Here is a 288,358-nt window from a genome sequence, read left to right on the forward strand (position 1 = left end):
ACATCTGTTGCTCTGCCCTTGTCCACCAAACCTGTGGCAGTATTATAAAAGGCCACCAAATTTGTCAGGCACGATTTGCCCTTGGTGAAGCCATGTTGGCTGTCTCCAATCACCTCTTTATTTTCCATGTGCCTTAGCAGAGATTCCAGGGGGATCTGCTCCATGATCTTGCCAGGCACAGAGGTGAGGCTGACTGGCCTATAGTTCCCTGGGTCTTCCTTTTTTCCTTTTTTTGAATATTGGGGTTATGTTCCCCTTTTTCCAGTCAGCAACCCAGATACCCTGCAAGAACAGTGTGGTCACTCCAAATTAATGCCATTAAAACTCTTCTTCAGCTAATTGATCCCCAATACAGACATACACCAACACCCCCACTTTATCTCTTTTTTTTTTCCTCCCTTTTTCCCCATATAATCTCAGAGGCAGACAAGCTCAGAACTGAACCCATACACCAATCCCCCCCCAACCCAGCCACTAGCACCGAAAGGCAACTTAACATTAGGCTGCTTATCCAAATACAAAACAAGGCAAAAAAAAGGGGTACAGTCTACAGAGGGGCAGGTGGTTTTCCCTAGGGCCATTTAAAAAGCAGCAAAGCTTCTGGCCTCTCTCAGGACTGGAAAACTCAGATTTCTTTAGTGAAGCATGAGGGAACAGAGAGCAGCCAGAGGCAGCAGCAGACCTGTAGCTGCATTTTGGCTGAAGTAAGCAGGAGGATTTAAATGGATGCTTTGTATAAGCTATGCCTAAAAATGCAAACATGTCTTAAATGGTTTTCCCCTCTTCTTCCTCCTGGCTCCCTCTAGTGCTTTTAAGCATATACTGCCTTTCCCTTCCTGCTTTATTTAATACAAACAGTTGCTAAGAATTTTTTTTTATTTTTTTTTTTAAAGAGCTGCATCAACTCTTATAAACTGCTCGGCAGTTTCTTCTGAACATATTATTCACATGTACATCACTCCAGCAATCACACACTGACACTGGCCTTTCTACCAGAAACCTTTATGCATTAAACACTTCACATACGGGCCAGCATATTTAAAATTTTCCTTATTTTTAAGGCATACATCAGCCTAGAGAAATTCAGCTAAATGAATCCCTTGCCCTGCATGTTCCCACCCCAAACAGGAATTATATCTACACAGGAGGTTACTAAAACCCAACAGCTGAAAAACAAAACAGATTAAAATTTTATGCATGTTTTAAAGGGTCACTTATAAAATGTTAATCGCATCCCTTGTCTACTGTGTCCCAAAATAAAACACAATTAAGAACCATACCTGCACTCCCACTTTTATAAGTGGAGGAACAGTGAACTCATGACACCATCCTGCTTTTTACCTGCAGACGTATGCAAACAGAAAGTAGTCCTCCAATATCAGTAGCTCCCTGAAGAGCTGAGCAGGTATTTTTAATATAATTAAAGTCTTCACCTCTCCAAACTCTACAGTTTGTACAGACTGTACAGCTCTGTACAGTCAACGACTTCAGTTGCTGTTTGTTTACGGTCTATTCACAGAATTAAAAATGGGAAAAGGAAAGTTCATTTCAGAAGGAACAAGAAAAAGAGTTTTGCTGAAGATCTAAAATTTAACCTCTCATCACGTGTACCATGACAGGTCCAATTTTACAATTTGTATCGCAGCACACTGGAAAAAATAAGTTATTTACAGTAGCAACAACCAAAAGTTATACACAGCCAAATAAGCCCTCACTGTCTAGTACACTGGAAGATAGTCCTTGCATCACTGCTAGCATTTTTCTTCATTAGATTGCAAAATACTTTTGTGTATAAGAGCATTTATCTGCCATCTCCCATTTCCAAAACGTTCAAACAATATTAATACTGTTTAGTGTTCTTGCAAATACTGAAATTTAGTTGCTGGCTTCCACATTACTTCAGCAAGCAATTTTCTTAACTCTAGGCACAAGTCAGTAAGACAGTATGGGGTACTTACATGTTAAGACATCCCCTTCCAACACACTCACGTATGCAAAAAAAGCTATGTTCCTTACAACTTCCCTGGTGGTGAAAGACAATGGAGCATCTCTAACCATCTCTAACCACTAATAAGGCTTGAAGCTCAAAACTGTATTACTGCGTATTCATCTCACTAATGGTGATGTGCAATGAAAATACTAGGCAGATCAACTGGCTTTTGCTGACAGTAATTTACATAACGTGTGGCTCTGTTTCTGACAAGGTGGAAGGTAGTACGGGATTAAGACTTTTCCTCTATTGACCACTCCTATAGAAGTCTAAGGCATTTTTCATCAGATGGCCTCAAGACGACTTGCAAACAAAAAAAAATTAAGCTTAATTTGAAACACAAGTTAAACACTCCTGTGAGGCACTCAACACCTAGCACGAGGAAACAGAGGTGGCACCAAGAAAATACTCAAAGATGTGCACTCTAAAATGCATTGTCAGTGGATAGGAACCATCATTCCGGATCAGACAAAGCTCCATCAAATCCCATATCCAAGACCAGCTGACACCAAGTGCAAAGTAGAAAAAGAAATATATACCAGAATAATGATGACTTTACTCTTCTACTGCTTCTGGCAATTAGCACCTTAGAAGTTTGCTGAAGTGTCACCTAAAATCACCATGCTAAATCGCTACAACTGGCTCCACACCCATTTGCTTTAAAGATCCTAAAAGAGCAACTATTCCTCTTCCAGGTGGATTTTGAAATCATATCTGCAATACTTCGACACAACAGATTGCTCCTAACTCTCAAGACTGAGCAGCCAAGAGAGCTCAGAGACTGCTATTTTCTCTAGATGAGGAACTGAACAAGAAATCAGCACTATCAACGATTCCAGTTAGTTACATTTTCAGGGCAGTAAAGGCCAGGAGTTACCCATAGAACTACTGTATTTTTCAAGTGATTGCCCCAGACAAGAGAACAACTACTACCAGAAAGTCCCACACAGAGGCAGGGCGTTGTACCAATGACAAGATGAGTTCAGACTGAAAAAGAAAGGGTCAGTTCCTATTTGTGTCACACAGTTCTGTGTAACCTTGGAAAAGCCACTTAGTCTCCCCATGGGAAAACGAATGCATTCAAGAACATAAGGTGCTTTGACATTATAGCGGTGGAACCCAAATAAACATGCTAGGCAGTTCCCAGCTTGCTGTGTCCTTTTCTTGCAGACTGGGATAACAAACTTGTAGTTTGTGTGATGTACGTCTCCAGAAACCATACCCACAGACAGAACAAACTTCTGAGTCTCTTCTCATGGAAGTCAAGAATCCTACTAAAGCAGAATGGTTGAACCAAACCCAGAATATTATTAGGCTAGAAGAGTCTCAACCAATACTTTCAGATGAAGAATTACATTTTTTTTCCAGCATGAAATAACGAAACCTAAGCATTATTATAATTAATGAAAAACGACTTATTTTTAAGCAAGTGTTGCTCTAAACTTACTTCCCTGTAGTCACACAAGAAAATCTCCAGCAGTCAACACTGTTGCACTGGAGGAAGAGAACCCAGGTCTTCTCCTGTTTTATTCTTTACCAGTTTTTGTCCTGCAACAATGTTAGTTTAAAATACTGCATCAGGATAGGGAACCTTGAGAATTCACCAAGCTCAAGTTGCACATGGAGACATAGGCTTCACAAGTACCCCAAAGTCATTCCTCCCAACAAACAATTAAGAATATTCATCACTTGTCAGATTGCCTTCAAATATATTTGCCTTCGTGTGACAGATAGACAGTCATTCATGCAACACTGGATGCTTGCACTTTCTGTCCCACAATAAGGATTGTAACATGACTATAATGGGGACCACTCGTCACCTAACAGGTAGGATGATCCATTTTCACAAATCCCCTGACACAGATTTTAGTCACATATTCTTTTGGACCCAGGATGGAGCCTCCAGCGCCTCCCCAAAGAGCTATGTAGTCCATCCTCACCAAAAGTTGACTCTATTGAGCCAATTAACCTATGCAGTATTCTATGAGGTTCAATACCCCCCACTGGGGGAAAACTAACCATGCGCATTCCCACCCTACTAAATAGCCATCCAGTGTTCTCCCCGTCTGTGTGCTCCAGCAACCGACATTACAAATTAATTATTATGTCAGACACACACAACCACAAAGTGTCCAACTAAGGGCTGAGTTCCTTTAGTTTTAATTAATAAACCAGGGTCAGTCCTTGAATTCCTTAAACAGCAGCAGGCACGCTGCAGGCTGGCGGTTTTTAGCGTGGGAAGCCTGTCCTGAACAAGGATCAACATGCAGCAGTGTGCTTGTCTTCAGGACCATCTCTGTTTTGGAGGAAGCACAGCCGAGGCACCTGGATGTGCTTTGATTCAACTCTCTTCCTGGAGATCCTCCTCCCCGAGGATCCCTGACAGGCTCTGGATACCTGGAAGAAAGTAACTTGCCACGTGACATAAATGGCAAGCTCTAGATACAAAGGTTGTATCTGGTCAAATATACTGATGGAAATGTTCTTGGCAAACATCACTCCTCTCCACATATCTCCATAAAATCTGACAGCTCCTTTATTACACAGCATACAGATCTATACTTACAAACATTGTCACGTCCTCTGGAAATAGTTCAAGAAATGACAGTTTTCTCATGCTAATGGTAGTTTACATATCTGCTCTCTTCCTACAGAAGCAACCAGTAATTTTTCTCCTCTCTGTGTGTTTTTGCAGTGTGCATTCACAAAACAACTTTATCTGCCATCAAAATTTACATTTCTGAAGGGTAAAAGACCGCTACTGTCCAATACACACAAAAAGAAAGAAAAAGGTCATGATTAGCACTGAAAGTAAGGTGTATCCACTCACAAATGAAAAAGGAGTCTCAAGCTGTATCAGCCCAAACATGAGAAGTTATCCAGTATCTTTGCAAAAAAATAATGCTTGTATCATAGTCAGAAGCAATCTGAGTCTGAAGACTGGCAGAACACATTTTCTAATATCAAATATGCATTCAAGACCTGAGTTCTCTCTCTCATGTGACATTCCTCAATGTCATGTTGCAGCCTAACATCACAAGGAGACAAAATTTCATATCTACTAAACTGAGCAGAAATTCCCAAACCCAAGGAGTCAGAGCTGGAGGCCTGATAGCGGAATTGAGAAGAAAAAAAAAAGTCCTGAAAACATTTCTTTCAAAACAGCAGTGCTCGTAAGGACACAAAATTATGTCTGGCATTATTGATGATTTTGGAGTTTCCTCCCAAGTACCAGGGAAAAGAAATGGCTTGTTTTCTGAGAGCAGACAGAACCCTGTGAGAAGGTCACCTGGTGAGAATCATACCAGTTTAACTTTCCATGACCACAGCAAGACAGTCTCTACTAGCTGTCATCATGGGATGAAATTACTTTCACAACTGTAAGAACTTCCATTGAAAGATTTCAGCAGACAAAGACCTGTATCCAAACAGTTGTGTATTAGCCAAGTAACTATAGACATAAATCTAAGCTATGACACCTTGTCATTTAACCAAACAATCACACTACCTTTTTTTACATTTTTCTATTTAAAAAGAATATAGATGACATGATTAGGAAGTTTAAAAGTAATACATAATGAGGACCTGTGACAATGTACACAGAACTGAAATTGCAGAGAGGTCCACTGCTTGCTATAGACTTACAAAATAAGAGCTTTTTTGAAAAAAGTTTGAAACAGATTTTTTCCTCTTCTCAAAACAAAAAACGAATGCTGCTACTACCAAAGGAATTTAAAAATTGCAAGGATCTACTGTGGTTCTCACAAAGCATGAATTATTTTCTGACGTAGCTCAACAGCTTCTTGAACAAGAGCAGTTTTTTAAAAGATTTTGGATCTTGACATTAATTTCAAGTGTTGGAGAATCTATGAAGTCCATCAATAAGCTAGTGCAATAGTTAACTAGTTATCACTTTAAATATTTTTTTTGTTTTATGCAACTTCATATTCTTTTTTACTTACTGCTTCTTGCTGCTGTGACTCCTGTATTTGCAAACGTATGCTCTTTGAAGGCTCTATGTTTTGCTCATGGATAGGTCCATGATCAAATCACTTCAACAAACTCAGAATTTACTTCTTCATCGCTATCTACATTAAGTGTATAGATACGTTTTTCCAACACCTACAACCAGTACTGGCTTCAATTTAAAAACATGTCTTGAAGAGAATCCATCAAACCTGATTATATTCCACAAGTGAAGTCAGAAAGGAAATCTCCCATTTTGTGTTCAGTGTATTCAACTACTATCAGCTCTTGGATGCCGCCTATCTACAGGGAGTGTCTTGTCCACTGACTGTTGCCCATGAACCTCGATATCTTGCAGTGCTGTTTTTTAAGAAAGTGTTCCTCATTCTTAAAGTGCATCCAGCCTGCTTTCATGGCAATTAATTTCCCAAAGGTTTGAGTCCATCTTTCAAAAGTCAGCTAATGTGCTCTTTAACTGAAATACATGAGGCCATGCCATCATTTGTCATTTTTCTACTCTACATGGTCTACATAAAACTGTCAGGAATGACTTTGCATTTTCTTCCAACTGCGTGTTCATTTAGGGTTGGTTTATTTTGCAAACAAACATCCAATGACTGAAGATCAGAAAACTTAATTTAATGATTCTTCATTGACTGTAACATTGCAGGAGTCAGTTTCTTTCACAGACGAGCTCAAACCCTTAATCTAACTGATATACTAGACATTTTATAATACCTGTTTTCTATTAATCATATTGAATAGCACTTGCTACCTGTCAATCCTTAAGATTTTGGACAGTTTTACATCAGCCATTTTAAAAAAAAGTATCCTCGGTTTCCATAAATTTGTAACACAAATTTTCAAAAGCGTTCTTTCAATCTTTATTTATTGATCTAATATGATGGATTTGTTCACCATTATATGATTATTTGTAATAGTCAGCTTCGTTCTCACTACAGATGTACATAACAGTTCTGTCTTTTCAGCATCTTTTCAGCACTGTTGTTGACAACTTTAGAGCAGCCAACAGACCTATGTCACTGTTCTTTTTGTTCCTGGTATTTTTAGAACTTCTCATTACCCACTAGATCCTAAAGAAAATCTGAAGGGTTTTATTTAATCATCTTTATAAAAAATTACTTATTCTTATTCCTATACATTGGCCCTTGAACCACTTCTAAATCAAGATGGGACTCTTCCTTTGCTTAAACTATCTCTTAGTATTTGGCTCTGCAGATTCTAGATAGCCAGATGTTCTCACACTTTCCCTCCCCCAACTTTGAGAGACTCATGTAAACGATGTTAGAAATATAACAGCAGGTCACATCACGCAGCACTGAAGACTTGCTTAGTTCCCCATGTTTTCCGTCCTCAAAGACAGGAACATCACATACTTTTGCAGCCATCTTCTCCCATGACCTTATGAACTGCGATGAGATGATACTCAGATTACAGGGTAGAGAGAGTTCAGTGTGAGAGAGGAAAAACAATGGGCAACACCTCTCTGCATGCTTTCTAAGCATTTAACTGCTACCCGAGAAACTAGAATAGCATGAGGATATCTTGGGAAATCCTCTGGCAAAATCCTCATTTCCCTGACAAAAGAGGGTGGAACATAGATAAATTGTAGGGGCATGTATCTCTTTTCATTAATGTTGGTTTTTTTGAAGGGAAAAACCTTTTCCAAACAGCACATATCCTAAAGACTACCAAACCCATCTGACCTCAGAGTTCATTCAAACCTCCCTTCACTCAAACTGCCTCTGATCAAAAGCACTTTTACTTTTGGATTTTGCCCAAGGCTGTGTGCAATGCTTGCGATAGAGGAGTATAGATGTCACAAGGCAGTTACAAACCTAAACACGCGTTGTAATGTAAAAGACAAGACCTATTAACGGCCTGCAGATGAGAAGGAGCAGGACCAAAGGTGAACACAATTTCTGTGTAATAAGCTTGCGTTTAGAAGGTTCAGCCTTACTTATCTCATCTGCTTAAACCAATTTTTCAAAACAAAAACCAAACAAAAATGATCAAAAAAAAGAAAGAAAACCCACAGACTTTTCCCAGGGATTATGTTATATACACAGTATTTGCCTTAACAGAGGACTACAACCACCCTGCAATCCTGCCCTCACCTCTGAAGTTCCATCTGGTGCCTTATTTCTAACAACAAATAAATTGTTTATTGCAGACAGCTTCTCCTGTATCCAAAAGCAACAGGTAGTCAATAACCACCATGAATTGATAGTCTTTTGCTTATTTGCAGAAGTGAAAGGCTGCCTGCCTGCCAATGAGCTACCGAGAGTACAAAATTAAAAGGTACACTTGAGGAAGGAAAGTTGATACAGCCATGTCTCCCTGTTGACATATGAAAAAAGGCATAACAAAATCCTAAATGTTACCTGCTGCTTGGAACACTAGAGCTGCTGGAAATGAACTCTCTTTCCACATAATTTTAATCTCTCCCTATTCAGTAGCCTCCAGCACCCACCTTTAAAAAGCCCCACACAACTTCCTTCCCACACTTAATGAGCAAGTGAACTGTTTTCTTTGCTGCAATAAATTTGTATGTATACATTTGTACAAGTGCCTTTGTGCTACATTGACATGGGGTCTTTAACAAAGATCACCCAATCCAATAGCTGTCACTCAACTGTCCTCACATTTCAAAGTCCAGTTACACAGCAGTACTTTCTTCCATCCTAATTATCATCTCTTGCAACAGGAAATAAAAGGCACAAACATGACTGAGATATCAGAAGTTTTTTTAAACCCACACTGTAAAATAATTTAAAGATGTTGTTTCACAATTGACTAAATTGCTCTAAGATTACAATCCTGCCAAAAAGGGAAGCCATGCCCTGCCTGCCATCACCTCCCTTGCCCTAGGAATGGCATGACTGCAAAGGGAGACAGATCAGCCTCCTGGGCACCCTGAAAATTTAACAGCTAGAAAGAACCCAACCCCTTTTATTTCCCCTAAAAATGCAGCTTTTGGAGAAGTGAGAGGAACTGGAGGGGGCGGGGGGGATGGGGACACAGAAACTAAATGTAACTTTGATCACAGAATCACAGAATGATATGGGGTTGGAAGGGACCTCTGGAGATCATCTCGTCCAACCCCCCTGCCAAAACAGGTCCACCTAGAGCAGGTTGCACAGGAACGCATCCAGGTGGGTTTGAATGTCTCCAGAGACAGAGACTCCACCACCTCTCTGAGCAGCCTGTTCCAGTGCTCTGCCACCCTCAGAGTAAAGAAGTTCCTCCTCATGTTTGGATGGAACTTCTTATGTTCAAGTTTGTGCCCATTACCTCTTGTCCTGTCACTGGCCCCATCCTCTTGACACCCACCCTTTAAGTATTTATAGGTGTTGATCAGATCCCCCCTCAGCCTTCTCTTCTCCAGACTAAAAAGACCCAAGTCCCTCAGCCTTTCCTCATAAGAGAGATGCTCCAGGCCCCTAATCATCTTTGTAGCCCTACAAAATGTGGAAAAGAATATGGTTTAAAAGTTATGCAAGCGCTTTGTATAAAATCGTAAGAGAACTTTGATTGAGCTTTAGCTGAACTCCTGGAACTAAAACTTAATTTGGCCTTTTGCACCTGCACTAAATGTAGAAATAGTTAACCAAATCTTAGATCAAAGAAATCGAATTGTTGAAGGCTTACTACATTGAGAGCTTACTGAAGGTGAACAAGGCCCATGGAGGGAGTATGCTCCTGGTCTCTGATCTAAGTGTAGGATGACAAGACGTACAGTCTTTGGAATAGAGTCAAGGTAAGAGTGTGTTCCACCTAAACACAAGGAGTAACTTCTTTACTTTGAGGGTGGCAGAGCACTGGAACAGGCTGCCCAGAGAGGTGGTGGAGTCTCCTTCCCTGGAGACATTCAAAACCTGCCTGGACAAGTTCCTGTGCAATCTGCTCTAGGTGGACCTGTTTTGGCAGGGGGGTTGGACTAGATGATCTCCAGAGGTCCCTTCCAACCCCATATCATTCTGTGATTCTGTGTCCAAGAGGAGCCTTAGGAGATTATAATACTAAAACATATACCCTCTTGTAAATAATTAGCATGCTAATTAAGGAGATCTCCCAAAATCTTTCAAACATTAACTTGATGAGGGATGGTAAAGGAACTGTACTGACTCATCAGTCAGCTGTATCTTATCACTATAAATACTGGACTGTCAGATATGTGTGGTGATGTTAAATGCCCAGCACCCGATTCTGCAAAACTGAAATAAAAACAAATATCTTGACTCAGTGTGTTGACTGGCTCTCACACACCAGGTGAAGAATCCTCATTTAGGGACAGCAACCTGTGTGAAATTTTTGGAACTACCTTTATCAGTCATTTCTAAAATGGATAATGCTGGCTACAATACTAAAAGAACAAAACAAAAGAAAAAAATCCATCTACCCATGAACACTTTTTTGGAGGACCGGGCATACAATTTTAAAATATTTCTACAATGTGTGGTGGCAAAAACAGGTTTCTAAAAAAAAAAAAAAAATATAATCAAAAAAACAACAACAAACCCCCAAACATCCTGTCCCTTCTTCCTCATTCCTATACCTAGGCTGCAACCACACATCTTGATCTGTTGATGCAAGGGCTGTAGCACCTTGCTATGAATTCATTAACAAAATCAATTAATCTTATACATAATCCTTCATTTAAAACTTATGCTACTAAATCACAACTCACTTAACTGGTTCATCACAAACTTGACCAAGATCATATCTGCACACTAAACTACGCTAACCAGCAGTATTTGGTGGACTTTTTTTTTTTCATTTGGCAGATAGATACACATGAAACCTATTTGTCTAGCAGCAGTCAATCTTACTAAAGCTTTTTTTTTTTTTTTTTTTTTTTTTTTTTTTTTTTTTTTTAATAGCAGTCTCCATGCAATCTAAATTGGTTTTGGTATTACTTTGTAACAAATAGCATATGCATCCACTTCTGGAAAGCTGCCTGGAAGAAAGAGACCTGGGGGTTCTAATTGACAAGCGGCTGAATATGAGCCGGCAGTGTGCCCAGGTGGCCAAGAAAGCCAAGGGCATCCTGGCTTGTATTAGAAATAGCGTGACCAGCAGAAGTAGGGAGGTGATTGTGCCCCTGTACTCAGCACTGGTGAGGCCACACCTCGAGTATTGTGTCCAGTTTTGGGCACCTCAATACAAGAGATATCGAGGTGCTGGAGCGAGTGCAGAGGAGGGCAACGAAGCTGGTGAAGGGCCTGGAAAACAAATCATATGAAGAGCGGTTGAAGGAGCTGGAACTGTTTAGTATGAGCAAGAGGAGGCTGAGGGGAGACCTCATTACCCTCTACAACTACTTGAAAGGACACTGTAGAGAGGTTGGTGCTGGTCTCTTCTCACAGGTAATTAGTGACAGAACGAGAGGGAATGGCTTCAAGCTCCAACAGGGTAGGTTTAGACTGAACATTAGGAAAGAATTTTTCACAGAAAGAGTGGTCGGGCATTGGAATAGGCTGCCCAGGGAGGTGGTTGAGTCACCATCCCTGGATGTGTTTAAGAGATGTTTAGATGTGGTGTTGGGGGATATGGTATAGGGGAGAACTTTGTAGTGTAGGGTAGATGGTTGGACTCGATGATCCCAAGGGTCTCTTCCAACCTAGATGATTCTATGAAAGGAGTGCCAAACTGGTACATTAGAGTCACTTAAGTAATACTTCTTAAGAAAAGGATTGCAAAGGTTTGGGCCCACAGTTCACTTCACTTCGTCAGTGCTGCTGAAAGGACGTCTCACACATTTTCAACATACCTTTTTTGGTTCCAGTCGTTCAAGAATTTTACAGAAAAATAATAATAACAAAGTTAAATTCAGTCTCTCCCAAAAGAAGCCCATTCACCTCCACTGTCTTTTTCAGAGGGTTTTTTGTTCTAGCACAACTGAGAATGCAGAGAAGTCCAGGCTTAGGACAGCTCTGCTCCACGATGAAGACCACTCACAATAACCCGGATACAGTAAGTATTCTACCCATACCAGCTCTTTGCTCATACCAAAGCAGTAGTTGCACAAACACTTTAAACTGGGATAAATGACACTGACAATAAAATTAGAAAGCAATCCATCTATCTCCAGGTGCTCATTTTGCCCCTAGGCCACCCCCAATTCCCTGAGAGAAGCAGAAACACCAAATGGCAGCACAGCAAATTAGATGAGGATAGTTATTCAGATAAAATTAGCTGAGCCAAATAAGTAACTTTTTTTTTTTTAAACCCCAACCAGTTCCCTAAGCAATGGCAAATAAGCAGGGGCAGGCTGAGAAGCACAGGGAGAACAGAACTGTTTCTCTCTTTGCCAGTGCAAAGAAAATGTTCATAGGACTGTGGCTTCCCTGCCCCTTCATAATGCTCATTAACAAAACCAAACACAATAAATATTAAGAGGACAATACTGCTTCCCATCTTTGCTCCTCCTATTCTCCACACCTGACTGCTAGTTTCCACACCTCTACAAAGTTAGGCCAAACCAGCTGCTGATGCAGCACAGTCACTGGGTCAAGAAAAATGATCAACTCAAAAAAGAGGGTTTTCTTCAGCTAAATTAGTTTTCCCCACAGGAGGCTGTGACTAAGGACTATTTAGTCCAGAATGTTCTTTTTAAAAGCCCCATTGTTGAGCCTCTACACCGCAACATATATTTACCGTTTTCTGTGGTTTCAGTCAAATTCCTTTTAGTATACTTGAAACCTTATATGTTTCAATTTTATTTGAAAGCAGTTATTCCATCTACACACAATAATGACTTCAAGTTTTTGCCACATGCCTCCTTTTGATGGCTCTTATTAGGTTAGGTCCAGTTCTATGCCAGTCACTCACTTCCTTGCCTTTGTGTCTCAACCTTACATCAGGCGGCATCACAAGGACAGCTTCCTCTACATTTCCATTTAAAAAATAGAAGACAAATCAAAAAGAAGTTGTGAAATGCTCCACAGAATATCTCTTCAGGGTGGGAACACTGCAAATTCACTAAATCTTGAAAATTGTTTAGAAATTTTTGTCTGACGCATCTTTGTTTAATGAAAATACTTGGTGCACATGCTTTAATCTGCATGCAAACCCACAAACAGAGCCCATCCAAAGGGTCAGAATACTGACCACTAGCTTTACTTCAGAAATTAACAGTGAAAATTTGTTTCAGATAAATATATAGTTATGTTCACATGGAGAAATGAAGATAAGAAGGATTTTAGGCATCCATTTATTTTGGGTTCCTTTCATCATATACATCTATTGCCTGCTTGCCAGAGATCACAGGCCCTTTCAAGTGCAACTATAATCACAGGCTTTCAGATTGTGTTAATTCATCCGAGTCACCCAAAATTAGAGGACACGGTTTGAGGTCTTGATCAGTGCATTGTGTGGGGGGGTTGTGGCACAGCAGAGACAACACAATGCTGCTCGACCTAGTCCAGCGTTATCTAACATTTACACCAGTCCTTTCTTTCTGTGTTCATGCAACTGTCTGGAATCTCTGCTGGCAACGAACACTGAGACTGTAAAACAGAAATATAGCTACACATGAAAACGTTTCTACTAGATAAACAGTCTATAAAGATGAAATTCATTACATTACCAGTCTCCAAATGCAGACCTTGAAGGATATGCCAGCTAGCGGATGGTTAAGAGTTTCAGCATATTGGGCCGGACTCCAAAACCCTCAAGCCAGTTGGTAATTAACAGACATCTAGGTCCTCCACATGAAAGAAGTCTATTGTTTGAACAGTGACACAAATTTTTCCTTTCCTTTTCATAGCCAGTCTCTGACTGTGTTTTAAGATTCCCTTAGGACCACAACAGTGTATGATTTTAGAAGCTCCACTTCTCAAACAGACAATTTGTTTGACTTTTAGTTGCCAGGAATGCAAACATGCTTACATCATAGGTAGAACAAAATCATTTTACAAGCTGAGCAGCTTCTCAGAGATCCCAAATCTCCCCTTTCTTTGATTTAATAGCTGGAAAAATCAGTATCCAAATAACCTAGTAACCTAACCCTAATGTATCTACAATAGCAACAGAATTACAACACACAACACTGAGGGCCTGTAAATAGTCTGTGACACATCCAATTAGTAAGCAAGGTACCTAAAGCGAATAAATATTAGTATGTATCTTCACAAACAGTGATCAGTTACAGAAAAACTTCTATGATAAGCCAAAGGATGCCCCACTGAACAAGTTCTGTAAAGAAGCAATGATCTATTTAAAATTATGTGTTCTCTGATCTGACTGTTAGCTTAGTTAAGATAGATGAGATGGGTGAAAAACAAAAGACTACTTATAAACTATACTTAAATGTAATAAAACATTATGTTAAACTTGCATTTTGAAATAATGAGGTGTGGACAATTATCTATAAGGGATCAAGTTAAATCACGAAGAAGGGTAATAGGGAGGATGTGGCAGAGAAGGAGCAGGTAAAAGTACTCATACTTTAAGAAGATAAAGATACTTTAAGAAGAGTCAATAAAACAAAGAACCAATCCAGGCAGAAAAGGACAAAAAGGTAAATGAGAATTATAAAACATTTTCCAAATGCCCACAGCTTTCTGAGGTCCATGGCTTTGACTGCTTTGCTATTTTCTGGAGTCTGACCTATGTCTCTGTATCTCACCCAAGCCTATCTAGCCATATAAGGATACACCCAAATCCCCACCGCATTCAAGATGACAAAAGCTCCCCGGAGAAGAGAACCGGATGAGATAGTTCCTTTTGGAACAGCTTCACCTCTTCCCACTTGAAGGAGCCATTTGCGTTTTCTCTGTCTATGCAATCGTTCATCTGAAGTCTCTAAATACAACCAGAACTATGTAACACAAAAGCGTAATTCAGCAACTCAATCAACAGCACCATTCACCAGGACAGTCAGCCCTTTCATTGTCACCCGGACAAAGGTGACAGCAAACATGTAAGCTCATGGAACAGGCTGTCCTCACCTCTGGATGCAGTTACTCAGTCCAGGTCCAAACAGCAGAGCCCCACGAAGCTGACACCGCTGCTAGAGGAGGGCTGCAGGCAGGTTACTGGGATGTCAGATCAGCGTCGCTTATGAGCTTCTGCCACCTAACAAGTTTGGGAAGAACTGAACTCACTGGCAGAATCTGCTGCGATGCTGCAGAAAGCCTGTCTTGCAGTTCTAGAAAAAAACAAAACCAAGGAAACTCAGGTATGTTTCAAAACTGACTCAAGAGTCATTAATCTTTAAGAAAAACATTATTTCCCATCCCTTTTGCTTCAAATAACAAGCAAATTGTATTAGTAAACTCTGTTTTGTCTGAGGCGTGCATTCACGTGCTTCCAGCTTCTTCCATCACTCCCAGTTGCTAATAAAAGCTTTTTAGTGCTACTGATGCTTTATAGGTTTATACCTATACCTATACCTAAACGCAGATTACACCAGCGTTACCTCTTCACTACACATCCTCTGCGTTTGCTTCCTAAGATACGGAAAACTGCCTTTCCAATCACACTGACATAAAACACATTTATATATGCGTGAATAATGCAAAACTCTGATTTCAACCGGTCTTAAATCCCATTTTAGTAGATTCCTTGCATTAGCCTCCAGGGTCAGCCTCAGCACTTCCCTGCTCTCTTTTCGGGAGCCAGGCCTCACCCTGAGTGACGAGCACGGTCGGTGTTGGCTGCCCAAGCACCAATGACCCCACTACGGCAGAGGGAATCAGCTCCAGCAGCTTGCTCAGAGCAAAGTGGCTGCTTTCCTCAGGGCTGCAGGATAACACCACCGACTGCTTCCAAGTAAAACCCTCGTCGTGGTCAGATTCCTAATACTTACATTTCAGTGGGCTTACTTGCTGCTTGTGACCATGAAGCATATGGCAACATTATCATCTCAAAACTCCAATAATTTCTAACTGTATCAATCAAGCAGAAAAATTCAATCCTGTTACCCAACCGTAAATATGATTATTTAACAACCCATCGTTTATGAGATTGCTATGCCATCTCCATATTGCTGATTAATGCTTACCGCATAGTTTCAAAGCGTGCCAGCAAACACATGAGGCTATTTAGGAGGCATTTAAGGAAGGAAAACTTTATGAGGAAATCACCTTTTAAAATAACAATCGTTATGGTGCTTGGCTTCATGTTCTCTGTATTTGGTACGTTTCTCATATAGAATTCACAGTGCCACAAGTGTTTCATAACATTCAGTATTCGCTTGCACATATATTAATAATTCAGTAAAATGGAATTACTTAATCTGCAATCACCATGTCATAATGCAGTATATTCCAAGAGCATGAAAAGCTTGTACTTTAATTTTAAAATAAACAATTACAGGAGAGAAATCTCTCTTTTTAAAATATAAAGTACTGTTCTTGTTGGGACATTTGTCAGCACATCAGTAATGCTGAGCCACCCTGTTCCCAACAATGTTATTGTTAGTTGTCTCATTTCTCTTTGTAGAGTTCGGCAGTACTCACGGGCTAATCAGTGAACTTCAAACACAGGCACAGATGTAGGCATGCCTATGTAAACATTTAAAAGGTTTTATAAAAAGTACAAAGCAGATGCTGGACATCAAAATCTTCTGCAGGATCCTGGGTCTGACCAGAGCTCCAAGGCACGTAAACATAGCATTCCCACAGACAAATTGAATTTCAACCTCTCCTCCTCTCAAACTGAAGAAATACTTCTAATAGTATCCCCAAGATTGGAAATGCTTTGACAATTATTTGAGCATATTGTTTATCTCCCCAGGTAAAAATTGAAGTGACAAAAAAGTGATGACCAAGCACTCTCCCCACATTTTAAGAGTAGGTTAATGTTTGCCTCTCTAAAAAAATCCCTTTGTGAGGGATTTACACAAACACTTGTAACACTGCTGAAAATTATAAGGGCAATGTAAACTGCTTTATTTTCACACTTAACCTAAAAAGTGGTAATTTAACACTTCACAGGGTACAGCTGCAACCAGCAAAGGCATACGGCAGGGGCCAGCAGCGGAGTTCAGCAACTCATTCACTGACCAAACATTTTAATTGGTGGACTGGAATCAAAGGCCCTAACACCCCTCAGTAACTGGCTTTTATTGTCCCACCTATCCGCCTGCAGCCCCACTGAACTCAGCCAGCTGCCAGGACCCCTCTGGCCAAGACAACTTCCCACAGGGACCTAGCAACTGCTGGGATCCATGCCAACTACAGGAGGGCCCACAAGCGTGGGTGGGCACAGCAGGCCACCTCACCTCACACCACATGCTGAGAGAGGCACCATATCCCCCACCACCTCAAGCCAGGCAGGCCCCACCATACCCAAAACAACTGCTGGGGACATCCCCGCAGCCCAATCCCACCCTCCCCAGCCGCCCGCTCCTCTGCCAAGATGGCGGCGCCACCACAGAGCCCGCCCCGCCCACGCTCTGGGAAGGTTCCGCCCCTCAACGCTCGCCCCGCCCCCAAGATGGCGGACGCACCTCCTGTCTCTCGGCTCTCCCCCCGCCTCTCTGCGACCACATGGCCCCTGCCCTTTCTCCCTCCAGCACCGCCCTATTGGCCCGCGCCGTGCCCAATGGCAACGAAGAAAGGCCCACCTCCTGCGCGCTGCCATTCGCTGGTGCCGCCCGCCCCGCCTCGCGCATGCGTACTAGGTGGAGACGCCGGCTCGGAGGTATAAACCCGGAAGGTCCGGCGTCCAATCATCAGAGGACTTGTGCCGCAGGGGTGGGGCTCTCGCGCTCTCTCCCCCCCTCCCCAGCCCGGCGGCGGAAGGCGCGGTGTGGGCCTTAGTGCGCAGGCGCACTGCGGCGGGAATGGCCTCCCTGACGGGGCGGCGCCCCCTGGCGGGCGGCGTCGCAGTGTGCCCGGGCGCCTGCAGGGGAGCGTGGCGCGGCCCGGCCCGCAGGTACCGTTAAGCCGGGAGGCGGGCTCGGGGGCGGTGGCGAGTGAGGAGGGAGACGACTGGCCGAAGCTCGGTCCTCAGTAAAGCCCCCCCGGGAGGGGAGGCTGCACTTGCGAGCGCCGCGGCGGCGGTGAGTAACGCCGGGTGCGGCAGGCGGGGCTGTGTGGGGGCTGTTAACCGGCGCGGGGGGGTCGGCCCGGCCTCCTCCGGGGTCCCCACACCCCTGAAGGAATGGAGGAGGAGGGACACACTGACTGACCCCCGCGGCTCAGCGCGGCGGTTTGTCCTTGGGTCGGCGCCGCGCGTCTTTAATCCTTATCTCCTTCATCCCCAGATGAGCTGAGAGACTTTGGGCCAGAGGAAGGCTGAAGGTGCTGGGGCCAGGCCACGAGTGGCCCAGGACGGCCCCCAGGAGAGGTTCCCCTGCCACAGGTTGTCCCCCTGCCACATGTCAGCCGTGGGCTCCCAGCCTGACAGGCAGCCCAGCTCCTGTCCCCAAGCCCCTCGCCCCGTCCAGGGACAGCAAGATCAACCTACCTGAGCTGGGCTTGATGCTGGTGGTACCACAACGAGTGTAACAGCCCTCCATGCAGCTACCCCAGAAGATGGAAGAAAAGAAAAGTAAGCCTTAAATGAAAGAAAATAAAAAAACACTTGTTTTGAGCCGTCATTAGGCAGATCTTGTGAGAAGCTTTTCTAGGAATCAACAGTCTTCACTGTAACCTGTTTTACCAGTCAACCAAATGAAATTTCTGTGCCAGAATGAATGGAAATGTTTTTTCTTTTATAGAAAAGACTAACTACCTAACTTGTAAGTAAGGTATCTTTTATGTTTTCTGTGTCACTAGTGGTGGTAGAAATTCAGTATCTTCAATACGGTCAAAGAATGCTGCCTTACTTCTTAGTGTTGTCACAGTGGAGATACCTTGCTTTTTCTTGCATCTGTTGAGCAACAGACTCAGTAATTTTTTTACCTAAAAAAGCCTTCATTTTCTCCTAAATAAATTAGTTTAGTTGCAGTACTGCTGTACTGACAGCATTCATTAAAGAAAAAAAAAAAGAGAGAAATGGGAGCTAATAGGAAGTGGGATTATGTAGGCTCAGCTAAATATGCTGGAATGTATGGGTCATCTCATGACAGCTTCGTTCTTGAGAGATAATAAGAAATGGCTTATGTAAAAAAAAAAAAAAATTCTTCACACAGCTTGTTTCATTTGTGTGTTTTTCAGCTAGGTCTTGACAAGACGTGGGATAACTTTTTGAAAGTGGGATGACTATTTCACTACAACGCTTTCTCACACAGTGCTCCTACTGATACCTGCTGTAGTATTTACTTGTTTAAATTTTGAAAAAACTAAGTAGCTACAACCATTTTAATTTCTCATCTGATCTCTTACTTGTCCATTCTGCACGTCTTGCGGTGCTGTGCGACTGCTTTGAAGTGGAGAACCTTACCAGTTCCAGGGAGGAGAGGACTGAAGGTAGTGTAATGTGGATTTATGGAGGGAAAGGTAGTATGTGTTTGGCACTGCTTCTGTTGTGAAAATGATAACCAGAAGACAATAGTTTTGCCTTTTATGGTGTATGTGTAAGATGTTAGTCAGCAGCTCTGCAGGTCCTTTGTGGGAAACACGCACCCAAGTATTTTTTCTGGTAGCTGGCATAAGTAGCCCTGGCCTTGGCTGCTTGTTTCTTGCTCTACCATTATTCCCCTGCACCATGCTGAAAAGAGAGATATATGGCCACAAGAATCCTATAGAGGGAAAAGAAAATCCCTGCAGAGGTAATGGCCTCAGCCAAGTTTAAAAACTATTGCCATTAAATGCCAGTCCACACCCTGAGTCATCAGCTGGTGAGATCATTTTGAATGCTGCCAAAGTAGATGCGTCCCGTGTCCTGTTCATTCCCTGTCTCCTCCTGGCTGGGGTTGACAGTAGCAGCATTAACAGTGGAGAAGAGATTAGTGATGTGGACATCTGTCTTTTTTGAAATTAAAATTATACTATGAACTTCATACGCAATCTTTTCTTCTCCGTGCGAAACCAAGTTTTTGCTGCTAGAGTTTTGGGGCCCTCCAGCATGAGAGTTAGTGAAGCGTTTCCAAGGTGAGTGAGTGGTTTGAGCACTACACGTAGTAGTATATGGTTTATTTCCTTTTGGCCTACACAAGACTATAACTGATGACCCAGAAATGAAAAACTGTGTTCTGTCACCCATACTCTGAAGTAATCTATCCACCAGTGCTATCCAGACTTAGTAAATGTATTGAAATATCAGAAAATAGATAAGAAATAAGGACAGCAGTTTTAATCTGCAGTGATGAAACCTCTTACTGGAATTTCTGAATGTGTGTTTTGAAACACAGATATTAAATATACTTATTTCTCTTGATATTTTAAATTTGTGATACTGTTATGCACATCAAATGGATGGCACAGGGCAGATGTTGTCTTTTGGAGCAGTAGTGTAGGTTTCCAGAAAGTGTTGTGGGCATTTTTTAATGGGACTTTGACCTTTTCGCATTTTTTTTTATTTCTGTGAATATGAAAAGCTCATGAAATGATGCTGAGAGTTAGTGCCAAATCAGTTGTTTTACAGGATAAATTACTTTCAACATTGCCTGTTGATATCAAATATTATGCCCTTAGCTGCTGGTGACATAAGCAGCTGGGGTTGTCGTGACAAAAGATTGTTACTTCTTCACTGTTGTCATGATGCTTTTGAGAGCAACCATAGACCCTGTATTGCCATAGCATTACTTAGCTTCTGGTGTCTTGGGCAACAGAAGTCATTCTCTGCTAATTCAAAAGTAAAGGAAGTACTTTCTACTAGACTTACAAGAACGTGGCTTTTCATGACTGCTGGGGAGATGTCACCCTATGATATTTGCCAACTGAGATTTGCTGTGTGAAGGTGGAATGTAAGCCTAGTATGGTGACATTGGACTCTGCCTCTAGAAATGGAGTAGGAAACCAGATTTACTTGTCCTTCTGTGCTTAGTCATTGAAGAAGAGAAACGTTGACTGTGAGAGACAGCCTGTTCTCTTTTCTGGCATTGTCTGTTGACACGCTGAATCATACTCCCTTTTCAGAGTCCTTGCCAAAGATGCACTGCTAATGTTTTAACAAGAGCTTTCAGGAATGGGCTTAGTACCTCGAAGATACATAGACTTGGAAGAGAGGAGGTTCTGAACCGCTAGCTTAAAAAACATTTTTTTAAACAAAATGTTCTTTATAGTCTTTTTAGTGGAGGAAGGAGGCATGATATAAGGGGTGTATTAATTACTGCAACTGATATCACTTGGTGAACAAAATTTATCAAACTGAAAATATCTTGAACATTTTTTCCCTAGAAAACAGCAAAAATATTGATGGGACAGGATAGTCAGCTTGCATAACTAAGGGAGGTTACACCTATAAAAAAATTTCCAAATGTACTATGTTCAGTTCATTCAGTTGAAAATGTTCTCCTGTGTCACTTCTAGGAGTTTCAGTTGTGATTAACTTATAGTGGGACTAATTTGCTGGTGTGTGGAGAAAGGCTTCCACAGCACTCTTTGTAGATGTGCTTGAAAAGTTACTTGAAGGAACATCATGGAGCATCAGAAGTCACTCCAGTTTGTCTCTTGACTTCTGTTTCACTTTCATTATTAGGGTTAGGAATAGACTTCTGAAGGTTTAAGCCTACAAAAGAAGACAGCGGTCCTGGCTAGTTTTTCAGAAGTGCCTCTCAATGAAATGAGTGAGAGCCTTTGAAAAGTCCACTAGGAGCTACTTGTGGGTTTAGGTTTTTAGACTTCTCGGGAGCTGTACAGACTTGTGAATGGAAGTTTGCATTTCAGGTGACTTGAAGACCTTTTGGATGCAATTGGGAGGTACAAGAGTGGACGTCATATTTGAGCAGGTGCAAAAAGTGCTGCTGTTGCTGAAGCAAAAGATCAAGAATGGAACTGCCACAAACCAAGGTTTGAAATCCTTGTAACAGTTAAGCTGGACTGCAGGGGAGCTGTGGCCTGCTTTGTGTAGGGCTGTGAGATACATGCCACAATCCAGATATCTCTGAATTTAAATTACTTAGTAGTTGGTGACTTTAAGCACTTTTAAATATATATATAACTTTTTTAAAAAGACTAATCATTGCGGGTGCATTTTGCCATTTTCTTGTTTTGCCTATATACTTTTTCAAACAATGTGTGGCTCTTAAGCACATGGAGATGAAATGTTTATTCTTGAGAAGTAATGAAATAGCTGCAGTGCCTTGTGTTTATTGTCAGAAGTTTTAGCCTCTCAAGCTGATCTCAGTGAACTGAATGGTTTTGGGGTGGGATTATAAGTATTATTTCATGTCAGAGACACTGTTATTCTAATTCGTAGATGTATCTATTAAGGACTGTGGTGCAAAAGGTTTCAATGGTATCAGTCTTGCAATGCTTTAGATAAGCATAGTGAGGAAACAAGTGTCACTGGAGGACTTAGACTTTGTTTTCCCTATTATCGTTACTTAAATTACACTTAGCATCTGTTTTGTTTTGGTTTTTCATAGAATGCTGGCAGGCTTGGACCCTAGTGAATGAAGCTAATTTAGGTGATCTCTTAACCTCAACAAATGGTATGTGCATCTCAATCGTATTTATTTGGTATGTGGATTTATTTTGTCTTGGTTTACTCACCAGGAGTTATTTCCCTTCGTTGAAATCAACAAAATAGATCTGAGAAGCCTGTTAGCATTACAAGGGAAAAACCATAATTATTAGTTTCCTCAGTTACTGGACTGTGGACTCGCACCTGGGCTTGTACTTTTGTGGTTTGTGTGTATGTGGCTTGTACCAAGGGAAGAGAGGTTGAAGTAGTAAGCCCTGATGAACCTGAGCTTGCTGCAAGCAGAGTTGTCGTGTGTATGGCTCCACTACCTGTAATACCCTGGCATCCTTTTACCTCAAATAATGAAGAGAAGTCTGTGTATGCATTTCATATGTGTGTTGCCTCAATGCACTTTGCAAGCTACATGGAAGATTTTAATGCACAAATCACCTGTTGGTCTGTGAAAAAGGGTAAATCATCATGATGCGTTTCTGCCTCAACTTTGTCAATGCACACCTAAGTTTTTCCCTTTTTGGGAAAGCGAAGGAGAAAGAGGGAAGGAAAGGAGGAGCAGGAGAGAAAGTATGAGAGTGTGTGTCGTGTGTCAGCTAGTCGCTCACTTGCATACTTGTATGCAAACACATTACTTTTGTATAAATAATAAAAAGCGGCTTCTTTTTTTTCAGTAGGGCACTTGCTAGCATGCTCTTTGTTAGCTGCAGTTCATAGCAATCCATTGTTTTTAGTGTCTTTTGGCAATTATCTCTTTAGTAGCTAAAGTAAGTTCGATTATAAATCGAAATGTGGATTGCTGAAGTTTTTGTTTGTGTTCACATTTTTTCAGTAAGTGATATGTTTGATGGAGATGGCATACAGGAAACCAAACCCAAATCGCAGCGTTTTCTTACAGATGACAACACTGCAGACTCTATAGAAGGTTCTCACAGGTCAGTGTATTTAATAGTTTATTCCAGTTCCTTATTTGACATATTCTTTAGTGCATTTGAGAGATATATTTTAATATCTCTCTTGTATTTCTAAATTCAACATTTTAAATCCAGTTTTGAATCCTGCCAATTTTCAAAGTGAAAATATTTTTAACTTGACTTACATGGAAAACCTGAGGTTTTGAGTAGACATCTAATTTGCCATCTGAGAACGTTGCAGAATAAAACAGGGCATTACGTTGTGAATAAAGATCCATGAGTAATACTAGGATTTTTGGGGTTAGGATTTAACAATTTTTGTGTTTAGTTCTCAGGCTTTCACAAACTGTGCAGATTGTCAGACACATGAATTAGTCTCTCTGTATTTAGCCTCAGGTACTGGGGGTAATGGTATCATTCCTTTTTTTTTTTGTTTTTCTTTAATGTCCTTTATGTGTTCTGGTATGTAAGTTATTTCTGGGAAGAAGCTGTTGCCTTTGTTTTTTAATGCCTTCTGAAGATGTCTTTGTATGATGTTAGGACAGTGACACAGTATGAGCAGTGATTCAGTGAAACCCTTGGCCTTCTAGCAATGGTCTCTTTCTTTCCTGTGTTAAGAATACGGAACCACTAAATAAATGAGCATTTTACTGGTTGTCTAAGATGCTGCTCTTTTTTCTCTTTTCTTTTTTTTTTTTTTAACCTTTTTTATTCCATATAGCAAAAAGGAGGAGATGGAAAAAACAGGTTCAGGAGGTAAAGAAGCATCTGGTAAACTTGAAGATTTACCCTTAAACCTGCAGTATAAGAACCACAAGTGCTCTAGTGCATGTCTTGCCAACAGAGCAGCGGGCTCCTTCAAGGGTGAAAATCCTCTTAAGATACCAATCCTGTTTCACTTTCAAAGACGCCATGCAAAAGCGGACTGCCTTTCAAAATCGCTGGATGTGAGTTACAAAGCTCCTTGTGGTCGAAGTCTGAGAAGCTTTCAAGATGTGCAAAATTATTTGTTTGAAACAGAGTGCAATTTCTTATTTGTTGATCACTTCTCCTTCAACACATACGTACTGTTGGGCAGGAACACTGTAAATCCCGAACCCCTCGTGTTTGATTTTGATATTAGCAATGGAGCCGAGTCTGTGCCCGTTTCCTTCTGTAATGATCTTGACCGCGCAAGATTACCTTATTTCAAATATCGGAGGGCATCGTGGCCACGTGCATATTATCTCAACAATTTCTCCAGCATGTTCGTTGATTCATGTGACTGCACAGATGGCTGCATTGATAGGTAGGTAGAAAAATCTAATCCCAGACAAGTGATGTGTGATCCCTCAATAGTACGGTGGTGGTGTAAGTGTGAAGGTGCCCAGTAACAAATAACGAAGGACCAACGCTGCTGGAATATCTGTGGTAGTTGTCTTGTGCCATGCTTTGCGTTGACTGGCACTGCTGTGTCTTTATCTTCTCCAGAACTTGTGTTCTCCTGCCCATTCAGCTTCTGTTTTAGGGAAGGAAGCAATCAACAGGTGCATTAGTGTGTTCTTTTCCCTTTGTTCCCAAATTGACAGTGCTTCTCCTCCAGGTGAAGCTGGCAAGCAGATCTCTCAGCCTTGGAAATGGAGTGGGGAAGGGAGTCTTGTGCCAACAGAGGAAGGCTCTTTTTCCTGGCAGGCAGGGAAGGATCCTGCATGGCAGCTTCTGCTGCAGCTCCTCCTGTGGGATGGTGTCCTCAAGAGGGGTCAGCCTGGAGAGATCAGATCATTTGGAACTTAGAAGGTTATTGAGGGCAGAGGAAGAAACATCCCCGTTCACAACCTCTACATCCCATCCTTCCTCTTCTCTCAACAGAAACAATGAAACCCTGTCGTCACAGAACACATTTGTGCTCTGAGCAGTTCAAATGGTGTTGCTCACTACTGTCTTTAGGAAAAGCCCAGTAACTCTGGGCTACGTATTACTCTGTGGGAACCCATCACAGTTAGCGTATGCGAGTTTGGTGGTAATTTTGTCCAGTTTTTTGAAGGGTGTTTGTCTATTTGGTGGTGAATCCATTGTGTGTTATTGATAGCTAGGGCAGTTGCATGTGCTGATGTGCAGTATAATTCCCCATGACCCAACAAAAGTTTGAAATCACAGCCTAGTATAATGAAGCTTCAGTAATTACTTAGTTTCAGCTGAATGGTGCGGAACAGCAAGAACATATCATGCTGCGTCTTTGCACTGAACTTCCTCGACAGTTGAGATGCTTTTGATGTGTGGATTTGGGGTTCAGGATTTCGTCCATTGCTGTTTGCACAAAGGTTGCGGGTCTTTGGAGTTGTCATGACATAAGATGGTAAAGACCAGCATTATTGCTTGAGTTCTCCACTCTGCAGTGTGAAATTCTTTACTTTCTGAGGGCTAGGGTGAGAGGAAGGTAATGAAGTAGTGGCTAACAGACTGGAATGCTATGCCAGAACAGGTGATTTTAATTCATTCATTCAAGTCATTTGGCAGTGTCCTGTTTATAAGAAATTTCTGTTGTACTTGAGCTGTTTGCATGTGCCTTTTACAGAACTTGGTGGAAGAAAAGGGTTGGGGTGGAGAGAACATGATTATTGTAAAGCATGCATACCCAGGCAAGAGACAAAGAGAAGGGTAGGGTGCCTGAAATGGCCTTGTGGAGTAAAAGTGATGGGGGGTGGTGGAAATAGATACATACAAAACCGTGTGTGTGTGTATAGTCAAGCACATTTTAAATTATCTGGACTTACGTTTGGTTTACGCTGCCCCAAATACATTCTGAGATGTTTTACTGTTATCTTCTAGGTCAAAATGTGCATGCCTACAACTAACTGCAAGAGGCTGTAGTAAAGTATCTCCGTCTCCACGTAGTAAAACAAGCCATGGATACAGTTACAAAAGACTGGAGGGACCTGTTCCTAGTGGGTAAGAAAGACAGAACTATTAACTGTTATTTTATTTGTATGCTCTTATTTTACTTCTGTAGTTCTAAGTCCTACAGGACTAAAATAACTGCAGTTTCTGGATTACTGAAACCTTCCATTTTTGTCACCAGATCAGGGTGATAAAAAATAATTAATGTTGAATAATAGGAGGGGAAAAAACACTTTTTTACTGCAGATACTACAATTTTCACAGCTTAATTCAAGGTCCAAGAAGATTGTGAACAGTAACGTAGTATTGGATGGGCTGGGAGCTCAGGCTGGGCCATGTGCTGGTTCATTCAGGCATGAGAAGGGAAAGAAACCTGCCACGAAGGAAGGAGGTCTATCGCAAGACCATCACAGCGCGTATCAGCCAAAGAAGCGGGAGGCTTACATGCTCTGGGCAATCCTGCTTCAGCAGGGGAGTTGGAAGGGACCATAAAGATCATCTAGTCCAACTCTAAAAATTCAGTGAGATTCAGTGAGGCAGTAGCCACCCTTGGTTTTTGCCCTGTATCTTGTCCACCCATTTGACCAGAGTCCTAAGGGAATATCAGCCAGTTGCTGTTGCTAGACTTGGTTACGTGTGACTCGTCCAAGAGTCTCCAAAGCCCTCTCAGTGCTGCAAGTGTTTGTCCTCTCTCATATTTAGCTCCCCTGGATTAGTATGTGGCCTGGGGAAGGTGCCAGTAACCTTAGGTGTTCAGGAGAGGAATTGTGCAGGGTAGCTTTCTGCAGCAGCCAAGGGCTGAACCCCCAGGCTTAAGGAGCCCTCTGTACTGTGTGATGTTAATTTATGGTTGGTGTGCAGAATTGAAGCTGACAGCGAACCCAGAAGCAAATGCAAAAAAAAGCACAACTGTGAATTCTTTTAGAAATATTTTGTTAAATCCTAAAACTCATGACAACTATGCTGAGGTCCGGGCAGATAGGTTGTCTTTGCTGAAATCTGTTCCAGCATAGAATGAAGTGCTTCATGGGGATTTCTGCTTCTGTGTTATTTACTTCAATAAAATAAAAACCTAGCATTTATTTTTCTTGTCTACTTATACCAAAATCTGGCTGACAGACTCTTAAAATTGATGAATCGGCAATCAAGAGAGTCCTTAGCGTTAAGCAGTGCTGCACAAACAGTTTTAGCCAGAGTCTTTATCTTTTCAGTCAGCTGCCTTATTAATGCTCAGGAGGGAAATTAATAATAGCAACTTAGTTTTGGTAATGCATTCTTTTATATTGTGTTTTGTTTTGCTTCCTCTTGACAGAATTTATGAGTGTAGTGTGTTGTGCAGGTGTGACAAGATGATGTGTCAGAACAGAGTTGTACAGCATGGCATTCAAGTCAGGTTGCAAGTGTTCAACACGGAGAAGAAAGGCTGGGGCGTCCGCTGCCTGGATGATATCGACAAGGGGACATTTGTTTGTACTTACTCAGGTAACGGAAGTTGACCTGTGGAAGATGCATAGCATAATTCTCCCTCTCCTGTGGCCGGTGCCCTGGAATTTTTTTTGAGAGCCAAACAGGGAAATAGGAGGTTGGAAGAAAAGTGAGTCAAAATAATCTTAACTTGCAAGATGATTGAACGGACAGAAGAACCATGAAGAACTCTGCAATACAGTGGTGCCAGATAAGCTTTGCTCCAGAATGCTTTGATTGTTTATCTCAGACTGTTTATTTTTCCCTCACAAGCCTGTTCATCCTGTGCCAGGGCTAGTTTTCCTTGAACATACATGCATTCGTATTTTGCTTTCCCAAATAATGTTCTTGTATTATTTTTTTAATGTAAGTTAATAGTGAGTGTGATCCATCTTGGCAAACAAACAATCCAAAAAAAAAAACCAACCAAACAACTTTTCCTTTTTTTCCAGGCAGATTAATGAGCAGAGATGAAGTTCAAGTATTGGGGGATTTTGGTCAGGAGCTGAAAGGGAAGAGTGCTGTGAATGATAGAGGGAGTGGCTTTTTTTCCAAAAAGAGAAAACTTGACACTGATTGTTCAGACTCTGGGGCTGAACTACTGCGGACTGGCAAAAATGACATTCTTGAGAAACCGGAATCTTTGTCTCAGACTGTGGATAATGAAAATAAATCAACCCTGTAAGTTTACCAAAACAAACGTAAGCATAACAAAACTAAAACTCTGCTATTCTTCTAGTGGGACAGAACTTTTCCTCTATAATTTACTTCCTGTGTGTGTCACTTGGCATTTTCTAGAAATCTAGTTTATCTCCTGGATGTACTTGATTTCTTCAGGGCATTCACCATTATGCTAATTTGAAATACCTTTATCTCAAGTATCTTTTATTAATTATTTGATGATGCTGAAGGTTTTGATAACAAATTAGCTACTAACTGTCCTGTCCTTTGCTCTCAATCTCTAAACCTATTGTTCTTTGTAACCTTTCCTGCTAGGAGTCTTAACCTTTCCTGTTAAGAGACTGCCAACACATCACTTTTGCAGTGAATTATGCAAAAATTCTGGCCCTGTTTTCATTTTACAGTCAGGATCTCATAGCCTATCAGGATTCCTAAAATAAAATTACTGCAAAGTAACCATGTGGCTTTATCAACAGCATGCTGCAGTCTTTTCAGAAGGAAGTCAGGAGCTTTTTTTTCCTAAACTTTATTCCTTTCTCTGCCACACTGCTTTGTAAACACTTTCTGCTGCTCATAAATGATTGCCAATTATTGCTCATTGCAGAGTAGAAGATTATTGTGGATCTTTGAGAAGAACCATGAAATTGCAAATGGAAACTCTTTAAAATAATCTGCCAATGTGTTCTCAGTTGCATTTCATTATCTTGGAAACCTAATGAATTATTCATTTTCTAAATTACATAATTACTAGCAATCAACTGGATTTTACTTCTGCTAAGTGCTTTTACTAAAAATTGCAGGGAATCACAGATTGAAAGTTGCATTTACTGTACTTCTGCCTTAAATCTCATGCATTTCCTTTCCTGAGAATAAAAATGTTTCACGTAGGCTGTGTGAAGAAAAAAAAAAAGACAGGCAAAAAGACTTTGTTATTCTGGCTTTTAAGACATGAGAATCCAACTAATCTGAGAGACCATCAGTGTGCTAAGCCTGACATGTCATTCACCCAAACAGATTGCATTTATAAGGACAAACAATGAAATCTGTCATAAATTCTTGTGGCTACTGTACCTTCTGAATTTACAAAGGGGTTTAAATCGTAAGAAAGCCTTAAAGGGTAGTATTTGTTGCCATTATCAGTAACACTATGATGGATTTTGTGGCAAGAAAATACACATAAAGGTTGTAACTTTTCTTGAATAAGAGCTGTTACTTATTGCTAGACATTGCATAGATACTAAGATTAGTTTTGAAACTGGTGTTTTCTACTGCACAGTGAAGTTAATCCAAATGAGTGCAGTTTTTGGTGTTGTATATGCTAGATATTGCTTCCTATCCTTCCTCAATCTTCTGATTTGAAGGACGTGAGGTTCTTTTGTGGGAAAGTATTTTCTGTATCTGCTGTATGTTGACTGTCTCCCCCTCTGTCTCCCTCTCTATCCTTTGACCCTGTAACATCCTTTCCTGTTTGAAAGCTACACCGTCAAAAATTTTGAAAGTGGTAGCAGAAAAAAGGCAACTCTGTAGGTGCTCTATTTTGAGATGATGTAATATAATAATTGTAAAACGAAAAAGAATTTGGCTCCCAGCGGGAGAACTGGGAAAGGATGTGAAAGCAGATGCTGATCTCTCAAAAAATTACGAACAACTGGGTTTTTTTCCAAATGTTATTGAGAATCTAACTTAGGTCCTCAATTCTTAAAAGGCAAAATAGTTACAGAACCTGGAGTGAGGCCAGACTGGAGGCTCTGGTGTAGTATGTTCTTTATGAACTAGAGAGTGTTAGAGAAATGTGTGTTGTGAGAGTTATTTATGGGTCTTTTTGTCTTTTATAATTTCCTTCTGACCTTTTGGTACAGAGTTCATCCAAAGAATTTAAGTATTGCAACCACGAGAAGACCTGGAACTAGAATAGCTGTTTTTCATAATGACCAGCTAAAAACGGTAATAATAGATTTGTTTTTTCACTGTGCTGAATATATATATATATATGTTAATTTTGACCTTTTCATCTTCTACGTAGTACTAATGATCTTTCTTCATGAGATTGCGTCACACTGTGAGCTAAGCTGGTGTGCTGGAAGCTATACCCCATCCCTTCTCCATTATCAGTCCTTCAAGATGTTCCCTGAGACCAGCACGACCTACTGTCACAGCCTTCCCTTCTCCACCCTTCACTTACGCTCCAGCCTTGAGAGTCTTAAGAAATCATTCTCCCCTCTCGCTCCCAGTTGTAACTAACTGCGAGGTTAGGGGATCATTGTGATAATATTTTTGTGATGTGTCCCCAAAGAATGACATAGCAGGGAGAGAAAAGAAGAAAATCTCAGGAGTTGGGTGCAGTTTTCTCATGCAATGGCACAGTTGGGAGAATTTGATCTGATCTGGTTATGAAGTGTTGCCTGCAAATGCATGCAAAGGAGGGAAACTGGGTAAACTTACTCTCTAGGTTTCACTGCACTTAAGAAATGCACATGGGATTTTCATGCCAATGTTTGGCAGTGCTGTCCATTCTGGAGCTCCCATAACTAATTACCTTTTTGTTGTGGGAGAGGAGAAATCTTGCCACTTCTGTTCATTTTATTGAAACAATCTAAAAAGCATGTTTGGGCTTTGGTTCAGCAACAACAACAAACGTGTTTAAATTCTGGTGAAATCGTTTGGACTTAAGCACTTACTTGAAATGTTTGTTGAGTGGGAAGATTCTTCAGGTTATTCTGAAGCATAATTGGAAATTAAGATAAATGTTGCATTGCAGTAAATGTATGAACTTCTGAAACTCAGCCCTAGCTATGCATTACAATAGGTTTGAAACTTCACCCCTTGAGTCCTAAAAGCCACTTGCTGTCCTGTGTTGACTCAGAGTTGCATACAGCAACAATATACCACAGCCTTTTCATTATCTTTTATTCTGTTTAAAGGAAATTGATACACTGGTGCACAGTGCCAGCTCAGATGAAGATAATAGTTCTCAGATTCATCAGTCAAGCAAAACAAAACTAACCAGTGGAACAAAGGAAGGAAAAGAAAGTAGGTTTGCAGAGCTATAAATACCGCACTCTTAGTACACTTCTGCCCCATCAGGTGATAGATTTAAAATGTAGACAGTGATCTTTGCATGTGGGCAGGCCTGTTCCTGGAGTAGGATGGTGTTGCCCGCGTAAAGCTTAGGCTGTCTCTAAGAGAGCTCATCGGTACAGAAATTATTACTGCCTTGCATAATACAGGGCATTAATTGGTACAGGGTAATCTTTTGCCTGCAAAGTTGATCTTGGGACATGTTGAACAGTCCTGTCGGCAGCTTCTCAAATACAGTGCAATTGTGGGAAAGCGAGACTTGCAAATCTTACTGTGTCACACCCAGTACCTGTTCCAGTCAACAAAACTGGAACAGGATATAATGTGGGGGTGGGAGGACCTCAAGCTGGAGAGGCAGAGTGAAACTACTGCTATTTGCCCATGCATCTTGTTTCTGTCTTAATTAAGGTTTGTGATTCTCTTGGGAATTAAGGTGGAGAGTAATGAAAAAATGCTATGTGGAAGAAATCAATTTGGAGTGGGATTTGAGAAGAAGGGAGAGACTGGGTCACTCACAGGAGACTTGAACAAGTGCTTTTGGCACTGCAGCGGCAAACAGTCATTTATGGGAGGGTTGATGAGAGGCATGGAAAAGGACAGTTGTGCTATAGACTTGTAAATAACAAGGAAGCTGTGTACACTTAGGAGAACAAAAGGTGGGTGGGTAAGAGTTCAGGGCCAAACAAGGAAAAAGCTTTGGCCTTAAACTGGTGTTGAAAAATAACTTACGTGTCCATTGACAGAACCCACTCAGCAGCACAAGGAAGAACATCCAGTGGAAATTGGACAGGCTGAGTCTGCTGACATGGACAGTGCAAAATGCAAAAGAAAGAGTCTGTCTCTGCAGGGTGTTGATTGTGGCAAGTCAGGTGTGCTGCGTGACACGTGTGTTGTGAGGCCATCCAAAAACACAGCACTAAAAGCTTACTGCAAAGAGGAGAATCACAGGCAGTCAAAAGAAGACGCGTTTTGTGAGGAGGCTGATGGTGACAGGACAGTTCTGAAGAATGCTAATGAAGAAAGTATTTATGTACTGGATGCCACAAAAGAAGGAAACGTGGGTCGTTTCCTGAACGTAAGTAAAAAGTTGCATGTGTTCTCTTAGTTGTCTTAGCTTAAATAAATAAATGACGTATTTGCATAAACTAGAAAGCTTTTGCACATAAACCATATATGCAGTAGGTGCATGACAGGCTGTGTGGTGTTCCCTGCACGCTGAAGTGACAGAACAGCAAGTTGGGTCACACCAGCTGTTAGTGCCTCCATAAGATGATGCATACTGCATACTAGCTATAGTTTTTGGCACCACTAGGAGTGAAATATTCCCCAGTAATGAGTGATGTCTTTCTCCTGAATTTTTGAACAGCTGTTTTGGGGGTCCAGAGAGCAAATGGTACATTTTGTGGAACCACAAGGCTTCTCCCAGCCTCACTTTTTGTTCCCCAACCACTGTAAATTCTAGCATGTGCTGATTTAGGATAAGTGGTGTGATACTGTAGAAAATTTCTGTAGTGTAATGTATCTGTTAAATAAGTCTCTCAATTTTGACTTGCCAAGAAATAGTGAATTACTAAGTACCTCCAACTAAGGTGAATGTTTCATAAATGTGTCTGCAGGTACTCTGCAAGTAATTTATTTCTCTTCATTGGCATGAATATGTGTCTTACAGCAAAATCCCTGGAGAAGGGAAGGAAGAAACTACCTTTACTAGTGACAGATACCTGGCACAAAATAGGCTCTTCAGCCAATGATGAGGTGTTGCACTGTTTCTAATTCAAATATTTCTGTTTTACAGCACAGCTGCTGCCCAAATCTCTTTGCACAGAGCGTGTTTGTAGAGACTCACAACAGAAGTTTCCCATGGGTGGCGTTCTTCACAAACAGGTGAATTTTTGGAAGTTTAATGCTGTTCATTCAACGTAATAGGAGAAAAAGCAGTGCATAGTTATTAGGAAATAATTATGCTAAGGGAGGTCAGATGCTTAGATCTTGGAACTATAAAACTACCTTCTTACTATGCACTAAATACAGCTGTTGATCGTCACTAATGAGTTTTTCTTCAGTTTTGCACTGAAATGTGAAGTGGGGAAGCTTAATTTTGATGCATCCATTTCAGTGATAATCTTCAGTGTAAAAACAGGTTTAGCTCAGCATGGCCATCTTGAAAGCCAATGTTGTGTCTCAAGAAATGACCAGCAGATCTGAGTCCCATAGGACAGGGTTGGAGCTTACAGGGTCTGAAGGCTGAGACGCTGTGTGGGCCAAACAGGCTGCCTCCTCACAGCTACCAAGAGAAGCAGGACTTTGTGCAGTTCAGCATGTCCTGGCGAGGTGGCACTAGGATACTCAGAGATGAAAGTGATCGTGCCTCTGTACTGGGCACTGGTGAGGCCTCACCTCGAGTACTGTGTTCAGTTCTGGGCCCCTCGCTACAAGAAGGACATTGTAGTGCTGGAGCGTGTCCAGAGGAGAGCTACCAAGCTGGTGAGGGGTCTAGAGAACAAGTCATACGAGGAGAGGCTGAGGGAACTGGGGATGTTTAGTTTGGAGAAGAGGAGGCTGAGGGGGGACCTCATTGCCCTCTACAACTACCTTGAAAGGAGGTTGTAGAGAAGCGGGTGTTGGCCTCTTCTCCCAAGGGAATAATGACAGGACCAGAGGAAATGGTGTAAAGTTGGGGCAGGGGAGGTTTAGATTAGATATTAGGAAGAATTACTTTACTGAGAGAGTGATCAGGCACTGGAACAGCCTGCCCAGGGAGGTGGCGGAGTCACCATCCCTGGAGGTATTTAAGAAGCGTGTAGATGTGGCACTTCAGGGCATGCTCTAGCAGCCAAGATTGTAGGGGTGTTTTGCCTGTGTATGGTTGGACTCTGTGATCTCAGAGGTCCTTTCCAACCATGAAGATTCTGTGATTCTGTGAAAACTTCCTCTGAAAGCAGAAGATGTGGGTCTTCCCTTAGGGAATGACAGAAAAGGAGGTACAGGAAGCTGGTGCCAGTGAGACAGAAGAAGACGGCAACTAAACCCAACAGGGGAAAGATTAATTGTATGAATGAAGCTAAGCTGATGCGTGTGACAGCGGGAGTACTGAATGAGAACTTACAATAGAGGAGAGGATTCATTCCAGACAAATTGACCCCAGGGAACACTGATCCTCTGTGGAGCCTTGCAACTCTGGTCCATACTGACACAGGTGCGGTGGATTGCGCTGTGAGGAGGGCTTCCAGGAGCTGTGAAGATAATGTTTTGAAATATGTTAGAAAAAAATACTTTGTCTTAGCTGGAATCTTTCTTGCTTGGGTACTCAGTAAAGAAGTGTGTAGTGGGGACTGAGGCCAGTGAAGGAGGTATTAGTGGTCCACAGAAGACACTTAGGGAAGAAGATTATTGAAGGAATGTTCCCTTGGCTGGCCCTCTTGCTTTCCAGTAATGACCCTTTAACAACTTTTCTATATGAAGGACAACTTCTATATGAAGAATCTGGATCATGAAGCTTAATTCTGTAGCTCCCATGAACTTGCCCAGTCACCTTTTTATTTGTTTTATATTTTTGGCCTCCAGAACATCCTGAGGTGGCAAGTCCCAGGTTGCAGTTGTGTCCTCATTTAGTTTGTTCTCACCCTGCTGCTGAGTAATTCAGTGGATGTCCCTTATATCATATCCAGTGAGAAATATCAGAGAATTACCCTCTTCTTTGTAATACTCGCATGTTACTGTATTTTCCCTCAGTTGTCTCTCAGCATCTTAGTCTCAGGTATTTAATTTGGCATTCATTTTGGGCAATGAATTTTCTACCTTAGAAATTTCTCTGATGAACTGTCAGAGCAGCTAGTTCATGAGGAGCATGTGTTTAATTCTTTGTGCACATGAATAGTGTAATAGCATTAAAATGTAGCTTGTCAGACCAAAGATGATAGTCTTCACCAATGTATCTAGAGATCTGTTCAAACCTCAATGATGCACTGTACATAGTAAAAATAACAAAACTAACTGTGTTCTCATTTAGATGTAGTCACTTATGTGCTTTTTCCTTTTTTTTTTTTTTTTTTTTTTTGTTTGATTTTTGTTTCTCAGAACTAGCTTCAAAGTTAGAGCAGGTTGTTTGGACTCTGACCCTGTAGCACTGCTTGATAAATTCTTTTCTCCTAGATGTGGGTATTTGCACTCTCCATAGCTCTGGTAGGCAAAGCAGCATGTATGTGCCAGAGACTCCTTATATCTCCTGGTTCTCTCCCAACAAGCTGCCTGTGTGGTGCTCCCTACCCCCTAATATTTTGGGGTTTGCATGCGAGTCGGTGACAAATTTTAAGCACAATACTGTTTCACTTAGTTCAAAACAAATTGACCGAGTGTTTTATTTCTTAGGCATGTGAAAGCTGGAACCGAACTCACGTGGGATTATGGTTATGAAGCTGGAAGCATGCCAGAGACAGAGATTTCCTGTCAGTGTGGAGTTCAGAAGTGCAGAAAAAAAACCTTATAGGCAAAACTTTCCTACTGTCAACACACCATGTATCTGGAGATTTATACACTGGAAGGGACTTCTACACAGTGAACAGTACACTTAAGTCAGTGGTGCTAATTCTATTCAACTAAAACGCCTTTCACCTGATCATTTTTTAAATTTACATTTAAATGTTGCTTTTTTAGTTTACATAATTAGAACTGTTTGCCATAAGAACAGGCATCAAACTTCTCAGATATTTTCTGTGCTCCTAGTCCTCCCCCCTGCCCCCTTTTCATTCGCAAGCAAAGTTCACAGTGCCCTGGAAGAACTCGTGCTTCTGTGCCATCCACAGCAGAGACGTGATTGATGCAGAGCATGTTGATGTTTTCTGTGCCCTTCCACGACACTGAGTCATCAAAACTTGGTTTTCTGAAACTCATTATGAATGCAAGTCTGCCTGTTTGGGAGTTAAAAATTTTTAAAATATACCTAAGCCCGAAGGATCCAGTGGGACAGATAATCTTGGGCAGAGATGAGATTAATCGGAACAGTTTTGCGGAGCTATGCTCGTGCTACAAAGTGGACTGAGCAAGTCCTGCTGCTGCAGGAGAGAAATGACTGATTTTTGTTGGGTTGCATCCCTCTCCATGTTTGTGACATACAGAAAAATCCTTGAGAAATCCAGTGTGCCTCATTTCAGTGTCATATTGTGTAGTGTGGGACAGGTGGGCCACAGAAGTCCTTGCCATGTGGTTTGTTGATAGGGGAGAAACGAGCTACATTAGGTGACACTGAGCACAGACGCAGGAGGCGACTCTGAAATAGAGCAAGGGATGGGTGTGCAGGTGAATGTGTTGGAGCCTTGTGCAAAGAAAGTGGTGTCACGGATGGGTGATTTAGACCACATGGAGAACCACCACCAAAGGTATCAGCAAAAGTGGTTTTATTGAAGTAAGATGTTGTCAGAATGAGACTTAAAGTTCAGTGGCAAGGTTCACTCCATTACTTACTGCAGAGTATATAATAATGATTTAAACTTACCAATACAAAATCTTAGTGCACTATAATACAAGGCTGTGTGCGACATCAGTCACTTACCAAGGATCTGCAGTTGGTAAGGTGCCTCTCAGCCTTGAGGAGTAACTTTGAGAGGTGTCCCGGCTCAAGGGGAGATCACTGCTGTGCAGCCACACTGCCTACCAGGAAGAGCTCAAAGGCAGCTTACTGTCGTAAAGTAAAGCTGTCATATTTATGGAATTAAGTGGTTGGCACATCGCCAAATTACCTGTGCTGGAAAAGGTAAGCATGAGATTCCTTGTACCCTCAACCTCCTTTGTTCCTTGATAAGCGAGTCTTGGAAGAACCGCCTGCTATTCATGTGTTCATCTCATGGTTGGTGTTCCAGTTTGCAAGCCCATATGCATCAGTGCTCACCATGTCAGCCTGTTCCTGTGAGGGTTTTCAGAGACAGGTTGGAACCAGAGACGTTTTTGGCCAGGTTATAGCCCAGGCCTCTGCTTCCTTTGGAGACTGAACCACACTACCACTAGTTTGGTCAAGGAGTCGAGTGCATCCATCACAAGTGGAGTTAAAGCTGGTCCTGCAGCTCACTTTACCTTCGCTTTCTGAATTTGTGGGAGGTCGTGCATGGCAGATCATGCAGAATTGTCTGTTGGTATTTGCTCGGCCATTAGCAGATTTTGTTATTGGATTTCCTGTTTTACAGAGCAGGGGGAAGTACTATTTGCAAGAGTTAGTGGTGATTTAGGCAATTGTATAAGGGAATGAAATACGCCTGTGAGAGGCAGCTGTGGCCATGGAGAGAGATTTCAAGCCTACAGCTGTACTGCAAAGCGAAAGACGAGCAGGAACCAGCTCTCAGCCCTGAGGCCAAGAGGTAATGGATGGCTTATGTCCACGTGGCTTAACATTAGCCCTCTTTTAACTGAGCTGCATCTCTGCTGTGAAGCCATGACAAACACGGTACCTGTGGCTCTAAGCTGGTTTTTGAGTTTGTTTTGGATGCGTCAAGCTTAAAAAAACATGGGGTTGTGCCGCAACAGGCGATGCTGTCACCCCTTCAAAGGGTCAGAGCCACCCACTTTTGTCCTGATCTGCCCCCGTTCACCACTCTGTCACTGAGGAGCTCCAGCATGTTAGCAGCATTCAGCATTCAGCTTGGTTGCTTCTTGCGTCATTGAGGACCTCTCTCTACTCAGAGGGAGTACGCCTTAGGATAACATTGTGCAGTGTGAAAACCTCCAGAGGCATGCCAAATGGTGTGGTAAGCCCACTGGTAACCCAGTGGTGGTGTAAGCCTTTGTCCTGGTTTGAGGTAGAACAGAACCGATTTTCAGTAATTTTACATTTCAGTTAAGCCTCTTCTAACTCTCTGAAATCAACGGTGTGTTTTTCAGACATCTTATCTAGCAGATAAAGTCTGATGTTTCTAGTGAGTACCAGGGAATGGATTCCAGAGAGGCTCCTGCTTATACTTATTGCTTGAACAACCAAGGTCAGCTCACTTTGTTGGGTTCAAAGTTGGAGGATCTTAAGCAGAAGAGTGTAGAGGGGTTGCACCTTCGGGGAGGAGCGGACAGGAGAGGTGACCCAAAACTGGGTATTCCATCCCATCTGCATCATGCTTAGTATAAAAGCTGAGGAATCAAAGGGGTCGGGCTCTTTCTTCAGTGGCTGGCGTCCAAGGAAGACTCTGTCTGCTCATCTGCCTTTGATCCCGATCCATGCATTTGGAATCAGTTCCCATCTCTCACAGGGTCCAGTCTGGGTCTTCCCCAGGGCCTGCTGGTGACGTGATCATCATCCCGGGAGCTCAATACTGGTTTTGTATATCTTTCGTTATTTTATTAATATTATATTTTCTTTTTATTATTAATATTACATTAAAGTAGTTCAGTTTCTTTTCAACCCATGTCTCTCTCTTACTAAAGAGAGCATCTGTCGTTCATTTAGTGGCCAGCCCTGCCTAAACCACAACAGCCTTTCAGACAAGTGAGGATGTGGAAAATATCTGTCCCTAAGCTCGACTTCAATGTGGAAAAGCAGATGGGAATGTCATTAAAGCATCAAGGGGAGGAAGTACCTTTTACTGCTGTTGATTGTATTTCCCAGATCAGTGGTAGGAATTATGGTACTGAGCTGGGGAGGAAAAGCTCTTGTTTCTTGCTGCAGAAAACAGACCTGATGCTTCAAAAGATAAAGCACTTACTTGCTCCGGGTGGTATGCAACTATCTGAGAGCCTGCTGTCAGCATGGATTTTACCGTAGGTATGTGTATGAGACAGGGCTTTTTGGCTAGCTGTGTTGGTCAGGTCTGTCTTCAGGCTGGTACTTCTTCATTCTCCTCCACCAGAGGATACAGTAGATAGAGCGGTTGCAACCCAGCTTCTCATCCCCTTGCAGTCTGATGCTTTCGCTGCCGGTGAATCTGACATACCAGACCAGAGATCATAATGTATCCTCTTGCAAACTTACCTTACAAGGTATATTTTCCACCTGTTTTTATAATTTTATTGGAATGGGTTTTGCTGAAGGTGGGTGGCAAGTATACTCTGCAGATAACGGCTGTGCCAGTTCGATAGACATTGGGAGAGTTTTCATCTGAACTTGCTCTCTGCTCAGCCATCAGTTCCTCCAATACATGTCTCAAAGATGAGCGTATTTCAGAACATAGCCCCTTGTGCCACCTGTGCTTCCAAGGAATGTTGGAAAACATTCCTTGGAATGTTCCAAGTGAAAGACTCGAAAGCGCCTGTGGAGTGACACGTTTGGGACTTGCTGTCAGCCTGTCAGGGGTACCAAAAGAGAAGAAGAATGCCCTGTGGGAATTAGTCACAATGAGATGTGAAGCAGAGCTTTGGAGATGCCCCGAAATTACAGTTTCTGTTGACCTGCAAGGGAGCATAGGTTTTCCAACACCGATAGAGGACCAGCGGATTCAGGGGGAATTCTGAAACCAATTAGGCTTTTTCAGGGTGGTACCTTGTTCCTGTGAAATGGTGTCATCCAGCCACGCAGCCGTTGCTGACTCTCATGGTGAGCAGGACTATCCCAACAGAGGGACAGTAGGGATGTGAGGACATATAAGGGCTCCATGACCTACAGGGAAATAAATATTAGTGCCCTAGGTGAGCATACAAATGCAAAGACAGCTGAAGTTCACCTATAGCATAGGTCTGAAAGAAACTGGACTGGAGCACATTGCAATGTGGGGGGTTTTGGTGGTTGATTTTAGTTTGTTTTTTTTTTATTTTTTTGGCCAAAAAATCACTGAGCAATAATTTCAAGCTCCGCCATTTGAGCAGAACTGTATGGCTCTGTAGAGCAGGGGTTTGGAAGAAGAGATCACAAGGGACTTGCAGTTAGTTTTCCTCCACGGAGAATTATTTTTTAATGTGTTGAAGAACAGATTTGTGTTAGGAAAATTTTCCTAGTTTAAGACTTGCCCACGTGTGTGGGTGCTCGAGTCCAGTTGACTCATTCAAGCACCATCTAGATAACAGACTCAGGAATTGGTGTTGCGTAGCAGCATCTGGCTAATAGATGCAATTTAATTGCAAGCCTGGACGCAGGGGCTGACCGTAGCTCTGAAATGCTGCATCTGGGCAGGCACAAAGGGATTTGGGATTTGGAATAATTCCAGCAGCGCTGTTCCAGCTACAGTGAAGGGAACTAATCTAAATGGTACTCCATGTTGTGTGTTTGCTGTGGCCTCCCGATGGGCCCGAATGTGCTCGTTGTGTCATGGCTGGTGAGCTGTATGGGAGTGGAAGTCTCGGCTTTGTTTAGTTCTCCCACACAACGAAGAGGAACATCATCTAAGCCTTGGTCTCACTGGCATGATTTTGCCCTAAGCTGCTGATGTTCCAAGCGCTTGCAGAAACATTTCCTGCTTCACATAGGTGCAGAGGAAATCTCTGGGTGGCGTGCGCTGTGTTGGACCTGCAGAGCAATGAGCTTCTCCCAGCGTTGCTTATGCTTTGCCCTCAGCCGGTGCGTGCTCATCAGCTGTTTATAGGGACAGCTGGAGGGGATCAGCCTAGGTACCAACCGTCAGCCTAGGTATGAACCACCAGCCATACAAGCAAGGAAGCACCAGCAAAGCCCCACAGAGAGGAGCTGGCACGGTAAGAAGTCTTACATCCCTGGTTGCCCACGGACAAGCCTGTCTTTGATCTCTTGACCAAGGGAAATGCTGACCAGTGGCACTGGGACGATCTGGTCCTTCGTGGTCTGCGTGAGCACCATGATGGCTGGGTACAAAGCCAAGGTAGTGCAGCCCCTGCCTCCTCTGCAGTGGAGAGACCGATCAAAGGGCCTGATGGCTGCGGGAGGCATACCACTTTGTCCCAGCCTTTCCTGCCCATCTCTTGAATCAGCTTCTAGGTCAGGTGTCACCTTGCCAGCCCCACATTGGGTACCTCCCCATCACATCACCTGCCGTCTCCCTGCCCTGATTAAGGGACGTGCAAAAATGAACCGGGGGGCGATGGGACGATGCAGGACGTCCCCTTCCCCGTGAAGAAATCCCTTGGGAGATAGCCGCCCGACGGCGGCTGCCGGGCGCGGGTATCGAACCGGCGGCCCCCTGTCCCGGCACGCCCAAAGGCGCCTCTACCCTCGACGGCCGCAGCGGCAGCCAATCAGCGCCGGGAGGGGGTGCAGCACGCGGAGGCCCGCCTCGGCCGGCGCCCACTGAGCATGCTCGGTGACGCGGCTGGGCACGCCCACTTCCGCGCGCGGGCGAGCTGGGAGGGGGGGCGGGGCGGGGCGGGGGGAAAGGAGGTGGTGACCGATCGCGGAAGTGGCGGCTGGTACGGGCCGGGCTGTGAGGACTGGGGTGGATGGTCCCCGCCGCCCCGCGGTAAGTCTCACTGCCGAAGCGGGGGGGGGGGGGGGCGGAACTGGGGCCACCCGGTGTTCCGCGCACCCTCAGTTGCCTATCTCCCTTCCCCCCCCCTTCAGTCGGAGTCACAATGAACGGGCCCGCCTGGAGCTCGGGGGAGAGCGGGGCGACACCGGGTTTCCCCTCAGCGGCGGTGGCCGTTGTCTTGGACGGTGGCCCCCGTGCCCGGGCCTGCCTCGGCCCGGAGCCTCCCGGGACGACTCCGGGAAGCTCCGGGCCGAGGCAGGCCCGTTCAAGTGGCATCTCGCCCTACTAGGCCTCAAAGATGGACCTGGACAAGGACCAGACGTGGACCTGTTGGAGTAGGTCCAGAGGAGGGCCACGAGGATGATCAGAGGGCTGTGAGGACAGGCTGAGGGAGCAGGGGTTGTTCAGCCTGGAGAAGAGAAGGCTCCAGGGAGACCTTTTAGTGGCCTGTCGGTATGCAGAGGGGGCCTGTGAGAAAGGTGGAGAGAGACTTTTTACCGAGGCCTGCAGTGACAGGAGAAGGGGCAAGGGTTTTAAACTGAAAGAGGGTAGGTTGGACATAAGGAAGACCTTTTTTACATTGAGGGCGGTGAGACCCTGGCATAGGTTGCCTAGAGAAGTTGTGGATGCCCCATCCCTGGGAGTGTGTAAGGCCAGGCTGGATGGGGCTTTGAGCGACCTGCTCTAGTGGGAGGTGTCCCTGCCCATGGCAGGGGGGTTGAAATTCGGTGATCTTTAAGGTCCCTTCCAACTCTAACCATTCTCTTATTTTGCGATCTCGTGAGAGTTTAGATCTAATGAGGCGGTCGCCACCATCGCTTGGATCAGATATGTTAACATATACCTTTCTAAAGAAAATATTTTTTAATTTTGTTTTGTTCTGAAAGCCTTGAAAAAGCTGCATGTTTTTATGCTGTTAATGACTCAGGGGTGAATGGGGAGGGAGCTTGTATAGGTCATGACCAGGAGTGCTTCTTTCCTCACGAAGTGCAAATGGAGAGCGCAGTGAGTGTGGGGTAACTGGTGTATAATTTCCTTCTTTCTCCTTACTTCAACAGATCAAATCCTTCACTATAGTGGGGGGAAGAGGAGAGCAGGGCAGGAGCTAGGGCAGCAGGTTGTGGCAGTGCGCTGGAAGTCAGGGGACTTGGGTTCTTTTCCTCGCTCCCCCGCAGATATGTCGAGTGACGTTCAGTGCCTTAGTTTCCTTCTGTGTAAAATGTGTGTATTTACATGCCAGGATGCTTTCAGAATTGGTTCTGGAAAAGAAATACTTAGGCAAATTGGTAGCATTTCAATAAGGTTTATTTAGAAGTAGCACAGTTCCTGTGTGCTCGCCAACAATATTCTCACCCATCTTACTTTCTGTTTCGTTTCCTGGTTTCGTCCATTTTGTCACTGTTGTAAAAAAAAAAAAAAAACCCAACCATCCAACCCTGCTCGTAGGAAATGGCACAGGTATCAGAGAAGCAGCCAGAGGTGCGTGACTGTTTCTTTCTCTCAGCTACTTCTCCTCTGTCTTCTGTTTTGCAACTTCGTTTGCTCTGTCATTACTGAAAGGCTTTCAGCTCTTATAGATTGTTTCGGTCACTGTAAGTTCCCACTGTATGCTTCTGTGGCAGTGAAAGTGAAAGCTGGCTGTGAAGAGCTGCAGAAGGACTTTGTGACAGCGAGTGATTTGACTATAAAATAGCAGGTGAAAATCCAACATTGATAAGTGGAAAATGATGCATGTGTCAGAGCAACAATCGTAATGCTGATACCCCCATACTATCTGATACCACTTAGGAAAGAGATCTGTGGGACTACAATGCATAATTCTATGAAAGTGTCAGCTCCATGCTTAGAAGCAGTCTAAAATGTGGTTGGAATTATAAGAATCATTAAGAAAAGAAGAGGAAAAAATACAGAATTATGAATTAGTGTTCTAAAGGTGTGCTGGTTTAGCCTGGGATAGAGTAGACTTTCTTACTGGTGGCTGGTATGGTGCTGTGTTTTGGATTTGGGATGGGAATACTTTTGATAGTGCACTGGTGGTTTTGGTTGTTGCTAAGCTCTCAAGGCCTTTTCTGCTCCTCACACCACCTCACGAGTAGGCTGGGGGTGCACAAGAACTTGGGAAGGGACACAGCTGGGACAGCTGACCAGAGGAATATTCCATACCATATGATATCATGCACAGCAATAAAAGCTGGGGGAAGAAGGAAGAGAGGGATGTTCGGTGTTACAGCGTTTGTTTTCCCAAGTAACCATTACGTGTGATGGGGCCCTGCTTTCCTGGAGATGGCTGAACTTCTGCCTGCCGACGGGAAGCAGTGAATGAATTCCTTGATTTGCTTTGCTTACATGCACAGCTGTTGGTTTACTTACTAAACTTTCTTTATCTCAACCCATGAGTTTTCTCACTTTTATTCTTCTGATGCTCTCCCCCATTCCACCAAGAGGGGAGTGAGCGGGCAGCTGTGTAGTCCTGGTTGCCGGTTAGGGTTAAACCATGACAAAGTGGTAGCCCACCCTTTTGAAGGGCATTTGCTCCTCTTGGAATGTGGCAGAAGTAGAGAAGAGATTAAGAAGTGACAGGGACAATCAGAGATGTGGAGCAGCTTCTGTACAAGGAACAACTAAATATTTTCAGATTCTCCAACTTGAAAAACAGACAGTAGGAGGAAGAATAACAGATCTATGCTGTCACGAGTGGAGCGGAGTAAGGAGCAACGATTTCTTGCCTTTTTAGACAGATCTTGGGGTGTCAAATGGAATCCATGAGCAGCAAGCTTAACACCTGCAAAAGCAAGGAGTTGCTTAGGTGAAATGTAATCAAACCGTGGAACTGCAACCATGCCCTTAGACTCTCCCTTTTTGCTTGAGAGCAACGAGCTGCATCCATTGCCCCATTTAGCTCCATGTCTTCTCTGTGGCAGGAGTCTGTAGCAGAAGGCTAGAGGAGAACACAGGACTGAACTCTGCTAAACAGGGCAGTGGGTGCAGGCTGGTGGCTTCTGCAGTGGAGAATGGGCAAGAGCTGTCCTTCCACTACTTCAGGGTTCCTGCAAAGGCACTGGAGCAACCCTAAGGCTGACGTTGACCAAGTGTCCTCTGTCTTCCTGCAGCACCAGGCTTTTTCCTGAGCCTGTGAGAACACCAGGGACTGTAGTCTCCACCTTTAGCCTCTTCCTCACGAAATTGCCAGAGCCCTTGGAGCTGGATCCTCTGACTGGGCCTGAGCAGGGCCTATGTATCTGCATCGATTCCAGGTATTAGCTTGCCTGAGTTTTTTTATTTCCTGAGTTCTAGACCATTCAAACTCTAGCTTCTTCTGCTTTTTAATTTCTTTGTCTTTGTTTTCTATTGTATTTCTAATATTTCTATTTCTATTTGTTTTTATCATATTTATTTAATGCTTAAGTTCTGGAACTGATGTGATGGTCACTGTATAGATGGATGATACTGGAAATCAGTCCCTACCCTACCTTGTTCACAAGAGCTAGGATGGGGGGGAAAACCCCAGATGTGTGTGGAGGTGAAGTGACTTGCTGTGATTAAGTAAATTCTCAGTGGCAGAGCCGGGGCCGGGGGGGGGGACGGGGACATCCCCTTCTACTCTGGTGTTCTTCTCACTTGAGACTACTCCCTCCACTTTATGGAAGGGAGATGGGAACTCATGAAAACAGAGGTTGGGTTTTGAAAGCCACAGAAAGGTGTGCAAGATTTGCTAGACATAGATTTCCTGCCTGTTTTGTATTTGGACGTTACTGCCTCTTTCTCACTAGAATTTCACTTCAAATATTCTTATTTCTTGAAAGTAAAATCAGACTTTTCCTACCTGTATCCTACAGGAGTTTGTGCTGTCAGAGGTGACATCTCCAGCAAAGGGCAGTTTGGAGCATCATACCTAGTAGGAGTGCAAAACTGTTGAAGATTTCTGCAGCGGACTTGCACAAAAAACACGGACAAAGTAAAACTTTTGCTACTGACGTGTGGCGTCATGCTCTGCTTTCCTGTGTTCATCCTGGTTACTGTATGATAGTTGCATCAGTTGCTTTGTGTTTTGTCCCAGTTTTTCTGCTCCAGGTGCTTTCCAGATAATGGCGAAGATGGTGAGAAGAACGTGTGCGTTTTGTCCAGATAGGGAGGCTGGTTCTGTAATGTATATTGCCGAAGAGCAAGATATTGCAGCTCATCAGGATTGTCTGGTGAGTGACTTTTAGTTGGTCGGTATCTAAGAGGAAGGGAGAAAAGGGACTAGAGGGGAAGTTTCCGCTGCTTGTCTGGTTTTGACTCTACAGTAGTATCTGAATTAAAAGGTTGGTTACCCAAACGAGCAAGCTTATATTAGATTGAAAAGCTATGAAGAGCAAGAGGGCTTGGCTAGAATTTTGGAGAGGGGGAAGGCACGGTTGCACAGCTGGACATGATGATTTGTGGTCTTTTCATGCATGTCTGTTCCTGATCAATATTTCTAGACGCACATACAGTCCAGCAGTAGGAATTGGTCTTCTTGAGACACTAAATTGAATGAGGCTTCTCAGACCACAGAAAGTTGTGTACTTAATTAAACATTTGCAGGAAAATATTCACATCACTTGATATATCAAGGTAAAAAATTTCCCAGTCTGTGCCTTACATAAAAAAATGAATAAAAATATCAGACGTTGATTATATAAAAATATCTGTGAAGCTCTAAGCGTGCTGTAATCCTAGAATGTGTTTACTTTTCTTACTGTCGAAATGCTTTCCCTGTATTCTGGGATCTTAGTGGAGCTGGGGTATTGGTGTATGTTGGAATCAATTACAGATGCCATATTCTCCCTTCAGTGACGGTCCCTTAGTGCAGGAGGTGCATCTGCTGCTAGAACAGCTTTCTGGCTTTCACTGTTGCAGCCTTCTTATTCTTACAGGTTTTATGTTTGCATCTTTTGTTTTTCTAGTATGTTGGGTTTTTTTTAGCAGAATGGTTTAGAAACATCTGATGTCTATTTTACAGTGTTACTTGGATGTTTTGTTTGAAACGGGGATTTTGTTAGAGTTATTAGCTGTCACCTCCTGAGCAGACAGACTGTGCCTGCCAGTTGACATAAGGGTAGCTCACTTGTGTTTGGAATTAGCTATATATAATGATTAGAAAGAAGTTGCTGAGAACTTCCCCTTCCTCACTTACTGGCATGGCTCAGCACTCCTGTGGGAATGAAAGTGGCCTGAGTTTGCACCTATACATTTTTTTGTGGGTTTTCACCCAGGCTTTATACAATGTTCCTGTGTTTCCCATGCAGTCAACTGTTGTCAGCATTGGACTGTATGGAAATTTTATGACAGATAAATGTTGCATCCCTCTGTAAGGCTGAGTAATTGGGCAGGTAGCAAGATGTTCAAGGTGTGGAGGTCTGTCAGCCGAAGAGCCTCTCCTCCTTACTCTGGGCAGGCTGGACTGCCAGACTTTCTTCGTTCACACTTCTTACTAAATTCACTTCATCACCTTGTTATCTTTTCTTAGTTGACCTTCAGGTCATATGAAGTCTCCTCTATAGACAGTGGAGTTTCTTCTGACTGGGAAAATGTTTAAACACAGCTCCTTGTTCAATGTAGGTGAAACCTCTTAAAACGCAGATTAAAATCAGCCTTCTTAGGTAGTGCAAGAAGAAAAGATGTACCCTTCCTCTCTTTTCTGCACTGGTGACTAAGTCCCTCTATTAATTCTTAATATTGTCTCTTTGGTCTTCAGTTATTTTCCTCAGGGTTTGTGGAATCTGAAGACTATAACCCAGAAAATCTGGATATAAGGTTTGATGTGGCATCAGTGTTGAAAGAACTCAAGAGAGGAAAGCGACTGGTAAGGAGTTTCTTTCTGAATCTGCACTTAGTCCTATCTCGTACTTAGTCCTTCTCGTGAAGGTTGTCTGGCCTGTTTCATGCTTGAAAAAAAGGCAGAAAAATACTTGGTCCTTCTCTTCTACTAAGATTAGGGAAATTACAGATTTAGAGTTAGAAACATTGATCTGATACTATATTTGGTGAAATTTAATTCATTTTGTAGTAAAATGTGTTGGTTTTTCTGGCCTTTCCCCTTCACTCCCCTAAGAGAAAAGACTAAGTCCTTAGTCTAAGTTTCCTAAGAGACTTTGGTAAATGACTAAGCCGGTACCTGAAACAAAATTATGCAATCTAAGTTTCCTAAGAGACTTTGGTAAACAACTAAGCCAGTACCTGAAACAAAATTATGCAATCCATAAGTGTAAAAGGAAGTACCTTCTAGTTTTAGCAGAAGGAAGATTGCTTATATTTGTCCTCCGCTTTGTCCTCATTCATTACGTTCTGGGTGGAACTCTTTTCATTACAAAGCCTAGAAAACATTAATACAAGCACTAGTACCAATAGGTATCGAAATAACTTTGGCAAGATTTAGAGGAGGGGGGGAAGTTGCCCAGTGCCCTCACATGGCTCTTCACATCACTTTGCAAATTCACTAGTATGAAATAGAGGTAAAATAGCAAAAAGGTAGCTGAAATAATGACCGGGGTAGGAGTTTGCAGGAGTTAACTTTCTCGATGAATCAGAGGCGACTCACAACAAAAGATTTGATTTTCCCACAGAGGATAGTGTTTGCCTTGCGTGGCAGGATTTTCAGTAGCTGTCTGTAATGCTGGCCTGCTAAACCTTGTCCTGTTCTAGGTGTGCAACTTCTGTCGCAAGAAGGGAGCCACTGTGGGATGCGAGGAAAGAGCCTGTCGCAGAAGTTACCACTACTTCTGTGCACTCTGCGACGATGCAGCAATAGAAACGGATGAAGTAAATGGAGTCTACCGGTATTTAACCAAATATTTTCTAAATAATTACTGTCAAGGTTTTGGTCTTAAAATTTAGACTTAAAATTTGTGTAGTCTTAAAAGTTTTCTTTAAACAGGAAATTTGTTCTCCTCTCTTTAAAGTGATGCTTGTTCCTCTGTTCACAAGCAACAGGGGAAATGTTTTATAGGAAAACATCACAGCAGTAGGAAGGAATCCATTCAGTATCTGAGCTGCAACGCACCTGAAAGATCAGGCCAAAACTGAGGAAGTCAGTCCTTACTGGCTATCTAGCTAGTCTTCAAGGACCAAGATTTTTATTAATGCGACTCAAATTTTCAATTTCTGTTGGTTCAGAAGCTTCAGTAAATGTGGTCTGAGCGCTGAACAGGCTATAGCACTTCTGGATCTGTTCACCTTAGGCAAATTCTGGTAATTTTCCCTCCATGTGCAAGCAGAGAACTCTGTGCTCCTACCAAAGACCTTCTTATATTTCAAGTACCTTGCTAGAATTAACACAATTGAACAGACTTAAAGTAAATTTTCTGTCCTGATCATGCTAGTCCTGGTGTCCACTGCCCTTGGGCTGCATTGCTGTTAGATGGAACAAGTTGTTTGGAGGGTGCAGATAAAGGGGTTGAGAAATTGGGACTTGAGGGACCTTTTGGAGTGCTGAAGTTATAGTAAAGTCTGAGGTGCATAAAACCCCCCGATAACCATTTCTCTGTAAAGCCAGAGAGATCGCAGGCCATGTTGGTCTTAGATTAACCTGTTCGACCACCTAATCACTACTTGTTTCAGGAAGAGGTGGAGTACTGCAGTCCTTAGTAGTAGTGGAAGATGGGTCCTTTTGTGTCAAAACACTTTCAACTCCTGGCCGCTTCAGTAGGGCTCTCAGTCCAGAGTAAATACATCTTTCTGCAAGGCTGTAAGCCCAGCAGATGATATGTTTCGTTTATGCTTATGAAGTCTTCAGAATTCTGCAAAGCTCATGAAAGAGCGTAACTGGGAATATGGAAACTTCCCATGATCACAGAATAAATGGCTCTCATCGTGTAGCTTTAAGAAAGGATACCTAGGGCTGAAGACACCGGAATGTCTCAAGATGTCGAAAACCGAACGGGACTGATAACAGTCTAGATACAAACTGATAAAAGAAGTGGTTGAATATATAGTTTGATTTGGTGGCTTTCTGAGCTGGTGACCTTGGAGGTTTGGAAGAGGGACCCTTAAAAATGCCTTGTATGAAGTCACTGTGTGAGACTAGTTGCTTGTCCTGTATAGAAATGTAGAAAACTAGGCTATAGCAACCTTTGTCGAAGAGATGAAAAACGGCTGAACTAGAGAAAGATGGTGAGGCAGGTTGCAGGGGTTTGAACTCAAAAACTTTTGCACAGTATCAGTGGCGTAAATAAAGCACAAAATTTGTAGCTAGCCTGAAATTATTGGAGAAATGGTGAACAACACTTGAAAAACAGTGGACATGGATTGACAGCCCCCTGCACTTTTTCATGGTGAAATATAACCTTCTGAAAAACATGTCAAAAGAGAGAATTCCTTCAAGAGAGGGAGAGCTGGTGTTTTTAAATTCTGAGTTGCCGTCATTGTGATGATGAGCAGCGATTATCAAAATAAATAGAACAAAAAAAAGAGAAGGCCTACAGTGCTATGGAAGTGGCTAGGAAGAGTAGAGGTGGGGAAATAAGTCTTAATTTTTACTGCCATCTTGCAAAAATGATAGTAGGGAAGTGCTCCCACATAAAGTGGACTGAGTAGTAAAAGGTATTATCTGTTCTTCGTAAGATGATCTTGTACTTAAGAAGGTTGTTTTTAAGTGGGAAAGAGTAGAATTAAAGGGAGGAGAGGAAAAAACCAACCTCCAAAGGGTAATATTAGAAATTCAGGCATGTAAATAAGGTGCTTCCAGTAGTTAGCTTTCTGATTGAATTGTTAGGCATGCATAAATCTGTGAGGGTTTGTGCATCAGAATTAACTTAATGCAAAAAAAGCTGGCATGTCAAGGAAACAGACTGCATTTCTAAGGTCAGTGCTTCCATTTTGGTAAACTAACAGAATGACAATAATTAGAAAACATCCTAGTAAATGCAGTTCCCTTTAAAAATTGCTTCCAAACACCTGAGCATCATTAGCTTTGGCAAATAGATTTGTAATGAAAAGATCAGCTAAACCACATTGTTGACAAGACAATTTTGCTTAAAAAGTGATTTGGGATCCTTTGGTAAGAAAGGCATATTATAGAAGCTGGTTCACGTTCTCTGCACATTATTGTATCCAGAAGATAAGGGATATTTCCAGCTGTATTTATTGCCTTTTACCTCTTCCAAAGAATTCATATTGCTTTCGTAGAACTAGAGAAAATATTCCCATCTCACATATTATTCAAGTCTTTAAGGCACTTAATGGATTAAACAGCTATTAGCTACTGGGTCTCAAACGGGGTGCCCTGCTTCCTCGGGATTTGGGGACCACCTCATCACCACTGGGCAGTGGAAAGGGAGGGGCACAGAGATCTCCAAGCAAGTCACTGGTGCTGTGCATGGTGGCACAGTGCCATGTGGCTGTGCCAGCACATCATGCAGGGCTGATAGGTTCAAACTGAGTGGTGAGCAGGTACATCTAAAGAGGTTGGGCCTGGCCTGAGTGGTACAGGGCAAGAGGGCAGAACAGCAGTAGCTACAACCACGCATTATTAGTGCCATGGTGTTTCACGGTGACAGCATGAATCTCGTTGTATTAGGTGTTTCAGTAAGAGTACCCTCTGCCACAGTGTTTGATTGCCACGCTGGATAAAATGCATCTGACTCAGGATTTGAACGGAGGGCAAGTCCAAACAGAGTCGAGTAATGGAAGTGATAATTCAAAGCTTCAGTGTTCAGAATCCGCTGAGGCTCTCTGAAAGTACAAATACAAGCTTGTGCATGCATGTGACTTTACAGCAGGTGCTTTCCTAGGTGGGTAATGTTGAACAAAAATTCTGATAATTTTTTCAAAACGTCTGTCAGTTTATGTTCAATGAAAAGAGGGGAAAATATCTGTTAAAATCAGTCAGCATAACTCTGTTTACGTATTTATTAATACTTTTTCTCTTTTTCTTAAAATTGAACTTAAATTTTAGAGTGTTCTGCCCAAAACATGACCCAGGCAATAGGACCAATCAGTATGGTGAGTTTCTTTAATGGCTTCATTGATTTCATTTCTTTTAAAAGTTTGCATCCTACAGCCAATAGCTCATTTGAACAGAATAAATGTTACTCCACCGTTATAATTGAGTGGTGGATTTCTAGTCTTGCAGGAGTGGTTTGGTTGAGATCCATGCGTATGCACAAAAATCAAGAAGGTTTTCTGAAGTAGGAAATGTTTTTGTGTGAGCTTCCCCAAATCTCCCTCAAAACTTACTTAAAACACTGTGGACCTGATCCTTCATGGAATGATTCTGAGTCAGTGTGGGCAAGTACACCCGAGCAGCTTGTAAAATCCATGTGAGATATGACAGCCACGCTAACGAGTGATGCACAAGCTTGCACTTGGTTAGCAGAGGGAGCTGTTACAGGAGTGGTCACCTTGGGGTTTTTGTCTGTAGTTACGTTAAAACATTAACATTTGCATCTTCTGTTGTCACTGCAGTAGTTTTTTTTAATAGGGCTTTTCATTCTGAAGGATCCCAAAGAGCTTTTTAAGTGTAACAAGAAGGGTTTTACAACCCCTGTTTAAGAATTGCTTCCTCTGCTACAGAAATGCGGCTTAATTTGGCAGTCCTGGTCCTTGCTGATTCAGAGGGAGTCAGGAGTCTCACTGATTTAACCAACCAACCCTGTGACTTTGTTAACCTAATGCATACAATCCTGCTCAAAACAGAGTGGGTCCTGGACTGGCCTTCACTTTGAAGTTAAGCTCAATCAAACTCTGAGCACTAATGCTAAGAGTGGTGTGCTGCCACTGAAGACTAAGGAATTTTGGCTAATTTTCTTGACAAAGTCTGGCTCCACCCTGATGGCACTCAAGCAGCGGGGTAGGTGATTGTCATTTAAATTCTTAGTCATAGGGTCTGGGGCTTCTCAGCCAGACATACAGTCTGTTTAACACCTGATATTGCTGTGGTTCTGACAAAATGCAAAATTCTTCTTTCACTTAGTAGTTTTGCTTTTTTACTTATCCATAGTTTTAAGGCCTGACATTCCTTCCCTTTTTAAAATTAATTTGATTTCTGTGGTCTAATTGGTCTATCCAGTGTCCCAGGTGGCCTCCTGCCCAAGTACTAGACAGTGCCAGGATTGCTTCATTTCCAGTATGAGGTGAGATTAAGGCATTAGCCCCAGTCTTGTAGACCATCCCCTTCATAAGGGTGGCTTAAATCTTATGATATTGAAGGTCTTGGTGTCTTCAAGTGGTGCATGTACAATGTATGGCCTATTTCCTTAGAAGAGACTTTTCTCCTAGAGAAGATCTTCCAGAGGCGCTTAATTTGGAGACCCTCTTTTTATGAGGGGTAAATAGATTCTGCTGGCAGTGTCTGCCCTGTCTCCTGAATGAACTTCTCCCACCTCTGTCTGAGGGAGTAGCTGAACGCCAGGAGGTGGGGAGCAGCTGTGAGAGTTGGGTAAATGACACTTGGTTCCCCAAGCCTAGTGTCTCTTGCCTCTGAGCAGCTCTCAGATGTGTGGGTGGTGTTCTGAATAGCCAGGAGTATCTGCTGGTGAGTTGGCTGAAGTAGTAGGTACTCTGTCTGGCCCGTTCCTGGCCCATCTGGCCAGGCAGGGGACACCTGTGCTGAGTGTGTTTGTGGGTCCACACAGGGTGGGGAGTGAGACAAGCTGGGATGGAAGTGCTGTGGCTCCACAGTAGAGTTTTGACTTTTAGGATCCAACCCAGGTGAAGTAGCTCAGACGTACCTCTGCGCTGGGCTGTGTGGGAGCAGGAGTTAGTACAAAAGGGCTGCCTCTCCAGGCTTGTTTTCCCTGGTAGCTTGGAGAAAATGGGGTCAAGGAACATCTCCTTGTTCTTGGTCCAGACAACATTCCTGTGCTGAAATGTCAGGGCCCTGCTCTATGATTGGAAGGGGACAGAATGCCTTAGGAGCCAAGAGGTCTCCTTGCAGCTCTGTACAGCAGGGATGGGAGGGCACTTTGGACTTGGAAACAGGCTCCAACTTCAGCTTAACTGGAAATGTTGGATGTACCCAGAATAAAGGCTGACAAATGTAAAAGAGTGGAGAACACTGTGGGGAGAAGGAAGAGTTGGACTGCGGTGTTCTTGTTTTGTAAGGCATCAAGTTTTATAAGTTTCTATCAAGAAGAGCTGAGAAAATGCTACCACAGATTAAAGATGTCCCACTAGACAGCAAGCAACACTTTGTGCCTATACCAACATCTCCTAGACTGCTCCAAATTAGACCACCCAAAATAAAGTGAGAGGCTATGACTTCCTTTCAGGCCATGAAAAATGCAAATGTACAGCACCATAGTCAAAGACGAGTACCCAAAACCCAAACTTGTTTCAACAGCCTTCCTGTACCAACAGTATCTCCTCGTTCCTCTTAACAGCATGATTTCTAATAGGAAAAAACTTACTAAGTGCTGCCCAAAGGATATAGAGTTAAATGGGAAGGGGGCATATAACCCCACTGTGTTGAAGACCCTCAGGTTTTGGTGGACAGCTGAACTCTTCTCTAGCTTTCTCTGCTTCTGCCATGTCTTCTTTGGCGGAGTTACCTTTCTCTCCTTGTGATGCTGTAGCTGTTTTCACCAGCTGCCAGTTAGGATGATGGAGAGGATGATGGGTGGTGGTGCATGTTGATAGAAAGGCCAGAATGAAAGCAGGTGATTTTGCGGAGATCTCATACCACATCACTAAAAACACTTTGTAGCGTAAATAATATTAAACTTACAAGTCACATTGCTTCTGGAGGCTTTCTAGGAGGTCATTATGTTGATGAAAAACCTAATGCCATTTGTATGTCTTTGGGACGCCTAAATTCTTTATGTAGTCTTAGTTTTGAGGGTGTATTAACATAAACAAGAATTGACTGAAAAAAACCCATTCATCTTTCATAAATTTGCCCAAAGTTTTTACCACTTAAAGGTAGTGCTGCTGCTGGGAAGAATAAGTTAACTCACCCTCAATCAAAAATCTTATGTTAAAAACTGGGATTTGCTTTATACTGAGTTTAAAAGGCAAAGTGATATCTTAATGCTACAGTGATTTGCACTTCTTCCTAAGGGTTCAGGCTTAGTAATTTTTCTTACTTGGAAATAACGTGAATTCCACTGAAATGTCAGGCATTTGGGGAAGCTGAAACATACTCTTGCCTTGCCACCCAAGTGCCTCACTTTTGTAGCTTTTGGGGAAAAGGGAGAATTTGCTGTGAAATCGTCAGCCTGAGGATGACACCATTGTTACTTTGTTGTTTCTTGATTCCTAGATTCAACTAATAAGAGGAGAAGACAAGCACTGAAACCTTCCACCATCACGGAACAAATGGTAATTCTGACTCTAAGTAGTTCTAAAACAGGAGCCCACATCTGCTACAGCAAAGGACTTCTTTAGTGGAGTATTTTGACAGTGTATTCAGAAAGAGAATTCCTCACAGAAGCAATAACTTTTCCTCTATGGCTGCCTTGTTTTGATCTTGTCGTTCTGTCAAAACAAAGCTGTTTGCATTTGGAGCTGCTTCAGGCAGAGCCAATATTGCCCTCAGGTAACGTGGTACAAATATGATTAGGAACCTCTGAATGAGGCTGACTCGGTGGCTGTGATCTTGACATGACCAGAAGGAGCTTCCCGTTGGGGGCTCCTTGTCTTTCAAAGTACTACAGCCCTCAAATTTGCTTAGGGCTTGACACAGTTTCCATGAAAAACTGCTTTTGATGAGTCACTTGGCCTTTTAACCTAGCATTTACTGGTTTGTGAGCCTGTGCTTGTGGTAAATGTGGCAGATTTTCACTGCAGATCAGGCAACCCAAGGGCTCGGGAGCTATCAAGCAGAGCATCCCTCTGGCTGCTCCCTCTGGGAGTTGTTTCAAAGGCTGTTGTTAGAAAACCTGTAAATACAGCTTGTTCCACAGTGGTTCTCTCAGCTCCATGGAAGGATGCATGGGAGCTCCCATTGACTGTTGGGGGGTCAAGATTTCTCCTTTCTAGAGGAATTAGCATCCAGCTTTCCTTGGGAAAAACTTCTGCCTTTCCCAGGTCTTGAGATTAAAGGGAGGTCATGTGAGGGGACATGGAAAATCTTTGCAGCTTTTAGGTAGCGCTCTCATAAGGGTAGATTATTTGTCTCCAAGAATTTCTCAGCTGCGAATGCACTTACGTTCCTGGTGTTGTAACTGAGATTCATTTGACCTGTTACGCACAGTAATGGGCTGTTTCTGCTGCTCCCCAGTGCCAGCGATATCAGAAATCAATACAAACACTGCAAGTAAGAAGCTGAGGATTTACCACTGTGGGATAAATTATTCACCAGTGGAGTTTTGTGGCAGAGCTTAAGAATTATTTGTAGTACTGTGGTATGATGTGGAACAGCAGAGAATGACTGCGTCCTGTCCAAAGGAAAAGAAAAATATTCCCCCCTCTCCTCTCAAATCCTTTCTAGTATTACACCGGGTCTAGGGAAATGAACGTCATTTGCACTGGGAGTTAGCAGTAGGCGCTTGTTAAAATCTGTGCTATTTGCAAATGCAGTAATTAAGGACGCCTATAAATAGTTAAAGGGAGGGTGTCAAGGGGATGGGGCCAGACTTTTTTCAGTGGTGCCCAGTGACAGGACAAGAGGAAACAGGCACAAACTTGAACGTAGGAAGTTCCATCTAAACCTGAGGAGGAACTTCTTCTCTTTGAGGGTGGCAGAGCACTGGAACAGGCTGCCCAGAGAGGTGGTTGGAGGCTCTATCTCTGGAGACATTCAAAACCCACGTGGACACATTACTGTGCAACCTGCTCTAGGTGGACCTGCTCTGGTTGAGGGGGTTGGACTAGATGATCTCCAGAGGTCCCTCCCAACTCCATATCATTCTGTGATTCTATGAGGGTGGTGTCCCAGGTGTTGGGCTTTTCTTAAAGAGCTTTTGCTTTGAAGCACTTTTTGCTTCCGTTTTTAAAAACGGAATGTCTGGAGAGGAATGTCATTAGCTGTGCAGGGAGGCCAACTGTATTCACAGAAATATGGGCTGCTTTTTATCTTTCTGCTAATATAGAGGAAATTCTGATATAGAGGAAATTCTGCTAATATAATTCTCTTAAGAATGAAAACAAAGCAGTTAGCGTCAGTATGAAGTAAAAATATGTTGTTTTGATTTCTTACAGAGCACAGAAGAGTCAGCAGAAGAAAACAGTTTGCGAATACTGAAAAGGAAAAACAACAGGCATAAAGGTGCGACTCAGTTTATAGAACAACTAGGAGATAACTGTGGTCTGTTACGTTGAAGTTCCGAGCTTGGAGATGGTTGATAGCAGCGGTGCTGCAAATGTATCCTTATTATTCTCCTGAGATGCGCGACTCCATGCTCTGGCAAGGGAGCGGAAGCCTGATTTGCAGAATGACTGGGCAGGTTTTAATAACTGTGCAGCAAATAAATCTCTGTGCTTGCCCCCCCCCGTCAATACAGTTAAATTTAGAAGGGAATCAGCCCTCCTTCCCTCCTTCACCTCAGTCTCCCTGCGCTGAGCCCCTCTGGGAGGAGAGGGGTGCAGTTCTGGCAGGCGAGGCTCTGGAATGGGTTAGCAGAGGAGATGCTGTGAGGAGGGGACGTTGAGCAGTGACCCAGTGGTGGGAGAGGAGTTCAGCTCACTGTGGACAGGAGCTGTAGCTCACTGGGTAGGAATGGGGCTTGCTAAACGCTGCTACAGTTAATGCTGCCACCGCGGGCTTATCTTGCCTTCGGAACCCTAGGTGTACATAAGGTGCTTAACACAATATAGTATCTTACTGCATAAATACGGTATGACAACAGGGAAATCAACCACTGGGCCCATCCTTCAGTTCTGCGGTTTTCGGGTTATCCCAGAAGTCCTGCTGCAATCGCTTGCCAGGATTATGTTGTCACTTGGAAGTTTGGAAGGTGTTAGTGGGGATTACACACCTTCCTGTGGCGATGCTTGGTACACAGGCACGGTGTTGTGACAGTAGGTGGCTGCCTAATGTGTTTTCTGAATTTTTACTACCACTATAAAGGACAGGGAAACTATAAAGAATCCTAGAATACTTGTAGGACATCTAGTGTAAGTGAAACAACTTTATCACAAATGTCTCCAGTAAAAAAAACATTTATTTTAATGGAGACTGGCAGACTTGTGCCAGCTGCCTGATAGCTCTTTCCTTTTGAACAGCCCATTGAATTGATCTCACTGAAACCTGTCACTGGCCTGCTGCTCTGAGATGAAGAAAAAATGGGTAGTTATTTCCCTAGCAATCCAAATCTGACAGAATAGGCATATGAAGTAGGCTGTAATAAACAACTTTAATGCCTGGATCACTCGGAGTAAAAGTAGGCTTAAATCTTTCACCAAATCCAGTAGTGATTCACTTCTTGCACTATTTTCTGTCCTTTAAGCCTGTTCAATCCATGGTGTGGTCCTGAGGAGTGAAAGAATAAAACAGCAAGAGAAATCGCTTGCTTTCCTATACTAAGGGGTATCAGGAGAATTTAGGAATGGTGCATTTGGGGTTGTGGAGATATTTGCTTGCGATTAAAGAAGACAAATCATAGAGTCATCTGGGCCGGAAGGGACCTTCAAAGGTCATCTAGTCCGACCCCCCCTGCAGATCTAGAGCTTAGGTAATTTTATACTCGGCGCAGTGCTTACGTTATCCTGACCATGGGCTGAGAGGGTAGCTGGAGGAGCCAGAGATTTGCCTTAGTATTTGTTACTCGAAAGGAGACTTAAACCAAAGTTTTAGTTTGTGAAATGAGCTGTGGTGAGCATCACTTCTGTGTAAGAGCGTGTGGTTTTGTGTTTTACCAGTCCGAATAGATTTTCTTAGAAAATGCAAGCAAGCTGGGCTTCTGGATGACATATTTGAAGAAATGCTGGACACGCTCCACCTGGCGCAGGAGAAACTGATGGATGACAACACTTCAGAAACGGGTATGGAGCCCCACGGGGGACTCCGCTTTTAGCAGAAATGCTGATTTGAATGCCTGGCACTCGGCCCTGAGTCACCTTCCTGAAGATACTTCTGCAGTGCTAAATAACTGGGTCCTGCCTTATGTCTGGACCTGCACAGCAGGTGGAGAGTGAGGTTTTTTTGGTATCCCTGTGTCGGCAGAGGGGAAGAGCTGCCAACTCAGCAGGCTCTAGTAAAGCCTCCTAACTTTGAATTTTTGAAGCCAGCTTTTACTTGTTGGCATAAGCATAAGTAGGTTCAGCCTGAGCTCTTCTCCCAGGCACTGGAGAGTGGTCCTGAAGAGAACCAGGTGGTTTTATTTGGATCATAAGTCTGTGTTGTTCTTACTGCTTCACAGAGCAACCAGCTCTGTTAATACCAGCACTCTCTTTTGAGGGGAAAAATCCCTGAGTATGTACATTTTAAGTCTTTGGATGATCAGTTAGAACTTTATTGACAACTGTTAGTGTGTGTTTGGGGGTTTCACCGGTTTAAGTATCAGTTTGTATGAAGCATTTTGTTCTTGGAGGATTCCACTTAGTGTTGCTTTGCCCACAACACAGTGAAAAAAAGAAAATATCAAACCTTCCTCTCCTGTTGTCCTCCTCGCTTTACAAAGTTGTGAGTAATACCTTTGGATAAAATAATTACTGTTTTGTGCCACTTCTGATGTAGGGCTCTGCATTAGTGTAAGGGTTCTGTAAACCTTTACGCAGTAATACTAAATCAAATTATCTCCTTCCCCAGAGTATGAAGAGACAGTGATTTCACTCTTTGACTGTGGACTGTTTGAAAATATACTGACAAATATTCATTCAGGTATGTAAAAAAAAGCCTGTCAGAGCAGTAGCAGTTGGTGTGGTTTTTTGGCATTGAGGTTGTTCTTCTGAGCGTTTTGATAAAACGACCATTTAAAATGAAAATTCCAAGGAACTTTTCTCTCAACATTATATGAATAATTGAATAAAAGCCATTGCTACCTGAATCTTTAGAAATACAGTATTGGCTGTACGACCTGATGGGGGAGGCAAATGACAGTCCCACAGCTTTAAAAGACCAAAGGTCTCCCAGGGTGCACTCGCGTCCTGTTGCTGCAGGTTATTTCCCTTCCTTCTCCACAGCCTCCCTTCAGCAGCTTTCCTGGGTTACAGATCTGCTCCTTTCTAGTGAATGCTCATCAGACCGGCTGTTGTGTGTCAGTTAAGAGCATTAAAGGCTGCGACCAGAACTTACCTGCACCCGAGGGCAATTGTAATGTGCTTTGAAAAACAAGCTGAGAATGCTCAGAGTGAAATGAAAACAGGGGCAGGAGCGGTGTTTGTGACCACCGATGGTGGAAGGAAAATCTGGGGCTTGGACTCCAGTCTCAGCTATTGCACGCATCAAGGTTAAAACTGGTTTTCAGGTAGGCAAGTCCCTTGCTCCCATTTCCCTCTCTAACAGCAGCTTTGTTCTAACTTCTGCTTTAATTTATCCCTGTGAAAAGGGAAAGTTTTAATTAGCTAACTCTGAGGTTCAGTGTGTGAAGGTGATTTCCAGCCATCAAGGTTGGAGTACTGTGTCCATTTCTGGGCTCCCCAGTTCAAGAAGGACAGGGAACCGCTGGAGAGAGGGTACAGCAAAGGGCTACAAAGATGATTAGGCGACTGGAACATCTCTCTTATGAGGAGAGGCTGAGGGACTTGGGTCTTTTTAGTCTGGAGAAGAGAAGACTGAGGGGGGATCTGATCAACACCTATAAATACTTTAAAGGGTGGGTGTCAAGAGGATGGGACCAGTCTTTTTTCTGTGGTGCCCAGTGACAGGACAAGAGGTAATGGGCACAAACTTGAACATAAGAAGTTCCATCTAAACATGAGGAGGAACTTCTCTACTTTGAGGGTGGCAGAGCACTGGAACAGGCTGCTCAGAGAGGTGGTGGAGTCTCTGTCTCTGGAGACATTCAAAACCCACCTGGACACATTCCTGTGCAACCTGCTCTAGGTGGACCTGCTCTGGTTGAGGGGGTTGGACTAGATGATCTCCAGAGGTCCCTCCCAGCCCCATATCATTCTGTGATTCTGCGAATGCAGTTGTCCAAACCATCTGTTCTTAGGTTTAATTCTTCTGTTGTTGTTGCTGGCTAAAATCCATTAGGCTTGTAAATTTGCTGTAAGTGTGTAATTCAGAGATGTTATGTTTAAAGATTTAAAATGCATCATTATTGGAGGAGTCCCCTTACAAATGGATTCTGAAAAGGAAACTGTTAAAGCTCATGTGCCAAATAACATTGGGTTAGTAATGAAACTAATAATTTTTACGTTTGCTGTGACAGTTTAAATTAAATCTGTAACGTAGCTAGTTTTGAGATTATAGTATAGAGATGAAAAAGGACGTAACTCTACTGCTTTGTGTTTTCTTGACACTCTTGATACTTCAGCTCGTCTCTCCCCTACAAGATTCACTCCATCTCTTTATGAAGAGACCACGCGCACAGGGTGTCAGGCGAACGACTTTGCTTCAGAAAGGCAGAGGTTTTGTTGTAGGTTAAACTAAGCGTTGGTGCATATATAACATTATGTTTTTAAATTAATACTAGTTGCATGTGAATAAGAGCTTTTATCCCTTTCTTTCTCTTAATAGGAACAGAGGAGAAAATCCAGGAACTTCTGGAAAGCAGAAAAAGACTGGATAGCAAGATTGAGCTGCTGCAGGACTTAAAAGAAGTGGTCCTTCCTACCCCAGAGAACGCCGCTAGTACATCTAGTACAGTGTCTGACTAACCCCTGAGTCTGTCTGTGATGGTGTCAATATTTAGGATTTTCTAATGATAGAAACCATAGAGCACGTCTGGGTCAGTGTCTGAGTAATTCCCTCCCTTCCCCGCAAGATAGGGACACAAGCAGGAACTGTGTGTTTTACTCGTTTTTATACCTCACTGTTGCAATAATTTTAAGTTGTCCCTCTCTTTAAATTTTACCGTGGATCTATGAGGGTTATACACCAAATTTAGCCTTTTTTAAAGCTCAACAAAACCCTCCGATGAAGACTACTTTTTTTTTTTTTTTTTTTTCCTCAAAACCAAGGGAGCGTGAACTGCCACAGAACACTCGTTAAAGTCACTTTAACTGTGGGAGCCCTCTCCTGTGTGCGGTAGCTGCTTCGCGGTCTGCATCTGGACAGTGATGTTGTAAGGATCACGTTGCTGCTTTGGCTTTCCAAAGAAGATAAATTAGCAGAACTTGCACTCAAACAAACCTTCTGAATTATAAACAGGAGTTTGGGGGTGATTTTTTTTTTTTCTTTTTTTTTTTAACTCAATGATTCTTGGTTAACCGCTTAATGTGTAACTAACTCCTTCTGCTGTAAGGGCAGTGGAGAAACAGTGTTTGCGGGCAGACCGGAAATGGTTGGGCGCCATACTCTATAGACAATTCCTACAGTGTAAAATGGATCAAACAATGAACTGTATCTTCCTTTCTCCACTGAGAAAGGATACCACTTCCACGTGTTTTGTCTTAAAAAAAAAATAAATTGTTTGAATACAGAAAAGCATTGTTTAGCTACAAAAGGGTAAGTTAAGGAAATAATAAAATGTTTTTCAGAAAGCTGGGTGTTGAGTCGTGCTCGCTAGCCCCACCTTTGCATGGGATGTGACTGAGGAGGGGGGATGCTGTCACACCGTTGTTTAACTGTCCTGCTTTGGCAGGGGAGTTGGGCTAGATCTTTTTGGTCCCTTCCAACTCTAAAAAGTCAGTGAAATTCAGTGAAACTACACCTTGTTCTCTATGAGGGTGGAGATCAATAAGCACAGAATAACAACTTTCAAAACATAAGCTTTTGTGGTAGAACCATTAGCTGTGCTAATATTTTTACTTACACAGTGTCCCGGTTTGAAGTAAAACCGAACCAATTTTCTGTTCTGTAACTTTACATCCTAGCTAGGCCTCCTCTAACTCTCTCAAATCAACGCCATATTGTGGAGAAAACTGCTCGTTCTCAGAATGCTAAGACCGATGTTTGTGCTCCATGCCAAGGAACGGTATGCAGGGAGGCCCTTGCTTATACTTATTGCTATAACAACCAAGTTCAGCCAATTTCGTTATTTGCCCCCTTAGAGGGTTGGAAAAGGGGAAAAACGTAGAGGGGTCACATCGGTGGGGAGGAGTGGACAGGACAGGTGACCCAAACCTGACCAACTGGGCTATTCCATCCCATCTGCCCCATGCTCAGTATAAAAGCTGAGGGATCAAAGGGTCAGCCCCCTTCCTGCGATGGCCGACGTCCAGAGAGGACTCTGTCTGTTCATCTGCCTTTGATCCTGATCCGTGTGTTCCTGACTCCAGAGCTGGAATCCAGTTCCCATTCGTTGCTGAGTCCAGTCTGGGACTTCCCCAGTGCCTGCCGGTGATGTGACTGTCATACTGGGAGCTTAATACGGTTTTGTATATATTGTATCTATTTCATTATTTTCTTCTTTTTTATTTTAATATTAATTCATCATTAAAGTAGTCTAGTTCATTCTAAACTTCTGAATCTCCTTATCTCTTTCTCCTCCTCTCTCCTCTTTTGGGGTGGGGGGGAGAAAGGGGGGGGAAGGGCCATCTGTCAGTCTGGTTTTGGTAAATTAGGCCGAAACCACGACACACAGTTCGGACCTGGTGGCTGTCCAGGACTAGAAAAACAACCCCGTTCGCTGCCTGAGCCAAGGACTCAAGCGCTGCTCTGCCTAGAAAACGCTCACCTAAAACAACAAGTGTATTAACATGGAGCATGGATTGATCCTTTATTCAGGAACAAAGAAAGATGTAAATCCACCTGCCTGAAAAGACAAACACTCACGTGAGCTCTTTTTTTTCCCTATAGGAACAATCTGAATTACCGACAGCAGCTTAGAGGACAAATCCTGTACTCTTCTAATCCACCCCTCGCCCAGCTCAACCTTTAGCCTGGTGTTTGCAGTCCAAAACATGTTGTTGTTTATTAGAAACATTTATGACACATTTGGAAGCATTTTGTTGGACTGAACTCCCAGCATCATAGAATCATCTGGGCTGGAAGGGACCTTCAAAGGTCATCTAGTCTGACCCCCCCCCGCAGTCAGCAGGGACACCCCCAGCTAGACCAGGTTGCCCAGGGCCTCGTCGAGCCTTACCTTGAATGTCTCCAGGGAAGGGTCCTCAACCACCTCCCTTGGCAACCTATTCCAGTGCTCCACCACCCTCATGGTAAAGAACTTATTCCTAATGTCTAATCTAAATCTGCTTTTTTCCAGTTTAAAGCCATTACCCCTTGTTCTGTCATTGCCGGCCTTTGTAAACAGACTGTCTCCAGCCTTCCTGTAGGCCCCCCTCAGGTACTGGAAGGCCGCTATGAGGTCTCCCCGGAGCCTCCTCTTCTCCAGGCTGAACAACCCCAGCTCCCTCAGCCTGTCCTCGTGCTCATGCTACAGAAGGTCCTTGGCCTCTATCAACAGTACAAAATTCTGTTCTGTAACAGAAGCCCCCAAAAATGAGACCATGTAGTTAATGTAGTTAACCAAAACTGGTGCTTTCAACGACCAAAACTCTGTGGTTCCAGTTTCTCTGCTCTACGCTGTATTTGGTGGGGCTGTAACACCTTAAAAGCACACAATACGAATAGTAGATGTGTATGCCTGTGCATACCTGCTGTGAGGTTACAGTCACATATGGACATATTAATGAAAAAAATAATCAGAGCCATAGAGTGTAATCACCAAGGTCTGTATTAGTGCCTACAAATGAATTTGCTGGTTTCCGAAATCGAGATCACAGGTATTTGTCAAGCAGAGTGAAATCAGTAGGATTCAGTAACACAGTCGGGGGGGGGAGGTGGGTTGGGTTTGGACATTGTGTTTTGGGGTGTAGTTTTTTAGTGTTTTTTTGAAAGCAGCCTGTATGCTGCATGTAACAAAAAGCTTGCAATTTTCTTCAAAGTCCAAAGAAATTTGCTACCGAACAGGTACAAAAAAAAGTAAATTTTATTACACGTCGTTTAAATTTACACAACACTTACATACAAAGCCCCCGCTTCCAGGACAGCGTATCCCTTCCCCTCTGGTGGTGGAGTGTGCAAATACGCTAATGTGACTTTATCTTTTTAAATAGTGCATAGCCCAAGGCCCGTTAAGCTCTCCTGCAGGGCAGGGGACCGGACACCAGGCTCTCCCTGACACCCTGTCTGACCCGGTCCTCTATGCAGTAAATAACCAAGCACACCTCGCCATCCAATCTTGTCCAACCACGGTCGCATTTGCCGTGGAACTTCGTTGACTCCCTGTTTTATATCAATAAAGTATATTGTTGCTTCTCTCTTACCAGTGAACTGCCAAGACTCCATCCAGGACAAGTTGGTGTAGTTGGCGTGATGGCAAGTAGTAGTAGTGATGATTATTTACAGAGGAAAACGGAGTGAAGAGTCCCAACTTCTCAGAAGCATGGGCTCGTGTCACTTGGCGTAGCTGGGAAGCTCCGAGTGAGCTCTACAGCCATCCCAAAAGCCACTTGCATACGAGCCACGCACAAACCGTCCACTACGTTCGATTTCGCGATGTTAAACCCATTGATTACAGGAGCCCCAGCAATTCTTAAAGCACCCCATCCAGTTGCAAAATGGGATGAGGTCAAGACAGACACACAACATGATGAGAGACTAGGTGACAACGCTCAAAACCATAGAATCATGGAATCGTCTAGGTTGGAAGGGACCTTTAAGATCATCTAGTCCGACCATCAACCTAACTCTGACAAAAGCAAAAAAACTATAAACCACGTCACTAAGCACTATGTCAACCCGTCTTCTAAATCCCTCCAGGGATGGTGCCTCAACTACTTCCCTGGGCAGCCCACTCCAATGCTTAATAACCCTTTCACTGTAGAAATTTTTCCTAATATCCAGTCTGAACCTCCCCTGGAGCAACTTGAGGCCATTTCCTTTTGTCCTGTCGCCTGTGACTTGGGAGAAGAGACCAACCCCCACCTCTCTACAGCCTCCTTTCAGGCAGCTGTAGAGAGCGAGAAGGTCTCCCCTCAGCCTCCCCTTTTCTCCAGGCTGAACAACCCCAGCTCCCTCAGCTGCTCCTCATAAGACTTATTTTCCAGACCCCTCACCAGCTCCATTGCCCTTCTAATGCCTGGAAGCAGCTCCCTACATGGACAGAATTCACGCACATCCTTGCTCATGATAGTTCTGAAACGGGCAGGGACCTCCGGAGGGAGGAACTGCACGGCATGAAGCCAAAACCAACCTGAATAATGTCCGGAAGGCAACTGGGCCTGCCTGTCGGGAAAATGGAGGCTTAGCAATGGATAAGCGACGATGGCCCATACGTCTTAACGGGAAGTTTTTACGGGAGCACAAATTTCAATATTAACACAAGAAGATGCCGAGAAGCTGGACGTGTGGTCCGGCTGGCAAAGAGTTAAGATTACCCGGTGTGAATGGAGCAAGTATCGCGGCACCAAACTGCCAGGGTCAGTTTACGGCTCCCTGGCGAGAAGCGCACGTGGACTAATCGCTTAGCAATTAAAGATCATCATGAAAATCTTTTAGGTTTCGATAATTTAAACGGACGAACCCGGCGCCTGCCGAATGGCAGCGTGTGGTCCTTCAGCTCCAACACCGACCCCAGCCCCGGCAGAAATTCCCACCGGGGTTATAAACATTCCCCACGATTGCTCACGCCGCGCCTGCTGAACTTTTACAGTCTCACTCCCCCAAGAGGTGAAACTGTACCAGTGATGTCAAAAAGAACTAAAAATCCACAAAACCGAGCCACCCTGGCAGCCTGCTCTGAAACCACGGCAACGGGAATAGGAAGTGCCCTAAAACAAAAAGCCCATAAACATAAATAATCCAGTTTTGAAGCCAGCCGTTGTTCCAACTGGAACCCCAACAGAACAGAGGGTTAACCAGTAACTCAGCGGTAGCTGACAGGATGAAGGTACGACCTCTAGTCACCTTAGATAATTTTAATCCTAAAAATCACACCTCTAGGAGGAGTTTTCATAAGTAAACGTAAGACCACCTTAGTATCATGAGCCAGACAGAAACTGGGACATGCACAAACGAGTTTTTGTTATACAATTACAAGTGACCAATCAGCTATTTTAATGTGATATTTTCCTTGTTACCTTTTTGTATAAAAGGCCCTCTTTGTTTCCTAAGAGACGTGCTGCCTGCGTTCCATCCCTAACACCCGATTCTGCAGAACTGAAGTAAATCTCTCGACTCCGTGTGTTGATTGGCTCTTGCACACCGGGTGAAAACCCCTTATTTTTAGGGACAACAGCAATAGACACGATATTCCGATTGGAGGAACTTCACCTGAGAAGGTGGGGAGGCGGCAGCAGCAGTATGGCAAGCAATAAATAAAGCAGAAAACGAAATCCCACCCGGAAAACGTCAGGGACCAAGGAAAGAAGTAAAATTTTTTAGGTACTTGGTGGACAGCAGGCAGATGTGGGCCAGTGCCACGCAGTGGCTCTGTCAACAGGAGGCCTTGAATTGGGAAGTAAAACAGATCCCCAGTTTGAAGAAACAAAGACTGGCAATTATTACTAGATATAGCCAGGAAAACACCTTTCAAAATGGGATGGGTAAAAGCTCATGCTAAGGACAACCAACCAGCCACAAAGTAGAACCAAAAGGTAGATGAGCTAACTAAAATTAGGAAAATCACAGAATCTTCATGGTTGGAAAGAACCTCTGAGAGCACAGAGTCCAACCACACACACAAAAAAGACCCCCACAATCTCGGGCACTAGAGCATGCCCTAAGTGCCATGTCTACACGTTTCTTAAATACCTCCAGGGATGGTGACTCCGCCACCTCCCTGGGCAGGCTGTTCCAGTGCCTGACCACCCTCTCAGTAAAGTAATTCTTCCTAATATCTAATCTAAACCTCCCCTGCCCCAACTTTACACCATTTCCTCTGGTCCTGTCATTATTCCCTTGGGAGAAGAGGCCAACACCCACCTCTCTACACCCTCCTTTCAAGGTAGTTGTAGAGGGCAATGAGGTCCCCCCTCAGCTTCCTCTTCTCCAAACTAAACATCCCCAGTTCCCTCAGCCTCTCCTCATATGACTTGTTCTCTAGACCCCTCACCAGCTTGGTGGCTCTCCTCTGGACACGCTCCAGCAGCTCAATGTCCTTCCTGTAGTGAGGGGCCCAAAACTGAACACAGTACTCGAGGTGAGGCCTCACCAGTGCCGAGTACAGAGGCACGATGACTTCCCTGCTCCTGCTGCCCACGCTATTCCTGATACAGGCCAGGATGCCGTTGGCCTTCTTGGCCACCTGGGCACACTGCTGGCTCATGTTAAGCCAGCTGTCCACCAACACCCCCAGGTCCTTTTCTGCTGGGCAACTTTCCAGCCACTCTTCCCCAAGCCTGTAGCGTTGCCTGGAGTTGTTGTGACCGAAATGCAGGACCCAGAACTTGGCCTTATTAAACCTCATACAATTGGCCTTGGCCTATTGATCCAACCTGTCCAGGTCCCTCTGTAGAGCCTTCCTACCCTCAAGCAGATCAACACTCCCACCTAGCTTGGTGTCATCCGCAAAGTTACTGAGGGTGCACTCAATCCCCTCATCCAGATCATCAATAAAGATATTAAACAAGACTGGCCCCAAAACTGAGCCCTGAGGGACACCACTGGTGACCAGTCGCCAACAACATTTCACCCCATTAATCACAACTCTCTGGGCACGGCCATCCAGCCAGTTTTTTACCCAGTGAAGAGTACACTTGTCTATGCCATGATTCGCCAGCTGCTTCTCCAGGAGAACACTGTAGGGGACGGTGTCAAAGGCCTTACCAAAGTCCAGGTAGACAACATCCACAGCCTTCCCCTCATCGAGAAGGCGGGTCACATGGTCACAGAAAGAGATCAAGTTGGTTAAGCAGGACCTCCCTTTCACAAACCCATGCTGGCTGGCCCTGATCCCTTGGCTGCCCTGCACTTGCCGTGAGAGCTCACTCAAGATGGTCCTCTCCATGATCTTTCCTGGTACCAAGGTCAGGCTGACGCACTTGTAGTTCCTTGGATCTTCCTTCCGGTCCTTCTTGTAGATGGGCGTCACATTGGCCACCCTCCAGTCATCTGGTACCTCTCCTGTTGACCAGGATTGTTGATAGATAATAGAGAGAGGCTTGGTGAGCTCTCCCACCAGCTCCCTGAGTACTCTTGGGTGATTCCCATCCAGCCCCATAGACATATGCATGTCCAGGTGCATAAGCAAATCATTAACTACTTCCTCCTGGATTACGAGGCAGTTGTTCTGCTCTCCATCCTTATCTTCCAGCCCAAGAAGCTGAACACCCTGGGGGTAGCTGGTCCAACTATTGAAGACAGAGGCAAAGGCGGCATTAAGTATCTCAGCCTTCTCCTCGTCCTTGGTCACAATGTTTCCCCCCCGCATCCAGTAAGGGATGGACATTCTCCCTGACTCTCTTTTTGTTGATGTATTTATAAAAACTTTTTTTTGTTGTCCCTTGTGTTAATGGCCAAGTTGAGCTCCAGCTGAGACTTTGCCTTCCTAATTTTTTCTCTGTATAACCTAACGAGATCTCTGTACTCCTCCTGAGTTGCCTGTCCCTTCTTCCAAAGGTGGTAAACCCTCCTTTTTTTTTTTTTCCTAAGCCCCATCAAGAGCTCCTCGTTCATCCAGGCCGGCCATTTTCCCCTCCCTTTAATCTTGCGACACATGGGGACAGCCTGCTCCTGAGCCTTTAAGATTTCCTTCTTGAAGAGCGTCCAGCCTTCTTGGACTCCTTTGCCCTTCAGGACTATCTTCCAAGGGACTCTCTCAACCAGTGATCTGAACAGGCTAAAGTCCGCCCTCCGGAAGTCCAAGGTGGAAGTTTTGCTAACCCCCCCTCCATACATCTCTAAGAATTGAAAACTTGACCATTTCATGGTCACTAAGCCCAAGGCGGCCTCCGACCTCCACATCTCCCACTAGTCCCTCTCTGTGAGCAGTAGGTCTAGCGAGGCGCCTCCTCTGGTTGGCTCACCTACCAGTTGTGTCAGGAAGTTATCTTCCATACACTTGAGGAATCTCCTAGCCTGCCTGCTCTCTGCTGTGTTATATTTCCAGCAGATATCTGGAAGGTTGAAGTCCCCAACCAGAACAAGGGCTGGCGACTGTGAGACTTCAGCCAGCTGCTTATAGAATACTTCATCAACCTGCTCATCCTGGTTGGGTGGTCTATAGCAGACTCCCAGCACAAAATCTCCCTTATTTGCCTTCCCCTTCATCCTTACCCATAAACACTCATCATCACTGGAATCTAGCTCTATACAATCAAAGCACTCCCCCATGTAACAGAGCCAAACCCCCGCCTCTCCTTCCTTGCCTATCCCTTCTGAAGAGCTTATAGCCATTCATCGCAGCATTCCAGTCATGACCGTCATCCCACCATGTTTCTGTGATGGCGACTATGTCATAGCTGTCCTGCTGCACAATGGCTTCCAGCTCATCCTGTTTGTTGCCCATGCTATGTGCATTAGCGTAGATGCACTTGAGCTGGGCTATCGATTTCACCCCCATCCTTGGCCCTTTACCCCCAGGCTCATTATCAGTGGGCCTGGTTTTATCCTCTTCCCCCTTTGATTCTAGTTTAAAGCCCTGTCCATGAGCCTTGCTAACTCTTGGCCTAGAACCCTTTTCCCCTTTCGGGATAGGGTTTTCCCATCCTTTCCGAGCAGGCCCGGAGCCCCGTAAATCAAACTCTTATCAGAGAACCCAAATCCCTGCTGGTAGCACCAGTTTTGGAGCCAGACATTGATCTGTCTGGCCTTCTTATTCATCCATTCATCAGTCCCCAAAACTGGAGGGACAGAGGAGAACACGATTTGTGCTCCCGAGCCCCTGACAAGTCATCCCAAGGCCCTGAAATCTTTCTTCATTGCCCTCAGACTTCTTCTCTCTAACTCATCACTGTCTGCCAGTAAATTCAAAGAGGGTAATAACCTGAGGGCTGTATCAGGCCAGGGAGCTTCCTGGTTATATCCCTAACACAGGCCCCAGGGAGGCAGCAGACCTCTCTGTGGGAAGGGTCCAGCTGGCATATGGGACCCTTGGTTCCCCTCAGAACGGAACCACCTATAACTATCGCCCTCCTCTTGCTCTTCACAGAAGCAGTCTTAATGCGTGGAGCTGGCTACTTCGGCAACTCCCTGGATGGGGCTTTTACCATCCTCAATTCCCCTCATTGTCTATCTCCAGAGGCCCATATCTGTTCTGTACAGGCACCTGGGAAGGCGGGGGAGGTCTGGAGGGGACTCTCCTGCTGCCCTGAGCAGGTACCTGCTTCCATTCCCCCCCATCCTCTGGTGACATGAGGGCAGGGGATCCCCTACCTCTCGTGGAGCCTCCACCTGCTGCTTTTTCCCTAAGGATGGCAGGGTGTGGCTCCACCAATCATTTCCCTTTCACATTCCCAAACGGTCCTCAACCTTTCTACTTCCTCCTCAAGCCCAGCCACCAGGCTGAGCAGATCATTTATTTGGTCACAGTGCGCACAGGCGCTGTCTTTGCTATCCTCCCGCAAGAGTGACAGGCTGCATGTTTCATGTTTTACCTTAAATCCTGAGTGGTATCAACTGGGAGAATGGTTACATCAAAATTTAGGCCACGCAGGTAAAGAAGCACTTTGCTGCGCAGAGTAAAGGCTGGCCTATAAACAGAAAAACTCGTGAAACTATTCTTACAGAATGTCCCCAGTGTAGACTGAAATGACAAGCAGATCATCCGGCTAAAGCACCGCCTCTACATATCAATGAAGGGAAAACTTCATGGTCTACATGGCAAACCGATTATATTGAAACATTCAAAACCCCGGTTGGGGTATCGATACATCCTCACAGGAGTGGAAGTAGTCTCTGGTTTGCTTATGGCTACTAAGTCTCAGAAAGCCGATGGGTGAAATACAGCGTGAGGGCTACTACTCTATTGTTTTGGTTCTCAAATCTACCTACTCCTGATGTTACCCAAAGTGATAATAGCTCATGCTTTTCACATAAAGAAGTGCAAGAGGGATTTAAATGGGTACTCCACAACCCATACTACCCTCAATCAAATGGGATGGCAGAAAGAGCTAATGGCTTATTGAAAAGGAATCTCAAACCACACGAGGTTCAATGGGATACGAGACTTCCCAAAGTACTCCATTAATTAAGTAATCGATCCCACCTAATGGAAGCTGTGTAAACTGAGCATCCTTTGTAAAAAGTGAGCTTAGCGTTCCATCTACTAGGAAAAAAAATATCCAACAACATTCAGTTCCATGTATGACCATGGCTGTAAATACACTTAGAAAATTAATGGAGTTGGGATAAAGATGAAGCTGACAAAAAAGCTCCCTGACTTCAGAGAACCAGCAGCAAAAGAAATTAAAATAGGATGCCAAATGATCAAGGGGTCTACCCATGAGAAGGCATCTCAGATTTCAGTGTACAACATTACAGCAAAACCAATAGCCAAAGATACAAAACTTTGTGCCTCTGAGAAGTTGGACTGTTAGTAACAATTTTATCGTAGTACAACCTGTTTTTGTGATCTGCCTCTGGGCTCACCATAACATGGGACTATCATTTAAATTTAAAACAGACATCGGTGAGCCCAGTACAACAACATCCACCCTGATTGTAAAGGATAAGAAAACTAGCCCCACAAATTTCTGAAGTTGGACTGTATGTGATCAAAAATACATGCCAACAACATGTCTTAATTAATCCATCATGGTCTCTTCTACTCATAAACAAGTAGAACTATTGATGCAAATTAATAATCTCTACAATCAAATTGAGCTGCTCACCATTCCTAAGGATGTCCTATGCAGGATGGTTAGCATGGTTACAAGGGCCAACCCCCACCTCTCCAAGACAAACAAGGAGAGATGTGACTGGTATTATAGGGTCAGGACTGGGAGCCTTAAATAGCATAGGTGCCGAAGTACTCATAAATAAACTGAGCACAAGAAGTGACTTAAATTAGAACACCCATTGTGGCCTTCTCTGTTAGCATTGGGAACTAAACAATGGTATATCTGACATAATGCTTCAACAGGAAAGAATTAATGAAAGGAACCACTAATTGATTGTGGATGCACTTGGTGCAGCCTAAAATAATGTTTCTCTAGCTCTTAGTTGTATCCAAGGTCAGCTGTGTATGCAATCTATGGTAGCAGCAATTACAAGAGAAATTGAAGAGGGCACCTTACCTACTGAAATCCAAAAGGCAGTTTGGGATAATGCAAATAAAAACCACATGCAATGCTTCAGTATATACCATATGCCAAATCATTGGGATTAAATCACAATGGAACTATACTCTATCCATTAGAACATACAGCGTGGGCCCAACAAAACAAATGGCAAATTGTTGATGTTGCCGCACGTGTTGCACAGGAACAACAAGGATTTATTTGTGAGAGTAACACCATCAAAGCCCAAGACATTTCTCTTGAAACTGAACAAAATGTTTGTCATTTTGAAATGCATCCCAATGAAATCCCTGAAACTGTACTCGTATGTATTGGAAAAGGACATATTTGAATGAGAACTCTTTGTGATTTTATATTTGTAGATAACTTTGCTGTAGATACAAGCAATCACTCAAATATCTGTGTTTGTAACTTTACTGAAATTATGGGATGCAAGTTTAATTATTCAGCTCCTGTTAAGTCTTATCAATTGTTACAATCAAATTATACATTGAGTCAAGATTTATTGCCTACGCCCTTCAGAATCAATCTTACATTGGTGAAGAAAATACTACAACATGATGATCTGTGTCAACTGCTAGAACGTGTCCAAAACAAGGGACACAAAACTCTAATCACTGTTCATCATGATACAGAAGAGATATACCATGTTTTGGAAAGAGTGAAGAAAGGTGGAGAACACCATTGGTGCGAAACTCATCTTGGATGGTCACCAACAGCAACGGGAATGTTTAATCTTATGCTTCACCCAGTTGTGATTTTACTAACTCTAACTTTAATATGTTTATTGCTTACAATTATATGGTATATAAAGGTTTGGTACATGATAAAACAAATAACCCAACTTGAACCACCCAAAACATACAAATTAATACAGAGAAAATAGCAATACTTCACTATCTACTTGCCGTTGATCTGTAAGCGCATAAATTATCAATACACTATTTATGGCACAGAGGCAAGAGGCGACCGCACCACCATTCTGTGAGAATAAGATGAATTGACTATAGTCATGGGGTGGAGTGTGATCCTGTGCTCCCCTCCATCCCCAGCCTGACCTCTTCCTGTAACCCTGCTCTAGCGACAAGCACCAGTGGCAGTCATGAGGGCTGCGTCTGGTTGTGATGGATGCATCCGTCTCAAAGTGGATTTGGGGGAGACAGGTGACAACACAATAGCCAAGGGCTAATTTACGGCAATGCGCTGACCTAAGCACAGTGCTGGTCAATGTCTGACTCAAGCCAAATTTGGAAGAAACTAACATCTACAGTCAGTATGCAAATATGACCATGAGTCAATCATCTCAGCCCATAAATAGTGAGTAGCCCACGAGCCTTTTGAGCTCTCCTGCACAACAGCAGGCTGCACGCCAGGTTCTCCCCTTGAGTAGGGACACCTCTCCAGGTTACTCCTTGAGGTTGAAAGAATCCCTATTGCATCAGATATTCGGTAAGCGATTAACAGCATGCTAAAATTTGAAATCTTAGCTAAGTGATATAAAAGACTGATTGCACATATATAATCCTTTAGACATAAACTGTTGACCAAGTCTGGGACTAGGAGTGTATCCAGATGCACCTTGACTCTTCTCTGAGAAGGAGTTTAGAAACCAAGGGGGTCCTTTCTGAACGTCATGACTCAATGGGAGGATCTCCTTGACAGACTGTCTGACCCAGTCCTCTATGCTGTAAATAACCAAGTGTGCCTTGCCATTGAATCTTGTTCAACCACTGTCACATTTGCCTTGGAACTTTGTTAATTCACTGTTTTATATCAATGAAGTATATTGTTGCTTCTCTCTTATGAGTGAAGCGCATGACTCCATCCACAACATTACAACTTATATTAAGGTATACCCAAATACAAAGATTTACTTCCAATTAGATTTGCTAATTACCCCTTTCTTCAAAGTCACTTGCGTAGGCTTTGAGGATATGTTATTTTTGCACACTTTTCTAAGCACCGGATACACTTGGTTAATTACACACAGCAAAAGGCAAATTTATTCACAATCATGCAAATGCAGTAAAAGATACCCATGCCATTTGCTTCCCTATAATCCCAGGGAGTTAATGATTTAAGTGACATCATAGTCATCATAGGCTCAAGTCAGACTATTCTCCAACCGCAGGTAGTAAATTGAAAATACTAATAGGTGGTGCTAGAACTGAGATTTTCTAGGCTAAAAACGTAAGTCCTTAACACCAGCTGGTGTCCTTTGTACATTACAGTGTTTCCTCTCTCCGTCTGAAATCTTCAGCTGGTTCCACCATCCAGAGTTGCTAAATGCAAGTGAATATTTTGCTTGACAGTTTTACAACAGTTCGCTCTTGAGCACAGAAATTATTTGCTTTTACTGTGGCCTTTCACATCTTCTGATACAAGAGATCAGGTAACACTAGCTTTTACCCGTACAGTTATGACATCCTGTTATAACTGTAAAAAAACCTACGAACATCCATAACTTACAGCCTCATTTCAGTTCTTAAAGGCTCCACATTTACTGGCTTTAGCAATGAATTCCTTCAGCAGGGGACCATCCATTTGCCAAAATGCTGTAGTTTGTGTCACTTCCGTCAAATGATTGACACAAAACTTAAAGCAGAATTCCTCTAAGTCCTAAACAGAAAAAAAAAAACAAAACAACATTATTTTTGCATCCATCACAGAAAATTACGTTCAGGCACAAATGCCTGTATACGCTTTATTTTTGCAGAGAATCAGACGAACACATTAGCCCAGTGGCTGTAAATAGTTCCCCCCACAGTCACTATTTAAATGCAACAGAAAATAGTAATTCTACCCATGTAACATGGTTACAAAAGGAAAAGTAATTATAATTGGGTTCTTACTACATAGCTGCAGTCACAAAAATCAGCTGTTCTGAGCAATATATGTTTTGGGAGTTTTCCCACTTGAAAAGTTTCATCTGCATTCACTGACAATTAACAAAACCCAATACAAACAGGAGGTCTTGGGGTAATGATATATAATCAAGACTGTGAATTAAGAAAATGTAGGTCTTCCCATAATATAAACTCAAATCTATATGTAAAGTTGCTTGACTTCCTGTTTAGTTAAGGGCTTCATTAAAGCCTTGAAATTGCATGTCACCACGCTCAAAGCAAGTATATACTAACTGGATAGTTCTAGAGCACAGTTTAGGTAGAAGACCTTTCTGTGCATTAGAAAGAGACTCGTGTTACAAAGTATTTCACAAATGTCCCAAAACTGATTCAAAATGAAGGACAGTGGCACAATTCGGCATAACAATTCTTGCAGAAAGTGGGCTCTGGATATTTGAGTCTACTTGGAAGTGCCTTCCATTTAAGGATTAGAAAAGCCTTACAGACAACCATCATTGCACCCACATGATGTCAGAGAGAAAGGATGTCTAAAAAAAACAAGAGACAGTCATTGTCAATATAAGGTTGACCACAGAACGCTTCCCACTCAGATTTTTTCCAACTCCTCTTTCGAGGAGGAAATCAACTCTTTATGGTGCAAATCTAAGATGCTACAAGGAAGATGCTGTAGCCCTTACAAACTAGCAACTCCCCACCCTGTTCTAATTTCTTCATTATGTTATAGATGTGTAGAACTAGTACTTTATACGTGAGAACACACCCTTCCTTAGCTGCTCAGCAGACCGGGCACTGCAGTAAGGCATAACAAATTTGCAGAGCTCTTTAAGCCATGTGAGGTATGAAAAACTGATTAATATTCATGTTTTCATTTAAGGTCAATACTGAAAGCTATAGCAACTGCATGCCAGTGACAGTTCTTGACACAACAATAATACAAAAATATATCCTGGCCTAAAACCAGGCATTCTGAAGCTGCAGATCTTGACTTGTGTGGCATCTGTGCAACAAAAAAAGACAAGCTTATTAGAACTGAACACTGAGGGTTTTCTTGTTTTTTAAATAACAGAATGAACTAGCATTTTAAACAAAATTACATCATACACATTACAATATTTTGCACTGCTTTATTAAAAAATTCATATTCCAAGTCAATGCAACAGAAGCATACAATAAATAGAAATATTGTAGTATTAATAAGTAACTTTGGAAAATTTAAAGTTTGTATAAAAAAAGGCTGAATTTCATTTGCAGGTAGATGCACTCCCAGCAAACTGTACTTAATATAGACTTAAGTGAATAAAGGCACTAGGTACATCCAATTATTATTTTAAAAGCTACAATAAGAAGCCAGACCTGACCTAATTCTAGCCACTTCAATTCTGTCAGTCACCAAAAGAAAGGAAGTATAGGAGAATTTCATATCATGGCGGTATTTTAAATTATTGACGCAGCTTCTTTTAACCGTTGTCTTCCAGACACAGTCCCTTGAAAAGACTACATCACCCAAGCATTTCAAGCCCCCATCTTAGGATTATTGCATAAAAAAGTCACTTTCTACCAAAACCCAACTCCTCAGTGTCACCCATTCTTCCCTTGATGTAGCACTTAAGCCTATCGTTCGAACTTTACTTCTAACTTCATTCAGTTAGTGAGGTACAGCCAAGGCACAGCAACTGGACTTCTAACCTTACAAGAGGAATCAACCACACACAAAGACCCACTCTGCAAACAATCTTTCAAGGCTAAAAATACGGAAATCTTCCTATCTTCCATGAACTCCCACCAAAGGAATCGTTATTCACAGTAGAGCTGAAGCCAAAATTCAGACACTAACACAGCCCTTTGGGTATGATATATCAAACAAGCAACACACTACAAGGCTCTGAAATAAGTCAGGGCATCTGCATGCCAATTGCTGGATATTAAGTACAAGAAAAAGCAATGAGTTGATTTAATGAGTACCAAAACTGCTTTATAAGCATAAGCAGCAAGTCAAAAACTAACCAGTCGCAAAGTTGCAAGCACAATGCACAGATACTATACTGAACACAAATAGCCAAAGCAAGCCCAGGAATACTTCCTCATTAGTTCATGAAGCAGCATGTTAGTGATCTAGTAGTGAAATCAGACATTATGCAGTAGGGAAGTTTCACTAGCGTTCCCCCCTTTCACACAGTGTTTCTCTGTCTTCAAATTTTATTAGGCCCATAAAGCAGAGTTCTTATCCTGCCATTTCATTAGCATACTATGGAGACTGGAAGACTGACTAGCTAAAAGAAAAATAAACAAAAAATCCAACAAAAAAACCCACGCTGTCAACCAAAGAAACCCAAATGCACTCAGTCCCCAAACCTACCACCGCACGACATCACACACACATCACACAACCTTATAACTAACTAACTTAAAGCTTACATGAGTGATTTTCATAATGTTATGTCCTTTGCTTTGTATTTAAACCTTTCGCTTGTTTCAGAGTTAGTGTTTTTATCCTCAGAAATTTTTTGTTACAGTTTCCTTCTCCCCCCCTCTCCCAAAGTAGTAATTCATGAAGCTTGGCACAGTGTCATAACCTTTTACCATGGAATTAAGCAATGTAAGCATTTACAGATACCGAGCCTCAGCCTGGGACTTAAGTCATCTTTTGATATCTGTGTACTAGTTCACCTTCCCAGTTCTGGTTTATGAAAAGAAAAAAGAAAAATAATAAAAAGATACATCTCTCATCACAAATACAGTTTTTTATAAGTCCAGTGTTCTCTAATTCTGAAAATGTCAAATAGTATTATCTGACAGTAAGTGAGAGAGAGTTTTATATGAAAGTATAACTGGCTGCTTTTCTTCATCGTTTAAGCCACCTATTTAAGAGATTGGAGTTTAGAAGTTTACCTCTGCATCATATCTGACAGCAGCAGAGAGCAATGAAAACGCATTTTCCACGGTAATTCCTCTCTTGATAATGTGTTGACACAGTTTTTTCAGTCTATTTTCACAGTATGAAGTAGCCAAATCCAAAAGCCCTGCAATTAAAACATCATCGTGTTAGTCCATTGTAACGATCTCTGCTCTTTCAACAACAGTTTATGCTCCTGGGGTACAGCTGCACGTGTATTCTGTATGCAATATTCTATATGTCTATAACATGCTATTTGCAAGTAGGTCACTATTCAGAAAAATTTATTTTACCATTACACAGGAAGAAAGGCCTTTTACTACCTCAGGCCGCAATCCTGTTAATCTGTAAATACGCAAGCTGTTCCACTGATTTGCATACCTAACTGCTTGCGAGAGTGGAACTGTCACAAAACAGGCACCACAACAGGAGCAAAAAGCTACTGTTATAAAAATCTGTACTTGAATTAAAACTTGCTCTTTGCTCTGCTGTCCAAGTTTCCCCTGTTAGATGTACTGAGATTCTTTCATATTATCCTAAACAATAATTGACTCAATTTAGTAAAATATGCAAGTATTTTAACCCAGAGAAATAGCTTCTCTCCAAACCTTGAAAAAATTGCTCATAATTTGTTTCTAAATATGTAACACTTCTGCTGTAGTAAGTTGACTACAACAGTATTTTAAAGACAGCTTAATTAATCATCAGGAAAATGCACTGTAGGCTAGGCTAGCCTACAATAGGCTGGTTAATACATTTATTCTACATCCCCTGTCTCAAGTTTTCTGGATGCTGCTTTCTAGCATAAATTGGACCATAAGCAATACCTATTGCATCTTCAGGCGGAAGGTCAACACTGTCTGTATACAAGTACTCAAGAAAGGCACGATACACAGGATAAGAGAACTGGTCTATTTCTATCACTTCCTTCATATCCTCATTCCAGTATGACTGGAACATGGTTCTGAAGTGTTCACACCTAAGAGACAAAGACATTATCTGGAACACTGATATGTACACATGAACATTACATTACAGTCCCCCTGAAATATGTATTTGGTACACTCTGCAGTGTTCACAAATATTTTACCATACTCCATCACAGCCAGCGGTCCACATTTTTGTTCCTAAAAGTGTGGGTATGGTTATACTTGTGCATCAAGATAAAACTCTTATTTGATCTATGCTACAGAAACGTCTGTGTATACATTGCAATCAGACCAACTTAAGAGAATTTAATATCCTGGAAACAATAAATAGGCTTAGTGAAAACTGATTATGGACCATTTTAAGACAGAGCCTTGATTCAACTCTTTTTACAATCACTTCATTTAAAGCGGTTGTGGATACATCGATGCTATATATTACAGGTTTAGGGGTCCTTCTCTACCCCCTACTTTCCCTCCCTCCCTTAGATACGACATTAAGAGGTTATTCTGTATAAACAGCAGCTGTGAAATGTGACTACTACCTGATTTTCAGAACAGCTTTGTGGACATGGATGTATTTTCCATCCACACGGAACTTTAGGTCAGAGGTTTCTACACTGTCAAACTCTTTCTTCAGAGATTCTGCTACTGTTAAAAAGTCTTCATGCTCTGCAGAAACAATTTTAAAAACAAACAAAACACGTTAAGCATCTTAAACAGAACACACACATCACTAACTAAAGCTAGCAGCTCAACTAAAAGCATGCCAAGTAAAATAGGTCAGCATCAGGGCTCCATTGGCTTAAGCAGTGAAATGGGAAGAATTAATTAATCCAATACCATTTCCTGTCAGCAAGGACTGTGCCACAACAGCTATCGGCAGCAGTGATCAGTAGTTCCCATTCCAGCTCATTACACGGAGGTAGCACTGCAGCAAGAGTACCCGGAGAACTTCCTCTCTCATTCATGGCTAACTGGGGAGGTCCCAATGGACTGGAGGGTGGCAAATGTAACACCCATCTACAAGAAAGGCAAAAAGGAGGATCCAGGAAACTATAGACCTGTCAGTCTAAACTCAATACCAGGGAAGGTCATGGAGCAGGTCATCTTGAGTGCCATCAAAACCCACATAATGGGCAACCAGGGGATCAGGCCTAGTCAGCATGGGTTTATAGAAGGCAGGTCCTGCCAGACAAACCTGATCTCCTTCTATGACAAGATAACCAGATTATTGGACGAGGGAAAGGCTGTTGATATTGTATACCTGGACTTTCGAAAAGCATTCGATACTGTCCCCCATACAATTCTTGTGGAAAAACTGGCTTCACACGGCCTGGATGAGCATATGATCCGCTGGGTCAAGCAATGGCTGACTGGAAGGTCCCAAAGAGTGGTGCTCAATGGATTTAAATCCAGCTGGCGGCCAGTCACAAGTGGTGTGCCTCAGGGCTCAGTGTTAGGACCATTTCTGTTTAATGTCTTTATTGATGATCTCGACAAGGACATAGGGTGTATCATCAGCAAGTTCGCAGATGACACCAAGCTAAGCAGGAGTGTTGATTCCCAGGAGGATAGGGAAGCTCTACAGAGAGACCTAGATAGATTGGAGCATTGGGCCAAAATCAATGGCATGAGTTTCAACATGGGCAAGTGCCAGGTTCTGCACTTGGGCCACAATAACCCCAAGCAGCGCTACAGGCTTGGGGAAGTGTGGCTGGAAAGCTGCCTGGAAGAAAGAGACCTGGGGGTTCTAATTGACAAGTGGCTGAATATGAGCCAGCAGTGTGCCCAGGTGGCCAAGAAAGCCAACGGCATCCTGGCTTGTATTAGAAATAGCGTGACCAGCAGAAGTAGGGAGGTGATTGTGCCCCTGTACTCAGCACTGGTGAGGCCACACCTCGAGTATTGTGTCCAGTTTTGGGCACCTCAATACAAGGGAGATATCGAGGTGCTGGAGCGAGTGCAGAGGAGGGCAACAAAGCTGGTGAAGGGCCTGGAAAACAAATCATATGAAGAGCGGTTGAAGGAGCTGGAACTGTTTAGTATGAGCAAGAGGAGGCTGAGGGGAGACCTCATCACTCTCTACAACTACTTGAAAGGACACTGTAGAGAGGTTGGTGCTGGTCTCTTCTCACAGGTAATTAATGACAGAACAAGAGGGAATGGCTTCAAGCTCCAGCAGGGTAGGTTTAGACTGAACATTAGGAAAGAATTTTTCACAGAAAGAGTGGTCGGGCATTGGAATAGGCTGCCCAGGGAGGTGGTTGAGTCACCATCCCTGGATGTGTTTAAGAGACGTTTAGATGTGGTGTTGGGGGATATGATATTCATAGATTCATAGATTGGTCCAGGCCGGAAGGGACCTCCAAAGGTCATCTAGTCCGACCTCCCCGCAGTCAGCAGGGACACCCCCAACTAGACCAGGTTGCCCAGGGCCTCGTCAAGCTTCACCTTGAATATCTCAAGGGAAGGGGCCTCAACCACCTCCCTGGGCAACCTGTTCCAGTGTTCCACCACCCTCATGGTAAAGAATTTTTTCCTAATATCCAATTTAAATCTCCCCTTCTCCAGCTTAAAACCATTGCCCCTCGTCCTGTCACTGCAGGCCTTTGTAAACAGACCTTCCCCAGCCTTCCTGTAGGCCCCCCTCAGGTACTGGAAGGCCGCTAGGAGGTCTCCCCGGAGCCTAGGGGAGAACTTTGTAGTGTAGGGTAGATGGTTGGACTCGATGATCCCAAGGGTCTCTTCCAACCTGGACGATTCTGTGATTCTCCACCTAGACACCACCCATGAAATCACCAGCCTCCAGGCAGCTCAGTGCTAGTGCTGGGCAACCTCAGCTCTGCAGCTTGCAAACTGCTGGTAATGAGAGTCTACAGCATCACCTGCAACTCAATTGAGACACGGTGTACAGTACTTCAGCTGCACTGACGCGGTGTGATCCGAGCCTAAGTAATAAGAAAACATGTCACCATTTGGCCACTTTTCTTCTGCTGGAAGATTGGATATTGCCTGCAGGTTGTCCGTTAAGGTCTTTGCCAGGGGTCACTAACATGAACTATCACTGACACCATTATACTCAGTTTATTCGTCAGTTATGACAACCAAAAATGCAAAAGCAGTGCTGTTGAAGAGAGACAGTAGATACTGTGTTCTCAAGTACAACCAACGACACAGGACTTCAGAAATTTGGAAGTGGATTAAAGCTCTTTGACAGCTCTTCATATTAAGGCCTATGGAACTAGTCCCACAGAGGTCCCATTCTGTGTCTCCAGAAATCATAAAAGAGTTGCAGCACAAGCTGGCTAAGGTTTGTGGTAAAGCAAGAACTCTGAAGTTTTAGAAAACCTAATTTAAGCCACTATTTGAAGCTTCTGTTGATGCATCTTAAAAGCGTGTTTCAAAACATATGGCTTATAAGAAGTATGGAAAAGAAAAAACTAAGTGGATTTCCACTGTAACGGGATATGATCTGTCTCCTGTGTCCCACAGGACTGCCTATTGTTTATCCATATCTGTGGGAAAATAATGGAAGATTGGCAAGCAGGACTGTAAACACACTCATGTGACTTGCAGCTGGGGTGTCAAAAAACACATATACCATACTAATTGTTGTTTAGCCTTGAGTGTTGGACAAGTAGAACACCTGTGTTTAGATAACACAGGCCTGTGATAGACTTAGAGGCAGCCTACTAAACATGCTTGAGATTCCTGCCCTGCTGTAGAAAAGACCAAAGCAGAGTGCTAAACTACGTCTGCATGAATCCTTAATCCACAGCTGAAAACAGCAGGTTCAGTGACCCTGTAGCCCAGATTGAGCTCCGTGGTGCCTGCATCCCTGCTTGTGTGCCTCTGCCTGGGTGCTGCTTCAGGGATCCCCCGGTTGGCGAGGTAATGAAAATAAATTTACTCTTTGCATTTCTTCCATGGTTTTGTCGCTGTTCCTGTGTCCTGCCTGTCCCAGATCACGCAATATACAATCCACAAATTACCCTTTGCCATTAGGGACAGCTAAATTGGTTGGTATTTAAAAAGAAATACTGCTATAACAAACTGCTGTAAGTCATGTTTGTGCCACAAAAGACCATACACTCCTCAAATTTACAAAGATCATCCACAGAACCTGCATCTCCTCAGGGTTAGCTAAACCATGCTTCAATCCCCCTCCCTTTGCTCATGTGATTTTTCTCTAGGTCATCAGCTTAGCTTAAGCTATGCAGTAGATCAACTTTCACTCCAAATACCTTAAATTCATTCCTCAAAAAAGGCTGAAGATTTGTGCTTCACCACAGCCAATCATGACTGACTGATTCACTTTTTGGCAAAGCCATTGTAACTGCAAGGAGAACAATAACCTTTATGCAGAGTTAGCTCTCACTAAGGAAAAAGAAACCCACAGCACCATAAAAAGAAACAAGTTGGGTTTTTTTAAAATGCCTATGAATAAAAAAATGTGGCGAAAGAAAAAATGCATATGGAAAATGGAGATTAAAAATGCCCTCAAAATTAATGCTTTAGATTTAACTATTTCAGTAAGTAGGATTATCCAAGTAAGAGGGGAGAACCCCCAAAGTCTAAGAAGAATTCAAATACAGGGCCAAAACTCAAATACCTTGTCATACTCAGTCTGGGAATACTTGATAAAAATCAGGAACTTGAAAGGTACTGGAACCGGGGAGATGTCATTTAAACAGCCTTCACCATTAGCAAAAGGCAACAGACCTGGACAACCATCTATAGAAGGCAAGACTAACACATATTGCAGAGGATTAGAGAATGGAGAAAGTGAGAAGTAGGATAAAACAAGACTTGGATTTACCCAGAAGCAGATAACTCCAAGCTAATCTTCTCTCTCTTTAGTAAAACTATTCTGTTTTCCTCTATAGATGAGACACTGGATCTTTATAAATGTCACAATATGCTAAATGAGAAGTTAAGATAGAAAAGCTGGGTTAGGACAAGCCACATGCAAAGATAAAGTCTGAATCTGAAGAAAGGTTACTTAGGATGTGATCCCTCCACAAAACATATTTTGTACAGGGACTAACAAAATTAGGATCTAATGTGTTTTCATATTGACAACAGATCTCCTAAATGATCTTGAGAACTTAAGTGGCCGATCCAAGATGAAAACACCTTCATTTCCAAGGAAGTGCAAGCTAATTCCAAGCTAAGTACTTTATAGCATATTTGGGGTCAAATAAGAATTAGCAGCATGTGAATCAAAGATAATCAAGAAGAAAGGCTTGGGCTTACAGAGACTGCATCCCAAAGTCTAATCCAAGGCAGTATAAGAGTTCCAACAGAGAAAACAATTATATTACAGTCTTGTTATACTGGGACTATTATTTACAAGTCTGCCTGTCTTTGGGGAGAAGTCAAACTAAATCGATTTAGACCACATATAAGGAAGAAATTTTTACAGTGAAACACTGGCACAGGTTGCCCAGAGAGGTGGTAAATGCCCCATCCCTGGAAACATTCAAGGTCAAGTTGGATTGTGCTCTGAGCAACCTGATCTAATTGAAGATGTCCCTGCTCACTGCAGAGGAGGTTGGACTAGATGACCTTTAAAGGTCCCTTCCAACCCAAACCATCCTAAGATCCTATGAAATCATCTCACAAAATTAAAACTTGGAATTCTGTTACTTTACTTTCCTAACATGAAACATGGGAGAGAGATTTGCTTCTTCATACTCATATTGGAAGGGTAAATACTAAGGAGGGAAAGATAGAGAGAACACTTATAATTCAAAGTTGTTAGATACCCGAGTAACAAGCAACACGAGCTGTCTTCCAAGTAGGAATAGTTTCAAGAGAAAAAAAGTTATGTTTAATGATCCAGGAGTCCTTCCCAGTCCTAAGCTGGAGCTGTTTGAACACCGCAAATATAGGAAATACACAATATTCACAGTACAATGGTAAAACAGGGTTCTCTCCAGATGCATACTAGCAAACAACCTTGTTAACCCTATTCTGGATCCTTAACTGCTGAAGTAGACTGCTTTCTTGAAAAGAAAAAAAATCTAGCTAAAAGAGCTAGTTTTAATTGCTGTTTCTCCTTAAAGCAGGAACTATCCTGCTACGGAATTGGTATCCTGTACTAATCACCACAAAACTACACCGAGATTATAGCACTGGCTGCCATATTGGAGCTTGTTCTCACCTACTGATAGAAGACGCCACATAACAGCGGGGGTAGCAAAGCAAGCAAACACATCGTCAGTGCAGGCAAAGTGTGTGAGGTGGGGAAAGATCACTGACTGCCCACGGCACTGGCCCCACATGTAGACCTGGCCGCTCTGGGTCTTGGCAGCCGACGTGTGAGCAGAGTGGCAGGCTGCAATCTCCACAACCCTGTAAACAGAAGAAACCTTGTAAGATAGTTACAGCTACAAAATCTTCCTAAAGTACAGGACTTTCCAAATGCCTCACCAAAACAACAGCCAACCAAAATATACGTCTATACTCCTGTACTTCTTTCTTTGTCTTACATGAATGTAATACTGTTCAAATGGATCAATATTTTAAAACTGCAGTAATGTTTTCAGACTGCTTGTAGATTTTGTTGTAATCAGATATTGCTTCAATTATGTCATTCTCATCAGTTGACATTCCTGCTGTTCTTCCACTACCATGGGAAAGGGATGAAGCAAAACAAAGTTTTGTTTTTCCCCTTTAAAACCAATGCACACCGGACAATTATTCTCCAGAAGAAATGCTTATGGTGCTTATGAAACTTCCAGTTAGGGAACAGGCAGGAAATTTATACTACTAAGATTTTTGCAGAGCATTTTTCAGAATTTCTTTCAAACAGATGTTCTAAAAATTCTTTTATTTTGAGATTAAGATCCTATGCATTTTTCAATAAATCCTTTATTAAGAAACCCTTCTACCCCGCATTTAGTCTGTTTTTTGTATATAGACAGAGATCTGACCTACTGCCTGTACTTCTGACTTCTAATTTAGCTGGTCGTTTCCCTTCCTCAACACAGATTCAGCATGGAACATGGACAGTGCTTCATTTGAGGAAAGGTGAATACACACACTTGAAGTCCTAGTGTTAGTTCAAAAGAAAAGCTACGCTTTCCTGGTTTTTTTCCATGCTAAAAACGCATCACAGTATTTCATGCTTTTATGCCAGAAACAGATCAATGGGGACAAATAAATGTCTTTCCAAGCAGTCTAAGAATACACATATCAAAATGTTTATTTCTTTACAGAACAATATCCACGAAGAACTGCCTTTTTAGTCAAAAAAGTTTTTTAGCACAAAGCCCACCTTTTAAGTGCAGAAGTTATTTTAAGATAAAACACAGAAAGAATCTACAATCACTTTCAGTATTTCTATCAATAATTTCTGGCAGATAAAAGACTGATAGGTCCTTCTACACCATTATCAACTTATGAACCTCTGTGCAATACCGAGATCTTTCAGTACCTCTGCATGAGGTATCATAAAGTAATTATTTTAGGGACAACTTATTGTCCATCATAGCTATCCACCTAAACAGCTTCCTTCCCCAAACTTTCTTTCCTTAGCAGAACAAATTTAGAGTAACTATATACCAGCATTACATATAAATGACAAAAGAGTTATATAAATGAAAGGATCAGGAGAAGCAGCAGTAATACACTTCCTGAGAATTGACAGCTCACCCCCTTACAGCACTGTTTCCAAGGGAGCCTAGTCAAGCAAGATGAGTTAGTTCAAGTGACTTATCTCTCCCTCAGATTCCAAGCAGAAGTTCTATGATATTTTCTCCTTTAGTCATTTAACAAATGACAGTTTTATTATAATCCCACGCTCCAGTTCACATACAGTTCTAAATGCAACAGTTCCCCTTAGTTCACTCAAGAAATAAACTGCTAAGAAAACAAAGTTGATCTATTTGCAAACACACACATTTCTCTTCCAGTGCTTTTTTAAAGAATATTTTATTTTGCTTTGCTAGTGTCAGCTCCTTCACAGACACAGCAGCCTCACCTCAGTGTTTTCTGTTGTGATGGCTCCTTTCTTCTTTTCCTTCACCCATTTTTTAAGCTCTCATATAATCTCGGTACTGTGCAGTTTTTAATTTAATGTTAAGTGTGAGAAACAGGAAAAAAAATAGGAATCACTTCCCATAAAGACAGTTCAGACACGGAGGAAAAAAACCCACAAGTGTTTCCTAGTTAAGAGGAGATTACAAATTAAGAGATTTACAGGTTAAGGGATTTATAGACTAAGAGCTTTTCAAACTGAGGTATATTAATCTATAGGTAGACACATGGGCCCAGAGAATGGGACTGACGTCCAAGTTTGTAGATGAACAGTAGAAGAGCCATCCCAAATATGAGGATGACAAGGGTGCTGAAAGAGGGTGGACAAGCGCTAGGATTATTCTTTTGTGAATCTAGGAAGCTAAGAAACTACAAACTACTAACTGGTACCACTAATAAAAGTGGCATTGTCTGCCCTTAGCTCTAGCAAGCTTGCAAACAGAGTTCTGTTTTCATGGTTGGCCACTGTCAGCCTTTCAGAAAACTTTTTTTTCCCTCACAGGTCACTTCTTACAAAGGTGGTGCTTCCTTCCCTTCCCCACCCCCTTTTTTTTTTTTTATGTAGGCCTCAATACAGCTTAAAAGATTGGCTTATCGCTTTCATAGCTCCAAATTTTTAATCAAAGGAACCATATTTAGAATAGCCTAACACTTAGTCATTCATTATCTTTCAGTTTCGGGTAAATACATAATATGTTTACTTTCAATAATCATTACAGATAGCAAAAAGCACTCAGTAAAGAGTAAGTTCCCATCTTTTCCTATGCTTTTAACATAAGCAATAGCAAAACAATCCACTGAGCCCTACACACACATGCTTCCAGTGCTAGAGACTGCATAACACATGCTCAGACTTAACAATCCAAAAACAGCTTCAGCAAGATTACCTTTCTTTTTCCATCATGATCTGCACCGGGCTTAGCTGGTTACTTTTATTGCCAGTTCCCAGCTGCCCGTATGTGTTAGCTCCCCAGGCATAGAGCAAACCCTCATCGGTTAGTGCTAATGTGTGCGCATAGCCACAGGCAATCTGTAAGTAAATGTATAAGCATTACTACTAAACAAAACAGAGATGAGAAAAAAATTATCATACACATTACCTTAGTCTAACTGATGTTAAATATCTCAGGCATTCTTCATTTAGCACTACAATGTGTTATTTCTCAATACTTAAAGCTAACACAAAATACATTCACCGCAAGTACTGGAAAAGTCCAAACTTCATTAATTTAGTGTTCACTGGTTACTCCTAAATAATTTACTGCACTCTTGCAAGGTCTCCCTAGCCTTCATTTGTTTTCAGTTGCAGAGTCTTCACACAAAGAACAGTGAACTTCATCATCACATCTTGCAACTCTGAAATACTTTCAGAATTTGCTACTTTGAATACTATACAAACTATAAGAGCTGCACTTCAATGGCCAACAACTGTTCAACCCAAGTTATCACATGAAACTCCACAGAACTATACTGAAAACCCAGGAAAACCCAATTTTTAGTTTTATTCTTTAGCTGGAACCTCCCCCCCCCAAACCATAAACTAAACAAAACTCAACCTCTAAACAACCAAACCCACACCCATGAATCTTATTTTCCTTCACTTCTGAAGGGCTAATTAGAATATTAATGTAGAATATAATTTAAACATCTTGTAACCCTTCATTTCTTGTCTTTGCCTAGTGCATTTAATTCATTCAGCTTTGTAACAAAAATGTAATTTGTATCCATAATTTACTTATAGTTATACTAGCTAACTTTAAATCATTCAGAACATTTACAAAAGCAAGTATTTTACAGCTCATTTGCACTTTTTAGAAGCCTAATATATTTCACAGGAGCTAAAAGAAATTCAGTATTTGAACTGTGAAATCTAGAAGAAGCTGTAAGATTCCAAAGATACAGTTTTAGCAGATGCTAGAAACACGAATGCATTTTCATTTCCACGTTAGACATACCTGGAGTATACACACACCATGTAACGCTGCCACTCTGCATGGTGTTAGTTGATTACCGTTGTTTCCAAGACCTAGCTGACCGTTACCATTGTAACCCCAGCCATAAACCTGATTGCAAAAGGAAAACAAAATTAAGCCACTCCCCTGTAGAAATACAGAATATTTAAGACTCAGTATCAAGCACAAATCAAAAAACTACATCTTATAAAACTGTACGCTCTTTCGAGAGCAATATAGAGAAGGCTGAAACATATTAAATATACTGTTTAATACAGCTATTCCAATTTTTGCCGTTGCAAGCTCAATAAGAATTATGTTCTGATACAGTCTTTGCAATAAGATGGATTGTTTAGTGTAAAGATCTCCACTTATTTGCAGTTTTCCTTAAATTGGTCTCACAGAAGTTACCAATATAATTCTATCAATACAACTCCGTAATTTGAGCACTCCATGTCAGCATTTCTCCATGTTCAGACATTAACCTCATAGGTTTGGGTAACAGAGAGAGAATGTGAGAATGGAGCAATACTTGCCTCACCATTGTTTACTACAGCCATGGAGGAGGTCTGACCACAAGCAATACCAACTACCATTTTACACTGTAAACAGTTCGAAACTCTACGAGGAGTTGGCTGGTTTGCTGTAGATCCCGATCCAACTTGACCGCAGTTATTATAGCCCCAAGCGTACAGCTGTCCACAAAAACAAACAAAAAATGCAGTTTAAGCCTTAATAATAGTAATGATAGTAATAAATTATAATCTTACTCTAGTCAGCATAAGATTGGGTAAACTATCTTATTTAATGAGTTAAAATGCTTAAGATTAATTTTCAATAGATGAAAATTATAAACAGCAATAGAACTGATCTGGCAAATACAAACATAGCACTTTTTTCAGCTTCTTGCCACAGAATCGGAGCATCTGACTACAAGAGGAAACATAATATTAAATATAAGTCAGACTAAGATAAAGAGCATAGCGAGCGGACTGTCTTTATACTTCCATGATGTTGGAAAAAGGAACGCAAGCCAGAATGTCATTTATTTCCCAGACAAGCTGAACTCCCCAATTTACAGCTATTTAGTTTTCTTCACAGAACTCTAAAACAAGTTATTGCTGGACACCCATCACACCTCTTCTATCTCTTTCAAGAGCTGTGAAAGGAGATGGTTTTGTTCGCCAATGTTTCACAGTAGCAAAACTCTCTTACACACTATTATCAAAAAAGCACCATCTCTGACAGTTCAAAGTTTGCCAGTGGAAAACTAATAATAATAAAAACAAAAGGGCTACAAAGATGATTGAGGACCTAGAACATTTCTCTTATGAGGAAAGGCTGAGGGACTTGGGTCCTTTTAGTCTAAAGAGAAGACTGAGGGGGGATCTGACCAACACCTATAAATACTTAAAGGGTGGGTGTCAAGAGGATGGGGCCAGTCTTTTTTCAGTGGTGCCCAGGGACAGGACAAGAGGAAATGGGCACAAACTTGAACATAAGAAGTTCCATCTAAACATGAGGAGGAATTTCTTTACTTTGAGGGTGGCAGAGCACTGGAACAGGCTGCCCAGAGAGGTGGTGGACTCTCCGTCTCTGGAGACATTCAAAACCCGCCTGGACACGTTCCTGTGCAACCTGCTCTAGGTGGACCTGCTCTGGTTGAGGGGGATGGACGAGATGATCTCCAGAGGTCCCTTCCAACCCAATGCAATTCTGTGATTCTGTGAAAAATACTGGTTCCTTTCATTTAAAAGTCCAGCAGACAGGGAAGTAGTTTGCTATATAAAAAAAAATATTTATAGCTTTGTATTTTTGGTTCCTTCAATTTTTATTATGTGTATACACACACATAGCTTGGAATAAAACTGTTTCTGACAGTTCATTCTCTGGTGCTTCACCCAGTTAAAAAGTTTGTCCGCTTAGAAATACCCAGCCACAGACATGCTAGCCAGTAAAAGCACGCAGACAGATACCCTAATATGAAGTCTGCACATCCTTTGATGCCAGAAGACACCTCTTTACTGTGACACCAAACCAAAAGTCAGTCATTAGAAACAAACACCTCCCCTGCTACCAAAAAATACAAATTAATTATGCCAAGTACTTCCACAAATACTTCCAACTTCAACACCTCTCTGAAACTCCAGATATATCAAGTTACGAGGTTTTTTGCAGCCAAATCTTTCAGTAAATAAAACTCCACTTAACACATTTCACTGCTTTCGGTATAACCAATTCTGGTGCAGATAAAACCTCAGAGTACAAACAGACTAAGCTACTGCAAGTTACGCTAGGAATGGATTTATAGTACATTAACTAGCCACAACGGCAATCAAGCCACAAATACCAACTGCTTGGTAAATACAAAGAAACTTCCCCACTTCCACTGAGATTTCAAGCATGTTACATTTATTACAAGAGACAGCATGGCCATCACAGCACTTCAACACAGCAGCTGGCACCACTAGTTTAACTAATACATGAACACCCTTGGCTTCCCACGCACAAACCAAATTTTATAATTTAACCAAGCCAAATGCGAGAACATGAAGATCTTTCCTAAGCTTAGTGTCTCCTTTCAGGTATAACACAGACCACTTAAATGAACCCAATGTCTCTTTCCTACCCTCAAAATACTAATTTACTACTTTGTATTACTGTTGCACTACGATGCCATAATAAACCCTAGCACAGACACACCAGATTACCAGGATGGTAAGAACTGTAGTTTCCATTTTCATTGTTAGGAAGGTTTTAAAACCAGAACTCTTCTTTTGTTAAAGCAGAGCTGAAACCAGGCTTTCCTCCATGCAGTCACATGCAACTCAAATCAGATCCACACACACTAGTGAAATCTGACTAACTGGAAACTAATTGTACATGTTTCCCATGACACACAGCCTTAAGCCATGTAAACAAATAGCATAAAGCAGACTTGGATATTACCAAGTTCTCTTTCATTAGCTACACAGAAAGGTATTCAGAGGTGTGTACAGCAAAGTCCTTTCACAGTACCAGTGTGGAAATCACAAAGACTACAAGAAACAGACTAAACGCTAACCAGTGGATACAAACAACTCAATATACCCCTTCAATAGCAGAATTGCAAGCAAATAATGTTACATTTTGCACCTTACAAACCACTCTTTTGCCTGTAAGTAGCACAGCTTTCTGGTCTCACCCCTGTGAGATATACGACAAATGAAAGACACAAAAGTTTACTAAGCTTTTATTCCCTTGTTTTTGTGGTTGGGTTGGTTGTTTTTTTTTTGTTGGGGTTTGTGGGTGGGTTGTTGGGTTGGGCTTTATGAGTTGTTTTCAAGTCTGCTCTGAAGAAAAAGACACAGTAGTTTCAGGCAGGAGAAAAGGTTATGTTGTAACTACACTGCAGAGAAAGAGAGAGCTTCAGCCTGCAAGGTCACCTGCACTATTCACTTCAAGAAGGAGATTAAGAGATTTGAACAGGTTTCAACTTACATCCCCATCAAACGACAGCGCCATGGAATGATGAGAGCCACAAGCTACTTCCACCACTTTCTTTACTAACAGATTTGTGCAAACTTGAAGAGGAGTAATGCCCTGATTGGTTGTGCCATTCCCAAGTTGGCTGTAACCATTATGTCCCCAAGCATACACTTCACCATCTGCAAAAACACTTAAGTTTGTGATAAAAACCACCAAAAATTCCAAGGAAGTGAAGACAGACAGAATTCTAAGATATTAGAAATTTCCAACATGAAAGAGAGTGGACATTAACAAATAGTGAAACCATTACAAGAATAATCTGTACACTAAAAATGTATATAGTTTGTATATAACTATTTTATATAGACGTATCACAGTATAACCTTTAGGTTTATTGTAGAAATACAGGAAAATGCACAGCTAAGACTGAGTATGTAATAAATGATAGAGTAAAACTCTACAGTTGCAACATAATGGAAACGTAACAGAAACATACTTTACCTATTACAGAATACGCTTAGTTCCACTTAACACCACTGAGAACCCCTTAAGTGTACATTACCCAATTAACAAGTTAATACAATTACACCTTAATCCATTCTTGTTACATGCAAGTGTAACTTAAAATATGTAACTTATGTTTCTATAATAAATGTTAATTTTCTACCTTCAGTGCAAAGTACAACATGGGGTCCACTTCCATAACTGAGACTGGAAATCTTCTTTCCACATAAGGCTTCCAATTTTTTTGGTACTATTGTGCTCTGATTATCTCCAGTTCCCAAACAATTACTGCAATTCAGTCCAAAAACAAATACCTGAAAAACAGAGGAATACTCATTTCAAGTGATTTATACTCAGGTATGCACAGATGTGGTAATATCTGGGTCTTCATAAAGCCAGGAATTTTGCCACGGACTCCTGAGGGCCTGAGATTTCCCTCATGGAAGTTAATAAGCTTGAGTCAGCATGGGGACACTTTGGAAGTTAACTGATGAGTCTGAATTCGTGCATGCCTGGAAGCTACGCTTCTCATTTGCAGGAACTATACTATAAAAAGTATTAAACTGTGAAAGCGGAAGACACCACCACCTTTTAAAAGCAGTTTATAAAGAGCAAGCCATAGCCTCATCTTCATACCTGGAGTGCTTGCACTTAATTTCAAGCTACCACAACTTCTTTTGAATTCTGACTGTCTTCAAAAGTGCATGTAATCCATCCTGGCTTTTGTCATTTGTAAGTTTTCTAAATACTCCATCTATATTGTCCCCATACAAGACTAAAAAAAAAATTACAAGTTACATCCAACATGTTTTGAAATACACAAATTTCACACAATGCTTTTAAGAAGCTATTCATTTACAAGTATTCAGTGGACTCTGAAAACAACTAATTGTAGAGTACATGTTCCACTTTATTACAGCCTTACCTCATCATTGTGTGTTATGTATATAGCTTCATTGGCTGATGTACCAAATACACATGCTTTCCGAATAGATGCTATCTCTTGAGGTGACAGTAAAGTAAATATTGGCCACTTTCCTACATCCACCATGATGCTGCTGTGTGTCATGACGTTTCTACAAGTAAGATGATATTTCTGTAATAAAAACAAAAGCTTATTAAAAGGTGTATTTTGCACCAGTAACAGGCAATAAAATAATCTTCAAATGAAAGACATGGTGTGTCTCTGAAAGTGTAACATTCTATTCTATACGAAATACATGGAAATATAGTTACATATTAAGATGAACAAATAGCAAGTCACTGTTAGGACATTGGAAGGAAAGATCTTAACAGGATATTTAAGTAAACTGTATGCAGTACAACTGAACATAGATTCATAGATTGGTCCAGGCTGGAAGGAACCTCCAAAGGTCATCTAGTCCGACCTCCCCGCAGTCAGCAGGGACACCCCCAACTAGACCAGGTTGCCCAGGGCCTTGTTGAGCTTCACCTTGAATATCTCAAGGGAAGAGGCCTCAACCACCTCCCTGGGCAACCTGTTCCAATGTTCCACCACCCTCATAGTAAAGAACTTTTTCCTAATATCCAATCTAAATCTTCCCTTCTCCAACTTAAAACCATTGCCCCTCGTCCTGTCACTGCAGGCCTTTGTAAACAGACCCTCCCCAGCCTTCCTGTAGGCCCCCCTCAGGTACTGGAAGGTCGCTATTAGGTGTCCCCGGAGCCTCCTCTTCTCCAGGCTGAACAACCCCAGCTCCGACAACATCTGCTGTTCTACAAGCAAATTTATTAAAAGCTTGTGATCTAGTAAATATCCACTGGTGGCAGAGTGGATTTCTGAGAGCATTTTCAGAGGGAATTTCAGTTTAAATTCTCACTTAGAAAATTTTCACTTGTGAAATTTTTTTGTAGTCTTACAACTTGTATATGCCACATAAGCAAGCTGTTGATGCATATATGAATCCTGCAAATAAAAATAAAGCTGGGGCTGTTGAGCTTATGACCCAAATCTGCCATGCCTTGCCTAATCAAAAGCTGTTATTAAGGTCAAAAGCTATTTGTGAGACCACAAAAACACGAGATGAATTCATGATTTTGTACAATTAAGCAGAGAAACAAGTGAAATGCATCAGAGAAAAGTGATTAGGTAAAATTGTCATAATCTGTTACTTAGAAACAGATTATGGACAGCTGGACCACATTAAAAACTGGAAACATGGCTGGGCATAGACATTATCTGTCAATGAACACAGATGTATAACAATCCATCCTTCCACAATGCCCTATCTTCCCAGTTTCCTCAGGGCAATTGCACCAGCTCAAGAACAAAAGCTGACAGTAAACACAGAGCTTATTTAGGTCTTCAGTCCTTCAGCACATAAAAACTGTAACATCACTCACACCCTGAAGGGTTTCTGCCACCGACAATCTAGGAACCATGCTCAGGGGTATCAGCAAGTTTGTGAAATCTGAAAAGCACTAGGTGGAGAATTCCACAGAATGTCAGTGACATGATACAAATCACAATAAACCATTAAAAAAAAAAAAGGCAGCTAAGGGGTAAGAAATGCAGTCTCTATCCAGATGTCATCCTCTCATTAACATTTAGTTCTTTCCTTTTCATTTGTTTGCTCCAGTTCTATCCCATCCCCCTACTCTTTGCTTTGCTGCTTTCAAGTCAGGCTTCTCGATGATGCCTGGGTATCAGATATGGACAACACTTGAACACAACAGAGCCTCTTTCCTTTGCGTCTGATGTTTGTCAGCACGCTTTTAAGAACCAAGCAAGACACAGCTTTAGAAAGCTATTCCATACTAGTAGTCAATCCTAAAATACAGGTTGTTCAGTGCAAATGTTTTTTTTGAAGGAAGGGGTTTATTATTATTATTTTTTAAAAAGTTTGAGAAACACTGATGCCACAGTGGATGTGTACAAAATGTATGTGGATGTGTACACAGTGTATGTGTACAAAAAAAAAACCAACACAAGCAAAGCCCAGACTTTTCTCCTTATCAAATTTTGTAACCTTGCTCCAACAAACCCAGCTCTGCTCTATAGGCACCTCTCTAACTAAGAGCCTGACTTCACTCTGCATTTCACATTTGAAGCAGGTCTTTAAATCACCTCAAGTCTCCAGATGGCACATTCACAATAGATGTATTTGTAGAATGGCTTTTGAAAGTCTACCTGATGCCAAGAACACAGCAAATTCTACACAGCTAAACAGATTTGAATGCATTTAAGCCTTCTTAATTTCTAGTCCAGTTACAAACTCAGGCTAGGTAGCTGCTAAGGTTTGTTACCTCACTTTGGCAAATCTTTTAATGTATGACACTATTAATCAATTAAAGGGAGACAGCAATGACTTGTTCTTTTGAGCAGACCGAGTAATTGTCCCTTCTGATTTTACCTACTTAATTTGCCCCATATAATACACAATTGACAAGGCATAAACATGTCATAAACTGGATATTAAGAAAAGGATTTTCTTCACTGAAGTTCTTTTCAACACATCCTGTCAGTTTAAGACACGAAGACAAAATGTTATTTTAATAGAGAATGTCCTAGCAGATTAACATTAAGAAGTTTTACAGCACCCTGAGAACCAATTCTACTCTAAAGGTAACCAGTTCAAAGTGTGCTACTTTATCTCTCCCTTTCTGATCTTTGTGCTAGGTCTTTAATCCTCTTGGCTTATTTTCCACTTCTGTAAGACTCAGTTAACCACTCCTCTTTGACAAAACCTATGGGACTTACTCCGCATTTCCCACACCTCAAAGCTCAACTGGATATTTTGTCAGACAAACTAATACCAGTAGATAAAAGAAAAGCTTTCAAGCACACAAGACTTTGCAGATTGAAGACATGAGCAATGAACTCCATCCACAGATGAAGAATCTTACCATTTTTGCCAGTAACACTGCTTTATCTAAAACAATGCTGTGTATTTCCGATTTCAACTGCTGCTACAATCCCACAAACTTATTTCAAGAGTTTTCCCTAAAAGGTTTTTAACAACAACTCATCTGCCATTGGTAGGATTGTTTCTTTAATAAATCCTGAAGTGTCTCCAGGTTTAGCAACCAATAAAGGTCAACAAAAATCCTTAAAACCAAAGCTAAACAGAAAGCACCTCTCGCCTTTTATATAACATGTACTGTTTCTCATCAAACCCACAACCTTTTCCCCTCCTCTACAAATACTAACTATTGTCCTTAGATGCTGCCATTTGCTGGAGTACCTATCATCATTCAGCTCCAACATTTTTACCATAGCAACAGCAGCTATTTTTGTTTATGCTTATATTTAAATGAGTGAAATAACATACAAACCTGAAAATGCTGGAATTTATACATGGACTACTGTTTCTTAGATTTAACTGTGCATGGAAAGCTTTTTTAACTACTTATTCTCCATTTTCCATGTAAAATAAATGCCCAACCTAGGCATAAGCACCACCTTTTTCCTCTCTAAAGATGGATTCCTTAACAACCCTAGCCAAGTTTTCTAATAAAAGTTCTAGTTGCCACAGGAAGGGGGAAAAAAAAAAGGGGTCTATACAGTACTGTAAATGGAGATGTCAGTAAAGTAGCTCAGTGTTATCAAAACAGAAACCAAATTAATTTTAGCATCTGCTAAGATACACTGCACACTTTCCAAAAGAGTAGACTCACTGCAGTATTATGACTGACCTCTCACACCAATCACACTCAAACTTCATCCTTGCACAACATTTATCCGAACATGGGGAGGGGAAGTGTGCACAGAGTTTCTTCCAGGCAAATCCTTGCTACAAAAGGCTGACCTAGGAAACTTTGGTCTGTCATTGCAAGCAGTGGCACCAAGAAACACTGTGTCCTTCACTCACCCTTCCTGTACTGCATCAATAAAAAAGAGATAAGATTATTGTTTACTTCTCCTGATAATCACGTAGAGGCCTGAACCCTGCTGCATTATATACTGTGCAAGGGCTACACCCTAACTTGAAAATTTCTAACTACAATGTTGTAGCAAATGTACCAGGTGGAGTCCAAAGTAATGAAGTTATTATTCTGTATGCAAATAGCTGTCTCAATACATTAGCTCTCAAAATATTGTTTAGATTCCGTATGCAACATGGCAGCAGCAGTTCTAAGGAGTATCTGTTATATATCAACACCTAGATTTTAAGTTCCTTGCAGTTAAAAGGCTTAGGAGTATAAAAGTCATAAGCTTAAACTTGGTGTTCTTGTAGATAGTTGCTCTTAGAAACACTGTATGTCACCGCTTTTAACTGTCTTTTCATGCCTGCTGCATTAATCAGCGGTAACTATACACCATATAGCTTTATTTCTACTGCACAACTAATCAGCAGAGGGAGCTTATATCAACAATACCTCTTTTAACTGCTTTGACGTCTTTGAAATTATCCAACAATATCAGTATACAAACAGGAACAGAAACAAAGATGACTGAATTTCAGTGAGGCTAAAAATAAGCAAGAAAGGATAACTTCTAGAGAAGGAAACTGAACTGGCCACATATTGTGATAAAAAGAAATTGAACTCAGAGCATTCAACAACATTAGGGAAAAAAAATATCTAGATCTGCTCACAATTTTAAAAGCCACATGCTTTCAGAGACAGAAGCCCTTCACAAATTCTGTGCTAAAGCGCTGCCTATGCATTCAACTTCTCACTAGTTTGCTTTGTAAAGAAACAGTGCGCAGGCTGATTCTCAGTGATATGTGTAGGCAAACATAAATCTCTGCCTTAAAAAAAAATAAGAAAAAAGACTACAAAATGTTTTGTTAAATTATTTTAGATAAAGTTTTACAGAGTTTATAGTTCAGCTAAACAAATCCATGCTGGAGAGAACAATAGACTAACACAACATCCTACAGGGAAAACAGTACCAATTGTCATCACAACAAAAAACTATAGTTAACTTCTCAAAGATTATCCCCTTATTTGTAAAGACTATTTGAACACAATTGCATGTTTGTTTGTTTCACTCTTTCCTGGGGCTCCAATGTTGCAGTTTATTGTAGCTGGGCAGACTTAGTCCGGCACTGAAAGAAACTGCAGGCTCAGGCCGTTAGTTCTCCTAATTGTCTATGGGAATTATAAACAGCAGTGAGAACACAAAAGCTGGGATATCTGGTTTTAGAACAGCAAGAAACGACTGGCACACTTGATCTCTTTTTAATTTTAAGCACACCTTGACCAAGAAAGACTCAAATCCCAGACATAACACTAATATTTCCCATGTTTTCTCCAGTTTAAGTTTGTTTTTTTCATCTCATATTTCAGTATTGAGAAAGAACAGGGAAACAATACATACTACTGACATTAATCAGGTGCATGAGCCAAGTGACATTATTGTGGCTTTCTCCCTGCCAACAAAAAGATATTGCACTCCCTGAAATCACATGCTTTAACTTAGTTTCCTTAGACCTTACATAAGGCAAGACTTATATGACAAAATCCGTGTGTTCAAACCTCTGCATGATTTATTACTGGATGCCTTTTATGAGCAATACATGGAAAGAAAAACCTGCTGATCTAAGAACTGACAACCAGACCTCCTAGTGGCTTTGAGTAACCAGCTGAAAGAGATACAAGCAGGAAAAGAAACCCACCACACACATAAATACTATTGAACATAAGACTGTTTTAGCCACAGGAAAAAAACCCTTAGTAGGATGACGGTCGTCCACCCACCATAACAAAACTGCAATTGCAATCACAGTATGCCGCCTTTTTTTTTTTTTTTTTTAAGCTGAGCCATTACTGCAACTTATTGAAGCCGTTCACTCAGGACGTGATATTCTAAAGCAATACCTGTGTTTCAATCTGATGCATGTAGAGATAAGCATTCGAAGGAAAACATTCATATTAAGGCTTTAAGGAATTATTTCATCTTCCAAACAACTTTCTGAAAAACACTGTGCTCCAAACACATTTCCATTTACGATGTTGAGCATCTTTTTCTCATCCCCTCACCTCTAATTTAAACGATTAAAGTCCATTTTATTTTTCGTCAGCTTTCTGATAACATGCTTTCTGATAGAGGTCACTTAAGCCGTCTAAATTAGAACTCGGAAAGTTCCTTTAAAAAAGTAAACATTCCTTTAATGTTTAATTTAGAAGAACCGTATTAAAAACTGAAGAAACACTAATTATTTATATAAAGCCCAGTGTGGAAAAAAAAAAAAAAAAGCATTGTTGAAGAGTCCCCGCTTTTTTATTAAGTTAGATCCGAGCCTTCAGGAAGCCGACAACAAAGGGAAGGATGAACTGAAACACCACGAATCAGAAAAAAAAAAAAAACAACAAAAACTGTAGGAACATACTGTGAGCTACGCCAAGCAGGAAGAGAGACTTCCAGACAGCTGTGTGGGAGAAATTCACAGGCGCACCAAGGGAAAGCTTCGCCAAGTCACTCGGATGAGGACCCCCAACCGAGAGACGGACCCTCTCCTCCCCTGGGCGGCCACCCACCAGACTGACAGACCCTCGCCGGGGTCCCCGCGGCGGCCTCCGTCCAGCAGCCCCCCACCGCCGACAGCTCCCGCCCGCGCCCAGCGCCCCTCACCCGGCCCCTGCCGCATCCTCCGGCAGGTTCCCCGCGGCCCCTCCGCCCGGCGGGCTGGGCGTTCCCGCTGCCTCCGAGGTACCCTGGCCGCGGCCGCAGCCGCTGCCGTTGGGGCCGTTGGGACCGTTACGGCCGCTCGGCGCCCGCCCCGCGCCGCACTCCAAGGGGCCGGCACTGCGGGGGCCGGCACTGCGCGCGCCGGCACTGCCCACGTGACAGCGGCGGGTCGCGAAGGGGGCGGGGCGAGCATAGAAAGTGCGTCACGTGACGCCAAGCCTCGGGAGGGGGCGGGGGGAGGGAGGTCTTGCCCGCTTGACCGTTCGCGGGCGCTATCACGTGGCCGCCAGTAGGTGGCTCTCCCCACCCCCACCCCTAATTTCCTCAGCGCCTATTGGACGCTGCAAGCGTGGCCACGTGACACGCACGCGCGAGGCGGGTCTCCTCAGCCGTGGAGCCGCCGTGAGGGGAGAGCGGGCGGCGGGTGGTGCCCGGGCCTGCGTCTACGCTCACAGATGCCCCCTGAGCCCTCCCCGCAGGCATCGCCATAAGGGTTCTCGGGTCTTGCGGATTCGTGTGAGGTCTCGGCGCTGGGCTGCGTAGCTGACCGGGCCCAGCAGCCCCGTCGGCTGCTGTCTCTTGGTGGAGGCGGCAGGGCAGGCCGGCGGGCATGGCTGGCCCTCCCCGCGGGGGCAAGTGCCAGAGGGTACCTTTCTGCTCCCTACATTGTCACTGCCGCGAAGCCGAGGGGAAGACGAGGTGGGAGTGCAACCAGCCCAGGCTTCCTGCCTTGGCCGCAGCCAAGCAGAATCTTGCAGGGCTGTGGTGGGGTCTGTGCTGGTTATACCTCAGGCCAGCGCCTGTGATGTCTGAAACCCCTAGAGGTAGCATTAGCAGTGTTCTGACACAGTCACATTAAAACTTCTTTCCATTCATAGAATGGTTTAGGTTGGAAGCAACCTTAAAGATCATTGAGTTCCAACCCCCCCTGCCATGGGCATGGACACCTCCCACTAGAGCAGGTTGCTCAAAGCCCCATCCAGCCTGGTCTTGAACACCTCCAGGGATGGGGCATCCACAACTTCTCTGAGCAAGCTGTTCCAGTGCCTCACCACCCTCACAGTAAAGAATTTCTCCCTGAGACCTAGTCTAAATCTTCCCTTTTACAGTTTGAAGCCATTACCCTTCGTCCTATAGCTACATGGCCTTGTAAAAAGTCCTTCTCCAGCTTTTTCGTAGACCCCTTTTAGATCCTGGAAGGCCGTTATAAGTTCTCCCCGGAGCCTTCTCTTCTCCAGACTGAACAACCCCAACTCTCTCAGCCTATCTTCATAGGTTGTTAGCTAGTACGTAAGTACCTGTTAGAACTTAGCATTGACATAATATTGTCTCTCTACAGTTCTATCTGTGTGTATACCTGCAGCTCGAGCAGGAAGCAGAGTGGTCGGGGAGGATCCAGGAAAAGGAAGGTTGGAGACCAGCTCTGCCAAGAGAGCTATTTTGTTACACAGAGTTGTTACCAGGAAATGGCTTCCGCCTTTCTTAAAATTCACTTATTTTCCTGACTGTGTAAAGAGTCAGAAGGCAGCTGGGGTTTGCAGTGAGTTGGGGAGCTGATCGATATGAAACAGAGAGAAGTAGTGTAGAACCCACTGGAAGTATCAATCTGTCTTTGGAGGTGGTCAATTTAGAAGAAAGCCGCTTAAAGAAGAAATTAAAATTTAAAAAAAAAGGGGGGGGGGGGGGGGGGAAGAAAAGAAAAACCAATTTCAGTACCCGGGAATCAAGTGTGGATGGGTTGCTCTGAGAGAGAATCAGTGATGCTGAAGAAATTGTGCCCTGGAATATGAGGCAAGGAAAGCACAGCAGTAGGTCCAGGGTAAAAAGAGATTTTCCCTGCCAAGTTCCTGCATACTGCGCTGCTGAGTGACTTTAGCTGGCATCAGGAAAGCCCTGCTGAATAGATTGTGCAAATTCTGGAGAAAGAAAAAGAGAAGGCATAAATAAGAAGATACATGGAAAAATGTCATCAGAGCCTCCATAGGAAGCCCAAAAAGAGCCGGAAAGGGAACATACACAACACTTATTTTCAGCTCACGTTTGCGGCTCCACAGAGGAATCATCTGTCAAGAACAACTGCTTTTCCTGACATTGCTAGGAAATGGTGCGAAGGTGGAGCTGTGTAAACAGAGCTTTGATCTTATTTAGTACTGTAGATCAGGCCTGCTTAGTTAAAAAATACAGAAACCCAGTTGTTTTAACAAGTACTGAAACAAAAGCCCCCCAGTCAGGTTTTTTATTCACATGGGTTTAAGTTTCTTGTGATTAGTCATCACTAATTAGTTTTTACTGTGTGCAGTAAGTCCTTAAACAGTAGTTGCAGGCAGTTTATACTGTGTCTGAGCTTTACAATCAGCTGAAACAGCTAAAAAAGTGTTCTGTATGGAGCAGAAGTAATTTTATAATCTTGATAATATCTATTTTCAGTTCCTTTTCTTTCAGTTTGGCTTTTTGTAAAAGCCAGCAATAACAAAAAGCAACCTTCCCCGTCATTTTTTTTCTAGAAGGAAAAGGGATATGAGACCTTATATCCGTCTTGGAAAAGTTATGACAGACTGGAAAGCATTATGAAAGCATTAAATAGGCCAACCAGGCAAAGCAATGATATTCAGAGACGACTTTTGTAGAATAAAAGGAATAATTGCTTAAGACAGTCTACAGATATCGTGTATAACTCATTGCTGACTTTGGTGGGTTAGCTCAGATGCTGATCCCTCTCTCTCCGACACTGGTAGTCTCAGCTTACATCTCTTTTGATAACAGCAGCAGGTGACTATGAGGTGCTTTTCTCAAGTGACCAAACTGAGAACATTTGAGATTCGAAATGGACAATAGCATGGCATGGAATTACACCCCAAACCCTAATGCAATCTGAATCAGCAGTTTAATTTCTAAGTATACATTGTCAAAACTGGAGATCTCAAAGGTGTGCATAGTCACAGATAAATCCAAGTTTAGGAGAATTTATAATCATGTCAGTTGTAGATTAAAAAAATTTATTCTATATCTGCAGCTTTATAAGTGACCACAAACAGTGAGGATTTGTGACGGCGACTGTCAGCGACCTGTTAAAGGATACCGAAAGAAGAAGAGTCTTCAAAGCGTTTCTCTCCTCCTCATTCAGAATTTCTTTTTCCCGTCAGTCAGTTGGCTGTTTTCATTCAAACTGCAGAGTCCTGGGATACAATGCCAGCTAAATCTGATAGGAAAACAATCTGGAGCTAAATGTCACCTGCACGGAGCTGGCATCTTGTTCCAGCTCTGTTCCACAGTCCTCACTGTCAGCTTTCTGTGGATGTGAGAGAACAGGTACACAAAATATAGGTACATCTGTCGTTCAGCAAAACCTGTTTCAAAGTGATCCTGCCAGAAAAGGGTGCCAAAGGCTGGAAGTCCTCCCCTAATCAAAGCAGGAGCTCTGACACCTTCGGTCTGGCAGGAGCTGATGCTGCGGGAATAGGCTCTCCATTGAGAAACGTGTGGGGTAACAGTGACACTCTGTGGCCAGCCAGACAAAATGCAATTTCTGAATTTTTCCACAGTTTTTCTCTGCTTTCATCAGTTTTACCAGACAGTGAGGTAGTAAAGATCAGTTTGTAGCTTTCATTCTTGTTGATAATTTCCAGTATCTTTTCAATGCATTTACTTCATTGTTAGAAAACGTCCTGAACATGTAAGCTAAGATGATTACTAAAAAAAAAAAAAGATCAAACAAAACCTTGTATCCAAAACCCCTGAATCTGAGGAGCGCTGAGAGTGAGACTCCACTGTTGCTCTTGAACTTGGCAAGTTGTACAGAGCTCATTTTCAGGTCCATGCTTACAGTGTCATTTTAATCACATTTCTTCCTGTTGAACTGGAAGGAGGGAAGGCCCCTTAAGGGAAACTGGATTTGTATATTGCAAAGCAGAATTTCCTCCAAACTAACCTGGAAAGCTGTGCTTCGTCAGCATACCACCAAGCTGTAATTTTAGCTTGCCATAGGAGCAACAGTTATTACCTATATTATATACAGTGCGGGTAGGCAGTATGGTTAGGTATCATTAGCCTTTATAGGGCTTCCTCTTGAAAGCAACTGAAGGAATAGTCAAAAAAACAGTCCTTGCTTCATAGCTTTTATATTCAACAGATGGAGGAGGAAATTTTCACTAGTTTCTAAGGTGAAAAGAGGATGTAGGCAGTATGTAGCATAGATTAGCGTAGATGAATGTACGACCTAAACTGGGATAGAGACCAACTGTAAGAGGAAGAGTTAATGAATAGTCTCAGAAAAGGGAGTGATGGTGTTAGGATAGGTAAGGTAAGCCAAAGAAGCTCAGTTTTTAATTGCCCTGAGGATACAAAGCTGAGATGTTAGGAGTCAAGGAGGAAGAGATCTGTGAATTTAAGATAGAAGAAGAAGGACTTGGAATGAGAGTTCCAGGGTGTAGACAGGAGAGTACAGAGCATTGCCAATTTATGTGGGAAAACCTAAAACTATTTGGGTAGCACTTGAATAAATGAGTCTACAGAGAGAACCTGAATCCTGGTAAAAATTCTAAACAGCCTTGGAAATTATAAACTCAGAGATTGGAGTAACAATATTTATGAAAAATATTCTACAGTCATACAGAAAAGGTGTAGTAGTTCAAACAGAAATCAAAGCAAGGCAAGTAGTTTTCCTTCCCTCTTCAGCTGTTGCAACACCTGCCAGCTAAGGGATGAGAACATGAGGAAAAAGTCTTTGCTCCATGCCATATTTCTCCACATCTATCTCATTGTCAGGGTGCAATGAGGGCTCCCAAGGGGGCATCAGGGCAGGACCTGGCATCCAGGACCCGTCCCACTGTCCCCAGCCAGGAAGCAGGGAGGCTGGGGGTCATGTAGGGACAGCCCCAGGCCTGGGCATCAGGCACCTCCCTGAAAAAGGGGATGGGCTGAGGCCCTCAGGGCCCTAACATCTTCTCGACAGCTTTCTGTTCCAGCACACAGGAACACAGAAGACACACAGAAATTGAACAACAGGGAAATGTTCACTAAACAACATCAAAAAAAGCATGAAACCTTTCCCAGATACACTGGAGCATATACCATGTCTTTTCAGGAGGGTTGAGGACAAACAAATCAATGCCATGTCGTGGTTGACACTGTTTCAGGCGGTGCTGGTCAGTCACAATGAGGAGAACATCACTCATGGCAGTTCAAATGGGGACTCTATTTGGACCTGTCCCGGACACTCTTGATATTCCCAGGTATGAGGGCCAGCTCCTTGTGTCCATTCAACCTGCTGTGAACAGTGAGCCCAACCACAGAAGGAGCTGAGCTTCTGTTGTGCCACTGAACTCATCACAAGCAGGAGGCCATAGCCACATGTAGGGAAGGTCTTGGACTGACATTTCCCATCCTGTAGTTTTCAAATCCAAACCTGTGACATGGGGGGAAACTTGTGTGGTTGCTCTGCAAGGCAGAGCTCAGCAGTAAGCTCCTCTTCTCAGAGCTTAGCTGTGGCCATTTCAACGCTCCTGGCCAAACTGTTAGGCACCACAAGCTAGGTGGTTTTTTTGTTTTTTTTGGTTTTTTTTCAGTTTGTCAATCTCACTGACAGCTAGTCAACCCTTCCAACCCAAACTATTCTACACCCTCACTGATGCCATGTCACAGTTTTCAAAGGAGAAAGCTTGGTCCTTTTCTCTTTTTAGTCCCTACCTGTCCAGCCTGCCATGACCCCCATGTTGAAGGGTGGCAGCCCCTAGGACACAAACATACCCACAGGTGTGATGTCGTGCAGGTATAGAGAGCTGGTCATCTAGTCCAACCCCCCTGCAATGAGCAGGGACATCCTCAACTAGATCAGGTTGCTCAGAGCTGATTCCAACCTGACATGGAATGTTTCCAGAGATGGGGCATTTACCACCTCTCTGGGCAACCTGTGCTAGTGTCCAAAGAGGTGGTAGATGCCCCGTCCCTGGAAACATTCCATGTCAGGTTGGAATCAGCTCTGAGCAACCTGATGGGCACCCACAACTTCTCCAGGCAACCTGTGCCAGTGTCTGACCTCCCTTACTGAAAACGATTTCCTCTATGTCCAATCTAAATGAACCCTCTTTCAGTTTAAAGTCTCTTCCTTCCTTCTGTCTGCGCCCCATGGAGTGAGGGCAAAGTACTTTGACAGCAAATATAGTGATTGGGACAAAATTCCAGTTCTAGAATATTTAGGGCATGGGAAGGAGGGGGGATTCTCTCCTATCGAACTAGTCCTGATTGTTGCTGTTTGTTATGCATATCTAGGAAACAGGGAAATGCATGCCTAACAATCAGCAAAGAAATTGAGTGAAATTCTACGAAATTATTAATGGAATTAGTGACCACTGGCTTTGCTCTTGTGAATTGGGAGACTTGAAACATGAGGCAAGAGCATTTGTTCTGCCCACAGAAGACATAGCAGGGGTAGGGGCTGTCCTCGTCTCTGAACACAATTTCTGAATTATTTAGTATATGGCCTTTCTTCTCCAGCAATAGACTCACTCAGAGCTCATCTCGTCTGCTTTTACTTTCTTTTCTTTCATTCTTTCTTAAACAGACTTGCAATTGCTCCTATGTATTATTTATTGGAAATACTATGCTTTTATAACATAGCTGTGGGAGGAACAGAATCTGTAGGCACAATTTTGAACCCCATATTTGGAATAATTGGCAGGAAGAAAAAAAATAGGCTGCAGTTCAATACATAGGGTATACGAATGTAAAAAAAAAAAAAAGAAAGAATATAGAGTTGCCTCTATTTCCCAATGAATTACTCTGTTTTGTACCATAGAAAACCTGAAAGCAATCTTCAATAAAACTGTACCCTAGTTGCATTCTTTATTCTGACTTTATTTCTTTTTTTTTTTTTTTTTCAGAAGCATCCTATTTCTGTAGCATGTTAGAGAGTGATGCAATGAAGACTCCATCCCATCTTATTTCAAATACCCCATTATTCATCGGATGGTAGAATTTCCACCCTTGCTTCCTGGATCTCTATTTTAGTTTGCTTGAGAGAAATTTCAGTGCTATGAATGCCTGGTCAGACGGAACGGCTGTGTACCACAGCCTCCTACCAAGCCTCCGAGAAGAAGAGCAGTAACAGAGGCAGGAGAAACACGAAAAGACCAAGAGACCATTCACTCGACCCACTGGTACATCAAAAAATACCAACTACGTTGATCTTACAGTACAATGCAATATGGGGAAGAAGGTTTTTCTCAAAATGAAGAACAAGCAGATTAAGGAGCCGGAGAACAATTATAACTTATTTTTTAAAAATGAAGAACTCGGACAAATGGGTAACCCTCGGGCAGCAGCATGTGCTGCAGAGTGTGCAAACAGTTCCTGAAGGATCAGGATCTGCTGCACACCATAGTTCTCTTTTTTTTTTTATTCCCATCTAGAGAGTTTCCTGCCCTTTTTCCATTTATAGACTGGTTTCAGAAAAGATCATGCATGAACATACACTGCATGATTTTTCACATGGGTGGTGGTGCATTTCTACTGTTAGATTGACTCTGCAACAACTGCTCTAAATAAGCAGTAGCTTTTGGCTTAACCTGAAGCCTGACCGTAGCAACACATCTGACATATCCACAAGCTGCACGAAGCTCCTGGAGGCTGTTGGTGCCAACCATCTGTGGGGGTTAACTGTGGGAGAGACGTGTATCACAGAAGTACCTTGCAAAGCATAGTCTGTAGGACCCCCTGCAACACCCTGCAGCCTATCTGGGCTGGAGTCCTTGTTTTCATAGAATCATAGATTATCTAGGTTGGAAAGGACCTTTAAGACCATCTAGTCCAACCATCAACTTAACTCTGATAAAAGAAACATTACTAAACTGTCACTAGGCACTATGTCAATCTGTCCTTTAAATACCTCCAGGGATGGTGCCTCAACCACTTTCCTGGGCAGCCCATTCCAATGTTTAATAACTTTCACTGTAGAAATTTTTCCTAATATCCAATCTGAACCTCCCCTGGTGCAACTTGAGGCCATTTCCTCTTGTCCTGTCGCCTGTGACTTGGGAGAAGAGACTGACCCCTGCCGATAAGGTCTCCCCTCAGCCTCCTTTTCTCCAGGCTGAACAACCCCAGCTCCCTCAGCCGCTCCTCATAAGACTTATTCTCCAAATTCTTTTGTTTTGTTTCTCATTCATCTTCCCTTCCTTAAAAGAAGGAAAACTGAAATATGCCCCTGTTTGGCCACCGGTGACCTGTCACTGACCAGAGAGTCCCTTTGTGACGTGCTGAACTTCATCCCCGGTAATGATGGCTTGCGACACAGAGGCATCATGTGGAGATCATTGCTGGGTAAGCTGCATCTCCCACACACATATGGAAGTTCCCCACGGTCCTAGGGAAGCACAGATGAATCACATTTCCTTCTTCATCCTCAGACAAAGGCGGCTGGAGAGCAGCTCTGCCTTAACGCCGCGATGCGAGATTTACAGCAGCTTTCAGTTCTGCAGCCTTTTAGGAGCAAAATCCAACCAATAAAGAAGGTAAACACTGCTTTTGCTGGGCGTCTGCCTGGCTGCCATCAGCCGCTCTTACACAAGCGACTCTGGGAGCTGTTTCAGCAGCACATTTTTGCCTCTGGCATTTAAAGTTCAAGTGGTGCTGTCTTGTTAAACATTTTTCCCTTCTTTTAAGGGATTTTTTTATGCCCCTCAGCCACAGAGGACTGACTTTGCTTTACTTACAAATGTTAAAATGTAGTAAATACCTTGACGTAAAGAATTTTATAGATTTTCACCCCAAGAAAGGCGTTTTGACTGGTCATATTTCAGCGAGACATTAAAAAAACATGCCTGTGTGCATTTTTTTTTAAATTGCTGTCGTTACTGTCTGCGCAACAACGTAGCGAAAGCTGATGCTACAGAGATTGGTTTTGTACTTTCTGGCGTAAGACTGGCAGAAAAATTGTCAGTTGTCTTGTTGCTCATGTTTAAACCCACACCCTTGAGCTGTGATTCAGCAAATTCCCGGAGTAACTCTGGTCTGAAACCCGGGTTCCTCCTTGTCCTGTCCTGCCGGGGGTGGATTTCCCCTAGAGAAGCCAATGAACAAAAGCTTGTTTATTTCTGTATGCGAGGAGGAGGAGGAAACTTGCTCCACCGTCTCCCCACCTCTTCCTGCAAAATGTTGGCTCTTTTGCACCGATCACTTCAGGTTGCGAATGAAAATGGAAGTTAGCGGCAGCGGAGCTGGGATATAGGAATTGTTGTTTCCAGTGGCGCTCCCTGGCTCTGCTCCACACCTCATAAATAATGGCTCTTACCTCATTTTAGCTACAAAGAGAAGCAAAAGCAAGCTGCCTGTGCCTGCCTTCAGCAAACCTAAGGTGCCCTCTTGGAGAGGCAGAGCTGAGCACTCTGTTATTAACTGGCATTATCGAGGAAATACACTTACTTTCTTTTTTTTTGGCTGCAGTTTTTTTTTGCCACGGTTGCGACAGCATCTTGATGGGGAAGCTGTTCTCCAAAGGCCAGCGCAAAAGAGATGCTCGAGTTGTCATGCTGGGGCTCGACTTCGCTGGCAAGTCCACCCTTCTCTACAAACTGAAGAGCGGCCGGGCTGTGGAGACCTGCCCAACGGTGGGCTTCAACGTGGAGTCTCTGCAAACTCCCTGTCGCTTATCCTTCAACCTCTGGGACGTCGGCGGACAAGGCAGCCTGCGGACAAGCTGGGCCAGCTACCTGGAGGACACCAGCACCCTCATCTTTGTGCTTGACAGCACAGATACGGCCCGGCTGCCTGAAGCAGCAGCAGCGCTGGAGGAAGTGCTGAGCCACCCCAGCATGGCTGGTGTCCCCGTCCTCCTCCTGGCCAACAAGCAGGAGGTACCGGGTGCACTGGCTCCCACCGAGCTGGGGGAAAGGCTGCAGGGTGGGCGGCTGGTGGAGCGACGCTGGGTGCTCCAGGGGTGCAGTGCTCACACCGGACAGGGCCTGCAGGAAGCCCTGGCCATCCTGGGAGAGCTGCTGCGGGGTCTGGAGCAGAACTCCCTGTCCCAAGAGCAGCCCCTTGCAGGGCCAGAGGGGAGGAGGCAAGCCTCGGAGCAAACCTGAACCACGAGCAGACCCTTCCCACTCGTTGCTGCCCACAGGTTTGCTGCAGAGGATCCCAGTATCCAGGTGCCCCCTAAAATCAGCAGTTGGCGCTAGCCATGCCGAAAAACAGCCAGCCACCTGCCACTGAAACCCAGCAGGAAGACTTCTGAGCAAAACTCCCACCGTGGAGCATTTTTGGCTCCATCTCTTGGACTCTCATCACCAGCCCCAGCTTGTCCCGCAGCCACTAGGCTCTGCTCACCCATTGTGTGTGTGTCCAGTGCTTCAGCAGGGATGCTTTTTGCCAGAGCGATATAAATTATACCAGAGATGCACACACAGGACAGAGGGGATTATTTTCTTTCCGTGGCTCCCAGCCCCGATGCAGTTATCCTGATGGGGTGATCCCCACAGCAGGGGGTGTTTGAAAGTGCCCCACTCCGCTTCTCGCTCAGCTCAGATCACATGTTCATCAGCTGGAAAAGCAGCAGCTGCTAAAAGGGAATGGCTGAACTGGAGCAGCGTAAGCGCAGGACTTCAAACAGCCGACAACTGATTGGTTTTAATGTGGCATCTACGGGTATAATCTTCAAGCCATGGATTTGAATCAGGATTGGATGGTGTAAAGCCATTCAAGGATGTGTGTATATTTATTTCTGAATTTCTTGTTTGGGGTCTTTCTTTTCTGTTTGTTATTTTCATAAAATATTGATTTCATGAAAATGGTACCTCATTTTCCATGGATTATATATGAAGAAACCAAATCTGATGTCTAGATGCTTGGAAACATGTCTGCATGGCCAGTCAACCTCTAAATATCCTCATGGTGGCCTGATCAGCCAAGACGAAGCCCCGTCTCTCCGACTTTTTGAAACTGGATGAGACTACTCTACGGGCAATGACTGGTAACCATGGGCACCTGTGGGCACTGGCAGGTTGGTAACCAAAGGGGTCTCCACACCCAGCTGGGTCCGGGGCAGTCAAAATGCCCCTAGTAGTTCACAACAGGGCTGGGTCTCTTGTTGCAGTGATGGTCTTTGTCTGATCCTGCTGAACCCACTGTTGGAAAGACCTGTAAAATGTGTGCCCGAGGGCTCCCTGTACTCAAAATTCTGTTATTGAGGATTAAAATTAAGAAATTTCATAGCAGTTCCTACTTTATTATGAAATGAATGAAAGTGTTGGAGGAAGGGGAGAGAAAGGACACAAAATTTTCAGGCAGCAGAAGTCAGCTGCTTTCAAGGAAGAACTTATTCACACTAGAAACACCAAGGAGAAATATATGATGAAATCCTCTTCTGTTCATACCAGAGAATTTTACAGTTGTTAAAGAATTAATCATCCAGCTGTTAGTGGTACTGTTATTAGCCTCATTTCATAGAAGGCAGCAGCTGGAAAACAAGGCTTACACAGTCATGAAGAAACAGAATCTGACATTTATAGGAAGGTCTCAATAAAAGAAATCCTTCCCAGTGGAAAAAGTCACATTTTTAAGCTGTGTTAATATGTAAGAACTATTATACGCTATAAAATAGTACTCCAGTGTTGATCTGGCCTAAGCGATCATGGTTATCAGTATCCTTATATAGCACTGAATTGTATAATGAGTTATATGACAAAGCTGTGCATGTGGGAAGGAGGGCAAAATTATATCTCTATATCTTTGCAGTTAATATAGGCAGGTTGGTCTGCCTTTGGCTTGTTGTAAGCAGTCATCATTTTCTTCTAAAACACAAGTCTCCAATGCACACGTTGGGTATTTGACTGTCAGAGGTGGACCAAGCAGTTCTTGAGACACAGCACATGTGCTGGTGTGTAGACAGAGACGAACAAACTCGGGTCACCTATGCACCCTGGTCACCAGTACCCGAAAAAGCCACAATGCAAAAGGCTCTGTGTCGTGTAACCATCCCAAAAAAATTCTCTTTATTGAGTTTGCTGGTGTTTCGGTCTTGCATTTCGTGTGATACAAAGCCAAGTATTGTCCATTAGGGTAGGGGCTCAGCAATAGTTTAAACTCAACATAGACTGAAGAGTTGTCCTGATGATATTTCAATCTTACTTGGCTCTTGATTGTGTGCTTTTTACTCTACAGGATTGTCTGCTGGTTGTTAAAAAGAGCACTGAAACCTTCCCATTTCCCCATGAGTGTTTTTCAAGCCCTTTAAAGAGAAAAAATAGGCTCCTCTGGCAGCAGATAGAGGTAACCACCAGCCTTTTGTAGATATTGCCAATTAAGAATTAAAATACTGAGGTAGGAGGTGGAGAAGAAGGGGTTTTTCTTGGCAGTGGGAACCCTGAATGCCTGAAACTGATGAAGCAACATCCCAGTTACTGAAAGTGTCCTCATTTCCCTTGAAGCAGTAATTTGGCAAAATACCCCAGCTCGTGGGGCATCGTGTGATTTAGCATCCTTGTTTTCTGGAATAAGGCTTTTCTAGATGCTCAGTCACATTACTCAGCTCATTTATGCCATTGTTAGAGACTGTCAAAACGATGCTGGGTGAAATTGTTGGAAACGGCAGCATGCAGTTTACTTCTAATTATTTTCTCTTTTCTCCTGTGTTGGAAAACACGTTAAAACAAGTCAATCTAATGAGCCCTGCGCTGCTCTAATCAGATACTTGCAGGATACTCATCCAACAGCACTTAAATGCTTCAGTGTCAAAACTCCTGCCCTGTCCAAAGGGAGCAGCGCGGAGGTTTGCAGGAAGAAGCCAGCTCTAGGGAGGGAAGTTTGTTGCCTCTTTTTTCTTGGTGATTCTACAGGAGAGGCACTGCCACATAGAGCAGTGTTAATCATCTAAACACCTGCGCTTACGCACTCCAGCCGGGAGGGAACCCTCGAACTTAGAGTTTCCATCTTCCTGGGTGTGTGATAGGTGTCACAGCCTCTGTGCTGATTTCTAAAATAATACAGCTTCTCTCTTAGTAGTAGGCAAAAGGAAAATCCTTGGGACACTTTCTTGTTTCAGCTTCCTCACAAATATGAATTACCTTTTGGGTTATTGGTCCCAGAGCCCACCCTGGTTGCTCAAGATTTATTTTTATTAGCAGCTTTTCTGAATGTTAAGTCCATCCACTTACTATCCCTGATGTTGGCTGTCTCAAAGCCAAAAGGAGATGTTTGGAACAGGAGGCTGTTTGCTTTTTATTTCCTTTTAGTTTTTTTTTTCAGCAACAAGTATTTATTTGGCTCTCTTTATAAAGACTTGGTCAGTATTTAGTTGCTAATGTGGTCTGCTTTTCCGTGATCTTGAATCTGGTGGTTGTTAGCTAAATGTATTGGCAAAAGTGGCCAACTCATAGGATAGCAAGGTTTGGAAGGGATATCTGGTGCGATACCCTGCTTGAATCAGGTTACCCGAGGCCTGGTACAGCACTTTTGAATGTCTCCAAGGATGGTGCTTGAACAACCCAACACCTTTAGAGGCACTCTGGTATGTATTAACCTTTACAGTAAAGTAACTGAAATCCATAACTGTCCATCAATCTTCCCAGTCATCACTCCACTGAGAAGATCTGTACTGGTAAGTATCTGCCCTTGCTTGGAGCTGTGAGAGCAGCCTCCTTGTCCAGGGCCATCAGCTCCTCCAGCCCTGGGACCTCCCATCCCTTCTGTGTTTTGTGGGGATCACTGCAGCAAGAGCCTCTGGGTCCTGCTGCCTCTATTGCAGACACTGAGACACTTCAGTCATCTATCACACTATTTATGAAAGGACACAGATAATTACTCACTGATTTACTAACCTTTATGTAGGACTGGTTTTTAAAGCGGCTTCCACAAACCCTTTTCATGACTATCAACCCAGCGCAGATTTATTTTTTAATTTCTGACAAGGAGTTTTCCATCCGCCCCCAGGGAAAAGGAAAGCAACAAGCTGGAAAAAAACCAGCCAAAGTTAAAAACCAGTACAGGAAGAACGAGTCACCTTTTCCCCTTCTCTTCACCAACACAGGAAGGACGAGTCACTTTTTCCCCTGTCTCTTCACAACTTCCATATTTCAGCGGATCATAGAACCATAGAATGGTTTGGGTTGGAAGGGACCTTAAAGATCATCGAGTTTCAACCCCCCTGCCATGGGCAGGGACACCTCCCACTAGAGCGGGTTGCTCAAAGCCCCATCCAGCCTGGTCTTGAATGCCTGCAGGGATGGGGCATCCACAACTTCTCTGGGCAACCCGTTCCAGTGCTTCACCACCCTCACAGTAAAGAATTTCTTCCTGATATCTAATCTAAATCTCCCCTCTTCCGGTTTAAAACCGTTACCCCTCATCCTGTCATCTACGGCACAAAACGGTTTCTACTTGTGCATTAGCTGATTTCTGCTCCTGGCACTGATTCTTTGTTTTCTGGTGGACCTACAGGGCATTTGCCCCATAGTTACTGATGGGGCTTCTCTGATGGGTTTCACCACGGTCTTGCTGAGGGGCCTGAGATCAGACGGGAACCAGAAGATCCCAGGGTTGCAGGGTGAGGGCATGAATGGTTGCCAATGAACTATTTAAAGAGGGAACAGGCAGCCACGGGGCACGTGAGAGGGAGCTGTGACCGGCTGTAACACCGGGAGAGGAGTGTCGGGGCAGCAGCCAGAGACCTGGGAAAGGCCTGGGAGTAAAAAAAGGTCAATAAGAATTTTTTTAAAAAGCTAAGAAGAGCTACAACATAAAAAAGGACTGCAAAAAAACCCTTTTGTTAGGAGACAGGCTGTATAATGCCCTGGAATGTCTTAATTATCGCTTTAATACACCTAACGGCTGTAAATTAATTTCTTCCTCTTAAAGAAACCCTGAAATGCCAACTATAAAGATTCACCACATGTAACTCACCAAGAAAAAACAAGGAGTAAAACCATGTGTGACGCCACCTCTTAAAAAAAATTAACACCCTTGCCAAATGGTATTAAAAAACAGCCAGCAGGCAATTATGACTAAGACAAATGACAAACTACAGTGACATTACAGCCTTCAAAGGGTTAATTAACTTGCCTTCCTCTAAACTTTCCGATACTTGATTATTTTTTTTCTCGTGGTGCGGTTGCTTGCGTCGGGCCCTGAGCTTGCTGTCCGGACATGACACTTTTTTGATGTAAAAAAGCCAGGTGAAGGCTGGTATTTGGGTTAGGACCTCAGCGATGCATCCATGGCTGGGAGAACATCATCCCCCCCACCTCGTACTTCACACAATATGTGATTTGTATAAAATTCCTGAAAAAAAAAAGGAAGGGGAAACAAAAAAAAAAAAGAAAAAAAAAGAAAAATTCTGCAACTGCTGTGAAAGGTGATGCGTGAAGGTCCCAGAGCTGGCAAGCGCGTCCCCCTCTGTCCATGTTCCTGCCTGACTCGTCGTGGTCAGACCAGAAGAGCGAACCTCTGCTCCGATCTAATCCGACACCGGTCACCTCCAAAGCCCCAATGCCTTAAATCAGTCCAGCACCATCAACATCTTGTCTGTTAATTGCTGTAAGAAACAATCTCCCTGGAGCTCCCCTGGCTGATGAACTGTTCTTAAATTCTCCTTTAAGCCTCAGATTTTTATTAATTTTTTTTTTTTTTTTTTGGCCTGTGCTGGCTAACCACGTTTGGATGTGGCAACGAGGGTTTTTCCAACAGGCCACAACCGCTCACACACACAAAACCCACTTGGAGGTTGGTGGCTCTTGGTGGTAACGCGCCGGCTTGGTCCTGGATGTAGGAGAAATATTTGCGTTTTAACTAAACCGTGGCGAGGTTATGAAGCCACCGGTTTTTGCAGTGAGAGGACAAACTCACATGGGCCCACCTGAGGTTTGATAATGGAGGGAAAGAACTTTGGAAAGATCAAATTGGAGGTTTCCTTGGGAAGAAAAGTACCAGCTGAGAGCGGAGCTGGAGCCCTCGTTTCCTGGGGGCGTGCGATCAGGCGAGGGTCTGTTCTGCTCATAAAGAAAAGCACTTTACAGCTCATTATTTTCTGGCTTTTGGCAGCGCTTTAACAGTAGTCCTTTTCTTTGATAATAGCGTAAATGAAGACCGATGCTAGAAGTCCATCCCCCAAGACAGGCGGTATTTCCAGAGACAGGAGGTTTGGGTCAGCACGGGGCCGGGGCGGGAGTCCAGCACCGCACACAGTGGTAAGGTGTCTGCACAACATGCCTGAGGGTTGAGCTTTCGCGAGGATGGAGAAGTAGCTTTCATAGATTCATAGATTCATAGATTGGTCCAGGCCGGAAGGGACCTCCAAAGGTCATCTAGTCCGACCTCCCCGCAGTCAGCAGGGACACCCCCAACAAGACCAGGTTGCCCAGGGCCTCGTCGAGCTTCACCTTGAATATCTCAAGGGAAGGGGCCTCAACCACCTCCCTGGGCAACCTGTTCCAGTGTTCCACCACCCTCATAGTAAAGAACTTTTTCCTAATATCCAATCTAAATCTCCCCTTCTCCAGCTTAAAACCATTGCCCCTCGTCTTGTCACTGCAGGCCTTTGTAAACAGACCCTCCCCTGTTCCTGGGAGAAGGTCAATGCAGAGGCAAAATATGACAGACCATTCCCAAGGATGCCCCGTTTCTGCCAGGCGGGATGGGCCCGTCACCAGCAAAGGAAAGGAGGCTCGGCAAGGAAGAGCAGATTTTGGGCTGCAATCATGAGGAAGTGGTCCTGAGCCTCCAGAGCTGCCCCAGGACGGATGGGGACAACGTCCTCTGTGCCCCCGAGAAAAAGCAGCTCTTCAAAGACAGTGCACGGGAACGACTGGGAGGGCCGGGGACGTGTCCTGGTGGAGGTGGCTGCAGGCAACTTGAGCATCTTGAGGCCATTTCCTCTCATCCTGTCGCTTGCTACTGCTTATATACACAACTGCTTACGTCAGTAAAACTCCTGGAGCATTTCAAGAGCTCAGATGTTGATGAAAATACGCAATACAGGGAAAACCGTGACCACTGAAGCAGTGATTTCTTCTCTTTCCATCAGTTTTTAATATTTCAAGCACAGACCTCTGGTTGAGCTCCCCTAAAATCACCTCCCTGGGTATCAGTAGCTGCGCAAAGCTCAGTGCAGACACACCGTGCTGGTGACATTGAGGCCGGGTTTGTTGTCAGTTGAGCAGTGTGCCCAGGTGGCCAAGAAGGCCAACAGCATCCTGGCCTGTATCAGGGACAGTGTGGCGAGTAGGACTCGGGAGGTGATCGTCCCCCTGTACTCGGCACTGGTGAGGCCCCACCTCGAGTACTGTGTCCAGTTTTGGGCCCCCTACCACAAAAAAGACATCGAGGTGCTGGAGCGGGTCCAGAGAAGAGCAACAAGGCTGGTGAGGGGTCTGGAGCACAAGTCTTATGAGGAGAGGCTGAGGGGGCTGGGGTTGTTCAGCCTGGAGAAAAGGAGGCTGAGGGGAGACCTTATTGCTCTCTACAACTGCCTGAAAGGAGGGTGTAGAGAGGCGGGGGTCGGTCTCTTCTCCCAAGTCACAGGCGACAGGACAAGAGGAAATGGCCTCAAGTTGCACCAGGGGAGGTTCAGGCTGGATATTAGGAAAAATTTTTTCACTGAAAGGGTTATCAGACATTGGAATGGGCTGCCCAGGGAGGTGGTTGAGGCACCATCCCTGGAAGTGTTCAAAAGACAGGTTGACGTGGTGCTGGGGGACATGGTTTAGTGATGGTGTTGTATTTTGTTGTTTTGTGGGCGTTTATTGTTGTCAGTTAGGTTGATGGTTGGACAAGATGATCTTGAAGGTCCCTTCCAACCTAGAAGATTCTGTGATTCTGTGAAAACCCCAGCAGTTTGAGAGCAGGGAGAGAGGGAACACGCTCCCGCCGCGGAAGCAAGGTGCCCCCTCGCTGAATACTCCCCTTGGGCCGCGCAATTTTCTCCGCAAAGGGTTAAACGTTTCAGCACAGGACCCTGAAAGGCGGAGATTACAGACCGAGCTGGAAGTGAGCATTATCGCCAAGTGTCCCACATGGTGCCTGCACACCCAGCTTCTTGTAGGTGCTCACAAACGAGCCCTTTGGACAGGAATTTTTCCGTGTGAGACACAAGCGTCAGCGTGTGTTTCAGTGGCAGTTGAACCGTTTTTGTTGGCTTCCAAACATGCAGAAAAAAGGTGGGTTTTTTAACTCTCTCTCAGCTGGCTTCACGAGGCAGGGTTAAAAAAAAAAAAAAAATAGGATGTAGACACGAGCTCCCTTATGCTTCATTTCAGCACATCAGAAAGATCAAACCACCACTGTCTTCTGCAGGACCCCATTTATTAAGGAGGGTGGTGGTTAATCCATCTTCATGCATCCCTGTGCCCTATTTAATGTACGTTGAGCAAAAATGGAAACTAACCTCCTCCTGCAGTTCCCTCGCTGTGTCGAGGGAAGAGCCCTCCTGCGGGGCATCTAAATCCTTCACAAAATTTTTCCTCCCAGGTTGCATGGTGACATTCACCTGATTTTACTGCTGATGGATGAAGGCAGAGAGCAGTAAAGGCTTTGGCCTTCATTTTAAACACACGAGAATCATGGTCTTAATACTTAGGTGTGATACAGAATCCCAGAATGATAGGGGGCTGGAAGGGACCTCTGGAGATCCTCTAGTACAACTCCCCTGCCAAAGCAGGTCCACCTAGAGCAGGTTGCACAGGAACGTGACCAGGCAGGCTTTGAATGTCTCCAGAGAAGGAGACTCCACTACCTCTCTGGGCAGCCTGTTCCAGTGCTCTGCCACCCTCAGAGTAAACAAGTTCCTCCTCATGTTCAGATGGAACTTCTTATGTTCAAGTTTGTGCCCGTTACCTCTTGTCCTGTCACTGGGCACCACTGAAAAAAGACTGGCCCCATCCTCTTAACATCTACCCCTTAAGTATTTATAAGCATTAATCAGATCCTCCCTCAGTCTTCTTTTCTCCAGACTACAAAGACCCAAGTCCCTCAGCCTTTCCTTATAAGATATACAGGGCTGTAATGTCCCCAACACACTTTTTTAAAAGTAAGGTTGGAAAAAAACAGATCCTATGTTCCTTTGTGTTCCTTTATGCTCCTCAAGAAAGCTCTATCATGAATGCATTTTGAAAAGGAAGCTGCTCAAGCTGCCGCAGTGGCAGCTGGAGATCCCTGGGTCTAAGCCACCAGCACCGATCAGACCTGCTCGTTACCGCTCCTCCTGCAGGGTAACGAACACACAAACCGGAACCAGGGAAGTGTGAAGCTGCTCTAGTCCGTAACTCCGCATCTTCACACGAGGCAATTTTCCCAAGGGCTCTGAAGAAACGTACCACCCACCCCGAAGCAGAGCTGAGCAGCTCAGGGGGTTCCAGCTCTCCATGCCCGCGCGGCCGTGGAGCTGATGGTGGCCATCGTGACAAATCCCCGCGGCAAAACCTTCCACGGCTTTGCCTCCCAGAGCTCACAGTTTTCTACTGCTTTTTTTTTCCCCTTTTCTTCTTGAAAAGTGCTTTCTAATGGCTTGGCGTAATTTGTTGTCCTACATATGTTTGAATAGAGGCGCAATTACGCCACAAAAAGGAGCATTTTTAATACAACAAAATAGAAGGAACACAACACAACTAGGCTGCTTTGGTAGAAAAGACCATTTTGAAACACACTCAGAGTCCAGAGGACGTTATAGATCAGATTAGAATAACAAAATGGGCTTGAACTATGATTCAGTCTACCGAGATTTAAAAAAACTAAAATTAAAAAATATGCCTGTTAGCGGATCTTCTTACTCATTTCTCTATTTAGCAGATCAGGCAAACAAAATGAAAGTGTTTATATTTTTGTATGTGTGGGGAACATCGAGATAGTCTCTGGGTTTTATTCATTCTAAATAAGATGTCTCCTAAAATAATGCACTCTTAATTCTGATGTAGTGTTCTTCAAGTCATGTAGGTAGGACCTGCTGGATGAGTAACCTGGATGATTAACGGGTTGCAAAAATCCCAGGATCCAAGAGTTTGTCCACTGAAAGCTGAAGGAACGAAAGAGATTAAATCTCCGGAAATGGTGGTTGGCTTATTTGGAGATCTTTATCCTTTATATCCCTATGGAAGAGCATTTGCAAAGATGAAAATAAGGCACTGGAAGCACATCTCCATCATCATCCTACCCATGGAGAGAGAGGGGACACACACCTGACACGCAGGAAGGATGGCAAAGCCATAGCTCAAGCAGTTCAAGAGGTTTTTCTCCGCTAGCGCTGTCACATAATTAAAGCAGGGCTGCACTAATTAGGAGGCTGCAGGATAACGCACATCTGTGACTTGGCTCCATTCTATCCCCGAGTGGCACCCCGATGGGGCCACTCGTGCCTGAGGTGAGGGACACCGGCCATCCCTCCCAGCTTCATAGAGCCACGGAAGCCCAGTCTCCTGCCTAAAGCTGGTCTGGGTGTGCACCCTTCCCAAAGCACCGCTGGCAGGAGCATCCCCAGCTCAGAATCACTGCTGAATCAGGGCCTGGCACTGGGAGCCTGGAAAGGACATTTCTGGAGGGCAGAGAAAGACTGTGGAAGTTTCCTGAGGCTACGGCGCACCTTCAAACCTTTACACTGGAGTCACGCAGTTCTCAGCTGCAGCCCACTTACCACGTTTGGGAAACGCCTCCTTAAAAGACATAAAACTCCGTACTGGAACAGTAGCCAAAGTTTCAGAGGTGACTGCAGTAGCTCACTTTATTCGTCCTTGTGACATAGTTCAAACTTCGATGCGGAGTTCAGCTAATTAACAGCTAGTCAAAGACCAAACCCCCTAAGTCAACCTGCGAAGACTAAGCGGTTTCATCATCCTCAAAATAAGTTCTTGAATTATTTTTTTATAGTATTTGATAGCAGCTTTTTATTGGTTACAAAACCTAAGCCCATATACAAAATTAGGAACACATTTAGATGCCTCTTTGAAAGAACGTTTTAGTCTATTTTAACTGATAGTTTAAAAAAATAATAAAAACAATGCAATTTTAAACACTGTTCTGAAAACGTAAAAGTGCAGCAATATACTTTGTTTCCTTTATTAACTATGAAATGGTGCAATCCCAATCGAAAGCTGATAAGGTCACAACAGAAAGAACTGAGCAAGCGCTTTGTCCTGCCTTACCCAGTTCTCCGATGTTCACTTTTTATGTAATGCATTGAGTGCAAGAAAAGGATCAAATCTTCACAGTAGTGGAAAACTGTTCGTTTCAAATACCAATTTGTATGTAATCTCTAAGGATAACAGTGAGTGCAGGCTGAACAGGGTATCCGTCAGTCTCTATGGCATATAGGGAGACTAAATTGAATTAGAAGGCGGGGGGGAAATATTTGTTCACAATAACATCTGCTGGAAACTCTAATTTCACAAAAACTTTGTGACCTTACCTAACTTTGACTTTTTATTGTTTAGTTTTTTTTTTTTTAGCGAACACCACACAGTTTCAAGATTTTAGACTATAGTGTGTGAATAGGATGCAGTTACCATATGAAGCTTCAACTCAACTTCTGGGAAAAGAAAAAAGGCACAATGAACTTCAACTCAATTTTATGTGCACAAGAGTTGAAAAATCTGAGCCACCTTAAAGAGAAATTGATTCTAAAATTTATAAAACCTATAAATAATCAGAGGCCAAACCACTATATTAAAACAGATTATCTAGCAAGTAAAAATCTTGCAGTTTAAACATACACTTGTATCCAGGTGAGATACAAGACAACTCACTCTTTAAAGTGGCTCCACCTTGGCAGATATATATTTAATGAATGCACACCTGCTATGCGTTGTTCATCAGTGGAAAAACAGCTGATCCACAAAGCTCTGATGGCATCTGTCCTTATCTTCATCACAGTAAATACAACCCACATCCAATAACTAAATTAGTTTAGATTTTTCTATCCCTTCACATCAATGCATTGGGAAATTACACCCAGTAAACAACAGCAACAAAACCAGTTTGTGTGATAGCTTACAGAATTTCAAAATTAGCCATCTTCACCCCAGCGATACCAAAATCCCTTTGAAAACGACTGGGTCAGACGATTTTCCAAAAGCAATGACCTCACATACCTTATGTAAAGTTATTTAATGTGCGCTGCACATCAGGTTTATGCTGAGTAACGGCAGCTTCCATACAGCCTCACACATCAACCAGTTTGTATCTTCTTTTTAATCATGTGAATAAGACTTGAGACTAATTTCTGAATCACTCTTCCAATACTCCAAGAATGAAGCTTTTATGACGCTTCTAAGTAGTTGCTGGTTTGTTGCCAACCACATCATCATAAGCACTGGTTACTAAGTAAAAAATAGTTTAAGACTAAATTACAGTAAACATGAAAGCTCCACAGTTTAAACCCAATATAAATCAACCATATCCAATTATCAATTTAAAACAAAATATATTGACTACTGAAAGTTGAAAGCAAGATTCTTTTTAACTAATACATTTTTTGGACAGAATTTTTTTGTTTTTCTACAGTCTGGGACTCTTGCTTTCAGCTTAAACAGAAGTTCAAGTCCATAACAGGTTGTAGCTCAGGTAAAATACCATGCACAGCATTTGATTACTTCAAAACAGCAGGAACACACAGGCTGAAGTGAGTGGTCAAATAGGGCTCGCTGTTCTCAAAAATTAGGTATAATGGCAAAAGCTTTACCAGTCCAAATCTACAGTTCATTCTCCAACCCTGGTTTCTGAGGCAGTTAATGAACACACATCAATTACTGACAGCTGAAGTAGGTTTTTTTTTTGTTTGTTTGTTTTAAACTTAAGTGTTTAATCAATTGCCAAGTGTTTTGTGGTTTGTTTGTTTGGTTTTTTTTAAGTTACTTTTACTTCAGTTTCACCAATGAAATTCATTTGGTTTGCATTTTTGAATCTATTCTTCCACATAAAGTATATGAAAATATGTTTGTGGAGGACGATGATGGAGGCTCAGAGCAAACCGGGCCCCTGTAAAGTCTTCCAAAATGTACGCATCATACCAAAGTGTCTTGATCCACAGCGCACCATTTTCCAAAGAAGCTACTTTTCCGTGGAAAGCCAATGTGCCACCACTATGGAATATTCTTAACAAAACTGCAGATTGCGGTTGTCAGCATGTGGCACCAGGAAAAAGGCAAAAAAAGGTAGTCGGGACTGTTAAAAAGAATTCTGAAACAGTTTAAGAGATCATGCATATGCATTTACAGTCCATGTGATAGTGACGTTTGGCAACTGCAAAGTGACCGATACATGGCTTGCTTTAGAAGCATCAAAACGAAGAGGCATGTGTGTCTTGGAGCCTTTTGTTTCTTCACTTGGTAGCCATCTGGTGGTGCTTCACACTGGTGTGGGACAGAGAAGCTGCACTTTTTTGAACTTAAAAATTAAATTCTTTCGTTTGAAGGTTGGCCGTTGGGTCAAAGTTGTAAGTACCTCCTTGAGTGGCTTCAGGAATGAGACTGGGATCTTCATCGATCTATAAAATACAACAACAAAAACACATGAGAAGCCAATTCCCTGGACAATTCAGTACATGAGGGAGAGATTTACAAATGTTCATCTCTTCCTCTTTTTTTTTAAATATTATTGCAATAAAATTAGATCAGTTTTTCCAATTCAATTCCTCAAATATGTTTAAAAAGAACAACACATTAACTCTGCTCTAATACCATTAGGGAAACAGAAAATTGAAATGGTTAGAGACTGAGCTGCTTGGTCAAAGCAGTTGCTATTTTAGCTGTGAGATTTAATTTTCAATGCCAATTTTTAGTACTTCTGGGTTCAGCTAATCACTAGTTGTGAATTCCAAACTTCCATTTTGTACTTTTTCCCATTTTCTTTCAACTAGAAAATAATTTTTAGTGGCAGCTGATAGAAATACTTGTAATACGGCTTAAAAGAGTACTCAGTATCTCCTATCCCAATCTGAAGGCTTTAGAGTTACTTATTTCAGAGAAGTTTTATATAGCGCTCATAAGCGCAATCTGAAATTTTTTTTAAACCAAAAGTACTTCATTATTCTATGGATGTAGAACGAAAGGCATCAGTATCCAACTTCACTCAGCTTCCTCAGAGCTATTAGAATTTAGGTATTTACTGCCTCTAGGAATAGCAAATAACACGATGAGTGGCATCGAGACGCACAATTTCAAACCCTACCCATCCTCCTCCAAATCACCAGCTGCATCTGTTCTCCGAACACACCACACCTCTACATATATACATACGGTTCTGCGGGAACCATATGCCTCGTTCCAAACCGTGTGCTGTTCTGAAGCAGGTAAGAGCCCTTGTTGGGGGGGGGGGGTCTCAATAGCTTTCTGAGATCTGGCCTTGGATTCGTGCAGACACCGGAACTGACTCACCTAAAATCTTTACTTTGGGTGACAATACCTAAATTGGAGGGAGAGATTAAGGCTTTGGTGACAGCAACAATCCTCAGGAGGAAGAGTGGGGCACATCCTGCCCAAATGAAGATCGAATCTGGTTTCAGAATGCTTTGCAAAATGTTTGTGAGTTGATAAATTAGCACTTCTGCCTTCTGCAGGGGTACTACAAGGTAACATTACCCAGCTTCACATGCCTTTAACACAATAAACTGAAGTGAGGAAGCCACAAGTGCTGGTCCTAAAGTACATGCCTGTGCACTTTATAGCAAAAGAGCAGATGGGATTAAACAGTTAAGGGCATATCTAGTAGCCAGCACATCTCATGAGAATACACACGATCCTGAAGTGACAGAAGGCAGGAATACTCCTGGGCAGTCCATCTTAACACTGCCAGGCTGGCTAACATAACCAGTCTCCTGTCTCGCTAGGGCAATTTTTTTTTTTTTTTTCTGGGTTATTCTTGCATCGGTCCTCAAACGACAAAGGTTATTTTCCTACATATAGTCACTGCCTGAAAATTCGTCTGGTTTTATATTTTAACTCCTATCTCCCAACGATGGAATTTCTACAATTTTGAGTTTCAGAAGCCCCAGGAAACATGGTAGCAGTATAAACAATAATCTGAAGCAAAGTCTTGCTCCCGATTAAAGGAGGTAAATTCAGCAAACCAGGCATAAGTTAAACTGCATTAGTTTATGTAAAAAGTAAATGCACTGAAGGGAGTACTAACCTCAAAATGGGTATTCTTCAACACACACCAACTAGACTGTGCTTTTCAGTTTGCTACAGAAGTCTCAGAGTCATTATGGAAACTATTAGCCGCTGCTCACAGAACCGTTATGAGCGTAGGGAACTTTTCACAGATCTTAACTTCTGGCAACTAACTTCGCAATCACATGATGGACCCATGAATTGAAAATTAAAGAGTCTTAAAGTTTGAGCTGGTATCTGGAAAGCTCAATTTAAGAGAAGAACTGAAGACACAGTTCTGACAGGCTGCAGAACTACAGACACCCTGGATAGCCTAGAAAGGATAACTAGTATTTGTCTTCAAATTGCTTGTTACAGTGCTGCTGAGGCGGTCACAAGCCACAGTAGCAGAAAGAGCTAGAACCCAAAGGGTCAAAATACCTAATAAGAGTGCAATGAAATATCAGATGTTCTAGATCAATCAGCTGCAGAAAGTGTTACAGTTTTGATGACTCTTCTCAATGTAGAATCCAGACTGAGCAACTACAGAGCTGCAATATGGTAATCTATCTGAAAATAAGGATCCACTCCCCACTCCAAAGACTGATGCATGAGAAAGTAAAAAGGAGAGCCAGAGAACTGTTTAGACACTAATCATAAGTAATTACAAGTCAATTTACATGTCAGTGTGACAAAATTAGGTCAGCGTCAATCAACTCATTTGGCAAAACCAGGGTAGTCATCTTGATGTTGCTAAAGAAAATTCTTGGCATTGAGAAACTCTTCAAAGACTTTTAATTAAGGGAAGCTCTACTGAAAAAGGACCAGAATAACTGACTTCCCAGTTAGCTGATGTTCATGACAACTGGAACTGAGGAACAATGACAATGTACTTGCTAAGCCAACAGCACAGCACATACGCTCTTCAATCTTTAGCATACTTACATCATCACCAGAGAAATACTGATCTATGATTTCAAATGCTAGTTTATAAATGTCTTCATTCTCATGCTGTTGCAAGGCTTCAATTTTCTCTAACCCTGGATAGAAGAAAACGGAGAAGAGTTTTATAAGTTTAAACCGAAGTGAATTACTGGCTATTTTGAAAACAAATAAACTAAGAAAAATAATGAAACGTTACTACTAAAACATACTAGAAAAGATGTAGCTCAGTCCGCAAATATTGTCTAACACAACAGCTATCTTTGTCTCCAAGACGGAAAAAAAGTAGTTTGTGAATGTTTGCATGCCATGGAATATCACATTTTATGAAGAATGAATAATAAAACCTTCTCTCTTTTTAGATAAAACTACATACATAGTATAGTATGTACTACATGCATAAGCTACTCAATATTTTTTGTTCCAGTCATTGTGCTTTCTGAATATCACCAAAAGGAAGTGGTTTCATGTGTGTGTTGCGTATGAATTTAAAAAAACAAGGCAGCAAAGTCTTACACCAAGAGCAGCTTAAAACCCTAGTTCCATTTTCATACTGGACATGGTATAATATAAGGCAAAAACTTCCAGTATTGTAAGTTCTTAAACATCCCTTTACTGCTATCTTGCTATAATACGTTCATTAACGTGTTAAAACTTGGATTGCAATATCCAAAAAGCCTGACTCCTCATCCTGCTTTGGTCTGCAATGAAATTATGATCCTAGCAACTGCTGCCAAGGCAATAAACTAAAGCAAGAATTGTGTGTTTTACCACAGAATGAAGTGTATGCAACAATCGAATGAAAAGTAGTACAATTCTCATTTAAACTTAAAAAATACTTAGTCTACAGAAGGCTCCTTTAATGACTGCCTCCAACATGACAATCCCTAAACTGAGCTAAACAAACAAAAAAAGTCATTTCTCTCATTGCCAAAGTCTCACTTGCTTATTCAAACAGCCCATGGTAAAAAAAAAAAAAAAGCTGTAGTAAATATCCACAGCAACAAGCAGAAGACAGAATAAAGCTAGCAAATTAAATTTTTAAAAAGCCTAATAAGCACTTACCCCCACACTCTTCTATAATTTCAGCTATTGTGCTAGCCTCATCACCAGCCATTATCAGGATGTTTTTCAGACCATCCAGCACCACCTGTACCACTTGAGAATCCTTTACTGAGAGTAGATTGCAGAACGGTGGGATTACATTTTGCTGTACAAGGTATTCAACCTACGTAATGAAAAAAAAAAAAAAAAGCGCTTTCAACATTGTGCTTCTTGCAAATGGCTGCATGTGCAACGTTTCAGTGACAATTTGAAATCCCACTACACATACCTGATCTTTTCTCCCACTTATTGTCAAATTGCTAATTGCCCAAGCAGCTTCCTTTTGTGTTCCGAAGTCCCCCTGAAAAATAAAATTAATAGCTCATTAAAATCAGCATGGAAACATCTGTCAAGCTTATTATTAAAAACCACAGACTCCTCGTGTCAGATTTATAAAAAGAGGATGACAAGTTGCATAGCTGATAGTTTGACTGACCTTAGCCAGCTGGTGTATGATCATAGGGATTAGCCCAGCATCTATTACAGCCTGAACTTGTTGCTGGTTTCCTGCTGTGATATTGGAAAGGAACCAAACTGCTTCCTACAATTGGACAAAACAAAAAAGGAAAACGCTTTTAAAAAATAGTCGACAGATAAAAAAAACAAAACAAAACAAAACAAAAAACAACAACCAAACGGAACAAAACAACCTTAAAACCTAAAATCGTACTATGACCAATCACTAAACGGAACCTCCGGGTTTGCTCCCCCATAGCACTTCTAGCACACAAACTTTCCTTGCACTGCGAAAGCCAAACATGCAGGGATCAATGCAAAATTGATATGATTAATTCATGGGGGCAGATTATTACTTACATAAGGAGTGTCTCCATACATTGGGAGCAATACTGACTTAAACCTTGTATGTACTTCTCACTGCTGGAGTCACAGCCATGTTTTAAGCTTTCAATCAGTTTTGCAAAGAAAATTGGAAAACTGGTAAAACCTCATATAAAAAAAGGACTTATTCTGTAATCCTACTACTGACAGCTCAGTAGCGATACAAGGAAGACCAACTCCAGCTCCCATTTTCTTCCTGAAACATGAAGTGGAGCTCACAAAACTCATCCAAGTATCAGACAGGACTCTCAGTCACAGAATCACCTAGGTTGGAAGGGACCCTTTAAGATCATCTAGTCCAACCAATGAAAAAAAAACCAAAAACACCACACACACACAACACACCACACACAACCTACACACACACCACCACACCACCCAACACTAATCCATATCCCTGAGCACCATGTCAACTCCTCTCTTGTATACCTCCAGGGATGGTGCCTCAACCATCTCCCTGAGCAGCCCATTCCAATGCCTGATAACCCTTTCAGTAAAAAAATATTTCCTAATATCTAACCTGAACTTCCCCTGGCGTAACTTGAGGCCATTACCCCTTGTCCTATCATCTGTAACTTGGGAGAAGAGACCGACCCCCGCCTCTCTACACTCTCCTTTCAGGTAGTTGTAGAGAGTGATAAGGTCTCCCCTCAGTCTCCTCTTCTCCAGACTGAACAACCCCAACTCCCTCAGCCTCTCCTCATAAGACTTGTGCTCCAGACCCCTCACCAGCTTCGTTGCCCTTCTCTGGACCTGCTCCAGCACCTCGATGTCTTTTTTGTGGTAGGGGGCCCAAAACTGGACACAGTACTCGAGGGGGGGTCTCACCAGTGCCGAGTACAGGGGGATGATCACCTCTCGGTCCTATTCACCACACTGTTCTTGATACAGGCCAGGATGCTGTTGGCCTTTTTGGCCACCTGGGCACACTGCTGGCTCATGTTCAGCCGACAGTCAACCAACACCCCCAGGTCCTTTTCTGCCAGGCAGCTCTCCAGCCACTCTGCCCCAAGCCTGTAGCGCTGCCTGGGGTTGTTGTGACCCAAGTGCAGGACCCGGCACTTGGCCTTATTGAACCTCATCCCGTTGGTCTCAGCCCATCCAGCCAGCCTGTCCAGATCCCTCTGCAGTTCTGAGACTTTACTCAGCAGTTATCTCCTTCAGGAGACAACATCAGCAGAGCTAACATCTATAACAGCAGTTACAAATTCCTGATTACAAAGGGAGATGCTTTAAGAACACCTTAAAAAGGCTCCAATCTTAAGTAAAAGACAAACAGTGTGGCAAGCAGCAAATAATGAAGTACTGCAGGAAAAAAAAAAAAAAAGGATTCAATTTTTTAGGGATGTGCATCTTGCTTTTATTTGTACTTGCCCCTCACAACATACACTTAAAGCAAAACTCAAATAATTTCTAGACTCCTTTTATACAAAAATAATTCCTTTGTTGGCAGTCAGAAAGAGCTCTTCATCGTTCTTTCGTGAGAATTAGAAGGGCAGGCAGAAACAAATCACAGCAGTTTGAACTGTCAAAGATAACTTCCTCAGAGCTCTTGACAGTTGACAGGGCCTTGAAGAAAAAGAGATTCCTCGCAAATAGATTCCCCCTCAATGGTACACTAAGTGGAGGAATCACATAAGCTAAATAAAAAAGCCTCCTCCTCAGCCAGCCCCATCTTTGCAGAGGAAGATGGCACAGTGATTAAAAAAAAAAAAGTACAAATAACATGAAATACAGCTCTGGAAAAGAGGGCACTGATCACTTTCTATCATCCAACTCCCCCTATTCCACCCAGTCCTTGCAGCAGCAACGTTCCCTCTGCCAAAAGGCAGAAGAGGAAATGCAGGGATAGTTTTCAGAAAAGGACAGTGGCACTCCCTATGTCCTTGAAGGTGAAGATGGACAAGAGAACAAACGCCACTACAAAAAGGTGGAGTGGAAAAATGGAATCAATCTTACTCAAGTCACCGTTCTCAACTAAAATTAACACTCTTTAGTTATGAAAAACTAATGCTAGTTACTCACTTTGCAAATGTAAAGAAGTATCAGACTCCAAAGCAAAAACCATCAGTCCTCCCAAAAAGCACTAGGCATCAACGCCAATGCATGGATCCTCATTATGCCTGTTTGGCTTTAGCCCTAATTAAGCACCATCCTCAAAGGCCGCATCTTTATATAAAATGGCTTACATGCTGGGAATAACAGCTGGGAATAACAGCTGGAAGAAATCCTCCTGTAATATACTACAGACTACGGCTTTATTTCTTACACAAAAACATTAAGTTAGGAAGACAAAAATCATACCTTATTTATCTTCTCTTTTGGATGCGTCAGGAGATTTGGGAAATAAGACAAAACATCACAATTGAGAACAACTTGTGTCTGTTCATCGGTACCAGTTACTATGTTGCCTACTGCTCTCAGTGCTGCTGTCTGAATATCAAAAGTGGGAAGGAAAAAAAAATTGCATGTTAAAGACATTGCTGTTACTTACGCTAAAATAAAGATCATTTTAAGATATCTTTTTATAAAAACACTTTGCAAAATACAACTTAGCACTTCATCCTCTGAGCTACATCCTAAAAATGGGTACTGTTTCATCAAAACAGAAACACGCAGTACAGCGTTTTACTGAATAGATCCACTGCAGCTCAACTCAAAAAGTGGAAAGATTAGAAATTAAAAGAATATTAAAACAATAGAAGAGTTAATTCACCATGTATCTGATCTGAGTAACAATTATATTAACTGTTTCTAGGTCTGCCAAGGTTGCTTCCTTCTCCGTTCAGTTCTCCACTACAGAATTAAAAAATCCACCACTACTTTTCTTCTAGTTGACTGTCACTTGACTTTCAGAAATGGACTTTATATCTTTATGTATTGGTTAGTAAATGCTTTGCAAGTGACAGAATACTGGAGAGACTCCTTTTCATCAAGTGAACTGCTCTGACAAATTTCAAGGCAACCACATCTCATCCAAAGTGCAAACTAAACAAACATGACAAATGAGCAGATACATAAAAAAGCTCACAATTACAACAGTTGGTTTATAAAAATCAAGCACACATTAACTAACTTTTGGGTTCCCTTTGTCTTTGAAATTAAACAGACAAGCTCAGTTAACCTACCTCTTCTAGCTAATTAGAAATTTGCTTTACTAAAAGGACTCGGCAACTGCAAATATTTGAACATTCAAAAGGTCCCAAAATTTAATTGATTTCCATGAGCTATTCAGACAGAATATGCACAATCATGTATGCAGCAACAGAAAAGTGTGCATAGGACTTGAATTCTGGAAAACAAAATCTGTTGTCATTAAGTATTTTAGGACTACAAAAGGAAGGCACCCCTGGTAATCACCCAATGGAAGTTAATGTTTAACCTGTCATTTTACTTAAAATTCTATTAGAACTGTTTTGTTTGAGTTTTCTTTCATTTTATGATCTTTTTTTCCCCAGGGTAGGTAACATTTTTTGTTCAGTTTTACCTGTAACAAGTGTAGCTATAAATGCTCAGTACTCCACTGATAAATACTTTAAGGCACATTTTTTAGAAAATAGCTTACAAAGGACTATTCAATAGCAACTGAACCAGACTTACTTGAACTTTAACCTCCTGATGACTCAGAAGGGGAACTAGAAAAGGTACAACTCCTGAATCAATCACCATTTGTATCTGTTCATTCCCACCGTCTGTTAAGTAGGACAAAGCCCAAACAGTGTCCACAAGAATCTACAAATTGGAAAGAACATGGTTTACACATTGAACAGCACAATCCATATAATGGTGTCTTAATTTAGTGAACAACATTTCAGGGGGAAATGAGGGGGAAAAAGAGCATGCGATTTAGTTACAGGAAAAACTCAAACCTTATGACGAGACCTAATTAGTAAAATGTTAGATTATTATGTACAACTATGAAAACTGGGGCCATTTGTTCGATAATAATAATTTCTGTATGTCCTCTCTCAAAGATTTTTTTTTTAATCAAATACCACATTTTGGTGCATAGAGTGACAGCATACAGGTAAACTGTTGGGCTTGATTTGCATTTCAAAGATAGACAACCAGCTCAGATAAGTGGTTGTGCCAGTAACTCTGTGAAGAACACACTGACCCAGGCTCCTGCACTGCTGTCATTTGTGAGCTGAGCTATCTTTTGATTACAGAACACCTAAATCCCCTTAGTCCCTAATCCATCTATCTACATTCAGTATTTCTGATCCATAGTGCGGTTCTGAAGTGAAACTATTCTAGATGTATGCCTTTTTTTTTGGCCTTCATATTAAGATTAAAATCCACAGCAAAGGAAAAGAGTTCTCATACCAACTAAAGGACTAGCAACTATTGTAAGGTGGCAACTGTTCAAGCAAAGCGAAAACCCACAGAGAAATGACTATCATGCAGTGCAATCTTAGCATCTTAAAGAATATAAAGACTAAGCCACTGATGACTTGGTAAGGATGATTTGAGAGCCCTCCAAAAAAGAAAGGTATGAAAGTTAACAGTCATTGAAAGGTGGTATCTGAAGCAGAAACAAAGCCAGCAGAAAGAAGGATATCCCATCTCTCAGAGACAACGTTAGGAACTACAGGAATGAAAATCTGGACCCCGCTGAGGACATAATCTGTTGAGGTACCTAGATCTACTCCACTTTTAAAACAGATACCCATTTGAAATTTCCAGCTAATAAGATAGCTAAATACTACAGTACTGAAACATGGGAAGGACTTTAAAGTCCTGATCCACAGGCTGCTTCCACCCAGCTCCAGCGACCAGACAGCACAGACCTAATGCTTTCTTGACACAGCCTGCTGCTGCGCTTACTTGCTAATGCCACAGGGACAGCAGAAAGTGCTGCAGTGGAGCCGGTATCGCAGCAGAAGCAGTGAGAGATGGTGCCTCACCAGTTTGCTGCCCCACAGCCCTGTTGGTGACGAGAGCAGCAGCCGCCAGAAGCGCTCACGGGACTGTCGGCTGACCTACCTGCATCACTGACTCATCTCCAAAGATAGGTTTGCTGCTCCAGTACAGGGAGGCTGGGACCAGACTGGTACCTCCAAACTAGCACCTGACTCTCAGGATCAAAAAGACGGGCACCCTAATTGAGATCAGTCAAAACCTGGCATCACATAGTCTCATAGCTACTTCAAGAAGCTTTCACACAATCATTCCTTGCAAAAGCTTTCAAATTTGGCAGGGAAAAAAAGCGCCTATAAGTTAGACGTAAGTTTGGTTTTGCTATGAATTTCCATTCAGGTTTGTCCAAATTACAAATTGGAAAGTCACCATGTGCTGTCTCCCACTCACATTACACTGGGAAAACCCTGGCAAAATCCCAAATTAAAGTGTTTGTAAATATTTTGCGGAGCCAAGCCCACTTCACCATTAAAAGAGCAGCAGAAACACCACTACCACAGCATGGAAGTAACGAAAGACAGTTCCACCAATCTTATGCACTATCCCCAGACCCACCACAAGGGTTCAATTCCTGCTTCCCTAAATTGAAGGCTCACTATCGGGAGCAAGAGTCAAAGACATTACAAAGTCCTGACAAGAGGAGGAGGAGGAGAGCAGCCCAGTATCCCTTAGTGAAACAGATCTTTGTTCCTGAAGTCCCAATATAAGACTTCAGAGGTGAAATCCACCCCTCTAGGACTTTACTCAGAAAATATATGTAAACCCATGGATCACAAATGTGGGAAATACTGTAAGTTTAGTATTGAAAAGTTGTCAAAGGTACCACAAAACAATAGGTTTTTGCTTTTTATTGAAGTATATTTTCATATGTGATTTCTTTAGTTAAACAGGTTGCAAAGTCAGGCACCCAACAGGTTAAAAAAGCCAGATTTACCCATACGGTCACCATATTTGATTGGACTGATATGTAGAATTAAATACACTTTTTCTACACGTGCATTATACAGCATCTATGCAAAATTATAAATTGGGGCAGAATTGAAGTGAAGCTGATGGTAAAACTGGCACTTAAATTTCTAGTGCTCAATTCTGCAAGGTAGGATTTTTTTTTAATGTACTTTCTAATGTAACGGATAAAAAAACTTTTAGAAAAGATATTTCAGAAATGGTGTTTGCACTTTTTTTTTTGTGCTCTGGATGATTACAATTATATGAGTCTTCATATTTAATTGTGCATTTACTACTTAATTATACATAAATTAATACACATAACCAAGTTTGCTACTTAAACACAATGTCGCAGCATTTTCTCTCCAGAGAAAACAAAGACTCTAAATATCTAAAAGTTTAGAAATTACTTACGTTTATATCTGTATGGTAAATGAGAACACACAATGCTGGCAAAATCTGAAAAGAAGTTCATCAGTCATTACAGCAGAATAAAATTGGCTGTACAATCACGAATCCAAGTACTGCAGTCACAAAGCCTAGTTTGAGACTGCATGAGCATATTGCATTCACACATTTCCCAGCAGCTGGTCATTCCCTCAAAGCATATATTAAAAAATATATGTTATATTTAATAGTTTGTAAAAATACAAGACAGTACTATATTTCAAAGACACAGAGAGAGCAGACTATATTTTGAGGGAAAACAAGCAAACAACACTGATAGGGACATCTCCCTGCCATTTTGAAAGCTTTGTTACCACACATTATAATAAAAATAATTAACCTAATATCAATACATTAAACCCTCTTGGATTAAAGTAAAATTTTATTTTGGTATATTCAAATGGTATATTAAAATAAAATATAAAAATATAAAAAAATATAAAAAAATATAAAAAAACCCTGAGCCACAGTAAGACTGCTTAGAACAGGCGTTTTTATTTGGTAAAAGTATTACTTGTAGAAGTTTCCCCATTCTCTGCTTCATTTTTAAAATTTAATTAAAGTTTAGTTGCTAACAATATGATACTTCACATGGCTTCGAAAAAACTGTATCTACCCTTTGGAATCTATCTTAAAATGAAGAACTTTACATCCATTACAACTATAGTTCTAGTTAAATAGCACCACTTTACTAGGCTGTACCTTCTCTATAAACACCATGTTTGCTCTATTCACCAGTCTGAAAGGATTTTCAGATGCTTCTCTTCTCAAGTGGGGACTTGACATTGACTGCATGTTCACAGTTAGTTGAAACACAAAGTACACTAGGTTCACTAGTTTACTTACATTTCCTCTTACTGAAAATAATTACATTTGAATACTTCTATATACGGAATCACGTTCATAGCCTTTTTTGACAAAAACATGAAATGCTGAGTACGTTAACACTTTATAGTGTGTTAATTTTTTGTTGTACTCATTTTAATATATGGCTCATCAGTCTCTAGTCTTACTCAGTTTCAGATGTTACAAATATCTGTATTACAACCTCAGTAAAAAGCATCTAATTGGTCAAATTACTTCATTTACCAACTGGTAAGTGGCACAAGACTGTGGCAAAAAACATGCATAAATCCATAGTATGACAATGTAAAACATTTGGCCTCTAGCCCAGAGTATAAAAAATTATCTGTCTCGTAATTCTTTATTTACCTCCTGAACTGTCTCCATAGGCGGTGGGGGGTCCTTATTCCTGCAGAGATTTACAATGACCCATGTGACGTTCCGAAGGAAGGTGATGGGAATGGAGGGATTGATGAAGGACAGAAGAGGTTTGACAACTCCCAGTGATATGACATAATCTCTACACTGAGGACCATCACCTACAGAAATGAAAATTGTTGTAAAAGAAATTACATTAAAAATGGAAAATCCTGAAATGTATGCAATGACATGTTGGGATACTGAAATTCTATGTTTCCTCACCAATAGTCTACTACTAACAGTTCGTGTTCAATTAAATATACATACGTATAGATATGTATGTATATTTTACAAGACGCAAAATTTATCCACTTAATATATTGTGCAGCAAGTGATACTATTCTTTAGAAAAAAATAGGATGCACGTATGTAATTCTGGCCACATGAGAAATTACATTAAGCCACGGAACTTAGAGGAAACATAGTCTCATATGATAATGCCAATGTTCAAAAAGTCAAATCCTAAAGTGAAACACTCCCTGAATTCAAATTATCATAACAACAAGAGTTACCTATAATATTTCCGAGAGCCCAGACAGCTTGCTCACAAACATTCTGGTGTGGTGAATGAAGTAGTCTCAAGAAGAGGGGTACTGCATCTACAGAATGCAAAGATCAGATTTCTTTTTACTGGAACATGGTATATGCACAATACTTTCATTGATTAATACAAAACACTGTTGCTACCGTGCCTTATACTAAGAGATGTGTTTTTATTATGAAGAGCATACAAAACCTCAGTTAATCATTTCTCTACATAGCTACAAAGGGGAAAAAATAGACTTGAGAACAAGCAACAATGCTCCTCGCATTTAAACATTCCCCCATATTTCTCAAAGTGATACGCGAGAGCCTCAAGTACGTAGGTGCCAGGTTTAATGTCCTGGTAATTCAGATTTTCCAGTTATCCAAGATCACACCACATACCTAGGAGAATGACATGCCTACTCGTGCAAACGTGCTTCAAATCTTGATTTTAAGAAAATAGCTTCCTCCCAAGAGGTGGCTATAGTTAGTTTCCATATGCAGTGAAGATTTACATCCATCTGCCAGTCCTAAGACACGTTTTAATTTGCTCTTATATAATGCAGGCAACATACCAGCTTAAGGAAGTGATATTGATTTTAGATATCAGTCTCTGGTGAATTAAATAAGTTTAATAGAGCTAAGAAACCATCCCACTGCTATTCCCATGCACTACTTCCCTTCAGACAGCCCATACTGTTTGAAAGACATTAATTCTTGGAGCAATTTTTTAAATCTATGTATGATCATACTTGTCCTATACTCTTTCTGAGCAAAGTAAAATAGACCAATTTATATATCGTTGAAGGAAAGAATATTTTTTCTTGCAGAAATAGTTTCAGAAACAGCTTCAGAAATTTAAAAAAATTGCAACACAATTTGTAAGCGACTGTGAATCAATATTCTGTTGATAATTTAACACATGATAATAAGTCAAAAACCCCTGATGTTTTTTCCTGAAAAATACAGACTGTTGAAGAATAAAGACTACCTAAAATTCCTTCCCTGCCCTAGATGAGCAATTCAGCAATTGCCTACAACTGACAAGTCAGGAGGGACAGCAACACACTGTTGCTTCAGAACACTCTTGCTGTTCTTCTAACAATCACCCCATTTCCATTAGCTCAAGCGGAATATTCTAGCTTCCTTCTCATTACTGGGATTACATTTCAGCCATACGTGTATTCAGCATATTTCAGAGAGGAGGGTCAAGTATGTAGTTTGTATTAGATTGCAATCCTGGTCTACTCTCAAACACACGAATGAAATTATTTCATAGCAGCACACAGGCAGGGGGACAGCCTAAGAAAGCGTGAGTTGCAGGTTATCTGATCTACTGCTCTCAAAAAATTAATTACTTCTGCTCCAAGCTGGCTCCTGCCAATGCTTATTCTGTGTGTATAGTACTTGTCCTCTTTTGCTGGGCCTTCCAACTGACCCCTCTTGATGGCAGGAGGCCACCTTCTTTTGTAGTTAGGCTGCACCAGCCTCTTCTACAGCTGCAAGAGCCTATGGCTTTGTTTCCTCAAACCATCCTTCACCTGAAGGGAGGAGAGCTGGGAGGCTGTTTTCCCTTCGTCATCCCCCGGCCAAAGCAGCAAGACTTTTTGACTAAACTTCTTCCATTTTCTCTTTAGGAGTAAAGCTTGCAAAAACACTTTTTGCTTCTTTAAATTCATTTTATCACATTTTCTTCTTTTCAAGCTATTATTAGCTAAACAGATTTTGGGAGAGACATATCCCAGCCTGAACTTCTATAGTAATCGTTCAAGTAACAGCAATGCTTTTGGCTGTGCTATTATTTCATATTTTCATTCTAATTTTAATTTTTACTTTAGGATTTTTTTCCAGATATTTTTCTGCAAAGCTAATACTATAAACAGCCTTTTCATTAGATTCATTCATTCAAATATGATAACATTGTGGGACTTGAAAAAGGAAGAAAACAATGACTAACCAAAGAACAAGTTGGGAAGGATGAAAAATCTTGGGAATAGATTTTCAAAGATATTTAGACACCAGAAAAGCAATCTAAAAACAGAGGTGTCCAAATCACATCAGGACTTTTTGAAACAAATTCAAGACGTTGATGTTTTTTTTAAAAGGCTTTGGATTTTTATCCAGAGCTCATTTTGATAAGCCCTCTTATTCTATTGCTCCAATATCTTAACTATACAGAATCTAACAATTAGTGAGATATTTTATTAGCTATTTAAATGTACAAACCAGCATTTTGATTTGAAAGGCAGGTTCTTACACTTAGAAAAAAGAAATCAAATATCTAAGTCACCATTTTCCCATATAAAAACACTGAATATGAATCAGCCAAGACAATTTATTATATATTTGCTTACCTATAGTCTCCTGTTTAACAACAAAATGTTGTATTTAGCATGAAGGTGATTGTTTTAAGATAAGCGTGCTGATACATAAAAGCTAAATATATAATCCTGGAAAATTAATTTGAATAATTTATCTTCAATTAACTACAGAATTTATTTCCTATCTCTTTTCGTAATGGAAGTCTCACTGGCTGGGTAAGCAAAGAATGAAGGCAGCACAACAAACTTGGTGTGTACAGGAGGCACTAATCACACAGGCAAGGAAAGGATGGTAATTTTTTTCATTCTGTATTTAAATGGGCAACCTTACATAACTATATGTATTTAACAACTTTAATAAGATTTATGAACATACCTTTGAGGTAGAGAGAGTTAATTGCTAACATAAGTTTTAGCCATAGGGGAATTAACGGTACATGATTTCAGAAATCAACCGAAGAATTAGAAAGAACTAATGTTTTTTTGTCATACTTATATCATCTGCCATTCTCTATCTTCTTTAGGAGAAAATCGGGTCTGGTTTCCTTAATATTAATCGTTAGTGACAGACAGACTGATGTTCAAGAAAAAAATGTAGATTATTTTTTTTTTTTGAGAAAGAGGACGGACACGCATTTATTACTTTAATGATTTTGATAACAAATGCTATTTATTATCCACATACCCCCTTTTCACTTTTACCCACAATATCCATCACCCCCCAAAAACCAAACTGTAATACTTACTAGACTGTACAACAGCTTGAGTCTGTGCAGAAGTGCCTGATGCTATGTTAGTCAATGCCCATGCAGCTTCAAATTGTAATGAAGGACTGTAATGAAATAATTTTATAGTAATAAGTTGAAACATGATTTGCAGATTATTTTATGGTTCATTTCAGTATTACTAGTTGCGCCCACTCTGAGACATTCTACATTTAAGTAGTGCCACTGAGCCAAAAGTTTTAAAGAAAACCTCTAAGCCAGGAATTTCAGAGGAAAAGCTGTAAGGAAAAGAAGATTTTTACATTCTATGACCTTTTGTAAACCACCCAGTATTCTGTCTTCATATTAGCAATAAAAAAAAATAAAAGCAGTAATACTTGTTGAAACACATACCAACCGGTGAAGCTGACTGCTACTCTAGTCAACTAATTATCTCCTGTATGAAAGGTTTCTACCACCCTTTCACATAAAATTTAATTATGCCTCTCTAATGGATAACAGAGACCCCTTCACATCCAGCTGATCCAAACACCATTCATATTTAGAGAAGAAAGTGCAACCGTCTTGCTACCATTAGTCGTTCTCAATAATCATGTCTGATCATAACTAATAAAAACTTCGCCCTTCTAGCATTACATCCCAGATCAAGTGCAAGCTGGTATACTGCAATGAAGACAATTTATCTGCTCCATCACATACAGGGGAAAGATCTAGCATCAATATCAAAAGACAGCATCATACCTGCATTGAAACTGACTTATTAAATGCAGACAAAATTAGTTACAGATATTATGAAAGCTGGGGGAACATCTCTTCCAAGACGCCTGTCAACTGTTGTCTATGCCAACAGCAGTTTAGTAAAACAGTTTGTATGAAGACTGCTGTTCAAGCAAATGCTAACGGTCAAGAGTTCTAGAAGCTATAAAAGAGTTCACAGCTTATGGTGGAAGTTAGCCAACAGTATGGTGTCTGGCTTTGGGAGGAGCAGCAAAAATTTACTGTTAGGTGACTATTTTTCATTTCCATGCTTTTTTGGTTATCAGTTATGTTTTATATATAGCCACATAAGGGAAGCGGGTGCTGTGGCTAAGGTTTTTGGGTTTTTTGTTGTTGTTGGTTTTTTTTGTTTGGTTGGTTTTTGGTTTTTTTTGGGGGTGGTGGTGGTGGGGGTTTTTTTTTGTTGTTGTTGTTTTTTTTTATTAGTTTTCAAAGCATTTTAAGGTTTTATTGGAGATGCAATTGGAAAAGAATTAGATAGGAGAACCTAAGATGTGTAAATAAGAATTTGTAAAAACAAATAGTACCTGTCAGCAGCTACCTATAACCCTTCACGTTCTAGGATCAAACACATTAAACTTCTAGTTCTGGGCTGGTCCTTCTTTTCTTCCTCTTCTGATAAGCTTTCAGTTATAACATGAACAACAGCTTTAACAATCTGTTATACAAAGTCTTTGAAGAGTTTAGCTCTATACTAAATATTGTATAGCAATCACAATTAAACGGACTGCTTAAGATAACGTTGAGTTCAATTTCAAAAGGCTTATTAAACATTTACGAAGTTAAATCATACAAAAACTAGACAGAAAATTCAAATTAAAAGAATTCTCACAGCACTGAACCATTTACTTCTAGAGCAGACAGGAATTCATGACCCATTTTAAAATGCTATTCCAATTTGAACATTATTGCCAGCTGCCTTCTAAGCAACTGTTTTGCTAAACAGCTAGAAACAAAGCTACTCACACTTCATGTTTTAGCAGCCACCAAATTATACCCAAAATGCCAATTTGCATTTCTGAAGTTTCTAGCCCTCATGGCTGCAGAAATAACCTTGAAAATGGAAATACTGTAAATACATTTATGGCTGCCTGAGACCAAAGATAGACTAAAACATTTACCTCAAATGTGTTAATCCCCACCTATCTGAATAAGGGGCACAGATTGTATAATATGGCATTTTTCTTACATGTCATCGAATTCTTACAACTACATTCTCAGTGTTCTCTGCCTCCTTTACTGAAGCTCTTGTTTCCCAACAGAGAATCACAACAGACCGCATGCTCACTGTGTGGTACCATCACATGGGGGAGCAGCACAGAGCCAGAAGGAAACCCACCTTGCAGTGAGAATGAAAGAAGCAAGAAACTTAAGCCAATAACTAACAAAAAAGATGATGAGTATTCTAGCAAAGAGAAGAGCCCTGTTCACAACCAGGCATGTTCTGTGCCTTCACACAAATACACACAGTAAGTCTGAGACAGGTTTCTTAAAAAAAAGCCTGGAATATTCAAACCCAATGAGGAATTTAGTACGGTTTTCTCCATTAGCTGATATGCTTGTGCAAGCTGGAAAAAATAAAAGGACATTTCAGTGGCAGAATAAGTACTCCTGGAGAATGTATGGTTTACCATCATGGAAAATGATCCATTGTGTAAGATTATATGGTGTTATGAATCCTCAGCTTCATTTGAAATAATGAAATGATTTTTTGGATGCAGATTTTCAGTAAAGGTGAACATTTGTAAAAGTATACTTACTTATCATCCCTTTCTAGGCATTTTACCAGAATTGGTAAAATTCCTGATTTTATTAAGTCATCAATAGGTGGATTTCTGTCACTGGATAGGAGTTTTCTGTGAAATTAAATGTAAAAATAAAATAAGTAACTTTCATCATAGAAGGTGTGTAGGAAATACATTTCTGTGCCTTTATTTATTTTTACCTTGCAGCTTGGACAGCACTCAGTTGGATCACTGGGTTGTCACTTGTGGCGTTCTGAAAAAAACAGGTAACAGAAAAAAATTAAAATTCACAGAACACTTAACAACAACAACAACAACAATTTAAATGTAACATACCTGCAGTATAGCTTCTAGTGTTACGTTTTGCTTGAAAAGAAAAAAAAAAAGCTTTAATAATTTTGTTGCTAAATTATATTATTTGTAAACATTTAATACAAACTAATTTTAACAGCGTATCAGTTCAAAATTTTGCTTTCAAATACCTGCAAGACTTCCACTGTGAAAGTGAAAACAGAATACATTGTTTTGAGACACCACCAAAGTTTTAATAAGAATTCCAGAACCAAGGAACTTACTGCTTTGAAGTCAGCATCAACATCAGAATCTTCTAAACTTTCTTCTTGGGGAACGTTTCTTTTTTTCAAAAGATGTTCATCTCTTTTGTTCTGTAAAGGAATGATGAAAAATAAAGACACTTAATGCTTATTAGTACAGGGTGATGATATAATGGCCCCTGTCAAAATAAAAGTTTAGGTAAGATTGCTTTCTTTTAAAAGGCATCTGTAACTGTAACTGCAAACAGAATTTGCAGTATTTCAGCTGTAAGAATCTAGCAGCTTGCTAATCACAGACAGAACTATGACTGTCCATAACATTTGCATGTATCAAAACTTACAGTTTGGGTATCAATTTTCTAAAAAACATTTACAATATACAGATCTGCATGACATTAACATTTAGCCACACCTAACAGAAATTATTTTCCAGTGTAAGATTAGTTTTCATCTAAATCTACTTCAAAGTTCCCTGGTTACATGTATTTTCACCTTGTGTGCAAAGTAGCATTCTCCATGTACACTGACACTTGTAGCATTTCCCACTCCTGCTCTTAGTCTGATTTCTGACTTAAAATAAAGCACCCTACCCAGCCTTAGCTCCTTCAAGGAATTACTGAAGAAAAAAATTACCTTTTCAGTGGTTGAGTACCCATTTAATATTTCTACCTTGCTTAATTAGAATATTTGAACTTAAAGCCCTAATTTAAAAGGAAAGCCATCAAATAATCAATTGTAACTGTATCCAAATGCACTTTTTTACAAACTTAAAATGTCTTAAAAATATTATTGCAAAAGCATGAACTGGTCTTTTCTAAATTTTAGACTTTATCTATTGCTTGGTAGGTCTAGAGGTACAATCAAAGGCAGAAAAGGCAAGGAAGATAATGATGCAGCATGTATATCGGAACACCTTTTTGTGGCTTTGTGTTTGTTTTTTTTTTTAATAAGTACATTAAGATTTCAATCTCTAATAAAGCAAAACATCAAAAAGGTGTAACAAACAGCTATAACACCTAAAACAAATCCATTATACTAGCAAGGAAAGGCAGGCTTTTCAGTCACCAAACAATTATCTGATAGCCAGACAGTACTGATTATACAGATTGTATTATATCATATCTTGCTTATAATATAAACAAAAACCTCTAAACAGAATCACATTTTGAAGGAGTCCCCAGTATTTTATTTTTTCTTAAAAAAACCAGCAACCTCAGGTCCAAAATTTCTGGGACTTGCTTACTTTTTAGACATTTTAAAAAGAATTAAAAAAAACCCCAACTTTTCCAGCCTCACTTTGAAAGGCTAGCAAACAATGTATTAAGTTTTTTTTTTCAGATTAGAGAACGTTAAAGCAATAAACAAGCACCATAATTAAGTACCCCTTTAATGCAGAAGACAACATTCCACAAACTTAACACAGTTTAGTTTTTGTCAAGCTGAAGTACAGAAACTAAATACCAAAAGCCTGCAGGCGATCACCCAGATTAGCTACGGCAGCCTCTCCAGAGCTGTGCCGTAATGGCAACGTACGCTGGGCACATCCATACAGACAAGCACTAAAGGCATTTTGTTGTCAGGTGTTTTTAGAGAGAAGGAAGATGGAAACGAGCAGGCAGTTAAATGCTGAGAAAATAGTGTTTTGCAGACAAACTGCATCAGGCAGGTAAACACTGATGGATGGATTCACCATAAAGATCTATAATGTGTTTTTCTACACCAAGTACTTGGCCCTGCCATTTTAAGCAAAGAGCAAACAACATTCAACCCCACTCAATCTGGCTTTGCTGAAGTACACTTCCTTTTCCTATTGCTGGTCTAAACCATAGCCTATACTTTGGCAACTGCAGGGGCCGGACCCCATTTCTAGAAGGCTTCACCATGACCATATCAGCTTTTCTCCCCAGTGCACGTCTACTACACACATCCACCCGTGGAGGGAGCAGCTCCTTCCTGCCTCGGATGAACGTTTCCCACAGGATCAGCTGTGCTGTTGTGGCAAAATAAATCAATACTAGGAAAAGGGATTGAAGCTGGAGAAGGTCCTGATGTCTTCAGTCAACTGTCCTCTTCCTACCCAGAGGTATCATCACAAATCACGGTGGTGAGTGAGTCCACTCGTGTGTGAATGTACAGGGAGACGTATGTAGTTATGAGGGTGGCAGACACTGGTCCAGCAGACACTCCCTGTCTTCAGAAAAGGTGGAGTCTGAAGGAACCGGGGTCTTACTGCAGAACCGCCGCCACTGTCTGCTGGAGCAAGTTAAATGTTTTGTATTAAATCATTTACTGGGAAGGACTGAGTTTCTTTGTCATTAGCAGCAAACTACTGTGGTACAAGGCAAGGTTTTCCAATTCTGTTCCTTCTAAAATGTTTGGCTGGATTTTCTAGATCTCATGCTCAGAATATCCAGGGAAAGAGCTTTGCAGGGTTTTTCTAAAATACGTTTGATGTAAGAACTGTTATCTACACTGATTCACCTCATGATATCTACTTATTTCTCAACCAAATAATTTGGTCTCAGCCGTGCTCAACTGCGTGTTCCGCAACACCTTACAATACAGAGAGGTGATCCTTTATTTTAAATTTCTGTAAAAAAAGCCTTTTAGATGCCTCTTGAAGATCCTTTGATTCAAAACATGATGAAATACCTAGAATAGTCGCGAATTTCGCAAATGAACTATTTTTATTGAACTTACTGAAAAGAAAATTCTAGTTAGGAAATGTCACATTATCTCATTTGTTATTTTCAGGTTTCTTCCGTCAGTAAAAAAAATGTAAAGCTTTTTAAGAGCTCAAACAGTAGATTCTCCCATTTTGGTGTTTCACACCACCATGTTAGTAGATTCCTGAATCTTCTGAGCTTAAGGAACTGCCTCCACATTTGGGGATAGGAACTGGTATACTGCCATTCCACGTTGCTCCTCACAAAAGCATCTGCACTGGCACGGGATGGATGCACCTCAGAGAGCTTCAACTAAAATCCCTCAAAATGCAAAGGGTATGCAAGAGCCATTTAAAGTCATATCACTTCACTGCTATTTTAAGTGGAAACTTAAATAAGGCCAAAGCCCTCTCAATTATGTTGACATTAAATAGATGGCATCCATTCAGAACAAAGATCATATTATTAAAATGGATAAGAATATTCAATATTCACATACATGGGGGCTCATGCGTGTTACTTCCACCCTCAATACTTTTCCTCCCAAAAAGATATTAACCACAAACAGTTCAAACCACATCATGCATTTTCTAGCTTGAAAGATCTAGAAGTTTTTAGATGCAAAAAACAAAGTCACACTTCAACAACTGTGGTACTGAATATGAATGCATATCCCTCTATAGAGACGTGTGTCTTTTCAACATATATAATTACATCATTTTGAGTGATCAGTGTTTGTCAGAGTTGTGCTTCTGTTGGAGGGCTATGGTGCCCAGTTACTCCAGAAAGCAAGAATGAAGATTATCTTGAGATCTTCTCTCAAACATCCCGAAATACCAGGATGGCAGCGGCTGGAATACAGAGAATACAGCTGGAACAAAGCAAGAGTCCCACTGTGGGTGACTGAACAGCATCCTCACAGAATGGCAGGAAAGACCTGAATGGCCTTCAGCAACCAAACAGCTGAAAAATCACCTTCCACAAACACCAGGCAGTAAGTCTAGAGCACGCCAGTGGACAAAGCACTTGATTATTCCATTCCACTTTACCTGAAGAACTTCAGAAAGACTACCTGCCAGTAACCATTATTTGATACACTCATCATGTTTATTCACAGCATGCGCACTTCTATACAAGTATCGTTCGCTGAAATAATTTGGTTGAATAGTATTTAGAGGGGCAAGCGCAAATTCCCTCTGCTTGTGGCCATAAAATGGGTGGTGAACATGTTTCTTTTTTAAGTTCTTCCAACTCCCTAGAAAACTTTCAGGGACTTGGCAAAGAGGAAAGAAGGGCAGGGTGTAAATGAACGCTCAGATACAGAAGAACAGTAACAGGTAACTTGTGTCTCTCCTTCAAGCAATTGTCCACGCATATGTATGTTGATGCAGTGTGTATCTCCAAACAGTACATAGTGCTACTCACAAAAAACTCCATTTACCTGGAGAAGAGTCCAATGAATCCCTAGATGAACACACACTGAAGGACTGTTCTCCTAACTGCAACAGTAGGCTGAGAGGTGAAATAAAATGGAGCTCCAACTAACTGTTCTGCGGCTATCAGGAATAAAGACATCCCACTGGGAAGCCACTGATGGTGAAGATGGTAACAAAGGAATGACATTTCAAACTCTGGCCCATCAAACATACATAATCTAGGCTTAAATTCCACTATGGTACCTCGACAAGAGGAAAACAGCATCAGGCTAATTAGAAATCTTAGCATGGTAAGACTGAGCAACGCTGAAAAGCCTTCTATTCGTAGCTGCATGTTAAAGATGGCCATAAGACACACCATAACTGAGCTAACCAAGAGCCCAGTTATCTCCCGTTCCAGCAAGTTAATAGCTCCTTAGAGAGCCTTTTATACCTGCATACACAACTATCCAATTCCTTTGGCAACATGAGTATGCCTAAGAGAATACTTCCTAATGTTAATGTTAGCCAAAATAAGTATGAGTAAGCATGTATATTCTAATGCCAAAATATTCTACCATCCTTAAGAGACAGAACTGAACTTCATAGGACATAACTGACCACAAGTTGATGCTGGAACTTCTGTGAATGCAGGCAACGTCTTCAGGCTGTCAGTCATATGGTGCAACGGGCTCCAGAAAAAATGACCTCAGCCAGGGAAAGTAAGAGTGAGCAAGAATGTTCCTGCAGCTACTCACTGTTTGCAGATGGTTGGACTGAAAAACAACTGTCAAGAACATATATAGAGGAGCTTCCACAGCAGCCTGAAGCAGACAGGCTAGTACTTACTGAGAAGCACTACAAATTTCTTACTAGGGAAAAGCAATTCTTATTACCATTTCTTATAAAGTCAAAGTGTCCATGGAACTTTCTAGTCCTAAAAAGCAGCTCTAAGGCTATTTGAAACAGCTCTGTCCGTTTGCAAAAGCATCCAATTCCTGGACAGCTAAACCACTGTATACAATAATTTGATAGATTCCCCTGCATAAGGTAAAAGAACATGATTTGCAGCTTGCCATGACCTTAAAATGGTTGCATTTTGTCATACTGTAACAAACTCAAAACTTCTTACCTAAATCATAACAGCAGCCTCTTCTGCAGGCTCCTGTGGTGACAATGAAGATAAATGAGCATACCTGGATATAGCTGCCCTGTTCAAAGACTGGCAAGAGAGCATTTTCAAAGGGTGAGGCATCGGACTGTAATCCCTGATAAAGGGTCACCAACAAAACTAAGCAGCTCTCCTTCAAAAGGAAGATTCTCAATCACTGCCTGAACCACAGGTGCTATGCACAATAAGATTTCAAAGTTTATGAACAGCAGCTGACTGCTGGTTACGAGCTTCTCAACATACTGGTAGAAAACACCCTACAACAGGTTTCTGTTCGAACAAAAGGCATGCGGACATACACGCCAGGGCAAAAATGCCAAATGGTTAGAAACAACAGCAATGATGCCATGAGTGCACTTTCTTGCCCAGTGTGATGATCTGGTTAAGAGTTTTTGATGACAAAGACCCATAGTACGCTTCACTGACAGTTGGAAGATCAGGCTGCATGAACAGTAAATATACAAATCCAGGATTCCAAAAAAAAAAAATCCCTATCAACGCAAACATGTTTTGAAGACAACATGATTACCAGAAGAATAATCCTTGTGGGCAAAGAGAATGCCCATTATACTATGTGTTGCATTCCACTTCGTACTATAGGACATGGCCAATAGGATACTCTAATGAAGCTGTGAAAGGTGTTAAATGTAATTTTATACATGCTTTTCAGCATTTGACACATGGCAAAACTCCAGTAAGTGTCTCGGTTTCATTGAAAAGCTTCAAGATCAAAAGGGAAAATAAATAAACAAAAACATCTTTGCCCTCAGGTAACAAACACCATTATAAAACACTTCTTCAGGTCAGGGAAAGGTTTAGGAACTCAGTGGCTAGTAGGAAGAAGCTTTTTTGGCACAAAAGTAACTTTTGTGCCAAGGTGTTTAAGTCCTCTGTGGACAAAGAACAGAACTTCAAGAACACCTCAACATTAGGAACTTGAGTGCCAGCCAGCATTAGCTATACTCGCAGATGACAAGAGTTCTTTCCTCTGCTCTTATATCCTAGAAAGAATAAAGCATCAGGACAGTGATGGAGGCAGATTCAGGTTGTCTTGACATCCCTTTAAAGTTACCACTGTTGTGACAGACCGAGCTGAACTTCTAGGTTTCACTTACATGTGATCTCCAATTTTGGGGTTTTTTTTTGGGGGGGGGCGGTGGGTGAGAGCACCTGCCACCGTCCATCATGAAGAAAAAGAAAATGCCTCCCATGCCAACCTCATTGTGGTAAAGTGATGCTCTGAAAATCTCTACTGAATACCCACTTAATAAAAGTTTTCTTAGGTGGGCTATCTAGCCTGAGTGAATTTCTAGTACCAGCTCTTGGAGATGAACCTAGGGAAAGATTCAATTTCTTTAACGGCTAGAAAAGGAACATTAGTTGGTTCTAGTCACTGTCTTAGAACTCATTAAAACCTACAGACATTTAAAAAAAAAAAAACAAAACTGTAAACCTGTATAAAGGCTGAACAAGTCAATCTGATGATCCTGTAATCAATGGATATCAAAATTATACCCTACATGCTCAGTGAAGTAGGTCCCTTGCATCCAAAGGTGATCAAACAGATTCCAAGATTGTTCTTCAAATAAAGAGCACAGCTACAGATGGGCAGCTAGAAGACAAAGGTGACTTTTCGACATTTGAGTTCTGCTGACTTCCCTTTGTGACAAGGGACAGCAGTCACAATGTTTCTGTTTGGCACATCTTTCTCAGAAGATGAGCAGGTTGATGAAAAATAAGTAGATGCATGTGTGTGCACTAGTGTGTGGCCCAAAATCCCCAAGCATAGACTGCAAAGACTGAGGCTATTAAGTTAGGCAAAAGCATGCTCTTATTAAAATAGACTCAAGCAAGGCTCCAAGGAACCTTTTTCATAGCCCTTTTCAACTTAGTCTCCAGAAGAATACATTGAGAATATAATCTTCCTCTTCCTTCCTAGTGTCTTTTCTTCAAGGAATCAATCAAGGCAAGGTAGATGCAAGATTTCACCCAAGAATTTGTGCTACTAACACTGGATAGAGAAGCCTCCATAGAGGAGCATGCTAACCGTGCTTCAGTCTCCCTGTGATTGCAGATGTTTCTTTGAAGCTGGTAGACTTATGCCTAAAAAAAATTTGTACTTTACAGTGAATGAAAAGCTATGTATTCCCATTGAACCGCAAAAGATGTATAACTAAAGCAAGTTTTACTATCCTGAACATGTGGATTTATTTTTTTTTCCTTTTGCATTCTCAAAGTTCCTGAGAACCAGCAAAAGATTTTTCCCAGCCTAGCTCTCCCAGCAAGATAGAGACAGGCTCCTTTCTTCAAGACTCACTACTTCATAGAATTGTCAGATTGGAAGGGATCTTTAAGACTGAGTCCAACCATTAACCTAACACTGCCAAAACCACCACTAAACTGTGTTGCTCAGCACCACATCCACCTGTCTTTTATATACCTCCAGGGATGATAGCTCCACCACTTCCCTGGGCATCCTGTTCCAATGCTTGATAACCCTTTCTGTGAAGAACTTTGTCCTAATATCCAATCTAAACCTCCCCTGTGCAACATGAGGTCATTTCTTCTTGCCCTATCACTTGTTTATTGGGAGAAGAAACCAATCCCCACCTTGTTAAAGCCTCCTTTCAGGTAGTTGTAGAGAGCAATAAAGTCCCCCCTCAGCCTCCTTTTCTCCAGGCTAAACAACCCCAGTTACCTCAGCTGCTCCTCATAAGACTTGTGCTCTAGACCCCTCATCAGCTTTGGAGCTACTGTAGACATAAATAATCTTACATAAGAAAGATCAGAGCAGGAACAAGTACAGTATGCCCAAGAAATGGGTAAAAACCACATATGCTCATGGCTCCATAATTCACCACTTGTTTGGCAAATAATTGCTTTGTCTTGTGTCAAACTTAATTGGCAATTAGAGCTTTCATGAGCTCATGTCTATGAGCTCTCAGAGGCAGCTGAGTTTCCCAAGAAAGTCAAAAATAAACCGTGTGAGAGATGCTGGAAGTTCTTAGGATTCCAGTTAGCAGGCCTTAAAGGAGGACAGGATCCTCTGTTTCTGCTGAGGTTAGAAGTGTTAAGGCTTCCTTTGTAGGGTGGCATCTAACTCAATGACCATAGCACTGACCCGGCTAAGGACTACCTAAGCACACAAGCACCTAGAACAAAAGGCTCTCTCGCAGCAATGGAGTTACGGGCTTCATTTAGGCACGAACCTTATAAAACTGAATCCTAACCATTACTCACGAACCCAATCCCCTTTAGAGTGAGACTAATCAGCTAGGTTAGCCAATTAATTCTAGGCTCTCTGTTGCTAACAGAACTGCCTTTGGGTTTCTCTGATGCTGAAATTAAGTGATAAACGTTCTAAATCAGACTTCACCGAGACACTACACTGAGAAGTTTAAATTCTAAATCCTGAGACAGTCTCCATCACCAAAACTTGTCATCTTGTCTGTCTGGAAAGAGAGACAGCTATGTTTTAAGCTCTTAGGCCCGCTGCTGAACTAACAACATAGCCAGAGACCGAGACCATCCTTCCAGAAGTATAGCAGGTCCACTCCCAAAATGCGTAAAACACACGTTCAGCAAGGCCAACATGGAATCAGAAAAGGGCACCTGACCATCAGGAGTGTCATCTGACTGGCTCTCTGTGCCAAAAGCCATGCCTGCACCAGGATTCTGCCAGATGACTGCTACCCTTTTATGTCAGAGATAGCTTTTTTAGTTCAATTCCTAATCAAATCTTAGGTGACTGGGAAAAGAAAAACAAAAAACAAAAAAAAGTGGAAAAAAAAACAGGTAAAGTTTGTTTCTGCATAAGAGCTGTGGTGTGAAGATAGTGAATAGAGATAATATCTTCTTGAAACATAGAATGTGTTGCAAATGCACCTTGATATCTGTAATCTCAAAAGAATAAATACCTCACACTAATGCATGCAGAAATTGTTTACTACCGTTCAAAGCTGTGATTTTTTTTTATTTATTTCATCTTACAAAACAGAGATGTAAGCAACTTCATCAGCTCCATTCATTTAATATTTATACAAAAGTTGATCCAAAAGACAAACCCATGACTATGTAGTGCTTTAACTGTACAGATCAAGAATATGCTCAGTTTGTCTGTTTCCTTCAAAAGCCAGGTGCACACTCAGCATGTGGATAGCTGGGATAAAAAGGAAGATACCCCTTTATTTTGAAGGGGCACTGGTGGATTACTAAGGTCGTATCAATACAAACATTTCCTGAATTTGGCACACTCACACCAGTGTTAGCCATAAAGATGAAGACTGAAGCAATGATATTACTGCTTGTCCTTTCCACTGCTGGAGCTTAATAAAATACATCCCTTTACATTTCAGTCCTAATTCTGGACCAGAAGCAATGGCCTCACATCTGCCACAGAGCTCCCACAGCAAACCAGTTCCCACCAGCACCAGCTCAGTTGCTGCAAACCGACAACTCCGACATGTGCTGAATCTCTTATTAAAGTAGATTTCTTCTGGTCTCTCTGCAGGGGAAGATGTTCAGCAAACACTCCAGAAGAACGCCAACTTCCTGCGTTTAAGAGTTCTGCAGCTGCTGTTCACTCTTGATTTACAGCCTGACCTACATCCAGCGCTAAGGCTTCTCTAAGTGTGTAACTGATCTGTGCATGTGCAGTTTTCAGTGAAAAGTCGCTAGCAGCTCATAGGCTTCCTCTTCCTCATTTTAACTCACGTATTACTGGCACATGCAAGATTCCTTCCACACAGACACACCTTTGTCTTAAGCGTATAACTTGCTCCCCACCGTGCTTCTGTAATAAAATGGCCTTGAAATTGTGACCCGTTACAAAAACCAATTACGAGAATTAAATTAAAATTCTCACTTTGCACTGCAAAGGTTTCTCCAAAGACTGCACTGAAACGCTCGCATGCAGTCTCTAACCAGATGCATGAGGACATGCTGCATTAGCTAAGCCATCTTTTCCAGCACCGCTTTGCTAGCAGGCATAGGCTGCCCAAGTGCTACGAATTACTCTTCCCGGAGCAAATTTCACAGTTCATCAGTGAGTTTTACACGGAGTTCTGATCAGAGAGGGCCTCTAACATGTCAGCATAAACTTCAACTGCTGATAATTTAGGTATCAAAACTAATTACCAAAATCTCATTTTAAGCCAAAATTAGCTAATTTCGTTTTTCATTTGATAGCTGCTTTTACATACAATGGCAGGTTTCTCCAAACCTCAGTCATCTGCCAGTACTGATGAGGCCTATAGCCAGCTTAAGCTGGCTACACATCCAGACATTTTCAGCTTGTTTCTTTGATTAGGAAAATATGAAAGCATTAAACAATTTTTAGATGACACATCATGCTCATGTAAGTATTAAGATTATTTTTTTTCTAGTCATCTGGGTCCAATTAGGTGTCTTCAACTAATTCTTAGTCTCGGGATGAATCTTACAAATATTTATTCTTGATATTGTAATGAGATACAAAAGTTTACCTACAAGACCTGGAAAAAAGAAAAGGAAAAGTCTCTTTTTTTAAGAAGAGTAGAAAGATCCCAAGAAATACTAGCACAAGATTTTTGGTAGCTCCTACACAATCAGGTTATAAGTGCGGACAAAATTTCTCAAAAACAAGTCAAGCTAATTTCTATCTACAAACACTTCGACTTGATTTTAGTAAGGCTTTTGTCTTCTCTTGGTTTGCAAATAATGGAAAAAAAAAAAAGAAAATGTAGGTGAAACTGGGTGGGTGTGCACTTCTAAGCAAGCCTCACTCAGGCTGTAAATGATTCAACTGGCAAACTGGAGATGCACATCAAATGGGAGACCCAAATGGGATTGACCTGCATCTAGAATATTGGAAGCACATACTTAATCAAGTCATTAATGAAAATACCAGAAAACATGGGTGATACCAAGGTAGGGAGGCCTTGAAGCATACTGGGGAACAGAATGGTAATTCAAGTTAAGGAAGTCTGGAAAAAGCAGCTGCAATTCAAAAGACAAGAAGCAATCATATTTAAAACTTCTGCATTTATTTAACTATGCAAATAGAGAACGTAAACAAATACCCTTGCCTTGCGGTACTACAGGAAGCGTCCAAAGGGTGTAACAGATAACAAATCAAGTGCAAGTCAACAACATACTCAATATAAAAAGGAATACTGTGTTAAGAATTGTTTTTCCACTGTCCCATTAAAACCTCAGCTGTGGCCTGCATCCTTCCAGACTTCCACACTTCCAGAAAGATACAGGCAATTTGGATCTGATGAGCAGCAACAAGTCAAAATCTAGGAAACAGAATTTTCAAGGAAAGGATGAAGAACTGAATTTGTCTTAACACGATAAAACTACAGGGGGCCAGTATCAGTCTCCAAATATACTGAAGGTATTCAAAGGCAGATAAAAGTTTACCCCTTCTCTTTACATACATAGCCCAAGAGCAGTTTAGCTTGTGAGATGTCCTCCAGCAGCAAAACTTTAAGGTGCTTCAAAAGGTTGTTGGAAGTGTTATGAATGACAAGGGTTTAACAAATCCTGTGTTTAGGCAGAGCGCTGAACTAGGTCTCCCCTCATGGTCGTGATCTTCCCAGCTGTATTGGTATTTACCCAATATAACCAAAATCAGACCCTAAAATTAACTCCCTCTACAGCACAGAAGTAGTAATTTCCAGAAATCTAAATAAAAGAACATACATGCTTTCGAAATGCTAAAACTCTCCCTTTTCCCGTTTGGAGGCTTTAAAACATTCGAACAGCTGACAGCTTCACTGTAATAATATGAGAACTAGTACAGCAACTGAATATGGATTATTTCCAAGCGATACACTGGAGTAAAGCAGTACTGTTCTGCTGTACTGAGCTAAAGGATTTGGAGAGTAAAACTACCATTAGAATCCACAGTCAGTTATCTACAAACTTACAACGCTTTTATATAAGTTTGGGGCCATAAAGCAAAGCTTATGGTAAAATATTTAGCTAAGACACCGGAGCATTATTAGCAAAGTAACACAGTTGATAAACAACAGCAGACTCACCTTCCGCAATTCAATTGTAACTTCATTTCTGTGTCTTCTCATAGTCTGTAAATAAAGAATAAGAAAGATTTGTATGTAAAGAAAGAAGTGTTTTGTTTTGGAATCAGTTGTTTCTAGGTCAAAAGTGTAGCTATTCATCAAAAAGATAAGGAAAACAGTGTGACTTGTGCATCTTGCTAGGAAAGGTTGAGTGGGTTTTTGAGTGGGTTTTTTTGGTTGCTATTTTCTTTTCCAAGATTACACACCTTACAGAAAGCTTTGTCATAAACCACAATAAGTATCCCAAAGGCAGAAAACATTGACTTCTTCATAGAGTTTCATTGTAATGACTCTCCAAGCATTTATATGTGCACACCAAAAGCAGCAGTAAATACAGGTGAGACAGTCTCACATTCACATATGATTACATTCACAAACTAAAGACGTAACCTATGCCAGTTATCTGGCCAAAAACCAACCATGAGCGACAGAAAATGACTGAGCTCAATGCAATCAAGACAGATTCAGCTTGTGGCAAAAGGAAACAAAGAAGTACAGTGGCACTGAGTCTACTTAGGATCTACAGCCTAAACACTGTAAAGGAAAACCAGCCCATAAACATCTCAGCTCCTTTAAGATACTGCGCACTCAAGACGCATTCCCTACAATGCTGCTATGCCTCTTAGCTAAAAGAGATCACAAGATTGAGAAACAACAATTTTAGCCTAGTGAAGACAATCTCCCTAGGTTCATTTTACAATCAGTGGAAAAGGCATGTACCATCAGAATGCAATTCAGAGAAAATCAGGACTATATGACTGCTGGCAGCCTAGAAAGATCACCCACACTAACTAAAATTAGCCTTTTAAAATACTTTCTATGTCCTATCCTTGTTACTGACCTTCACTGCTAATATCACGCTCCTTTTGAGTTAGGACAAATAACTTCTTTAAGCCCAAAAGTAACAGTGAAAACCAGCAGTACGGAGAAAACACCAGTACTCTCCATGATCCATCAGAGGAAATACCAAATGTGCTAAAGCTCAAACACAGGTAAATGAAATGAGCAGACTTCACACCATGAACATATACAGAATGTAGTTACAGTGCTTAGAACATTATCTTAGCTTCACCATTCCCAAACAGTTTGTATAGCAGTGTTCATTTAATTATTTTAGGTTGACCTGAGAGTAAGAAAGGCTTGCCTTTCTGTTCATGGCTTAATTAACCAACTCACTCAAGTAAACACAGACACAATTCTCCTTTTACATCCACAAGCATGAACTATACTACTTTAAACAAAGCAAATCCTCATTACAGAAAGTCAACCGCATCCTGGGCTGCATCAAAAGAAGCATGGCCAGCAGGTCGCAGGAGGTGATTCCACCCCTCTACTCTGCGCTTGTGAGACCCCACCTGGAATATTGTGTCCAGCTTTGGAGTCCTCAACACAGGAAGGACATGGACCTGTTGGAACGGGTCCAGCAGAGGGCCACGAAGATGATCAGAGGGCTAGAGCACCTCCCCTATGAAGACAGGCTGAGAGAGCTGGGGTTGTTCAGCCTGGAGAAGAGAAGGCTCCGGGGAGACCTCATAGCAGCCTTCCAATATCTGAAGGGAGCCTACAGGAGAGCTGGACAGGGACTCTTTATCAGGGAGTGTAGTGATCGCACACGGGGTAACAGTTTTAAATTGAAAGAGAGGAGATTTAGATGAGATATTAGAAAGAAATTCTTTACTGTGAGGGTGGTGAAGCACTGGAACAGGTTGCCCAGAGAAGTTGTGGATGCCCCATCCCTGGGAGTGTTTAAGGCCAGGATGGATGGGGCTTTGAGCAACCTGCTCTAGTGGGAGGTGTCCCTGCCCATGGCAGGGGGGTTGGAACTCAATGATCTTTAAGGTTCTTTCCAACTCAAACCATTATATGATTCTATGATCTACCAGAGGTACATTTGATTTACTCATTACTTTGCTAAGCTGTTTGATTCTTGGGCCCAGCTGAGCCTGCTGCAGCAGCTCAGTATGACAGGACTGGATTGCTGGGGAATGGGAGAACATTGGGTAGGTTGGGAATGGACAAATGAAGAACCTGAAAAGTCATTGCATGTAACTGGCTAGACCAGTCATTCAAGTTTTTCATTATATTAGAATTTTATATTTGAATTATCTTAAAAACTTCATCAAATGTAAGGGCACTAAATAGCCTAAAAATGTTTTTCAGTCCTTCTTCCCCATGAACTCTGCATTTCAACGGAAAAACGTAGTTAGACAAGGCTTTCTGGCTGGATTTCTGCTATAAAACCTCCTTTTCTTGATCATTCCAAATGTGCTAGACACCAAAGTCCTTTACAGATTTTCCCACTAGTAACATTGTCACACTTCCCCTTAAAATCTAATCTTTTATTCCTACTGATCTTAAATTATAAGGGGAACCCCATCACAAGACAAATCAATTACCTTGATTGTCCATTAGCATTTTCTCCCAAAAATCCAGTATTGTATGTGCCAGATTTGAAATTTAATGGATGCAAGGCACAATTTACTTTTAAATTTGCTCCCTAATTACAATTGACTCCTACATTTTTTTCATTTATCCAAGTGATAACATTCTAGAATATTTCCTGTTGAGCAGAAAAGTCAGATCAAATCTGAAGCTCTTTAGGGGACAATGATAACATTTGCCATCCACCATTCTTCTGGAAGCAAGGCAGATTTACGAAAGACTATATGCTGTGTTCAACAGTTCAGCAGCTTAATATTTCTGGTTTAGAAAAAAAACACAAATACAGTGCAGTCCCAGGCAAGGCATTACTATTCATTTCATCCATTTACTCTAAAACCTCCTCTAACAATGCTTTGACTAAAGACAGTTACTCAGAGTCATCCATCCATAAAGACTCTACTGGGAAGACTTTAAGCTGCTTTCTAAAGGCAAATAATTCACTCAGCTTTTCAATTAGGGTTTTATCTTTGCTTCATACTTCCATTATTTGAGCCCCACAGATCCTACCCTATTGCAATTTTGTCTCAATATTTTTTTTACTAGTTTTTCGCTTTTATCAAACTGATCGTTCAAAATATTTGACTACTCCATCATGGTTTTACATTTACTGTGCAAGAATCTCTCATCTTTTCCTCATTGAGAAAGGTACCACTCTTTATAAAGATTCTTTAAAAAAAAAAAAAAGTTATCAACTACGTGGATGTTTTTGCTGACTAGAAGCATACATTTCCTGAGTTTTAATTCACGCATTAAGGCAATCTCCATACTACCTGGGTTTTACCCTTTTAGCTGTTCTTTTGTATTTCCCTTTAAACTTATTATATGTAGTTTCTCTTTCAAAGCAGCTCTGGTACATCATCTTTTTTTTCCTTCCTCCTTTAAAAGGCAGAAGAGGCAGTACTCACCACTAAGTCCAGAGCTGCTTCTCAATTCACAGAGCAAGTAGGTTGATAACTGGAGATTATCACCGAGCCTCAACATCACAGACTGATGAGTTTTATCTGGCCCCCACTGAACTAAGGGGTCCAAATCTCACAAAGTTTCCTGTTGGTACATCTTTAAAAATTCCGCATGTCAGCATCACTAGGATCATCCAAGAATCAATAGTACAGTGTTAGGTCTATAGTCTTCCTACAAATATATGGGAATGAAGTTCCCAAAGAGCCTGTGGTCGATGCTGGCAGTTCATGGTTGGATCATGACCACGATCTGCTGGCATTATTTCTAACTTGATGATACTAGTGTTCCACTTCATGTCCCTGAGATACAAGATAACCACTGCATACTGTGCATGAAAAACACATGTATGCACTTGCAAATGGCCTGATTTCTTAGTTTTATGCCTGCTACTTAATTGGGATTTGTTCCCCATCTTGATTTTCTCCTCTTTACAACAGGAGCTGATGGACTAGTCCACACTAGTGATGGACTGCTCTACAACAGACCTCAGAATGTCTGAAATTTGGCTATCCTTGCATTGAGAGACCATGCTTTTAAGGCCAAAAACATGCTTCAGCCTCATTTGATGACTGGAAATGTAGGTACACATATAGCACCATGTTATATAGTGGACTCTCCTGCTGGACTTTTGAAAGTTTTATTTTAAAACTTGCAGACTAATACATACAATTTCTAATCTTATCTGTTGAGCAGGGCAAGAGGATGGGTTAAAGCCCAAATTTTATTCCCAAAAAAACAGAGTTCAATGATCCAGTTATTTTTTTTGTCCTGATTTGGCATTTCTTAAAAGGTAGGTATTTAATGCTTGTGTTTCAGATGAAACATTTTAGAAATAAAGCAGGTTATCAGCACCTTCCTACAGCCTCACAAGCAGTAAACATACTATAATACAACAGCATATAAAAAAAGCAGTCTTAAGTACCACCGCAAGGCTCCCTTTAAGGAAGCATTACCACTGTAAGCAGAATAACACTCTCTTCTGCTACCTGCAAGCCCCGGCATGGAGGGAAGTGATAGACATTTACAAGAGATTTATACAGCAGTAGAAAGGTCAAACATTTTCCCCAGCTAACACAGGTCAGCTAAAACAGACAGAAGAGACAAAATTATTCTGCAACTTAAGCCCATGGATTCATTACCAGCTTTCAGGCTGGGAAGACAACCATCTGCTAAAGTCCATATATGCAACACAAGCTGAAGCCTAGCGAAATGTTACCAACGGATCTAATGCAGTGTTTGACATCCACAGCATCTGACTGCAGTCACTTCTCAGCTTAATGCACTCAAACAAGTCATTTCATGTCGCACTGAAACAGCACATCTCAAAACTTCCCCTAGGACAAATCTGAACTGTTCCACTGAATAAAAAAACCTCAGACTCCAAATCTCAGAAAGGGAAAACTTCCCATAGGCAAAATCCTACAAATCGCAAAAAAAACCCAAACCAATGACAGTTTATTCCTGCAGAATCTGAACTGTGAGGCTGCTCCAAAACAGACATATTAATGCACCATACTCAACGTGCAGAAAGTAAAAGTTGTAGATAGTAACCATCAGTCTGCATACACTATTAAGAAACTAGAACATAGAACACTTACCAAGTTGTGCTACAATTAAAGCTCAATTGTTAATACCACTCAAGTCAGACTCAAGTTCATAAGGCTTTTGCAACAAGAGATTTCTTCTCCTCAGTTCACCATCTGTGAAGAACAATTACTTACTAGTGCGTTTGACAGGCTGACACAACCACAGTAATGCACCAAGTACCCTTAAGTCTTGTAACAAGCCAAAAGTAGATGTTCAGCAGTATTTCTCATTTCAATTTCCCTAGCATTTTGCTATTTTATAAAATAAACCAGGAAAAGAACCAAAAAAAAAATCTACTAGATGCTGTTAGATAAATCTGTGTTCTGACTTCTACCCTGAATTTCTGAACACCCTTCCAAAGCCAGATACCAAGTGTTATGTGCCAAGAATCTCTCCTTAACACCTTCCACTTGAAAGAAAAATCCCTACTTCCATCACAGTATCAAAACTGAAATTAATTTTATATGCCAATTAAAAAAAAAAAATCACTACACATTAGGGCTGTAAGGGAACCTTGTTTTGGGCCGATACAGAACACAAAAATGCTAAGTTGACAAAAGACAAGAGATTTAAGAGAAACTGGACCTTGAAAATAAAGCAAGCCTCAAGTCAACGCTCAATACAAGGCTTCAAAGAATGCCTCAGTCCCTGCAAAACGGCCTTTGACACACTCAATGCGCAGAAGTGACACAGAATACAGCCCTCCTCATCAAATCAGCGTTTCAGCTCTGGTACCCCTCTTCCAACAAGAGGCCGACAAGAAACTCAAAGCTCAATTTCAGAGCCACCTGTGGAGAAGGGAAATGTCTTCCTCATTTTTCAGCTGATATTTGGTTTATGACAGAAGACAGAACTACACATAAAACTCTTGATATCAATAAGCAATGGCTAAAGATAACCCTGTGCAATTCTGAATTATCAGTGTAACAGTAACCCTTACTGCCAGCACATTCATAGAACTATATTTAAGTGACTAAACATTTGGGACCCCTCTGCCTCAACCACACATACTTCACAAGTATCGTTTGTGAAACCCTGTACAAAGGTGCACAAGATGCTCACTTAAAGAGCAAGTATCATTGCTGTAACACTACCACTTGATGTCTTAAGACAGCCCATCCACACCCTCCTGGTGAACAAACAAAAAAAAGATTACTTTGAATTTTTGAATAGCATTGAGATTGTAAAGCAGAGAATTAAGTCTAGCAAGCTTCTCTGGCTTCTTCAGCCTTTGTTTAACAAAGAAAACATTTAACTGTAAAATACATTAAGCTACCTGGAAAGGCAACTGATATAGTGTCCATAAACAAACAAACAAAAAAAAAAAAAAATCAAAGAAAGAATCCTGAAACCAATCAGCTGTACCTGTCCAACGTTCATCAGAACAAAGTCACACATTTTCCAAGACCCTCTGTAGCAAATACATGATGTAGTGTGCTTTTCCTGGGGGAAAAAAAACCAACCTAACAAATCAAAACAAAACTCTACCAAAGTTATACAAGACGAAAACTCAGGTTAATTCAAAAGGACAAAACCACATTTAAGACACAGCAGTCAGAATAGTCCTTCTATTTAAGAAAGAATGATTTAAAACATTGGTATACTATTTTATGCAAGTTAGATCTCATTCATAATGAGATATTGGGACTAGTCTTAGGTTTTCTGTTAATTCAAAATTTCTACTTCATATCTAAAAAAAATAAAAAATACAAAAATCAATCTTAATCGATTACAAGCACTTTTAAGTCCCTGAAGTATCTCATTTTCAGAGACAAGAAATTCTGGATACCTGATTATACTTCATCCCCAGTTACAGTACAAATCAGAAAATCAAAACTATTTAAATGTATGAATGATACAACTAGTGAGAAGCTCAAGTCATTACATTTCCTTTGTTATGCTGGGATAAATATTCTTAAATGAAATTAAAAATGAAGTTTCATGTACAAGATGTTTAATAACATAGATTCTCTATACAGAAAAAAATAATCAATTGCTGCAACAGTAAGTGGCATGAATTTTAAACATTTTAACCATTTTAAGCTATGCCAATTGTGTTAGAGGGAAGATGAAAGCATAACCATCTAACGACTAAAAATCTACCTACCACTATAACAACGAGACCTGGAGCTCAGTGTTGTGCTCACCCAGACCAGCCACTTCATTAAGTGGGATACCTGAGGAGCATCATCTTTTAATCAACACATTTACACCACTTTCACTGCAACAGGAACAAGTCCAGAAAACATCAGAGATGGAGAGGCAAGAAACAGATGTTTTTATGCCAGCCAGCATATCAATGCTGCCAGCATGGCTGGCCTGCCAGCTGCCCCACAAGCACTTAGCTGGCCACCCCTGCTCTCCCGCTGGCCGACCAGCGTGCATCAGCCTGCAGCTAGCCCGCAGAAGTGGGAAAGCCAAGCTCACCCTGATAAGATGAACGCTACACACTAATGTCAGTTTTGGCTGCTCTCTGGATACAAAACCTAAGTTTCCAGGAACTTTGGTAAAATGTGCATTTAGTTGCTTATGAAAGTTCAGCTATTAAGTGGAAAAGAGAGAACAAATTACAGAATCACGGAATTGTCAGAGTTGGAAGGGACCTCTAGAGATCATCTAGTCCAACTCCCCTGCCAAAGCAGGATTGCCTAGAGCACATTACTCAGGACTGCATCAAGGCGGGTCTTGAAAATCTCCAGAGAAGGGGACTCCACAACCTCCCTGGGCAGCCTGTTCCAGGGCTCTGTCACCCTCACCATAAAGAAGTTTTTGCTCATATTTGAATGGAACTTCCTATGTTCCAGCTTGTGCCCATTGCCCCTCGTCCTGTCACTGGAAACCACTGAAAAGAGTCCAGCTCCATCATCCTTCAACCTACCCTTTAGGTACTTGTAAACATAGATAAGGTCTCCCCTCAGCCTTCTCTTCTCCAGGCTAAAGAGTCCCAGCTCTCAGCCTTTCCCCATAAGGGAGGTGCTCTAATCCCTTAATCATCTTACTTGCCCTACGTTGGACTCTTTCCAGTAGTTCCCTGTCTCTCTTGAATTGGGGAGCCCAGAACTGGACACAGTATTCCAGTTGTGGCCTCACCAGTGCAGAGTAGAGGGGGAGAATGACCTCCCACAACCTACCAGCCACACTCTTCCCTATGCAGCCCAGAATTCCATTGGCCCTCTTGGCAACAAGGGTACATTGCTGGCTCATGGAAAGTTTACTATCCACCAGGACTCCCAGATCCTTCTCCTCAGTAGTGCTTTCCAGAAGATCCACCCCTAACCTATATTGGTGCCTGGGGTTCTTCCTCCCCAGGTGCAGGACCCTACACTTGCCCTTGTTGAACCTCAATAGGTTCTTCTCTGCCCAGCTCTCCAGCCTGTTCAGGTCACGCTGGATGGTGGCACAGCCCTCTGGAGTGTTGGCCAGCCCTCCCAGTTTGGTATCATCAGCAAACTTGCTGAGGATACACTCTGTCCACTCGTCCAGGTTGTTGATGAATATGTTGAACAGGACTGGGCCGAGTATTGACCCCTGAGGGACACCACTGGTTACAGGCCTGACATTCAGTTCACTGACATTCTCATTTTTCTGCACCTATAAACTTCATTAAAAGATAACTGGTCATTTAAATTCTTTATTTCTGGTCTTGCCTCTCAACATTACAGCAACTGGTCTCAGAAAACCAGAAGACACAAGCTTACAGGAAAGAACTACCCTGAATACATAGCTGTGATAGTAAAGTAGCTTGATTAAACATACAGGGTACCCGGAGAGCTTAGCATTTGCAAGTCAATTCCAGGCTACTTCCACCTGCCTAACTGACAGAAAAAAAAAAACCAAACCATTGGCCCAGTTCCAACAGCTGGATTGAATTTAACTAATACCTCCCCCTCTCACACATGAGCACACCCTAGAGTATAGTTTAAATACTTTACAATGTAGGTGCGGGTGCAATACAGGGAAAGGAAAAGGTGTTTGCATTGATGAAGTAAACACTGTTCTTCCCTAGAAATCGCTTTACTAGCCTTTTTTCCTTATTGCTTCTCTGATACCTTTTAACGAGCATGAAATACTGCAATGCACATGAAAACGCAGGGCTGGTTTTGGGCAGGAAAAAAAAAATGAAGTGCCTGTTTGTATACAATACTTGAGATTGTTAAGGTTGTTAACGGCGTATCTTTGCTTAACATTAGAAGTTAAATATTCCATGTTTGCATAGGAATATAATTTGTTTGTATGTGCAAAGTTGAAGCTTAGACTGATGTTATTGTTCTACTTGTTCTTGTACAGCTTCAGTCAAAAACAAAGGGACACTGATAGAAGGTGATTCCACTGTTCTACCTGTTCACGCTTTCAAAGTGCATCTAACTTACTCCATGAGTTGCAAGCAAATCACAATACATGAAGGAAAAATTCTGGGACTACTAAATCAAAGTCTTGGGACAGCATCACAACGGTCTGAATGCAACTACTTAAATCCCAACTGAAAGAACTAAACCCAGTGATGCTGTGCACAATGATCCCCTGTATTTCTTTTGGAAGTGCAAAAAGATTTTACATCGATGCCAAACTTAACCAAATGTTTGGTCGAAATTAACCCTTCCTACTAGGTTACAAGCATCGTGGATTATTACCCAGCCATTCCCCCTCCCCAGTGTATGTTCTAGGTAGACTCGTTCTTCCCCGCACCCAGTTTTGAGATTTACCTAATTACCAAAGCTCCCACAAAGCTCCAAATTGTCCTTCTAAGAAAAACAATAATGTTTTTCAGTCACATAGACTACAAAGTTAGAACAACTTCACCTCTGGCTTTGTTGTCATAGCTCCATATTAAATTATGCTGACCCAGTTAGAAATGCAGGCAGGGGGCATGGATTCCACCGTACAAGCAACACGTCTACCAAAGCAGCCAAATACATTTACGATGCGCCTGTACCCTGACCTGAGACTCCAAGAGAGTTTTATTTAATTTGATTACTGTTTGACCCAAAAGGTATTTGCTCCTCTTTTAGGGAAACAGGCTATTATTTTGCAGAAAGTATTAGAACTTGGTTCAAAATCTCTGTGCACACTGTAGAACCTTAATACTAGGAAGTTTCCTTTTGGCTCGTAACCTTTAACAGAGTACTAGGTACATTAGGAGCTGAGTGGAGTATTTACACTACTGTATTTTATGCCATAATCTGGGATTTATGTTCCTCAAGGTTAATATGGGCCGCTGAAGGAAAACTAGTTCTTTTTACAGTTGGAGCTGCCAAGCCATTTGATTTTTCATCCCCAGTTTGGGGCCCTGAAAATGAATACCAGCTGCTTTTTGTTAGCCAGTCTGTGGCAAGATAATTCAAGTATCTGAACCTGGCTAGTCTCAGCAAACTGGATCCATCAGATATCCACTGTAACTCTTTTACTTAGTGATGCGTAATGAGTCACTGAAGTCACCAATATGGAAAGCCACAAGCCTCCAATTATTGTTGCTCGTGGCGCTGACTCACCTGAAAGCCCTAAGGAAGCAGACAAAGCTGACCATCCACATTGTCCACTCCTACTGCTCCGAAAGGTCTCGGCAGAAAAGCAATTGCGAAGTTTATTTCTTACCAACTCTTTTGTAAGCATGTTCTTCAAGGTCCCAGTATCCTCTCTGCATGTGTTTAACCTGCATACTGAGCTACTACCAGCTAAGAATTGAGATGTGAGAACTCATGTTTTAATTTCCATATACCAATTACCCAGTTTACAAGTACAGACACATCAAACAAACCTCAGGAGAGTGGACCTGAAGCAATTTAGCTGGCTGCGTTCAACACAAATTGCACCAATACTGAAGGACACAAAGCAGCCCAGAATACAATCAACATGCTATCTGCTGTTTTAATATAGAATAAAAGAAGAGCTGGAACTCTCTATTCAACATCAAAATTCAACTGGGGGAAGGAAGACAGAATCTAAAAGATTTCCAGTTACTGCTGTTGTGTGAATCAAGGACATTATACCTACTCAAAAGTCTTACAGTATGTCCATTCAGATATAGATCTTAACATTGTTAATTACACCTTTACTGTCCTCAGACCAAAGACCGCAACAGTCATATGGGCTCCATCTGAAGTCAAACTGAAGTTTGCAGGTAATCCCATAGCACCTCAAGCTAACTCATCACCACGTAACAGTTGGTCTGCGCAGACCAACAGGCAGGCAGCAAGGATCACCAACTAATTCAAAGTATTTATTAATTTTTTTCTGTGGTCCGTACAGGGCAAGGAACCTGTCCATGTAGTTTTCCGAAGAGCAGTGGCAATGCTCTGCTACCTCCACTTTGACAAGGGCCCACCTTGAAGAACTTAACTGTGGAGGTTTGTCATTTATGCTACAGCCCAAAAGAAACTTCCGGCCTGAAGGAAACAAGTCTTTCATTTTTTCCTGTACTTTTTGGAAACAAAAGGGCATAGTGAATTTCACAATGATGCCAGCTCTGCCTTATCTGAATACTGTGATATGCCAAACAGGCAATAATAGCAGATAAACAAGATAACTTAATTATAAGTGATTCCTATTCACACTTTTTTTTTGAAGTTAGAAGATTAAGCCTTCTTGACACACCCTAAATACATAAAAGGATTTGAAATTTGGTACAGTTTTATATTACAGGAATCTGCTTTTGCCGGTACACAAATTTCTATTCAGATGAGTGAACACTGAAAAGATACTTTTCCTGTATTGTACAAACAGTGTAGCAGATGCTTTAGTATATCTTAGGAACAGAAGTTTATCCTGTCCTTGAGGGAGAACAAGTGAAGCACCTACATGACTCCTTAGTCTCTCCCAAGACATGACACCACCTCTGTCCTCTCCTAGAATTTCTAAGCAAGCATCCCTCCCATTCCCTTAACCAGGAGAGAAAGCACACCAACCTGTCTAGTCAAGCAGAACAGCTGACTGCCATTGCAAAAGCGTAGGAGTCCCTCTCCTCTTCTATAATCTAGAAGACCCCAGTTTAGAGGTACAGGTTCAGTTTTTTCTAACAGATGTTACCAGAAACTAAATTCACCGCTTTTCATGACATACTTCACAGCCAAAATACAGTCTCCACTTGTGCACAGGACATGAAAACAGAAAACAGCAGAGCAAAATTAAAATGACAGTTTATGGTAACTAGGTGCAAACATCAGACCAGAATTTTGATCTTCAGATCAGCATAAAGACTTCAATAAACTCTTTTAAATGTAAAATCTTTTCTAAAATTGTAGATAACCCCTTTCAAGAATCTAATTACAAAATGAAGTGTTTGGTCAGAAAGCCCTCAGACTTCTGGGGCAAATGTCACCAAAGACCAGACATTCTTAAGCTTGCCAAATATTTATACTAGTTTCCCCCTAAAAAAAGAAGAAAAGAAAAAAAGAAAAGAAAAAAAGAAAATCTACTGGGCTAAACAATAAGAAAAACTTCTACAGATATGTCAGGGATAAAGGCAAGACTAGGGAAGTTGTGGGCCCTCTCCAGAAGGAAACGGGAGACCTGGTCACCCAGGATATGGATAAGGCTGAGCTACTGAACAACTTCTTTGCCTCAGTCTTCACCAGCAAGGGCTCTAACCACGCTGCCCAAGTCACAGAAGGCAAAAACAAGGGCTCTGCAAATGAAGAACTGCCCACAGTAGAAGATCAGGTTCGAAACCTATTAAGGAACCTGAAGGTGCATAAGTCCATGGGACCTGACGAAATCCACCCCACGGGTCCTGAGGGAGCTGGCAAACGAAGTTGCTAAGCTGCTTTCCATCATATTTGAGAAATCGTGGCAATCTGGCGAAGTTCCCACTGACTGGAAAGAGGGGAACATAATCCCAATATTCAAAAAAAGGAAAAAAGGAAGACCCAGGGAACTATAGGCCAGTCAGCCTCACCTCTGTGCCTGGCAAGATCATGGAGCAGATCCTCCTGGAATCTCTGCTAAGGCACATGGAAAATAAAGAGGTGATTGGAGACAGCCAACATGGCTTCACCAAGGGCAAATCGTACCTGACAAATTTGGTGGCCTTTTACAATACTGCCACAGGTTTGGTGGACAAGGGCAGAGCAACAGACGTCATCTACCTGGACTTATGCGAAGCATTTGACACTGTCCCGCACGACATCCTGGTCTCAAAATTGGAAAGTCATGGGTTTGATAGATGGACCACTCAGTGGATAAGGAACTGGCTGACTGGCCGCACTCAAAGGGTTACAGTCAATGGTTCAATGTCCAGTTGGCGGCCAGTGACAAGTGGAATTCCTCAGGGGTCAGTACTGGGACCAGTGCTGTTCAACATCTTTGTCCGAGACATGGACAGTGGGATGGAGTGCACCCTCAGCAAGTTTGCCAACGACACCAAGCTCGGTGGTGCGGTCGACATGCTGGAGGGAAGGGATGCCATCCAGAAGGACCTGGACAGGCTTGAGAGATGGGCTCGTGCAAACTGCATGAAGTTCAACCAGGCCAGGTGCAGGGTCCTGCACGTGGGACGTGGCAATCCCAGGCACAAATACAGGTTGGGCGGAGAATGGCTGGAGAGCAGCCCTGAGGAGAAGGACTTGGGAGTGTTCGTGGATGCAAAGCTCAACATGAGCCGGCAGTGCGCACTGGCAGCCCAGAAAGCCAACCGGGTCCAGCAGAGGGCCACAAAGATGATCAGAGGGGAGGTGCTCCATCCCTCTGAAGACAGGCTGAGGGAGCTGGGGTTGTTCAGCCTGGAGAAGAGAAGGCTCCGGGGAGACCTCATAGCAGCCTTCCAATATCTGAAGGGAGCCTACAGGAGAGCCGGAGGGGGACTCTTTGTCAGCAGATGTAGTGACAGGACAAGGGGTAATGGTTTTAAATTGGAAGAGGGGAGATTTAGATTAGATATTAGGAGAAAATTCTTTACTGTGAGGGTGGTGAAGCACTGGAACAGGTTGTCCAGGGAAGCTGTGGATGTCCCATCCCTGGGAGTGTTTAAGGCCAGGATGGATAGGGTTTTGAGCAACCTGCTCTAGTGGGAGGTGTCCCTGCCCATGGCAGGGGGGTTGAACTCGATGATCTTTAAGGTCCCTTCCAACTCTAACCACTCTATGATTCTATGAAATAGTAAATAGTAGCCAGCTATCTTCTTGTACAATCTGTTTGAACAAAGACACTCCCTTTCCAGATACTTAAAGTCTTCAACTATAATTAAAGTACCTCAGACAATCATTCTATATTTTTTCATATATATATATTTTTTAACCTCCCTGTGAAGTGAGGAAAAAAAAGGCCTATTATTCCATCTATAAAATGGGAAATAATAATTGCAGTTTGAATACATTCACAGGGTGCCACAAAAAAAACCCAAATCAAGTCCCTAGAGAGCTACTCTATATATTCAACCACAGTAAGCTTTTTTGGTATAATATTGCATAGCTTAAATGAAATCAGATTTTTTTTTCTATTTTTTGAAAGCTATAATCAAAAAGCAAAAAGAGATTAAACATGTGCTAGCTGCCTAATTAAATCTATGAAGAGATCACTCTGCTCAAGATGCAAGAGAAAACAACAAACCCAGCTGATAACCCAGGAAGAAGATGGAGCATTAGGAATTAGAAAATACACTCCAGCAACATCCCACGATCTTTTACGAACCCTGTCAGCAACCCTTCTGATTTAATCATTTCAGTACTGTGAATTCTCGATGCTTTTACCTCAGTTTTTAACATGACATAAATGTTAAAATTTCCCTGCTTCTATGTTTCTGCCATTTGAAAATTTTGGCTATTATAGTTCTCTCCTTGAGGCTACCTTCAGTTTCTAAATATTCCAATTTAGACGTCCTTCCACTAAAAGGCTATCAGCTAACCCTAAGAAGTCGCTTAGATTGCCAGAAATGGTCTGGTTTTGATGGACGAGAACCAACACAGAACTCCTTTGAACCTCACAGCTCTAGGGCCCACCAAAACACAGGTTACACTGTGCACAGAGATACAGCGGACCATACCCCTACAGGCAATGGGCATGGGAAAAGGGTGGTGCTGCCAGATTCTGAACTGCCACTGGCAGCTTGTGATGCTCGAAGGCGCTGTCACATTGATTGCCTGTGTCAGAGCTCCTTAAACGTCTCTTCTTGCCTGGAAGGTTGCTCTTCGCTGCTGATGGTGGTTGTGTGTTATGAACACTATCCATTAGCAGCCCACGTGCTTCCTGCACGCCTGACGAACAGTGGTTAACAGGATCCTGCTGACTCCTCGCAGGGCGCTCTCGTTTCAGGATTCTCTCTTGATGTGGAAAGCCGTCTATATCTGGCTGCAAGTCACATTTCTGGTGCAGAGAAATCACTACCACTGACTTTGCATCTAATGTTTGTGTGCATGAAGAGAAGCAAGGGACCCTGATGCCAAAAAGCTGCATGCAAAGACAGTATCTGCTGGTTAGGGTGACCTTAGCTTTCCTGGGAGAGAGCTACAATGTCTCTCTGCATAATTTCACCAACTCTCTGACTTACACTGTAGTTGATTAAAAAAAGGCAAGGACTAGGACATTCTGAGAACTGCAAACCTGAAATCTCACACTGCACCTGGCCAGGAATCCCTTCCTGCACCTCTGAAAAGCTGGCCACAAGTCACTCTAGCACCCTGTCTGACCACCTTCTCCTCATGCAAACGAGTTTTGGCTATGTTCCACACCCGCAAGTTTGCAATGGGGCTTGGGCACTCATTAAAATACATCTCCATCAGGGCTAACAAGTCCAACTATGAGGAAGCCATTTCTCCAAGTTGATTTTGCAAATCACCCGTCCCATTACTACCTTCCAAATCCACCTGTTACCGAATTTGACAATAACCAAGGTTAAAAACACAGAAGAAAAGATGCTCAGCTGGTCAGACATGACAGAATGCTGGGGAAAACAAGTAATTCAGTAATAGGTGTTTGAACAGGGAAGACATTAATTTTGTGTCATGTTCTGCAGGCATTCGTATGCTGTATATTCCTATTTTGTACTTGCTGCATTTATTAAACACACACACACAATCGAGTTCAAAACTGACTGTAACATTTACTTAACCTGAGAAAGAGACAAGTGTCAGCTGACACAGAAGAAATGATGTGGAGCTTCCCCAGCAGATTTAATGGTGTCAATCTGATTGTGAAAGAACAACAATCCAACAGTTAAATATCACTAGACAAGGTATACCTCCTCCCCTTCACACTGACCTCTTGGAGCCAGCACTGGTCTTCCCCAGACGTGAAGGGCTGGCTCAGGAAGCTAAGGAAGCAGAAAATTAAAGAAAGACGAAGAGCTTTGTAACTAGTTCCCTCCAACGCGCAGCCAGTTCTGACACAGGACTAACTTTCTGGAAAAAAACTAGCTCTTTTCACTACCTATGTCAAATTTTGTGACATGAAATGTAAAGCCCACAGCTTCTGCTATTACAGAAGTAATCAGGAATACCAATTCAGCTTCAGTGTTTCACACTGCTGGGTATTTTGGAAACAACTGATAGACCCTATTCTTGCAAAATATATAGGTTTTACATTTCTTTTTCATTTCAAGTCAGCTCATTTGGCAATTTGTCTTAATGACTTGATGACGTGCCCCATCAGCTTCACCCAGTTCGTTGCCTCTTCTGGCCTAATCTTGTAAATTAAGATGCCTCATTCCACTTCCAGCCCCATAATAAATACAAGTCTGATCAGTCATTTGTAACTGGTACATCTTCCTAATAGCTCTTTTCAGATAAGGCAGTTTTAGAGGACAACACGTCCTGTCTGGATTTGTGCTGCAACTGCACAAATATTATGAAAGTCTCAAAGAACTTGGGTAAAAATATCTAAAAACCTCTTAAAACTAGTATGACTGTTACACTGCTACCAACTTTGACCAGACTTGGACAGTTTACAAGTTAAAAATCAATCCCTTAATAGAAGAAGCTTTAGAGATACCAATGCAACTGCTGTAGTGTTACAAATACACAAGAATGAAGAAAAACAGATTCTGTAATTACAGGAAGATTAGCTAAGGCTTGGTATATCACAACAACAAACATCAATAATTGGGCCTCAATACAGCAAGCACAGATCCCAACCAGCTTATGAAGATTATGCTCATCATGAGATGCCATCTCCAAATTGTTTACTCCACAGGTATTTCCGAAATAAACTATGACTTCCTAAGGTATCTGTGTCTGTATCTTTAAACATTTTAAAATGCAATGCATTCAATTGATTTTGAACCTCACAAGGAAAATACAAGACAGTCTATCTAAGTGGACCTATCAGTTGTCTGTTTTCTGCCAGGAGTCACAAACATTTCACAGCCTTGTACTACTTACTTGCAGACTAACTAAAGTTTTGAGAATTCTGTAGCAATAGCAACCAAGGCAGCTTCCCACATCTACCTTTTACTTCCTACCCAGGTAACTCTTTCCAAGGTACAAACATGTATACCTGTATTCTGCCAAGAGTATTCTGGCCTGAAAGGGCAATAAAGAAGCTGCAGGAGTCAGAAACTCTGCACGAGTACTGGATCTTATATTAAATCCAGTTTGCAACAGCAAGGTACCTGACACCTGTGTTTTCACTTAAACTACTGAGATTCACCGAGCCAGAGAGGCTATTAAAACAGTGGGTCCACCATACCTTAAGCCAACCTAAATCAGCTGCTATAGCCCTACTCCCTCCCAGCCCTTCTTTTGCCAGTATCCATTCCTGTGCCAGCAAAGAGAAAGGCAGAAAGCTGATTATGCTGTAAAAGTGAGCTCCTGAAAGAAACTGGATTGTTGCAAAGGAACTGGGAGTAACAGTCTTCCTGTGATTGCTGCAAGCCTTACCTGTTTCATGCAGTGCTTGAGGGGAGTACAGAGAGACAGCAAAAACACTAGTCAGTGCACAGAACAGCATCAAGAAATGAGCTGGTAGCAACGTGTCTGCTCATTTGTTAACACCACGCAGCTACAGTACCTCCACTGCAATAAGCCTTTAACATCTGACGGGAACATGGCTTTAAGTCAACCTATACCTCTCTCAGATGCCCAGAGACTGCACAGATTTGGCCTCCCCACAATGGTATTTCTCTGCTTGCAAAAAAAAAAAATCATGGCAGCACAGCAGAAAAACGTGAATAAATTTAAGCATCCTCAAGAACTAGATCCACACTGTTAGCAAAGCAGCAACAGTAAATAAACCAAAGCTGCCAGAGCTGATGATGAAGATCTGGGCTAAGCCCATTTTCCTCCTCTGCCTCATGCGTGGTTGGGATGTTGAAGGTACAGAATAAAAGTGGATCCTTCAAAGTCCCTGGGCCCAAAGGCGACACAGACCAAAAGATGATACAATTGCCCCAAAAAACTGTCACTGGGGAAAAGACATCAGTAGCCAGGACCTCTGAAACTTAAAATCAAATGGAGCAGGAGTAACTGAAAGATGACAGAGTGGCTGTGTCTCCTTGTGCTAAACAATCTTCAACAAATTTCAGGAGATTAATCCTATGGCTTAAGCAACAGAAGTTCAAGGACTTGTGTTTGTTTAACTTATGATCAGGGGTATGACAAGCATGGAAAAAGGAAATTTTAATCCCATTCACTAAAGTGTTTTTACAGAAAGTTATTTAGGTTATAACACACTAACTTCTCACTAGTTGTTGGTGTTTGGTTTTTTTTTGTTTGTTTTTGTGTTTTGGTTTTTTTTTTTAATTAATGCACTTGGAACTTTACTTTTGATGCAGCATGCATTTTGTTAATTACATGACCGCATAGTCTCATTGTACCACACACAAAAATAACAGTAAGTCATGCAGACAGCCCTACAATTTATAACATCAAGAATTTTTCCTCAGTTCTAGTCAGGGATGCTGACTAATCCTGACAAAAAGAAATGGGCTGAATTGTTTGATCTGTCACCTTAAACATCAGAACAGTGAGCCAACATATGGGTGCCTGCTATTGTAATAAAGAATAAGTAACACTTCTGGTCCAAGAAGGTGGAGAACTGAAAAAGTCTAAGAAGGATGTTATTAGGCAAAGAATGAAGCTGAAGAACTGCAAACAGAAAAATCAGAAAGTTCAAATTAGGTTTTCTAAAAGCTAGGTTAGCTTAGATGTCAATATAAAGAAACACACACAGCAGTTACAAGGGGTATTACAAATTAAGTGATTGCAACTGTGTAATCTTGTCCTGTAAAGCCTCAATTGTATTGGAATAATCAGAGCCATACATTTAGAAAAAATACAACTGGAACTTAGGACAACATGCCTACAAGCAATATGGGAAAGTTTTCTTTACATTTGAGAGTTTAAAAAGCCCTTTCACATCTCTGGAGAATACAAAAATCAAGAAGGTTGTGAGAAGAAACCGTTCTGGCAGTTGTTTGTCCAAATGAAGCCACTAGTGTCTTGGCTCCTTATTACTCCACTCTGCAGGTTCAGGTTAGCTCTGTCTGCTGCTAATCACATGTCAGTACCTATAAAAATAGAAGAGTCTCACTAATAGAAGCAAGAACACAAACTCATGTTAAGTGAGTAACGCTTCATTTCTGACATTTGATTTTGCTATTATTCCTTTTGAGAGCTAAATACTTTTTGGGAGTAGTAGTAACCTCAAAACTGGAATTTCAGTTCTATATACACAACTCTACTTTCTTAACAGAGGAAGACAACAAAAAGGTAAGAAACTTCTGCCCAAACCTGAAACTAGGAAAAGCAGAGTAAATCTGTGCAGGTCAAGGATTCAGAAGCTTTGACTTCTGCTGAACAGATCCACTTCTTTGCTTTTAGAAAAGGAGCACAGTGAGAAGCTGCATGGAGTACTGAGGTCTGTCTTAAGATAAAAGAAAAGAACTTACTCATCTTTTGTTTCCCTTAAAGTTGTATTAACAAAAAGCAAAGACAATTATATGGCCTAGCAAACCCAGTAATAAAATATGAGTTAACTACAAATTAAAGGAGTAAGTATTTTGGTCTGCCAGAAGAGTCTGTACCCAGAGGGGATCAATAACAACTCATCAGTATTTATTACAAGCCAAAGGAATATTACTAAAGAACGTATTCAAGCCTGATGAGTTCAAAGGCAGTGACTGTCTCCAGACAGAAGGTGACTCAAACGCCACTGTTTTCAAGCCGAGTTTGAGAGCATATGGCTTTGAGTATTTTAGATTTTCTGAAGGATATAATCTAGATATCAGACCAGAATTTATTTCTTCATCATCCTAACCACTTATTTTCTCATTGGTGGAATTTGACAAAATGTGAAGATGCAGGTCAATGCCAATGAGAGCACTGATGCCTCCTGGTTTCCAAACTTACATACCCAGAACTGGACGCCAGATCTCTACATAAAACTCCTTATTGCTGCACAGGGACCAAAACAAGTGTATGTAATAGCTGACAGTTGAATTACTTATAATATTTGAATTAGGAAAAAAAAAAAACCAGCACCATCATTTTGTGGAGAACTGATAACTTTCACTAAATACAGACAAACTGTGCAATCAGCAGGTCAGCCTGTGTAACTGTATCTCAAGAGAAGCACAGTAAGTAATGGCAATTATATCACACTGCTGTGCTCCCTCATTCTCCACCATAAACTTAACTTACATTACTTAAATCTCTAGAAGTAAAGTTAGATAAAGTTTACTGAGAAGGTTACCTCTAACAAGAACTTTAAATAAGCACCATGATCAGAAAAGAGTCAACAAGGAGGCACAGTAGAAAATTTCAATCATTTAATAAAAATTAAGTTGTTTTGAAAGACACTGACACATTTATACCATTTAAGCATATCTCCATGGCTATACAACTTTTACAAAATGTTGTGCTTCATCTGATTGTTGCCCCCAAAAGAAAAATGCTTCTTAGATTTTAACTCTCTTCAAAAGAGTGGACGAAAGCTCTAACCACATTAACATTGTTGGAGCTATCTGCCAAAGAGTCTTAGGCTCAGCCACAAAAGGAAGTCAGTCAGCATACTGGAAGATAACCCTAGAGGATATACTTCTCCATAACAGCAAATACCCTATTCCAAAATAATTACTCCCCTTTGGGAAGAGAGCTAAGCTACCTTAGCTGGTCTGGTATAACTAATTTCAATAAAGCTTAGGCAGTCAATTCCCTTCTTCCCCCCCACAGAGGCAGATATTTAATTCCCCTAGTGTCGGGCATGCTATAATATAAGCAAGTATGGATGACAGATCAGTTCACACTAGGCACGAACATACCTAACCTTTCCCTGTTTAGAGCTCTGATGGATTCAGGCCAGTGACTGAGAAAGCAGCAACAAAGCCAGTAACCAATACGAGGAGATGAGACAAGGACAAAATGAATGAGAAGCAGCAGGAAGAGTCTCACTGGATGATAAGGGGAAAAAGAAACCCACCACGCCTCCTCCTTACCCTGAAAAGCAACTGCTAAACAGAAGGATGGGCAATTTTTAGTTACTTTCTAACATTTACTAATGTTAGCCATAAGTGCTGAAGTTACCATACTCTTTACATACAATATTTTCTGTGAGAAAGATTCACTGTCACTAAGTTCAAGAAAAATTAAAATAAAAATTAGTTTACACTGTGAATGTCATCTTAAAGACACTGCTGCTGCTAAGCCTGACCTGCATAAAATTGTCTCCACCCGAACAATAGCAGCAGAGGTGTGAATTCTGCTAAGATACAAAACAGTGCTTTCAAAGGACTAAAATTCCAGCCCTACTGATTACAGACGAGAATTTAAGTGATAAAATCAACAGAAGCATGGAAGGGACCCTCAGGTGAAGTCAAAGTAATCTGACACATATTTAGGTTTTCACTCTAGCGAATCCTAATCCGATTTCAATCCTAGTCTGATTTCAGAACAACTCCCTCCCCCTTCCTTTCCTATTACAAAACCTTAAACGCAAGATTTGGGATTTCCTCCCTTTTCGATTGCCACTAGAACTGTAGATGTCCCCGGTAACGACACACAGATTCAGCAGACCTTCGGAACACCCTCCAGGGAATAAGCTTCTAATCACCCCAGCGTCTCTCAAATTCGGGGGAGTAAACTACTACCCCATTAGCCTTAGCAAGCACCACACTCCTTCCCCATTTAGATGGAGACGCCCAGCAGACGATTACTTATGTACCTACCAGCATTCAAAAAAAAAAAAAAAAAAAAAAAAGGAGAAAGAAGGTTGATATAAGGCTGTGGAAGGAGCAAAATGGGCCAGCACACTGCACTGTAAAAAGGCAGATCGGAGCGTGGGAGCGGCCCCTGCCTCCAGCACCAGGCCTCCGTGTGCGGCAGCGGCACGGCGGGGCAGGGGGAGGTAGGCAGGGCAGCCCCCGGCCCCGCCGGAAAGGGCTATTACCACCCGGAGGGGCTGGCACAAAAGGCAGCCGGCACCATTGTCCGCCCCATCCCAGCCCCGATCCCGCCGAGCCCAGGGCGGGGGCGGGGAGGCGGCAGGACGGAGAAGGGGGAACGCGGGGCGAGGGGGGGGTGGGGAGGTGGGTGGTGGTCATCCCGCCGCCGTCCGGCCCTGCCCGGGCCCCACCGGGCCCTCCCGCACCCGGGCATGCCGGGGAGGCGGCGAAGGGGGCCGGCACGCCGGGGCCGCGCTGGGCCCGGCCGCCCCAACCCTTCCCCCCGCCGCCGCCGCCTCCTCCGCCCCCCGCCGGCCGCGCCCGCATGACGGAGGAGAAAAAAAAACCCCGCGGGCGTTTTCCCCGCCGCCCGCCCGCCCCGGGCGGCCGCTCCCCGCCTCCTTCCCGCCGCCCGCCGCCGCCAGCACCGCCAGGCCCCGGCCCCTCCTCTCTCGTCCGCCGGAGGGAGGCCGGGCCCGGCCGGGTTCGCTGCCGCCGGCGGCCCCCTTTCACCTACCTCCACGTCGCGGCCCTTGTTCTTGAAGCTCTTGATGCGGTGGTTCTCCAGGCCGGCAGCGGCGGCGGCGGCGTTTTCGGCCATGGCGGCGGGTCGCGGCGGCGGCGGCGAGTCCCAGCTCCTGCGAGGCGGCTCCGGCGGCGGCTCCCGGCGGCTCGCGCGAAGGGGGGGGGGGGAGGAGGGAGGAGAGGGGGGCGGGGGGAGAGCGGGACGCTCCGTGACGAGCGCGAGGGGCCGTTGCTGAGTGACGGGGGGAGAGAGAGCGCGGCCGCCGAGCGCACGTGACGCGGCGCCGGCGGGCTCCGCCAATGGGCGGGCGCGGACCTCTCGCCCTTCCCTCGCCCCGCCTACCTCCTCGCCGCGCTGCACGCTGGGGGTTGCAGTCCCGGTGGGGGCGGGCGGCGGCCTGGGGCACGTGGAGCGGGAGGGAGCGCGCCCTGCCGGGCGGGCGGGGAGGCCGGCGGCCCCACCACTGGGACGGGGGCCGCGCCCGCCCGGTTGAGGGGGTTTCGGCTCAGTGCTGAACGTCGTGGGGCTCCGGGAAGTGCCAAGGGCCGAGCACACGCTTCTCAGTGGCCTCGTGTTCCTGAGGGGGCCCAGGGCCTTACCAGCCCCCTCGGGATCAACCCTCTGAGGGGAGCTGCGGTGGGATCAGGGCCGCCCCAGGCACCGGGAAGCACCCTGGGCCCTCACACCCTTCTTAGCTGTGGGTTTAGCCCTCAAAATGCAGCGTGTGGTGACCTCCCTGGTGCGCTCACCCGCAAAGCCGGCCTTGGTGTGTCGGGGTCTGCCCCCAGGGACTGCAGGAACGTGACCGTGCGTCCCAGGGGAAATGCGACCCAACAAGCACCCAGCAAATCCAGACATTCTGTGAGGTCCCGAGTCTCCGTCAGCTGGCCTGCCATGCAAGCGAGCCCTGCCTGGAAAGCAAATCCCAACACTCGGCCAAGGCGCCCTGCGCACCACGCCTGCACGCAGCGGCTGTGGCCGTCCCCGGGGTGTTTTATCTACCATAATGCAGGGCAACAATGGACCAAACTGTCCTCAAACTGTCAAAATTACTGCAAACAAGTTGTTAGTGCAGCTGGCGTGGTAGTTGTCTACGCTGCAAACAGACCCGGGACCTCCAGATTGACAGTAGCCTGGGCACAGCAGGTTGGGTCAAACACAGCACCTCGAAGTCGCACCTAATACTTCCAGGCTAGAAAAGAGGGTGTGTGGGGGTGATGTAAGGTAACTGTAGACAGTGGCAAGCAGTGATTTAACACCTTCCATAAAGCACAGCATTATTTCCTTGGAAGAAAAGTACCCAAGAAAACCAAACCCCCAAAATACTGAAAACTTGTAACGTTCCTATCTAGCTCATCTTATACCACATCAGGTTCTGCGGCAGACCCTTATAGCTATATATAAGCTTTTCACAGACCTCTTTCAGAGTCTCTCCCTCTAATTGACAGCTCGGCTTTTTAATTGCCTCCCCCCAGCCCCTCTTTATATCATTCAAATGACTGTGACTTGTAACTCACAGTTCTGGCAAACATGAGGCTTGCAGCCTGATGGAGATGAATAAAAATCTGGAAGAATAATGCTCTTCTTCGCTGTCGTTCAGCTGCGTGCCAAATGTTCTTATCTGAGGGATCAATGTAGCATTTCCATCCCTCTCGTATCCAAGTAGTTTCGGCTCCCAATGCATATTCCTCCGTGCCTTTTCCCCAATGACTTTGTCTGGGTGTGCTGCACCGTTACTGCTAGCAGTGGAAGAGAAGAAGGAGCCAAGAGCAGGCAAAGCCCAAATGGCATGACCGATCATGGAATCATAGAATCATAGAATTGTCTAGGTTGGAAGGGACCTTTACAATCATCGAGTCCAACCATCAACCAAACACTGACAAAACCACCAGTAAACCATGTCACTAAGCACTATGTCTACCCATCTTTTAAATACCTCCAGGGATGGTGTCTCAACCATTTCCCTGGACAGCCCATTCCAATGCTTAATAACCCTTTCAGGGAAGAAATTTTTCCTAATATCCAATCTGAACCTCCCCTGGTGCAACCTGAGGCCATTTCCTCTTGTCTTATCGCCTGTGACTTGGGAGAAGAGACCAACCCCTACCTCTCTACAGCCTCCTTTCAGGCAGTTGTAAAGAGCGAGGTGGTCTCCCCTCAGCCTCCTTTTCTCCAGGCTGAACAACCCCAGCCCCCTCAGCCTCTCCTCATAAGACTTATTCTCCAGACCCCTCACCAGCTTTGTTGCCTTTCTCTGGACCCGCTCCAGCACCTCAATGTCTTTTTTGTGGTAAGGGGCCCAAAACTGGACACAGTACTCGAGGTGAAGCCTCACCAGTGCTGAGTACAGGGGGACGATCACCTCCCGAGTCCTACTCGCCACACTGTTCCTGATACAGGCCAGGATGTGACCATTGTGTTGTCAAGAGATGTCAGAGATTGCTTCTAGGCTCTGGCACTTGCTCTTTTGAAGAAGAATTGGATCCAGCTGTCCAGCTGTCTTCAAGAGAGCTGCTAAAGTGGATTCAGCAGCTAAGAACTTTGTTTTACCTGCCAAGGAAGGTGGCCATAGCTGCCAGCTGTGGCTTACTCAGGCGTGCCAGGACATCAGAGCAATGCCGATCCCATCCCTGCCAGGCAGGGATGTTGCAGTTATCCTCTGAAGGAGCTGCCCACCCTTACCAGGAACAAAAGAGCTTTGTTCAGCTCCATCCAGCTGTAATCTGTGAGGTAAAAGGAAAACTTGCAAATAAAAAATGGAGTGTCTCCAGACTGGGACAACTCAATCTACCAATCCATAAATCTATACCCATTCCACTAGATAGGATTTATAGATACAACGGTGGCGATGTCTTTTCTTTCCCATTTTTTCCTATCCATGATAAAAGCCTTTCAGAGTTTCTATATTGCATTTCATTAGTCTTAGGAGACACACAGGAATTGAACGCCTCCTAGACAGAGCTACATGGAAGTTTGATTAGTTTTACTGCCTGAATAAAGCTTCTTGGTGGAGATCTTGACTAGATAATTAAACTTGCATGTACTCAGAGAGAAAACATTTTGATGTAGTTAAGCAAATACTACTTTTCGGCACTGTAATTAACAGGCACTGTTAAAATATAAGGAACGAGTACTTTGCTACTTTGAAAACTGAATGAACCATGCGGTTCAGGGTGGCTATTCTCATCACCATATGAGTTTCAGACCAACGTGTTCTTGTTGCCAAGACCTGCAAGATGTATTTCAGGGCCCTGAGCACACTAATAGGATTTACAGGCCCTGAGCAGCCTCCCCACACTCCGTTTCAGCCTCTTGCACCAGCAACACTGCCAGCGGTGCCGGTCTCCAGCTCCACCACAGCCCTGGCCCCGATGCGCAGGCTGGTGTCCTGGCTGGGCTGAAATGGGGCTCCTGGGTGACGGAAAGGGATGAAAGGGAGGAAAAGAGGCTGGGTAGGGCCAGGAAGGTCTGTGGGTGCCTTCAGTGCCCCAACAACATAAACTTCATAGCTTAAAGAGCTACAAGGAGGAAAGATCTTTCGTAATTCAAAGATGTGGGACAATAACAACTCTTTGGGTGTCCCGTTACTGGACAGAGTTGAGCTGTGCTTGTTTCTGGGATGACCTGTTGGCTTCAGCAAAACAAAATGAAACCAGCAAGTGATATTGCCATATTTTGGGAAGTCCAAGGGGTCAGTTTAGGACCCCACCTACAGCTCCAGAGACAGAGGCCACTTACCCCACAGTAGCTGGTCACTTGCTCTTTTGCAGCCAGTGATTTTGTCTTTATCCTCCAGTCGATACAGCTGCAAGAAAACCAGCATGTAAAAGTAATTTAATGAACCTGAGTCACACTCTTGCTGGCAGCCCCTCCAAGAAGGACTGGGGAAATTTAGGTGCAGTGCTTTAAGACGCTACCTGTTGTCAGTCCCCACCCTGCTAGTGGATGTTAGAAGGCGAGGCAGGAGAGGCAAATAAAATGTGTTGTCAGCTCCTCAGTCTCTCTGTTCACATCCGCGAGCAGCTGAAGCCAAGACCTGTGGTGTGGAGGAGGTGTGGATGCCTCCTGCTGCTCCCAGCAGAAGAGTGGAGCAGCTGACAAGGTGGTATCATCTTAAATCACCGCTGCTGACTTGGCTATAGACCACTGTTAAGAACAGTCTGTAAAATCATGCAACTTGTAATCACAGAAAGGTACAAGGGCAGTTATTTAAGCCTTAAAGTCAATCTAAACCACTCCTGAGTCTCACATCTTGCTTGCCCATCTCAAAACAGGACACCTAAGCATCTCTGACAGCTGTAACCGTCTGGTGCTATTGGCATGGCAGAGTGAAAGGTTTTCCCTACAAAATTTGCCACTATTCATGTGTGCTCTAACTCTCAGCAGACGTTAACTTTCATGCCTTGCTTTCTTGTGTCTGTTAGACAGGCTCAGACACACACACGGCCAGGGTCCCTGCCTGCTTCGTCTGCAGCTGTCCCCGCTGTACGTACAGCCCTCCAGCAACCGGGTGAGCAGCGTCTCATCAGGTGTTGCTCTCTGGCCAAAAGGGGTGAGTAACGCATAAAGAAAACTAAGACAAAGCCCCCTACAAATAATGCCTTCGACATTCATTTTCCTTTTAGATACCTGTATCATTTTGGTGAGACAATTAATGCTCTTTTTCAGCTCTCTCCGACACTGAAGTAAAAATTTCAAGGGAAAAGAGTTTTGTTCTTACCTCATGGTCACTAAGGCTTAGTAAAGAATATGAGGTAAATCCTGGTAAAGACTCCAGCTTTGTGAAAGGCTGCCGTCAAATACCGTGGATGCGAAGAGGTAGCATGCACTCAAGGAGAGATGGGCTAGGTTCACTGAAGAGAAGCCCATGGAAAGTTGCTGTGTACAAAGATCCACACCCAAGTCAGGAAACCCCTAATCAGAAAATGGTTGAAAGCTGGGAAATTGTTGGAGGAAGCATCACATTTTTGGCTGTTCTTATGCTTTTCTTAAGACATCTGTTTACAGGTGACTGTTGGAGATGCAATACCGAAAAAGGTGGCTTTTGGTCTGACCCAGAATAGCCTTTATATTTACACTAGCAAATTAGTGCTCAGTGAGCCATATCACTATGAATTTGGCACCTGAATACTCTCAGCGTACAGCATGGTCCTTCATTTTTGTAGTAGTTAGGTTATGGCTGTCACTGTGCTGTCCAGTTGCTACTTTGCCCCCTTTCACACCAAGGTCCGGGTTCTCCAATCACCCACTCTGGAGGCAGCTTACCTTGTGCCAGACTCCACTCTGGGGTGAAACCCCCATGGGTGGGTTTTTTTGGCAGAAAATTCCATCCACAGGCTGGGATGGTGCAAACAAGGAATCCCTGCCCTGGGTACAATGGCTGTCTGATGTGCTTTCCCAGCCCTTCAACAGTGTCTCAATGGACCTGGCCACACAAAGACCTGGTGAAGGAACTGGTGTGAGGCTGGCTTTGGAAGAACCAGTGAACAGCCAGGGTTGGGAGTTATAAATGCCTCATTATCTGCAGACCGGGAACAGAAGCATTGAGGGAGCAGCTGGCTGGTCTGCTAGCATTTCCAGATTCTGGGGGACAGTGTTAGTGAAGGAGGAACCGTAAAACCTCTGTTTATTCAAAGGCCCTCTGTGTTTAGTCTGAGCCAAGTTGCTGTCTCAGCATCTTTGTCCACACTTTGACTTGGAGGAGAATTAGGGGAAGCTCCTTCTGGGACAGAGCATCACTTTCCTCCTCTGCTATTCTCACAAGAAACCCCACAGTAAGTACACACTGGTTCCTCATCTTCTGCTGTTTCCCACTGTCAGGCAGCTCCATACGAGAAGGTGAGCTGGGGTTGAAGGTGACAACAAGGTGGGCATGCAGTAAGGGCTTCATGAACAAGGGCCTGCTGCCACGGTACCCAAGCAAGAAGACCTTGGGCAGGTGGTGGTAGCTGAGGTCAGTCAAAAGCCCAATCACTAGAAAAGACCATAGTGATGGGGCAGGTCCCAGGTCATGTCAGGGTCCAGACTGGTGAGTTATATGGCCAGGTACAGGCATAGCTTCAGTATAGCTCAGGCAGACACTAAGGGCAAGAGCCCTGCTTAAAAGCAGTTTCCAAGATAAGGGGAGCGAGTTCCCGATGAGGCTCCTCACAGCTTGTTCTCAAACAGCTCTTTGATTCAAGGCCAGCCAGCTGCACTGTCAAAGCTGGCCCCAGGCCCAGGCAGCCCAAGCCCCAGGAGGAGGGGGATGTGCTCAGGGCCCAGGCATCCACCTGGAGCTGAAGACATCCCTTTCTCCTCATGTCTGAGCTCCAGGCTGCTGCAGAACCAGAGGGATCACAGAGACTAACAACGGGGCCTGGACAGCTTTCCCAAATTTAAGGCAGATGGTGATCAGGAGCCAGAATGCCATCCTGCCCAGAGCTTTGATCCAAGCAAAGCTCCTGAGACACTGTTTGCATAGCCATGGGTCCACCAGCCTCCAAGGCTTTGGCCTTAGGATGCAAGTGCTCAGAAGGCTGGGGTGGGCTGTGCCATGAACAGCAAAACCTGATGGGCTCGCTTGTTTTCCTGGTAGGAAGAGCTCCGGGCGGTCTGGTCCATGTCCCAGAGCCTTTGGCACAGGCATCCCAGCAATGCACCAGTTGAAGCCCAACCCCAGAGCCAAAAAGGGCCAGGAAATCCCTGATGCAGACTGTGTTGCGCCTCAAGGAGACAGCAAAGGGATGTAGTTTACAGGAAAGGTCCCTGAGGGTCTGGGAGCGACTGTCCGCAGGACGGCTCTCTTAATTTATATTTCAAAGTGGATAATTTAATTGGCATAATTGGGGGTTTTCTTTCTTCTCTTCATTATGGATGCACAGAATACGGTAGCAGATACAGTGAGAGGGAAGCATGTCTGGAAGGGAGATAACTGCGGAAGTGGTCTGCAATCAGGTGAATAATGTCATCCTATTTGGGAAATAAAGATCTCTCCTTCAAACATGCTAGTCACAGAGTATGGGGTACTACATTCCTCACCTTCTGGAACAGGAGAGGATTACTTCTGTGTCATGGCAAAGGGGAGGGTAGAGTCAGTGCTCCTGGGTGATATCCTTGGTGGTGCAAGTACGCATGTTGTGGGGCGTGGTGCAGGTAGCTCTTTGTCAAATGTATGATCGTGTGTGGCTTCCCAGGTGTCCCTCGTGGCCAGTGAAGCAGGCCCATTAGCCATGGGACTGCCAGCCTGTACCAATGCCAGCGGGGGAACCCTGTCTTTGTGCATCCTCTAGCCAAGAGGAGTCCTTGAAGCCCTCACGTAAGCTGTGGAGACCATGGTGAGGTGGAGAGTGTCAGACAGTGGGCGAGGGACAGCCTGTCTTTGGAGCCCTGGGACTCAAGAGTTAGGCACTGAAACTGTGGTTGGAGTGGCCTTCAACACCTCCAAATCATAATGGAAAGCTATGCTGAAAGCCCATGTACTGCCAAATTACTAAACACCATGGTGCGGTGACACTGCTGTTTTGAACAGGTACTGAGTGATACACATTAACTGACACATGTTAATGTCCATGGATAGGTGGGGAAATGGTGGTTTGATCCACCAAGCCAGATGTATTTAGCTGGCACAGATGTGAATTGCCAGCACGTTACCATCTGTACGGGGTTTGCATGGCAAGGGTTTTGTAGCAGGAGAGCTGGGCTACAGGGGTGGCTTCTGTGAGAAGCTGCTAGAAGCTTCCATTATGTCCAATAGAGCCAATGCCAGGTGGCTCCAAGACAGACCCACCACTGGCCAAGGCTGGGCCTGTCAGCAACAGTGGTGGCGCCTCCAGGATAATATATTTAAGAAGGGGAAAAATCTGCTGGGCAAGAGCAACTGGAAAGAGGAGTGAGAATCTGTGAGAGAAACAACTCTGCAGACACCAAGGTCAGTGAAGAAGGAGGGGGAGGAGGTACTCCAGGCACTGGAGCAGAGATTCCCCCGCAGCCCATGGTGAAGACTGTGGTGAAGCAGGCTGGCCCTCTGCAGCCCATGGAGGTCCATGGTGGAGCAGATGTCCACCTGAAGCAAGCGGAGGACCCAACACCAGAGCAGCTGGATGCCCAAAGGAGGCTGTGATCCTGTGGAAAGCCTGTGCTGGAGCTGGCTTCTGGCAGGACCTGTGGACCTGTAGAGAGAGGAGCACACGCTGGAGCAGGTTTGCTGACAGGACTTAAGACCCTGTGGGAGACTCATGCTGGAGCAGTCTGTTCCTGAATGACTGCACCCCATGGAAAGGACCCACGCTGGAGCAGTTTGTGAAGAACTAGACCCCACGCTGGAGCAGGGGAAGAGTGTGAGGAGTCCTCCCCCTGAGGAGGAGGAAGCAGCAGAGACAAAGTGTGACGAACTGACCACAACCCCAATTCCCCATCCCCTGCAACACTGCAGGGGAAGGAGGTAGAGAAATTGGGAGTGAAGTTGAGCATGGAAAGAATGGGGGGGGGGGGAAGGTGTTTTAGGATTTGGTTTATTTCTCATTATCCTACTCTGATTTTATTTGCAATAAATTAAATTAATTTTCCCAAGCTGAGTCTGTTTTGCCTGTGATGGTAGTTGGTGAGTGACCTTCCTGTCCTTATCTTGACCCATGAGCCTTTTGTCGTATTTTTCTCCCTCTGTCCCCTTGAGAAGCGGGAGTGACAGAGTGGCTTTGGTGGGCACCTGGCATCCAGCCAGGTTCAACCCACCACACCATCACAAAGCACGATGACCCTTTTCAGATCCTGGCCCGTGTTAACAATACAGGGTTTTTTTTTGTATTGCTGTGAGCTGCAGGGTTGCTGTGAGCTTCAGGACTTACGCCTGCACTGCAGAAAATGGGCATTATTTTAGCAAGTATCTTGAAGTGGAATTGCAGTGACACCAAAGCATCTTTAGGCCTATAAATACTTAAAGGGAGGGTGTCAAGAGGATGGGACCAGTCTTTTTTCTGTGGTGCCCAGTGACCGGACAAGAGGTAATGGGCACAAACTTGAACATAAGAAGTTCCATCTAAACATGAGGAGGAACTTCTTTACTTTGAGGGTGGCAGAGCACTGGAACAGGCTGCCCAGGGAGGTGGTGGAGTCTCCTTCTCTGGAGATGTTCAAAACCCTCCTGGACACGTTCCTGTGCAACCTGCTCTAGGTGGACCTATTTTGGCAGGGGGCTTGGTCTAGATGATCTCCAGAGGTCCCTTCCAACCTATCATTCTGTGATTCTGTGATTCTGTGATAGTTAAAGGTTATCAGGAGCCTTCACTTGGATTTGATCTGATTTCACTCACACAGATTAAGAACTTTTTGTATAGTAAAGACAATTGAATGCAAATAATTATGATAGACAACACAAAGATTTACCGAGGTGGATCTGGGAAGTTTCTGGTCCTCACCCACCCTACTTTCGTCCCAGAAAGGCAACACGTGCATGTTGTGCAACCAGCGCCTCCCTGCATCCCCCCAGAGCAGGCTGTCTCCATCCCTGGTTAATGCAGCTCTGATTACCGCATCCTTAGGAAGGCGGATTTTCTTTCGTGTTCTCATATCCAAGTATTAACCTGCCCTGACATCGCTTCATTTGCCGGAGCCGATAGCACAGCCTGAGATCGCTTCCCTGCAGAGATTACGCAGAAGTAGAGGCAGATTCCAATAACTTCTATTCTGTAGAACAAGTTTTAGTTTCTACTCTGGTATAAGTCTATGTGTGTATGTATATATTTATTTTACTTATATCTATCTCTCTCTGTATAATAGCTTGTCTTGCTGCAGAGATAAGAAAGTCACGGAGGCACTGCTATGTGAATATGGAACAAGAGACGCTTCCCTTTTCTGTGCCTTGATGGAAGAAAATCCAAGTGTAGTTATGCTTCTGGTACCAACAGACCCACTACAGCTGGCAACCGCCACCATCTCCTGCTCATTTGAGGAGATCTTCTGCATATTTAAAGCCTGCAATAATTATACATTTGGTACCAGGCTGTTATGAACAATGTATAATATTCTTCTTGTTTCTATAACTTCAATTTGTAAGAAGTCACCAAAGTGGTGAGTCCCCACACTTACACATTGAAGCCGGTTTCACATGATTATTGGCAGAAATGGCAATTTTATTTTAAAACCTCCTGTGATCTGATCTCAGGATCTATTTGGATCTTCAGTCCCCATGGCAATAGCTTCTCAAATCCTGAAAATAACAATGTGCGCAGCTATTTTGACTGAATAAAGCAGACGCCACACATGCGTAAGGCTAAGCATATGGGTGTGTGCTTGCAGGCAGAGGGTTTTGTTTCCGTCATGAAAGTAAATACCTATTTTCTGAGCACACATAGAGATCTGCTCTGCTTGGTCAGATGTGTCAAGTGAGGGAATGCTATTTTTACATTGTCACTTTTTAAAGCAGGCCTGCATTCACCCTTTTGAGTGGCTTTCTAATGATACCTGATGTGGTTCACGTGCACCGGGAACCCATTAGGCATCAGGCTTCCAGCAAAATACCACTGAAATGGTGTCACAGAAGAGGAGAGGCAGGAAAATGGATCCTAACCTCATTTTGCATATTCATACATTCCCTCTTTGGACTGGAGCTGTTAATCAAAATGGGAAGCCTTGCGAGTTGTTTTGGTTAAGAATAGGAATTTGGTTTCATCTCTGATGCTGCCTTAAGCGTTGGAAGATAATGTATGGTGAAGGAAGAACCAATTATACAAGCAGCTTCTTTGCTCACAGCTCTCTGCCTTTCTGATGGACCTTGATTTGGTCCTGCGATTGTGCTCCAGCAGGGCTGGTCCTGGGTGGACCTCTTCCTGCAGGTCATCGGGTATCACATGGACTTTGTCTCCTGGTCACCAGGTTCTGTATCACTCCCGGAGCCTGCCCTCCATGTGATCCCAATGCAGGAGTGCCAGGGGCTGGTGGGCACTGCATCCCACGGGAAAATGGGCACCATTTCCCATTGGTGCTCACCTGCTAGTTGGTGCTTAGCTGCTCACAGCCTACCCCAGGTTCTTGTGTGGAGGATGTTGAGACAGCTGGACCTGCACAAAGATTTATTCATGGGGTCTGTAGCTGGTGGCGTGCGTTGACTCCAGAGGTATAGCTATTCAGATTCTGGGGTCTGAATAGCTGCTTTTTGGGAAAGATAAAAAAATAAAAGAAGAGAAATAGAAGGGAAAAGAAAACACAGCCCCATGGCCAGCTGGAAGAAGAAGGAACAGGAGGTCACCAAAGGAGTGTCCTCTCCTGGGCATCCTCTCTGGTCATGTGGGTGCCCTCCCTGCAGACAAATTTCCTGTGGTAACTATATGTATTTATTTATTTATTTATTTACCTTCTCAAACTCCCTGTTGGTTGTTCCTGCTTACAAAGATGTTAGGGCTGATGAGAGCACATGCTGATGGGGCACACTGGTTGCTTGTGAAGCTTTTTGCGTGCATTTTATCAGGTCCCATAACGTAAGCTGAGAACGACAACCTGAGAATAGGAAGAGAGTGTGGAAAGGAAGGTGATTCTCACACTGGTGGCCATCACTTCTCACGGGAGCCCATCATAACAGGGTTTTCAGGTGCAGGACTGTGAGAATAAGAGAAGAACAACATGGGTTGGAAAGGAAGGACCACCACTCAGGGGCTGGAAAGAACCCAGCAGCATGCGGGAGGGGACGCGGAGTGGTGAGAAGGCTGCAGAGCTGCAGACATGTCGCACAGGTTGAGGCACTTCAGGCTCTGCACGACACAGAGCAAAGCTGGAGCATGGCTGAGAAGCACACGCAGAGCCAGGAGCTGGGAAACGCTCCCAGTTGGAGCTGTACAGCTCTAAATTGTCTCTTTTTATTATCGCAACCAGCAGAGCGGGTGACGACAACCGCTTGCTACAACGGCATCTCACCAGCTGCGAGTGAGCTTGCTTAAATGCAAGTGTCTTCAGCTCTTTGCTTGGATCTCACAGGCCAGCTGGCACAAGGGCACCCTGATGCATCCCTATGGGACTTGGCTGAGGTGATCAAGACCCCACAGCTCACTGGCAAGAATGGAGCAATGCCACATGCCGTGCCAGACTTGCTGGGGCCCTGCGAGAGAAGGAGATCAGGTTCCATCACTTCCAAGCTTGGCATAAGGTGTCCAGCTGCATCCCAGAGGCACCGCTGCAGCCAACTGCCATTCCTGCCATCAACAGATGCTGTCATCCCAGAGCAGGGACATCCGCCCCGCTGGTGAAACTGGACTCACCAACTGGTGGTTTCCAGCAGCAGATGTGGACCTAAGCCACTCCTGACTTGGCTTTGTCTTCAGGGTGAGCCCAGGAGGGATTTCTCAGCTTTTCTTCATCAGTGCAAGGAAAAGAGAAAGGTAAGGGACAAGGCAAGGCAAGAAAGAAGGCAAGGCAAGGCAAAAAAAAGGAGGGCAAGGAACGGAAAAGGCAAGAAAGGAAAGGGCAAGGCGCGGCTGAGGGAGCTGGGGTTGTTTAGTCTGGAGAAAAGCAGGCTGAGGGGAGACCTTATCACTCTTTACAACTACCTGAAAGGAGGTTGCAGCGAGGAGGGGGTCGGTCTGTTCGCCCAAGTAACAAGTGATAGGACAAGAGGAAATGGCCTCAAATTGCACCAGGGGAGGTTTAGATTGGATATTTGGAAAAATTTCTTCACAGAAAAGTTTGTCAAATATTGGAAGAGGCTGCCCAGGGAAGTGGCTCAGTCACCATCCCTGGAGGTATTTAAAAGATGGGTAGACGTGGTGCTTAGTGACATGGTTTAGTGATGGTTTTTATCAGGGTTAGGTTGATGGTTGGACTCGATGATCTTGAAGTTCCCTTCCAACCTAGAAAATTCTATGATTCTGTTCTAAGACTCTGAGAAAAAGTCAAGGCAAGGCAAGCAAAAATAAAAGGAAGGAAGAGGCAAGAAAAGGCAGAAAAAAAATAGGCAAGGCGAGAGGAGAGGAGAGGAGAGGAGAGGAGAGGAGAGGAGAGGAGAGGAGAGGAGAGGAGAGGAGAGGAGAGGAGAGGAGAGGAGAGGAGAGGAGAGGAGAGGAGAGGAGAGGAGAGGAGAGGAGAGGAGAGGAGAGGAGAGGAGAGGAGAGGAGAGGAGAGGAGGGAAGGAAGGAAGGAAGGAAGGAAGGAAGGAAGGAAGGAAGGAAGGAAGGGGAAAAGAAAAGAAAGGAAGGGGAAAAGGGACAAAAGAAAACTAGTAAAGAGTGCTGTAGTTCCTACTTCACTGCTTGTCTCAAGCTGCAGCGGATTTAAAGTGCAACCTCAAACAGCATGAGTGTTGGCAATGCTCTATCTAAGCCGAAGCATGATGATGACAACATAACACGAGTGAAAAATGTGAGTGTGGAGTAATTGAGAGGGGAGGGAGCTTTTTGTAAGCATTTGTTTGCGGATAGTTTTATGATGATTCAACACAGTTGATGTAAAATCTGGCTGAGTTGAACTGGGTGTCAGCCAGCCTGGTGTGGCTACTAAAATTTAGCTGAAATTGGTGTTTTATACCAATTTATTTAGGTGGGGAGAGGGGTGTTGCCTTTTGGAGTGGCATCCCCCCCCCGCCCGCCTTGAAGGCTGGTTCTGCTCCCTCCGGGCGGTTGGCAGGTTGGTGGTGAGCCAGGTCAGAGAACTGATCCGGGGAGAAAAGAGAAAAAGGGAGAGAGGGTGTTTGTTTTTTTCTTTTCCCAGGCTGTTCTTCCTGCTCTTGGCCAACTACTAAGCAAGAGACCACCGGGACCTCCCAGGAGCCCTCCAGCAAACCTGCAGCAACGCGACTTGGTATTTCCCCCTATTGCCAAGGTAAATACAAGCAGGGAGGAAAAACAACAACGGCAAACCCCAAAACCCTGCAAGATTTCTTCATCCACTTTGAAAAACGATAGCGACGTGGGGCCTCCGTTTGGAGGGAACTCCGGGGTGGGTTCCCTTCAGGGAGCCCCTCAGCAGACCCATGCCCTCCCTCGTGCCCCTGGGTGGGAGTGCTGCTGGTTTGATGAAATGCTGGGCTGCGGTCCCCCTCCGCTCTGCACATCTCCACGTCCGTTGTCAGCACTCAGCAAGCCGGTATTCAAACAAGAGGGAGGCCAAGTGGAAGAGAAACCGAAAGCCGCCCTCCTGGCTGCGGGGAATTCCTCCCCTGGCAGAAAATCTGCACCGGCTCTGCCAAAATTCCCGCCAGATTTCTGTCCTTCCAGGGAATAAGTGAGAGTTCAGATAATTATGTTAGCGCCTCAGATTTTAATTTTTTTTTTTTTTTTTCCACAAATGTTGTATAGAGCATACTTGATGAATCCCTGGCATGGCTCCATCAATGTAAAAGGAATAGGGCTTCCTTGTATTTGAAGAGATAACAGTGCTCCAGGCTACAAAAGATAACTGTGCTTTTTAATTTAAGCTTACAGCTGTGACGGCAGTGCAGGGGGTCTCTCTGCTCCAAATATGCTCAGCCTGCATTGACTGATGGCTGCTATATCTGAAACCCCGTAGGTTGCTATGGGGAAAGTGCCAGAATAAACATCTCTGCTTACTACAGAGGCTCAAAAGACCGAGATGCAGTTAGATGCAAATACCTGGTGTGATGGCTCATATGTTTGGGGTTTTGTTCAGACTCTCACTGGGTGCTGGTGGTGGTTTGCTAATTATTACAGTTACGTTTTTGAGTGGTAACAAACCCTGGGAATATACATTGGGGTCTGGAAACTGGAGGGGAAATCCTTGCAGATTATGAGGAGGGAAGAAGGCCACTCACTCTTCACCTTCCCATTACATTTAACTTTTACATTTAACAGTTAAAGCAGAAATTATAAGATTTCTGTGCAGATCATTAGAAACCCATATTGGTAGGGAGAGAGTGAAATACGATTACATTTTTGTAAATCTAGTAGAAATGCAATTCAGGAAGATGAATGCAGCTATTAAAACTTCACATCTTAGATATATTTGACCAATATACACATGTTATTTGGAGCTGTAGTTTTTGGAAGTTTCTTACACTATTAAAAAAGCAATAAATCCCTCATAGCGAGTATTATTTAGCATGTATGTTTCAGTTCATTCCCCAAAAGGATGCCAAGAAGTGAAACAATGAATTAGAGGGCAGATGCCTTTCATCAGCTCTCCTTAGTTGCTGCCCCGGTTGCATTTCTGGCAGATCGGCAGGAGACCTCTGCAAAGGCCAATCATGGTGATGAAAGATGCCATGGTGATGGGCATGTGAACACCAGCAGCAACCTGAATAACTGCAGGTCCAAACCAGTCTCTTACAGCAGTGACTTCCCAGAGTGTCAGCCCTGTCCACAGCTCAAGGAACTGGCTTTTTAACCCACCCTTGAGAAGCCAAAAACCAGGGAAGGGACCCAGAGCAGATGTCTGCCGCAGGGGCCACAAGTTGGATTGATTCAGACCTAGACTGGCTGCCACCTTTCCTTTCCTACGTACCCTTCAAAATAATGGGTAACACCATGTCAGTTCATTTCTGAACGCTGCCCCGTGAGTTTTAACTACAGTTTGGCTCCGAAGGCACAGCATCTGCTCTGCTCCATGATCTGCCCTGCATTTGGTGGCACCAGGGACCTGTCTTTGTCACCTTGGCAGTCCCCATGCCCTCACCATTCTCATCTACAGTATTTTGCTTGCAGCATTCAGCAAATCTTCTGCCCTAGTCCTACAAATCTCTTCTTGAGCAGCAGGGAACCAACATAGGCGAGAGCAAAGAACCCAATTAAGGCCTGAGTAATTGGTTTTCCAAGCATCCATCTTTCATCTTTAGATTTTAGCAATGTCCTGTAAAAAGCACCAGTTTTGCTGCACTTGGGTTTCTTCACAGCAAATTTGGCTGGCGTACTTTTTCTTGGACCACTCTTGTGGGCTCCCGTAGCAGGTTTCCCCAGGAAACACAGGAATGGCTTTGTCACTGCAGGGCTGCTGCTTTCACTTTGCCTTCCCTTCCTTTCTCCAACCTGTCCTTGAAATAAGGGGGTTATATGCAAAAAAACACATGCTGTGGCATAAAAATGGCTGACCTTGACTCAGCTTACCTAGATCAGAAGCAGATTTAAGCCAAATCAGAAGAGCATCCTTTCTGCTTTTGATATTGATTTAAACTGGAAAGAAAGTAGAAAGATTAAAGATTAAATTGTCTCCTCTAGCCACCACACATCAGCCTGTCTGAGCAATGAGCGTGATTGGTACGGGCTGTACCCACCACCTTCAGCCTCTTACCACAGACGCGTATAGTCCGGGGCCAAAGACTTTTAAAATATCCTTGACCCAGCAGAGAAGTACATATAAACAATGAAATTATTGGCCATGAATCACATATTCATTATTTTAAAGAGAAGATACTGTCTTTGGAAATTCCTGAGGGATGCGAGTCACCCTCTCAAAAATCATTTACGGCTCTTGGAGCAGCGCAGGATGAAAAGGTTAAACGAGCAGGAACACTTGTTGAATTATATGCCAAAGCAGTTTCGCAACAGCGTGACTGTTTCAGTGTACTGAGTGTCTCCTGGTGATGGACACGGCAAACTGCTGACGATGTTGGATTTTAGGTGAGCTTACAAGGGAGACACTGAAGCACAAGGGCTGTTTCTGGTGCACAGCAAACATCAGTGTGTCTGGGAAAGCAAGTGGGGAAAAGCTACTGAATTTTTGTGCCTCTTTTGGGTGACAAAAAACCAAAGTTATACAAAAGCCATGCAGTTCGACCATATTTTGAGTTTTATCCCCCTCCTCCCCCCCCCCCCAAAAAAAAACAAAACCAAAATCTAATAACTATATGCTACCTCTTAAGCTGAGAACTTGCAGTTTACCCAAGAGAAAAGGACCTTCTCCAGGTTGCCACGCTGCCGTGGATTAACATCTTTCCTCAGATGCTGCCCTAAAAAGCATCACTTCCTCCTCTGAAGTTTTCTCTCCGTGAGGGATGGGACCTCTGCCCAGGCAGGCAGGACGTGGACCACAAAGCCTCCACCCGAGGTCTCCAGCAAAGTGACCTTGCTGTGAGAAGGGGGGGCCGTAGCCCGGGCTGTATCTCTGCATGCACGTATCTGGCAGCCACCCGGATAAACCTATGAGCTCAGGGTTGTGTAACGTGTTTCCTTGATGGATCATCCTATAAAATCACCAAGGGATCCTGAGGCAACCTGACACCTGTAATCGGCTGGAGGAGCAGATATTGCTCTGGAAAGCAACTTGGCAGGGGAAGGCAGGGTATTTTTCCCCCCACATTTTTTCCTCTCTGCCTGGTCACGGCAGGTTATTTGACAATTGTTTAAACTGGCCAGAGAGCAATTGTTTTGCTTTTGAATAAACCCGAGTTGAAATGAAAGAAAACTGTGAGATCTTAAGGCTGTGGGCTAGAAAGGAGGAGGAGAGGGCAGGGCTGGGTAAAATCACACTCTGTCTGAGAAAGTCACAGGGATTTAACTGCTTACATCCCTGGTTTAGGCTTGTGCTGAAGAAGGCAAGTCTGGTTTAAGCGCGGAGGCGGGTCTCTCCCCCAAAGATGATTAGGGGCCTGGAGCATCTCTCTTATGAGGAAAGGCTGAGGGACTTGGGTCTTTTTAGTCTGGAGAAGAGAAGACTGAGGGAGGATCTGATCAATGCTTATAAATACTTGGGTGTCAAGAGGATGGGGCCGGTCTTTTTTCAGTGGTGCCAAGTGACAGGACAAGAGGTAACGGGCACAAACTTAAACACAGAAAGTTCCATCTAAACATGAGGAGGAACTTCTTCACTTTGAGGGTGGCGGAGCACTGGAACAGGCTGCCCAGAGAGGTAGTGGAGTCTCCTTTTCTAGAGACATTCAAAACCCACCTGGACAAGTTCCTGTGCAACCTGCTCTAGGTGGACCTGCTTTGGCAGGGGGGTTGGACTAGGTGGTCTCCAGAGGTCCCTGCCAACCCCGTATCATTCTGTGATCCTGTGATTCTCTGGAGCCTCTGCCTTCTCAGGGAGCCTGGATTAGCTCCTGCCCAGCTGATGCTTACAGGGGTCACCTGGTGCTTGGTGGGGTGCCAGTTACTGCCCCACGCTGCCCTGCTTGTTCCCATGCCTGGGTGCCCCCATCCCTTCCCATTCAGTTATTTGTATGTAATAGAGCATTGCACCCCAGAACCCAGAGCTGGGCACCTCCACCCCAAGGATTTACAGGGCTGTCTGTCCTCTCCAGTGAGCCAGGGGTGAGGGCTGGCCCTTTGGGGCAGCCAGGTTTGGGCCAACATGGTGGGATGTGTCATGTTGGCTGCAAGGTGCCATGCACCGGTCCCCAAAGGGCGCTGCTGTGACCTGCTGGAAAGGGAGATGGTGACAGGGAGATGACAGGGAGAGCTCTAGTCTTATGGGAAAACTGTTGTGCTGAGTTATGCCAGGTCACAAGACGCTGGGTCAGGTGAGCTCTGACGGGTTTGTGCAGGTACCAGGAGATCGCCGTGGTGTGTGGGGCTGTGGATTTCATGCCAAGAGCCAGCTGGCCCAGAGAGAGACACTGGGATGTGGAGCAGCAGGTTAATCCCTTACAGGAGCTGGGATTCTGCAAGTAATTTGGGAAGCTGAAAGCTGAACTCGGGTGACACCAGTTGTGCCAAAGAAACCAAAGTCAGCCCCTGCTTCGGCAACGCCATACCGCAGTGCTCCTTTCATCCGAGGAAGAAAAAAATCTCCTTAGGCCTGGATAAGCTAACATCAATCAATCAGCACTGGAGTGTTTGATTTAACGCCTATTTGCTATTTCACTTTAAGTATTTTAAAATAACTAGCTAGGAAGTTATTTGTATCTTTTTCACATCACACAATTGCAGGAACACAATACTTTTGTGCTGATGGATTTGTAATTCAGTCTGTTAGTTAATTCTTTCTCAATATTGACATTCCAAGAAACAAAATGAGTATCAAGATGGAAAGCAAAAAAGGCTGAGTGAAGAATATTTACACTATCATTTGCCATATGTTACTCTTTACATAACCATCACCATTCTTTTTATTATGTATATTATAATTAGTCATTAGGTGTACAATGTCCATCTTCAGGAATGCCCTAAGTTTCTTTCTTGGGCTTCTCTTCCACAATTGATACATTCTGGGGAATTAATTGCTATGAAATTCAGTTACAAATGATGCACAGAAATGTCAGAAAATATGAACATGAACTTAAAAATTTGCAAGGGATAAGGATGAGAAAATGGGCAAATTAACATTCAGTAAAGATCAGGCACTTTCGTTAGTATTTTTTTTGTGACTTTCCTCTTCTGGAGGGAGTACAGATTTAAGACGTCCTTGTTAGTATGTGTGCATGCTTCAGAAAACAGAAATTGCAAAATGCTGCTATTTTGGTTCTTATATTTTCCTCTCTCACTCTCTATTTAGGGGTTTCATCTGCCTGTATTAACTCTAGCAGCCTTAGGGCGGGAAAGCTGGGTTAGCACAGCTGGCTGTGCTCTCAAGGCTCAAACTGAAGGTAAAAACCCTTCTTAGATACCCGAGTTTATTTTTGGTTGTCACAACTCAACATTTTTTCTGATTTAACACAGGCGAGCGCATCTGGCCAGCTGCCATGCTGCACACGATCCAAGGTCCCTTCAGGGTCTCATAGCAGCCAGTGGTTGTTTTGCAGTGGAAGGTACCTTTTGGGGTACACCACACCAAGGTCCTGCTCCAGAGGATTTAGTGGCTGTGGTTGGATCAGCCCATAGCTCCCAAGCCTAAATCCAGAGTTGTGAACCTCAAAATCCTGCCTGAGCTGCTGCCAAAGCTTGGAGAGGGTTCAGACTTGGGGACACAGCATTGATGCACCTCAGGCTTAGAAAGCAGAATCAGCAAGAGCCACCAACCTGCAGCCCAGGCAAGCCCACCCTGGAGGGCCTGGAGCACAGAGACCTGCTTTGGATGACAGTTCATCATGCTGAGCGCAGCTCCTTGTCCCACTGGACATGGTCCTCCACCTGTCTTGGTCTGATCTGAGCTACCAAAAGGTTGCCCTGATCTGCAGAGGGACAGCTTCAGCCACCAGCAAGTAGGACAAGCTGAGGAAGCACCTTCTCCCTTCACATAAGGGACGTGATCTAAAGCAAAGCCCTGGGTCTGTGCTTGCTAAAGGTCTCCCCGCTCATCGTGTCAAAGCTCCTCCAGGACCCCCTCTCCATCCCCATCTGTGGTACATGATCCACAGGCATCTGCTTCTGGGCATGGGCTTCTCTTCTTGGACATGTGGGAAAAGGTTAGTGTGAAAAATGTCTTACCTGAGCTAAAAACAGTGACTCGAGTACGTTGCACAGCCCTAATATATCTTTATAAATGTAAATATATGAACATAGTATAGAAGTATAGATTCATGGGTTTTATTATATAGTATCAATATATGTTTCATATATAAATACACGTGTATATAGATTTGTATCATCTATGTAATTTTTTATATAGACACATATATGAAATATGTATTTGTTTATGTTACATTTTGCATTTTATACACCTAGTGTTGCGCTTTTCTTGCATCACGGATGGAGAAGCATCTTTGAAGCACAGCGTGCAGAAAGGCAAAACACAACCCAGCTCCAGTTGCTTTAATCCGCCCCTAGGGATGCTACAATTTACTCCTGAAAACGTCATTTTGAGGTTTCGATAGGAGAGACGCAGAGGTTTCATGGAAGATGACGGGGCCAGCTTTCTGCAGGAGGGATGGGTGGTTTTGCAGTGTGTCGCTGGCAGAAGAAGAGAGGTGGGCGATGGAGAGCCCGTGTGTCCACGCGGTGGGGTGGCCCAGGTGCTGGATGTGCTGGGAGGCACAGACATTTGTGGAAGAGAAGAAAGGGTGAGGGAAGACACCAAGGGAGATTTAAACATGCTGGGGCTTGGGCAGGGATGGGATTCCTGGTGCTGCAAGCCACTGCCACAGGACGCTGCAAGCACGGGGGGCATCACAAAAGGAGCCACAGGGAAGATGGCCACAAAAGGCTTTGGGGCTGCTTGGAGATGACCAGGCTGCTTCCCCTGACATTTGGGAAAGTAGATTCCTCCTCAGTCACGTCAATATTCCCAAAACAACAAAAAGATGTTGGGTTTTTGTTCCAAATCATAACAGAGAGAGAAAAAAAAAATAAAAACTTGAAAATATTTGCGACAAGCCCCATCTTAGAATCATAGAATTGTCTAGGTTGGAAGGGACCTTTACAATCATCAAGTCCAACCATCAACCTAACACTGCCAAAACTACCACTAAACCATGTCCCTAAGCACCACGTCTACCCCTCTTTCAAATACCTCCAGGGATGACAATTCCACCACTTCCCTGGGCAGCCCGTTCCAATGTTTGACAACCCTTTTGGTGAAGAAATTTTTCCAAATATCCAATCTAAACCTCCCCTGGCACAACTTGAGGCCATTTCCTCTTGTCCTATCGCTTCTTAGTTGGGAGAAGAGACCGACCCCCGCCTCTCTACAGCCTCCTTTCAGGTAGTTGTAGAGAGCGATAAGGTCTCCCCTCAGCCTCCTTTTCTCCAGGCTAAACAACCCCAGCTCCCTCAGCCTCTCCTCATAAGACTTGTGCTCTAGACCCCTCAACAGCTCCGTTGCCTTTCTCTGGACTTGCTCCAGCACCTCAATGTCTTTCCTGCAGCGAGGGGCCCAAAACTGGACACAGTATTCGAGGTGGGGCCTCACCAGTGCTGAGTACAGGGGGACAATCACTTCCCGGTGGTCCTGCTGGCCACACTGTTCCTGATACTTGCAAGGGAGAGGGGAAATCACCCCCAAGTGATTCCTTCCTTGTGGGAATCATGCGGTGGAGGGGAAATCACCCCCAAGTGATTCCTTCCTTGCGGGAATCATGCGGTGGTGGTGGTGCCTGTGCAAGGGGCAAGCATCCCTCAACTGCAGACCCCATGTAGGAGCTGCCTGGACAGAGCGTGACCAGGAACAGCCAGGTCTGGCCCCAGAGAGCCCACCTGAGCTGGGCTGCTATCAGCAGAGGGGAATCATCTGGCCGGGACGGAGGAAGAGAGCCCATGGCTGCTGGGCCACGTGCGAGGTTCCCATCTGTCTTGCAGAAACTTGCCTGTGTTTAGGAGGCCTCTGCCACGCTTGTAGGGAAAGAGCCATTATCTCCCCCGTCAGTGAGTTCTCAGATTTATGTATATCCCCGTGCCTTCCCCTAAACAAGCTTTCGATACAGAAATTGCAGAGCTGAAGAGATCCTCTGCAATTAGGGGAGAAGACATCTCTCTTTCAGCTAACAGGAGAAAAAGAGTCGAATGAAACCCGTGCATTGTTAACGCGCTTCGGCTTAGTCACTGGGGAGGGTAATAAACAAGGCAGACTTGGTTGGGATAAAAAAAGCGTCGAGTACGGCGAGATTATGAAACAATAGGTACTGATAGAGAGGCAGCCCGGAGCCAGCCGCAGAGCAGAAGCTTTACTGAATGCCTGGGTTTGAATGAATCCTAATGATAATCACGGGCTACACGGCAATTCGTTTAAATAACGTGCCTCCTGCTTCCTCCCAGCCCGGCAGAATGAGTCCGTACATGTTAATTGCTTCATTTTGCGGAGAAAGCTCCTCTCTCTGTGGCAATATTATATATTTAATTTTTGCTGTTTATTTACTCTGCCCTTCTTCAAGCCTTTTGCTGTCTATAGAGGCATCTGCTGCTGTCGTTTTGCATTTTGAACAAAAGTGTTTGCATCCAAGCTCCGAAGCCGTTATGGGGAATTTCGCAAGGAAAAATGGAAAGGACTGATTGCTGCCCAAGATGAGCCAGATTTCAGGGGAGAAGAGGAGCTGGTGAGCCAATCTACATGTCAGAGGTAAGAACCCTGGCACTGCAACTCCTCTGAACTTCGTGAAGGGTTGGGGCAGGCTGCAGCTCGGCCCTCTCAAGTGTCCCGCTCCTTTCCAAGCAAAAAATGGGTGTGAAGATTTGAGGCACACCCAGAAATGTATCACCTCAGATTAACACCAAGTGTGTTCACTAGGCGTGCAGGCTGGAGAGGTTGGCATGCTTGAAACAGGTTTATTGGAGAGCAGCCACAATAATAATAATAATAATAACTGACTGAGATTTTAGCAAGATTCCCCACTGATGACGTGCCATTTTGTTGCTGAAGCAGAAGCGTGCTGCGCCACGCAGCTGCACTACCATAACATCACTGGGAGCAGAAGCACAGGCAGTAGCACCTTTCTGGGCATCTGTAGCCAGTGCTGCTGCTGCTGCTTCTAGACTTACAATCATAGAATCATAGAATTGTCTAGGTTGGAAGGGACCTTTACGATCATCGAGTCCGACCGTCAACCTAACTCTGATAAAAACCATCACTAAACCATGTCACTAAACACTATGTCAACCCGTCCTTTAAATACCTCCAGGGATGGTGCCTCAACCACCTCCAGGGGCAGCCCATTCCAATGCTTAATAACCCTTTCAGTGTAGAAATTTTTCCTAATATCCAATCTGAACCTCTCCTGGCACAACTTGTGCCATTGTGACATTTCCTCTTGTCCTGTCGCCTGTGACTTGGGAGAAGAGACCAACCCCCACCTCTCTACAGCCTCCTTTCAGGCAGTTGTAGAGAACGAGAAGGTCTCCCTGAGAGACCTTATCCTGGGTCTCCTCTTCTCTCTCTGCCCCCATTCAGTTCCCCCAAAAGCCTTTCTCTAAGGGTGATTAAGCCAATATTGCTCCAATTTTTTTTTTTTTTTTAAGTTGAAAAGGAACGGGGAATTCAATCCCAGCTGCTTTTGCGCACGTTATAGGTTTATAGGTGCGAATTAGCACCTGCTCAGTTGTATTTCCTCACATGTGGCCTTCATTCCCCTCTGACTGCGAGTCTGTCCTCTCCTGCAGACTGTTGCATTAGCTCATTTCATTTGCAGAGGTTTTAAAAAAGGTTTTTATGGGGCTCATCTCAAAAAGTGGTTGTGAAGGTCACCCTGTCCCAAAACAGCATATTCCCCGGAACGCTTGATACTCAGGCTTATCACTTAATTTGGATATTTCACTTTCCACCAAAGCCTGCTGATTAAACTGCCGCTACTACACTCTGGGATACTTACGAAGGGGTTACTGTCGTTAAAAAAATTCATTAGCATATACTGGAAAAAAACAGGAATGCTTCTTGCAAATGCAAATCATGTTGTTAGTAGCTATTTTCCCAGGTCTTACAGCCTATCAGAAAGCAGACAGGATTGCTATTTGCTTCCTGCAATTAAAAAAAAAAAAAAAAGTTTTTCTTCTTCACTAACATCATTAATGGCATTAGAAATCAGATTTCAACAGCTACATATTCAAATGGCACCACGGATCTATAAACACTACTATTTATGACTACTAAATATTATTTAGAATAATGCCTTTACGCGTGTTGCTGTGGCCCCACAAGGAGATGCACACAAGGAGGGTGATGTGTGCAGGAGGAGCTGTGCTCGGGGAAGAGACGGAGCTGGGGCCTTATGAGATTTCAGCACAGGAAGGACATGGACCTGTTGGAACAGGTCCAGCGGAGGGCCACGAAGATGATCAGAGGGCAGGAAGACCTCTCCTATGAGGACAGGCTGAGAGAGTTGGGGTTGTTCAGCCTGGAGAAGAGAAGGCTCCGGGGAGACCTTATAACGGCCTTCCAGTAGCTGAAGGGAGGCTACAGGAGAGATGTGGAGGGACTGTTCATCAGGGAGTGGAGTGATAGGACGAGGGGTAATGGTTTTAAATTGGAAGAGGGTAGATTTAGATTAGATATTAGGAAGAAATTCTTTACTGTGAGGGTGGTGAGGCACTGGAACAGGTTGTCCAGGGAAGCTGTGGATGCCCCATCCCTGGAAGTGTTCAAGGCCGGGCTGGATGGGGCTTTGAGCAACCTGCTCTAGTGGGAGGTGTCCCTGCCCATAGCAGGGGGGTTGGAACTCGATGGTCTTTAAGGTCCCTTCCAACTCAAACTATCCTGCACGGCCCCAGTGTTCAAATTGTACTGAAAAAAATATAACCAGTTTTGGTTCCAAGTTTTACAAGCTTTTGAGCTACAACTAATGAATGTCTTTAAAAGGATGTAATTGCACCCGCATCTATGTCCCTCTTTTTTGTGTGGTTTTTAGTTTCTTTTCACTTATGCGTTGAAAAAAAAAGGTACTTGTCAGTGAAGGAGAGGTGATTCTATGTGGCTCACAAGACAGATAGATGCATTACGTGTCCTACCACAGTCACTCTGCAAATCTGCAAGGTGGGCAGCTTGCCCCGCTCCTTTCTGAGATGAAAGATGTGGCTGCAGAGGAACTGGCTTCTTGGAACTGGAATTAGGAACATTTACCTTCTCAATAGACTGAAAAGCAAAATGCCTTCAATTGTAGGACCTTGCTCCATCAAAATGCATTAGAAAAGGAATTACCAAAAATGACAAAAGCTATCTCTGCCACAGATTGACAGCCTAGAATTAGTCTGAAACATGTGGCTCTGCAAAACAGTTCCCAGATTGTACCGCTGCTCCTGACGGACACTCAGGCCCCATCCAAACACAAAAGTTGTTTCACTTTCATTCTTCTGGTACTGTATAATCCCCGTGCCTCTTTCTCTCCTCGCTGAGCATGGAAGCAGCTATTCCAGCCAAAAAAAGTACTAGCAGTGTAACTAACGTAAACCAAAAAAAGGGGGAAATATGTTATTATGCCAAAGTACCTGTGCATGCCACCCTGAATTATACCTCTGTAAGTATTTTGGAGGAAGATTCCACCCTTCTCCCAAATACTTTTTCTTGAACAACAGAAAAGCGGTGTACAGACTGCACTTTAGGCTTCTGTCAGGGAAAAAAAAAAAAAAAAAAGACTTTTTTTTTCTTTCCTCATTCCCTTCAGAGCAAACATAACTGCTCATCACACTTTTTCCCCAGTGTTTCACATCTGGATCTGTTTCTTGTCTCATGGGACAAGAAGCCTAGTGCCAGCACAAGGAAGAGGATGAGCATGGATGCCCTTCTTGGTGCCAATGTGGACTTTTAAGTCAATTATACGAATATTTCTTGAGTCTTTCCAAAGACCCTGAAATTACTCCACAAGTCTTTCCTGTTTTCCAGGAATGGAGATTGAAACATTTATTCCCTCTGCCACTATCAATTACCTTTTTCCAAAGACTCCCTTGGGAGTGGGCTGCAGACTGAGTGTTGCTTTCTGGAAAGCTGCATGGGTCACAGCTGACTGCTACTGCTTTGGGGTGGAAATGCTGTGGTGATGCCTCTTCTATGTTGCCTCCACTATTTATTTATTTATACTTTGGCTCTGCACTGGCAGTTTTTGGCCAGGACATGGGTAACCAGGTCCGTCCTCAGCTTGCAGCGTTCCAAACCACCTACCTCCAAGGACAATCCTGTAACCACAAGGCTCCTTCTCTAGGCGAGGGGGTCACTACACATCTCAGATCTCATGCTGAGAATTGTTTCATGATTTGCATGACACAAGTGTTGGATAATTACACGGTATTCAGGAAAGCATCATCACACGCCTGTCATCTGCTGTGGCCTTCCCTACAAATCCACTTTTGGCCGCTGTGTTCATGGCTCCCGTTGGACAGTGTGTTGGAGGCGGCATGCTCAGCTTCACCCCATATGGACATTTAATTGTAAAAAAAAGTCTTCTTCATGGCATTTAAAAAAAAAGGGTAGTTAAAAGGAGAGTCGGAGCAATTCAGGATGCCCTGAGCCACCTTCAGGCATCAAGTCCTAAGCGAGAACCACTGATGCTCTGGGCGAGAGGTATAACGAGCGGACAAGTGTGTGCCAAATCCTGCCCTGCTGGCGGCCTGGTAGGAGGGCTTTGCATGATTTACATGCTGCCATCAACGTAAATAAACCAATGAGTGTGTTTTAAATTCTGCAGATAGCTTAACTCTGCAGGCTAAGAGCGACTAATCGCTAGAGCGATTATCGCTAAGAGCGATAAATACATGTTACCCCTAGCTAGGGGAGCACACCCCCCAAAACTCTAGTTGCCTTTCCCAAGTTTTCTGGGAAGTCTTGCTGTGAGTTGTTTGCTGCTGACTCTAGCTGGCATCAACCAACCATTACCTCATGGCACCATCCAGGTTTGTTGTGCAATTAATGCTGGTTTGCAATGTGTTGTAGTTGATTTTCCAGTTAATTTTTAGCACATGGGCGTTGTGCTGTGCAGGGCACTGCTGGCAGGGCTTTGTATATTGCTGCAATATGGGTTGCGGTAACGGATTGGGAGAGAGCACAGACAAAGGTTGCTGATAAAAGACACCTTTTTCAAACTCATAGGGACTGAAAATAAAAAGCCTTGCTAAAGTTCTCCTGGTTAAAACAGCAACAAAAGGCCTTGATGAGACAAACTGCACAGAAACTATCTAGAATTTTTACTGATTACCGATTTATGCACTCTTGTCTAAATGCACTCTTTATGGGATTGGAATACATCACTTGCCTCGTAACGCAGCTGTTGGCATGCCTGGATCTGTGTAACCATGTTTCTAGAGCAAGCTGTCCTCATTTTAACCTGATGTGAGTGGGAACATGTGTACAGCACAGGGAAAGGAAGCCCACACTGGGCGAGAGGCTAACTGGCTGGGAGGCCAGCTGTGCCTGGATCAGGGTTTTGTTTTCAGCCTTCTCACAGGTCAGCTTTGAGTCCTCCTGCTTGTTCTTCTCTAGGTGCCATCCTGCTTGTATCTCTGCTCAGTCATTGTAATAGTAGCATCTTTGCACATGGATTTGCTGAGAAGTCAGGACTTGTGCTTATTCCTCTCCTCAGAGGATAAGGAAACCGGGACCAGGTGAAAGCACTGTGACTAGGGAGGGCATCGAGCTAAGTAGGAGAATGTGTCAGATACATTTTCTGAAGCACATGGACAGAAAGAAGTGGAGCCTGACTGTAGGCCAGCACAGCTCCACACGAAGGTAAGATCATGCAGACTGAGAGAGGAACTGGGCAGCCACTGCTGCAGCGTAACTTACTCTAAGCGCAAAATGACTCCAGGCTCTGGGAGGAGTCCACACCATCGAGCAATTCACCAGTCAGGCTAACACCAGCAGCTGCAGATCCTTCTACGTCAATGCCACAGGGTTTGCGCTGGTATAAATCATGCGCGTCGCTACATTCAGAGTCAGGAAAATAAGGAAGGAAGAGAAACAAAGGGCAGAAACAGAGATGGCCCTAAAAGGGAACTTACTTTCTTGCAGAGCAATCCTGAAAGCAACAATAAGGTACTAAACAATAAAGCACGGCTAAGTAGTTCGTTGCTGCACAAGGTCACAGTCTACCTTCCCCCACAACCGCCCTCAGTGGGAGGCTCATTGTGGAGCGAGGGATGCAGAGCCGAATTGACAGCCAAACCTGGGGGATCCGGCCGTTTCCCCAGGATAGATCTGACATCCCAGGCTCTGAGGATGAAGAGAAAAGGGTGAGGGAAAAGAAATCTTATGATTCCCATTCTACAGAGGAGAACGAATAGCAGCGGCATTAAGGCTATCTGCACAACAGGACGGCTTTATCAGGGCTGGAATAGCAGCGCGCTATCCTGCAAAGCACGTCTAGCGAGGACAGAGCTATTTCAGTAAAACTGGAATTTTTTTTTTAGCAGGGTAACACCCTCCCGAATGCAGTGAGCAGTGATGCAGCTACAAGCAGCGTTTTTTGACAGTTTAACACTCACTAGCCCAGAAGCTGCTTCCCGCTTGCACGGTCGTGTTAGCAGGGGATGTCAGCCCTTCCCTCTCCTCCCCGACAGAGCTGGCTTGGTTCACCCGATTCAGACTTTCTGCATGACCTGGGATGAAACAATTAGGGTAGAGCTCTGCCAGAGCCCTGCTGGAGTGGGAGAAGTGGGCTTTCCCACCAGTTACAGTCACTGACTCTTCCCTTCCCACCCCACCGGTGGGAAGGGAAGCAAACGTGGCACACGCAGAGGATTTCAGGTCTGCCCTCACCGTTTGGTCCATCTCTGGCTCCTCTCCCTGGAGCCCCAACATCTCAGTGCGCCGATGCTGCTGAGAAGCCTCCAGGCAGCTCAGTTTGCTTCCTCATCCCAATCAGGAAGAAAAAGCTTCAGCAATACATGGAGCTATGCTGGAAAAAAAGGCCATCTGTCACTACTGCTCACTCTGTTTGAGGAAATGGTCCAAGCAGCATCAGCAGAGCTCTTTTGCTGCGTGACATGCGTCTCCTGCAGGGGCTGTAGCCGACAGGATTATGTTGACCGTCGCTTTTTAAGTAGGGACAAAGTTTCCCAGAATCTGGGACTTGTCAGCCTGCGACAAGTAAATGGCTGGCGTATCACTTGTTTTAGTACTAGTGGGAAAGTGGGCCCTTGGAGCAGATGAAGAAAAGATGATGAATTAGATGAGGAGCAAGGAAACAGGCTATAAGCAGCCTCATCCTCTCCTAAAGAAATCTCTGGCAAAATACAGATTCTTAAGAAAATTAGACGGCCCTCCCTTTACTGTAACGTCTGAAGGTGTGTTCACACCCCCTACTCGGGGAGCTTAATTTAGGAGTTATAACTACTACATTCAGATTAGTCATGAGTGATTCAGACCACTCAGACTTGATTCCTCAGACAATGGAGCAATGGAGTTGTGACAGGCATTGGGGTACAAGCAGTCTGAACATGGCCCCAGCTGCCTCATACTGCCTAGATGCATTCTCCTGACATCCCCCCACCTCTGCAGCAGGAAGCACTGTTTCCATCCTACATACAGGAAAAGATGACTTTGTCTGGAGCCCGCTACCAGCTTACATGAAACAAGCCACTTCCACCAGCTTATCTTGATTTTGCCAGAGTTTACTTTGGCCAAGAGCTGCCCTTTTTCCACTCAAAATCCTCACCGAACTACCAAAAATCATTGTTCAACGTAACACTTTTTCACTTATTAAAAGGTCATAAGCCATCTTATACTGAGTACAGATATTTTAAGGCCAAAAGGAATTTAGATTTCTCAACAATGGGGATTTTAACGTGTACTGCTTGCCAATATAATGACTGCGTCCAAGAAATATGACTCAAGTCTTCATGTTTCTCGAAGCTGGGAACTGTCTTGTCTGCTAAACGTGCCAGAGTTTTCCATGGATGTGACTTGGCTTATATTTTTGCTCTCCCTGTATTATCTTGAATTAGATTGCAGGCACAATGCAACCTAAATACATATACACAAAGATATCAATTTTTTTCTTGACATGTGGAATTAGAGAAAAGTGACACTAGTTTTATTTAGGCACTTCACACTGAATTTCTGGCATTTTAGCAGATGACTCCCTACGAGAATGTTCTTTCAATCTCATTTAATCCCCAACCCACCTCTCTTGACTGCAGCAAAGGAAATTCCAGTGTCTAAGCAACTATTCCTCTTCCCTGGAAGTGTCAGACGTTCAGACCACGTGGGGAGATAAAGAGCTCTCATGCTGACTCATCTTGGCAGCCAGATCAGGTGGGCTTCCTTAGGTCCAACAGAGGGCTAGAAAAGGGGCTAGGAAGAGCTAAAACCAAAAATGTCTAGATGGGGAAAAAAATTAAAGAAAATAAAAGGCTCTTGAACAAGCCAGGAAGAAATCAGTCCTACCAACTGTTTGTTCTTGCAAATATCCAACCTGCAAATATTCAGCATTCAAGCCACCAGGATTTGACCCAAACAGGGAGCTTACATGAATCACTCAAGAAAAGGTCTGCCACTGTTCATCTGAGAGCTCTCCCTAAGCCCTTGAGCTTTCGTCTAGAAATCTGTATGCAGGATGTCAATAACCTGGAAAGTTCTTTATTGTGGAACTAGGTAAGGGAAGGAACAGTGAAGAGAATCATTTGGCACTTAGGTTTGTTCCAAATCTTCTGTTGCAGGCTTCCCACAGAGACCTTAGCAGCATAGTTTCGGACATATTTATGCAACGAGGTTCCCTCACTACAATGAGAGGTAATAGTTAACCCCATTTCCAAAAGCAACGTTGGCTTTTAACACATAAGGGATGCTGGAGGAGCTGGATCCTTGGGCTTTACAGCCTGCATTCAGAGACACGTAAGAATTTATGTTTTGCTGATTCGCTCGTGGACCTTTGTGAAACCTTATCTCAGCCACGAGCTTGATGGGTTGTCAGTATACAATGCAACATCAACACAAACCGATAACAAAGATGAGTAAGTAAGTACTGCAAAAATAATCTAAGAATTTACTCAGATAAGGTCAAGAAATTCACATGAATTACTGGGACCCTGTTCCTTCTATGTTTTTTTGGACATAGCCGTTTGCACGGCAGTGCTTTTCCCAAGAAAGCCTGCAGAAAGGAAAACCAGCATGGAGACTCATACGAGTCTGTATTCTCATGAACATTTGCACCTGAATAGCGTGTCCTGCCATCTCTGATCGCCCTTTGTAGGCCTGGGAGTAGAACTGCTCTCAATGGGATTTAAGGGACACAATGCACATCACAAAGTTTCTCTTTGCAGAGCATCTGTGTTACCGTATCCTGGCATGACTCTTTTGTGGAAGAGAACGTTTTTAGGCAATTCTTGACAGGTATTTCTAGCTTAAAAGTATCTAATTAAAATTTTAAGCTCCTTGGAATAGTACTACCTGAATTAATTTGTCCCCAAAGCACCATAAACAGTTCCAGTACTATAAAAATAACAACTCGACTGATCTATATGCAACCTGTATTATGTGCCCTGTCAGTTCCATTGATTTGTGGATGCGTAAATAAAGTCTGGTTCAGGCTTGGTATCTTGCTGCCACGGTATAATCTCACAAGGACTCAGAAAACATACAGGATTAGTCAATACCAAGTTTTGCACTCACAGAGATAGGGTGTCCAAATTGTAACAGTCAAAGTTTAAGAAAACATTTGGGTACAAACAATTAGTGGAAATACCTCAACCATTTCACTGGGAAGCATGATTCATTCTTATTAAAACGAATTTGCTACTAGTAAATATATCACTAAATCTTGACTGAAAATTACTTTCTAGCACAGCTTTTAGAAACAGGTATGGCATCTCATTTCTCTGGGCAAAGTTTGGACTGGGAACACATCTGGAAAAACACCTGGGTTTTTTACCAGATGCTGAAATGACATGGAGACACAGGTTAATTCACATGCTATTTCCATGGCCCATCTGTGCAATGGAGTTAACTGTACTTTTGCTTCTCTTACAAACTATTACCACAAAACTTATTTTCACATGAAAACTGTGCTCCCTTTCTATTTTGATAAATGGATGCTAATAATCTTTTATTCACCCCTATGTCAATTTCCTTTTGCCACCAGTTACAGAAGAGGGAAGAATACCCCTCTACTCTGCGCTCATGAGACCCCACCTGGAATACTGTGTCCAGCTTTGGAGTCCTCAACACAGGAAGGACATGGACCTGTTGAAATGGGTCCAGCAGAGGGCCACAAAGATGATCAGAGGGATGGAGCACCTCCCCTGTGAAGACAGGCTGAGGGAGCTGGGGTTGTTCAGCCTGGAGAAGAGAAGACTCCCGGGAGACCTCATAGCAGCCTTCCAATATCTGAAGGGAGCCTACAGGAGAGCCGGAGAGGGACTCTTTGTCAGGAGATGTAGTGACAGGACAAGGGGTAATGGTTTTAAATTGGAAGAGGGGAGATTTAGATTAGATATTAGGAGGAAATTCTTTACTGTGAGGGTGGTGAGGCACTGGAACAGGTTGCCCAAGGAAGTTGTGGATGCCCCATCCCTGGAAGTGTTTAAGGCCAGGCTGGACGGGGCTTTGAGCATCTGCTCTAGTGGAGGTGTCCCTGCCCATGGCAGGGGGGTTGGAACTCGCTGATCTTTAAGGTCCCTTCCAACTCTAACCATTCTATGATTCTATGATTCTAAGTTTTCTGATTTTTATCACAAGAGGTGTAGTTATATTGTGTAGTATTACAAATGCACCATACTCTGTTTAAGATGAGAAATGGGCAACTTTGAGCTATAAAAGCAGGTTCTTCTCATATTTTTTGTGAATTTAGCAGCTATTTTGAATATTTGATATTTACCAAAATGTTTTCTATTTCAAATACCAACTTTGAAGAAGACAGCCTACTCCATATTTTAAAGCAAGTCTACATCAAGCTCAAGGTAGCAGCTTTTACTGTTAAATATTCTTAAACACAGCAGACTTCAAAAAAAAAGTTGTTTGTTGGAGCAGCTAGATGAAGTGAGAAGAATTTCTTTAAATACTTCCTCCTTTCCCCAGGAACACGAGAAATACAATTCCACAAGAAGCACTTTCATCTCAGTAGTCTTGATTACAGAAACACTGCATGTGTCAACCATAGCAACATCACCGCGAGGAAGCATCACAGAATGACTGAGGTTGGAAGGCACCTCCAAAGTTCATCTGGTCCAACCATCCTGCTGAAGCAGGTCCACCTAGAGCCAGTTGCCCAGAACCATGTCCAGATGGCTTTTGAATATCTCCAAGGATGGAGACTCCACAACCAGTCTGGCCAACCTGTGCCAGTGCTCTGTCACCCTCACAGTAAAAAGTGTTTCCTGATGTTCAGAACCTCCTGTGTTTTGGTTTGCGCCTGTTGCCTCTGGTCCTGTCACTGGGCACCACTGAAAAGATCCTGGCTCTGTATTCTTTGCACCCTCCCTTCAGATATCTACATACATTGATCAGATCCCCCTGAGCCTTCCCTTCTCCAGGCTAATCAGTCCCAGCCTTTCCTCATAGGAGAGATGCTCCAGTACCTTAGTCATCTTTGTGGCTCCTCTTTAGACTCTCTCCAGTATCCCCATACCTATCTTGTACCAAGGAGCCCAGAACTGGACACAGCACACATGGAGTAAAAGCAGGGGGTTGCAATCAAGAGGGCTAGATGAGCCTCAGTAGTTCTTCCACAAGATCCCAGATCCTGGTCCCTAGAAGGCAGCAAACCTCTCTAGATGATTATTTGGGTTGACAAATGGGTATCTCTCTCCCCTGCAGCAGGGAGTCACCCATTACAATGACTCACCATTCACCTGGTAAGTCTTGCATGGCTTAGAGTTAAGTGAACCAGGTTCTTTACTTGAAGGCATATCTAGCCTCTCTTCAACTTTGAGGGCAGTGAACCTATTTTGCAGTTTTAAGCCCTTAAGTGGGGCGGGAACCTTCCTCTTGGTGCCAGAAGTCACCAGCTTCCGTCCTTCCCTTTCTCCAAGGTTTTGCTTACCTTGATAGTGTAAGGTAGACAATGCCTGCTTCCTTGTTGCAGATGAGGTCTGAGGGTCTTCAAGCTGTTAAGTCTCAGAAAAGATCCTGTCTATCTCCCTTTCTGTTCTCTGATGTGGTGCAGCCTGCTCACTCCCTCCCGTAACTCCTCCATTTGGCAGCACAGTCCACGCAGGAGCAGTTTGCTGGCAGCACTTGTGACCCAGTGGGGAACCCACGATGGAGCAGTCTGTTCCTGGAGGACTGTACCCTGTGGAAGGGACCCATGCTGGAGCAGTTCATGAAGAACTGCAGCCCATGGGAAGGACCCATGCTGGAGAAGTTCATGGAGAACCGTCTCCCATGAGACGGACTCCAGGCTGGAGCACGGGAAGTGTGAAGAGTCCTCCCCCTGAGGAGGAAGGAGCTGCAGAGATAACATGTGGTGAAATGCCTGCAACCCCCATTCCCTGTCCCCCTGTGCTGCTTGGGGGGAGGAGATAGAGAAATCGGGAGCGATGCTGAGGCTGGGAAGAAGGGAAGGGTGAGGGGAAGGTGTTTTTAAAAGTTAAGTTTTTATTTGCTCATTATCCTATTCTAATTTGATTAGCAATAAATAAAATTAATTTCCTCAAGTTGAGTCTGTTTTGCCCATGATGGTAATTGTTGACTGATCTCTCCCTGTCCTTGTCTCGACCCACGAGCCTTTCATTGTATTTTCTCTCCCCGCCCTGTCCAGCTGAGGAGGGGGAGTGACAGAGTGGCTTTTGGTGGGCACCTGGAGTCCAGCCAAGGTCAACCCACCAGAGAAGCCTCTGCCCTAGCAGGGACAGCTGCTCCCATGCCTACTGGGGAAACTGAAATGAAACATATCAATGTTTTGTGTAACTTAAAAATATGTACCTGATCACAGCAAAGCAGAACAGATTTCAAGAGCAGACGATAAAGCTGCACTCTAATCTCCCAAGCGTTATACCATAAAGCTGACAAGGGCATCGTTCCTCTCAGGTTGAAAAGTTCTACCCAACACTGTCATGTGAGAGCAAGGCTAAAAGGAAGGAAAACACGGGCCACTCAGAATGAAAAGGCAGATGCAGAAAATCATAGGGTGAAAGGCTTTGAGAAAGCTGTTTGTATTTGAAAATTTCAGAATCAGATAATTTGTAAAAATATTTAAATAAAATCATCCATTTATGCAAATGCATTAACCCAGGAAGAGCCAAAACAAAACAAAAAAACCCATCATTATGAAGATTTTCTTTACAATAAAAATTCTTCTAGGAAGTACATTAAATATGACAGGGGGAAAAAATGCATCTCATAATTTATATTCAAGGGCATCACATTTTAGAACAATGTCTTAGCCATCAATCATTTATAAATGATTCACAAAGAAATTAAATACCATCTTCCATAAAAGAATAATCTAATTTACAGTTTAGACGTAAGGCTTCAGCATAACATTTCACACCCTTCACCTGGCAATTTGCATACCCCAGTTGAGTGATCTGTACTTGCTCTCCTACCAGAGTAACAGAGCATGGTGTCCTCGAACACACAGGTAGTGTTCACCTTTACTTTTTAAGGATCAACAAAAAAGTATTACTAGAAAATGTCCTATTATTTGTCACAATAAAAGCAAACGGAAAGCTAGGAGAAATAGGTAAGTTATATTTGCTAAGTCTAAGATTGAGGGAATGGATTAAATTACACCTTGGAACAAAAAATAATTATCTAGCTGCTAGTTATGCCATCGTATTATTAGTCATTGTGCACAACTGGGACACCGCAACTCCAAATCACAGACTAGAAACACAGTGCTTCCTTTACACAAAGTACATAACTTCTGTGTGAAAAAAAGTTGGGAAAACAGCTTGAGAACTATCCGTCTCCATAGCTATCATATGCATAAGATCTATTGGCTTTACAGAGTGCCAGTTTATTCAAAATACTGACTGTAATACTGATGTCAATAATATCCCTTAGTCTCCTTATGCATCAAGTACAAATCAGAGAAAAACCCTGTTCCAAAACACTAATTTTCAACCACCAAACATTGTCAGAAATCTTGTATTTGCAACACAGTTAACTGGTGCTGCACTTAACGTATTAATTCTGCAGACAACAGTCACAAGTACTTACTGAAAATACAGATATGTTTCCTAAAAGTAATGTGAAGCTTTATTTAAGATGACAAAGCTTTTGTAACAGTGCAGGGTGCAAATTTTCAGTATGAAGACATTCAGAAGATTTGCTGCTCAAAAAGGATCTTTTCAAACCCTGGTGGAGGTGTATGATAAAATTCGCTGAACTGACAATCCAGAATGGCACTGTCATCAACTGCAGAAAAGAACCAAAGAGAGAGAATTAGAGAAGGAACACTTACAGTTTGATCCTCGATTATACCATTTTACTAATTATATATTATGCTCAAATCATGAAAAATATTCTCCAATACATCCACTACATATATACAGTTACAAGAAATATGTTCGACAAATTTGCTAAAGCCCTACATACAAGGAGAGCAAATCATCTCTCTTCTGCTGTTAATTTAAGTTAGTAATGGTCCTTGGTGAAGTCAATGTGAACGCTACCTCTGATTTCACCAGGAGCATTAGCAGGGCTTCATGCAATTCCCTCCAAATTTGCTACTCTATTTCTCTGGAAATCTACAGATTAAGGGCACTACCAGGTACACGTTGCAGGGCTGTCACCTCCTCAGCTGCATATTTTTCTGTCCACTTCCTAATTCTGCTGGAGTGTCAGCTGTCTGCAATGGTTTTTCTGGAGGTTTACAAGGTTTCAGATGTCTGCAATGGTTGGTGTCAGACCATCTGTTTTAGCACATGATCCAGAGAGAGCTTCTTGACTGCTTCTTTCAGTTGGAAGTTAATGGTTTTGCACAATACCTCTCCCAGTTTTGGAGCCCCTGCATAATCTGAGACACAAGTGTTACTACCTTGAATGTAGAATATAAAAAAGAAACTGCTGGGGATTTTCAGAGCAAAGCTTTCATGTATTGCATTAGCAAACTGAAATACCCAACCAGTCAGGAAATCAAGATCTCCTTCCCAGACGACTTCTTCCAAGATGAAGCTGGTACACTAGCAACACTAGATCAAAATAGAAAAGCTTCATCTCCATGTTTTGGGTTAGAATTTAGATATCTCAGAGCCAAGGTAGGAATTTTTCCCTTCTAGGCTCAGCTAAAACTCCTATTAATACATTTGTACAGTTCTGTGGTACTTATGTAGTGTTTGCATCTTCTCCAAAAGGGCCTGAGGTACAGCTGCTGTAGGGAACAACCTTTAAGTCCACTTTTCTGTTTTACATTCCCAGACTTGACACCGTGTTTGCCCATCACATTTCTTTTTAAAAAGATATCTATAGTTCTAGCCTGAATTATGGATAGGGTAAATGCTTAAGTGACTCTCTTCTCTATGGTCAAGTCCCTAAATTAAGGACATTTATAGTTCAAGTTTATACCAAATAAGTACCATGCAAAAGCAATTTGCAGACTGCAGTTGTTATAGCTCTATATAGGTGACATGATAATTACGATGAAATTATGCTCACTTGTGGAAGATGATAGTAAGAGCCTGGCAATAAAAGGTCACTGCATTCCCCGGGGACAGAACTTCTTTACCCAGAGAAAAAGATATTTACAGTAGGCTAACATGCCACCCAGTGTCTTCTGGAAACGACCTGCGTTCTCCATGCTATGTAACGCCATTTCCAAAATATAGGGAAGATGCAATAATCAATTATCCCACAGCAACTCTCTTCCCGCGCTCAAGGGTTTTTGCACAAGAAGATCCCGCAGTGCTGCAGGGCAGCTCCCGTCTGCCACAGCATTTTAGCAGCGCCATCGTGTGGCGTAAGGACACATCACAAAATGACCATATAAAACAATTTCCACTCTAGTAGCTTGGAAAGATAGAATTTGTCAGCTACATTTACAGACTTCAAAAGCTCTACAACACATCTAAAGTATTTTCTTCCTGTTCATAAAATTCAATATTACGAATGTATCAAGATATAAGTGGGAACGTGCCAACAGTTCACTAGGAACCAACCAAGAAATGAAAAAATTATCCACAGCATATAAGCTAATGGTATCTCAAGAGCGAAATGATTTTGGAAGAGGCTACTATTTAGACGAAGCTCACACAGGAATAAAAATAAACTTGAGATGGCTGTAGGTGCAATACAGGGAATCTGATGAGCAGTTATCATTTGCTGTAAGGTACAAGCCAACCCAGAGTGTAGTGTCGCTTACGCACTGAGCTAGGGGAAGTGCTGCCACTCAGATGAGATGTTAAACAGAATTCTGACTACTTGGGAAGTACAGAACCGCCGCCAAGTTCTGGAAGAGTAAATTGTTAACACATGTCTTGGCCAAATTCCAGCTTCCATAACTCATAAATCCTTTCTTAAACTGCCTATGCAGGGATTAACTGGATACGGTATAGGTTTCTCGTTCAAAACTGCTGCGTTGTATGGATAGTTGCTTGCACAACAGCTACCACAATTCGCTCACCAATTGATGGATTTCAAAACTGGGCATCAATTTGGTATAACAGCAACGAGCTGTACCACTATACAGCAAGCAGCTGTACTAGTACTACAGCAGAGTTATCACTTCTGTAAGAAAATATAAACAGCAATTCAGCATCTGTTGGTATTTAATACTGAATGCATTCATGAAGTATGTGAAATTAACAGACATAAATACCAAGCTTCAAAGATAAATCATATTAGCCCACAAGTCTACGTTACTTCAAATTTGTTGATTTTCTTTTCATCTGGTTCACAGGGTTTTTACCTGGCAATTTTTAGACCGAGTGCAGTAAGTCCCCAGCTTGCTGGATGCGGACACTGTAAGCAGTCAGTAAGCGGAGCTTTGTTTTCTAGCTATCGAGCAGCATTAAAAATGAGGTGAAAAATACACTTTTGTATTTTCCTAGTTTTGTATTTTCATGCAATTTATTGTAGTTGCCAAAAATAAATGATTGATGTGTGTTCCACCTAAGTGAGAGAAGAATACATGGCTCAGAAGATAGACTTGGTTCAAAAATATTGTCCATACTGTGAAGCAGTTTGAAAATCGCTGACATACCATAGACTACTGGATAGACAGTCCCTCGGATTCCTGAAGCTGGACAATGCATGTTCTTCCCATTTAAATATACATTTAATTCTACATGGTCATATGTAATGCCCTACAAAGTACAGAAAATTAAAAGAAAAAAAGAAAGCATCAACAAGTTTATACACATAGATTGCCACTTAATTTAGCTTTCTCAGCTACTGGCAAATTTTAACACCATTATGCAAACCACAGCATCCTAGAAAACCTCACTTGAAATATTCCTGCAAAGGACTAGAAGTTAATAAATGACCAGTAACATTTGTATTTTCAAATACTCAGGATTCCTTAACGCTCATTTGATTTGCATGCAGCACAGTACCGCACACTGCATCTTACTAAAGACAAGTTTACAAAACAAGTTTCCAGACTATTCTTCACCATGTTAAAGAAACACAAAATTTTCAGTTATTTTAAATATTAAGCAGATTGCAATCCTCTTGTTTATATCTCCTTGTGGAAATAACTTTAATAAATAGTGATGCTATGAATTAAATTTATCTGTCCATACCTCCATACTGAAACCTCCCTCAGCTCATTTTCTCTGCCAGCATCAACAGACCATGGTTTCATACACAATGCTATAAATACGCTGACTACAGAGCAGAAAGCAAACACTAACAAGGTAATAAATTACTTATTTGGTAGCTAAATGGTTTTTCTGATGGTTTTGGTACAGCTGAGTGTGACAATTTGTGTTGTCATACACTACTTCCGAAATTTATTTTTGTGACAGGACAAAATAAGTTGAAATTTATGAAAACTGGGGAATAACGCATCAGCTACTTTCTTGCTATTAGCTGAAGCTGTTCAGACAACATTTTTGTGTCTGCAACCCTCCACAAAAAGTTTCAGAAGGGGATTAAAAGAATAATAGAGTATCTGAGGGTAGAGGGTAAAGGGTATAGGAGTCAACCTTAGCTATTTAGGGCTTCTAAAGATGAAATTTCCAACCATTGCTATATAGAGGTAAAATTACCGAGCAAGAAAAAGTAGTGGTGATAAATGGCGTAAATTTCATTGCATTGCTCCCATGTATTTTTGAAAATAAATCTCTAACAGAACATTGAGAAAATGACAGCAATAACACAAAACCCTTTAAACAAAGTCATTTAAGGATATTTTGAGAAACCTGTAAAAGTAAGGAACAAAAAAATCTGAAGGTTCTCCATTTGCTCTCATTCTTCATCATTTTCTCAGTGAGCATTACACCCTCCCCACTTAATACCTCTCCTTCCCTACAAAAGTTTAGCTAAAAATACAATTCATCCATCACCCAGGACCTATCTCTGCTCAGCTCCATCCTTCCAATAATTAACCAGTTCACTACTGGATCTGGAGTTCAGCTGGGCATGGTGTCTAGCTATGTAATGCATTCCAGCACATTATTTGTTCAGGAAGATCCCACCTCAAACAACATAGGATCCTTGACATGGGAGTTACCCATAAGGTAGATACTGCAACCAGACTGCAGCAGAGCATTAGAGGCTACTTTTCAAACACTGGTAAAGTCTGTCCTTCATTCAGAAACGCATTGAGAATGAAGTTCACAGGCATCCAGGCTGCTGATCCATTCAAATGTAATGGGAATTTTTATCAGCTCGTTCCAAACGGGGAGATGCAAGCCAAACAATTTGACTGAAACTGTCAGTCTGACCACCCAGCTGTAAATAAGAGGAATCTGGGAACAGCTGAGGACGAGAAAGAAGCCTTAAGAAACTCACCACCACATCGCCCTCCTGAGGAAGGCTGTTTGCTGGTAGTCTATTTTTCTCCTCATTGTTATAGTAGAGAGCTCCATCATTCCTCATCACCAGGCTATGGACATCTCGACCAAGTGGAATTTGATTCAAGTTTGCTTTCTGGGTTGCAACTCCAATACCCCAAATCCCTAAAACGTGACATTAACATGGTAAGAAAAAATGTCATTATTTTGAAGACTATCTGACTGAAGCAGGACAGCATAAATAATGTGTTTCTAACTGGTGCCATGGCAGTACTACCAGTAAATATCTCTTGGAAATACCAGGACTATTGTGGGTTAGCCCTGGTAGGCAGCTACATACCACCCAGCCACTCACTCACTTCCCCCCACAGTCCCCAGTGGGACGGAGGAAGAGGAAAGGAAGGAAAAAACTTGCACATAAAGATAAAAATTGTTTAATAAGCAAAGGAGAAGTAGAAGGAAAAAAAAAGAAAACAAGCCAAAAAAAAAAAGAAAACAAGCAAAAAAAAAAATGATGCGAAGGCAATGACTCACTACCTCCCACAGGCAGACTGATGGCCAGCCAATTCCCAAGCAAGAGATTGCTAACCTCCCTAAATCCCCTCCTCTCCTTTTTGTTGATGAGCATGACATTATGTGGCACGGAACATCTCTTTGGTTAGTTTAGGTTATCCACCTGGTGTGTCCCCTCCTAACCTCGTGTGCACCCCCAGTCTTCTTCACTGAGGGCACTGAGTAGAGAAACAAAGAAGGCCTTGATGCTGTGCAAACGCTGCTCAGAAATAGCTAAAACATTAGTGTGATATCATTATTGTTTTGGTCACAAATCTAAAACACAGCACCACAGGAGCTGAAGGAAATTAACTCCATCCTGGCCAGACCAAGTACAAGTAGTCAAAAGAGACTGAAGATAAACAGCATCTATCCTGAAAAAGAAGGGTCCAGAGAATTGTAACCACTTAGCTTAAATTTATTCCCAGAAAAATACTGAAAACAAACTCTTGAGACTGTAGGAGGATGCAAAAAATCAAAAAAGATGACTCAAGTGGGGTTTGAGGTTTTGTATCGAATGCCCAAGGTCAGGCACTGTTACAGATTCACATCAATGACTTGGGTACCGTGATGATGTGCTTATTAAATGTGCTGCGAATACCAACCTGACAGGACTGCAAGCTCTTCAGAGGCCCCTCAAGTTTTAAACAATCCTGACAAACTGGTTAAGAGGTCTGAATTAAGGAGAATGCATCTGCTTTTTCTGAATTATGAAGAACAGCAGGTAAGTAGGAACAGTAAGTGGCACAAATACAATACTGGCTTGGCAGCCAGTTCATAGAATATAATTTTGGGGTTATCACAGACCACGTGCTGAGCATGGTCTGTGTCCTACTGTTGTTTAAAGCTTCTGGATGTATGGCATGTATAAAGCAGACGAAGGATGCCTACTGCAGCTGGAACAGAGCATCCATCTTAAGCATCATACCTCCAGACAAATTAGGTCAATTAGGGATATTCTAGAAGAAACAACAAAACCAAACAGAAGTGTAAAAACATCACCTATAAGGAGACAATGAAAAAAACCTGGGACTGTTTAATCTACACAAGACTAACATGAAGCAAAAATGTAAGAAAATTAGTTTCAAAAGACAAAATTGCAGAACAATTCATTCTAATACTTATATGCCCAGAATGAAAAGGACAAGAGTGTGAACAAGATTCAGAATTGACCTCAGAAAACTTTCCAATAGTTAGGGTGACCCCCACAGATGACCCCTAATAGAGTGTGCAGGAATACTTCTGGGAATTAAAAGTTTTAAGCTAAGTGATCTACAATTTTCCTGCCTTGGAGCACAGGAATACACAAGACACAGCTCACAGGGACCAGAATTTTATTTTCTGTGTTTCTCAAACTAAGAACATGGACACTGTATCCGAGTGAATAATGACCATTTATTAACAACAGCTGCTGTGGATTCCTCCCCCAACAGAAAGGATACAAAAATTGCCAAGACTGAGGTTGGGTTTACATGTAGTTTAAAACTAAACAACTGTTTTGACTGCAAGGTGTTTTGGACAGATTTGTGTTCACACTGCCTGCACTTCAATCAAACTGAATGCAAACAACCCTTACCCAAAAAGCGCCACGTTCAAGCTCCAACTGGTATCATAAGGCCTGTCTCTGGACTAACAATTCCCTTCTTCTTCCCTCTCCCTACACACTTAGGGAAAGAACAGTTTCATTTTCACAGTGTCTGTTGTTTTTAAAAATACAGGCTGATCTTTAATGTTAGAATACAGGCAAGCCTGGAGTGTACTACTGCACTCTGTACTAGTGCAACTGACCGTATTAGTAAAAGCATAATGCTTCCAAATTTCATTCACTTTCAGCTGCCTTGCATTAGATCCGTGCAAAACAAATAAACAGGGTGCTGAAAGGCTCCTCTTGATAAGGCAGTGTCGGAATAAGTGCTGCACGTTTGATTTGAAGAGCAAAGTATAGGACAAGGAGTGTTACTGTTGCTTGTGCAAACACAGCGCATGCTGAAAGCAAATGAAGGTAGACAAATAGCTACAAATATTGCTGGATAAACTGCACTATTTTAAAAAAAATACTTCATAGCTACAGTGGTTTATGCGGTCATAAGCATTTATTTACCAAAACCACATTTCTAAAATATCCTAACTGAAAAACATGCATGGAACAGCATACAAAACAATATGGTGTTTTAGTATTTGCACTCCTTTAGTAATATACTTACCATTCTTTTTAACATTTCAGAACAACAATTTAAAAAAAAAAAAAAAAGAAAAAAAGAAATTTCCTTTTACACAATGACAACTTATAAAACTCTCCCAAGGTTCACAAGTTCAAGGATGCAATTTAGAAAGATGCATGTGCTGGGTATTTTAGATATGACCACCAGTAGGCAATCTGACATACCTTCCAAGTTTAAGGTTGTACATTTTTGCTGACTAACCTGTGGACTGGATTTTAAACTCAAAATAGCTCTTGTTCTGATGCAAAGGTGCATTGGCTAAGCAGCCTCCCGTGCCACATATTCTTCTGCCATTTTTAACAATGACAACGTCTGTTCCTACAAGAAAAAAAAGGAAAAAAAAAAAAAACAAAATGCAAAACTTGAAAATATTTTTAGAAGTCTGGAAGCAGCCCTTAAAAGCCCTAAACATTACAAACCGTTTTTGTTCTTTCTGCCCCAAGTAAGAGCTTCATTAGTCTGTGAGAATTATGATGGTGGGCCATGCTTTGAAGTAAGAAAAAGGAAAGCTGTTAACAGGCTATTTCATCTTTAAACTAGGGTTTATTTATTTAAAATCTATACACTGCTCTGATTTTGCCTCTTGGGTTTTACAGCACCATGCTGATTGAAACCTTTGCTCAACCACATCAGAAGCATAACTTACAATTTAGTCACAAAGGGTCACTGTGAGAACAAAGCCCTGTACCCTGTCTCTATACACTGGAGAAAAAAATTCTGCAAAGAGAAGGAATAGCATATCAGATAGAAACGTTTGATGGAATTGCAAAGTGTTCAATTATTCTCTGAAAAAAAATCCTTTCATTAGAAACATGCCTGCCAATACAGGGAGAAAAAAATCCTCTGCTAAGTTTTCCCTCTCCAGTGGAAGACTTCATCTTTAAATACTGTTGTCGTGGTCAAGAACATGGGAGACAGTCAAGATCCACTGATACAACTGAATAAAAGCAGGCTAATAATTATGCTTGAGCACTGGACCTTGGATTGGCCAGACCGATTTCCTCCTAGCTCCTTCCCTGGATCTGCTGCAGCTGGCCCTGGTCACATCTCTCCTCAATAAAGCCCCGGCATGGTTTTGTGGACAGCTCATCCTAAGGATGACGTTCAAAGAGCAGAATAGACAAGACCTGGCTCTTTCCGTGTCTCCATTGCCGTAACTCTCCCACTCTGCTCTGAACCACCATCCCTGGCCTAACCCGACCAAGACGTTCCGTCCCACCGGGCAGCCTTCCCCCCTCACACATCCCCTCTGGCACTGAGGCGCTCTCCCACATACTCATTGCACTGACGAGCTTCAAATGAATTTAAACCAAAGTGAGGCGGGATGGTTTTTTTTTTTCCTGCAAACTGCCAAATCCTTCTGACGAAGTAGCCCAAAAAGCCACTTTCCCAGGGCGCTTCACTGAGAGGTGAGAGAACAAACTTTAAGGGCCAGCTTAAAAGTTTCCCCTTCGGAATTACACCGTATTAAAATGCCCTGACACCCCACCAGCCCCAGCTCCCCGGGGACAGGCAGCCCCAGTCGCCCGCCCCCCTCTCGGCTTCCCCCCTGCCACCCCCCGGGCGCCGGGCCTGCGCTGCCGCCGCCGCTCCTCGAACCCCCCAGCTCCGGCCCGTCACGGCTGGTGAGGGGAGACCCGGCCCCCCGCCCGCTTACCCATGCGCTGCGTGTCGAGATGCACCGCCGGCATCTCCTTCAGCGGGATGTGGCCGGCGCCGCCATCCCTCCACCAGGAGAAGCAGCAAAACACGGAGGCGGCCATGACCGGCCGGGCCCCACCTCCCCGCCCAGACGCAACGGCGGTGGGACGGGGGGCGCAGCGCCCCCTGGCGGGCGGGAGGTCTCGGGAGCTGGGGGGCGTCCCATTCCCTTCCCCGCTGCCCGACATGGCGGGAGGCGGCGGGAGATGGCGGGCAGCGCCCTCCCGGGGGCGACGGAACCCCGGGGGTATCGTGAAATCGAGCACGGTCTGACAAAAAAAAAAAAACAAACCAAAAAAAGAAAAATCCCATTAAAATCCCTCTGTCTTTCCTCAGGAAGGGAAAATTTAAATTAAAACGGGTGCAGCTGGAAAGCTGCTCCTCCTCCTCATCCGAGGAGCTGTGTCTGAATGTGGCGGTGGCCTGAGGTGGCTCAACGCTGGGCCGGCCGCAGCCCCAGCACACGGCCACCCAAAGGACAATTTATATATATAAAAAAAGGGACAATATATATCTATATGAAAGAGGAGAGTGATCACGATGGGCAGCTGGTAGGTATCACACCAACGAACTTTGCAGCGCTGGGCTGTGTGGGAAGGGACTCCTTCATGGAAATTTACTGGTCAGTTATTGCTGGCTCCAAGTAACAAGAACCACATTTATCTTCTTTTTTTTTTCTTTCTTTTTTTTTTTTTTTTTTTTAATCCTCCCCTTCTATTTTTTTAATTCTTTCTTGGAAAAGTGAAAAAGAGACAGGACTCTGTGAAGCGAAAGGTCCGGGCCCAGCCACCTCTCCCGCCCAGGGTCTCTCCGCCTGCCTCCACGGCGTTTGCTCCCTACGGGTTGCCCTTTCTCCTCATCTTCCAGACCCGTCCGGCTAGTAGGTCTTAACTCTGAACTTGTTGGGGTCTTGTTTGCTTCTGGAGGACTCTCCCATCTGTTCAAAAGCTTCAGTAAAGCGTTTTGCCTTGTTTACTCAGGTTCAGTGTCGTGGTTTGGGCTGGACTGGCCACTGAAGCGAAGGAGAGAGGCTCTTTTTGAGACCATCTCCCTTCAGGGAGAGGAGGAGGAGAGAGGAAGAGACTGACGGGTGTAAAAGAAACTAAACTGCTTTCATGAAAACATTAATAAACTCATAAAAAGAACATAATGAGACAGATACAATATATACAAAACGATGATCACCTCACCGGCTGGCACTGGGAAAGTCCCAGACTGGACTCGGTGACAGATGGGAACTGGATTCGGGAACTGGATTTAGGAATGCACGGATCGGGATCAAAGGCAGACGAACAAACAGAGTCCTCCTCGGATGCCGGCCATTGAAAAAAGAAAGTGCTGACCCTTTGATCCCTCCGTTTTATACTGAGCATGATGCAGATGGGATGGAATACCCCGTCGGTCAATTTTGGGTCACCTCTCCTGTCCGCTCCTCCCTGCAGGCGGGACCCCTCTACACTCGTCTGCTTCTGACCCTCCAATGGGATAAATAACAAAGTGAGCTGACCTTGGTTGTTATAGCAATAAGTATAAGCAAGAGCCTCTCTACGTACCATGCATACATAGAGAAACATAAATTAGAAACAATCAGGTTTTATCACTCTGGAAGCAGACAGTGTCTGTTAATTTCAGAGAGTTTAGTTAGTCAGAAGAGGCTTAACTGAAAAGTGAAATTACCGAAGAGAAAATTGGCTCTGTTTTGCCTCAAACCAGGACAACCAGTCAAACTCCACCTTAAAGACTGCTACAGTGAAAAGCCAGGATGCTGTCATTGCACTTATCATTTTTTTTGCAAAGCACACTTTGGCACCAGCTTTGTGTCCCTTTCATAGTGGAAGAATTCTAAGTAATTTAAAAAGCTGTAGCTTCACTTGTGGCCTTCGGGTTACACAAGTGTTTCTTCAGCAAAAGACCTAGAGCTGTCCCTACAGCACAGAGCATCCAGAACAGGGGCCACAAACTGGGCTCCAACAAATACAGTAAATAGTGATAACATGGCTATAGAAACCCACCTGTACGTACCTCACATTTTTATTTATCTATAGAAAAATATCCAATAAATGTTGTGCCATAAAATGCTGATCTAGAATGTTTTGCAGACAGTAGATACTTTAAATACATATATTTGAAGGCTTATTTATCTCCAAACCAATTTGGGATTAAATTGTTGTTTCTCATGATTTTCAGCTGTTGACTTATTTTGCTGCATTTCACCTAGAAAGCTCCCTTAACATTTTATTACAGTATATAATATGATGCAACTAATGTAAGCCATGTGGTACAACGTTATCTGTCGGGGGGGGGTGTTAAGCGGGTATTCAAAAACCCTTGTTAAAAGAAATCTTCATAGCAAGAAATATCTTATTGGTCTGAATGGGCTGTATCAGTCACACTTACCCCTTTACTTGAAACATGAGGTGAAACGTGGTCTTTCTCAAAGTTGTGCCTAAAACCAATCTGATTTTAAGAGCAGCTTTAAAATATGCTTCCTTTCTTTTATTGGACTTACTGTTACAGCCCATAAACATTTGGGGTCAAGAGCTCACTTCCTTAAAATATGCCAAATGGGATTAGTCTTGAACTTCTAAGAAGTAAATATTAGGTGGAAACTGATGTTTATTTATTTCGTATGGAGGGCATCATGATTCTCATTGGTAGCTTGTTGTTCCCATAATTAGTCCCATTTAAGTCGCTGCGGGATTTTTATTGTCTGTTGCACACTGCGGGTTTGTTACAGTAAATGCTAAATGACAAATGTTAATATATTTAAAAATAGGAAAAAAACAACTTAGAGAGAGGCTCAACCTCCAAGTGACTCCCCATCCCATTTTTTTTTCTCCCTGTGCTCCAGTAAGTCCTTTCTTACTGGGAAAGCAAATAAATCTCGCCACACGAAGTCAGCATTGCCAAATCAGTTGGGCTCAAGGGGATGGGGCTTTGGGGAGCGGTGTCTGGCTGTGCCTTGCTGCCAGTTTCCTGCTCCGCTTCTTTCTTAACTTGAGAAGCTGGTTCTACAGGCCAGCAGACCGCAGCACTCACAGGGTGGAAAAGTTGCTGGTGGTGCTTTGGAGCACGTTGACTCCATGTTCTCGGTGGGCAAGAAGCCTAGGGGGACCAAGGTCAGTGCAGGTCTCATCCCTGCACCCATCCTGTCACCCTCCAGGTGCGGAGTCCAGCAGCTGAGCACCCTGACAGCAGCTGGTGACAGCTCAGTGTCACAATGGGTCGTGCAGGAGCAGCGGCAAAGATGTGCCCCGAGTGAAGGCTCCAGCGCCAGACAAAATCAAGCAGGTAACAGCCTTGGTCCAGTGGAAGTTAGGCAGAAGTCAGCTGGTCTTCTGGTAAGAAACATGGCTTATTCGCATGCCTTTCTTGGAGGACGAGGTGAGGAATTCCAGCAGGATAGTACCATGTTCGTAAATGTGCTTATCAGCCTGTTTAGAGCATATTTGAACACCAAATTTTTTACAGTGCACAAAGAACTGCCCCAAAGAAACAAAGAACTAGGCTCCAATATCTAGAAGTGTAATTGTGCTTGGTAATGAAGGGTTAATTCAGCTTCTCAGCTTTTCCCTTTCTTGAATGTGCATTTCTTTCACTGGAAGCCAAGTATTTAGGACCCTCCCACACTGGAAGCAAAATTATGCTCAGCATGCCTAAACATGTTTGTTGCTCACAGGGCTTTAACTTTATTTCCTTGAACAGTAGCTGCGGAGACATTTTGTCTGGGAACCACGTTAGAAGAATGGGAAAAAGACCAGTCCCATCCATTCCATAAATGCAGGTGTATTTGGAGGTCCAGCTCAAAGAAAACGATGGTCATTGACTTGTTTTGTTCTCTAGCTTAGAGCTTCATTCACAAAATACAACTGTCTCTCATTAGCCCTGCAAAGTAGATCTATTGGCTGCAGACAAGTTTGTTTCAGAAAGGTTGCCTGATATCACCAAATTCGCGGGAGAGAAGGGAACTGTCTCCCATTGTTACAGCGTGTAACACAATCCGACTAATCAGTTCTCAGAAAAATAATTCCTCTTCGTCTTCCTAGTAAAAACCGCTGGGACTTCATTCTCCGCTGCCACGAGCTTTGTGGAGGCATTTACACCTGTGAAAACCAATGAAAAAAAAATAGTTATTAAATATGCTGGAATGGATTTAGTAACGTCTCCATGCAACTTGCACAGAAGTAAATGATGGTGCAGGACTGGAAAATCAAGGTTTGTTTATTGAAAGCAGTCCTTCCACTCCCAGGGTCAGGCCTGTGGTTTGGAAGATGATACAGACAAGGTCTCAGATGAAAAACAGGTTGTGCTTGTACTTTTGAAATCTTCATTATAATGTGTTCTTGTGAGGATTAACATTCTGTAGGAAGTCTTCTGTTTTATACAGCTAATCTGACGCTTGCCAAGTCATAGAAGAAATTGTGTATGAAAATTAATTTTGTTCCTCATTGTTCTATTTACTTTGGAGGTCACTTCTCCTTTCCTCTTTATGCAATATAAGCAAAACCCACCGGAGCAGAGCTTTGATCTATAGGCAATCACAGACCTCATTAAAACTGACAGGCACGCTGGCCATGCTTTGTTCAGGAAGGAGCAATTAAGTTCTTTTATGGTGTAAGATAGCTAAAACCGAGAAACCGCTGCCCACGGCACAGGGCTGGATGGCCCAGCGCTAAGATGAGCTAACTCGTATGAGCAAGCACTAATTTGGGGAAAGTCAGAGAGGTTTCTCAAGGGACTGCTTGCGAACGCAGCAGCAAGAACACAGATTGGTTGCAGCTGTGTTTGCCTGTGTGCATGTCCGGGACCGGAAACACCACGCCAGAGCCAGCAGACAGTGGGAGAAGCAGTGGTGCATGGCCCTGAGAAAAAGCCAAGGGACAGCTTCTTCTGGGCAGGCATCCTGGCTAGAGCAGCAAACTTGGACTGCCGCACAGCGCTCCCTCCCATTTGCTTCCTCTGCGTGCAAGGAAATGGGACGTGGCTGTACATTCTTTGTAAATAAATAGGATTATGCTGAGGAGATAACTGAATTCATCATCGATTCGCCCCCCTCCGCAGCAGAACCTGGGAAAGTGTTAAATATTGGTTAACGGTGTAGGTCAGAGTTCTGTGTGTAAAACTATGGAGCTTTTCAGTACTGCTAAACCAGTCATCGGAGACCCTGCAGCCTCTGAAATTCAGACCTCAAAACAGCAGTTGATCGGCTCAGTCGCTGATGATCCTTCAAGGATTTTTAATGCCTGGTATTTCTACAGTGCGTATTAAAAGTAGCTTTTATGGAACAATAACAAGAAACTGCTTTCTCTGATCCCTCGTTTGGAATCTTTAATATAGTCCAGATGTATCTGTTGAAAAGAAACGTAGTCAGATACGATATAGTTGTGAAGCTTTTATACACGAGGAAGGTGTTTGACACATGGAGCTGTTTTGAATAGTTCCTTTATTTGTGTTATCTTACAGTATCTTCTTACCAATCTATCGGCATCAAAGCTCTTGCAGATTTATTTCTGTATTTAGGTCCCTGCAGCACCTACATGCATCGTGCATCTCAGATTGTCTCTCTCCATTTGAGGGTATGCTCACACCAGCACAGCCGAATAAAGCAGCGTGCTTCAAGAAGTCACTCTCCCGGTGCTGGAGTGTACTGTGTGTGTGCTCTGACACCTCCGCAACACCTCCTTCCCGACGTGAAGCCTTAACCTCCTTCAGTGGGAAGTAGAAGGCAGGCTTGCAGCCAAGGATAAGACTGGAAAATGCCCTCAACTCACCTCTTTTCCTTGGTCTTTCACCCTAGGAAAAAATTACTATTTCTGCTAGCACAGCCTCAGAGAACCCTTACTGATGGGGAATATAAACCTGGGGGGAAAAAAAAAAAAAACCACAAAAAATCTGCTTTTAACTCCAGCTACATTTATTGATCAGTTTTGTGTTAGACATCTTCTCCAGCACAGCACAGGGGGTGCCTGGGGGCTGGAATGAGCAGCTGGTGTGGCCGAAGGGCAAGGCTGTGTTACTTTTGGCAGCAGGGCCGGCAATGGCTGGCTGGAAGCATTTGTGAAATCACGGCTGGGAGAGAGTAGGGGGGAGCACTTCTGGTTTATGCTGACGTGTGTGCCGGCTGCCACCGACACGGGCCCTCTCGCTGGCTCATCCTGGCATTGGTGTTTGTTCGGCCGCTGGATCAGCTGGATGCCAAAATTGATCCTGCTGAAAACTTTTTTTTCCTTTTTTTTAAAAAAAAAGACAACCAACAACCTGGATTAGCTTTCAGCTCTGTTGGCAAGTGGATCTAGCCTAACATGTGGCCGCATGAGTGTCGGAGCCAGCGGAGAGGAAGCATCAGGAAAGCATGACTAAGGGAAGGGAAAAGGATGGAATTATCTTTTTTGCTAGTAGCACAGTCTCGGCTTGGTTTAACCCCCTGTGAATCTGCCTCTCAGGGTAAAATTACTTGTTACAGCTTGAGTCACTTCAATGGCTCACTTCCACAGGAAGGGAAAAATCCTGTTCCTCTTTTCCTCACTCCTCTGATGTTAGACCTGATGATTGTCTAATCTTGCACTGAACTGATTTAGCTCCTTGAGTCAGCAGAAAACTAACCCAGGCAAAGAAAAGGGAATAGCGTTCTGCTGGCTTAGTGGGTTGAGTCAACTCGGTAAAGCATCTGCCAGGGCTGGCAGAGCTGGCACAGGCAAAGCGGGCAGGAGAAGTCAGCTCTGAGGCGCTGATGAACTGCAGCAAGCAGCTTCAGTCTCAGAAATCTCCTGTCTTAGTAGAAAAGCCACAATCTGGGTTCTCTCTGTAGTTTAAAGATGACAATAGTTGCGATCCCTTTGTCTTACAAGCATGGTGTTTGTCTCGTAAAGCTGGAAGTTGCCACTATTTTATAACCCCTTCCAAATTCCTACCCCTGTATTTTCACGGAATTACAGAATGATATGGGGTTGGAAGGGACCTCTGGAGATCATCTAGTCCAACCCCCCCTGCCAAAGCAGGTCCACCTAGAGCAGGTTACACAGGAACTTGTCCAGGTGGGTTTTGAACATCTCCAGAGAAGGAGACTCCACTACCTCTCTGGGCAGCCTGTTCCAGTGCTCTGCCACCCTCAAAGTGAAGAAGTTCCTCCTCATGTTGAGATGGAACTTCTTATGTACAAGTCTGTACCCATTTCTTCTTGTCCTGTCACTGGGCACCACTGAAAAAAGACTGGCCCCATCTTCTTGACACCCACCCTTTAAGTATTTATAGGTGTTGATCAGATCCCTCCTCAGCCTTCTCCAGACTACAAAGACCCAAGTCCCTCAGCCTTTCCTCATAAGAGAGATGCTCCAAGCCCCTAATCATCTTTGTGGTCCTAGAGTTTGAATTCTCCTATGGGTAAGTGACATTTATCCTAACACTTCCCTTCAAGCTGGACCTCTCCTTTGAGCCTAAGTTTCCCTAGGGAAATATTGCCACACAGATCTACACATGCTCTTTTCCATCAGCCAGAACTTTTCTCTGAAGCTTCAACAAATGGCCTCTGATGCTACTTTGGGAAGACACTGTGGTCTCAGATGCGGGAGGGCATGCTCATAAGCAAACTGCTATTGAAAAGCCTCTATAAACAACAAAGTGTTTACAAAATGCTTATAGAATCATAGAATTATTTAGGTTGGAAAAGACCTTCAAGATGATCAAGTCCAACCATTAACCTAGCACTGCCAGGTCCCCCACTAAACCGTGTCCCTAAGCACCATGTCTACCTGTCTTTTAAATCCCGCCAGGGATGGTGACTCAACCACTTCCCTGGGCAGCCTGTTCCAAAACCCTTTCAGCAAAGAAATTTTTCCTAATATCCAATCTAAACCTCCCTTGGTGCAACTTGAGGCCGTTTAGGTAGACAGATAGTATAGAAAGATGGACTTACATGTATGCAACCATATAAATCAGATGGAATGCCCAAATTGTATTTGATCCCACTCAGCACAGCCATGGTACTGTCTCTATGCGCAGAAATCCCTGTGCTGTGTTTGCCCAGACATTGAAGCTTTCATCTTTGGCAGAAGAAAGCCCAGGTCAGGGAGGGACAAGAACATTTTCAGATGGTCCTAATGAAAAGGAGATATCCCAGGCGGACAGGCGTCCACTCTTATGCCCATACAGCTCCTTCTTCATTTATAAGGAGACAGCCCAAAGAATTAATGGAGAATAAAATGTACTCTAAAAATATATCAGGAAAAAAGTTACACGAGAAATATATGAATTTAAAATGAGTGAGGCATTTAAAATGCCATGGTGCTGTTAATATCTTCATTCATAAAATTAAAGTGAAGATTAGTAGAATCAGGAAGTTCTTGATATAAAAATGGCTGTTGGGAAAGCATAGACAAGGGGTCCTTGGAAAACATAAATGCTCAAGCATTTGGGATATCACTTCAATGCAATTTGGGTAGCTGAGGAATGGATTCATCCATCACTTTTCAGAATCTACCTGGAATTACTTGTTTTTAATAAACAGCAAAGAAGGTGCCGGACAATTAAGAGAAAACAAGCAGGGCCGTTGAAGTGCACCTAAAGGTCTTGGTTGCTTTTCAGCAGCAGCTCTATCTTCTGGGACCATTCTCTTGTAGACAGTGGATGAAATGCCGAAGTGTGTGAACAATCCAAAGGGGATTTTTGAAAATACTTCTCTTTGGCCAAACTGTTCCCATCGAGACCAGCTGAGAGGGCAGGCCAGCTTGGATGAAGGCAGAAGGAGGGACGGTGAGGAAGAGGAGTGCTCTTCGCTTGCTGGCTGCAGTAAATTGGGGAACCACAGCCTTGGTGTGTTATTGAGTGTTTTTTGAAATCCAGATTCCTAAATGACTGGAAGAAAGATGTCAGGTGTGTGAGGGAGCCTCATTTGATAGAAATCATAGAATCATAAAATGGTTTGGGTCAGAAAGGACCTTAAAGATCCTTGTTTGAGGATCTTGAGTTCCAACCCCCCTGCCATGGGCAGGGACACCTCCCACTGGAACAAGTTGCTCAAAGCCCCATCTGGCCTGGCCTTGAACACTTCCAGGGATGGGGCATCCACAACTTCTCTGGGCAAATAGGGTCGAGCCTGTGATGTTGCTTGTGTGGGTAGTCCTGAATGTGAATTGTTCTTCCCTGTGCCGATGAGTGACGTGCCTGCAGTGGGCGAGTGAAGAGCAGGCAGTGACAGGGATGCAGGAAGCAGAGCACGTGCGTTTCGGAACAGCTTTTGATGTAAGGTTTCACAAAGTCTCACTAGAAAGTAAGCTCAGTTTGGCTTCGATGTGAGCCCTGTTATGTTGACTGAGACCTGTCAGGAGGATTGCAAAAAGGGTAAGAATCACAAAAGTTCTCCGCGGTCTGAGTGCTTCCAGCCCCAGTTTCACAGTCCTGTAACTGGAGGGTCCTCCCAGGCGGACGCGGGATCCTTCCTGCTCCGTCTCCCCGGAACAAGTCGGTGCCACTGCAGGAGATCTGCAGGTCTGACAAGGCCACGTTACTCTCCAACAGACTCACCAGTCGGAAGAGGTACAGCCGGTACATTAAAGCAAATAGAAATACGTCTCCATCCTTTAACGAAGCAAGTGAGGGTATCTGGCTAAAATTTCACTGAATTTTCACTGAATTTTTAGAGTTGGAAAGGACAATAAAGATCATCTAGTCCAACTCCCCTGCCGAAGCAGGATTGCCCAGAGCATGTCAGAGCATGTTACTCAGGACTGCATCCAGGCGGGTCTTGAAAATCTCCAAAGAAGGGGACTCCACAACCTCCCTGGGCAGCCTGTTCCAGGGCTCTGTCACCCTCACCGTGAAGTTTCTTCTCATATTTGAGTGGAACCTCCTATGTTCCAGCTTGTGCCCGTTGCCCCTCGTCCTCTCACTGGCAACCACTGAAAAGAGTCTGGCTCCCTCCTCCTTCAACCCACCCTTTAGATACTCATAAGCATTGATAAGGTCTCCCCTCAGCCTTCTCTTCTCCAGGCTAAAGAGTCCCAGCTCTCTCAGCCTTTCCTCATAAGGGAGATGCTCCAATCCCTTAATCATCTTTGTTGCCCTTCGCTGGACTCTTTCCAGTAGTTCCCTATCCCTCTTGAATTGGGGAGCCCAGAACTGGATGCAGTATTCCGGTTGTGGCCTCACCAGTGCAGAGCAGAGGGGGAGAATGACTTCCCTCGACCTACTGGCCACACTCTTCCCTATGCAGCCCAGGATTCCGTTGGCCTTCCTGGCCACAAGAGCACACTGCTTGCTCATTGTCATTTTGCTGTCTACCAGGACCCCCAGATCTTTCTCTTCAGAACTTGTCTCCAGCAGGTCCACACCTAACCTGTATTGGTGCCTAATAAATGATGGCTTTTTTTGCTTTTTTTAATAAGAGAGCTGAGGAGCTCAGGAGGTGGAAGATGCTCATTGGGACTGCCACCCAGCCGCGCTCCTCGTTAGGCTGCGCCACGCGCGCCCGTGAGCTGCAGGCTGAAGTCTTAATTTAGCAGAGTTAGTAAACAACAGAAACCCGTAAATCCCTCGGCGGGGGAACAGGCAGCCTGCTTCGGGCTGCAGACCTCGGCCACCGGCTGAGGCCAGCGCCTGGCAGCCAGGCCGCCCGCTCCTCTCCCCCGCCAGCCTCGGGGGCTTTCCCCGCCGCTCACAGGCAAGCGGAGGAGGAAGGGCCGCAGCAGCTCCTGCCCCGGGGCCGGATCCGCGGCCGCCGGCCAAGGTGGGTGGGCACACCCCGTCGGGGCCGGCGGGCAGCAGCTGCCGGCCGATCGCCGCTGCGGGCCGGGACCGGGGCCGGGGCCTGCCCACCCTTCCTGGGCCGAGCGGCAGCGACGGCGGGGCGCGGCGAGGAGGGGCGTGCGGCGGAGCGGCCGGTGGATGGCGGCCCTCAGCATCGCCCGCTGCCGCTGACCGCGCCGCCGCGGCTCGCTGAGGTGAGAGGGGGGCGCCGGGCCGGGCCGGGCCGGGCCGAGCGGCGCGGGGCGGGAGGCGGGAGCGGCGGCCTCGGGCCCGGAGGGGGGCGGCGGCTGAGACCGGTGTGGGCGGCCGAGGCGGCCCGCTCCCCCCGGCCTCTCCGCCAGCCCCGGCCCGGGATGGTGAGTACCGGGGGCGGCGGCGGCAGGAGGGGCAGGCCCGGCTGGGCGAGCGAAGGCCGCGGTATTGTGAGGCGGCGGCGCGGCGGGCCGCGGCCGTCGCCCTTGGTTCCGCTCGCAACCCCGTTCCCGCATAAACCCCGCTGCCGCGTTATTCTCTGCGCGGCCAAAGCTGACTCCGAGGGCCGCCCTCCGCCGACCCCCAGGGAGGCCGCGGCCGGCGGCTGGGGAGAGCGGCCGGGCCCGGCGGGTATGCCATCGTTTAGGCGGGTGTCAGGGATCCCCCCTGGGAGGAGAGGGGCCGTAACCAGATGCTGTGAGGGAACTCCTGCCGGGGCAGAGGGACGAGGAGGCGATGGCGGGAGCATGCACTGGAACCGCCCCTGTGCCCTGCGCTCGGCAGAGTGTCAAACCCAGTCGATGAAAGGTTGTGTTCATGGGGCTGTAACTGCACTGAACCGAGATTGCTTATTTCTCTAGGCCTTTCTGGCTTTCCGAAGGTTGAATGTGTTGGATCTGCCTGATAACTCCCGGAAAAAACTTTGGCAATGAAATAACAGGTTTAAAGCACAGCCACTTTCCTCAGCGTTTTTTGGCCGCCTGGATACCTACTGTACCTGGAGGTCAATCGTTCTGTGTTGCAGTGTCTACTCTGACCCTCTGTTAGGTTGTGGTTCCTCTCGATGGGGTGAGCAAAGATCATCACTGCTGGAAGGAGGAGCTCCCATCAGCCTTCCTCCTGCCTTACCTGCACGGGACCCTTTTTTGGTCTGATTCAACACACCAGTCTGACAGTAGGCTGGTGAAATTGCTCATAGGAGGTCCTGACAAGGAAGGGAGACGAGACCTCTCCTGACTAGCTCAACTGCTTGCGGAAATGCAGCCTGACTCGGTCAAGTTTTATTTAGAATACTTAGTTACACGCCATTGCAGGAAACTTGTAATTCAAGAGCTATTTTTTTGTTTTGTTTGCAGCTTGGTGAAATTTTGGTTTTGCTTTCAGCCTGCTGCTGGCTGATAAACCCAACTTGTGTGCTGAGGAACATGTTACATGCTTTTCTCTCTGGAGTGTGGGAAAAAGCTGTTGCGGTTGGTTTTGTGTTTATGGTTTGATTTGTTTTGCCATTCTTCTTCCTAATGATAGAACAGTGCAAGTTGCTCTTTCTGATGGGTGACATCTGCTGGGTTTGTACCCAGAGGGTTTATGTAGCTCAGGTGAAGGAAGAAAAGTGGGCCATCCAAACCCGGATCAGAAGTAGCACAGAGAAATTCCCAATGGAGAAGCTGAAATGGTGCTGTAGTTCCTCAGACAAATACCAAGTTGCTAATACAAAGGGATGTTTCAATCCACAGGCAACTTACTCTTTGAAATTAATGTCCTAAAGAAGACAGAAGTTCAGCTTCTGTCATACAACCAGTCATACAAGTTTTTGGTATTTTTGGTCTGGTGTTACTACTGGAAAAAAAGCTTGTAGACTTGGCCATTTCTTTTTATCTGAGGTTTTTAATGATGTCATGTAATGGTTTTGAAATGCTGTTGTATTTATAAAACATAATTATTTAATTGGAGAAGTGGGGTTGGAATGCAACAGGACAGTTTTATTTGGATCATGAAACGTTTTTGTGTATGTATTTTGTATTTTCAGGAGCATGAAAAGTCTTCAATGTTTGTCCTGCAATTTTGATGGAACGTGTTGTAGTAAGCACTTTCTGCAGTGGTTTGCAGCGCTCACTGTCCGGCGCGCAAAGCTGCTTTTCCAGCTCCCTAACTAAGAAGTAAAATCCTCCCTGGTAAAGGAGGCAGACCAGAGAAAATATTTTCTGCGCTGTGAATTTCCATTTACTGAAAGATGGAGAACTGTCATTTTAGTTTTGTAGTTATTATCCTCTTAGGAGCAAAACTGATCTTTGCACTACTGTGGCTAAAAGCTGTGAGGACAAGTTGGAAAGAGCTATTCATAAAGAGGAAGACTCAAAGAGTATAGGGACAAAATCATTGTCTTCCCATCATCCCATTCTTTTTAGCAGTAGGAAAAGGACAGAAGAGAAATGTTGCTTGTTCTAACTTCAAAATTACTTTCTTCTCACAGAAAATGGAAGTTTCTGAATGGTGTCTGTGGCCTTATAGGAAACCTGAGGTGGTAAATGGAGTCATTAGACCTTTTCTCAGGGACTCTGTCCCTAGCTGTAACAGTGGCTTTTTCTGCCTGATGACCTTTGTCCAGAGACTGACTAGAAAAGCTGGCAACTTTTTCAAACTCTCCTTATTCAAACAAGCACAGAGAATACTCCTCCTCCTCGTTACTGGAAAAGCGTGGGAGGTTTGCTTACACCCCTCAAGAATGGCTTTTCCTGTGGAGTCTCGCTGGGACTGTAGCGGTCCTCTTGTGAAAGAAACACAGAATTGACCTCGCCTTTCTTCCCTGTAGTGGTCTTTGCTTTCCTTGGATCAGTGGCATTGATTTTGTTGCTCTTCTTGTCCTGTGCAGCACAGATCTTCCCTTGCAGCTCTCCTCTTGCGCCCGCGTTTTCCGCTTCATAGTTCTTTGAGGGGACAGAAACCTTAGTAATAACATCGAAACTAATTAAAAGAGCTCATTCATATGCCTTGCTGTCACAGCAGTACTTTGATGCTATTCTCTGTGATACATCTTTTAATTTACAAAACTAATTTTATTACATATATATATGAATACATATTGTATAATGCAGAAGGAATTTATTCAAGGGAAGCATCTTTCTAATTATAGCTCAAAACTAAGTGTGTTTGAGAGGTTTGGCAAATACAAACTGTCACCCATTTTGGTCTTCATTAGCAATTTGTTTTCTTAGAGCATGCTATAAGTTATGAGGTGCCTGCGTCTAAGAACTTGGCTTTAGTTAGAGGCATTGGAAGGGTAGTGCACTGGGTCCCCTCACTGAGACTTTCCAGTAGGAAGGATTACATGATAAGTCCTCTTCCTGTAGGTCCTGTCCACAGAAAGAAATTGCCAAGGCATGAATGCTGTGAGGATGGAATTGGAAACATAGATTGCAGATAAATGAAAATGGTTAACAGTTCTGTTTCATGATGAATTATCAAGAATTATGGGCAGCTGTTCTTTGAAGTATTTTAACTTTGTGCCCAATAGCTCAACAATAACACGATCACTTGTTTATTTACAAATATTGCAGGAGCAAGAGAAAAGCTAACTTTTTAAGTGAGTGGTGACCTACCTTTGGCTTTGCAGGTAGAGCAAAGAGCCACATCACATATTCTGTAGCTGAGGAAATTCTGAAGCTGGGCTTTTTCAGCCACCTTTAATATCGCCTTCTTACAAGGAGCGGTGCCTGGGGTTTGGATGAGTTGAGCAAGCAGAGAGTAAACAAATCTTAGCAGGGTGTATCGCCTGGGTATCTTTTGTGAAAATCCAGTTTCTGGGTATTGCATCAGTGAGGAAAGATGTAAGTCTTGAACTGTTATTGTGAGTACATCAGTGATTTTCAAGGTCCTTGGTGGGTTTGGCAAGCCTTCTTTTCCTGCATTTCTAGCTGAGAATCCAAACGTGGTTCTGCCTGGACACTGAGTCGTTCTTGTGCCTGCCATCTGGTGGCCAGATACCACAGCTAACTGGACTGGCTGCAAAAACCCAGCTGAGGCTCTGTCTTAAGGATACTGGACAAAAAAGTAGATCCTTTTGTCACTGAGCTGTGTCTCAGATGGAGATTGGTTTTTGCATGGTTCCCCTGAGGGAGAAATACATTTTATAAGTTTTGTTACCATCTTTCTTCTCTTTCCTAGGATATGATGGAGCTCCTAGAGGAAGATCTCACCTGTCCCATTTGCTGTAGCCTGTTTGATGATCCTCGCGTCCTGCCCTGTTCACACAATTTCTGCAGAAAGTGCCTGGAAGGAATTCTTGAGGGAAACGTGCGGAATGTGCTTTGGAGGCCCTCCCCTTTCAAGTGCCCCACGTGCAGGAAGGAAACTCCCGTTACTGGAGTCAACAGCTTGCAAGTCAACTACTCTCTGAAAGGTATCGTGGAGAAGTACAACAAAATCAAAGTAACTCCGAAAATGCCCGTGTGCAAAGTGCACAGTGGGCAACCCCTTAACATTTTTTGCCGGACGGACATGCAGCTGATCTGTGGGGTTTGTGCCACCCGTGGTGACCACACAAAGCATGTTTTCTGTTCTATTGAAGAAGCTTATTCCCAGGAGAAGCGGGCTTTTGAAACCCTGTTTCAGGGCTTTGAAACTTGGCGTTGCGGAGATGCCCTCTCGCGGCTGGATACCTTAGAAACCAGTAAGAGGAAAGCTCTGCAGATGCTGACCAAAGATTCTGACAAAGTGAAGGAGTTCTTCGAGAAGCTGCAGCACACGCTGGAGCAGAAACGAAATGAGATTCTCTCTGACTTTGAGACCATGAAGCTTGCAGTGATGCAGGCCTACGATCCAGAAATCAATAAACTGAACACAATTCTGCAAGAGCAACGGATGGCTTTTAACATTGCAGAGGCCTTCAAAGATGTGTCTGAACCCATTATATTTCTGCAACAGATGCAGGAGTTCAGGGAAAAAATCAAGGTGCTCAAAGAAACCCCTTTACCTTGTTCCAGTGTGGACATCAGCCCTACAATGAAGAGCTTTGATACCAGCCAGTGGAATGGAATAAAACTGGTTGATGTGGACAAACTTTCTTTGCCTCAGGAGAACAACACTCTTAAATTCAAGATTCCCTCAGTCTTTTCACGCAGATTTATAGTGACCTCTCTTATTTGCTTGCTTATCCTTGCTGTCACCAGAATGTCCTTTGTGGAGTCAGTGGTTGACAATCTCCAGTGCTGGAAATCTCAGTTCTTTACAATTAGCTTGTCCTATCTGGCAGATACAGTGGAGATAGCAGATCATGCAGTCTTTTACTGGGAACAGATGACAGATGGAGCTTCACTTCTAAGAGAAAAGTGTAAAAACTATACATTGGTTGTACTGGATAATGTTGCACAGTTTGTGTGCAAATATAAACTGTTGTGAAGTCCCTGCTGAAATATAAGAACTAAGAGAGATCTGGTGAAGAAAACATAGAACCTCTTAACGTTAATTGGTTTTTTTAAAGAATTCCGGTGAAAAAATGCAAAAATTCAAAATGTTTCCAAAACATTCATGCTGCTCACGTATTTTGAGCACTGATAAACTGGAAGATGAAATGAAGCTTTGAAAAACACATTGTTTCTGGATTCTTCTTCCAGTGGTGATTATAGGATTATTATTCACTGTAAATCATTTTTATTACCAAAATGTAGGGCCAAACTGTGTACTTAGTTACAATGTTAATGTAATTGTAGGATAAGATAAAAAGTGTCGGTTTCTGGAACATTAAAAGAAAATCAAATTGCTAACTGGGAGGTGGTTTGGAAAGAAGACGACCAGTTGTGATTGAGAAGAGCACTGCACTGAGAGGCTTGTTGAGGACCGCCCTTCCACTGCAAAATACAGGGCGCATCATTCACGTTCGGGAACCACTTTCTATCTGAGGATGTTACTTCTCACTGAAATAGATACATGTATTTTTATGTACAACCAAATGTCGTAATTACCCTGTGCATTCAGATTACTGTAGATAATGGCTATTGTTTACATATTCTATACAAAAATGTATCTTCAGGGCAAGCATAAATTCTAGGGGTGAGAGAAATCAGTTGAGGTTGGTAAGACAAGAACAAGCTGGGAGATGCTACATGGTTTGCAGTTTACTTTTCCAACATCAGATTGTTGGGGTGACTGAGCTGTCTTCTAAGATCCATGTTTCTCTGAAGCCACACTTCCTTAAAAAGTGGCCTTAGTGTAAGCAGTTCAGTGCAGCTTGCGCTCTGGCCCTGCGAAGGTGGTGGGTAGAGCAGTTTCTCTCCTGTCCCTCTCTGTCTCTTCAGATCGTAATTCCAAGATTTGGGGAAAAAGGTGTGATGATTCCTTGGAAGAGAGTGCGTAACGTGACAGGAGTATTGGAAGTTGTTGGTGTTTGGAAGTGCAGTAGCACTGGAATGTATCAAGGCTCTTCTACTGTTACTGTATTTTCGTGTACCTTGTTTCAGGAATTAATTACATTTTCTGAGTGTATTGACTTGGCTGTAGGATAACAGTGATTTGAAGTGAACCGTCAGCTTGAGTTCTCTGAAGTGCCCTTCTTCAAGAGCACACGATACTGAAATACATTGCTTGAAACCCATCTAACCTCTTTTTGCAGTGGTCCTGTGGTCCTGTGGTCCTGTGAACAGCAGGATATAGAATGAAAACATTTAGTTGACAATTCCCGAAAACAAATGTAATGCGTGTCATACTTTGGGGATATTCATTGGCCTCTCTTAAGGTTTAAAAAGTTGTGACGGTCAATTCACTGTCTTCCTTCACTGTCAGTCCTTGCAAGCTGTTAATTTCAAAAATTGAATATTAAATGCCAAGAATCAAAGTTTCCGAGCAACCAAACCCTGCAAACAAAACGATTGTACATGATATTTACATCTCTGTTGCCTGGGAGTCCTGTCGCTGCTCCACACCTCACTCCAAACACTTGCTGAAAGCACTGAGCAGTTCTTGGAGCTGCAGATGCCTTGCAGTTTAGGAAAGATCAAGTCACAAACACGTAGATCAGAGGGTTACAGTTCTTGAGTGGCTGAGAGCGATGAGTAACCGAGAGGTGGTCATTCTGAGCGTGGGAGGTGTGAGATTTGTAACCCGGGCCTCTACCTTGCAGCAGTTCCCGGAGTCCAGGCTAGCGCGGATGTTGAATGATGATGACCAGGAATTTAAGCTGGTGAATGGAGAGTTTTTTGTGGACAGAGATGGAACTTTGTTTAGTTACATCATGGACTTCTTGAGGACTCTCCAGGTCTCCCTACCCACTGATTTCTCGGACTATCAGAGGCTGCAGAGAGAAGCAGAATTCTATGGGCTCTACCCTCTGGCCGACCTCCTGAGCCAGGAACACTTGCTGAAGCCGAGGCTGGAGATCTTGGAAGTGCGTTTTTCTCTCCAAGAGATGCAGGCCTTTTTCCGGGTCTTTGGTTCCTGCAGTGCCACGGTTGAGACGCTGGCTGAACAGATCACTCTGTTCACAGGGCAGCAGTCGGGACAGAGCTGGAACAGCCCTTTTCCTTCTCAGAAACCACTCGTTCCACTTCCTTTGGAAAGACCTTCTTATCACGACATGGTTTTTCAGTGTGGTACTGACTACTCTGCTGGCGACCAGTTTGTGGCCAGGTACTCTCCCTAGTGTGACTTCTCATTATGGAAGTGTCTTCGTGACTTCTAGATCATGAAGTACACACTACGTGCTAGCACAGCTCTTTTTAAAGAAACTATCGGAGACAGCTATCTGAGAGAAAAGAAATATGTTTCCTTTTCTCCTGCTAGTTCAATGTTATCTTTTTCTAGTTCTGAAATACCCAGTGAATTTTCTGTTACACTGTTTTGCCTGTTCTTCAGCTTTCTCAAATACTGTTCTCAATGCTTGGGTTTGAGTTCTGTTGGGTCTTTCCCTCTCTCTCTCTCTGCCCTTTCTTCCTCACTCGCCCTCCCAGGCTTTAGAATTTCATGGCATCAGTGACCTTCTAGAGGACTTGAAAACCACGGAGTAAAATGAAGCAAAGGAAACAAAATAAACAAGGAGTGAGTGAAGAACTGGGGAAGCCTAAAATCTCCGCTAGCTCGTGGTCCAAAAGACTTTCATATAGAAAAGTGGAAAAAGGGAATGGTTAAACAGGGTTAAAACCACCAGCGGAACCAAGATAGCAATTCAGGGACTGGAAAGCTTTTGTAGAGCCTTTTCTTGGGGGGGAGGGAGAAGGGTTAGATTATTAACTGTATGCTTCACAGTGGGTTTTCTTTGAATTCAGAGCCAGGTTCTGTTTTTATTAAGATTACTCTGTATCAGTGATCTTTGTGACAGCAGTATTGTATTCTAATGACAACTGACATTTTTTAAACAAGCGTTTTGCTGGATGTCTCTATTGTATGGAGACACGTTCTTACTGTATAAGAAAACATAACCTAATTTGTCCTCTGTGGCTGTTAGAACATCTGGAATTTTATGGAAATTTTATTGAAATATTTCCAAAAAGCTTGTTCTCTCTGAATATATGAATCAATGCAGCAGTCTTTTGATTATTTTTTAAAAAAGAATGAATAAAGTTTTATCTTTCTTCTGGCTTTCTTTAGCTAAGCAAGTAGAAGAAAAACTACTTTGCATTTGCGAAGCAACATATATTTATGTGCCAAACCTTAACTTTATAACATACTACTAATTTTAATGGACTAACAATGGGCTGAGTAGGTTATGGCAACTTAAGTAGTGGGGAAAATATTACTGATTCTTTCCTTTATTTCTTCGGACTTGGTAAAAATTTTCTTCTGCAGATCAATAGAAAAATTTATCTTGAGTAATGAAACAAGTCGAGTTTGGTGATGCTGCCTGCTGAATTTCTATCATCGACTTGGTCTTTGTGGTGACATGGACTCTTTTTCACCTTTTTTGTGCTTTCCATGAATGTTTGTTGTTCTTTCCTGTGAACTGTGGAACAGTTTCACCTCTGTCAGCTGATGTATTTTGTAATAGTATTTTTACCTGGTTTCTGTTCCTCAAAACGTCTGGATAGATTCTTATACTGTACTTTATATCACGCAAAATCATTTGAGGCGATGTGAAAACGATTTTCGTACTTGTTACCACAAGACCTGCTGTACAAGGTAACTTTGCAATAAATGTCACTGTTTGTAGAGAGAGATCCCGTGTAGTGACAAGTGATGCTGTGGGGGGGAGCGTAACTTCACTGTCCTTTCCAGCATTTACTCTCACCTGGGAGACTGTTGCAGCTCTATGTAGAGCATGCCATTCACCTTGCCGCCATTAAATGAAATGAGATGGAGGTTATCATCACAGCTATATCTTAAGAAAATAAGTTCTGGTGTGGGGGTGAAAGAGAGGTGCTTCTTCCCCAACACGTAACTGGAGGAATTGAGAATTACTGTTCTTATAACGAGGGAAAGAGTTAAATTGTCCTCAAAGGAAGGGAAAAAATAATCCAGAACCTTGGTTGCTGTAAACCCGTGCAGCTGTGCTGACCTGCACCGCCTGAGGACCTGGTTTGTTTTAAAAAAAACCAATTGGTTCCGTCCTTCAAGAAGTAACTGAAGTGTGTTGTAACTGCTTTTTTTTCTTATTTTAGGTATGTTTCCATAAAGCCTGATAATAGAAAGCTGATTAACGGTACTAATGTGCTAGGCCTGCTGCTTGACACTTTGCTCAAAGATGGATTTCGCCTCCTAAGCACCAGGACAGTCTCCAGTGAAGAAAAAGTCGAATGCTACAGTTTTGAGAGGCTGAGGAGGCCACCAGGCCTTACCGTCACGCTGAGCCGAAGCCCGGGCAGCTCCGGGGCAGCACAGGCAAAGAGAAGCCAAGCGCAGAAAGGGAAATAAAGCCCTTTCCTTTCATCTTCTGAAGGTGGAAGAGGGGTGTGTCACCACTAGTGGCCTTTTTCTGTTGGCTTGTTTGAAACTGCAGCTGTTGAGGGAAGTGACAAACAAACAAATTATTATTTTTTTTCCAAGCATTTGGGAAAAAAAAACGCTTTCCTGCCTTTTACTGCTCCACCCTCTTCAACTCTAAATAAAAGAGCCACGGACTTAATACTGGTTTTGTGGACCAGATTACAGCATTTTCAAGGCTTGTTTTTGTTTTGTTTTGTGGCTAAAATTTATATTGGGACTCACAAAAATTCAGCCACTCCTTCTAGAACATCATTCTTATGTTCTTTGTTAATCTGTAAGTAGATTTTTAAATATATGATAATACCTGAAGAAATAACAGCTCGACACAACTGTTATCCCAACAGTCTGGAGAAGTGGCTGGAGGAAGAATGCAAACCTCAACGAGAAACTTCTCAACCAGGGAAGTTGTGGATGCCCCATCCCTGGAGGTGCTCAAGGCCAGGCTGGATGGGGCTTTGAGCAACCTGCTCTAGTGGGAGGTGTCCCTGTCCATGGCAGGGGGATTGGAACAAGATGATCTTTAAGATCCCTTCCAACTCTAATCATTCTCTGATTCTAATATCGCTTCTACTTTCAAAAGATACACGTTCACTGATTCTCTCGCAGTTAGTGGGAAACGGCGTAAGGGAAACATCCCACGTTGTGTCGCTGCGTGGCTTCAGACGTGAGGAAGTGGCTTTGTGAAGCCACCACCAGTGTCCGTGAATAAGGTGTTACTGTCTCTTGCAGAACACTCCTCTGTCCGCTCCTCCCACTCCGAAGGCTGCTTCTCGGTGCTGAGAATTAAACGATGAAGGTCTTTGTGAACAAAGGGTCAGTTCATTTTTAGAGCTTTCACTGTAAAAAAAATGAAAATGTGATAAACAGTCCTTCAGATGGAAGAGTTGGTACAATTTTAAACAAAGTAGTACAAAGGATTTCTTAATCCTTGTTAAGTGCAGAACATATTTAGGAGGAAGGCTTGGCAGAAGTGGCTTTAAAAGCCTTGGGAATGTTAGCCCTGTACAATGCTTTGTAATAATGCCAAAATTAGCTCAGGTACCAGGAGAGGTAAGTTAATGAGGCCTTATAAATTAAGAATCTTTTGTCCTCCCTTCAAAGCAGGGGAATGAGATGGCATTAACTTCAAGGATTCGTTACTTGAATCTGACTTTTGCTGTTGATAAAACACCATCTTTCATCACCAGTTACAAGCAGCCAAGTAGAGTTCATTTGGGCTTTCTTGTCTGAGTAATTAGATCTGGCTTTTCGTTAGCTTTAAAATGTGAATTTATAACTTTATTTGCAGCACTTAATAATGGGGGGGTGAGGGGTGGGAATCACTCGTCTGTTTCTTGCCCTTAGGAGTTTCGATGAAATGGATCTTCCCAGGCTGGTGGCGCCACTATCGGACATCTCTTTTCTTTTGCTACCACTGTAGTGCACTTTAGCTTGACGCAAGTTCAGCAGCAACAAAGAGGTCCTCTTTGCTTCTTCTAGAGCCTTCTGAGTTGAGAATAACGTGATTATGGGACTACATCTCCTAAGCTGCTTACAGGTTATATAGTGTAGTAAATGTTGAAGAACATAAGAGTGGATGCTTTCAGTTCAAATGAGTTGTTTTTTTCTCACTAGTGTCAATATGTTCATATTTGTCTTGATAAAATTTTTACAGTAAGAACCATCTTTCGCTGGAACAACCTCCCCAGGGAGGTGGTGGAGTCCCCATCATGGAGGTTTTCAAGACATGACCAGACAGGGTGCTAGATCATCTCACCTGGGCTCCATTTCCCACGACGGGTTGGATCAGATGATTTTTTTGAGGTCCCTTCCAGCCTGGGCTGTTCCATGATTCTGTGAAGACCTTCTGTGAGGGTCTGTGTATAACGGTGGACTTTAAGGTCAGACTGTTGATGGCAACGTTCTGGTGACACAGCAGACAAGCTGTGTGGGACGGCCATCCTTACAGGTTGCTGTACGGCAAAGACAATGCTACTTGTTTTCTACGTTCATTTTGAGGTCCATGTACTGACTTTCCAGAAAAGTTCCCATTCCTCAAATTGAGGTAAAACTGAAACCAATGATGAGGAGTATTGAGTGAGTCAGTGACTGTGAATGTTGTTGGTGAAGAGACTTACCAATAATAGCAAGAAACACAAGACAAAAAGTGATAACTTTTTTACAGGGAAAGGAAAAAAAATGGACTTGAGGCTATATCTAAACATCATACTTTAAATGATCGTGATGGTTTTGTCAGTGTTAGGTTCATGGTTGGAATAGATGATCTGAAAGGTCCCTTCCAGCCTAGACGATTCTCTGATTCTCCGATCGCTGATAGCAGCAGTGTAAACTAAGACTAGTTTCGGAACCCCTTGTAGTAACAAAATTAGGCTATTTCACCTACCACAGTGTAGTTGAGTTTATTGTCCTTGCTGTAGCAGCCACTTTGAAAAGTGAAGTTTGCATTACGTTTTGTTTGTTTTTTTTTTTTTTAATAAAATGAAAGCAAATATGAAATATTTCCATTTTTAAAAAGCCCTGGAGTTTTAGTCTGTGCCATCAGTCACGCTCCATGGCTTTGGCAAAATGAACATTTGGTACAGCCATTTTGGTAACAACGTGTGATGGGCGAGTGCTGAACACTTCCTGGTTCCCCTCGTGGGTTAATTTTTATTCAACGCAAACATCATTCCATGAATGTAATATTTTGGCCCTGGTAAAATACAGCAGTGCAAGTTCCTGCCCTGTAAAGAACCGTACATGCTCTACCTTGACCTCGTGGAATGGCGTACTGGGAGACTATGCCTCTTTTCGAAGCAAACATAAGAAGGTCCATCTAAACATGAGGAGGAACTTCTTCACTTTGAGGGTGGCAGAGCACTGGAACAGGCTGCCCAGAGAGGTGGTGGAGTCTCAATCTCTGGAGACATTCAAAACCCGCCTGGACACGTTCCTGTGCAACCTGCTCTAGGAGGACCTGCTTTGGCAGGGAGGTTGGACTAGGTGGTCTCCAGAGGTCCCTTCCAACCCCATCTCATTCTGTGATTCTGTGAAGCAGGTGAATTTCAGCAAGTTTGGATTCCCAAAGTTCTTAGCACTGAACTGAGAAGTGTTGCCTTCTGTCACTTGTGCACCTGCGGAGAACGTGACTAGGCCCTTATACAATGGTTTTGTTTGGGTTTTTTTAAACTGATAGTTGCTTAGTTAAGTTTGAGAGCGTGTGTGTGTGTGTCAGTAACCCAACAGAAATTTGGTGAAAGTGTCTGACTGAGACTAGTAGGATGCCCATGAGTTTTAATTGAAGATAATTTGGTATTGAGCTAGTTCTCCAAGGAAAAGCAGCTTCCTGGATTTCTTTAGACAGTGGAAGCAGCAATGGTAGAGCTACAGGTGGTGGAGCTTCAAGCTACAACTAAATGGCAGTAATCCTGGAGGATTTTGGAATTTGGCTGATGGGAGCCCAAGTTAGGTATGAGTCTGAGGGATTTTAAAAGCCTTCTGGTCAAAAAAAAAAAAAAAAACCAAACCAGATTATGTGTTAAACTTTTCACCCAAGTCTTGGCAGGCGAGTCGACTCTAGTATCTCACCATATGATCTCTGCTGGACTAGGGGGTATTGGTGGTGGCTTGGTCCTGCTTTTCCATACAGCAGAACCAGGAGCTCTGATTGCTCACATTAGCTCTGGTTTTGATTAAATAAGAATGGGATTTCGAAACATTTTGACACTTTTTTTCCAGTGAAGTTGGAATTTGTGATCACTGACACCATCCACTTCTTCCAGTCATTGCCAGCTTACTCAAGAGAATTCTTTTTTTCCTGGGAAGGTGCAAAATCTGCTGATTTCAGTGAAGTTACCACCTTATTTGCCTTTTTATTCTTCCTTGGATTCAGCTAAAATGTGCAAGCGGTTCCACTGCCTGAAGATGCTGTAAGGTGCTGGGGGGGCGGCCCTCTCGCTCTCTTAGGGCGAGCAGTGAGATCTCTTCTGCTTTCAAACACACAAGCGGACTCCCAGAACGGTCAAATCGCTACAGTGAAAAGGAAACTAAAAGGTAAAAGATAACGCCATCACCCTGTCCCACACGGACTGCTGTTTACACGGCAGAAGACTGTTTAAATAGCTCGATGGTCTGATAGCTTGCTGCTAGATTTGCAAAAGGCGGGTGATTCGGAAAGACACCACCGTATTTGTCTTGTATTTTCTTTTTTGCTTTAGTCACTTTTCATAGAATCACAGAATGGTTAGAGTTGGAAGGGACCTTAAAGATCAGCGAGTTCCAACCCCCCTGCCATGGGCAGGGACACCTCCACTAGAGCGGGTTGCTCAAAGCCCCATCCAGCCTGGCCTTAAACACTTCCAGGGATGGGGCATCCACAATTTCCCTGGGCAACCTGTTCCAGTGCCTCACCACCCTCACAGTAAAGAATTTCCTCCTAATATCTAATCTAAATCTTCCCTCTTCCAATTTAAAACCATTACCCCTTGTCCTGTCACTGCATTTCCTGACAAAGAGTCCCTCTTTGGCTCTCCTGTAGGCTCCCTTCAGATATTGGAAGGCTGCTATGAGGTCTCCCTGGAGCCTTCTCTTCTCCAGGCTTCTCTTTTCCCTCCTTTGTAGTCGGATTTTCATCCTGTATTTCTATATTCAAGGCTACCAAGGGCTTTATCAATACAGTCTTGTGGTGCCTGTTGGACATCCCAACAGGACAGAGGCACCACCCTTTCTCCATCCCCCTGTTCTTGCACCATGTCGACTTCCTTTCATAGTAATTGATTACATTTTTGTGCTTTTAAGTAACTTTTTGTCTGCTTCTTCACGTGCTGGGAAGTTCTTTTATGTCATTCTTGTCTCTTTTGGGGACATGGCATTTATTTACCACCTGAATTGTTCAGGAACCTGCTGATACCAGGGAGGACAGAGTCTGACGTGAAACACCTTCCTGTTCTTTGGGTATTAATTTCAATATGACAATTAAGCAGGGATTTTGTTCTTTTACGAAGTGCAGTCACTGCATTCTTACAGATTCTACAGCCAGGGCTCATAACATTGTATAACTGATTGAGAATAGAAGTTTAAATGAAGTTTTTGCAATCAATACTATGCTTAGACTAAAAAAGACTGATCTCTTAGTGCTGGCCTTAGTGCTGGGAAGTTTTTCCCTTTACTAAATAATTCCACACCATTTTTCACTTCCCTGCATAGTTGAATCTCATGAAAATAGTAAAAGAATCCCTCCTAAGATGCAGGAGATGAGAAATTAATAGCCATAGAGGAAACGAGTGATGCTGGAGTAATTGCATCCTGCCCTGCTGCTACAGGCTCACAAACAGGGGGAGTAACTTCTGTTCTGACTTCGGAGAAACTTTTCTCCGCGTTGGGCTGTTCCCACTTTTTACCCATTTTGGTTACTTTCCAGTTTTCCAGTGCTCAAAAATAACTCCTTTAATCTGAGCTGAGCAAGGCTGATGTGCTTTTGTCTGTCTCTGGAGGGGAAAATTCTAAGGTACATCCAACGCACAGGCTGGGTGATGCTCCGTTTTCATCCACAGCTGAATTCAATACCGGAAAGCGGCCGAAGCGGATCAGAAGTCCTTCCTGTTTTGAGATCGCAACGAAGCGTTCATAACTTTGAATATTTGTTTTAAAAAACCACTTTGTTCCCAGATTGCTGGAAAGTGTTATTGAATATTCATTGGGAAACAAGCTGGGAGCTACCCAAGAGGGGGAGGGAGGCTCATTGCCTCTTACTCCTTCCCTCGGATTTGCGCTGAACCTTTGCCAGGCTCTAACTTTACAGGGTTTATTTTTATTGATTTTCAACAATAAGCAGTGGGAGTATCTACAGTAAAAGATTTACAGCGCATCACGAGGAAATACAACTCCCTCCCAAATATTATATTGATCTATTCCCAGATGCTACCGAAACAGCGTATAAAAGCCCAAATCGAGTCCAGTGATGGAGAACTTCCTCTCTCTAGTGACAGATGCGTATGACTGTTATGTCTTCAGAAGACAATAAAAGGGAAGGGAGTGACTCTGCTTCTTTGACCATATCTTCAACAGCCCAGTTAAATCTGTCAACTCAATGTAATCCACATAAATAAAGAATTTGGGAACCAAGGGAACTGCTAGTGCGTCTGAAGATTCCCATTCTTTGAAGCTGCCTCTCCTGCTGCAGTCAGACCGTAATTACTCACAGAAGGCCTTGTTGTGACTAGTAAATGGATGGACCAACAATGATTTGAATAGTCTGGAACCGACTGGAGATATGCCTGGAGCCCTGAATATTCTCAAATGGGTGGGTGGGACGTAAATCACTAGTCATCGCATAAAATACAAATAAATCTGACTCCTATTAAAAAATAAAGGGGAGATGTCGGTTTTCTAGACTATCATGTAGTTTCTGCTGAAATAACCCCCTGAAGTGTGATCCGATGTGTAAATTTTTCCGAGAATCCTTCCTCCATTCCTAAGCTGTTTCCATTCTAGTGCAACGGTTCAATAATTGGTGGCTTCTTTCTGGTCAGAAAGATGATGAATGTAGCCCTAAAGGTAGGAATGAGTGATGCCTACAAGTCCACTTTAGAGAATGGATTTGGGGCTTTGCTTTCTAAGCAGGTTTCTGCTATGCCAGTCAGCTGAGCGCCCGCTGAAACCCTGAAGAATTAAACATTGCAACATTGTTCCATCCTGATTCTCCATTGGGAAAAAAAAAAAAAAAAAAAAGGCAATAGATTGGAAACAAGTCTGGGGTTTTACTGGAACTTTGGAGTCAGGAACTCAAGTTTCTCTGAATTTCAAAGGCAGTTTGTAGCTTTCGTTGAGGACCTTCTGAAAAGACTGGTCTATGGCTTTCATTTTTGCTCCCCAGTGATAACTAAACTGAGTAATAAAATAATCGCTGCCATACTGTTTTATTTACACCATTGTGTTCAGCAATAAACAGACGGCGCGATGATCCTTCTCTCCTGTAATCTTTGCGTCTTTTTACTACGTCTTCAGCTCACTCCTCGGCCTGGTCCCTGGTGGGATAGAGGAAAAGGCTACGTGATAAGGGCAAGCGGAGATCCACAGAAGAGAGGAAACTCGCTTCTTGGAATAAGGAATTAAGGAACAAAATTCAGTTGGAAAGAGTCGCTGCCTTTGTGGGACCAAAGAGACACAACTTATTGTATTGAAGGGAGGACAGTTAACAGAGCTGTCAGGAATTTCAACGCCACCAGACAAGGAAAAGCAGAAGATCTTACAGGGGTGAATGAATGGGTGGGTGATAGCTGCTAACGGAACGTGAAGAAGGCACAGTGTGACTTAGCTGGGGGACACAAACGTTCATGAGACAGTAGGGACTATTAATTTTTTTCCAATGCATTAAGTGGATCTGCAGAACATCCTACATCAATAGTTTGCATACCTGAAGAACAAAATTTCTCTCTGGGAGGTCCGTTCTGCATCTGTGCTACGAAGTGAACCGTTGCAGGATCCAGACATAAGGTGGGTTAATCATGTTGATACCTCACATCTGCAAAGGGAAGCTAAGCTTCTGGTGGCCGAATAGACAAACTCTGAAGATCAAAATGCCAATACTGCTTGGGCAGCGCTGGGGTTATAAGCCTCCTGGATCCATCCTGTTGGCAGCCCTTGTTTCGATTCCAGTTGCAGTACGGTGAGCAGTAACCCTATTAGTAAGTTCCTAATTTTCCATAAACTGGAAACGTGTCTTCTGGAACAGACTGGTTTACGTTTTGTTTTCCCCATTTGCAAATTGATCCTTAAGCCATATAATTTTCCTTTGCTATCTACGATTGTTCAAAACATTACCTTTTGAAGATGGGTCAGTAAACTGTGGATCCCCGGAACTCTTTAACAGCTTAATGATTAATATGGCCATGCCAAGCATATAAATGAAAAATTGTAACTGCATGGTCCCTGGTGTAACTGAGATCCTTCTCCCATCTCTGATTAGGCTGACGATATTTGCTGCTGTTATTGAAGAAGAGTTTTCTTCAACAATTGAGGTGTGATAGTGCAATCCAGAGTTCACTGGTGTTCATATGCAGTCCCAAAAACTCTATGGATACATGTGGAAAAGGACTCATCTTTCATTTCAGAGATCCTCTGCAGAACCTTGGCTGGAAAACACACTTAGATGCACAGGGACACTCGAGTGACTGCTCCCTTGGCCACAGTTTGCCCCATAAGCTCTTCTGTAGCAGTCTCTTGTGCTTAGCTATGGAAAGCCTGACACATGCTCTCACTGCACTTCTGAGGTAGGCTTTGAGACTGAGAAGCTGAGCATCACGTGAAGTTGTGCAGGGCTAACGGAACATCAGTCTGCTGTGGTTTTAATCATCTATATGCCGTGGAGGAATCTGTACTGACTTCCTGGCTACTCCCAGTGCCAAGATATAGCCATGAGTGGAGGATCTACTGAGAGTTCTTGGGAGTTCACAGCCAGAGAGCTCAGGATTTGAAGATGCAGATTTCTGTTCTTCTGGTGACAAACACGCAGATCTTCCACTGGAGGCAACGACTCCTGCTACAGCACCACGCAGCTCCTTCGGGCTGGGTGGATAATAACTGGTAAATAACTCTTCTGAAAACTCAGAGCAGGTCATTTTAACCTGGTGATGAAAAACTACTAGCTGAAAACATTACTCTGTGCCTGACCTTTCAGATGTATGTAATTGCATCTCTTGAGATCCGGGACAACCAAAGCGAACACTGTACTGGAACGGAGTCATTACCACCTCTTCCCCTCCCTTTTTAAAAGATGAAGTGGGATCTCTTTTCCGTAGGAAAAGAAGTGATGTTACTAATGATCTAACATGCTCTCATTAAAACGCCCTGGGACAGAATGAAGTGAATGGGTGACTGAAGTAGAATACACAACCCTGTCGGTAGGCACTAACCTGTTATAAAACCACTTCACTGGTTGAAAGGAAAAGGTGGAACACCCCGAATGTTCCAGATCAAACAGTACAGACACTCTGCCACATCGATGAAAGCAGCAGGTGAACTTCTACACAACGAAGTTGCTACTATTTTTTTCCCCTTTAAGTCTTGTGCTGCTTTGCTGGAGGGCATCTAGGTCTGTATGGCAGGAACGCCTGTGCTCTGTGATGGCCGTGCTTGGGAACTGGTGTTTACTCTCTTGGGGACATAAGAAGAGCGCGCACAACCTCGTCTAAACAAACAGCCTGCAAAGCATTGAATAGCTGCTTGTACTTCAGAAAACCCATAAAGAAGTTGTCTTTATAGAGATGGCCGCTTCTGGAAAAGTTATTGCTATACATGGTCTCTACTGCACCATACCTAAATTCCTCCCTAGATGTCTGAGGCAATTCTAAACATTTTAAATCAGTATTTTCAAATATTAATTAATAATACCTTATTTAGCTTGCACAGCTTTGTAGTCTGGGGCCCTCATTTTGGGAAGGTAGCTCTTTCTGCAGCAGAGATAAAACTTTGTCTTCTTTTTGCTGTTAAGTGTGTGTCAAATTTTGCTGTTGTTGGAGAGAGCTTTCCTTCCAAACAAGGCTGTCCTGAGACAATGTTCTAGTCTGATGGCATTTAGTAATGGTTTTGGTATTTGGTAAAATGGTCCTGCCAATTGGATCTCTGAAGGCTTTGTACTCCTTGGATGCAGGTAACGAGTCAGGAGCTGCCTTGTAGCGAGGAACGGGGAATGAAACGTGGACACGGATGCTGCTCTGGCAGCCGGTGACATGGCAATAACAGGCGTTCTTTGAAGACTGAGTTGAAGGTCTGGATGGCACCTTGAGGACTCGTGGTGTTTAAGAAATTTTAATGAGAATAGATGCTGAAAAATGTAAGTTCCCACCTCTATAAGCTGCCCTAATGTGAACCACACCTGACCTCTCCACCTAGCACAGAATCTCCAGCTAAAGAGAACCTTACAGAAGAACCTCAGTCCTCTTCTGGTTCTGACTGAGCACTGGAATATTTTCTATGGAACTAGTACTACAGGATGCTGGAAATTTACAGAAAGTTATCTCTCAGTACCAGCAAAGTAGAGCATGATTGAATCAATACCGAGGGCTGTTCATCCATGGAGGCTTATAAGGGGTGATTCTGAACCTGACTTGCGAGTGGAGTGCTGGATTGCTGTCTGCTTTCAGCTGAAGGACCACAGGTGATTTGACCTTGCCAGAATTAATTTTGGTGTAACTGTTACCAGTAATTTGTGCTTTAGCATCATGGCTGCTGAGGGATCCAAGAACTGAGACCACATACCATGAGATATCTAAGGTAATTCCAACCCTGCATCATCGGACAGCCTGGTGTTCCCAGGTTCGAGCTACGCTTAACTTCAGAAGCATTTACGTAGGAGAAAACCAGGATCTGCTTTGCAAATGTTCTGCTCCTTGTCACCCTCTAATCAAGGCCTAGCCACGTTAGGAGACTTGCTGACAGCCTGGGGCAAGACGTGGGAACAGCGAAGTAGTTCTGGTCTTTCTCAGTGCTTCTGCTCAGGCAAACCAGAACCAGAGGCCAGGTGCCTGTATCTCTTGTGACATCTTGAGGCAAGATGTTTTGCTTGCTCAGCCTTCTCAGAAGATTCATGTGATGCTCAGCAAGCCAAGTAAAATGTATCTTATGCGGATAGTCTTTAATGACACCACTACATTACACAGTAAGTGAACGCTGGGGAGGTCGTACTCATTCATGGGATATGCATCCATATGGAATTCCTCCCAAGCTAAAGCAGTTTCTCCAGCAGAAAAATAACAGAAACGCTACAATTTCTAAAACTAACCCAAACTTAACAGCTGTTTAAGTGTTAATATAAGTGTAAGCTAGTGAATAATCACAGAATGAGATGGGGTTGGAAGGGACCTCTGGAGACCACCTAGTCCAACCTCCCTGCCAAAGCAGGTCCTCCTAGAGCAGGTTGCACAGGAACGTGTCCAGGCGGGTTTTGAATGTCTCCAGAGAAGGAGACTCCACCACCTCTCTGGGCAGCCTGTTCCAGTGCTCTGCCACCCTCAAAGTGAAGAAGTTCCTCCTCATGTTTAGACAGAACTTCCTATGTTCAAGTTTGTGCCCATTTCCTCTTATCCTGTCACTGGGCACCACTGAAAAAAAGACTGGCCCCTCCCTCTTGACACCCACCCTTTAAGTATTTATAGGTGTTGATCAGATCCCCCCTCAGTCTTAAAGATAAAATAAAAGACTACTTGGTATATAATTGGCTAATGGAAAGCTCTATTGGTAGCCACCAGGCTAGAAGAGGAGGATGGCATAAGTAACACTGCTCTTGCACAAAGACACACGGTTATGGCTTTCACAGGTGCTGCTGAGCAACATTCTCCCACACAAGAATATCAGACGCACAGGTACTAATGGCTGTGTGTGGGGCTTGTGTACAAACGCACACACACGGAGAAAAATTCCAAGTATTCTTAAAGTTACTTGAATCCAGGAGGTTTTTTCGGTTTTGTCTATGTAATACCAAGAGGAAGATGAAAGAAATTGGCAAGGGAAAAGAAGCTCAATGTAAATTATTTGGTTTTAATATAGAGGGTGACAGAGAAATTCCTATCCGAAGGACATGCTTTATGGGGAATCAGAGTAGTTTCACCAGACCTAGACGTCTCAAAGGAAGAGCCTGTTGGCAGCCTGAGAAACTCAAACATTATAAATCACCAGGACCAGATGCTATTTTTACAAGTACTCTGAAATAAATGGGAAAAAATAGAGATACGTTTTAAGAATTTGTCAATTACCATTAAAAATATCCACTGCTCTGGACAACTGCTCACAGCTAAAGAGAAAAAGGTGCAGTTTTAGAGGTAACTGAGGATACTTTCATAGCGTAAGGTAGTGCCTTTCTCTTATATATCTTTCATACTTACTTTATGTCTGAATAAGCATAAAATAACAGAACCACAAGATCACAGCTCTGCAAGTAACCAGTATGTTCTAAGCTACTAGAACTGCTTGAACAAAATAAAAATTCCAGATACTCCGAGAGCCTTTAGGAAGTCCTGGAGTTTAATCCTAACTGGGAAATGGAGTAAGTAGCCGCTCCTCAGAGGAGGAAAAATGTAATTTTTCTGATGAGAGTAAGTTATTTGAATCTTCTTCCACCCAGAACAGGTTCTTATCAATTTCACTAACTTTGGAAGGAGATTGTAAACCTTCCTGTCATAAACACCGCACACACCCTCCCCAGACAAACAACAAAAAACCAAAGCAAATGAAAAAAAAAAAAAAAAAAAGGCAAAAAGCCTCTTCAAACATGAAAAAAAATAAAAATAATTGACGGCAGAGTGAAGGAGGGAAGAGGTGAATCCCCTTGCTGGTTGTTGAACAGCCATGAAATTTTTTAACGCTGCTAGTTGCTCCCTGCTCTCCCTCTTCAGCAGCTTTAGAGAAAGTAGGAGCATAAACAGTTTAAAGGCACCTTTACTGGTGCTCTTTAGCAATAAAACCCAGAACTTTGGCATAATAGAGGTCTGTGACGCAATTCACAAATACTCAGTTATCTCAGTGTTCATCTACTGGAAACATAAGGTATTCCTTTACTGAGCTTTAATGGGTACTTATATTTATTGTATGCTTATTTTACTGTTACTTCAGGAAACATCTTAGGAAAAGAATATGGAACTTGCAAGGAACTGCACAGTTAGTCCAATAAAAGCAAATTCCACTACCCTTTGAAATCCTACCTGCAGCTTGCTTTCATCTGCTAACGGTAATAGTTATCACTGCCAACAACCTCTGAACAAAACCATTTTGTGACTTCTTTTTTGCACATACCCTTGATTTAACAAGAAAGATGGGGAACATCTGTGGGCAACTTCTTCAGAAGAAGGAGATGTGAACTTGAGCTTCTGAAGAACCTGAAACCCAGGTTTTCTGAATCCCCTCGAGCTTCTGAAGAACTTGAAACTCAGGTTTTCAGTTTCTCAGGAGAGTGCCCTCACCTTGAGATTGCTTCAGCCAGTTTCTTAAACTCTTCTCATGGATTTTAGCAGGTCACGACAATTTTTAAGCAGCTCTTTGGTCTGTTCCTGTCTTTCCCATTCCCCTTCTTCAGTCGCAGCATGTATTCTTAGCTTCTGTTTTTTACCAACTGTTACAAGATATCTGATTACAATCAATCTTTTAATGCGTACCGAAGGGGAAGGGGAGAAAGAAAAAGAATTCTTAAGCACTTTGGCTTTCTCATCATCATGCCAGTCTTCTGTTCCATGTTGTAGTAGAAGACTAATTCTCACACCAGTTTCTCTGCTGCTACAGACACGGATTTTTAGCCATGAATCAAATTCTTCAAACAAAGATGAGCTTTTATAACCTAGGCCATACCTGATGCAGAAAGAGATCACCTCTGTATTGTTCATCTCAGAGCAGAAGATCCTGCAACTCTGAGATAGAGTTCTTCCTGGAAAGTTTCCTTGGGTCACCTATTGCCACCACAAAAAGTGCCTTTTAAGCACAGATACATCATCAGATTCCAGAAAAATAAATGGTTGCGTATATTCATACAGTATCTACAGCACTCCGTCACCACATGGGTATACAGTGACCGTTACAAGGCAGATTTTAGGTTCCTTTTACAAACACTTAAAGAAAAAAGTCAAAATACCTAATAAGTGTCCTTCAACTTTCCAGTATTTTAGACACCTATTTCTTTCATAGAACAAGGTTTTTGCTGTCTTAAGGCATGGGAAAACACAAACTGGAAGTAAGCAGCTAGTTGCACCAATAGCAGCTTCAGCCACATGCAAAAGAAGAGATTAAAGCAAAGCAAACATGAATAAAAAAAACCCCAAGCCTCTTGGTAAAACTGTACCCTGTTAAACAGCAGAAGCTCTCACAGATATGCCTGCACGAGAGTCCCAGTCATTAAATAAGGCTGGAGCCCATGTCTGGCCAGTTCACTGCCAGCTTACAAACTTGTATGTTTTAAACATCTATCACCTGCATTATTGACAGTTTATCTAAATACTTCGCATTAGCTGGGCTGTAAATGTAATATCAAAGTATGCTAGTTTGCAGTTTCAATCACAAGGACAAACTACTGTTCTGCATTTTTGCTGCAGCTCTTTAAAAATAAGCTTCTATAAAGGCATTAAGAAAGAGTGCAGATACTCTATTTAACCAGGCTTAGACATTTATTTCATACACAAGAGGGACAAAACTCGATTCAAAGGTAATTTTTACAAACGCACGTAATTTTTTTTGCCCTATTTTTCTACTTGTGACATGAAAATGAAAAAAAAAAAAAAAAAAAAGCTTGTTGAGCTCAATGAATCGCTGAATTCAAGCACAATTTATTTCTGGAACCTCCACAACAATACAACCAACAGGGGGCTGTCTGGCTACATGATGTTATCGAATCTGCAGCAAAATCCTTTTTCTGACTGTACAACCTACCTAAACCAACCCAACGCTTCCTAAAACTGGTTGTTGCACAGGTCATTTAACAGATTTCATACCTCCAAACCAGTAAAGCTTGTTTTCATCTTTGCCTGATACTACTGGACATTTCTTTTTTTTGTGTCTGAAGTTTAATTACACATAGATGGAAAATATAGTTTATGTAATTATTCGTATGTTTGAAGATAACAGACATTGCTTATTGGAAAAGGAAGACCTTCACATTGCCTTGGTGACAGAAAAGGTCTGTCACAGCTGTTTCCATATGCTAAGAAGCTATATCTATATGGGTGTTTTTGTGTTAGTTTCAGATGTAGATATCAATCTTCTGTAGAAGGAAAGAGGCAGACCAAGATGTTGTTAGCCCCTTTGATACTGCCTTAGAGCACAAATAGGCAAAGTCTGTCTGTAGGAGAACCAAGAAAGGAAGAATAAAGCTCTGAATATTCCTTACGTTGGTTTAAGCAATGGAAATTAACTTTAATACTGGACTGGCATCCTTGAGGGCAGAGGGAACTTCTCCTTGGTGCACACTCAGCTGGCTGAGTTTAACAAAAACTAACCCAAAGTTTTTGGGTTAGTGAAACCACCATGGAAATCTCAGAGCCAGGCTAATACTGAAGGGAAGAGGAAGATTCTGTCAGTCCCAAACTTGTCTGGCTTGAGACTCACGGGACTGTAGAACCATAAACATATATTACTGTTGTTGACCATTCTAGCTGGTCCAATAATACAACTCCTGAAGCTTTTCCTTTGCTTTTATTTCAAGAAAATATTAAAAATGTATAAATTTGAGACTTTATATTCTACAATTTATGCCTTATATAGTTCAAAATTTATAATACTTAAGCTTTTTTGGAGTATTTTATGAGAGATTCCAAAATGTTTTACTTTTAAAACCACTTAAACGTGGAAAAGCTGCTGACAGAAGGTTCCTTTATAGGTAATAAAGCCACATGCTTGCCCTGCAAAAACCATAGGGAAATGCGAAACTTTCTATCCATGGCTGTCTCCTATGGCTATAAACAGCAGAAGAAAACATTATGGATATATTATTCCCATCTCTCAACAGAAATTAAGTAAGTCAGCCTCTAGCTACCCAGCACTGTATACTTAAGATTGAAGATTCAACCTGGATAAATGCTGCTATAATTAATGTTAATTTCAGAACTTTTGAACACAGGATGCAAATTATACATTAAGAGACAGAAGCAATATTAGATAAATTTCATTTGATTTATTAACACAGAACTGTGAATTACATTTGGAAAAAAGTAGGCTTGATGCACCCGAGAGCCAAAAAATAACTTCCAACAGAAATAAACTTTTTAATTTAGAGTGAAAAAGTTATACCGCAGTGATATTAGCTCCCTCACAGAAAGATGAGCAGTGTCACTCACACCATTGTGTTTTCTCCATTGCTTTTTCTTATTTCTGTTTGTAGCTATTTTCTTTTGATGCACAAAACCTGCCACCTTATAAAGGAGATTCACATGTATCTCAGACATAAGTTTTCCTTCAAATACATTTTAAAGTGTTTGTTTGTTTTAAATGAAGAATTGCTGCTTTGCTTCAAGTTATACTGTGGTAAAATAGTAATTCACCGCTTGGATATATTTCTATCAATCATTTCTGGTGAATTCTATGACAGGAGGTGGTGATGAAGAACATAAAGGGAGTCTAAACATTTCCAATTTCAATCATTACTGTTAGTATTGCTACCTGATTGGGAGAGACTTGCCCCACTACTTAACAAGATACCATGATTAAGGGAAAAGCTGGAGCATTTTCAGATCTCTATACCTGAATATCAAGTACAGAACCATTCTCACTCAGTAAAGTGAGCCATATGCAGTACCAAGAAAACTGCTTTTGAAATTTGAAGAACAACGGCCAGTAGAGCCTAAATACATAGGTCTAAGTTGTTTTACATTTTTAAAGATGAACTATTTACCACTGAACACTAGAAATTAAGTGTTAGTTTAACTAGCGCATTCTTTCTGCAACATGGATCTTTACAGGTAAATTTATTCTAAAATATGCTGATGTTCAAAGATGAACATTATCTTTAGCGTATAAAAGATTTTGCAGAATATTGAAGGTGTAACTCATGAAGCCACATTCCAAAAACGGGATAAACAAGTGTTTAATAATAATAGCTATATATGGAAAATTAATCAGTGACAACATAGGACACAAATCAGAGTATTTTGAGTTCACAGGACCAGACAAATAGACCATGAATCAACAATATGGAAACTTGGTTTTTCAGCTTGAGCTGGTAACAAGGAAAGTTGATTGCAGATCTGGACTTTAAGAGATGCACAATACTTACCTCCTCCTCTGAGATCAGAATTAATAAATGCCATAGAAAATTCCAGGAGGAAATGCATTACTGTAGTGTTGTTTTTTTTTTTCAAACAACAAAAACCCAACAGCCCTTCGAGGTGTCTATTACCCTATTTTAGATACGACATGGAGATGTAGAAACTACATTAGTGTGCAGCCGTTTGAGATACCCTGTTTAAGAAGATAAGAGACCACCACCAAACATAACTTTATGTAGTATTTTAATTCAAATGACAACTCCTAAGAAGATCAGCTGCAAATGTGAAGAGCCAGTGTTTCCTCAGACAACAGCCTGGTAACTTGTTTAGCATCATAGGAGAATGAAGCCAGAAAGATAAACGTCACATCCGATTCTTAGGAATTCTCATTTGACATAACCATGAAGACGTGGTTTCCTCTACCTGCAGTCTTTTGTTCCTTTGCCTACAGAATTTTCTACCAATTTCTGCAGCACCTATAGCATCAGGCTTCTTGCTTGCACAGCCTACAAACACCTTCCCTGGCTCAGCTCCACACCAGGCCAATCCTATCATTAGATTAAATATTCTGCATGATCATGAAGATTGCTTCATAGCACACTAACACAAGGGGGCAAATGAAGACTGCAGAATCTTAAGGATGGAGTTATCCAACTTCTTCATGTTTCATTTTGTGATCATCATGTTCTTTTTACATTTTTTTACAGTGAAGTTATAAGGTTATGTTCTTTTCCCCCAAAAAGCATTTCCCTCTTTGAGTTGCAATTCCCATATTAGTTGAAACATTTTATTTACTTCCAGAAAGATGCTCTTTCACATGAAGAAAGGCTGAGAGAGCCAGGCTCCAGCCTGGAGAAAAAAAAGCTTGTGTGTGTGTGTGAGCCTATCAAAGTTTATAAATGCCTGCTGATGGGGGTAAGGGAGAATAAAGGTGACATAGGCAGGCTCCTCTCACTTGTGTCCAGCAACAGGACAGGAGGTAACAGGCACAAAATGAAATGCAGGAAATTCTATCTGAACAGGACAGGCTGCAGAGTCTTCATCCTTGAAGATATTTAAAAACTGACTGGACGCAGCCCTAAAAAACCTGCTCTGCCTGACCCTGTTTGGACTAGATGATCTCCAGAGGCTCCTTCCAACCTCAACTACTGTGTTATTTTGGGATTCCTTTTCAAAGAATCATAGAATAGTCTGTGCTGGAAGGGACCTTTAAAGGTTACGTAGTGCAAGCTCCCCTGCAATGAACAGGGACATCTTCAACTAGATCAAGTTGCTCAGAGCCCCATCCAACCTGACCTTGAATTCAGTTTCCAGGGATGGGGCATCCACAACTTCTCTGGGCAACCTGTGCCAGCATTTCACCATCCTCATTGTAAAAAATTTCTTCCTTATATGTAGTCTAGATCTTCCCTCTTTTAGTTTAAAGCCATTACCCCTTCTCCTATTGCAACAGGCCCTGCTAAAATGTTAGTCCCCATATTTCCTGTAGGCCCCGTTTAAGCACTGAAAGGCTGCAATAAGGTCTCCCTGGAGCCTCCTCTTCTCCAGGCTGAACAATCCCAACTCCTTCAGCCTGTCCTCATACAAGAGGTGCTCCATCCCTATGATCATTTTTGTAGTCCTCCTCTGGACCCGCTCCAACAGGTCCATGTCCTGCCTGTGCTGAGGGCCCCAGAGCTGGACGCAGTACTCCAGGTGGGGTGGTGGGGTCTCACCAGAGCACAGTAGAGAGCTAACTCTCTCAACCTGCTGGCCGCATCTCTTCTGATGCAGCCCAGGATACGGTTGGCCTTCTGGGCTGCAAGTGCACATTGCCTGCTCACGTCCATCTTTTCATCCACCAGTACTCTTTTCAGGACCAAAATTCATGAAGTAGCTGAGAGCACTAATAAGGTTGCCCTCTTCTGTGTAGAATATGATAAGGATGAAATACACAGTGATCTCACAGATGACAGCAAAGGCTACTTAACAGCCTGCACTCACTCCTGGGTGTGAAGTGCAGAGCGCTTTAGTCAATGTTCGGAATGATCCGAGGTGTGCAAGCCCCTTCCCACAAGCCTGACTCATTCTCTTTGCCTCAGGCCAGATCCCTTCTGTAAGGCTGCTGCTTCTTCCAGTTTCAAGAAACAAACAAAACCCCCAAATCTTTGCCCAACCTGTCCCAATCCTTCCAGTTTTCCAGTTCATCAGACCTGTCCTTCCCCCATCAGTTTGCAGCTCTAAACTTTCAACATGACATTTTTAGACATGCTCCTCTCACTAGTTGCCTTCTCTCCTATGTAACGACTAGTCTCAGTTTATTTTCAAGCAGGCCTACCTTTTCTTTCCCTTTTATACGAGTTAAGCATCTTTTTCCCATGCAGTTCCTAAGCCTAGTAGAAAATAAGCACCTGAACTGGAAACAGCAAGCCTTCCTTTCTTACATCAGGCACAACACATCACTAAACTGTTATAAGCTGCTGAGACCACCAAACAAGGCAGTCCAACCTTTGCCGTTCTGCTTCTTCCAACTCCCTACCATCCCCTGCCTTGTGTCAGTGACAGGGGTTTGCATGGTGAACCAGAAGGAAATACTCTGTTTCACTATTGTCACAAAGGCCTGCACTGGCACAATGAAGTAGTCTGGAACAAGCGGGTTGGGCACTGGACTTCGACAAAGCCATGCAAATAGACTTATTTGTTGCATGCTCTCAGATCTTTCTGATCAACTCTTTCACATCTACTCACAGAAGTCCTGGAGAAACAGCCTAGATACATTAAAATACTGGATCTACAAGAGTAACAGGATGGGTGGCTCTCTGCAAGCACAAGTCTGCACCGTGCTAACAAAAATCAGTGACATTTAAAGGCAGGGGAATAGTGGAAGAGTAATGTCTTTTTCTTTTATAACCCACTGAGTCTGGTCTTTCCAAGCATTCTGAAGTTTTCAAATGGCTGAAATGTATGTGCAGGTCTTAGTATTAAGCAGTTACAGATAAATCCAAGATAGTTCTACTTAAAGAAGCCTCAGTGAGAGAGCTATCCAACTTTGAGGCAGAGAGCATATTTTTTCCTGATTAGTCAACCTCTTTTTGGCCGCATATTTTGAGAGACCTGTAGTAGGTAAATGTTACCTAGTCCAGAAGTGTCCAGTACCTAGTAACAGAAGTGTTTATGAAAACCTGTAAATGATCTAATACTGCACAGCTTTGCTACTGAGAACTGCTCAGGTCTGAACTATATTGGAAATTATAGCCATCAGTAATTTCACCAGTTTAAATCCATAACAGGGGCAAACAAGCAAAGTGTGATTTCTACCAGCACATCCACCAGGCTGAAATTCTATATGGTAAAAATATGCAGATTTATTAATTATAACAACTTTGATTCATAATCATCTATGTCATGTTTGTACCTGTGCGACTGCACCAGTAGTAGGCCTGCAAAGCCTGAAGTCAAAACAAATCCCCAGTGCAGAGAAGCTTTTTTTTCTCCTTTTCAAACATATATATGATGCATAAACTTGAAGCTGTGAGCACCTGTTTGAAGAAGGCACGTATATTTTAATGGTAAAGTATAACAAAGCTAATAAAACGAGACTAGCAAGTGATACTGAGTCATGATAGTGAAGAAAATAAAATCTTAAAAGGAAACACACTTTCAGATCTTGACTGTATCTAAAATTAGTGACATTTACATAACCATTAGTCTACATTTGACTCACCACAGCTCTTGCATGCAGCTTTTAAAAGGAAAGGAGCCTAAGTAATTTCCATTCTCACTGCAGTGATTTCAATCATCTCAATGAAAGATTCCCCTGCAAGAGAAATATCTTGGTGGAAAATGAGAAAAAAAATAATTAGTAAATTCAGTTAGATACACAGTTTAAACTACTATCCATAAAATTGTTACCTGTCTATAGACACAGTGATTTAAGAAGTGAAGTGTTTAATAAGTTTTGTTAAAAATTTTGGAAGGCACTTTTGCTTTATGTGCTCACTTTGCTAAAAACATGACAAAACATTTCACAGTTCCATTCATTAAGAAACACAGTTTTAAGAGTTTTAATAAAGAAATACTGGCATTTGAAGTAACACCATTTTTATATGTATATAAACACACTTACCAAAGTATTATTACACAGGTGTATCTCGAGATGGCTCCTTTAATAAATTGAGCTTTCATATAAACTAAAGTCATATATATGTCTATTCTGTATTTACCATCAGATACTATGAAGTCCTAAATACTGTTTCTGAATGGATGAAAATACAAACAAAAGAAAGTGTTCACAAGCAATCAACATATAAATTATAACAACAAAAAGGCATCAGGAAATACACGACACGTCCTTTTTCATGACTCACATGCAGAAGTGGCTAGCCTTACTTCAGCAGCACAGTTAATACTGGAGATATTTACAGTCTTAACACCAATATTTACGTGCTGCTAAAGTATGACAGACATCAGCATCACAAGTTTGACTAACTCGTAAGTGATATTTCTCTTCAGGATGATGAAATCCTTGTATTTTTGAGGCAGCACAATATGGCCTGCACCTTTTCAATACCCACAAACCATTATGTGCTGCTACGTTATGCCAAGGTGTCTACCATACTTCTGGAAACACACTGAAAGCTAAACGCAGAATTTTCTTATTGAAGGTTAGTTTTCCTGCACTGACATCAGCTGTGTTAATAAACTACAAAATATTTATAAAACATTTGCCGATTTCCAGGCTGACTGTTTATTTACAGTGAAGCTCTAGACTTTATTGTCAACTGTGCATAATACCTTAGTGGGACATGAACCAGGAACTGGACAATTGTGTGTCTGATAGAGGAACTAAAGATTATGCAGATGTTTACTTCAATACAAACCAAAAAACTCTAGGTTATTTTCTAATCTAACTTTCGGTCATCTGGAAACCTCTGATGTGAAAAAAAACCCCAACTTTCACATGTAAGAGAATAAGAGCTATTTTCAAAATAAGCTTCTGTCAAGTACTGTATCAGTCCTTAAACCATTTGTTACCTCTGCAGGTTACCCTTGCCACGATTTCTGGGCAGACAGGTGCTTCTTAATCCTTTTCAGGGGAAAAAAAACACAGTAAAAAAACCCCAAACAAACCAACCCAACAAAAATACAGTAAAAAAAAACCCAAACCAAAACAAAAACCCCAACAGGTTGTTAGCAAGAACAGTAACATATCTGTTATTAGAAGCAGAAGTTCATCTGGCCCCAGTCTAGAATGACAATGCTACTTGAAGAGGTAGGCAAGAGACTGGGAATTCACATCCCTGCCAGGTAACCTTTTCTTATACTAAAGTATGTCAGCATTTTAAGTGCACAGTACTTTTACTGGTTCCCTAGATAGCATGAATTATGCTTTCTTTAATGTTTTCATACCAAATAATTAAGACAAAAAGCTACTTGCACAGCATGGACCCAAGCACTCCATTCCATTGTAACGAGCATTCTAGTCAGTTCATGATAGAACAACTTCTGTAACTTAACAGGGCTATCTCTAAGTGCAAAAAACCTTGGCAGGCCACAAAGGGGGAAAGTTTGGCGAGTTTTCCTTTTCTCCCTTCCTATTTTTGCTTCTACAATAACAATAATTCAGCAGGATGATCTCTGCTGGAAAGGTTTGTTGCTACAAACGTGCCAATTAAAATGAGATTTGCCAGTGTAAGTTTACAGCTAGCTGCAGCAACTCAGATTTTTATGTAACTATCTACCTACAAATGTCACTTCAGGAACTGTATAAAAGAGCCATTTCCGGTATATTTTATACACGCACAACTTTATTTACACTTTTTCCCCTCGTACAACCTATGTTTGTTTTTTAAATTGGACAGCTAAAATAGGCAAGCTAGATTATATAGGCACAATTTACCTAGTATCTTGGTGAAGTAAAACCTGAATGCAAAGTCAAAATAAACCTAACTGTAAAGGTCTGCTGTGACAGTTGGTCTCCCCATGAATAAACAGGGCTAGGAATAAGCCAAGAGGAAGAGGTAAAGAAAAATCACCACCGTACATATATAATGTGGAAGGCAAAGATAAAGATAGATGCAAGCAAAGATGCTAGCCAGCAGTAAAAGATTTACTTTAGCTTTTATGGGAAAAGAATATGAAAGATGTTTTCCAGCAAGAGAAAAATACCACTTCTTACTTGTAGATTTACCTTAAAAGATTGAAAGGAAATCATTTAAATAAGACAGCTGCAACATTTAATACCTTTGGAAGTACATTTCTCATTTGTACATTCAGGCCAAATTCTTCATTTGTAAACTATGTGTGTTTAACTAGATACTGTTGTTTCAATTGCCTACTTGTTTTCAGCTTCTAGCTTAAGCATGGAGGTTTTTTTCTGTTGCATAAGTAAATCCCTCTAAAATTAAACTACACACACCATGAAATGAAGACTTGGCAGAGCTATTATGCTATTTTCTACAGGAAGTACATTAGTAACAGAAATTGCAGGTAATTCCCACCACCCACCCAAAACACGTACACAAAACCTTGCATGCATTACAGGGTTGGGGGGTGTATGGGTATGGTTTTGGGTGATTTTTTTTTTTTTTATTTTCAAACTTTACTACCAAAAAATGCCCCAAACCAAAACAAACAAAAGATCGAAACACAACACAAGTGTGTATTTTCTACATTGCTATTAAAAATGTATTTTATCTGTAAGGAGAATAAGCAAGTTTTCACATAAAAGTGAAGACATTGTATGTGAGAGAAGGGGTTGAAGAACAGGAAAAGGATGAAAGGAGGAAGACTAAGACAAAAAATGTACTGACAGCTAAGCCAGAAATCTACTGAAATTCAGGAGTGTCTGCTTCATGCATCTATTTTTTGGTCATAAAGCGCATATAGTCATGCTATCATGAGTGGTTCTCTTACCTCTATCCTTGTGTCTTAAGATGAGGGTCTATGGGCGAGGGAAAGAGACAGAGGAGACCTCAATAAAAGCTGGGAATCACGTATGCAGGCAGCTCCAGCAGATCCCCCCAAGCCCCTGAAGGTGAGAGCTCTGCTGAGGAAGACGGAAGGATCCTGAAAATACAGAACTGAAATTCCATAGAAGCAGGCTCTCTACACACACACAGAAGAATGCTGTTAGAAAAGCAATTAAACTGTTTAAAAAAGAAAAAACAAGATAAAAGGGTGTGTGTTTTTGTGATTGGGGCGTTCCCAATCACGGAAGGAGCCTTTCCTTGATTTCAGTATTTCTTAGTTAATTTATCAAAGACCAAGCCTAATATATAATACCACGTGCAGTTTTTATTGGTTTATGGTTAGGAGTTTATGACAACACCAAGCCAAATTCAGTCTCTTTCTGACCCTATGAAAACCAGTTACAAGTGAATTTCTGACTACTATAACTATTAATAAGTTCCTTAAATGCTACTGTAACTACTAATAAGCTCCTTAAATTCTATGTAACATATTGTATTCATAAAGATACCACTAGCCAGCAATCTGACAGTTCGGTGACTTGGAGTAAAACATATCAAAGCCTTTCCATTAAACACTATACATTCTCTTAGATGCCCAAGAACATGACATAAGATTAAACATTTATCTTGTGCCTTTTACTCATACCACAAAAGCACTCTCGATATTTCTTGGCCAAAACACCTTCCTCACTGATACTGTCATACACCACTTGCACACAACCATATTCCATTGCTTGTGTTACTTAGTTATTAATGCAAAGCAACACAGATCCACTATGACAGCAAGGCTATTGCTTCACTGTTCATTGTGACCCTTTCCCAACCTTACTTCTGTTTAAAATTAGAAATCTGAAGGTGAAAGACACTGAAAGACTTTTAGCGTTCCACAATCTAAAGAACTACATTATTTGTCCACCAGTGCTGCTCTCCTCCATAGCACAAACATCAGGAGGTACACATCCGTATCTCAGTTTTTTCCCCCCGTTCAGCTTAATTTAAGCTAGAGATGAGAAAGGGTTTTGCACTCAGAGGGCATAGTATGACATGGGGCAGTTTTGACAAGTGTGTCCTGTTCTGTGCATCCATGAAGAGAGTCACTTACTTGTATGGTAGACAGGACACTCTCCAGTGATAGCATTTTTGACAACTACTGGTGAATTTGCAAAGCTGTCCTCTCAGAGCTCACAGTTCAGTGCCGCTAATACACCCTTCAATATGAATAAACACACTGACAGTTCAGCTCTTGCTGCAAATACAGACTTTTTTTTTTTTTTTAACTAAATTCATCTGGGCATAAGACAGAATTAGAGATAATCTCACTTACCTATTAAGAAACCTAAACGCTTCTATTCTCAAACTTCAAAACTAAGATCTAAAAGTGTATGTAGCTGTATCTTGATAACGCACTGTTTACTTCCCGCTCCCACTAGTTTAAACAATAGTATTTTCACTTTATTTTTGTCATATGCTTACTCAACACTGTAATAGTTATACTGCAAACGCATTGGAATTTATAACTCTTGCTCATTCTTAAAGCTTACATTTATAAGTATATTCTTCTACCCCTGCCTTCTGGTTGCTTTGGTTAAGGAACCCTCTTTCCCCCTAATTCTTAGCGTCAGCAGCCTTTAAAGTGATATACATTTGAAAAGATTCAACTGAAATATTTCAAAATATTACTCTAAAGATATCAGTGTACTTTTGGCTACTGTTTGGTTCAGGTATAACCTATGGTATTCAGTTAATTCACTCAACTTAACTGAAGCTACTTTGTGGTCATAAAGGAAGAAGAATTAAAAGAATAAACTATACACCTTAATTGCTATTCTCCTGAAGTAACAGTAAGATTTTGAATTCATGCTTAAGACTGTAGTTGTAAAAAACAATCTGTCTCTAACCTAGCAATTCTGTGCTAGGGTTGGTGGTTGTGTTTGTTGGGTTTTTTTTCTTTTTTTTTCTTTTTTTTTTTTTTAATTAAACGACTGTAATACAACAATAAATTAGCCCCACTTCACCTCAAAGAGGAGCACTCATTCAGTATCGAGCTTATACATTCTCCATGCATAATAGATGTTCCCATACCTTCTACCAAGCAGTTGAATATTTCTAAGAATATTAACAATTTGTGTTAAAAAGTCACAATTAATGCTTAGGATAATTTTCTAAACACAAAGACGAATTTTTGAACAGAGGTAACTAGCACCAATCTGGAGTTTTGGTTGTAAATTATAGGTAAGGGGGAACATACAAACGTTCACAAAAAAGGCATTGTCTGTTAACTGCTTCCCAATCATATAAATAATTTTCCCCATAAAACCACGGCAAAAGACTGGGGGAACTACAGAAGCTGTTTGCAATGTAAAATATTAATAATGAAAGTTAAGCAGATAACCACTAATTACTGAAATCTACTGTTACTAAATTTAGAGAATCTATATCATGTGTCCAGCCATTTCTCCAAGGATCACAAACAAACATATTTAGACTAGCTGGAGAACTACTGCATAAAATAAACATAAAATAACAAAGCCAGCTAAAAATAAAAACCAGGAAGTAAAACCATTAAGAAATTCAGAAATACAAAAATACCTGGAAATTTGGAAGCGCAGTTACAGTCTATCAGCATCAAATTCAGTTTTACATCCTTTTTACTTCATCTCAGCACTCCAACCGCTGCTTATACTGGCTTGACTCACATATTCATTTGTGAATCCCCTCCCTGCCCCCCAACATTGCAGTCATGAAAACAAACCAGAGTGAAACCAGCTATTTGGTACTGCAATATTGATGCTTCTATCAGAGCGATGAATAGCAACCAAAATGCAATGGATTTATGTGCAAGGCAAGAAACTAAAGGTAGTCAGTTCTGACTTGAACAAGTACAGGATGTCAAATAGTTTTTATAGCTTGCTAGCTAAAACAGCACAACTAAGGGAAGCTGATATAGCACACAAATATTATCAATGCATATTCGAGTACATTATCAGTATATTTTAGTTTTATTTTTTAAGCTAGACTTGATACTAACTCCTCCCAGCTCTTTTCCCAGCTTCTAAAGAGTGTTTTGTCAGATGTTGATGCCTTAACTAGACTGCTGCATGAAATACTTTACAGGGAACTTGTGAAGTGTAACAAGCTCTGGGTTCTAACAGAGTTTGTAAAAGCTGTATTTCAGAAAAGCTTTCCTGACCCTTCTTGATTGCACTGGTATAGCTCACACACAACTTTTTAAATTCCCTGCACCTTTGGCATGCACACAGGAACAAAACTGTGTGAACACTTTCAATCTGTACCAACATTCTTTCTGCTTGAAAGGACACATACAAAATTAAGAAAAATGAAGAAGCTATTTTCTAAGTTCTACAAAGTTTTATATTTCATCACAGGGGTCATTAAAATATTCCTTTCCTCCTGATTTTATCACAAAAAAAAGTACTAATACTCAGTCTAGTGGATCTACCAAAAAGAAAGCCAGGCTTGTCTTAAAATACAACTTCAATTTCTATACTAGTATTTTTTTTTAAAAATTAATAACATCTTTAAAGATCTAAAAATAAAAAAAATAAAAAACCAAGACTTTTTTTCAAGTCCTCCAATAAACATATCCTTAGATTATTACACTATTACCTTCAGAAAAACATTATCCTATGATTATATTTCAAGTTTACAAAACCTGAAGTATATAGAATCATTGCTGGTACAAGACAAAAATGGAACAACCCTTCTCCAAATAACAATATCCACGCAATACAAACTAGCTATATAATTGAAAGGTTTTTAGATAGGGAAACAGGTTCTCCTATTAGATTCTTTTAAAGAATTTTTTAAAAAAATTAAAACACATCATCTAGCTATTAGTTTTCTGTCCTTTTCATCAATTTCTAGCTTTCTTAAAGAATTTAAAAAAAAATTAGTTTTATTAAATTCTCAGAAAATTTGCTCATTGAGCCCAGGAAACAGTCACAGGCCTAGTATAAAATTTTATGCTCTCCTAAGCTGGCACCCAGTCTTTTATGAAAGCAAGCCATGCAGGTATTGCTGTTTAAATTTTCTACCTCTATAATGTACAGCAAAGCATTTATTGTCCTCCACAGAATACTTAATACTCAAGTAGCATTTTGCAGGAACCCTGGTGTTCTGTGCACAGTTCCCAAAGTACTGCTGGGAAAGTAGAAAATACATTAGTGTTAACTAGACTGCTTTTCTAGTTGCTATCTTATCTGAAATTGGTAAATAATAATAAATCATAGAACAGTAATATGGCAATATATACAAAAAAAATTTGGCCTGATATGTAAATACTACTTGCACTGCACAAACCCACAAATCTTAAATTCTGATTTTGTTACATCTCAGCATTGTATGGAACTATAATGCCTAAAGACAAAAACCAGACCCATAGCTCAGAATGCAACCCCACTTTTAAAGGGCTAAATTTGCTGCATGTCTGCCTCCAAAGATTTAGGGTCAGAGTAACAATGCTATAAAATAAGGGTCAAAGCACAAAAAGACCAAGGCCACAGAACAAAGAGCTTTTCGTGTCCTGAAAGAAGTTGCTTTTTGTAAGCCTGCCTTCTGGCTCAGACAGTAAATTTGTCTTTTTCTTGACATCATCCCTACATGACTTCTATAAAATGCCAGACAACTGTATGACTTATGAAAGGTGAGACTGAGCTATTAGAAGAAACCAACTCGATCGTTAAGGGAATCCACTAGTTAACAGCCGAGGAACTCCTCCCTTATAATTGCTGTAACTTTTCCTAATCCTTAGCTGTATTTCTACAACTTTATTATTTAATTACTCACTTCAGCAGAAGTTTCAAGTGTCCTTAACACTTTTGGGGTGCAGATTCCTAGTCATACTATTTACTTAGATTACTGTTTATTCAATGGTAGCTGAGGAAATATGCAGGAGAGGCAACGCAGAAGGCTGTTTTAGTCTCCCCCCCCAGTGAAATATTCATAGAAGAGATACCGTCTAACACACAGATGTGTATACTCCCTTTCAAAAACATTTTCTAGGTTGGTTCCCCACTTCCCCATCAGCGAGACCCACTAGTCACAGAACTTAGATAATGCAAAAGAAAATGGTGCTTTCTAAAGCTGACACAGATTGCTAAGCAGTGAAATTCAGTTTTCCAGCTAGAAAATGAACTTCACTTAGGATATGCTTTTTCAGAACAACAACAATAGTTTTGCCAAATGAAAGGAATTTTATCCAGTGGGGGGCAAAAAAAAAAAAGGAAATTAAAGAAAAGATAAGGATGCTGGTTGCCTCTTATGGCTTTATATTAAGCTAGATTTTCAATATTTCACTAACAAGCTTAAAGTAAAACCATGCTGAATTAACTAGAAGTTAATATATTAAGAAAAAGATTTATAATCCAATACCTAAAGAACACTAGTAGTCAAAAAAAATTTCAAAATTGTACTCTCAGCTCCTAGTAAATATCCACAAACCAAAAAGAAGACATTATTATCCGAACAATTGCATTTGACTTTTTTTAAAAAAAATAAAAAGGCTAGTTGACATGTTCTTTGAGCAAACATCAGTATTGCAAGAAGTCTCTCTTCATCATAACCTAAACCTATGTGAAAGAATTAGAATTATCACTAAGCTGTGCATTATCTTTTTTAGCAGGTCTAAAACATGACATTTTAAAATCAGATCTTCCTTACTTCAAGTAATTATTTTCCCCTTCAAAACAGATGGCTTCTGCCCTCAAAGTTACTATATTTAAATTTTTTTTTAGTCCTACTAACTTATCTGAATCTCCAGTTTTGATTTTAAATATGTGGAATTAGGTTAAAAAAAAACTATAAAAAAACCCCTTACCTTTCAACCGTAGAGATCTACAACGGTTTCTGAGTTTCAGTGCCAGCAAAACATAAGTTTTATGTTTTCAAAAAGAAGCAGATTCCTCCTTTGCTTTTCCTCTGCATTAAGCTATAATATGTCTGATTCCTATTTTAAACATTAAATGCAGTATTTAAGAGCATTATTTGTTTTTTTCTTCCTAAAGATGTATTACAATTGAAAAATATCTTATTATAGGAAAAGCCTAGTGTAACATATGAAAGGCCATCCTACACTTTCTGAAGGAAATGATTACTCCTCATCTCTTAAGAAGCACTGGTGCGAGTATACTGATTTTCCTTGTGGTGAATAGCAGCCCACAAGTTAAGGAACTGATGCAAACTGGCAGATTTCCCCTTCTAATTCTGAGTCATATGCGTCATCTTTTTGTCAAAAGCTGGGAAGAAAAAGAGCCTCTCTTCCAGCCTGCCACATGAAACCACCTGCTTAAACACAGAACAGACCAATATTGCAATATTGGTCTGCACATTGCTGCTACTTACACATTTGTTCCTGTTGAAATAAATAAAATTCTGAAGACAGTCTTAACTTAACGACAGAACTTATCTCTTTGATTTAGGGCCAAAAATCAAGCTGGTAAAAGGGAAAAAGAAACAGGGAGATAAGACCCATGTTGGCACGAAAATGCTTATTCTTAAATTGGTAGTATCTTACCTGCAAAGACTAAGGATTCAGTTCCTTAAAAGCTTACATGTATGTTTGGCTTAAGCACCCGAGTATTCAGCTAGATTTGATATAAATATTCACACATTCTCAAATCAAGAGTTCATGCGTGTAATTAAAACCTCTTTATCACTGTACATTATTATCAACGAATTCCTCAACATCCCCCCCAACAAAACCAAAAACCTCCCCTAAACCCCAGAGAATCCAACAACTTCAATAGGTTAAATTCCACATTTGGTTGGGTTTTTTTTTTCCCTTTTGTGCATTTTACAAATGAAGAAGTGAGAAAACTATTTTCTTCTTTCACAGATTCATCAAGGTCATTGCTGGACTGTGTGATGACACAATCTCTCTTCCAGAGGCTCCAGCACCGATTAAGGTTGGGCGCATCATTGCCAGCAGATTACGTATTTTCAAATTGCGCTGGAGTTGCTGATCAGACCTGCAGAAGACAGGTGTAAGTATTTACTGTAACAATGCATTGTAGTGTTTCTATCAATTTGTGGCTCTGCCAGAGTGATTGTAAATAAGCACTTTTTTATTAAAAAACATTCTTAATTCAGCTGCTCTCAAGTGTAAGTTTCAGATGTTTATAAGTTGTGCAAAAGAATGCAAAGATAATTCTGCTTGAAAAACCAGTACAGAGTGTTAAAATGATCATGTCATTTTAATCTTTGATTAGCTTTTTTATATATTAGTACACATAAAATATATAATAATATATATGTATATAAAATTAGATCAAGAGAGAGGTATAAACACACACACACTTATAAAATGCCCTTGTGTTGAAATTTGTCCTGTGGCACAAGCATTTACATGACTGGGTGTGTACATTTCAATATAATGAGAGAATTTGCATTGCTAAAATAAGAATTCTTGAGTGCTTTTCAAGAACCATGACATCACCATTTGCTTTACAGGTTATTATTTAGAAGCATTCAGGATGTTCTGTAAATCTATAATGAACACTACAACCATGAAAACTGTGATTTATTATGTAATGCACTGTTACATAAATTGTTTAAATCGTGCACAATATACACAGATGATCTCTATTCCTCAGCTAAATGTGAAACACAGCACCTGATTGCTCATTTTACTTGAGCAGTGGTTTTTTTTTTTTTTTTTTTTACATTAGATATATCTTCCTTGATAAAGTTATGGACACAAAGTACCTGTCTGATGCCTTACTCTGTGGTGTGGTTTGGTTTGTGTTTTGTTTTTTGGTTTTTTGTTTGTTTGTTTTTTTTTTAAGGATATGCATTATTTATACTGTCTTATTAATTTGCATAACTTTGCAGCATTTTGTAAGAATATTTTTTTACTCACCATATATTCCATTTTCCTCAATATTTAACAAAAGGCATTTAAGTTTCAGTACAACGTTACCTTACTTCCAAACCCCAGTATCTTTCAGAGAAAGGGTTCAAGGTAGCACATGAGAGCAAATTCAAAACAAACAAAACCCACCACTGAATAAGCTATGCCTGTTTGACAGTAGCAAGACTGAGCGAGTTAAGACCCTGTGGAAGATGTTTCTTAACTTCTAATTCAGCAAAGCATACAAACTGGCTTAACTTCCTCCTCATTCAGTGGAGCACTCAAGGATAGGAACAGCCAGTTAAAGAAATTATTTAGGAGGGTAATCACAAAGACCAGCTTTTGCCTGGGGGAGACCCTGGGAAAGTCTCCGCAAGCTCCCTCTTTTTCACCACAGGGCTACAGACACCCATAACTGGGGTAAACTGCTGCTTTGAATTGCCCTCTAGTGTTAGCCTTCATGAATTCCTACCTCAGTGACAAATTCTGTTCAGGTTTTTACATAATGGAAAGTGGGTCAGCAACATAAGTTATATTAATCTAAAAATAAAACAAACAAGAAAATTTTAAGTGTTTTGAATGATCATTTTCAGGTCAGAAGACTGTGAGGTTGACAAATAAAGTATTACCCTTAAAAAAAAAAGCCAGAAGAAATCTGTATATCTAAATAGCAAAAAAAAAAAAAGGCCAATAATACATTTAAGAGCTAACTTATGAACATTCTTCTATTTACATTTCCGTTACTTTCTTATGCAGTTCCACACACATATCCATTCTGAAGCAAACAGTATTCACAGCCAAATTCACTGTAATTACAGTGACATAGCTGGGATCAAAACCTTAATGAAAATTGAGGAGTTGGTGTAAAAACAGAACACAGTCTAGCAGTACTAATACCCTGGAAGGAATTATTCTCTCATTGCTAATTCAAGAGTCTCCTAGTTACACTCTAAACCTGGATGCAGAACAGGCACCATGCAAATGAAAATCCAGATTTCAAACCAGGTAATTCCAGAAAGAAAAGTGCAAGCATTTCCCTGAGAGTTTGTTCTAAACCATATTTTATCTACTTCTGAACTGATTAGAGGGGCCATGAATTTAGGACTTTAGTTCTTATGGAGAAGATATCAGTAACACTTACCTATGATACAGGCTGTGGATTTCCACATATATAGCATTAAAGATAAGCATATGACCCTTTGTTTAAAACAAACAAACAAACAAACAACTCTGGTCATACAGAACTACAATCCCTATTAGTCACTTTGCCTGAGAACTGAAACATATTGTTAGAGTTATGTGATAAAACTGATGAAGAAGAATACACATTTGACTGCTCCTTGTGTAACTCCTGTGCTTGGCATTAAAAGCATCATCTCCCTCTCCTGAGAACCTGGAAAAAATCTTTTGGTTTTGGGGAGTGTGGGGACAGGGTAACTAGTACATAACTGTTCTTTTTGATAAGGAGGGTTTTTTTGCCTGTGCAAGATACTGACAGAAGTGTGACAGTATCAACAGAGAACTCTGCTCTGCAATAGACTTTTGAATATGTATTTTGATTTAGAGATAGACTTTCTCTTATGAGAGATTACAGTGTTCCACAACAGATGGAGCATCCTCCTTTTCTAATTCTTGATCTTGACTAAAATATGGACTAACTTGTAACAGAAGAAAGGCAGGCATTTTCAGAATTACTAAAGTGATAACACACTTAAGACCACAGTATCTACCCATTCTACCACGAGAAAGTTTTGCTCCAGAAGAATATAGAAGTTTTAAAGCAAATGTTTTTATTTATCAGATCCACAGGAAGTCACATCTAAATCTAAAATTGACTTATATTATGCTGTATCTATTTTGAAGAGGGACATTATCAGTTAAAGTTCAGAAGATCATAATCATGTTCATAATTACAATACTTTCAAAATGTTTATGTTAACTTTCATATTAATACTTAAAGCTATTTCCTTCTGTGAGGAGATGGGGAATAAAAAAATTAAAAATCTCTCTTCATACTAAGAAGTGGATGGAAAAAATAATGAAAATCTTTGGCCTGAATGATAAAAAAAAAAAAGATAACCAAAACCCACAAAAAAACCCCCCATAGAACACTCACAGGAAGTAAAAAGCAAGCTCTTAAAATTTAGTGGGTTCATGGAAAGGTGTAAATATTTTAGAGATATTTGCACATTACTAAGATTAAGTACTGCACAAATTAAAAAAATACATATTGCTGATTTCTTGCTTTGGACAGATTATCTTAGTAGTATATTTCGCTAAAAAGCACTATTTTTTCAAAATATTCCTGTAAAAATTTAGAATAATGTAACAGGAAAAACTTGTTCTCTGAAAAAAAAAAAAAAATCCAGCCCCCAAACTTAGAAAAAGATTTACTGTGAATATCCATGTATTTAAAATAAATTCTAAATTAACATAGCTAGAAACAGTGGTTTGTTCAAACACACTACTCAATTAGCAGTTGCATCTTCCTACATGCCCTTTTTATGGCATGTTAGTGTGTGAACAGCAGTCTAAAACAAGGTGGATTAACAAGCCATCAATACAGTAGCTGAACATTTAAGAATGCTGATTACACTTCTCATTCCCCCACCCACGATTTAAATGTATGGGTTTACATAAATTCCTACAAAGCTTTTTGTTGAAATAAATAAATAAATAAAATTCAAAATAATAAAAAAGGGGCAATACCTTACTTTCATATAGTTATGTTTGAGTGAGAAAAAAAAGCATTTAAATATCCCAATTAGCATGTTTTAACTATTTTTCCTAAAAAAAAAGTATGTCATTTGTTTTTCTTTTCCTATTGCCTTGCAAGACCATTTTATCAACAGACAAGGAAAAATGAGGTGTAAGTATACTAGTCTTAAATCCTTCCTATACACGTTTCATTAAATGCCTAATCTAATAATAAAAGTTAATGTCTATTTAAATCTAATAGTATACAAAACTCCATTTTAAAATAATGTTAGGGCTGGATCTAGTTTAAACTAACAAAATCCAGAAAATTCAGTTGTTTCCGATTTCAAAACTTATACAGCCATGCCTAAGATATGATAGGTTTTCAAACAATGGCTGATTCTACACGTGTTGTAATAACTAGGCATGGGTTGCATTTATATACACATCTCTTTCAGGAAAATTATTTAAGTTGCCTTTGAAAAAGCAAGGGAAGTCCTGAGAGAGAGAAAAGATGAGCTGGCAATGTGCTCTGCAACAGTTACTTTAGATGAGCAGTAAGCATGCATTGTCAGCTTTCAAATTATGATTCAGTCAACAAAGTCTGTAGAGCCTCAAGTGTGTACCTATAGCACGAATAGCAAAAGTGGCCATGAAAAGTTACACGAGAAGCACTTAAGCAAAGAAGGCTGTACATTTTTTATCTTTTCAGCTTCATTACAATTACATATTGCAAAACAGTTTACAAAGTCAAGCGTACGATTTGCAATAGCCACACCAACAATTTTTAAGGGGCCAGCACTGCAGCCCTTATTTCAGGCTCAACTTCCAACAAAATAAACGGCAGTTTTACTAAATAAGAACTGCAGTAGCAGAAGCTAAGAGTAAGAAAATAAAACAAACACACCACCCATCTCTCTTGAAAGTTTCATCTACTCTTTGGGTCATGAGACAGCCATGCTGACTACCAAATACAAAACAGTTCTAGGATAAAAAATTAATATGGGCCAAATTTCAGCACAAAAACATTCTAGAGCAAACCAACACTTAGAAACTGGATTCTAATGATAACTGATAACTGCAGCACTCTTGAAAGATACTTGAGCTTGTAAATGAGTAAGACTCAATTACTGCAAAATTCTTCTCTCTGGACTTTATAAAAATTATTTAGACTTGTTCAGACTCAAAGTTCAAAATACTTTAATATCTTTTATTGATTAAAGGAAATAAAGTTTGCATCTAATGAGAACATGATTCTGCAAATCCTTATCCCTGGGAGTGAGTCATTAGGGCTACTTGTGTATTTAAAAGTTTGCAGGATTAGGCCCTAAATTTAAAATCCCTTTGATTTACAGTTGTGAACCAGAAACCATATTTTTTTGCTGAATAAGAATCTATGAGAAATACTCTGAACTTGTGTCAGACCAAGGAACACTCCATCAAACTTTCACCTTTTAAATATGTCACAAGGGAGCCTTAGATACCTTTGCCTTGCAATATAATCCTGATTTTCATTAACAGGAATGTAATTGCTTTTGTACAGGAAAAAAAAAAAAAAGAATAAGCAAATTCAAAGTAGTGTTCTGTGAAATCCTTATATTGTTGAGAGAATCAGAAGAAAAAAAAAAGTGGAAAAAAAAACCAAGAGAAACACAGTACATTCAGAGCAGAATTTCTGGACAGACTGTGAAATATTTATTTATTTGGGAACGTATTAGGCATGCTACCCAAACACTGTTACAGCATTAATAAAAATACTTTCACTGTGATTTTTAATCACAGGAAGAAAAAGAGATTAAAAAAATTAAGAATTACCCACTCACTGATCACAAACTGCAAAGCTTATACAGTTATGTTTCACTTCCTATACTTTCTGTATTCAAAGTTTTGTTTCTCAACTGATAATTTTCTGTAGGAGGTCTTAACTACCCTGAAAATCATAGTATTATAAGAAAAATATATTCAGAACACGTCTGCCTCAAATACTTCTATAACAGGAGGTGTATTACTGCTAAAAGCCAGCAATTCTTCAGTTACACTAGCCACTAGTTACAACAATGAGGAAAGATGCAATTTACACCTCACTGGATTTGCTTGGTATAAATTAGCAGTTACTGAGATAATCTAAAATTTTGGTTTTTAAAACTTCTCTTATTTTATGGTACAATTACTCCCTACAAAAAAAATGTGCTCTTGAAGACAGACAGATTTGATTAAGGATAAAAACTGGATTCCAGCTGAAAGCTGGAATTGCTAAAGTCACGACATGTTCATAAAATTTGTTGTACTGTAATATATTTTGCTGAAGATAAAGTCTTACAGTTTTTACTACTCCTTTTAGTATTTAAACAAATTTACTCAATCCAAGAGCAGTTACTATTTTAATTTCAGTTGTTTACATAAACCGTTAGTTAAGATTATTCATATACAAGTAGATAGGTTATGATTATTCTGAATGGATTTCTCAGTTTCAGCCAAATTAGTACTTTTAGTGTAAAGCAGGACTAGCAATATGAGTGTAGCAGAGTCTATATTAATTATTCTCAAATGTTCACTGCTTTACTATATAATATCTATTTACTGACAAATAGATAAAATAAATAAATTTTCTGACTATTCTGGTACAGGTGTAGGGCTCTGAAGATCATTTTTTCCTGTTTTCTGCCACTTTGCTTGTCAGGTAGCTAGTTTATTAATGCTTTTAAAAACAAATTTTGCACTGTACATTGAAATGCACTCAGCTAGCTCTCAATTTTTTTCTCTACACACCCTCCCAACAACAACAAAAAAAAGTTATTTAAAAATAAACACTATAGCATCCATACTTCAGTTTTGGATTAGCAACATTTCAATTGAAGTAATTCCCAAGACAAGAATATAAGAACAATACTATATGGAGAGATTATATAATTCCAATGATCAAGTCTGTTGCAAACTCAGCTTTTTAAACATATTTTTGGCCCCTTCATTTCCTTCTGTGCACAGCTTGTGTGAATACTTTTACTTAGTCTTTCATAATTTTACAGAAGGAGTGTAAAGAAGAATTATTTTAACAAATGAAAAAAACTTGAACAAACCCAGCAGAACTGGCCTATTTTGAATAATCTGAATAAGTTAGACTACTGTATACACTTTTTAAAATAAAGAACATATGTAATAAATGAAATGTTAATATAATAGATACCATGCTCATGCTCCATCAACCTTCCAGAGAGAGTTTTTCAATCACAGGAGTAAGCCGTTCTCCAAAATCAGCTCTCTATTGAAAGGTCGAAACCTGCAATAAAAATGTCATGTATTATAACATATTTCCAACACCCACAGTTTCATGGTTGATCCCCAAACATAGATGTAGGTCATTGGCTTGACCCTCGCATTGTCTATGTTGCAGGAAATCCTAATTTTAAAAATACTTTTTTTTTTTAAACCAAACTGACTTGATTAGGAACACCTGTGATATGCCTCTTTATTATCAGAAGCCTCCTGAAACAAATCAGATTAGCATGTTTCTGCTTTCATTCTTCCCACAGCATTTTAAGATGAAAGTAAGAGGAAGGAACAAAAAAAAAAAAGGGGGGGGGAAGGAGTGGGGTGGGTGTTGTTCTCCCTCTCATCTACCCCCAATCTCTCCCTCCACCCTCAAACAAGCAAACAGGTAAGTATAAACTACTTAGTAGATGTGTGATTACTACTGTCATATTTCCTAAAATATGCTATTGACTGTTGTGTTTTTCTTTAAGGAGCTTTAATTTTTTTTTATATGTTTTTTTCTTCAAGGCAGTACCATTATTGCCTTTATTAAGACGTAGCCTACAAATAGCAGCTACTTTAAAACATATAATGGAAACATTACTGTCATATAATACACTCTGAAAGATAAAATAAAATTTTAAAACTTAAAAAAAAGCCATGACAATACTTAGCCATGATCAGGCAGGAACAAAGGATAACTTGATAGAGGTAGTAACTATGGACAAATATCTACTGGAGGAAACAATGAATTCACACAGACAAATTCTTCAATTTATTTTGACTTTATTTTGACTTTTTCACTGTAGATACCATAACAAGACACATCCTATGCCTAATAAGTGAGTAGTAGGTGTGTAGATCAGGTCACCTGTTTACAAATATTTCCATAAATTTGTTCTTTATTCTTTAAGTGTATTCTAGAAAATACTAAAACCCCCCTCACAGCTATGGAACTATAATAAGCACCCTGCCCTAACCAAAAAAGAAAAAAAAAAGAAAAAAAAAAAAGAAAAAAAAAGGAATTTGTCTGTATTTTCATGTATTCCACACATCTATTTATCTATTCAGTTAAAAAAAAAAAGTTTCTGTTCTTAAACCAGAAACACAAAAATTCTTCTGAAAATCCCTCCCTCCCCCTGCTTATATTGAAATTTAACAAACTTAAAGATAATACTGAAACTGCACTTACATAAAACCATTTAAAATGAAAATACAAGCTTAAGCCCTATTCAATGTGTAATTATCTTTTTCTCTGACCAAATCTTCAAGTGAATTTTACTTTTTGCTAAATAAAATAATTAGTTTCAACTAGATTCCATGCTGAAAAGTTTATTAATAATCTATTTACTGTGGATGCACTCATTGCAGCGTCTGAAAACAAACTAAATAGTCACGGGGTGGGGGGGTCCTATTTCTAACAGTGGTTTCCTTTAGACATGAAGAACGATCACTGAAAGTCACTGCTATTTTTCTGTTTTGAGCAATATAACAATATAGTCTTCAGTTTTAGAAGACATCTGGGGAAACTTTTAACAAAATAAAAGCTAAATGTACATAATTTATATTTTCTACTGTTGTGTGTATGTGGTAATAAATGTGTGTGTGTGTGAGGTCATCCTTATACACTAGCAACTGTTCTTTACCGAGATACGCAAAAGTGTTTAGAATTCTATAGTCATAAAACTTAGTATCCTCTGTAAAGAGAGCCTACCTTTTACAATGATAGGCTAAAATATTAGTAGTGCAAGTATTAAAGTAAAAAATTGCCAAACTTTAAGTATTAGCTGCGCTAGAGCTTAAGTTCTGCTACCCTCCTCTAATATTCATGCAAGACTAGTGGAGTTCTCACACAGCAACATACGAAGCTAAGATCAAAACTATTCCTCAATTGTGCTAGTATCAATTCTCTAGTGAACTGGAGTTTTTTTAAAAAACTTACAATAAAGGGTTAAAAAAAAATAATCAGTGCAGACGTTGCCTTACACCCTATTAAACATGGGCAGAAATTTTTTATACCTAGCTCATTCTAACCATTTCTGAAATTGTCCAGTATCCAAAATTTAGGTTTCAAAGGGAATCTCTTTATTGAAAAATACCTTACTTATCTAGCTTGTTATGTTTTAACACATCAGTTACCTAAAAATTCCTTGTAACTCCTGCCAATAATGTACAGAACAAAAATAAAATTGAAAAGCAACATTTTCACCGAGTTAAAAAAAAGTTACCAGAAATCTGTGGCTATGCTTCTCCACTGTCTGATGCCCCCTTCGTATTTGTGGGGTATATAATTTTTTTTTTTCTAACTTTAAAATACATTACTAATTCTATTAAATAAATAGATGGCTGTAGAAGAGTCACAGAGAATAACAATAATTTGGGCAGCCTGTTCAAACAAAATTTTCCAAGTATTACTGATAAAACATCATAATTTTTGAGATGGGGTTCCAGTGTTAGATGTTAAGCGCTTAGAACTTGTAATAAAATATATTAAAAAAAAAATCTGTGGAGGACACTTAGTGGTGTACATAATGTTATTTTTAGTTTTAAAAACTTTATCACAAAAATATTTTTCTGTTTGTACACAAAAGCCCACAATTTCATTCCCTATTTCTTTCACAGACAGACAAAACTAGTCCAAGATGCGCTGTACCTTTGACAGTTTGTAATGAGTGTAAATTACTAGAATGACTTGCAACGGTCCTTTGGGTGTGGGTGGATGACTGTATCCACAAAACAGAGTACCTGCAGCCTATTTGTAGGCTATAGTGATAAGCTTCTCAGTTCTCCCCTATTTATTAATTAGTTAATTGCTTCCCAATGCAAATAACAAAAACCAGTAAAGTCCCATAAAAGAAATGCTGTTACGTGGCTACTTTTTATGGAAAGAAAGGTTGTGTGCTTATACATATGTAAAAGCGTTACAGAAAAGTGTTGGTACAACTGTTAGAATGGCTTTTGACATTCAGGATGGATGAGTTGTGCACCTTCCCTACAGTGTTCGCAGGCAGGGTGTACACAGACAGGTAGTGTATATGCAGTCCCAGTTGTACTTCACTACAGAATCTAACTTATTAGTCATAGGGGTAATGAAGGAAATAAAGTCTACAATTTAGCACCAAAATTCCTCCCATGACATTACATTTTGGATGGAATAGTAAGAAGTTCAGAATTCCAGATCCTAAGCAAAAAAAAAAAAAAAAAAAACCACCCAAAAAACAAACCACCCCAACCAATCAAACAGAAAGAGCCCCATCCCCATGACACCTTGTTATCATATATATATACACTTTGCCTTTAAAATGTTACCTCAGTAAGTGTCCTGTGTAATATTACCCTAACATATGAAAAAGTCACATAGATATATAGTCACACTTTCAAATTACTGTTATTTCTGAAAATTAAAAATCTTCATGTTACTCCATACTTCAGTAGACTTATATCTATAAAATGAACGGGTACCTCTTGGAAACTTTCAGTACAACTTAGTGGGCTTAAAAAAAAAAAAAAAAGAGAAAAAAATTATAAAAAAAAAAAAAGGGACAACTGAAGCTTATTTGGATGTCTTTTCCTAAGAATCAAGATAAAGGATTAGACTGAAAAAAAGAAAAAAAAAATTAATAAAAATATAGATATACTATGCTACACGGCATACCTAAGTAATATTCTATAAAGAACAAAACTTTAACTTTCACTTCTTGATATAATAAAAATATGTATGTTTAGATCTTTAAGTTCATTTGATATTTCCTCCAAATGTAACTTTTCCAGGGCCAAGTAATCCCAGTTAATGTTTGACATTTTAACTAAGGTGAAAAATGCAAGCAGTTCTACAAGGGTCTATTTAAGCTACATGATCTTTTCCCCCCAAGTATCTCAAAATAAAGAGTACATGAAATATAAGAAAGGAATACCTACTTAATATACACTATACATTGATATTGGACTGCTTACCGCTTTCATTTTAGCCACACCCACCTTTATGTAATTGTAAAATATGGGAACAGTGCAGCTGAGAAATAAAAAAGCTGAAAAGAACAGTTGTTTTACGTAGTCAAATATGTGCTAAGCACAGATTTTAATTAAAATGAAAAATAGATATATATTGCATGCTATTGAACATGACTGTCAAATAGTGGGAAAAAATGCATACGCACCTGTACGATACTGAATTATAGATTATTTTTTTCTAAATAAGCTACGAGTCAGGACAGTTATTTCCCTGAAAGTGAAAGTCAGTGTCTGTGAGTGCACTTCCACTGATGAATAGTGTAAATCTCTTCAAATTCTGGTATTTCTTAGTATACACAGCTACAAGGAAACAGCTTTGTGCACATTCCCATACTAACTCTTAAAAACGTTTCTGAAAACACTCCGAAAGTAATGATGCAAATCTAAAGAAGTCAGTGCTAAATTTCAATAGGATCTTACTAGTATTGCAATTTCAGAGATTAAACTGAATTTTCTAGCTATCGGGGCATAAAGGTATAAATTGTGGAGACAAACGAAGCAGCTATTCCCAGGAAAAAAGGACTGAAAAAGTGTAATTTGTGTACTGGATTAAAAGAATCCGGGGAAACTAAGGATTGGAGGCAGAAAAACCTCCTTCAACTATTGTATTTCTGCGTTGCACAGAAAATACCTTGAATCACAATCCAGTTGCCATGCTGGAAACACTAAGTTTTGCATTTCACTTTAAGACTACACGCTCTCAGCCATGTACACAGAAATCTTTTTGTACAGCACTTCTGCACCCCAACTCTTCTCTACGTCCCTCCTACGTTCTTCGGTTAACTCGTTATTTTCGGTGTTGACGGAGCTAAGCGCAAGGCGGCCGGTTTTTGGCTTTGAACGCCGCGGAGGGATGTGCGGGGGGGGGGGACGACGACCGGGCGGGGGGTGGTGGTGGAGGAAGAGGGGGGAGAGGAGCGGCGAAAGGCTGTGACCCGGTCCAACCTCCCATCCCCGCAGGCAACCAGGGGGGGCAGCAGCCGGTCCAGTCTCCGCTGAACGGGCGCCTTTCACGAGAAGGGGGGGGGGGACGGGGGAGGGGGGGCGGACGGGGCGATGCTGCTTTGCCTTCGCTGCGCATCCTGCGCGCCCGCCAGCTCGACGGCAAAGCCCGCCGATCACACGGCATCGGGGAAAATATCCGTACGCCTTCCTGCCTCCGGGAAAAAATAATAATAATAAAAAAAAAAACAAACAGGAAAAAAAAAAAAACACCACAACCCAACGCCCATGGTCGGGCGGCCGAAAGTGAAGAGGGAAGTAGGAACAGGAATAAAAAGTAAGGTTAGAAATTGTAGCTGGGAAGGAGCCCGCTGGCCTGCCAGTGCCTGAGCTTACCGCGCTGCTATGGAGCTGCCTACCCCGCTGCACGGTGTTATCCCTTCCCCGCCGCCGCTCCCACCGAGGAGCCGCCACCACCGCCGCCAAAAAAAAAAAAAAATTAAAAAAAAATAAAAAAAAAAAATTATGAAGATGTCTTGTGTGCCTGTGTGTGCGCCACTCCGAAAAGGCGAGCGCCCACGCCAGAGCCGGCCCCGAGAGGGTTAAACGGCGTCGTGGAAGAAAAGGCACCGTGTCACATATTCTGTGTGTTGCGGCGGGGGGGAACCGCTCGGCGGATCGACTGCCAGAGCGATTTTCGGCGCCTATCACAATAAGCACGATCGCGCTCGCACAGCTACGAGAGACCGAGAGCTGCTGGCCACCGAGAAATGACATAGAAACAGCCACCAAAAAATAGCTAAGCCAATGACAAATAGCGACCCGGGTGACAGAGACAGAGAATTTTGTAGGCGGAGAAGAGGAGGTGAATGGCCAGCTCTGAGCCTAGCCTAATACTGGGATATCTATGGGGAGGGTATTTACTCGGTTTTGGGGTGTGTGGGAGGAGAGGAAAAACACCTACAAATAGCTGGCACGATTCAAATGGCCTCGGATTATGTTCCCCCACCACCCCCACCCCACCCCTCTAGTTCAGGCAGGAAACTCGCGTTTTAACGCTAAGAGGGGAAAAAAATAGCCCTGTGCAATACGCGATGAACAGCACTTTGGTCCTTCGTTAATACCCAAAGGGACAGAGATGATAAATGTGATAGCATGTGGCAGCATAACCGTCACCCAGGTTTCTGCTAAAGGCGGCTCCGATATCGTGACACGGGAAATTAAGCGCTTAAGTGGGAGGTGGAGAAAGCGCTTAAACAGAGAAGTTAATCTGCTAACATGGAAAGCAAACAAGCGGAGAAAAAAAGCGAAGGTTGTCCTCTTATTTTGAGGGGGGGGGGAAGAAGGGAGAGGGAAGAGAAAGAGCG

At 42.4% G+C, this 288,358-nt stretch overlaps 8 protein-coding genes across 13 annotated transcripts; 5 read left to right on the plus strand and 3 right to left on the minus strand.

Moving 5' to 3' along the window:
- The first annotated feature begins 17,828 nt into the window (after positions 1-17,828).
- Positions 17,829-36,600, plus strand: SETDB2 (SET domain bifurcated histone lysine methyltransferase 2). Of its 3 annotated transcripts, none has more exons than XM_074163140.1 (15): positions 17,829-17,990; positions 18,195-18,481; positions 19,303-19,341; positions 21,703-21,825; positions 22,404-22,469; positions 23,286-23,388; positions 24,089-24,655; positions 26,176-26,295; positions 27,584-27,726; positions 28,161-28,389; positions 30,249-30,333; positions 31,311-31,419; positions 32,211-32,542; positions 33,263-33,351; positions 35,836-36,600. In XM_074163140.1, the coding sequence occupies exons 2-15, from the start codon at positions 18,448-18,450 to the stop codon at positions 35,951-35,953; spliced, it is 2,157 nt and encodes a 718-aa protein (XP_074019241.1). In that variant the 5' UTR covers positions 17,829-17,990; positions 18,195-18,447; the 3' UTR covers positions 35,954-36,600. The 3 variants fall into 3 exon arrangements, with proteins under 3 accessions (XP_074019241.1, XP_074019170.1, XP_074019112.1); XM_074163069.1 differs by having other exon boundaries at positions 17,902-17,990; positions 27,557-27,726; XM_074163011.1 differs by lacking the exon at positions 17,829-17,990 and having other exon boundaries at positions 18,448-18,481; positions 19,282-19,341; positions 27,557-27,726.
- Positions 36,601-41,709: 5,109 nt separating this feature from the next.
- PHF11 (PHD finger protein 11) lies at positions 41,710-62,294 on the plus strand. 2 transcript variants are annotated; one of them, XM_074163360.1, is made up of 12 exons: positions 41,710-41,801; positions 44,921-45,064; positions 45,647-45,765; positions 45,868-46,003; positions 47,530-47,637; positions 48,477-48,610; positions 51,727-51,773; positions 55,030-55,088; positions 56,910-56,976; positions 58,569-58,691; positions 59,458-59,529; positions 61,333-62,294. In XM_074163360.1, the coding sequence occupies exons 4-12, from the start codon at positions 45,896-45,898 to the stop codon at positions 61,470-61,472; spliced, it is 858 nt and encodes a 285-aa protein (XP_074019461.1). In that variant the 5' UTR covers positions 41,710-41,801; positions 44,921-45,064; positions 45,647-45,765; positions 45,868-45,895; the 3' UTR covers positions 61,473-62,294. The 2 variants fall into 2 exon arrangements, with proteins under 2 accessions (XP_074019461.1, XP_074019374.1); XM_074163273.1 differs by lacking the exons at positions 44,921-45,064; positions 45,647-45,765 and having other exon boundaries at positions 41,782-41,801.
- A 10,976-nt stretch (positions 62,295-73,270) lies between these two features.
- Positions 73,271-101,357, minus strand: RCBTB1 (RCC1 and BTB domain containing protein 1). The gene is made up of 12 exons (XM_074160465.1): positions 101,138-101,357; positions 94,523-94,693; positions 93,761-93,911; positions 93,106-93,272; positions 90,162-90,320; positions 89,629-89,736; positions 88,561-88,703; positions 85,797-85,987; positions 80,173-80,299; positions 79,529-79,680; positions 78,698-78,828; positions 73,271-75,560 (listed from the first exon to the last, which is right to left on the minus strand). The coding sequence occupies exons 2-12, from the start codon at positions 94,664-94,666 to the stop codon at positions 75,420-75,422; spliced, it is 1,614 nt and encodes a 537-aa protein (XP_074016566.1). The 5' UTR covers positions 94,667-94,693; positions 101,138-101,357; the 3' UTR covers positions 73,271-75,419.
- Positions 101,358-110,664: 9,307 nt separating this feature from the next.
- Positions 110,665-111,270, plus strand: ARL11 (ARF like GTPase 11). Its single transcript, XM_074156562.1, has one exon. It carries the CDS (start codon positions 110,665-110,667, stop codon positions 111,268-111,270), a length of 606 nt encoding a protein of 201 aa, XP_074012663.1.
- Positions 111,271-122,028: 10,758 nt separating this feature from the next.
- KPNA3 (karyopherin subunit alpha 3) lies at positions 122,029-180,453 on the minus strand. Of its 2 annotated transcripts, XM_074157030.1 has the most exons (18): positions 180,430-180,453; positions 178,485-178,529; positions 155,638-155,682; positions 143,382-143,471; positions 143,143-143,172; positions 143,007-143,059; positions 142,822-142,917; positions 140,306-140,391; positions 137,226-137,312; positions 136,663-136,832; positions 135,418-135,462; positions 132,736-132,867; positions 131,440-131,568; positions 128,732-128,836; positions 128,525-128,596; positions 128,257-128,419; positions 127,195-127,289; positions 122,032-124,646 (listed from the first exon to the last, which is right to left on the minus strand). In XM_074157030.1, exons 1-18 carry the CDS (start codon positions 180,451-180,453, stop codon positions 124,548-124,550), a joined length of 1,566 nt encoding a protein of 521 aa, XP_074013131.1. In that variant the 3' UTR covers positions 122,032-124,547. The 2 variants fall into 2 exon arrangements, with proteins under 2 accessions (XP_074013124.1, XP_074013131.1); XM_074157023.1 differs by lacking the exon at positions 180,430-180,453 and having other exon boundaries at positions 122,029-124,646; positions 178,485-178,639.
- Positions 180,454-213,693: 33,240 nt separating this feature from the next.
- On the minus strand, positions 213,694-224,039 carry SPRYD7 (SPRY domain containing 7). 2 transcript variants are annotated; one of them, XM_074148257.1, is made up of 5 exons: positions 223,898-224,039; positions 222,442-222,558; positions 219,465-219,631; positions 217,711-217,813; positions 213,694-214,928 (listed from the first exon to the last, which is right to left on the minus strand). In XM_074148257.1, the coding sequence occupies exons 1-5, from the start codon at positions 224,001-224,003 to the stop codon at positions 214,831-214,833; spliced, it is 591 nt and encodes a 196-aa protein (XP_074004358.1). In that variant the 5' UTR covers positions 224,004-224,039; the 3' UTR covers positions 213,694-214,830. The 2 variants fall into 2 exon arrangements, with proteins under 2 accessions (XP_074004358.1, XP_074004366.1); XM_074148265.1 differs by lacking the exon at positions 222,442-222,558 and having other exon boundaries at positions 223,898-224,003.
- A 14,782-nt stretch (positions 224,040-238,821) lies between these two features.
- On the plus strand, positions 238,822-240,048 carry TRIM13 (tripartite motif containing 13). Its single transcript, XM_074152875.1, has one exon. The coding sequence runs from the start codon at positions 238,822-238,824 to the stop codon at positions 240,046-240,048; it is 1,227 nt and encodes a 408-aa protein (XP_074008976.1).
- A 1,645-nt stretch (positions 240,049-241,693) lies between these two features.
- Positions 241,694-244,488, plus strand: KCNRG (potassium channel regulator). The gene is made up of 2 exons (XM_074152888.1): positions 241,694-242,271; positions 244,236-244,488. Exons 1-2 carry the CDS (start codon positions 241,694-241,696, stop codon positions 244,486-244,488), a joined length of 831 nt encoding a protein of 276 aa, XP_074008989.1.
- The last annotated feature ends 43,870 nt before the right edge of the window (positions 244,489-288,358 follow it).

This window comes from Numenius arquata, chromosome 1, assembly GCF_964106895.1.
Source record: "Numenius arquata chromosome 1, bNumArq3.hap1.1, whole genome shotgun sequence".
NCBI lineage: Eukaryota > Metazoa > Chordata > Aves > Charadriiformes > Scolopacidae > Numenius > Numenius arquata.

What these genes read in the sequence shown, in the direction of transcription:
- SETDB2 (XM_074163011.1), top strand. Translation starts at nt 18,448, where the DNA reads ATGCAGCTACCCCAGAAGATGGAAGAAAAGAAAA. An exon ending in ATAATGACCAGCTAAAAACG is followed by an intron (nt 30,334 to 31,310) that starts GTAATAATAGAT and finishes TTCTGTTTAAAG; the next exon opens with GAAATTGATACACTGGTGCA. An exon ending in AACAAAGGAAGGAAAAGAAA is followed by an intron (nt 31,420 to 32,210) that starts GTAGGTTTGCAG and finishes GTCCATTGACAG; the next exon opens with AACCCACTCAGCAGCACAAG.
- PHF11 (XM_074163273.1), top strand. Translation starts at nt 41,782, where the DNA reads ATGGTCCCCGCCGCCCCGCG. An exon ending in CAGCTCATCAGGATTGTCTG is followed by an intron (nt 46,004 to 47,529) that starts GTGAGTGACTTT and finishes TTTGGTCTTCAG; the next exon opens with TTATTTTCCTCAGGGTTTGT. An exon ending in CAATAGGACCAATCAGTATG is followed by an intron (nt 51,774 to 55,029) that starts GTGAGTTTCTTT and finishes CTTGATTCCTAG; the next exon opens with ATTCAACTAATAAGAGGAGA.
- RCBTB1 (XM_074160465.1), bottom strand. Translation starts at nt 94,666, where the DNA reads ATGACACACAGCAGCATCATGGTGGATGTAGGAAAGTGGCCAATATTT. An exon ending in CTGTAGTAAACAATGGTGAG is followed by an intron (nt 89,737 to 90,161) that starts GCAAGTATTGCT and finishes TTTTGCAATCAG; the next exon opens with GTTTATGGCTGGGGTTACAA. An exon ending in CTGTCAGATATGATGCAGAG is followed by an intron (nt 75,561 to 78,697) that starts GTAAACTTCTAA and finishes TTTTCTGTTTAG; the next exon opens with GACTTAGAGGAATTCTGCTT.
- ARL11 (XM_074156562.1), top strand. Translation starts at nt 110,665, where the DNA reads ATGGGGAAGCTGTTCTCCAAAGGCCAGCGCAAAAGAGATGCTCGAGTT.
- KPNA3 (XM_074157023.1), bottom strand. Translation starts at nt 178,568, where the DNA reads ATGGCCGAAAACGCCGCCGCCGCCGCTGCCGGCCTGGAGAACCACCGC. An exon ending in TCATACACCAGCTGGCTAAG is followed by an intron (nt 128,597 to 128,731) that starts GTCAGTCAAACT and finishes TTTATTTTTCAG; the next exon opens with GGGGACTTCGGAACACAAAA. An exon ending in TAAGTGGGAGAAAAGATCAG is followed by an intron (nt 128,420 to 128,524) that starts GTATGTGTAGTG and finishes TTCATTACGTAG; the next exon opens with GTTGAATACCTTGTACAGCA.
- SPRYD7 (XM_074148257.1), bottom strand. Translation starts at nt 224,003, where the DNA reads ATGGCCGCCTCCGTGTTTTGCTGCTTCTCCTGGTGGAGGGATGGCGGC. An exon ending in TCTCGACACGCAGCGCATGG is followed by an intron (nt 222,559 to 223,897) that starts GTAAGCGGGCGG and finishes TTTTTCTTGTAG; the next exon opens with GAACAGACGTTGTCATTGTT. An exon ending in TGTCTATCCAGTAGTCTATG is followed by an intron (nt 214,929 to 217,710) that starts GTATGTCAGCGA and finishes TCTTTTCTGCAG; the next exon opens with TTGATGACAGTGCCATTCTG.
- TRIM13 (XM_074152875.1), top strand. Translation starts at nt 238,822, where the DNA reads ATGGAGCTCCTAGAGGAAGATCTCACCTGTCCCATTTGCTGTAGCCTG.
- KCNRG (XM_074152888.1), top strand. Translation starts at nt 241,694, where the DNA reads ATGAGTAACCGAGAGGTGGTCATTCTGAGCGTGGGAGGTGTGAGATTT. An exon ending in GGCGACCAGTTTGTGGCCAG is followed by an intron (nt 242,272 to 244,235) that starts GTACTCTCCCTA and finishes TTCTTATTTTAG; the next exon opens with GTATGTTTCCATAAAGCCTG.